Source organism: Emys orbicularis, chromosome 6 (genome assembly GCF_028017835.1).
Source record: "Emys orbicularis isolate rEmyOrb1 chromosome 6, rEmyOrb1.hap1, whole genome shotgun sequence".
Lineage (NCBI taxonomy): Eukaryota > Metazoa > Chordata > Testudines > Emydidae > Emys > Emys orbicularis.
Genome location: NC_088688.1, coordinates 47122217 through 47374594, shown reverse-complemented (window position 1 = coordinate 47374594; position 252378 = coordinate 47122217). Strand labels below are relative to the sequence as shown.

At 42.0% G+C, this 252378-nt stretch overlaps 2 protein-coding genes across 4 annotated transcripts; one reads left to right on the top strand and one right to left on the bottom strand.

The window, feature by feature from the left end:
• Window positions 1–9405: 9405 nt before the first annotated feature.
• CERT1 (ceramide transporter 1) lies at window positions 9406–182580 on the bottom strand. Of its 3 annotated transcripts, XM_065406517.1 has the most exons (17): window positions 182485–182580; window positions 177499–177633; window positions 153649–153765; window positions 89830–89937; window positions 85716–85854; window positions 83760–83843; window positions 76107–76264; window positions 70525–70617; window positions 57835–57921; window positions 41853–41945; window positions 41164–41241; window positions 28424–28519; window positions 16393–16525; window positions 16191–16261; window positions 14533–14661; window positions 13922–14051; window positions 11096–11223 (listed from the first exon to the last, which is right to left on the bottom strand). In XM_065406517.1, exons 1-17 carry the CDS (start codon window positions 182578–182580, stop codon window positions 11096–11098), a joined length of 1875 nt encoding a protein of 624 aa, XP_065262589.1. The 3 variants fall into 3 exon arrangements, with proteins under 3 accessions (XP_065262592.1, XP_065262589.1, XP_065262591.1); XM_065406520.1 differs by lacking the exons at window positions 11096–11223; window positions 41164–41241 and adding an exon at window positions 9406–9610; XM_065406519.1 differs by lacking the exon at window positions 41164–41241.
• Window positions 182581–183065: 485 nt separating this feature from the next.
• On the top strand, window positions 183066–248349 carry POLK (DNA polymerase kappa). The gene is made up of 15 exons (XM_065406265.1): window positions 183066–183185; window positions 205508–205683; window positions 208030–208149; window positions 220600–220752; window positions 223581–223712; window positions 226436–226589; window positions 229947–230198; window positions 234078–234202; window positions 234425–234591; window positions 237865–237897; window positions 242989–243085; window positions 244459–244630; window positions 246224–247177; window positions 248058–248109; window positions 248265–248349. The coding sequence occupies exons 2-15, from the start codon at window positions 205546–205548 to the stop codon at window positions 248347–248349; spliced, it is 2634 nt and encodes an 877-aa protein (XP_065262337.1). The 5' UTR covers window positions 183066–183185; window positions 205508–205545.
• The last annotated feature ends 4029 nt before the right edge of the window (window positions 248350–252378 follow it).

Below are 252378 nucleotides of genomic sequence, written 5' to 3'. Positions count from 1 at the left end.
TACTGACAATTATTGTAATCCCAGAAAGAGGTCTTTTAACCACCCTCTCCCAGGGCTAATATTTATGATAAAGTACAGTAAATCACTTACAATTCCTTCATTTACAAAAATTGTCATTAATGCTAGTAAAGATAGGTTACGTGTAAATGTTTCCTAACATGCTGTACAAACATGCACAGAGTAATCATTTCACTATTAACATGCAACCACCCTTGCCCTAGAACTCTGTTGTAGTGGAATGGCATATAGCAGGGGTTCTCAAACTGGGGATTGGGACCCCTCGGGGTCATGAGGTTATTACATGGGGGGTTGTGAGCTGTCAGCCTCCACCCCAAACCCCGATTTGCTTCCAGCATTTATAATGGTGTTAAATATATAAAGTTTTTAAATTTATATGGGGGGATTGCACTCAGAGGCGTGCTATATGAAAGTGGTCACCAGTACTACAGTTAAGGAAAACCCTGATGAAGAATACCACATCTAGATGAAACTGCACAAGGGACTTCATGGTGGACAATAGAATTATCCATGGTGGAATTTGGCCAGAATAAACTATTCTTGTTGACTGCCAAGTGTTCCGAGGTGAGTGGAACATCACGTCCCAGATGGCACACTGATAACTGTTTTGGTGCAAATGTTGTAAGTAGGCATTTTTGAGTGACTGATGAAGGTTTCAATTGCAACTCTATAAGGTAATTGAATAGGGGGTGCTATTATATGAGGTATGTACTAACAATCCTCAGACTGTTGACGTTATATTTCATAATATAGGTGGTATGTATCTAGAATCACAGCACATCTTATATCAGAGTGATTGAAAATCCATTTTTCAAAAAAATATTTAAGAATTTCTTCTCCTTAAAAGTAAATTTAAAATTAAATTTGAAATTGACAACTTAGGACAGGGGTAGGCAACCTATGGCACACTTGCCACAGGTGGCACGTGAGCTGATTTTCAGTGGCACTCACGCTGCCCGAGTCCTGGCCCCTGGTCCCGGGAGCTCTGCATTTTAATTTAATTTTAAATGAAGCTTTTTAAACATTTTAAAAACCTTATTTACTTTACATACAATAGTTTAGTTATATATTATAGACTTATAGAAAGAGACCTTCTAAAAACATTAAAATGTATTCCTGGCATACGAAACCTTAAATCAGAGTGAATAAATGAACACTCGGCACACCACTTCTGAAAGTGAAACTCTGCTGACCCCTGACTTAGGCGAATGCCTCAACTTACTATAATCTATTAACATTTAAATAAATAATCAAGCAGTACATGTTAGCTGTCAAAGTTTTAAAGAAAGTCAAACCAGTGAACTGGTGGAAGTCACTGGCTTCAGCATTTGAAATGAAGTGCTGAACCACCTTTTGACAGTAGTGACTTCTTATGCAGGTACAGAGGATATTTTCTTCATTTCAGTTCAATGACTCATTAATTCAAAGTTGAGAAACCAACTGGGAGCTGAAAAAAACAGAAATTGTTTTCCTCATCCAGTTTAAGAATAAAAAGGTGTGAGGATGAGTTCTACCATCATGAAGGACGTAGGTATCTAAATACCTTTGACAATCTGGGCCATACTGACCAAAAACAATCAATTCAATTCACTAACTACAGTGAATACTTCATTTAAATCAGTTAATTTTAAATACATAAGAAAAAAATTGTTTCAGAATATTTCTATATCTAGCATAAGGTAATTTTGTTTATCTAAAACAATTTTAGAATGCTGTTTTAAACATTTGTGCATTTAACTGAATCAAACTTCCATCCAAATGCCACTTGACACAAATGAGTAAAAAAATTAAAGTGTTATTTTTGTTAGAAAATGACAAGTAAGAACCTAAATATATGGACATTAGGGTATATAATTGGTTAAATAGATGTGTATACAGTGTATTCACTTGGTTAACTAAAAGTACCAAATTTAGCATGAATGCTATAGTTAGTAGTTGCAAACCATCATGTTTTAATGGTTATACTGATCAACCTCTCTTTAGGAAAATAAGTAAAATTGCAAAAAATAAAAATAAAAATTAAGGTTTCCTTCTTCCTGATTTATATCCATCCACCCTGTCTTGTATGTTGCTTATTTTCCTAGGGACAGAATGTAGTTTTTCTCATGGGCCCAAAATGCACTTAGTGTCCTTTAAGCCTCACTCAAGAAATAGACTTATTTTCTTTTGTAATCAAGCATGTTCTCATAATTTTCAAGGTGCATGATACCCTTTCAAGATGTGCTCTCTCTCCAATATTTACATCTTCTGTGTATCCAGACAGTAGAAAAACACTTCCTAAATGACAAACAGTAGTTGTTACAGGCTAGCCTTCTGCTGATACATAACCATTAAAGAATCTGGTGAGTGTCTGTCCTATGATCTATCTATCTATATATCTTCACACAATTACCTGTGATATTTCTTCATTGAGTCAGAGAGGGTGAATGAGATAATACCTCTTAATGGACCAACTTCTGTTGGTGAAAGAGAGCAGCTTTCAAGCTACACAGAACTCTTCTTCAGGTTTGGCAAAGGTAATCAGAAACTCACAGCTAAATACAAGATGGAATAGATAACTCTTTATCCTTTCCACTTTGTATTTAGCTGTGACTTGCAGATTACCTTCCCCAGACCTGAAGAGCTCAGTGTTGCTCAAAATCTTCTCACTCCCAGAAGTTAGTCCAGTAAGAGAGATTACCTCACTGACCTTGTCTCTTATTTCCTGAGACCAACATGGCGATAACATTTTTACAGTGAAGCATTAAGATGGCTTACAAAATGGTGGGTGCTCTTTGTTGTGCATTTTTACCCGCCTTGGCACTGATTTTTATTTTTGTCGTGAGGAAGTCAAATTCCACCTGTTTCTATCCAAAGAATGAGAACTCAATTGCAAACTCCTCTTCTAACATGGCTTTGGTAAGAAGCCACATGATCTTGACGGTTGTGCAAAGTAATCCACTGTCCTGATAAGGAACTGGTATAACTGAGTGAAGCTAATAATGTTAGCACTTACAGAAAGGTTTTTAATCTTCAAAATGCATAGCTACTGTTTCATCAGCAATCCTCTTCACTCCCCATTCCCCTCCTCTTTCCTCCAAAATACTACATGAGTAGGTATTTGAGTACAAACAAAAATGTTTAAGTGTGCTATCCTGTACTACAGATGAGTCCTACAGTTAGATAACATGGGGTAGATACATAAAAGAAGCCATATGCTGAATGAGACAAATAGGGTGCAAGGAAAAAGGACTGATGGCAGGACAGTTACCAAAGAACATACACTTTTCACCTGTTATTGATGATGGGGTCAAATCTAGACTAATGGGCTGAACCAACTCCCCTTAAGTCAATGGAACGAGTGTCCATTAATTTTAAAGATAATTTGATTAGGGCCCAGGTTTGTAGTGATCAAAAACAGTTCTACTCTTAACTGCAATACCCTTTCAAATGAATGAATCATCATATTCTATTAGTTGTATTACCATATTGCTGGGGTCCCTAGTCATAGACCAGGACTCATCTGTGCTAGGTGCTGGACACAGTCCTTGTAGATATCCAGCCTCAATGAATAAGCATACTTTATGTTTATATGGTAATAAGTAGGCTTCAGCCTTGACCCCTCCTGGAGGTGAAAGGGGGTGGAGGATCTTCACAATTAACAGTTACTGGTTAGTTTACACCCAAAGCAACAAGATTAAAAAACAAAGTAATATATGTTCTCTGTCTCTAAAAACATGTAATCCTTTTTTAGATTCTTCTAAGCTCATAAACTCTAATGGATCTTTGGGCAATGAGTTCCACAGGGTAATTTTCAGTATGCATAAGCACAAGTGTTAGAAATACTACTTTTAAAATGAAACAAACAGTAAAATCTATGAAAAGACCCATATGTGGGTTTTCTACATATGCAGATATATATTATTGTTGCTCAACTGCCAAATTTTCCCTCTATTAAATTGTGTCTATCAAAAGAGAGAAGACATGTAAAGGTTTCAGATTAGTTTTTTCCATAGGTAATGCATTAGAGTTGAAAAGCCTATTGGTTCCTATTAAGGCTAGGCAAATTCATCCCCTAATTACCAGTGCCATATAAATGTCCATTGTCTACACAAACAGGTTGTGACTATGAAAGAAGACATCCTTGGCTGGTTCTTTTTTGTGGACGTTTTGGCTCAGTCTTACCACTGCTGCAAATCTACTGTCCCTGGGCTGGGGGAAGAACAACAGGACACTGCTTGGTGTACCAGGGCGTGGATAACGAGATACTGCTTGGCTGGATCCTCCAAGCTTGGAGTGTAGAAATCCAATCATAGGGAAGCCAACAACTCTGTACCAGAAGGAATTTCAAGATTTAAGCAGAGTTGCCTGCCTCCCTGCCCACACTCTGCTCTGCTGAAGGTGTCCGGTTTTCTTTCCTAAATCACACAGGGGCAAATAGATCTGGGCAGTGAAACTAGTGACCCATAAAACTAGTACAAAAATGAACAAGCAAAAGGCATCTTATTCCATTATCAGAACATATTTGTTTAGGAATAATTCGCCAGCCCCCTTGTGACTGGGAAGACATCCATTCTGCACCAGCATCAGTACAACAGGTGTTTCTTTTAGCCTAGGGAAAATGAAGAGTAATGTCTCCAGTTACCAGAGGGAGATATGTTAAGTAGATACAAAATGACACATGCTGGAATTTGGCCAAGACTTGTGTGTTGAATACTTAGTTACAAAAGAAAACTACTGCCCATTCCACTAGGCAGTGTTAGCAAATGAGCATAAGGGGGCTTATTTTCATAAGTCAGAACGTTGCAGACCTTGTTTGAGGCATCATCTGTTTTATGGCAATTGGATGTGTAATTAATTTGTGCTGTTAAAATGGTGCCTCCACCTCCAGTTCTGCCATGCACACCATGTTGTCACCATGTCTCAAAGAGGAAGTTCAACACACAGTGTATGTAGAGAACTAAGGAGTAAAGGAACCTGTCAGGATACCAACCATAAAACAGAAAAGTTTATTGGGGGGGGGGGGGGGGGGGGGGCGGAGAGAGAAGAGAGGGGAGGGAAGAGGAGAGCAACTTTGTAAAGCAACAGTTAGTTTACATAACAACACCTCCCACATCCTTGACTAGCCATTTGCCCAGATTTTAGGGCTTCAGAATGACCTAGCAGTGAGCTCTGTCTTTCTTTGAGCCAGTGCTATCAGATGGGTGTGGCTAGAACAGTGGTGGGCAAACTACAGCCCGCAGGCCCCTCCTGCCTGGCTCCTGAACTCCTGACCCGGGAGGTTAGCCCCCGGCCCCTCCCCTGCGGTTCCCCCTCCCCTGCAGCCTCAGCTCGCTACACCGCTGGCGCAATGCTCTGGGCGGTGGGGCTGTGAGCTCCTGGGGCAGCGCAGCTGCAGAGCCCGGTCTGATCTGGTGCTCTGTGCTGCGCGGTAGCGATGGCATGGCTGGCTCCAGCCAGGCAGCATGGATGTAGTGCCGCCAGCCATCAGTGCTCCAGGCAGCGCGGTAAGGGGGCAGGGAGTTGGATAGAGGGCAGGAGAGTTCGGGGGGTGGTGGTGGTCAGGGGTGTGGATAGGGGTCAGGGTGATCAGATGGCGGGGAACAGGGGGGTTGAATGGGGGCAGGGATCCCTGGGGGGCAGTCAGGAAGGAGGGGGGGTTGGATGGGGTGGCGGGGGGCAGTCAGGGGCAGGGGTTCCAGGGGCAGTCAGGGGATAGGGAGAAGGGGTGGTTGGATGGGGGCAGTCAGGAATGAGAGGCGGTGTTGGATGGGGTGTCAGGGGGCGGTCAGGAGTCCAGGAGGGGCATCAGGGGCAGGGGGGGTTGGATGGGGCAGGAGTCCCGGGGGGAGCGGATAGGGGGTGGGGGCCAGGCCACGACCCCCTCCCCTAACCGGCTCTCCATACAATTTCCAAAACTCGATGCGGCCCTCAGGCCAAAAAGTTTGCCCGCCCCTTGGCTAGAAGGTGCAATTGATGGGAAAAAACAGTGAAACAATCGCAGAAATCCAAACAAAATGGTAACCAGCAAGCAAAGTGCTTCATGTAAAGCAGTTTAACAGATCTTGGGTCTCATTCTTGGGACTGTGAGAGTTGCACTTGGCATAGGACCAAGGAAAGGGCAAAGAAAGGTAGGTTTAAGTCTGTAATCCCCAAACTGTGGGGCATGCCCCACTAGGGGGACACAGAGGAACATTTAGGGGGACATGGCCGGGCCAGGATAATCTTGGCACAACTATAATATAAATAAAACACTCTAGTTAAATACAAATTCAAAATAAGTTATTTAAAAATGTCAGATTTAAGTATTTTAAAATCCTTCCCCCACTGAGTGTTTTAAAGTTATCAGTAAAGAGAAAAAGTAAACTGCAATATCCTTTAGCATGCCTCAGAGGAAGACTTGTATTACAAATCAATCCAATTTATCTTTGGATGTTTCCACGAGATGGCCACAGTAAATGAAAAATAGCTACTGTCCTACAACAAGCCAATTTCTTAGACCCAGGAATGAGAAATATGCAAGGGTTTGGTTGTTTTATTAAAATGCTATGTATGACATTTTACTTCTTCAAAGCACTAAATGTTAAAAATAACTACAAACCAGAGCTATTTTTCATAATATTTTAATACTTTTCACTTTTAAATACTGGTTTTAAATTTGTGATTGTAACATGGAAGAGCCAACTTTTAATTTTTAAAACTTATCAGTATTATAAAGCTATCACAGAACAAACAGCTACACTCTACATACTCAAGGTACTCAAAAGTATGATTCATGTTTTGAGTCTGTGGATGAACAGTGGCAATTCAAATACAGCTTAATCTGTAAAACTGACAAATTTTGGTGAAAGATTTTTACTGGACAATTTGATTAGTTTAAAGAAAAACAACAACTTCAGATAAACCAGCACAGCCCAATTAGGTAAAAAGTGATTTCCTCTCAAAAGGTGCAATGGCATTTTTTCTAGAGAAACTTACGAGAAATTATTCAGATTCAGAAAACTGTTGAACCACCTCTTCCCCTGATCCCCTCATCCCCAATAAAAACTGTATCTAGTCATGGAGAGGATCTAATTTGGTGACAGATCCAGGTTCCCAAGATAACAGAAGTTAAGGGACACTATCACATTTGAAGGTGAAGATTGCTGCATTCTCTGAATAGGCTGAATTAAGAAGAACCGATTTAATTTACAAAAATGACAATCTGGAGTCAGAGGCTAGTGCTCTTCAATAGTACCACACACACATGGTTAAGGTGACATATTAATTGGCAGAAAAAAGCCCAAGTGTTGGAGGAGGAAGGAGAGAGATTTCATAAATGCAAAAAAGGTTTGGAGATCTCTTCTGGAAGAAAGGGCATAATGGATACACAACATACATTTACACAGCATGAGAAGAAGCCTAAGCTTTTATTTGAAGGGTCAGTACTTATGACTCTTGAACTCACAACTCTTTCCATATTCAGTAAGGAGCTTCTTGTAATTCTGATTGGGCAGGGCTAGCTGTAGTGAAAGACCAGTGCTTTTATCTAAAAGTAAAATGTATTCTTTACAAATAGTATCTTTAGTGTAATTTTATTTACAGAATAAATTGCAAAAGTACATCACATTTAGTGCAAATGCAACTAATGATATTAAGATTTATATACTTCTTTGTAAACTTTCCATACCTTTGTAAAATAAAGCTATCCAATTAAATTAAGAAACAGTTAACTTGCCTGTGTTCGATGATAGTTACCAGAAATGGCAAATAAGGAGTTAAACATTTGTATTTTGGGCATAAGACTTTTTGTAAAGTTCCCATTAGTGGCTATGGTCAATGAACCATTTTTCAGTTGATTGCAAAAAGATGAAACATTTGAGGTATAAGAAATTCTTTTTAACGTCGCTATATAAAATGCTTACTGGTGATGTAGTAAACATGTACAATTTTCATCTTATTTGCCTTACTAGCATTACCATATAGGCACTTTTCTACATATTCAAATCAAGAACAGAATTATTCTGTAATAAGGCATATTCCATGTACACCATTTAGAGAAAGGCAAATAAAAGAGGAGAAAAGTTTTATAGAGCATGAAATCTGCATGTATGTGTGTAACCATGTGTTACATGTGTTTGTACCTCTTTATACAGAATAAAGACTAACAGACACAAGGAGTAATTCACTTACAACATTGTGCAGATATCAGACATTTATCAGCCAACTCTTCATTAAATTACTCTTTTGTAGTTATATCCAGGCACCTGCAATACTATATTAAATAAGACTTTCAGCTTTCTTTTGAAAAAAATATATCTGAATCTTATGTTGTTTGACATATACAAGTTAGTGAAGTGCCCAACAAATGCCTCTGAATAATCTCCACCTAAAGGCTGCCAAGCGAGAAATCCGCTCAAGTGAGTACTAGTCTCTGCCCCACAGTCCACTCCTCATGGCTATTTCCAGAGATCAAAGGCAGGCAGATATTTGCATTCAAGTTCTCACAGCAACTAAGGGGAACTTTTCACTTAGAATCTGTGGATTCTTATAGCTCTGTTAAGTTTCTGATCAAGTAGTAAATATTAACGCAACTCACATTTTCTACACATACCTCATAGCGTGGCTTTAATTAAGATGAGAACAAAAATGTGCAGGAACAGGAAATAATGTACTCGCTTTTACTTGTAGACTGGGAATGTTGTCCTATGTAGTCCAATTTGCTTTAATAAATATTACAGGGTACCTTCTTGCAGTTTCACAAAACCCACAGTCCACATGTAACATAGCATGGACAGACTACTGTTGTAGTTTTCAGGCACAGTCTCGCCCTCTCATATAGAATCTACCTAGAAATTTCTGAATCATGTTCAATAAATTCTGTAGCACATATTACATAACTAAAAAATACAATAGAAATATAAAGATATCTGGGAAAAAAAATAAAGCTTTTCACACTCTTCCTCCATCAGAGCCAAAGGTCTTCATAGGAGTAAGATAACAGAAAAGGCAAAGTCATATGGATATTGACAGCCCTCAATTAAGAGACATTTTACATAACAAGATGATTCATTATAGAAACCAGCAGCAATGAACTATGATTATACAAAGCAAAACAAAACCCCTGCCCAAAGGTCACCTAGACTTTACTGCAAACCTGAAAAAAATACCACCCACAGGTTTTTGTGCATATAAAGCACATACAGTATGCTATATGTGCATTTGTCTTTTGTGCTTTTTAGACATGCACAAAAACAGAAAACCATATGAGTGTCTTGTGAAGGGCCACAGTAAACAAAAGCTTTGCAAATTGTTTAAAATTGAAGCAGTAACCCAAGTTGGTGATTCAAAGTTGTATTTTTTTCTCCTCTAAAGCAAGCAAATAAAAATATATCCATATACATGTATCAATACATGTATTTATAATTACACACTGATTCAGCAAGGAGAGCTAGCAGAAGACAGCTAGTGTTAGATGTTCAGCCTCACGGTGTTGCAGTATTTCTTCGCTTCAGAACACAAAGCCTAGGACTTGGGCCACAAAAAGACTGTAGATCCTACGTTCCAGCTTGGAGCCTTCAATTTGGTTTATTTCTCCAACATGGAATGTTCACACACAGTCTTGTTTCAATCACTGTAGAAGCATGGAAAGGACATAGCATAATACATTTAGAACACTACTAAGAAAATGAGAAATAGTTATGAAACATTCCAAAAGCACAATTTAGAAACAATGTCTTGCCTCCAAATTTTGCTTGTTTGACAAACACTTGAGTTTTTAATGATACACATTTTCAGACAGGCCTTCAGTAACTAAATGCAACTGAAGTAAGTTTTGAGCTAGAAACTATAGGGACAAACTACTATTACCAAAGACGATCAGATGACCCAGACTTCTAGAATTTTGTACACTGAATGAAACCTACTCAACACAGGCAATCATGAGGGAACAGGACAGCAAATAGGCAAAAACCCTCTGTCAACCCTCCATAATATCAGAACTGCCAAATTCTGCATAAACTGCTGGCACTGGATTGTTTTGACATGATTTACACATAATGAAGAATACTGAAGCATACTGTATAATCTAAATCGAATATCACAAGAGTACATACTAAGATCTTCCAGTCAATGAAGGCCCAAGTCTAGTAATATAGCCAGGCTGCCCTGAGAATGACTGAAACTGGGTTAGCACATAGTTTTATTTTTGCTGATGTTTAACACATGCCATTTTTTAATAGATAAACTATATCTATGAATGAATTATGTCCCTAGAGACCCCATCCCTACACGTATGCATATATGTTATCAAAAAGACAGTGAAAACCCAAAACTATATCCACCAGAACCCTTGAGTATTAACGACAATTCAGATTGCATTGGAACCATCATAACACATCCTAAAACATGACTATCCTGCCAACTAGGCAACGTAAAAGAATGAGATTGTTCAGTCAAATCCTGTGATGGACATATATCAACTATTACGTTATCTCAAAGTCCCTGCTTTAACTATTAGGTGGCCAACACCCCAAAGAATACCTGGATAAACTCCTACAGTTTGAATGACTACATTCTGTTTTTACAAAAGTTTAAAATAATTTTTACTACTCACTACACTGCATTATCTTATTCTAAAAGACACCAAATACTAAACGGTTTGATTTTGGCAGCTATTTGAGGAAAGGCCAGTGCTTGATCCTTTCTACCTGCATTTCTAGTTTGCTAAAAATATAAAATATACATTTTTATAATATGTTAACCTGTTCAGTCCAATATATCCTATGCTAAACCAAGATTTTCACTTAACTCAGAAAATCACCATAATGCAAAAATACATTTTTAAAATTTACACAAAGACGTTATATTTTTTGTAGTAAGTAAGTCAACTAATTGTATTAACCTTATTATTTCTTTATGTATGTAGAAAATACATTGGTTTATTAACAACTTCGCTTTAGCATATAGATCAAAATATAGATAAACTTACAATAGCTGTGATAATTACAGTAATAAACACATTTGTAGATTGTCTAGCTTATTGTTTGGATTTTAATATGTACAGCAATGTATACAGAAGCCAAAACTCAACAAGACGTTTAGCAAGTACCTGTTAATACTAGAAGAAAATAGGCTTTCCTGCTGTTTTGTCTTGCACGTATGATGTAAAACGCTTCAAGAATTTGGGATACTCTCGTTTTGCCACTGCTCGTAACACGGAGGCTGGTGCCCATCCCCCAGGATTCACTAAAAATAAAGATAAAAAATAGATAAAAGCTATACTCTAAAACAAACATGCATATGGCTGGACTAGTAAATGCTTAACACTAATTTGTAGACAAAAATAAATTACTTGTTTAACATTGACTATCCATCCCTTTGCATCCAGAGTCAACATTTCTTGATAACTACTAGTTCAACAGCTATGAGCATCGGAAAATCTGTACTATAACTCAAACATTCTACATTTGTAATTTAATATTGATTGAAAGAACTATTTCAGTTTATTGGTTATACAGAACCACAATGTGTCACTTAATAGCACTCTTGCTTCTGAACTAGGTCAGGCTCAAATTCCAGATCAGGATTTGGGATCACACCTAATACTGAGACTGTAGGTACAGTATATATTTGACACTGTTTACATCTTATCAGGAATGCAGTGCAATATTAGGGGCTGTTGCTTCATTAAGTGACCCGCAGAAGGGAAAATACAACACCTCAGCTTTGACCAATTTTGCTTCTTTTTGGAGTGCGATGAAGACATGAAAGGTTTTTTTGTTTTTTAAATTATATACAATTCTGCTTGTTTTTTATGTGAGAAAATCATGTCCTGTCTAGCTTGGAAGGCTGTAGTGCTGATCCTGCAATAGGATCCACATGGGCTGGCCACTGAATCCATGCAGGGCTCAATGAAGTCAATGGGACTATGCATAGGTGCAGGGGTCCACCTGCATGAATCTTCTCATAGGATCAGGTCCTACAGCAATAGGAGTCTACATAGTGAAAGCTCAGCAACTGGGAATTTTAGTCAGATTGTTTAGCGTTTGCTTTTGTTAACACTAATATCACTTCTTCCAAACTTTTCATATTAAAACTCAACATTCCCTCACCCTCCTGTTAGGATGAATGCTAACAAAACACATCCTCAGACATTCATGAGGTCCTCTAGCAAAGCTGGGGAAAAACAATTAACATTCCCGATATTTTTAAGGTAAAACAAAATGGGGGAAAGTATCTTTCAGGCCCTCTTTATACGTCATAAAGCAGCAGAAAAGGGCATGAGCCCAGATTTTAAGACCATTTGCAGTCCATTTTTAATGGTATCATCCCTTAGGAGAAGCTGTTAAAACAGTTTCTTTTTCCCATCTTTGGTAGATGACAAATGGAAGACTATAATCTCATGGCATTTTTCAGAAAGAACAGGAGATAACTCCAGTGTCCTTGTAAACATTTTCCATTTCAGAAATGTATTATACAAAAGGCTATTTGATTTATTGGTGAACATTCAATGGCTGTTGCATTTGCCTGCACAACCGCTGCACTCTTAATGTTTTACTGATGACTTTATGAATGCTTTATAATAAGCAGAGTCCAAATGGATCTCTTTGGTTCTATGTACTCCTTTTCTGGAGCCATGCAACTTGTCAGTGTCTGCCACTTTCTGCACAACTGTGCTTCAGAAACTAAGCTCTCATTACAAAAAAGTTTCTAGCCCTTGTGGTTGCAAAAACCTTCCAAACATGAAACAATGCAGCCCCAAATATCCCCTACCCAGCTGTCAAAATCTCCAGCTTCCCCCAACACCTTCCAATAATGACGTTACGGTATTTTAAATACAATATCCCACAGCACAATGACAAATAAATATGTAGGGTCAGCACAAAATTAAGCTCAGCATCACACTAACACAAGGAATACTGATTTAATTATTTTCATATTTAATTAGATTTATAAATGGAGGTCATTATTGATGCTTCAAACTTGAAGTTTCTACAATACTGAAGTTTCTGCTGCAAAATTCAGATCAAATTTGCCACAAAATACTTGGTTGGGAGGGGTGTCTTCATTCATGAAACCCAATTATAAAGTAATTTAATACTAGATTTACTTTTCCTTCTTATTAGTACTGTAATATATTTAATATTCAGATGTGCAGGTAACTATTGAGTCTTCACTATGCTATTTAATAGTGGGGGATAAGAATATTGAAAACATGAAAGATATATAGGCTAGTTAGAAATGTTCTGTACGTCCATAAAAGTGGCAGACTGTTACACGGTTCCCATATTACTCTTTTCAAGCAGGCCTCTGAATGTGTGTACGTGTATAGGAATTTTAGTTTACTGATGATGTTAATCTTATATCTGGCTGTTGAGGATTTTGGTCAGCATGGGCAGAAGTGGTCACTCTCAATTTCTACTGAAATCTATAGCCTGGCTACTTGGGGATGTTTACCAGCTAAACAAAATATATTTCCACTGTTTTGGCTAATTACTTTGAAAGAAAGAAGTTTTTACACCTTTACTACCAGCAGCTTCTCCTCAGCCTAGCCAATAGGTTGTTTACGGAAATAACAGACTTGACATCAAAAGATTAATCAATGTACACTGCTAAAGAAAGTACAATGTACGCCAATCAACCCAAATAGGGCAGCTGAAACTGCTTTTTTCCAACGTTCACTTTTTCTTTTTCTATATTTACGATTGTGTGATACAACACATTTGACATTTCTACTGTTCTCCCAACCAATCACACAGTGACTGTTTGAATTTATTGGTGACTGTGGCACCTGTATTATGTCTTTCTGATTTTGACTAACAGCTGGTTCATAGATGTTGATCTAAAAATAAGTTTAACAGAAAACTCTGAACTTTATTTTTGCCAGCAATCACAACCCATAGAAGTAATGTAAAAAATGCTGTATTGAAAAATCTATACGTACCATTAGCTACATATGTAATCTTGCATAGGATATTGTCTCTGCTTATTTCCTTGTTCCCTTCTGGTGGGCTCACCAACGTCTGACAGATCATAGCAATGTTTATTTTGGCACGAACACATCGATTGTTCAGCTGCCAAGAAATTAAACATTTAATAAACATTAAGCAAAGTTTATTTCCTCTATCAGCATTTCTAACATCTGAATGTCAAAATATTAATTATTAACACTACAGTAATGCTTGGAAGCTGCTATCAAGATTTGTGCTAGGCACTGCACAAACAAGTAATAAAGTTGACAGTCTCTGCCCCCAAGAGCTTACAGTCTAGGTGTCAGACAGGATATGACGTTTGGATGAAACAGGAAAAAATGTGGTAAGGATGAATGGGGAGGGAAATAATAAAAAAAACAGTTGAACTGAAAAGCACAGCTCTCTACTTGTCTAACCAATACTAGAAAGTGATGATTTGCAGGCATCACGGCAAAGGTGGATTTTTAAGGAAGCATTTAGAAGAGAATAAAGTGACAGCCTTATGAATTGTGATACGTTTAAGATTTTGGATTAAAAAAACTTCTGAAAGCACAGTTTGATAATATTCAGAGGAATTACTTACAGGGGCACTATCATGTTCCACAGAGAAGTTACAGACAATCCAAGTTTCAGGATCATTTTCACTGAACGCTGGTATCTTTCTAATAGCAGACAGATATAGCACATCCCGCTGAGAAGCTGGCCACACTCTCTACAGGGAGACAGTAGTTGATTGTTAAAAAAAAAAAAAAAAAAAAAAAATTAAAATATTTACTGCCCAGATGTCAGCCTAAAGTCATCAATTACAAATCTGGCAAATTATATTGCCATAGCCATATTATTGAAGAGAAATTCAAGTTTGACAAAATCAAGTGGAAAGTTTCTTCAAGCTCAGTAACAGTTGATAATTCATTTCCTTTTTCAAAATATTTGAAATGGGATATAAGCTATTTCAAGCATTCTTATGTTTGGTTCCAGTGCTAAATTTATTCTGCTCATGTCCATCTCTGTTGGTCTGATTTAAAAAAATTGATAAAGTTTTTTCAGGTTCTATGAAAAGAGATGATGTGCCAGCTCACACAACAGGTTAGTCACCCTATAACAATAAAAAAATATAGGCAGCTCCTTCAGGGTTTTCCAATATTAGATCTAGGTTTTGTATGGTTTGGTGTCTGAGTCACCAAACTGAACTCCAAGATATATGTATACATAGACCTGTCCACCATTAGTATGACTCCATAGTTTGAACAGTAAGTAACATTTAAATGGCAAGAACTATTGATTCAGTAATATATTATGTAGGAACAATAAGGAGGGTATGACAAACTGTCACTTTCCAAGAAAAAAAAAAAGTTTTAGAAGCAGAATAACTAAAGGATAAAATGTAGCATTACAGAAGCCACTTTCCTGATATTTTGTAGAAATACTGGCAATTAATCAACCTCTTTAGAGTGCTTCATAATACTATACAGCCAGACTTGCAACACAACCCAATAAATAGTATATTCTCTCATGGCAGCTTTCAGGCAAAGTGTATTATTGGTAAAGTTGGATCCAAGAAAAAAAATTGTTCTGGATCTCAGCCATCTTAAAGTTTGTTCAGGATTTTAATTCAGACTCATCTCTAATAATCAGAAGCTATTAATATTAAATGTTCAGACCAGACTCTGTGTGTAGCACGTAGTATGAACAAGCATCCTGACAAATGTTTGCATAGGAACTAGTTAAACAAGATTACAAAGTGAATATTGTACTTGTAACACATCAGTTCAGAATGTAACCTTGTCAGTTCTCTCAAACTGTGTGGGGTCAGCTATGGTCAGGACTACCTCAAATAAAAACCCATGGTGCTACCGGAAGTGGTCTTAATGACTCAGGACTCTTCCCTGGGGTCAGTAGTATCCAGTGCTCTAACATGGCATTAGGAGACACACTAATGATGGAGGTGCTATTATTTTAAAGAGATGTAAAAGAAGGCTTGGACCCTAAAGTCTCCATGACATACATGCAAGGCTAAGAGTGATAATTCTGCCATCTTTGTTAAATTCCAAATTGAGGAAACTGCAATTGGGTACAGAATTCTTCACTTCCTGTCCTAAACTTTTGTATAGTGCTGTTAAACAGCTGCAATATTTCACAATAGATGGGACTATATTTAGTGATTGGTATAGCAGTTTCTATATAAAGTGCTTTGGGATCCTTCTGGATGTCAGGTGCTATATAAATGTAAGATATTATTACCTTGTGTGTCTGGTAAATGATGACTGCGTTATCTGATAAAGTTTCCACAACATGGAAATTTTCAATGGTTGCTAAAAATAAAAGAACTAGATCAGTGTACAAGCACAAACATACCTAAATTAGGTAAAGGTTTTAAACAACATTCAAACCAACAGCCATGACTTAAAAAAAAAAAAAAAAAAAAAAAAAGGCGATTTCTTACTTTCCCAGTCATTACGAACATCAACATTCCAGAAGTACTGGCAGACCTCGTGTCCCGTAACGCCTTTGACTGCATGTGTGGCTTTCAAAGGATCTAGGACTATCCCATTTTCTTCCACCTCTCTTCTGTACACCTTTGGGCAAATACAAAATAGCACAAAAGAAATGCACAGTGGAAAAGGCCAAAACTCCTTTGAATTTTTGTTGTGCTTCATCTTGAGAATCTAATTTGACAATCCATTTAACAAAGTTACATAAAACAGCAGTAAGAATGACTGAACAATCCTAGGCAAAGTGGATTTTTTTTTTAAACCATGCAATTTGAATGGTTTAATATTTTATACAAAGGCTATGTTTAGGAAGGAAATATTTCAGTGATTAAAACAGATAATCAAAGAAGCTAAACATTAATATCATCCAGTACTTAAATGGGTAAGAGAAAAATTCTGCAAGATTGATTTTTCATGCTAATGTGCTGGATGCAGTACTGAGATTAAAAGAAATAACTAAAGGCTGCCCTAACAGCAGAGGGAAATCCATAGTTACCGCAGATCTGACTACAACTTGGTGAACTCAAGGAGTAAGAGAGGGAGAGATTCATAGATTCTAGGACTGGAAGGGACCTCGAGAGGTCATCGAGTCCAGTCCCCTGCCCGCATGGCAGGACCAAATACTGTCTAGACCATCCCTGATAGACATTTATCTAACCTACTCTTAAATATCTCCAGAGATGGAGATTCCACAACCTCCCTAGGCAATTTATTCCAGTGTTTAACCACCCTGACAGTTAGGAACTTTTTCCTAATGTCCAACCTAGACCTCCCTTGCTGCAGTTTAAGCCCATTGCTTCTTGTTCTATCCTCAGAGGCTAAGGTGAACAAGTTTTCTCCCTCCTCCTTATGACACCCTTTTAGATACCTGAAAACTGCTATCATGTCCCCTCTCAGTCTTCTCTTTTCCAAACTAAACAAACCCAATTCTTTCAGCCTTCCTTCATAGGTCATGTTCTCAAGACCTTTAATCATTCTTGTTGCTCTTCTCTGGACCCTTTCCAATTTCTCCACATCTTTCTTGAAATGCGGTGCCCAGAACTGGACACAATACTCCAGCTGAGGCCTAACCAGAGCAGAGTAGAGCGGAAGAATGACTTCTCGTGTCTTGCTCACAACACACCTGTTAATACATCCCAGAATCATGTTTGCTTTTTTTGCAACAGCATCACACTGTTGACTCATATTTAGCTTGTGGTCCACTATAACCCCTAGATCCCTTTCTGCCGTACTCCTTCCTAGACAGTCTCTTCCCATTCTGTATGTGTGAAACTGATTTTTTCTTCCTAAGTGGAGCACTTTGCTCCACTTAGGAAAGGGACAAGAAAAAGTTATTTCAAAATAGATTATGAAATGCTTAGGTGACCTGCAGAAAAAGAAAGCTAGAGTCAGCCCTGTCTTATACTACACTCAGTGTTATCTGAGGACCTGACAAGGATGTCCCCACTAACCAGGTTTTCTGGGATATTCACCAGAGAGATGGATACTAATTTGTTTTTCTTTAATCTTTAAAAGTTGATAGTATAGTATTTGAATTACTGTAGTATCTATGTGCTCCAATCTGGATCACACTGGGCTAGACACTATACAGGAAGCGCCATGAAGTCATCTGGCTGATTCCAGATTTGCAGAATTTCATGGAATTTCGCTGTATTACTGAGCCAGTCCATTATAATTTTTTGTACATGGTATATTTTTCTAACCTTTCTGAATTATTAGAACAAGTATTTCATCTAATAAGAGGCACCTTCAGAGCTAAAGAAATATTGCCCTCCGATGTTGTGGTATTTGTGACCTTTCAGAATGGAGCATTCTAGGATATCAGTGAACTTGAACTTTTGAGGACTCTACAGCACTTAAACAGAAATTTGTCCATTCAAATCCTGTTACTGATATCCGCTCCACCATAGTATCTGAGCACCAACCAAGTACCGAAAGATAAAGTATCCCTTTTGTAACAGGTAGCAGTAAATTTTTTGATGAAAATTAAAGTTTTGGATTTTCCCCTCAGAAAATACAGGGGCCAATGGGTGAGTGAAGTCAAAAATAAATTTTACATTTATTTAAGTGTGTTGAGGTTAGTGGCCATTTTTACCTCTGGCAGAAAGTTCAAAGCCTTGGCTCCATTCCCATGAGAGTTCTATTTCCTATGCTCAAGAGTTTCCCCCTAACGAAGAACACTTTCACTCTTCAAGTGGAATAAGATCCCAATGAAAGGTCATGGATATGTAGTATGGGGAAATGACCTCCAGAAGTCAAGGCCAGTTTCATGGACTTTAATTATCAAGACAGAGACCTTAAACTAGATTCTGTTTTCAATAAGAAGCTAATGAGCCCAATGGTGTTTCGCTCACAGCAACTTGTGTTGCTTAGAACAGGTGCTGCATTTTGTACTAGTTTAGAGTTTTTTCAGGGAATCTGGCTTCATTCATAGTAAGAGGTACATTAATTAAGCCTGGAGGTCATGAATCCATGGATCACATAGCCAGGTCTGGTGACTCACAGGATAGGGTGAAATCTTCTGGTCATCTAAAGATGAAAATGGGTGTCCCCACCCTCCCACCAGGGCTATCTGCATATCCACTACCAGTGAGGAGTCCAAGAGGACCTGAAGGCTGCAAACTGGCTTAATCTGAGAGCAGGTGCCCTAGACAAGAAGGAAATGTCAGAGGAAAGCCTGCTGCTGGAAACTAACATTTAATAAGCAATGGTGAATGTCCCAACCCTGAGCATGGTTACTGGGGGGCACTTAGTACACATTAATAGAGTTAACTCAATTTTCATTTCCTTTTTGAGGTTCACCATTAAAAACAGTTGTTTTCAAACAGTAAAAGCTGATGCAGTGACAAGATACAGAATAGCATGCCAATCCGTTTACACATTTTAGCCAGCTCTGAATTGACTCTATATTTTGTGCAAATACTCATTAAAATCCTTAGCTTTTTATAGAGCTTTGGGGACAAATGCTTAAAGCTCAGCACGTGAAACAAACATTTGGTTTATCTGGTTGTATGTGCACACCCTTTTCAAACTATTTTTTTAGTTAATGGCACACAGTGTGAAGGCCTATGATAAAATATTCTTTAACTAACATTCTGATACATATACTTGAACAGCAATAATTATATTTCCTAAAGCTTTAGAAAGGAAAAAAAGTAGCAACTTTGGAGTTATGAAATGGGAACGTCATATATGTCAATTTTTCACTATACAATTACCACCAAAAAAAGCAGGAATTAAGTTTATTAAATTAAATCCAGAGTTTGTATATTCCTCGTAGAAACTGTTTGAAAAACAATGCCAATTGACTGTCTACTGGTAGTCTAACAGGGAGTTCAGGTTTCTCACTTTGAGCCATAGGGAGGTCAAATGTATGACTGAGACAGAACTGATTAGCCTTAATGAGACACAAGTACCCTCTCAAACTATCTTATTCAGTTGGTGTAGAAATGTTATTAACAGGAGTGTTGCATGTAAGACCCTGGAGGTAAATGTCTGACTCTACTCAGGACTGGTGAGGCTCCAGCTGGAGTACTGTGTCCAGATCTGGGCACAGCACTTTAAGGACAAACTGGAAAAAGTCTAGAAGAGAGCAACAAAAATGATAAAGGTTTTAGAAAACCTGACCTATCAGGAAAGGTTAAAAAACTGGGCATGCTTAGTTTTGAGAAAAGAAGGAGGGGACAGGACTGGATAACAGTCTTCCAGTATGTTAAGGGCAGTTATAAAGAAGACACAGACTAATTGTTCCTCATGTCCACTGAAGATAGGACAAGAAGTAATGGGCTTAATCTGCAGCAAGGGAGATTAGGTTAGATATTAGGAAAAACTTTCTAACTTTAAGGGTAGTTAACCTTTGGAATAGGCTTCCAAGGGAGGTTGTGGAATCCCCATCATTGAAAGCTTTTAAAAACAAGTTGGACACACCTGTCAAGGATGGTCTAGGTTTACTTGGTCCTGCCCCAGTGCAGGGGCTCGACTCAATGACTTCTCGAGCTCCCTACAAGTTCTAAATTTCTATGATTCTATGACACCAGAGGTAAATATACCCAGATTCCTACATCTAGAAGAGGGGCTTGTAACCCATGAACATTTTGTGGCAAGCTGGGGTGTGAACTAGCACTAGTCTGCTGCGGATTAACTGTCCATGTGGTCCTTTGGAAGGAGAGGAGGCCAAAGCCACCCCCACACGTTCATCCAGTGATAAATTACATTCACAATCTGTTTCCAAATGGTCCTGCTCAAAGAGGGAGCTACTTCCTTGTCTTCCTCCTCCCGACAGCATTTCAGGCGTCACTGTACATAATTTTGATGGATCCAGATGGGCTGGATCCGAGGATCTCTGGACTGCCAGATCCTTTGCAGATGATACATTACCTCTCCATCCACATAGAGGCTAACTGAGAAATTCCTGAGGTGTCCCACAGTAAGGCACCAGGACTTCCAGTTTTCCCAGCAATGGGGGTTTGGGAACATGCCTGCAGGTGGCAGACCACAGGGTGGTACAAATAGAGCCACAGGTCTCTGCATTCTTCTTCTATCTTCTTCCTGGTAAAGATCAAGGTCTGGATCCAAGACAGAATGCACTGGGGGATCCAGAGGGAAGTATGGAGATCCAGTTCTTTGTGGGGACCTTATAGGGATCCTAGGAGAAGGAAGCATAAAGTGTTCTGGCCTCTTCTTTCTAACAGGAGAAGGCAAAAATGATCTTGAAACTGGGGAAACATGTCTCCTTGTGGAAACCTTGTGTTTCGTGCTTGGAAGCAATGAACACACTGGACTTGAAAGTAAATTTGGGCTACCAACGTGACAGAGCTCTCCAAAACAGAGGATGAAGCTGGAACCAACCCAGAAATCTAAAACCAGTCTGAAGAAGCGGCTATCAGATTCAACATTATATGCAAATCCATCTCCCTTGTTACTGAAGGTGAGGGTGGAATGGGTCCCTCTTTATTAAGGATAAGGCCTTTTCTTGTAGCTATATTGTAAGGGGTGAGGCATTTGTCTGCAGCCATATTAAGAGAGCAGTAGCCATGAGCTAAGAAGCAGAAAGTGACGTTCTCACATTCCATCTAAATTACATTAAAACAATGTAATATCAGGTTGTTAAGAAGGCAATCCTGTCCCAATACTACCTACCATCGCCAGATAAAGAAACAGATCTTAAGATGGTTAAAGAAAACTTAGTTTGATAGCATTCTGTCTGGCAAGAAATCACTTATCAATAGCTGTGGTTGTGAAATCCCCATATCTTTACTGTTTTGTCTTTATGGCCCTCACTTCTCCATTGTTTATCTGTCTGGTTCTTTGATTGTTTCTGTTTTTCACATAATTAATTTTGCTAGGTGTAAATCAATTAAGACCGTGGGGTATGATTGGTTAAAGAATTGTTTTACAATAGGTTAGGATTGATCAGTAATATTTTAGTAAAATGATTGGTTAAGGTATAGCTAAGCAGGACTCAAGTTTCACTATATAAACTGGGGTCCAAGAAGGAGACCAGCAGAAGGAAAAGAAGAATAATAAGAAGGAAAGACCTGGAAGAAGAAGACGAGGAACTCACCTCTAAGACACAGCCTGAGGTCAGAGCTGCTAAGAATCCTCTGCACGACTGACGTGCAGCAACCAGAATCCAGACGAGACTGACCTTGCCTGGCCAACAGGGAAAGTCCGCGTGCATGATCAGGATTCGTGAGCATAGCATTGTATACTTAGCATGTGTATTTTGCTTGGTAATTGTTAATAAATAGACGATGAAGAATATTACTGTGTAAGGCTCTTTCACTGGTAAAAAGGTTCTGCAAACCCACGAAGAGTACGCCCTGAACCCTAGGAATTGGGAAAAGGCAGGGGTGCATAAATCAAGTGGATTATGCCTTGAGCCCTGGGTAAAGGTGTGTGCGTGCATGTGCGTAAGTAACAGAGAATTTGTGCGGGTAACACTTTGGAGATGTTATAGCCTCGTCAGAATTGGATGGATTCAAAAGTTCTGATTCATGGGAACCGCCATTGCTAGCAGCAGCCATTCTGTCCCTATGCCTCTTTCTTCGATGCCAGGACAGACAGAATTAAAGGCCCTGATTCTGACACACCAATCAAGTCCATCTTCCTGGATCTGGAAGTGGAAGTCAGAACTAACTCTGGGGTTGCAGCTGCAGGGGTTCCATCAGGATTGGGTAACTGTGATGCAAGAGGTATGGCACCGGTGACAGAGGCCAAACTGTCTTTCAACATCTCTTGTGAAACCAGGGCAGTCAGATTTTGCCATGTGGCCCTTGGTTCAGACAAGTGTAGCCTTGGGGGCTTGACTGAGGGAGTTGCAGGGAATTGATCCAGCCCTGATGGGCTGTGGCCTCTTGGAATCCTTTAGTTACTGGGAGCTGAGGCTGGCCTCTCAGGGTATGTCTACACTGCAATTAAAAACCTGCAGCTGGCCCATACCAGCTGACTTGGGCTCACAGAGCTTAGGCTAACGGGCTGTTTAATTGCCATGTGTTCAGGACACTCCAACTTGCAGGGTCCTAGAGCCCAGGCTGCAGTCTGAGTCTGAACATTTATACCGCAATTAAACAGCCCCTTAGCCCCTTAGCCTGAGCCTGAGTCACTTAGTACGGGCCAGCCACGGGTGTCTAACTGCAGTGTAGACCTACCCTTAGACCTAAGGACTGATTGGATCCAGAGAGTCTAGCATTGTGAGCTTCCTTGAGAAGGAGATGCTCCAAATGAGTCTGTGACAGCGTACCCCATAAGGCTTTATGGGGGGGTGTTTATAAATGTATGTATGATATAACGGAGATATGTTACATGGCACAGGCAGCACAAAACATATTTCCGTTATATCATACATACATTTATAAACACCCCCCCATAAAGCCTTATGGGGTACGCTGTCACACCCTCCCCCTGAACTTACTGCCAGAGACTTGGGAGGCGGGGTACTTCCAAATATGGGAGAGGCAGAGCCAGGCCTCTTTCTGGCTGAGGACAACAGGCTCCCAGGGGTGGGGGCAGGGGAGATGCAGTCAGTGCCCAGGGACGCTATCTCAAGGGTTGTCTGTCAGGAATTTGCAGCTAAACAAAGGGCGGACCCCTCCCTTGAAAGTATAAGAAAGTGTATCTCGGAGGGAACTCCAGGAAGGGAGGGGGGGGAGAAGTTTTTTGAAGAGGACGGGAAACTGTACAGGCAGGCCCCTGTAGGGAAAAACCAGGGTCCCGGGCAACCCTATAAGCAGTTGGTTGTACCCAGCCAACACCGGGGGGAATTAGTGCTGGTAGCGCATGACAGTCCCTTTGCTGGTCACTTGGGGGTACAGAGAACATATGACAGGCTGAGGAGGAATTTCTACTGGCCAGGGATACAGAATGATGTGAGGGATTATTGTAGGACTTGTGCGGTGTGTCAGGAGAGGAAGAAGCCGGGGGGACCCCAAAAGGCTCCGCTTCGTCCCTTGCCCATCATCCAGGAGGCATTCCAAAGGGTGGCATTAGACATAGTGGGCCCTATGCCACGCCCCACCCGGAGAGGGAACAAGTATATCTTGGTGGTAGTAGACTTCGCCACTCGGTACCCTGAGGCAATTGCACTGTCTAACATAGAAGCCGAGACAGTGGCAAGAGCTCTGCTCACCATATTCAGCAGAGTGGGCTTCCCTAAGGAAATTTTGTCAGATCGGGGGGCAAACTTTATGTCGCAGTTGTTCAATGAGCTATGGAAGGTGTGTGGAGTGAAACAGCTTAAGACGGCCCCCTACCACCCCCAGGCCAATGGGCTGGTGGAAAGATTCAATGGGACCCTAAAATCCATGCTGGGGATGTATGCCAAAAAAAGGGGCCAAAGTTGGGATGAACTATTACCGTTCCTGCTGTATGCCTACAGGGAGGTACCCCAAGAGTCCACAGGCTTTTCTCCATTTGACCTTCTGTATGGGAGGAAAGTGAGGGGACCCCTCGATCTCATCAGGGATACCTGGGAAGGATGCAACACGGTAAGGGAGGAACCTGTGACTGAGTATGTCCAGAGGTTCAGGAGGGAGTTGAAAGACATGATGGAGATTGTACAAAACAACCTCCAGAGCAGTCAGGCCAAGCAAAAGGCGTGGTATGATAAAAATACTTGTAAACGCACTTTTGATGTAGGAGATTTGGTCATGGTACTCGGCCCTGCCAAAAAGTTCAAGATGCAAAACTCCTGGGAGGGGCCCTTTGAAGTGGTGGAAGTGGCGAATGAGGACACCTATAAAGTTAAAAAGCCCCTGGATGGTGCGGTACCCCAATTGGTACATGTAAACAGACTCAAGGCCTATCACAGCAGAGTGGCCGAGGTAAACATGATCTGTTGCGTCGAAGGGGAAACTGAGGCACACCCACTCACTGATCTGATGGCTGAATGCCAAGACGGGTCGTCCCTTGAAAGTATAGAAATCTGTAGTGAGCTGACACCACTCGAAAGGAGGGAAGCATTGTCAACACTGCAGAAGTACAGTGAGGTATTTTCCAACAAACCAGGGAGGACGCACTTGCTGTCCCATAGGATCCTCACAAAAGGGGCTCAACCTCCTCCTTCCAGGCCTTATAGGGCCACCGGCAAGGTGAAGGAACAAATTCAGGCTGAGATACAAAGCATGTTGGACTTGGGGGTGATTAAGGATTCCGACAGTGCATGGGCTTCCCCTGTGGTCTTGGTCCCCAAAAGAGATGGCACCGTTAGATTTTGTGTAGACTATAGAAAACTCAATGCTGTCACTGTAACAGATGCATACCCCATGCCACGAATTGATGACATGCTGGATGTGCTAAGCCAAGCCAAGTACCTTAGTACCTTTGATCTGACCAAAGGTTACTGGCAGATCCCTCTGGAGGGAGAGGCGCAACAAAAATCAGCTTTTATCACGGACATAGGGCTCTATGAATTCACAGTGTTACCTTTTGGTCTGGTAAATGCGGGTGCCACCTTCCAGAGACTGGTCAACAGAGTGTTAAATGGCTTGCAGCATTATGCTAGGGCATATATAGATGACATTGCTGTATTCAGCAACACCTGGGGTGACCACAGAGAGCACCTGGAAGTCGTGCTATCAAAGCTCAAAGAGGCTGGGCTAACTGTAAAGCCCTCCAAGTGCAAGATAGGGGCAGCCAAAGTCCCTTATCTGGGGCACTGGGTAGGGGGGGGCAAAATATCCCCCGACCCTCTTAAGGTGGAAGCCATCGTCAAATGGCCTGTACCCCAGACTAAAAGGCAAGTCCAATCCTTCATAGGCTTGGCAAACTATTACAGGAGGTTTGTGGTGGGGTTCAGTGACGTTGTGTCCCCAATCACGGACTTATGTAAAAAGCATCAACCTAATAAGGTCATTTGGTCGGAGGCATGCCAAAAAGGCTTCAACAAGGTAAAAGCACTCCTGTCTGCGAAGCCTGTGCTGGCCAGCCCTGACTTCGAAAAGCCTTTTGAGTTGTGCACTGACGCATCAGACACAGGGTTGGGTGCTGTGCTGATGCAGACAGGGGAAGACAGTAAGAAGCATCCCATTGCCTTCCTGAGCAAAAAACTGTCCCCGGCCGAACAGAATTACTCTGTTATAGAGAAGGAATGCTATGCCATTGTGTGGGCCGTCAAACAATTAAGACCTTACCTTTTTAATAGGAGGTTCAGAATTCTAACTGACCATTCACCTTTAGTATGGCTTCACCGAACTAAGGGCACCAACTCCAAACTGCTACGCTGGAGCCTGGTCCTACAGGAGTTTGACATGGAGATTACTCATATTAAAGGAAAGGAGAACTGGGTAGCAGATGCCCTGTCCAGAAAAGAGGAACTTTAGGTATACTGCCTCCGCCATGGACAGTGTCCAAGTCTCTGGCAGTAAGTTCAGGGGGAGGGTGTGACAGCGTACCCCATAAGGCTTTATGGGGGGGTGTTTATAAATGTATGTATGATATAACGGAAATATGTTTTGTGCTGCCTGTGCCATGTAACATATCTCCGTAAAGGTTATGGTCTACTATATCTATTCATCCTTTGTACTTATATACCATTTTCTACTTGAGGTTAAGAATATGGGCTGTATGCTTGCTTGGTTTCTAAGTAAGCTTTGGGAGGCATTTGGTCAGCTTCGTTAGGAAGGAATTCGCCAGGTTAAGTACCTGATCAGGAAACACTTGGGGAACAATGCATCTTGGAATGCTCCAATCCACATAAGAAGTCTTCCTGGAGACATGCAAGATACCATGTGGACAATGGCTTCAGCCTGTAAAGACTGAGTCATGCAGGGACATGTGACTTGTCCAGGTGACTCCAGAACTCCATCTTGGAGCTGGACTTTGCATAGGAGGGAGGAGGGGGGTCTCCTCCCACAAGAGAGAGTCTATTTAAGCCTGGGGGAGACCCCTCCATCTTGTCTTCAGCTGGCTAAAGAAGGAGCCTCTCCACCCCCCCCCAGGATACTTGAAAGAAACTGGAACAAAAGACAGAAACTACAGGGGTTGTGAGAGATTGCTGGACCCAGGCTAAAGGGAGATCAGCCTGTAAAAGGGAGCATTCTGGAACTGGTGAGGAACTTATCTGTATTTAGTTTGATTAGGCATAGATTTGCGCATTTTATTTTATTTTGCTTGTGACTTACTTTGTTCTGTCTGTTACTACTTTGAACCACTTAAATCCTACTGTCTGTATTTAATAAAATCACTTTTTATTTAGTAATTTACTCAGAGTATGTATTAATACCTGGGGGAGCAAACAACTGTGCATATCTCTCTATCAGTGTTATAGAGGGCGAACAATTTATGAGTTTGCCCTGCATAAGCTTTATGCAGGGTAAAACGGATTTATCTGGGTTTAGACCCCATTGGGAGTTGGGCATCTGAGTGCTAAAGACAAGCACACTCCTGTGAGCTGGTTTTCAGGTAAACTTGCAGCTTTGGGACAAGTGATTCAGACCCTGAGTCTTTGTTAGAGCAGACTGGAGTGTCTGGCTCAGCAAAACAGGGTGCTGGAGTCCTGAGTTGGCAGGGAAAACAGAAGCAGGGGTAGTCTTTGCACATTGGGTGGCAGCTCCCAAAGGGGTTTCTGTGATCCAACCCGTCACAGAGTCTCCTTATCCTTGTGGGCTTTGGGAGAAAAAGTCTGATAAACTGAACACCCAGAAAGCAAATGTTCTTGTCCCAAACTTTTGAAGCACCACACGTGGTCATCAGATGCCAGGAAGACAACTGGGCAGGAAGCACACTCTTAAATGCCAGCCTCTTCTGTTTCTTCAATTCCACCATAACCGGGAATAACACTAACTATACTAACAAAGCTAAAACTAACTAAGAGGAGAAAGGTTCTGGCTCCAAAGACATCAGAAATGTTCACATCCTTCCAGGCACGTGCTTGGAAGGAACTGAGCCCCCTATGTAGGCTTGCCCTCAGAACGTCAGTGCTGCTGAGGAGAGGGGTGTGTGACAGAGCTCTAGCTGACACTGCTAGAAAAAGGTTCTACTGCAAGGCACCACAAAGCATAAGTATGTATATGCAAAGCCATTTGAAGAAAAATAGTTTGTTAATGCCCATTTCAATGAGGACTAGATGAAAAAGCAATAACAAAACTGTTAACGTGTGTCAGGTTAGTCCACACAGTTAGTCCGTGGCAGGCTAGTGTGGGGAGATTCTCACTCCAGCTAGCCCAAGCCAGTCTAATATGGGACCTTCAAGATGAGAGGGTGATAAAGGAAAGTGACCTCCCTCTGCAAAGGAATGAAATGTCTGGTATAAAGTTATAAAGAATACTGTGTGTACTTAAAGATATAAAATGGTTATCCTTGTATATCTCATCGATAGTACCTTACTCCATTAGTCATGTTTTAAATCAATGTGACTACGTGTGGAGTAAGGGTATCAGAATATGGGCCAGTATCAGTATGCACATGATAGAGACAGATTTCAGGGTAACATTTTATATAAATTCAAAAATGTTATAAAATATTGTGCAACACAATTTTATTTACCTTCATTTCACCTTCTTCTACTACTAACTGCCAATTGGCATCTCCTCCTACATCCTGTAAAGAGTAAGTCATGTGATTCTGCACCATCTCTTCCACCTTTAGAGAAAAAAAAATGCAACATTTATAAAGGTTCCTGCCACCTCCTTGCCAGCACATTCAGGGCACTGTACAGTAATATCATAAGCCACTATAAAATACTAGCAATAGATCTAGCGCATGAGCTGGACATAGACAATGGAACACAAAACCAGCAAAGGTTAAATTAGTAGAGACCTTGCAGCATTCGGAACCAAAAGCAAAACTCATCCCAAATAAAATTAATTCTTCGCACAAGCACTTCCCACCCATCCCCATCTCTCTCTCCCACCTGTAATAGTTGTACTAACTATTCAAATTTTTACTTCTACCTACGGGGAAGGAAGAGAGATTACCTCTATTACAATTTTTAAGAGGTGCTCTGATCCTACAGAGATAGTGGCCATTATAAGTACCTAGATCAACAGAATCACACTGAAGTGCAGGACTTTTTTTGATAATTTACACTTAATGAAGAACAGCATTTAGGAACCTGAGCAATAAAAAAAACAGATCAAAGCCACTAGTTTTCTACTCTTAGAAAGTTAATCCATATTGTAAGCATTCAGATGTCCCAAAAGCTTTATGGGCTGCAGTGAAGGAAAACCAAGTATGAGTAAGATGTTGAACATCTACTATTCTGCATTAGCACAAGCTGCTATAGTCTTTCGATAGCATCCTGGAGTGTTGACTGATTTAAAGGGACACTGTCAAGTAGTTTAATTGCCAATGTGTCTGCACTCCATAAAATTAAAAGATGAATTAATGAAGTTTTTGCATCATCTTTTACAAATATTTTAAACTTTTAAAATCACTGTTTGCTGTATGTGAATTACTGTAGTCTTTAGAAAAATGTACTTGATATACATCAATCTATTCTTTAAACTACACAAATACTACCATATTTGTACTCCTTCTGTCTGAATGAAAAGCATCCTTTAGGTATATGGCTGTGGGGTATGAACAGGGTTTAAAGGGTCCCTAAGTTTTCTATACACATTTATAGTGTCTGCCCTGGAATGTAGGTGCCAAATCCTTTCAGATCACATTTCCAAACCTGCTCTTTTTCAATTGAAATTATAATCTGTGATAATTATGGAGGAAAAAAGAATATTACAAGTTACTTCACAAATGTTTTATAACATGGCAGACAAGTTTGCTTCAGTTCGTGTGTATCTTAAAAACAAGTGAATACTCAAAATAGATGTTTCAACACCAGCAGATTAATGTGTAATTTGCGATGTCTGCCTGAATCTACAGAGGTAGTGACTAAAGGATGTTTATTTAAAAATATATATCTTGAATAAAAATTAAACAAGGTATTATATTGTATGTCTGGTATTTTAAGCAGTACACAATCATGAATAAAATTAGCAACATTGGGGCATAAATACCTTGTGTATGATGTAGAAAGACATTTCTTTATACACAAACATACGCCACTTGTCAAATAAAGGCATTTATCAAATGAAGTATATTATAACAAGTTTAAGTGGAGGAACGAGCAAAGGAATATGTATTAATGTGTTTTTCCAATTTGCTTGAGATGGAAACAAAAAGCTTGTGTTTATATTTTATTTTAAAATAAAGAAGCCTTTTTTTGTACTATGTACTTTCTGTGCTGTACATTCGAGATTAGGAAAGGAGGTAATTGTACCCTGAATCACACTTTAAAAGTTAATCCCCTCAAACAAATAATGAAACACTGTATGCAATGAGGACTATATTTCATGGAAGTTCAGTGCTGATTTATAGATGTTCTGTGGAAGCAAAATGAGTGATATGGGAAGGATGAGAGACCAGTCCACAAAGTTTTTGTTAGAACTAACTGACAAAGAAAAGTCTGTCCTCCTTTCACTTTATAACTCAGGCAGGAAGGCCACCCTCTCCCAGACCTGGGCAACAGGTTTCCTAGACACGATTCCTCCCGCTCTCTTCTTTCCAGGACACTGTTTACAACCTTCAAGTGGGCAGATTTTCTAAGTAAAGGTCCTTTAAAACATCTGGACCCTAAGAGACAGCTCGGTGATTGATAATTAGTGAAAATAATTGATGAAATTCTTGTAGAGTAATGGAAACCTTACTGGCTTAAAGAAAATAATTAGGCTTGGCTGAATTAGATTTAAAAAAAAATAATTTTGATGGCTAACATTGATGTTATTTTTAGCATTTTAACATTTTTATCCATTTAACTTTTCACAGTTGTGGGAAATTGGGGGGCTAGTGTCAGACTTATTTAATGACAGTAGATGTCGAGATTCAAAAACTTAAAGCTTTATAACTCTTAAAACACATTGTTTATTTTGACATGTGATACTGACAAAGTAAATATCCTTAACTAGTAATCAAACTAATATCAAACTAATAAGTTCTCAAGCAGCATTTTTCTTACTTTGCCTATCTGTAAATTTCGATTCTCATCAGTGCAAATATTTATCATTTTGTGTGTTCATGGTGAAATTGACATTTACCGATATTAGCAATAAAAAACTAATCCTTCCAAGTCTAAACAATCTACAAATTCCAAATACTCTATAAAATCCAATAAAAATTTAGAGCATGGAGCACAACTAAAATTATCTAAGATCAGCAAAGGTCCCTTGAAACCTACAAGGGGGCCATAAAACTAACACGTTCAGAAAGCATTCTTTATCTACTTCCTCAATAGCATAAGTTAACTAGCAACATTGGACTGTGTCTCATCCATAACCCCAGTGATTTCTGAGGGCAGGGGCTTTGGTTAATTCTCTGAGAATTCTGAATATCCCTTTGAGATTTAAACCTAGTCTTGGGTGCAAATACCAGACCACTGTTTGAACTGTTTATTTCGGTTTTTCTGTTCTTAACTATCAAAGCAGCCTTTCTAGTAATCATCACTTCTGCACTCAATGTCTGAACTGGGCGCATTATTGCTAGAATCTCAGTACCTTCCTCAGTAAAAGGAATCAACTCAATTCAGTCTTCGCTCCCAGAAGTAACACAGCATTCCACAGAACTCAGAAAACAGAGGTTTAGTGGTGCCAACTGGCTCAAGGTTCACTGTTCTTTACAAGCTACTCCCGTCTTAGCCCTGACAAACTCACTACACCTAATACAATACTTTCATGATATTTATTTGTGAAGGGTAGCATGTGAGGTCTGTACTGAAAGCACATAACTTATCAAGATTCATAATCATTGAGATTTTTGTACAGATAATATTTAAGGAACAATGTAACAGATTGGCTAAGTGAGGTGGGCTTTAAACTAAGTTCGATGGGGGCAGGAGACAAAAGTCCACAGGTAAGTCCAGAACATGGAGACTTGGGTGAAGGGTTGGAATCTGCAGGGGAAATTGGCAGTTAAAGCAGGGGCAAAGGAGAGAAGAGGGAATACAGATGGGAAATCTAATGAATATCTTAGATTTCTGCATACTAATGCAGGGAGGACAAAGAATAGTTTGGAAAGAACTAGAAGTAACAGTAAATAATCACAATTACAACATAACTGGCATCACAGAGACTTGGTGGGATGATTCATGTGACTGGAATATTGCTACAGAAGGGTACAGCTTGTTCAGGAAGGACAGGAAGGGGGGGAAAGGGAGGAAGTGTTGCCTTGTATATCAACACTTGCACTGAGGTAGAGATAGAAGTGGGAGGCAGACCTATTGAAAATCTCCAGGTAAGGCTAAAAGGGGTAAAAAACAAGGATGATGTCACTGTAGGGGTCTATTATAGACCACCTAACCAGGAAGAAGAGGTGGATGAAGCTTTTATTAAATAACTAACAAAATCATCCAAAGTACAGGACTTGGTGGTGATGGGGGACTTCAACTACCCAGACATCCATTGGGAAATGCTTATAACACAAGATAGATTACACTGGTCTACAATTTTTGAGAAGTCGTCTGCTTCAGAGATAAAATGTGCTATTTATTATGTATTTTGATGTGCTGAATTCAAATATGACAATTAAAACAACTGATTGGCTGGCTACTGTTTCTAAGATATTTAAGTTTTTACATTTTATGTCTATGTATATTGTGTAGATAGTAGAGTTTTAATCATAAATTGTAAACCTAGGTCTTTTCATGTCTTTATGGTTGCTTTACATGATAATATTTCACCTGTCCTGTTTATGTAACACTTTAAAAATCAGCAAAAGGGTTATATAAATAAAATTTATATAAAATATAAAAAAACTTATGTACACAGTTTAGTCCTATTCAGTGTCTACTCGGCGCTTCTTGGCTTGTCTCTTGTATTCATTAAATGGAGCATCTCTTGTCACTGTCCAGCAATAGTCTGCAAGCATTGATGGGCTCCATTTGCCCTGATAGCGTTTCTCCATTGTTGCAATGTCCTGGTGAAATCGCTCGCCATGCTCGTCGCTCACTGCTCCGCAGTTCGGTGGAAAAAAATCTAGATGAGAGTGCAAACAATGTATCTTTAGTGACATGTTGCAACCAAGGCTTTTGTATGCCTTGAGGAGGTTTTCCACCAACAACCTGTAGTTGTCTGCCTTGTTGTTTCCGAGAAAATTTATTGCCACTAACTGGAAGGCTTTCCATGCCGTCTTTTCCTTGCCACCCAGTGCATGGTCAAATGCATCATCTCGAAGAAGTTCACAAATCTGAGGACCAACAAAGACACCTTCCTTTATCTTAGCTTCACTTAACCTTGGAAATTTTCCACGGAGGTACTTGAAAGCTGCTTGTGTTTTGTCAATGGCCTTGACAAAGTTCTTCATCAGACCCAGCTTGATGTGTAAGGGTGATAAAATCTTCCTTGATTCAACAAGTGGTGGATGCTGAACACTTTTCCTCCCAGGCTCCAATGACTGTCGGAGTGGCCAATCTTTCTTGATGTAGTGGGAATCTCTTGCACGACTATCCCATTCGCAGAGAAAACAGCAGTACTTTGTGTATCCAGTCTGCAGACCAAGCAAGAAAGCAACAACCTTCAAATCGCCACAAAGCTGCCACTGATGTTGGTCATAGTTTATGCACCTCAAAAGTTGTTTCATGTTGTCCTAGGTTTCCTTCATATGGACTGCATGACCAACTGGAATTGATGGCAAAACATTGCCATTATGCAGTAAAACAGCTTTAAGACTCGTCTTCGATGAATCAATGAACAGTCTCCACTCATCTGGATCGTGAACGATGTTGAGGGCTACCATCGCACCATCGATGATGTTGCAGGCTACAAGATCACCTTCCATGAAGAAGAATGGGACAAGATCCTTTTGATGGTCACGGAACATGGAAACCCTAACATCACCTGCCAGGAGATTCCACTGCTGTAGTCTGGAGCCCAACAGCTCTGCCTTACTCTTGGGTAGTTCCAAATCCCTGACAAGGTGATTCAGTTCACCTTGTGTTATGAGGTGTGGTTCAGAGGAGGAGGATGGGAGAAAATGTGGGTCCTGTGACATTGATGGTTCAGGACCAGAAGTTTCATCCTCTTCCTCGTCTGACTCAAGTGAGAATGATTGTGGTGCATCAGGAACCGGCAGTCCTTCTCCGTGGGGTACTGGGCGTATAGCTGATGGAATGTTTGGATAATGCACAGTCCACTTTTTCTTCTTTGACACACCTTTCCCAACTGGAGGCACCATGCAGAAGTAACAATTGCTGGTATGATCTGTTGGCTCTCTCCAAAGCATTGGCACTGCAAAAGGCATAGATTTCCTTTTCCTGTTCAACCACTGGCGAAGATTTGTTGCACAAGTGTTGCAGCATATGTGTGGGGCCCACCTCTTGTCCTGATCTCCAATTTTGCAGCCAAAATAAAGGTGATAGGCTTTCTTAACCATAGTGGTTATATTGCACTTTTGTGATGCAAAAAAGTCACTTCACCACAAACATAGCAGAAGTTATCTGCACTGTTCACACAAGTACGAGGCATCTCTGATCACTTTGGCTAAACAGAAATGTGTCCCTTTGCAAAATCAAACACTGACAAATAAGAGAGCACGACACTGTATGATTTCTAGAGCGGATATAGGGCAATTTGTTCAGCAGAGTGATGTAAGCTTCGTTATGATTGCATCATCCATGACTTCTAGGAATAACATGATGCAATTCATATCATGTATGACACAATACCAGCTTCAGATTGCATCATTCATTGTTTTGCCTAAAAAGCAAGTACTGTCCAAACCCAATCATAGATTTATTCATAGATCCAGTCAAAGATGTATTTTAGTCATTTCTGGTTTAAATTGAGATCCCTTCCCTTTATAACTCACTTATCCTCCGCCATTCCCAAGTCAAGGGTCGTATATACTGACCCAATAGCATATCTTGAAAACTAGAGCCAATCAACAATTTTAAGCATCATTTTCGTTCTCAGTGACCCAGAATTAGTAAAGTTTGACTACATTTATTTCAGAAGCATTTTGGCTGTAGAGCAGTGTTATCCAACAAGTTTTTGGAGGCAACTTTTTATTATAGCAAGTGGAGAAAGCAACTAAAGGAGAGGCTGTTCTAGATTTGATTCTGACAAATAGGAAAGAAATGCTTGCAAATTTGAAGGTGGAAGGCAGTTTGAGAGAAAGTAATCATGAAAAGATACAGTTCATGATTCTAAGGAATGGTAGGAGGGAGAACAGCAGAATGAAGAAAATGGACTTCAGCAAACTCAGAATTGATAAGTAAGATCGTATGGGGAAAAAAGTTTAAAGAAAAAAATTCAGGAGAGTTGGCATTTTTTTAGAGAGACATTATTAAGGGCACAAGAGCAAACTATTCCAGTGCATAGGAAAGATAAGAAGTATGGAAACAGATCACCCTGGCTTAAGCAAATTACTAATCTTTTGTAACTGTTCTTCGAGATGTGTTGCTCATGTCCATTCCAAAGTAGGTGTGTGCTCGCCCCAAGCACCACTGCCAGAAAGTTTTCCCCTCAGTGGTATCTGTTGGGTCAGCTCCAATGACCCCTGGTATCACACGCTCATAGTGCCAGTATAAAGGGTCCTGCCGCCCCGCTGACCCCTCAGTTCCTTCTTGCTGGCTATCTCCGACAGAGGGACAGGCAAGGGGGTGGTAATGGTTTGGAATGGACATGAGCAACATATCTTGAAGAACAGTTACGAAAGGTTAGTAATCATTTTTTCTTCGAGTGCTTGCTCACGTCCATTCCAAAGTAGCTGACTCCCAAGCAGTTGTGCAGGTGGATGGTTTGGAGTTCTTTGGCATGCTGACTAATACCACTTGGCTGAAACCCACATCATCTCTAGGCTGCTGGGTGATGGTGTAGCGAGACGCGAAAGTGTGAACTGACGACTACATTCCCACTATACAGATGTCCTGGATAGGAACTTGAGCTACAAATGCTGCCAAAGTGCACCATCAGGGCAGGAGAGGGGACTTCTGCATAGCATGTGTGGCTACATGACGTGATCCACGATGAAATTCTCTGGGCCGAGACTAGAAGGCTTTTCATTGTCTGCAATGGCTACAAAAAGCTGAGTATATTTTTTAAATGATCTAGTCCTTTCTATGCAGAAGGCTAGTGCATGCGTCACATCCAGCAAGTGGAGTGCAGTGCATGGGATTCTTCCATCCTAAGTGCAGGACTCTGCACTTGTCCTTGTTGAACCTCATCAGGTTTCTTTTGGCCCAATCCTCTAATTTGTCTAGGTCCCTCTGTATCCTGTCTCTACCCTCCAGCGTATCTACCACTCGTCCCAGTTTAGTGTCATCTGCAAACTTGCTGAGAGTGTAGTCCACGTCATCCTCCAGATCATTAATGAAGATATTGAACAAAACCGGCCCCAGGACCGACCCCTGGGGCACTCCACTTGAAAGCGGCTGCCAACTAGACATGGAGCCATTGATCACTACCCATTGAGCCCAACGATCTAGACAGCTTCCTATCCACCTTATAGTCCATTCATCCAGCCCATACTACTTTAACTTGCTGGCAAGAATACTGTGGGAGACTATCAAAAGCTTTGCTAAAGTCAAGGAATAACACATCCACTGCTTTCCCCTCATCCACAGAGTCAGTTATCTCCTCATAGAAGGCAATTAGGTTAGTCAGGCATGACTTGCCCTTGGTGAATCCATGCTGACTGTTCCTGATCACTTTCCTCTCCTCTAAGTGCTTCAGAATTGATTCCTTGAGGACCTGCTCCATGATTTTTCCAGGGACTGAGGTTAGGCTGACTGGCCTGTAGTTCCCCGGATCCTCCTCCTTCCCTTTTTTAAAGATGGGCACTACATTAGCCTTTTTCCAGTCATCCGGGACCTCCCCCGATCACCATGAGTTTTCAAAGATAATGGCCAATGGCTCTGCAATCACATCTGCCAACTCCTTTAGCACCCTCGGATGCAGCGCATCCGGCCCCATGGACTTGTGCTCGTCCAGTTTTTCTAAATAGTCCCGAACCACTTCTTTCTCCACAGAGGGCTGGTCACCTTCTCCCCATACTGTGCTGCCCAGTGCAGCAGTCTGGGAGCTGACCTTGTTCGTGAAGACAGAGCCAAAAAAACCATTGAGTACTTTAGCTTTTTCCACATCCTCTGTTACTAGGTTGCCTCCCTCATTCAGTAAGGGGACCACACTTTCCTTGACTTTCTTCTTGTTGCTAACATACCTGAAGAAACCCTTCTTGTTACTCTTAACAGCCCTTGCTAGCTGCAGCTCCAGTTGTGATTTGGCCTTCCTGATTTCACTCCTGCATGCCTGAGCAATATTTTTATACTCCTCCCTGGTCATTTGTCCAATCTTCCACTTCTTGTAAGCTTCTTTTTTGCGTTTAAGGTCAGCAAGGATTTCACTGTTAAGCCAAGCTGGTCGCCTGCCATATTTACTGTTCTTTCTACACATTGGGATGGTTTTTTCCTGCAACGCTGGAGGGTAGAGACAGGATACAGAGGGACCTAGACAAATTAGAGGATTGGGCCAAAAGAAACCTGATGAGGTTCAACAAGGACAAGTGCAGAGTCCTGCACTTAGGATGGAAGAATCCCATGCACTGTTACAGACTAGGGACCAAATGGCTAGGAAGCAGTTCTGCACAAAAGGACCTAGGGGTTACAGTGGATGAGAAGCTGGAGTCAACAGTGTGCCCTTGTTGCCAAGAAGGCTAATGGCATTTTGGGCTGTATAAGTAGGGGCATTGCCAGCAGATCGAGGGACGTGATCATTCCCCTCTATTCGACATTGGTGAGGCCTCATCTGGAGTACTGTGTCCAGTTTTGGGCCCCATACTACAAGGAGGATGTGGAAAAATTGGAAAGAGTCCAGCGGAGGGCAACAAAAATGATTAGGGGTCTGGAGCGCATGACTTAGGAGGAGAGGCTGAGGGAACTGGGATTGTTTAGTCTGCAGAAGAGAAGAATGAGGGGGGATTTGATAGCTGCTTTCAACTACCTGAAAGGGGGTTCCCAAAGAGGATGGATCTAGACTGTTCTCAGTGGTACCTGATGACCGAACAAGGAATAATGGTCTCAAGTTGCAGTTGGAGAGGTTTAGGTTGGATATTAGGAAAATCTTTTTCACTAGGAGGGTGGTGAAGCACTGGAATGGGTTACCTAGGGAGGTGGTGGAATCTCCTTCCTTAGAGGTTTTTAAGGTCAGGCTTGACAAAGCCCTGGCTGGGATGATTTAGTTGGGAATTGGTCCTGCTTTGAGCAGGGGGTTCGACTAGATGACCTCCTGAGGTCCCTTCCAACCCTGATATTCTATGATTTTATGATTCTGGCAGAAGTAATGGCCTCCAGGAAGGCCACCGTCCAGGACAAGTAGAGCAGAGTGCGTTGCCAGCAGTTCAAATGGAGGCCTTGTTAGTCTTGCCAACACCAAGTTGAGGTCCCAGGGAGGGAGTGGCTGCTGTACCTTTGGGTACAATCTCTCCAGGCCCTTAAGAAACAGACTACAGATGAAGTTTGAGAAAACAGAATGGCCGTCCACCCATGGGTGAAAGGCTGAGATGGCAGCTAGATGGATCCTAATAGATGACATGGTTAGGCCTTGTTGTTTCAAGTGGTATAAGTAATCTAAAATGAATGGAAATGTTGACTGTGTAGGTGATGGGCAGATCGAGAATCTTTTCCACTTTGCCAGGTAAGTGGCTCTAGCAGGCAGTTTTCTGTTCCGTAAAAGCACCTTGTGACCAGTCACAGAGCATGCTACCTCTGCAGGGTTCAGCCATGGAGCTTCCAGGCCGTGAGATGAAGAGACTCGAGGTTCGGATGATGTAGACAACCGTGGTCTTGGGAGATCAGGTCTGGAAACGGAGACAGGCAGATTGGCATTTCCACCGAGAGGCCTCGAAGGGTGATGAACCAGTGCTTATATGGCCAGGCTGAGGCTATCAGGATGAGACCTTGTCCCTTCTAACCCTTAGGAAGACCTTGTGTATGAGAGAGATGGGAGGGAACGCATAGAAGAGATGATCCATTCAAGGGAGGAGAAAGGTGTCAGAGCGACCCCAGGCTGTAACCCAGGAAGGAGCAAAACTTAAGACACTTCCTGTTGTCCTTCACTGCCAATAGATCTATCTGGGGAGTCCCCCACTTCTGGAACACGCCTTTCACGACATCTGGATGGATGGACCACTCATGGTGGTTGGAGAAGGATCTGCTGAGGCGATCTGCTAGCTCGTACTGTGACTGCTAGAGATAGGAGGCATTGAGGTGGATTGAGTGGGCTATGCAGAATTCCCACAAGTGAAGAGCTTCCTGGCACAGGTGAGAGGAACATGCTGCTCCACCTTGCCTGTTTATATAAAACATCGCTCTCGTGTTGTCTGTAAGAACTGACACGCACTTGCCTTCCATGGGGGGTTGGAATGCATTACAGACTAGGCAAACCACCCTGAACTCCCTGATATTGATGTGTAGCAAGAACTCTTCTGGAGACCAGAGGCTGAGTTCTGAGAGACCCGAAATGAGTTCCTCAGTCTATCGCTGAAGCATCTGTGATGAGAGACATTGATGGTGGGGGTCTTGAGAATGGGACTCCTGCACATACTGTCAGCGGGTCCAACCACCAAAGAAGGGAAGTGATCACAGATGGGGGAAGTGTGATAACATGCCCAAGTGGTGTCGCCAGCCATGCCTGAAGAAGTAGGAATAGGGAGCCTGGAAATGAGTGAGAAAATTTGATGCCTGATGATGATTTCTCTTCACTGAATATCCAGATTGGTCATTCCAATCTGTCCATTAATTGGATGAACAAGTTTAGGTTTAATGAAAACTATTACAATGCGCTGGAGACACTTTTATTCAAGGAAAGTTTATTACATACACACATATAATATTATGCTGTTTTTCAGTTTTGGAAGTATTTTCACTGGCTTGCACATTCTGAAGAAGAGCCAAGTTGTCTTCCTGATGACCAACAGGTTTGGTTCTGCCTCTAGTAATGGAGAGCAGAGGGAAAACCCAGTTGTAGGAATGGCAAGTTTGGGAATTCAGTAAGTTCTTCACTATTGTATCTTTCAAAATTCTTAAGCTTACGGACACTAGTAATTTTCTTCCAAAATTTACAGCCTCCTATTCCTTTAGACACTAACAAGTTATCATCAAAATGGGTCCACAGCTGATCCTTCAATCTTTGAAGTTTAAAAAAATCTGGGCCTTAGCCCTTATATTGTTAAGGTATTTAGGCATTGACCGTTAAAGGGATTTTGGTTCCTAAGTGCCTAAACCCCTTTTGGAAATGAAACTTGGGCTCCTAAATCAATTAGGCTTTGCAATGCTGAGCACAGCAATGCCTAAATACTGTTACAAATTTGGCCTGGAGGCTCTTGGTAGGGCTTATTAAAACAGGTGTATTGAGCAATTGTACAGTGGCCATGGTTAAAAGCTGTAGACCAGCCTATATGACAGAGCAATTTGTCACCTTTTTGATGAAGTCCTACAGTCCCCCTTCTGTTGCTTAATTGTCAGAAGGGTATGTTATCATCATCTTAGGACTGCTTTTTCCATTGCTTCTTTGAATAGCTTGTCCGTTGAACACTTCCAGGAGGCCATTAAAATGTTTGGCTTGCTTATGCAGATCTACAAGTATATTTTGCTTTGGTATTGTGTGCCTTGGTGAATCTGCCACAAATAGGTATAACAAACTATATTTTTTTAAAAAAAGTTTCCAAACTCAAACTGTGCACGCCCAATAAAATCTAGAATAAGCTTTTAGTGCTGAATTAGAAACAAAGTCTCAGAGGTGCAAACAGTGCTGTTGGAATGTAGAAAGATTTAGTTTCTTAATGGTAATTGTAACAGATATATGAACTAAATATGTGAAAAAGACTGGGAAATTAAACACTGTTTAGAATAAATGATTTACACGCAAGCATAACAACGATCCTTCATTTTAAAGTCAAATTTATTTCCATCCCACACAGACCAGGTGTTATTTCACTTTTATTATTTTAAGTTATTACATCAGTAATGTGGGATCTTGAAGTTACACACATTTTTATTTTTTCTGCAGACATTAATCCTCCTTATTTCCCAGATTCAGACCCTTGCAAGTATGATATGGATACAAGCAGAATGTAAAAAGACAATCTTTCAGTAACAGGAATAGAGAATTCCTTGGTATGTGTCTATCTGTACTCATCTAAAACAAGCACAAGTGATTTATGGAACAAAGGGAACCCAGGTAGAGAGAAGATGAAATACAGCAAAAAGATATACAAAGCCACTCTATATATTCTTACAATACCTGGGTGCTGAATCTGTGAACATCATCAGAGGCACTGACTAGATCAATGGAAGACATGGAGGAAGAGCGACTATAGGGCTACCAGAGACAGACAAAGAAAAAATCAAGTAATCAGAACAAAGGCACAACAGAGCTTTCAGTACCAACTTCCAAGCACAAGATAATGAAGAAAAGGAAAACAAAAGCACCATAAGCAGCAAGCACAGCAGCAAAAGCTAATTTCATGCAACTATTATATATTATACTCCCAACATGGTCCTGGGAAAAAAAAAAAAAGTAGTGTTTCCAGTAACATTGAAAAAGGTCAAAATCAACCACAATTAAAAAAACAAAACAAAAAACTAGCTTTTTTTTCTTTTAATTAGTTTAATGATTTTATATTTAAGAAAAAGCATCTTTAAAGAATATTACGTTTCTGGCATGATTTTTTCTTAATCTCATAAAATATGACAAGTTTGCTACATATCCAGAATATTCTAAAATAGACACTAAAAATAGAAGATTTTTTTCAAGGAAAAAGTCCTCTCCAATCCTGGATATGTCAATTCTAATGAGTGATGTGTTCAAAGTTACTAGAAACATCTACACATTAGATCTCACCAATCCATATGACTAATGTATCAGTTAGAACAGAAATAGTGATTTTATTTACATTAAGTACTCTGAAAAGAGCCTGGGAAACATCTCACCTTTTGGACGAATCTGTGAGTCCCCACAGCAGAGTATCCATCACCAGAGGGTAATGATGTTGGCCAATGTGATCTGACCTTTTCACTCTGAGACTAAGAGAAACAGGTTAAATGTATTAGTACATAACAGCTGTTTGGTGGAGTATTTAGCAGGTGGCAGTAGAACTGACAGGACGTATATAAGAGGAGGGAGCAAGTAAATGGTCTCTCTTTACTGTTTCACAGATCACGAATGGTAACAGACACTTCAGGTGGCAAGAACAATTAGATTTAAGAAATATTTATAGTGTATTGGATATACTTATTTGTGTAGGTTATTCACCTAAGTACAGTCAAGGTGAGTTTTATATAGGATTTTTTAATTACTTGCGTCTATTAAGAATTGCTTTAAAGATAATAGGGGAGACAAATTGACCCATGTTATTAACACTATTTATGCTGTCATGTTCTATGGATAATGGACTTCTGTTTCCACTGTGCCCAAATTTCTCAAATTAATTTTAGTTTTAAAAATAAAAAAATTAAAAAGAACAAAATGTTATATAAAAAGGAAGTGTTACTCACCCTATGCACTAACTGTAGTTCTTCGAGATGTGTCCCCCTATGTGTGCTGCATTTCAGGTGCACATGCACCTCTCAAGCCTTCAATAGGAGATTTCTAGCTAGCAGTGCCCATTCAACTCTCACATGCGCCCTGTCTCCTTGTGGCAGACACTGAGGCTATATAAAGGTGTATGGACAAATTGCCCTCAGGTCCTTCTCTATTCAGTCATCCCCTAGGGAACAACTGAAGCAGAGGGGAAGGAGAGTGGATAGTGAAGCACCCATAGGGACAGACATTTCCTCCTCCTCTGAGTAGTGTGCCTGTGGGTGCTTCACTTCAGGTGACTTCTGAGCACTATTTCTAGAAGGAGGAAAGCGTTTCAGAACAGGATCCAGAACTGAAGACTATGCTGCGGAACTAAGTGTAGCATCAGATCTGACGGCATGAAGCAGAGTCTAAAACTTTAAAAACATATGGTCTGAAATCCAAGTAGTGGCTCTGTGTGTCTCATATAATGGAACATTCTTCAAAAATTTAGCAAATGTTGCCCGCAATCTGGTTGAATGTGTTCTAACCCCTGAGGGGGCTGAGCACCTGCAGACTCACAACAGGCAGAGATACAGCCTGACAGCCATTTCAAAAGTCTGAGCAGAAATAGGAGCCCCCTCAGATCTATCTGCGAAGGATACAGAGAGTCTAGGCACTCTCCTAAACTGCTCAGTCCTATCCAGGTAGAAGGTTAAGGCTTTTCTAACGTCCAAAATATGAAAACAGGATTCTTGCTGAGAACTATGAGGTTTCATAAAATATACTGGTAGATGGATAGATTAGTTAAGATGAAAATCCGATTGAAACCTTTGGTAGGAACTTAGGATGCAGATGTAAAGAGACTTTATTAAAAAAGAAAAAAGGTAATCTGCCATCAAGGCTCCAATTTCCCTGACCTTACGGGCCGACATGATGGCAACTAAGGCGGCCATCTTCACAGATAAATGAAGTAGGGAACAGGTTGCCATTGGTACAAATGGATGTCATGTGAGATGGTTGAGAAACTGGTTGAGATCTCAAGATGGGGTGGGGTGTCTAATGTGGGGGAAGAAATTACTCAGACCTTAATAAATCTGGATGATATCCAGGAAGCAAAAATGGAAAGTCCCTGGACAGGAAGATGAAAGGCTGATATGGCGGGCAGGTGTACCTTGACCAAAATGATGGATAAGCTGGGTGTCTTCAGATCCAGCAGGTAATCTAGGATGAGGGAAACACAAATGGATTCCAGCCAGAGGTATCAACAACTGTCCCAACCGACGAATCGCTTCCATATTTGCAGGTAAGTAGTGCGGAATGCTGTTTTTCTACTGTTTAACAGCACCTGCTGTACCTCCATAGAGCGGGGAAACCTGTATTCGTGAGAACCATCCAGGAACCATGCCCTGGAACTACTAGATTGGGGTTAAGCATGTGACCAGCATCCTGAGACAGGAGATGTGGAATGTTTGGGAGCTCGATTGATGGTTGGACACAAGCAGTTAAGGGTACTAAGCTTGTCTCAGCCAGGTAGGTACTATGGAGGATAACTATGGCCTTGTCCTGCCTGATCTTGTTCAATACCCTTAGAATTATGGGTGGTGGGGGAAAGGCACAGAACAGGCTCTTCCTCCACAGGAGAAGGAAGGCATCCTCCAGGGAGTGGTGACCCAGACCTGCCTTGAACAGAAAAGAGGACACTTCCTGTTCTTGAAGGTGGTGAAAAGATTGATCTCTGGCAGTCTCATCTCTAGAATAAGCCATGGAGAACCTGAGTGTCCAGCTACGACTCATAGTTGTGGGAGAAGTATCTGCTGAGAGCATTGGCTGTGGTGTTCTGGATGCCTGTGAGGTGGACCACTGAAATATGGATGTGGTGGGCTATGCACCAGTTCCAGAGCTTTACAGCTTCAGTGCACAAGGAGGATCTTGTTCCTTCCTGCTTGTTGATGTAAAACATGAAGGACATATTGTCCATCATGACCCTGATCGCTCTGCCCCTGATGAGGGGCAGGAAATGGAGACAAGAATTCCTGACTGCCCTGAGCTTCAACAGGTTGATATCAAAACTGATTTCATGGGCTGTCCATCTGCCCTGAACTGAGAGGGTGTTTAGGTGGGCAATTACAGTTGCTAGAGTCACCATCCTCAAGTTTTGAGTCTTCACAAATTTGTTCAACTGTTCTAACTGTCTTAGATCTAAGATTGGCCTCCAACCTATATTCTCCAGTGGCACTAGAAAGTATTTTGAGTAGAACTCCCTGACCCTGTAAAGGGAAGGGATTGGTTCTATTGCTCCTAGTTGGAGGAGAGTGTCCACCTCTTGCCTTAGAAGAAGCTCATGAGAGGGGTCCCTGAAGAGGAAAGGAGAATGAGGGTGGAAGAGAGAGAGACACAAACTGGATGGAATAGCCTGATGTTATGACCTCCAAGACCCACTGATCCATGGTGATCTGCTCCCAAGCTGGGTGAAAATGGACAACGTGGTCCCCAAAGGGAGGGAGGTGGGCTAAAGGGTGCAATTGTAAATCCGGGGGGGGGGGGAGAAGAATTTCATTTCTTGACCAGTCCATCAAAACTGACACCTGGGTGGTTGTGGAGGGCTGTTGAATAGCCCTCTTGCCCTGCAACCTCTCTCTCTTTCTGGGGAGTTCCACGGGTCTAGGGTATCCTAAGCACTGAGCAGGGCATGACCTCTGGACAGTCTGACCTACTAAAAAGCTTCTTGCTCGTTGGTGTGTAAATGCCTAAGAAAGATAGGGTAGCCATGGAGTCCTTCAAAATGTGCAGGGAGTCATTCGTGGTCTCGGAGAAAAGCCTATGACCAGTAGGGAGGTCCCCTGCTGTGTTCTGAAACTTTCCTTGAAACCCTGAAAAAGTTGGAGCCATGACACCCTGCGCATAACTATTGCCATGGAGCTGGCAGTAATGAGCAGCATCTAGGGATGCCTGGAAAGCTGTTCTGGCCAGCAGGTGACTCTCTGCAACTATGAATTGGAATTATTCCCTGCAGTCATGTGGCAGCTGCTCAATAAAGCCCATGAAGCTTGTTGCAATTAGTAAAATTGTATTTGGTCATGACCACCTGATAGTTTGTGATCTGGAACAACACCGTTGCAGACAAGTAAGATTTTTGACCAAAATATCCACTTACTTCTGGTCCTTGTCATAGGGGGCAGATGTCAAAAAATTGCTGCCTAACCTGTTCATTCACTGCATCCACCAACGGAGTAAGGTGGGGGATAGGAAAATAGAAAATTGGAATCCATTGGTGCAACAGTGGCAAGTGTTTGCCTCACTGTCTTAGCCAGATACAGGAGAGCCTCATTAATAGGTAATGCCTCGCTGGAGGGTGTTGCCAACTGCAAAATATCTAGCAGCTTGCGTTGCGGATCTTCGACCTCCACCAGAGGGATCTGCAGGGTGTCTGCTACCCTTCTAATGAGGTCCTGAAACTGCCTGAAGTTGTCAACTGTGGAAGGTGGTGAAGCTATAATTGCCTCATCCAGCAACAACGATGAACTGGGAAAGTCAGGGGTGACCTCTTCATCTACCCTAGCCTTCTGCTCTTCAAATGTCTCCTCTTGTCATGGATGGGTAGAGGGAGGATGTGAAACCTTGTCTTCTGGAGGGACAGTACCAGTGGCTGTTAAATTGCTGTCAATTGGCAGCCCATAGGCCCCAATATGGCCATTGGGGGATGTCTATAAGGAAGTACGGGTGGCATACAAAGTTCGTTCCACCTTTCTTGCTGACCAGCAAGGTCCTCCCTGCGCAAAAGTGGTTTCCTGAAGGGGTATGCAGGAGAACCCTTCACTGAAATCAAAGAGGACTCCCAATTGGTCTCCTTCTCCACATCCTCCCATGGTGGGACAGGAATTGAGGACAGAACACAGTCCTGTGCCATGAAGGGGCCACTCAGACCGAGGTCTCAGTACTGAGAGATGCTCGGTACCCAACAACAATGGACACTCTGGTTTGTCTGACACCGAGAGGTCCCTTGAGTATCGGAACTCCTGCGGTACCAGAAAGGACCCCAGTACTGACGCCGTAGCAGAGGTTGCTGTGGCTGACAGTCCCCAGGATGATAGGAGTACTGCAGGCATTGTAGATGTCAAGTCCCAATGTTTGCTCAGTATCAAGGGTACTGCTTGCACAGGTACCCCTGCCTGAGCTGCTTATATCAGTACCAATGGCTGGTTAAGACACGTGACAGCATCAATGGCTGAACAGGATGCTTTGGTGCTGATGGAAGGGCCAAAATAGATAGTACCCTGTGCTTACCCTCCTTACTGGTGAAGGATTTAGTTGCCCTATCGGAACTGTGCTTTCAGTCCTTGGAGCTCCTGGGCTTTGCAGGCCTACTGTACTGGAGAAAGAGTCCTTGATCTCAACAGTACTCTTGAAGTACAAGGATCTTAACGGGGACCTGGTCTTTTTTGAAGCTGACTCAGAGTGAGAGTCCGTGCTCCTCTTTCTGGGAGTCTTCCAAGCGGGCTCCAAAGACTTCCCTTTCTTAGGGGAAGCATGCCTCAAGGTTGATGGGGTGCAGGATCTGTCCGCGGACAGATGAACCAGGGAGGGGAGGGTAATCTCCTCATCTGGATCAGAGGGTGGTTGCAGGGAGCATTCTCTTGCCAACAGTCTGACCTTTAATTCGCTGTTTTTTCTAGCCCTGGTCTTAAAGGGCCAAACAGAAGGAATGCTTCTGGGAGATGTGACTCCCCCGGCAACAGACACAAATGGAGTGCCGGTCACTTATTGGCATAGCCTCCTGGCAAGACAGGAGAACAACAGTTACAAAAGGGCCATTGGGGGATTTGAAGCCTGGAGAACAAAGCATACCCCTACAGGAGAAGACCGGTATCCCAGAAGGAAGAAAAAATGATACTCTCATCTAAAACTAACTATACTAAATACTGACCTACAACTATAAATTAACTGAGAAAAAGAGAAAAGTCCAAGTATGCTCTAGGCTGACACACTAGAGTTCTGTCTCAGGCCGAGGTGGTAGAGAAGGAACTGCAGGCAGTTTGCCCACGTACCCCTAGATAGCCTCGGTGTCTGCCACAAGGAGGCATAGGGTGCATGTGTGGGCTGAATGGACACTGCTAGCTAGAAATCATCCAATCTTCATGTGCGCCTGAAGTGGAGCACCAAAAGGGACACTATTGGAAGAATTAGTAAGTTACTACTTAGATTGCAGACTCTTTGGAGTAGGAAAAAACGGTTACCTACCTTTTGTAACTGTTGTTCTTTAAGATCATAGAATCATAGAAGATTAGGGTTGGAAAAGACCTCAGGAGGTCATCTAGTCTAACTCCCGTCTCAAAGCAGGACCAACCCCAACTAAATCATCCCAGCCAGGGCTTTGTCAAGCTGGGCTTTAAAATCCTCTAATGATGGAGATTCCAAACCCGCGCCCCCCGCCAGGTAACCCATTCCAGTGCTTCACCATCCTCCTGGTGAAATAGGTTTTCCTAATATCCAACCTAGACCTCCCCATGGCAACTTGAGACCATTGGTCCTTGTTCTGTCATCTGCCACCACTGAGAACAGCCTAGCTTCATCCTCTTTGGAACCCCTCTTCAGGTAGTTGAAGGCTGCTATCAAATCCCCTCACTCTTCTCTTCTGCAGACTAAACAATCCCAGTTCCCTCAGCCTCTCCTCATAAGTCATGTGCCCCAGCCCCCTGATAATTTTCGTTGCCCTCCACTGGACTCTCTCCAATTTGTCCACATACTTTCTGTAGTGGGGGGGGTCCAACACTGGACCCAGTACTTCAGATGTGGCTTCACCGGTGCCAAATAGAGGGGAATAATCACTTCCCTCAATTTGCTGGCAATACTCCTACTAATGCAGCCCAATATGCCATTAGCCTTCTTGGCAACAAGGGCACATTGTTGACTTATATCCAACTTCTCATCCACTGTAATCCCCAGTTCCTTTTCTGGAAAACTGCCGCTTAGCCAGTTGGTCCCCAGCCTGTAGCTGTGCATTGGATTCTTCCATCCTAAGTGCAGGACTCTGCACTTGTCCTTGTTGAACCTCAGATTTCTTTTGGTCCAATCCTCCAATTTGTCTAGAAAAAACGGTTACCTACCTTTCGTAACTGTTGTTCTTTGAGATGTGTTGCTCATGTCCATGCCATTCTAGGTGTGCATGCGCCCACGTGCGTGGCTGGAGATTTTTGCTTTAGCAGTACCCATAGTACCGGCTGTAGCGCCCTCTAGAGTGCCGCGCTCATGCCGCGGTATATCAGGCGCTGCCAGCCCACGCCCTCTCAGTTCCTTCTTTCCGACAACTCCAAAAGAGGGGCAGGAGGGAGGGTAATGGAATGGACATGAGCAACACATCTCGAACAACAGTTACGAAAGGTAGTTTTTAGTTCTTTGAGTGGCTTGCTCATGTCCATTCCATTCTGGGTGACTAGCAAGCAGTATCAATGGAGGTGGGCTCGGAGTTCACCCTTGTACAGCGTGTAGTACAGCTCTGCCAAAGCCAGTGTTGTCTCGCACCTGCTGAGTCAGTGCATAGTGCGACGTGAATGTATGGACGGACAACCAGGTGGCGGCCCAACAGATTTCTTGGATCAGCACCTGTGCCAGGAAGGCCGATGAAGATGCCTGCACTCTAGTGGAATGAGCCGTCACAGTCACTGACAGGGGCACTTTCCCCAGCCCGTAGCAGTGGCGGATGCACGCCGTGATCCAAGACGAAATTCTCTGGCCTGACGGAGCCACGGAGCAGCCACGTCGTCAGGTGCAGCGACGCCAGGTTCGGTTGCAGCAGATTGCCGTGGTTCTGGGATAGCAGATCCAGACGGAGAGGTAACTGCAGTGGGTTGGCCACTGAAAGACTCAGCAGCATGCTAAACCAGTGCTGGCAAGGCCATGCCAGGGCAATGAGAATGACTCACGCTCTGTCTTGCTTCACCTTTAGCAGGACTCTGTGGATAAGCAGCACTGGCAGAAAAGCGCAGATCAGCACTCCCGACTCTGGGATCAGGAAGGCATCTGACAGGGAGCCCTTATCCCCTGGTGGGAACAAGGGCTCCCTGTCAGATGCCTTCCTGATCCCAGAGCAAAATACGTGGCACTTCCTGTTCTGCCTGGACGCAAACAGGTCCACCTGGGGAGTCCCCCACCATTGGAAGATCAGGTTGACCACCTCCGGATGGAGGGACCACTCGTGGCGAGAGGAGAAGGCCTTGCTGAGGCGATCTGGCAGGACGTTCCTGGTTCTAGGTAATGAGTGGCCATCAGCTGGATGGCATTCTGCACGCAAAGATCCCAGAGGCTGAGCGCTTCTTGACACATGGCCAATGACCTGATGTAATGTTGATGTAATATATCACGGCCATGTTGTCCGTGAGGACCTGTACCACCCTGCCTTCTAGGTGGGGCAAAAACGCCTGACAGGCCAGGCGCACTGCCCTGACATTGATATGAAGAGCTAAGTTGTGCTGCATCCAGTGCTGCACTCACCCAGGTGGGCTCCCCAGACCAGGTCTGATGCATCTGAGACCAGGGTGAGCGACGGTGATGGGGACACAAAGTGAACTCCCCGCAGCACTGACTTGGAGTCTAGCCAATAGTTCAAGGATGAGAAGACGCGGTCCGGCACCATGACCACTTGGTCCCGGGGGTGCCTGCTGGGAACGTAGACCGTTGCTAGCCATGTTTGCAGGGGTCGCAGATGAAGCCGGGTGTGCCTGACCACGTACGTGCACGCTGCCATGTGGCCCCATCAGCCGCAGGCAAGTGTGGGCCATGGTGATCGTATGTCTCCTCATGTAGAAAATGAGATCCACCATGGCCTGAAAGCGTGCTTTCGGAATGAAGGCCCTGTCTCGTGTGGAATCGAGAACTGCTCCTATAAACTCTATGCGCTGGACCGGCATTAACGTGGACTTTTCTGTGTTTATAAACAGGCCCAGGTCATTGCAGGTCGAGCGTTCCAGATTGAAGTTTCTCCGCACATGACCCAGAGACCTGCTCTTGATGAGCCAGTCATCAAGGTACAGAAAGATCTGGATGTCCCCGACATCTGAGGTAAGCCGCTACTGGTGCAATGCATGTTGTGAACACCCTAGGGGCTGAGGACAGGCCAAAGGGCAGTGCCGTGAACTGGAAGTGGTGCCCAGTCACTATGAAATGCAGGAACCGTCTGTGTCATGGGAATATGGAGACATGGAAGTAAGCGTCCTTTAAGTTGAGAATGGCGTACCAGTTCCCCGGATCCAGGGAGGGGAAAATGGAGGCCAGGAAGACCATGCGGAACTTCAACTTCTTGAGAGACTTGTTGAGGTCATGCAGTTCCAGGATCGGTCTGAGGTCCTCCCTTGGCCTTCAGGATTAGGAAGTATCGGGAGTAGAATCCTCTTCCTTCCATGTCCCGTGGAACCGCCTCCACAGCCCCCAACTGCAGGAGCTTGTCCACCTCCTGAACCAGGAGTTGCTCGTGAGAGGAGTCCCTGAAGAGAGATGAGGAAGCAGGGGGGCGGGAAGGAGGGGTATCTACAAACTGCAGGGTATAGCCCCAAGCTACTATGTCCAGGACCAAGCAGTCCAAGGTAACCCACGACCAGGCCAAGTGGTAGGGAGAAAGGCAGTTGAGGAAAGGATGGGCAGGATCTGGCTGACTGGAGCATCGCTCTCAAGCGCGCCCTCAAAACAATCACTTTTGCCCCCCCGTGTGCTTGGTAGGTCTGGGCTGGGCTAGGATGGCGAGTGAGAGGAGGAAGGGTGGCGAGGGCTAAACCTTGTAACCCTTTTCTTTGTAGATTCCTGCCAGGCTTGCCAAGGCCTCAATGGTGGTGGAGGCCGGAATGGCTTTCTGGCAGACTGAGGGGTATGCATGCCCAACGAGTGATGGGTAGCCTTCATGTCCTTCAACCCGTGTAGTCTGGCATCCGTTTGATCAGAGAAGAGCCCAACTTCGGAGGGCTTGAATTGAGCATCTCCTGGGAAAGGTTTGCATTTGGAGCCAGAAGCTGCGTTGCATAACCACCGCCGATGTGACCGCCCTCACTGCTGAGTCCGCCATGTCCCATGCCATTTACAGGGAGCATCTGGCTGCTGCAGTCCCTTCCTCTACCAGGATACCAAACTCCTGACCCTGACCCTGAGGAAGAGAGAGTCCTGGAACTTCTGGAGGCTGTCCCAGAGGTCAAAATTGTATCGGCCTATCAGGGCCTGATGGTTTGCCACTCGGAATTGTAAGCTGGCCGTTGAATAAATTTTTCTAACAAATAAATCAAGTTTCTTGGCTTCTTTGTTCTTGGGGGTAGAGGTGGTGGGGACCTGCTTGTCCTTCTCGCTGGCTGCAGACACCACCAGCGAGCCCGTGGGAGGGTGGGTATACAAGTACTCAAAACCTTTTGCCGGCACAAAGTACTTTTTCTTGGCCCATTTCAAGGTGGGTGGGATGGAGGATGGGGACTTCCATAGAGGACACCATCCTGTACAGGTAGGGCAATCAGGGTGGGCGTGGAAGCCGAGAGGACATTGAAAAGGGTGTCCTCCTGCTCCACCATCTCCTGCACTTCCAGCCCCAAGTTCTTGGCCACCTGCCTGAGAAGGGCTTGGTGTTCTTTAAAGTCATCTGGAGGGCTGGCCCTGGAAGGTCCCGTGAGCGCCTCGTCCGGGGAAGAAGTGACGGCCATGGCCACCGGTGGAGGTGCGGAGGGCTCAGCAGCCACTGGAGAGGGAGGTTTGGGGGTGGGCACCGGATCTTCCACCCTGACCTCGGAGCCAGCTTCCAGTACTGGGCCTGGTGCCGGTGGGGCCGTCGATCTTTGCTCCGACACGGCCACTGATACGTGCTGCGAAGGGGACATCGTCATCACTGGAACGCCCCATGCTCCTCAATATGGCCTTCTGTTGGCCACTGGCCTTGCTGCCACTGCGGTGCTGTGGACAGCAGAGCAGTTTCGGGCGTCCAAACCCGTAGCGGAGACTGGGGCGATGGGCTGAGCCGGGCCTCCGCGCCAGAGGAAACACTCTCTGGTGACCAGGGAGGAGACTACGACACCTGCTTGCTGGTCATGGCTACCAGTGAGCGCTGACCAGGTGTAAGCGATCGGTGGCTATTCCGGGGAGAACGGTCCTGGTGCCGGGGAGATTTGCATTGGGGGGGAAATGGGTGCCGGGGAGACTGGTAACACGAGGGGGAGTGGTCCCATGGTGCTGGCGATCGAGACAGACGTCTAGACGCGGATCAGTGAGGGGGCGAACGGAGTCTGTCATAATATGGGGAGTGCCGACCCCGCACTGGGAAATAATGTCTCGACGTCCAGGGGGAGAGTTTAGGCAATCGGCGGCACGGCTGCGACCTGCCACAGGGATTGCTTGTCCGGTGATCTACGGTGTTCCCGCGCCCCCGGAGGGGTCTTAACGGTTGGCTTCCCCTCTCGCGGAGCCATAGCCTGGTCCTGTGGCACCTCTCTGCACGTGGGATGACGATGGTGCAGGCAGGGGGGTGGGTCCTGTACCACTCACCAGAGTCAGTGACAGACCTTTAAGAGGACTAAGGCCTGGTCTACACTATGAGTTTAATTCGAATTTAGCAGCGTTAAATCGAATTAACCCTGCACCCGTCCACACAACGAAGCCATTTATTTTGAAATAAAGGGCTCTTAAAATCGATTTCTGTACTCCTCCCCGACGAGCGGAGTAGCGCCAAAATCGATATTGTCATTTCAAATTAGGGTTAGTGTGGCCGCAATTCGATGGTATTGGCCTCCGGGAGCTATCCCACAGTGCACCATTGTGACCGCTCTGGACAGCAATCTGAACTCAGATGCACTGGCCAGGTAGACAGGAAAAGCCCCGCGAGCATTTGAATTTCATTTTCTGTTTGCCCAGCACAGGAGAGCATAGGTGACCACAGAGAGCTCAGCACAGATAACCATGCAGGCCGATAATCGAAAAAGAGCACCAGCATGGACCGTACGGGAGGTACTGGATCTGATCGCTATATGGGGAGAGGATTCAGTGCTAGCAGAACTTTGTTCGAAAAGACAAAATGCCAAAACTTTTGAAAAAATCTCCAAGGGCATGATGGAGAGAGGCCACAATAGGGACTCAGATCAGTGCCACGTGAAAGTCAAGGAGCTCAGACAAGCCTATCAGAAAACAAAGGAGGCAAACGGTCACTCCGGGTCAGAGCCGCAGACATGCCGCTTCTACGCTGAGCTGCATGCAATTCTAGGGGGGGGGGGGGAGGGCGCCACCACTACCCCACCTCTGACTGTGGATTCCGAGGCGGGGGTAATCTCATCAGCCACACCTGAGGATTCTGCGGACGGGAAAGAGGAGGACGACGAGCTTGCGGAGAGCACACAGCACTCCGTTCTCCCCAACAGCCAGGATCTTTTTCTCAGCCTGACTGAAGTACCCTCCCAAGCCAGTACCCAAGACCATGACCCCATGGAAGGGACCTCAGGTGAGTTTACCTTTTAAAATATAAAACATGGTTTAAAAGCAAGCGTTTTTAAATGATTAATTTGCCCTGAGGACTTGGGATGCATTCGCGGCCAGTACAGCTACTGGAAAAGTCTGTTAACGTGTCTGGGGATGGAGCGGAAATCCTCCAAGGACATCTCCATGAAGCTCTCCTGGAGGTACTCCAAAAGCCTTTGCAGAAGGTTTCTGGGCAGTGCAGCCTTATTCCGTCCTCCATGGTAAGACACTTGACCACGCCATGCTAGTAGCAAGTAATCTGGTATTGCATGACAAAGCCTGGCAGCGTATGGTCCCGGTGTTTGCTGGCATTCAAGCAACATCCGTTCTTTATCTCGCTGTGTAATCCTCAGGAGAGTGATATCGCTCATAGTAACCTGGTTGAAATACGGGAATTTAATTAAGAGGACAGAGGTGGCCGTTCCTACTGGGCTGTTTGCCTGTGGCTGAAAAGAAATCCTTCCCTGCAGTTAGCCAAGTGCAAAGGGGGGGGGAGAGGGGAATTGGTGCTGAGCTTTTCGCCTTTGGCTAGGAGGGATCTTCCTTGATGCCAGCCATGCGGTGGGGGGAGGGGTACAGCGATCATCCTAGATAATTCATGGCAGGTGTGTGTGTGGGGGGGTTAGTTTGTTTTCTGCTGCTGAAGGTAAACAGGAAAACCGCAGCAGTCAACGGGCTTTGCTTGCTATGTGGGAAAGGAGGGCGCAGAAGCCGAAGGACAATGCCTTACCATGGCCACATGCAAGCCGAATTCTGTTGCCTGGACCTGCGTCTGTGATCTCTAACACCAAAGCCACAGGCACTCAATATTAAGATGGAAAATGCGACCTTGTACTGAAATCACATGTGCTATGTAATGTGAATAGTGTTGTTCACCATGAAAGAGTATAAGCATTGTTCTGTAAAATGTATCATTTAAAAAACTTCTCTCCTTTTTTTCATCCCTCCAGCAGCTGCAAATTTTTCAAGCCTCCCTCCTCCGTCCCGAAGGCTATCTCAGATAAGGCGGCGGAGAAAGAGGACGCGAGACGAGATGTTCTCGGAAATAATGGAATGCACACGCAATGAAAGAGCTCATTTGAATGAGTGGAAGGACACGGTATCTAAGTACAGGAAAGATGCCAGTGAACGTGAGGTCATGAGGGACGCTAGAGATGAGAGGTGTCAGGCTGCAACGCTGGGGCTGCTGCATGATCAAACAGACATGCTCCGGCGTCTGGTGGAGCGTCAGGAACGTCAGGATAACAGAGTGCCGCTGCAGCACCTCCCTCCCCCCTCACCATGTTCCATAGCCTCCTCACCCAGACGTGTAAGAACGTGGGGGGGAGGCGCCGAGCACCCTCCCACTCCACCCCAGTGGACAGCCCAACCAAAAGGCTGTCATTATATTGAATTTTTTCAGTGGCCTTTTACTTCCCTCCTATCCTCCTCCCAAACCTCACCCAGGTTACCTTGTCGGTTCTCTCCCTATGTTTATAATCAATTAATAAAGAATACATGATTTTTAAACGATAGTGACTTTATTTCCTTTAAAAGCAAGCTGTGATTTAAGGGGGGAGGGTGGTTTGCTTACAGGGAATGAGTCAATCAAGGGGGCGGGTTTTCAACCAACAGAACGTTCACACCGTAGCCTGGCCAGTCATGAAACTGCTTTTCAAAGTTTCTCTGATGCGCAGCGCTTCCTGGTGTAATCTTCTAATTGCCCTGGTGTCTGGCTGCGCATAATCAGCAGCCAGGCGATTTGCCTCAGCCTCCCACCCCGCCATAAAGGTCTCCCCCTTACTTTCACAGAGATTGTGGAGCACACAGCAAGCAGCAATAACAATGGGGATATTGGTTTGGCTGAGGTCTGACCGAGTCAGTAACGAGCACCAGCGACCTTTTAAACGGCCAAATGCACATTCTACCACCATTCTGCACTTGCTCAGCCTGTAGTTGAACAGCTCCTGACTCCTGTCCAGGCTGCCTGTGTATGGCTTCATAAGCCATGGCATTAAGGGGTAGGCTGGGTCCCCAAGGATAACTATAGGCATTTCAACATCCCCAACGGTTATTTTCTCGTCCGGGAAGTAAGTCTCTTGCTGCAGCCATTTAAACAGAGTAGTGTTCCTGAAGACGCGAGCGTCATGAACCCTTCTCGGCCAGCCCACATTGATGTTGGTGAAACGTCCCTTGTGATCCACAAGTGCTTGCAGCACCATTGAAAAGTACCCCTTGCGGTTTATGTACTGGGTACCCTGGTGCTCCGGTGCCAAGATAGGGATATGGGTTCCATCTATCGCCCCACCACAGTTAGGGAATCCCATTGCAGCAAAGCCATCCACTATGACCTGCACATTTCCCAGAGTCACTACCTTTCGTAGCAGCAGCTCAGTGATTGCTTTGGCTACTTGCATCACAGTAGCCCCCACGGTAGATTTGCCCACTCCAAATTGGTTCCCGACTGACCGGTAGCTGTCTGGCGTTGCAAGCTTCCACAGGGCTATCACCACTCGCTTCTCAACTGTGAGGGCTGCTCTCATCTTGGTATTCTGGCGCTTCAGGGCAGGGGAAAGCAACTCACAAAGTTCCATGAAAGTGCCCTTACGCATGCGAAAGTTTCGCAGCCACTGGGAATCGTCCCACACCTGCAACACTATGCGGTCCCACCAGTCTGTGCTTGTTTCCCGGGCCCAGAATCGGCGTTCCACGGCTATAACCTGCCCCATTAACAGCATGATCTCCAAAGCACCGGGGCCAGCGGTTTGATAGAATTCCATGTCCATGTCCTCATCACTCTCGCCGCCGCGCTGCTGTAGCCTACTCCTCGCCGCCTGGTTTTGCAGGTTCTGGTTCAGCATAAACTGCACGATAACGCGTGAGGTGTTTACAATGTTCATGACTGCTGTCTTAGGCTGAGCGGGCTCCATGCTTGCCGTGGTATGGCGTCTGCACTGTTCACCCAGGAAAAAGGCGCGAAACGGTTGTCTGCCGTTGCTTCCCTGGAGAGGGGGGAAGATGTACCCAGAACCACCCGCGACAATGTTTTTGGCCCCATCAGGCATTGGGATGTCAACCCAGAATTCCAATGGGCGGAGGAGACTGCGGGAACTATGGGATAGCTACCCACAGTGCAATGCTCTGGAAATCGACGCTAGCCCCGGTACATGGACGCACACCGCCGAATTAATGTGCTTAGTGTGGCCGCATACATTCGACTTTATACAATCTGTTTCCAAAATTCGAATTATATAAATTCGGATTAATCCCGTAGTGTAGACATACCCTAAGAGCCCCAGCTGCAGAGGCATGCTCGGATTGCTCCGGAGAAGGCTGGCAGACAGGCCTGGTCCCTCTACCGGATGACCCTTGGGCCTTCTTGCTCAGCGCCGGTGAACGCTTTGCCTCCTTCTTCGGCGCCGGCCCACTGCACATGGAAGCCCAAATACTTGGTGCAGCCTGCATAGAGCGCTCATAAATCAGATGGAGAGGGGACTCCATCAAGTAACTGAAAGGTCACTGGCCAGCAGCGCCTGATATACCATGGCATGAATGAGGCACTCTAGAGGGCACTACAGCCAGCCCTATGGGTACTGCTAAGGCAAAAATCTCTGACAGCCACACATGTGGACGCACACACACCTAGAATGGAATCTACATGAGCAAGCACTTGAAGAACTCTCTTTTTGTTCTGTTTGTACAATGCCCAACACAATGGGGTCCTTGTCCATAACAAGGACTCCCAGGTGCTATAAATACATAAATATTTTACTATACAAATTCTAACGGTCAAACTTCTGTGCACATACCTGTGGGCAAATTCCTACCAGTTAACATGAGTTCTGTGAATGTATCCCAGGAGAGAATTTGGACCATAAAAGACAGACAAAGATCCTAGATTGAAGTATGGTATTTTTTAAAAGTAGGAACATAATTGCCTCTTAAAACATTTAGTACTATCAATACCTGTTCTTCTATTTTATCTTGTCTGTCAAGAGCAGCTTCAACAGCATCAAAGAATTCTTCTTCATTAATCAGACTATTAGGACCCTCCTAAACCAAAACACAGAAAAACAAACAGTCAAAGAAAATGGAGGAAACGTGAATGCTACACTTCAGAAAACGGAGTTTAATTTAAAAAATGAAAGTTAGCCAATTTGATAAATTGGCTTTCTTTATCAGTGTAAAAAAGTCCTAATTCATTTGCAGATGAAGCACGTAACAAATATAAAGTTATGAACCTATTACACAAAAGCCATTTTTCATAACAATGAGTCTTTTCACCATTAGTTGAGTTTAACAAAATTAAGAGTAAAATTCAAAATAAAGCACTACTTGGTAAAATAAGATAATACTCCACTCAATGCATTTAACAACAAAAGCCAGGAAATTCACACTTAAAAAACAATCAGGTAAAATTTGGCCTAAAATTTAGGTTTTACATATTACTCTCTCACACACACACACACACACACACACACACACACACACACACACACACACACACACATTTTATTATTTGAGAACTCTTTTACGAAGTTTGTGACAAAAGTGTTTCCATAAATTCTTTTGCAAAGCCCAGCATAAAGTGTAATTTAAATTATCATTCCATTACCGGGACTGAAATATTAAGCTGTGTTGTCAGCCTTTCATGCCTGAAATACAACTAAAATATGTTCATTGTCCATGCAGAGAAAAATGCAAAAAGTAAAGAACAACATGATAAAGCTTAAGTTTGATCTTAAAGTTCCTCTAAGCTTGATCACTTAAAGTGTTAATAATAAATGTATATATTTTTAAAAAAAACATGATCATAACACTGGCCTTTTAAGACCAGTCTGTTCTTCCTTAATTCACCCCATTATAAACACATACAATATGATGTGTAAAATCTTGGACCCCTGCTATATGTAGACTCCTGAAAGAACAGATGGCCTATCAACTCTAAAAGTTCTTTTATTAGTTTGTCAGTTTTAACATTACACAATAAAAAGCAGTTTTATTTTTTTAAATGGCAGTTCATGAAGACTCCAACTTTACTTTGTTTTTGCATGAATCCATGTAATGGACTCTGTGGTTTAACATATGAAGTTTTATTTTACAGACTTACTATGGAGAAACTACTTCCCCTCCATAATAATCCATATTTTAATGTTGAAGCTAATTCTGTTAGAATCATAGTTTTCGAGGCTTCTCCAGCTAATTTAATAACAGGAACATCTTGATATTTTGTGTGCTACTTCTCATTTCAGTGAAGTGTCTTTGTGGGAAGTCTGATTTTTTTTTTTTTTTAAATCTATTTGTACACAATCATCTTTCTAAAATGACCTGGGTCAAAAATTCAAAATTCATTTTTGTTTGTAAGTCTTGCTAAGAAGTGACAGCCACTATTTTTGGAGGTGGATAGAAGTGTAAAGAAATAAAGAGGTATTTAAAAAAACATGTATAAAGAGCACTGTTTATAAATATAAATATTTAGAAACAACCTCACCTTTTAACTCCAGCTGCTTGGCTGAGCTGGGGGGAGGGGAGCAAAGAGACTGGGGACACTGTGATAATGGCCCAGGAGATGATGGATTGGGGGACACATAGGAGAGGATCATGGAATCATGCTAACTAGTCTCAAAATGAGGGAGTTCTGGGACAGGACAAGGTACTAATTGGAGGATCAGAAGACATCAGGAGCAGAGTGGAAATAAATTCAAAACTGAACTGAACACAAACACAAAATCATGCCTGCTGAATATGCAGATGGCCTGTAGCTGCTTTTTGCTCACCAGCTTTTCCTTCAAGGGAAATTAACTGGATTACCTTCCTGCCCTATTCAATGGAGTAGGACGGCTCCATCCACCCACCCTTTCTTCCTTTTTCTATGGATTGGCCACTTGCAGCCTTACTTTTCTCTCTGGCAAACTTAGACCAAAATGTATACAGAATGCTTGCCAGCCACCCTGATACTTCAAAGGAGTTGAAGTAAACTAGCAAAGGATTTTGGAACATGCATACAGTCATTAAAGAGGTGGGCCATTTGGAGACCAACCATCCATCTTGAAGAAAGAAACTCACTGAATTTAAGCCAAAAGTTACCAGGTTACAAAATCAGAAGACTGTTTCATATAGTAATGCTGTAAACACAAAAACCCTTTGAGCGCCATTATTTGCTGTCACTGGATAGTAAAAGCCACCATGGCTCATAAATACAGAAACGACAATATTTGAGACAAAAAGTTCAACCAATGTTGTGCTGGAATCTGCTGCAGCTTTTTAAGTTAAAAGTAATTTCCCTTTCCTGTGATTCAGTCAGCTGACAAATTCATGATATGGCTCGAGATATTTGGCAAACCGCTGTTTAGAAGAGCTCAAGAAAGCTAATTCTAACTGGATGAAACTATGGTATCTTATTCTGCCCAACTTAATAGTTGTCCAATATGAACAGGAAAGACCCATATGTGAGTACTGCCTGTTTTGCTGTCCGAGAGGATGTGGTATGGGAGGATGGGTGTGTGTGGGGGAAATCTGAAGTTTTCAACAATCAGTTTTTGCAGCTAGAGTGGATTGGTATTGCTGTGTTAGTACTGGGACTTATAATGCCAGAGCTATAAGAAGAAAATACAGTGATCTTGTGACTAGAATCCAGACTATTGCACTCCAAGCTATTTGGACACAATGTTCACTTCACTGGAAAGCTTTGGCAGTTAAGTGGATGCCAGTGGAACTGAAAAAGCTACCTGATGAGGCTGTAGAAGTTGAGAATTTTATTAAAAGCCCAATGGATGCCTCTTCACTGTTTGATGCCATCTAAAAATGTGTGTAAATACATGTGAAGTTATCATATTACTAGGAGATTTAAAAATGCCATTTCCTTATGGCAGTAATAAAATCCAATATAAAAAAAGTTAGTTGGTGAGTGTTATAAGTTACACCATTTAGCAAGGCCCATTGACACTCACAAACTTCACATATTCACCAGCCCCAAAGGTAATAAATGTTTTTCCTTTTATCTATAAAGCAATCTTATGAAGCTCTGATGTTGCAGAAGTCCAGGGACTTTCGTTTTGAAATTTTTAGTTCTTATTAAATCACAATGCTAGATTTCACAAACACAGGAAAAGTTAAGGCTGGGGGAGGAAGCATGTAGTGATAGTGAAGTGAGTGAAGAATAAATACATCGAATGAATGAAATGATTATTCCTTAGTTTATCATTTTAAAAATTCAGTACTTTTCAGTTGTTTTAGTAGACATCCTATGGAAATTACAGTACCTTTTTCAGGCTGACAGGCAGACACACTTTCAACCAATTCATTCCTTACAATGTTTACAAATATTTATTAATGGATTTCAATAAAAGCCAAAATTCCTGACTACAATATATGTTAGAAGTATCAAAACATTTTCTTTGAACTCCTACAACATACCTTAGAGCTTATCCACAAAGAGACGGTAGCCCTTACATCCCAACTTGCAGTGCACTAAGTGCCACTACCCTTTTGTGCACTAAGGGTACGACCAGACTACCCGCTGGATCGGCGGGCAGCAATCGATCTATCGGGGATCGATATGTCACGTCTCGTCTAGACGCGATATATCGATCCCCGAACACGCTCCCGTCGACTCCGGAACTCCACCAGGGCGAGCGGCGGTAGCGGAGTCGACGGGGGAGCCGCGGCCGTTGATCCCGCACTGTGAGGACGGGAGGTAAGTCGAAATAAGATATGTCGACTTCAGCTACGCTATTCCCGTAGCTGAAGTTGCGTACCTTATATCGACCCCCTCCCAGTATAGACCAGGCCTAAGGCTATGTTTATACTGTGCTGCAGTGTGAACTGTGGGGCTGTGACTTGCAGAACACACCAAATTGTTGCACTCTAACTGCCCTGTGTGGATGCTGCTGGTGCTAACTAAAAGGTACCTAGTTCATGTTGAATAGGACTACGTTAAAGAGAACAAGGTAACTTAGTTTGCACCAGTAGCATCCACATGGGGCAGTTAGTGCACACTGCAATTCACATAACTGTAGTCCCAACTGCAGGGCTATGTAGGCAAGTCCTAAGTCACTGTGTTCAGCCACTGTAGCAAGGTCCACATGGTGACTCAGCCCTGGTCTACACTACGAGTTTAGGTTGAATTTAGCAGTGTTAGATCGATTTAACCCTGCACCCGTCCACGCGACGAAGCCATTTTTGTCGACTTAAAGGGCTCTTAAAATCAATTTCGGTACTCCTCCCTGACGAGGGGATTAGTGCTGAAATCGACCTTGCTGGGTCGAATTTGGGGTAGTGTGGACGGTATTGGCCTCCGGGAGCTATCCCAGAGTGCTCCATTGTGACCGCTCTGGACAGCACTCTCCACTCAGATGCACTGGCCAGGTAGACAGGAAAAGCCCCGCGAACTTTTGAATTTCATTTCCTGTTTGCCCAGGGTGGCGAGCTCATCAGCACAGGTGACCATGCTGTCCCAGAATCGCAAAAGAGCTCCAGCATGGACCGAACGGGAGGTACGGGATCTGATCGCTGTATGGGGAGTGGAATCGGTGCTATCAGAACTCCGTTCAAAAAGACAAAATGCCCAAATATTTGAAGAAATCTCCAAGGGCATGAAGGACAGAGGCTGTAACAGGGACCCGCAGCAGTGCCGCGTGAAACTTAAGGAGCTCAGGCAAGCCTACCAAAGAACCAGAGAGGCAAACGGCCGCTCCGGGTTAGAGCCCCAGACATACCGCTTCTATGATGAGCTGCATGCCATTCTAGGGGGTGCCCCTACAACTACCCCACCCCTGTGCATGGACTCCATCAATGGAATCTCATGCAACAGGGATGTGGATTTTGGGGACAAGGAAGATGACGAGGAGGAGGTTGAAGATAGCGCACAGCAAGCAAGCGGAGAAACCGTTTTCCCCGACAGCCAGGAACTGTTTATCACCCTGGAGCCAGTACCCTCCCAACCCACCCAAGGCAGGCTCCTGGACCTTGAAGGCGGAGAAGGGACCTCTGGTGAGTGTACCTTTGTAAATATAATACATGGTTTAAAAGCAAGCGTGTTTAATGATTAATTTGCCCTGAAGACTTGGGATGCATTCGCGGCCAGTACAGCTACTGGAAAAGTCTGTTAACGTGTATGGGGATGGAGCGGAAATCCTCTTTATCTCTCTGTGTTATCCTCAGGAGAGTAATATCATTCATGGTCACCTGGTTGAAATAGGGGAATTTTATTAAGGGGACATGCAGAGGTGGCCGTTCCTGCTGGGCTGTTTGCCTGTGGCTGAACAGAAATCAGCCCCACTGTTAGCCACGTGGTGGGGGCAGCGATCATCCCAGAGAATTGGGAGGGTGTGTGGGGGGGATTAGTTGGGTTTGTGCTGCACGTTAACCCGAAAACCGCAGCCCCTCCTTTTAAATGGCCAACCCAACGGGTGCTTGGTATGGGAAACGAGGGTGCTGCTGTTTGAAACCATTCCCACATGTTATGAAGGTTAAAGAAGCCAAAAGACTGTGGCTTACCATGTCTGCTTGCAAGCCGAATTTTGTTGCCCGCCGGCCCTGCGTGTGTAATCTCTCACACCAAACTGGCAGGCCCTCAATATAAGAGGCAAAATGCGACCTTATAAAGAAAGCACACGTGCTATGTAATGTTAACACCTTGGTTCACCGTGAAAGAGTCTACCCGTTGTTCTCTAAAATATGTCTTTTTAAAATACTACTCTCCCTTTTTTTCCTCCCGCAGCTGCAAATGTTTCAACGCTCCCCGTATCATCTCCGTCCCAGAGGCTAGCGAAGATTAGAAGGCAAAAAAAACGCACTCGTGATGAAATGTTCTCTGAGCTCCTACAGTCCTCCCACACTGAAAGAGCCCAGCAGAATACGTGGAGGCAGACATGTCAGAGTGCAGGAAAGCACAAAATGAACGCAAGGACAGGTGGTGGGAGCAAGAGAAGTGGCGGGATCAAGATGACAGGTAGCATCAGCGTGATGAGAGGAGGCAGGAAGCAATGCTGAGGCTATTGGAGGATCAAACGGATATTCTCCCGCGTATTGTTGAGGTGCAGGAAAGGCAGCAGGAGCACAGACCGCCGCTGCAGCCCCTGTGTAACCAACCGCCCTCCTCCCCAAGTTCCATAGCCTCCTCACCCAGATGCCCAAGAACGTGGTGGGGGGGCCTCCGGGGACCCAACCACTCCACCCCAGAGGACTGCCCAAGCAACAGAAAGCTGGCATTCAATAAGTTTTGAAGTGCAGTGTGGCCTTGTCCTTCCCTCCTCCCCCCCCCCGCACCCCAGGCTACCGTGGCAGTTATCCCCCCATTTGTGTGACGAATTAATAAAGAATGCATGAATTTGAAACAACAATGACTTTATTGCCTCTGCAAGCGGTGATCAAAGGGGGGAGGGCGGTTGGCTTACAGCAGTGGTCCCCAACGTGGTGCCGGTGGGTGCCATGGCGCCCACCAGGGCATTTATGTGTGCCCGCCTAGTGCCCAGCAGGGGAGAGAAGCCGGGGCCCGTGCCTTCCAGGGACAGAGAACTCTGGGGCTGCAGGCGCCGGTGTTCTCTATCCTCGCGGCTTTTCTCTGGCTTCTCTCTGCGCTGCCCAGAACTGCCGCCCAAAAAAGCTCCGACTTTGCCGTCCCAAGAATGGACGGAATGCCGCCCCGTAGCATGTGCTGCCCCAGGCACGCGCTTGCTCCACTGGTGCCTGGAGCCGGCCCTGTATGTGAGTATTCTTCCATGGCACTGATACTGCTATTTTCTTGTGCTTTGCGGTTTATTATTTTTTTAACATTTTGCCCCAAAATGAGTGGTTCAAATAAAATATATGTATGTATGTATTATTTCAACACAGAGTGGGAAGAATCCTATTGTTTTATTGAAAATAAAGGGAAATGTGTTTGCTTTCTGTTGCAGTGCCGAAAAAACGTCGAACGCCATTTCCAAACTAATCACAGCTCTTATGACATTAGCCATCCACTTAAATCTGAGTTGATTAATTTTCTTCTATCTGCCCAGCAATCTGTTTTCACTAGACAAGTGGTAAAGTCTAAAAGTGCTACTATTGCTTCCTTTAAAATTGCTCATCTGCTTGCAAAGAAGAAAAAACCCTTTCAAGATGGTGAATTGTTGAAGGAAGCATTTTTGACTGGTGCTGATTGCCTGTTTCAAGGACTTCCTAACAAGGGTGAGATTTTGTCAGCAATACAAGACTTGCAGTTATCAGACAACACAGTTACGAGGAGGATACATGCAATTTCAAACGACATGCAAACTCAGCTAAAGGATGACTTGGAAATATGTGACTGGTTTTCACTGCAATTTGATGAGTCGACAGATATATCGGATACAGCGCAGTTGGCAGTTATGGTGAGGATGGTATTTCGTAACTTCACCGTAAAAGAAGAGTTACTAAAAGTATTGCCTATGAAAGGGTGAACAAAGGGTGAGGACATCTATAATTTATTCAAATCATACGCAACATCAATTAGTATGCCACTACACAAGCTGTCTGCGATCACCACTGATGGGGCACCAACAATGATGAGCAGCGGCAATGGATTCATTGCACTCTGTAAGAAGAATGAATCCTTTCCGAACTTTGTCTTATCATTGCATTGTCCACCAAGAAGCTTTGTGCGTCAAAGTTTTCTTTTCAACACGTCATGAATGTCATTATTAAAATAATTAACTCTATTCGAGCGAAACCTTTGCAACACCAACTTAAGGCCCTGTTGGAAGACCTTGATGATAAACAATCTGATCTTATCTTGTACACAGAAGTACGATGGCTGAGCAAAGGTAAAGTTCTTGCACTTTTTTTAAGCCTAAGTGAAGAGATCAAAGCATTTCTGAAGTCCACAAATCAGAACTTCGAGCAACTAGAAGACTCCAGCTGGTTAATGGACTTGGCTTTTCTTGCCGACATCACTGACAAATTGAACATTTTCAATCTTGAGCTCCAGGGAAAAGACAAACATGTGGCTCAAATTATAGGTTCTGTAAAATCATTCAAAGCAAAACTGATCTTGTGGATGTCACATATGAAGACGAAGTCTCTCGTACATTTCCCAAGTATGAAGAAAATGGTATGTGACAGTGATTTTAACCCATCACCATTTGTTATCCACATTCAAACACTTCTGGAACAATTTGAAAAGAGATTTCAACAGTTCACCATCACTGAGCCTGTAGTTGCCTTTCTTGTGAATCCTTTTACTTGCCAAATAGAGGTAACAGAAATGGCTACATCAATTGCGAGTCTCATTCAAGTAAGAACAGAAGACGTGGAACTGGAGATTTTGGACCTTCAAAATGATATTGTTCTAAAATCCTGCGCAACAGATGAAAACTTTTGGAATCTGGTTGACCGAAAAGTTTCCTGCCTTAAAAAAATGTAGCATACAAAATAAAATCTTATTTCGGTTCCACTTATCTATGTGAAGTCCTGTTTTCAACAATGAACATCATAAAATCAAAATACAGATCTCGGCTTACAGATGCCCATCTTGACGATTGCTTACGAACGGGAATATCATCCTACTCTCCCAACTACGAAAAATTGGCTGAAGAAATGCAGTGCCAAAAATCACACTGACTATTAGAAAAACCACGTGAATTAGTGATACCTATTTTCCATTAAGTGCTGATGAGCCCGTATGATTAACTTGTGTTTAACTTTTTTTTCATATTTGTTTGTTTATTGACATCCAGATACAAGTAACAATACAAAGAATATTTTTTAATTAACCATAATTGGCTATGTTAAAGTAAGAATAATAAATATATTTGGACCAGCAGTTCAACAATGTTTTACTTTTTTAAAATAAATAAGATGAAAACTGTTTTTGATATTTATTTTGTAAAAACTCCTTAATTTTCTTACAGGTAGATAAAAAAGAGCAAATTCACATGGTAAGGTGAAAGAGTAATTGCCGATTTAATTAATACCTTTTACATGTAAAATTACCTTTTTTATCTTATGGATTCATATATTATGTAATATTAAATATGAGGTTTTTCATATTATTTAATGTACAAATACAAATTAAGCCTTAAAAAATTGTTGGTGCCTGCCACACTCTTCTGCAAACATGAATGTGCTATTGGCCACAAAAAGGTTGGGGACCACTGCATTAAGGAGTAGGCTGGGTCCCCAAGGATAAACTATAGGCATTTCAACATCCCCAGTGGTTATTTTTTGGTCTGGAAAGTAAGTCCCTTGCTGCAGCCATTCACACAGACCAGAGTTCCTAAAGATGTGAGTGTCACGTACCTTTCCCGGGCATCCCACGTTGATGTTGGTGAAACGTCCCTTGTGATCCACCAGTGCTTGCAGCACCATTGAAAAGTACCCCTTTCGGTTTCTGTACTGGCTGCCTTGGTGCTCCGGTTCCAAGATAGGGATACGCGTTCCGTCTATTGCCCCACCACAGTTAGGGAATCCCATTGCAGCAAAGCCATCCATTATGACCTGCACATCTCCCAGAGTCACTACCCTTGACAGCAGCAGCTCAGTGATTGCGTTGGCTACTTGGATCACAGCAGCCCCCACAGTAGATTTGCCCACTCCAAATTGATTCCGGACTGACCAGTAGCTGTCTGGCATTGCAAGCTTCTAGAGGGCTATTGCCACTCCCTTGTGAACTGTGAGGGCTGCTCTCATCTTGGTATTCTTGCGCTTCAGGGCGGGGGAAAGCAAGTCACAAAGTTCCAGGAAAGTGCCATTATGCATGCGAAAGTTTCGCAGCCACTGGGAATCATCCCAGACCTGCAACACTATGCGGTCCCACCAGTCTGTGCTTGTTTCCCGGGCCTAGAATCGGTGTTCCACAGCATGAACGTGCCCCATTACCACCATGATGTCCAAATTGCCAGGGCCCGTGCTTTGAGAGAAGTCTGTGTCCATGTCCTCTTCACTCTCATCACTGCGCTGCCGTCACCGAGCTGCCTTCGCCTCCTCGCCTGCTTTTGAAGTTTCTGGTACTGCATATACTGCAGGATAATGTGCGTGGTGTTTACAGTGGTCATAACTGCCGCGGTGATCTGAGCGGGCTCCATGCTTGCCGTGGTAGGGCGTCTGCAGGAGAGAAGAGTGGCAGCGGAAGCGGTCGTTTGAGGACAATGGTTTGCAGTCCTACTGCACCGTCTGCTGCCAGCAGCAGCCAGGACACAACAGCGGCGGCTGAGCTGAGTGGGCTGCATGCTTGCCGTGGTATGGCGTCTGCGCGGAAAAAAGGCGCGAAACGATTTTCTGCCATTGCTCTCACGGAGGGAGGGGCGACTGACGACATGGCTTACAGGAAATTAAAATCACAAAGGGGGTGGGTTTGCATCAAGGAGAAACACACACAACTGTCACACCGAAGCCTGGCCAGTCATGAAACTGGTTTTCAAAGTCTCTGTGATGCGCAGCACGCCTTGCTGTGCTCTTCTAATCGCAAACAGCCTAGTCAGCAAACAGCGCCAGCAAGCTTTTAAACGTCCAAAGGCATATTCTACCAGCATTATGCACTTGCTCAGCCTATAGTTGAACTGATCCTTACTACTGTCCAGGCTTCATGAGCCATGGGAGCAAGGGGTAGTTGTGACCACGTGGTTCTGCCAGCTGGGAGAGCAGCCTGAGGCAGAAGCCTCTAACTCGCATGATATTCCAGGCAGGACTGAATCTCCATGAGACAAAACTTAAAGAAGAGAATGACCTGGAGTCACTCTCATTATGTCCAGGCGCCCCTGACTGACCTCACCAAGGTCGGCCAGGAGCACCTATGTCTGCCCAGGTGCCCCTGACCGACCTCACCGAGGTCGTAGTCGTATTGAGCTAGCAGTCGTATTGCACCCTCTGCTGCCGTGAAGGCAAGGAGCTGCTGCTGTGTAGCAATGCAGTACCGTGTCTGCCAGCAGCACCCAGGAGACGTACGGTGACGGTGAGCTGAGCAGGCTCCATGCTTGCCGCGGTATGTCGTCTGCACGGGTAACCCAGGAAAAAAGGCGAGAAATGATTGTTTGCTGTTGCTTTCACGGAGGGAGGGAGGCCTGACGACATGTACCCAAACCCACCCGCGACAATGTTTTTGCTGCATCAGGCATTGGGAGCTCAACCCAGAATTCCAATGGGCGGCGGAGACTGCGGGAACTGTGGGATAGCTACCCACAGTGCAACGCTCCGAAAGTCGACGCTAGCCTCGGTACTGTGGATGCACTCCGCCGACTTAATGCGCTTAGTGGGGACACACAATCAACTGTATAAAATCGATTTCTAAAAAACCAACTTCTATAAAATTGACCTAATTTCGTAGTGTAGACATACCCTTAGTGTACAGCAGGCTAGTGCACTGTAGACTTCCACTACAGCTTGCCACTAAGTCCCCATGTGGACAAGCCCTTTGTCATGGAAAGGTAAGAAGTTTTGTAACATGCATCAGTTCATTTCAAATTTCAAAATTCAGATGGTGGTTAGGGATACAATAGCCCAGATCCTGGGGTGTAGTGCAACTGCTTTTCATCACAGGACCACCTGCCTCTGTCCCTAATAGGAAAGGAGAGGATCACCTCAGTGTAGAGGAATCTTCTGGCGGCATAAATGTAGCAAAGCAGCTCCTTCAACACCCCACATTCCCTACTGCTGACATAAGGGGCATGGCTTGGGAAGGGGGTGCATGGTCTGGGATTTCTTAAAATCTCCAGCTGGTATATTCAGTTCCTTGCGGGGGGAGGGGGAGAGGGGAGGCAGAATCAGGGGTACAAAAAAAGTCCACCTTTGTACTTCATCCCTTTATTAGCTGAATTGTGTACTCCTCAACCACAGAGAGCAGCTGAAACTAAAAGACCACACACAAAGCAGTTGCTTGGCATCTTAGAACAAAATGTATTAATACTTTATTTCTCAGTCAAGATTTGCACCTTTGTATTTACAAAATTTTGACCTACATGGAAGTGAAAGCGTTAGTGTGACTGTAATTTAGCTTAGTGGCAGTATGGGTGTATAAGCTTCATAATATTCCACAAAGGTTTATGTCTGCAAAATTTGACCAACTGCATACTTGAGTGGAAAGCTGCTTAGATGTTCATAGCTTAACTGAGAGAAACTTTTAAGAAAGATGTGAATTCACAAAACCAGTTTAAAGGGAGACTAGCAAGTCAAAAAACTTGGCAATGTTTAAATTAGATTCAGATACTATACCAGTCTCCAAGTTCAATTATGATGTTTTTATTCGCATTTTTCTATTTCAAATGTTTTTTTCTCTTCCCTGTTCTGCATAAGTGATACACACAAACAGGGAAAAACTGATTATGGGAGGGTGGGGTGAGAGTGCCAAACTAACTATACACAAAGTGCTGTCAAATGTATGAAGCAAACTGACAAACTCAGAAAAATCTTATAATAATCTTAGGTGTTGCTCGTAACAAGTAGAATCCTTCAGACAGAAAAATGTTTGACAGTCTCACTAAGTATACTCAGATGCATCTTATTATCCCCTTTCCCTCATTTGCTACAAATGTCTGGATTGAAACCCTTCCTACAAGTTTCCCTGTTGCAGAGTATGTATTTAATAAATATTGATAAAAGCAGTTGTCAGTTACAAGGAAAGTCATCTGGTTTAACAAGTTAAGTCATGAAAGGATTTAATCTGTGAAAATACTAAGCAAGAAAAGAAATAAACTTAATTCATACCTCATAGTCTGGCCCTCCAAAATGACACTTTTTCTTAAGTTCCGTCATGGCATTTTTGTATGCTTCTTCTATTCTTCGCCTTTTCTCAATTTCCTGTAAGAACATAATCAGATTTTGAAGCTATTAATCAGACTCAAACATTATGAGAAAGTATGACAAAAGATGAATAACCATTTTAAAAAAAATGTGGGGTTCCTCCTCACACTGTTTTAATTTCACTTTTTTGCACATTTGTGGCAGTGTGGACGTTTATGAACATTATGTATATATAGATGCATGTACTCTATGGCTATGGCTACACTAAAGAGCTTACAAGTGCAGATGCTCTAAGCCAACAGGAAAGAGCTCTCGCGTCAACTTAATTACTCCAGTCCTCGCAAGAAGTGGTAGCTATGTCGGCAGGAGATATAGCGCTGTCCACACCAGCACTTAGGTTGGTGTAATTTACGTTGCTCAGGGGGGTGGCTTACTCACACATCTGAGCGACATAACTTATACCGACATAAGCTGTAGTGTGTACCTAGCCTATGTTTGTAGTTCATTATTCTAGCCTTCAAAATGATGGTGTACAAAAAGTTTGTACAATCCACCATCTTTGTATTGAAAATGGTCCTGCCTAGGGAGAACTGAAAGTATCTTCTGATGGCTGTATCAAAATATGGAAATAAACATCCTTGAGATGATGTTGGATTCAAGAGTCAGCATTTTGAACCGAAACTTCCAGATGTACCTGTTTAATTTTCTTAGATCCAAGATCGGATGTACAACCCCATTCGTCTTTGGGGCTAGTAAATAATGAGAGACCAAGCCAAGATTTGAGATTTACTAAGACCTCCTCTATTGCTTCCTTTAGTAAAAGAGAGAGTGAAGTTCTGTTCTTAATAGCTTCTCAAGAGAGGGAACCAAGAAAAGGAGGGGGCATCCTCAAACTAAATGGTATAACCCTTTTTTATTATGTTCAAAACCCATCTGTGGTCATATTTTGCAACATATTAAAATGAGATAGATGGTCCCCAAAAGGGGAGGGAGGATCCAAGATTGGTTTGCATCGCTCAATCTTGATGTCAAACTTGAGGTCTAGCATTATGCAGGGAAGTGGAAGAAGAATTCTCTGGTCTCACCCTGATTTGGAGGATCACTTTCAACATATTGTGGTTGAGAAACAGTAGAATGCTGCTGTAGATACTGAAATTTTCGGAGTATAATTCTAAGACAACAAAGAAAGGTGGATAGTATTGTCTGCGATCTAAAGGCAGGTGCAAGATTTCTCATTTTAAAGGATTGCAAAAGACCCAAAGTCCTAGCCATTGATCTCATCTTTCATTTTCTCTAAGACTTTGTCCATTTTAGAATTGAAGAGACCATTTCCCACAAATGGAAGATCCTCAATTTTTGATTTTGTTTCAAAGGGAAGAAAGGAAGAACATAACCATGTGTGCCTGCAAAGAGTTATGGCAGTGGCTGCTGATCTTGAAACCGCATCGGAGACTTCAAAGAATTCCATCAGAGTGTACTTAGCCACATTCTGTCCTTTGACAGGGGTACTGACTAATTTTTTAAAAAGTGTAATTATGTCCAAATGATGAAATTGGTACCTAGCCATGATAGTTAGTGATCCTCATGATCAGAAGTGGAGGAAAAGAGTTTTCTTCCCAAATAATCTAGTCTTTTCCCTTCTGTGTCATTAAAAGTACAATGTAAATATCCTTTGTTCTGGCCGCAAGAATGCAGAGGATTTTTTTTATTTTTTATTTTAAGATAGTGGTTGAGAGGATGATAGATTATTCCATACTGATATCCCTGGTTGCCAGAGACCTTCCAAGATGGGGCAAGAATATACCTTGTTAGAAGATGTAGTACCAAGGATATCAGGGACAGGATGGGGAGTTTCCTCTACTGCCACAGACAGTATGTTTAAAATAGTAACCATTCTGTTGACTAGTTCCTGAAATTGAGTAGCATCTTCAGAAAGATGAAGCTGAAAGGACACCAACATTTTCATCAGGAGAGGAGTGCCCAGCTAACTCCTGTTCATTATGCTGAATGTTCATTTGACGAGGTGAATCTCCCTCCTCCTCTTCTATGTATAGTGTATCAGGAACAACAGTGGGTGACTTATCTTTCACTTAAGGATCCCACTGTCTAGGATCCAAATTTTTCAGATCTGTAGAGGCACCACTACCTTGACATGAAAATTAAGATGTAGATCTTAAAAAAGGATTGATAGGGAAACACTGCAGTCAGCCAGCATAACCATGGCATCCTGCCAACTGTTCTAGTCTGGTATCATGTCATAATCAGGATTATAAGGACGTTTGTGATAGTCTACCTCAGAAAAATGTTTCTTAGAAAGAAATGATAATGACTCAGTTTCTGGATAGACAGACTGATCCAGCTCTTCTGAATGCAGAACCCATCCTGGACCAACAGAGAAATTATAGGAGATACAACTGAAGTAAGGATCTGCTACAAAGACAAAGGAAACAATTTCTTCTCAGACCACCCAACAGGGGTCCTGGGTGACGGTAAAATGTCTGCAGATCCATGTGATAAAATGTCTCCTTTCTGTCACTTATCTGGTGGAAGGAGCTGAGCAGAGTTCTCGTACAGTTCCCCAATATTGGTGAGGAATTGAAAGGATCCAAGGGACATGGTTCTGAGTGTACTTGTGCAGTAACAATAGAGGGAACTGGAAATGATGAGATACTCTGATCCAACTGTCTTCTTGGAGCCATTGCATGGGAATGTTCTCATGATATAGAGTCCTTAATGTTTGGATCCATAAAAGGCTTGGATCCACAAGTCCATAATCTGAAGTATCCAATGACTCACCTGAATGGAAAATCTTCAGAAGCACCAAAAGGTGTTTAGTCTTGGCCTTCTTTTTCTTCAGAACCAAGGGTCCCAGATCCATAGGAGCCTCAAGCATCGTTTCAAACAAAAAAGAAACCTGTTTCAGTCATAAACTGTACCTTTCTTGGAACTGGGTCCAAAGAGTTAGCTAACGAGAGCTCAGTCATCTTAGAACCAGAGCTCAGTGCAGAGGATGACAGTTTCAGCACTGTTGTCTTTCTGAAACTGGAAGTGCCCTGTTCCAATTCAGGCCTCTAGTCTTTTTTCCCCCCAGAAGCTTAAGAAATTTCTGATCCATAAGATTTAACAGATAACGCTTCTTGTAGTAAGAGGGCTTGGAATCTATTCTGCCTCTCTTTTCTGGCATGTGGGGTAAAGGTACCACATAAGGAGAATGGTCCTCTCTTAAACACTTCAAACTCTGAGTGTAGGCATCCAATGCAAGAAAGACTATGGGGTGTGATGTGCATCTCGAGAGTCTGTGTGTGTCTGTCTTCAGATCCGCCATCAATGCCCAGGTTGACACTAACTATACTAACAATTAACACTAACTAATTGTATATACAAAAGGAACAAGGCTCTTATCTAAAACTCTATGGATCCAGGAAATCCAAAGAAGGTTCATGTCCATTTGAGTCAGCGGCTGGAAAGAACGGAGGCAGCAACTGCTGCTGCACCCCCTTTTATAGCCCTGCCCCCAGAACATGCTCAAATGCTGGAGGAGGGGCAGAAGGGGAAGCATGAGTGATCTAACATTGTTACAGGCACTGATAACAGTAAGTTCCACCATGCAGCTGCAGCAGTCTACCCATATCCCCAGGAATGAACATGCAGAAGACACTTGAAGAACTAAGGCATCAACACGAGGGTGTAGCATGGAGCAGACAAAAGATTAGATGCTGGAGACTATGTAGATATTTATTTCCTTGCTTACTCCCTTTTCTTTTCCTTATATAATTCAACTTTAATAAAATGAAATTTAGTTTTTGTAGTCTATATATTAAACTTACAGGCCAAATCAAACCAAATTAATTAAAAGCTATTTTCCATTCACTGATAGGTTAATTACATTTTCATTGCTTTCAGTATGAAACATTTCAAATTTATGAAAGGCAGAGGGATGGGGAAAGAGACTGAAGTTAATCACAGCAGTTTGTAAGGATTACCAACAGGACATTTAACTAATCAGAGGCCCTAATCAAGCTATTAAACTACAAGTTGACAGTGCTTTTTACCAGCAGCAACAGCAAAATTATCTTCACAAAAGTTATATCAGTGTTAAAATATGCACACAAGTTGGACATTATATCCATGCTAAACAACATCCAGTTTCTTTTACAAAATGTCATTTGTAAAGCTATGTTCGAGAAAAAAAAAAAACACCTTATTTTTTAAAATCCATAAAGCTTGGACTAGCCTACAAAGAAATTTCCCAGAAGATCCCAGGACTTAGAGACTACTCCAACTACAGTCCAAGCAGTGGCAGATAAAGTATCAAAATCCCAGTGGATTTGAAGATCTGAGTTGTGGCTGGCAGTGGGCTGGTGCTTAGATCTGCTGCTTGGGAAGAGTGGAGTGAGGAGATCGGAATTAAGGTCTGGACATGGTCTGCCTCCTTTATGGGTTCCTCTTTTATATGAAATATGAATTTAATATGTCAGCATGCTATACAAACTGAGGTAAGACCTGAGATACCACATGATGCACAGTATGGTTACATACTAAATTCAAACAAGAGGTGGCAAATGACTAGAGGACTGCACATAAGGCAGGCCAATCACAGTGAAGGCTGGGCCCTGGGAATCAACACATTAAGTGGTAGCAACAGACGCTTCCAGCAATCTCATCTGAAGGGAGAAGAGATTATCCCTGTTCCTTCTAGACTTTGGTGGTATTCAAGGTCATTGAACAGATTCATCATGAACCACTACTGCCATTAGTGATTACCTCCAAAGAGGGTGGTGCTGTTTTCTCTCTTTAAAGTTGCTTCTCTAATTACTGTAAGATTTGATTCATTAGCATTTAGAAATTACTTTGTTTTCAACAGGTATATTAATCACACCATATATTTAGACAGTATTTTAAAGTAGTAAAAGAGCACTCCACAAAATGGTTAAGCTCCAGTATTGCCATCATCCTTTATCATTACAATTAACACAGTACTATAGATTTGTAGAGCACTTTATAAAGAAAAGCAACTGGTCTTTCTCTTAGGAAGTTGCACGAAATATGCCTATTGTTATGGAGACCTGCTAGCTCATCTCTATATTTAAAAACAATTAAATTTAGGAACAGTCTGTGGAACCAAGTGTGGGTAGAAGACTATCACAGGATAGATGGCATGCTATATGATCTGCACAACAAGGATGAACCTTTGGCATTTGCCTAGTTTCATCTAGTTAATTTACATCCTTAATGTTTCTATTTAACTTCATGGAATAGGAACGCAAGTTGTCATAGAATCATAGAATATCAGGGTTGGAAGGGACCTCAGGAGGTCATCTAGTCCAACCCCCTGCTCAAAGCAGGATCAATCCCCAGCCAGATTTTTGACCCAGATCCGTAAATGGCCCCCTCAAGGATTGAACTCACAACCCTGGGTTTAACAGGCCAATGCTCAAACCACTGAGCTATCCCTCCCCCGATAACATCCTCATCACAACTGAAGTTTAAGGTTAAATGAAAGCAACTTGATCTACTGAAGTAGCAAAATAAAAGGGAAATCTTACCTTATCCAGTCTTTTTTGCCAGCTCTCCTCACGTTTTACCATGAGCTCAATACAATGAGAAAGTGTAGCTAGGATTCCAGCAGTAGTTGCCTTGAAAGTTATAGCTTCCCCTTTAAAGTCTATGCCATTAATTCCTTTGGGTGTTACATGTGGAAATACTAAAACAAACAGATAAGATTCATTCACTCTCATACCCACCTTAGTGACTCAAATGAATACTATACCACATAAGCCTTAGATTACAGCCAGCTGTCTAAAGAGGTTTTTAGCTAACCAGTGTGAAGTTCATTTAAAAAAATAAAAATAAAGGAGACCAATAATTCCCAGCTATCCATAGGAGCAGGAAAGAGGCTCAAAGGCAGGAATGCATTCCTTCAGCTTCATCTTACTGTAGTGTATTTCCCCAAGTCTACTTGCTATGCTATATTACTCAGCAAATCATGTGGGTGTAGGGAGTGGTAATACTTTTTAACAATCGCACTTTGACATCTTGAAATGGCGTCTAATTACAACAGAACAACCTTAAAATTTAACCAATAATGTACTGAAAAAGCAACAATTTTAAAATGCAATCATACCCAAAATGGAATATTAAAGTGGCTTTAAATAGATGACTGAGTTTTTTAAAAATAGTAATAAAGTAAAATATATTATCTTTCAAAGGTAACCATTATAGCAAATGTGTTGAATTCTCCTTAAGAACAGTGGGTTCTGTAGTTTCAAATACTTCATGCTGCCAGCCAAGCCATCTGTTGCTAAGGCTATTTAAACAAATCACTTAAAAATGTGACAGAAAAAAAGAAGTACTTAACACATCAAGCTCATACAAAGGGTGACAAAATAGTGCATTAAATACAGCACATGTAATGTCACAAAATACTAGAAAGCACAAGCAACTCCCCTTTTAAAACTAATACAGTTAGATGAGAAAGTAACTCATAATTGAACAAGCTAAAGACCAACTGTCCAGCAACAACATTCATCTTCTGGTCTTTGTCAGTTTGTCTCAATATTATTTACTTTGCATCTAAGTTAGATTTTATGAATGTTTAAAACAGAAGAATGTTTGTATAAACCTATGTAACACGTATTTGCCTGACAGACTGAACTAATGCTTTAAACTGGGTAAGCTGTTCAAGTAAAAAATACAAATTATCTAGATGTAATCGCTGTTCTCTAATGGTAAAAAACTGCCAACACCTACAGTCAGGGGGAATGGACGGAGAGTGTCACATGGTCTCAATGAGTGGTCTAATGCTCTAGAGATACTTAGGGCTCCCTCCTTGAACGACATGAAAAAGCTTTTTGAAGGGAGGGTTAAAGATTATATATTGCTTCAAGTCCTCCAATCATTAAGTATAAATCAAAGGCTTCAAATACCCTAATCTACACACGTTGTGATGTGAAAATAAATTGTATTCTCATACAGATAACAAAACATACTCCATGTTGAATAATATAGAGAAATATTTAATTTGTAGGAGAGACAGGGGAAAAGAAAGTTGTGGAAGGAGAAAATATTGTTTCACAGGGACAGTGAAGCTTTGTCTACAAGGTGGGGTAATGCACACTATGGGGTTGTGATTTCTAAAGCCCACAAATGTATTGTGCATTAATTGACTTGTGTAAACCCTGCAGGTGCATACTAAATGTTCCCTAGTGTGCTTTAGCATAATAGTACTACGTTAAAGCACACCAAATGTTCCCTAGTGCACTATAACATAGTGCTGTTACATTAAAGCGCACTAGGGAACATTTCATGCACACCAGCAGGGTCTACATGGACAAATTAATGCACAGCACTTTTACACACTTTAGAAATCAAAACAGCCTAGGGCACTTTATCATATGGTGTAGATAAGCTCTGAGCAAAAGCCAGAACCTCCCTCATGCTCTCCCGCCACCTATAGAGAATACTGGTGAAAGAACGAAAAGGAGGTCAAGACTGGAAGAGCAGTGTGAGCAAGCAAGGGAATGGTGCAGTGGGTTCACTGAGAGCAATGAAAATCAATAGCAATTTAGAATTGAATTCAGAGATTAACAGGAAGTATTGAAAAAGAAGGATTAAGGAAGGAGGAGGCCGTACTGCCTTGTTTCCTAGAAAAATAGAGAGTCTGACTATTATGGACTTCCTGATTTTTAGGACATATCAACAATATAAAATCATAATAGGAATGCAACAAATTCTGCAAAGACCCAAAATCATGATAATCTACAACTTCTCCTGCTCTTTATGTCAAGGTCTGAACAGTGGTGGGAAGAGATTGGGTCTGTTTTCAATTAGCACTTGCAGTCTTCCTGATGAAAACTATCCCAACTGCTTGTCTCTGTCAAAGATGCCTGATTAGGTCAGGAAGGGAAAATGCTTGTAGTAATGTCAGATGGAGGGCGGAGGCCTCATCAGGGTCTTAGATATTCACTTGCTCAAAAATGATTTTTCCACTTCATATTTTAATACTGTCCCTAAAACCAAATGAAGGTACTAGTCCACAATGAGGACAACATACATATTAATTTTCAAATCTTCAGCTGTTTTTACTGGAGCCCCATTAAAAATTGTGGTTAAGGCACAGGACTGAGACTCAGGAACTCTGGGTTACTATCATGGTTCTGCCACAGACCCCTTGTGTGACCCTAGGCAAGTCACTTAATCTTTCTGTGCCACAGTTCCCAATCTGTTAAAAGGGGATAATACTTCCTTTTTCCCACCCTTTGCCTGTCTAATTAAATAAGCTCTTCAGAGCAGGGATAGTTTCTTATGAGTCTTCGCAGCACCTAGCATAAAGGGGCCCTAATCTCTGTGAAGGCCTCTAGGTGTTAATACAATACACTAATAAAGCCCTCATTTTTGTTTTTAAATACACAATGGGAAAAGTACTTTCCCCACTTGCCCATAAGAGGCAGCTGAATAATTTTCACTCAGACTACCCCATCTTTGGGCAGTGTCCAAGCATGGAAAATTTCAGCCACACAAGGTGACCATTTTGGAAAGTTACAAGCATACAAAAGCAAAGGGTTATAGCAGTAACTGCTTTGTGACCTAAACTACAGCCAATATAGCAGGTACCAATAATATACTGGATGTAATTTCATAGATTCATACATTCCAAGGCCAGAAGGGACCATTGTGATCATCCAGTCTGAGCTCCTGCATAACACAGGCGATAGAACTTCCCAAAAATAATTTCTAGACCATATCTTTTAGAAAAAGACTCAATCTTGATTTAAAAAAATGCTAGTGATGGATAAGCCACTAAGACCGTTGGTAAATTGTTTTGAAGGCTAATTACATCACTTAAAAACGTATGCCTTATTTCCAGTCCGAATTTGTCTAGCTTCGACTTCCAGCCATTGGATCATGTTATACCTTTCTCTGTTAGATGATAGAGCCCACTATTAAATATTTGTTCCCCATGTAGTTACAGATTATAATCAAGTCACCCCTTAACCTTCTCTTTGTTAAGCTAAATAGATAGAGTTCTGAGTTTACCAAGAGCCATGTTTTCTAGTTTTTTAATCATTCTCATGGCTCTTTTCTGAATCCTCTCCAATTTATCAACATCTTTTTGAATTGTGGATGCCAGAACTGGACACACTATTCCAGCAGCGGTCACACCAGTGCTAAATAAAGAGGTAAAATAACCTCTCTACTCCTATTCAAGATTCCCACTTATGTACCCATGGATTGCATTAGCTCCTTTGGCCAGAGTGTCACACTGGGAGCTCACATTCAGCTGATTATCCACCTTCACCTCCCAAATCTTTTCCAGAATCACTACTTCCTAGGATACCTAATTATGGCTTACATTCTTTGTTCCTAGATGCAGACATTTACATTTAGCCATATTAAAACGCATATTGTTAAGCTTGTGCCCAGCTTAACAAGCAATCCAGATTGCTCTTTATCATTGATCTGTCCTCTTCATTATTTATTACTCCCTCAATTTTTGTGCCATCTGCAAACTTTATCAGTGATGATTTTGTTTTTTCCCAGGTCTTTGATAAAAATGTTAAATAACATAAGGCCAAGAACTGATCCCTGTGGGACCCCACTAGAAATACAACTGGTCAGTGATTCCCCACTTACAATTACACTTTGAGACCTATCGATTACAACGGTTCTTAAAGAAGAGTTAAAATTGGCTATTTTGGTAAACTTTTATAAAGGAACATGATTTAACATGAATTTCAAGTGATATCAACATAAAAAACAAGAAATGGAGTAAGAATCATTTCTACATTTTTCAGTCCGAGTACGACCAGATGCACACATTAAAACACAAACAAAATGTGGGGTTGATTTCATAATGGGCTGTCCCATACATCACAATCTAGTTTATACAGCAAATATCTCCCTGAAATGCAGATACAAAGAAACAGAATTACTGATTAAGGTACAACTCCTACATCATCCCACAACATTATACAATTTGACAAAGCCACATCATCCTTTTAAAATGTATAATGCAGTGAAATTAGTGAGAGTTTGTATCTCCCTGAGATTAGTTTTAATAGCTAACATTACAGCTTACACTTTCATGTAAAACATCAGCTTGCAAGCAATGGCACCATATCAGAAAAATTCTGAGGAGGCAAAGTTGCATCAACATATAGAACATTATATGTTATATTATATCCTGCAAAGTTGGGGAGGAGGGGAGGGCAAAAAAGGAAGACAATGGAGCATACAGACCTACGAAAAGTCAGGGGGGACAAAACATGGTAAAGTGGGCAACTGCCCCACTTGTCCCATTGCAAATGACTCCTCTGCATTCAAGTGGCACTGGAGAAGGCTTTTTCCAATATTGTGGGATCCACCCTAAATCTCTCTCATCGGTCTCAACAGCAAGGGTTTTCTCTATAGGATGACGGGGATAGGGACAGTAGGCTTGGTCTATTTACACATAAAAGTTTTGCTAGCATAACTATGTCAGTTTTGAATGTGTGTGGGGACAACCATACCCTTGACCAACACAGCTATGTCAGTAAAAGCCCTAGCATAGATGCAGATTATTCTATTTGGGGAACTGTTTTAAACTATACTGGCAAAAGAACTCTTGCTAGTACAAGCTGTGTCTTCACTGGGGGTGTGGGTGTTGTCAGTATAATTCTACCGGAATATCGACACTAGCAAACACTTAAGTGAAGACAGGGCCTAAAAATGCAGCTGACGAATGTTAATTCCATGATGACAGTTTCTACTGATAGAAGTGAGATGGAAAGAAAACTACTTTCTTTAGTAAAACAGAATAGTTAAATCCTAGCACACCTCCTTGATTAGATTACTTATTCAATCGATTGACCTTTTAATAAATAGATATTGTGTTCAATAACAATTGTTTCAGATAATTAAAAATGCATTGCCACTATACATGAGCTTCCAAGCAAAACTTCATACAGCTTTATGCAGTAGTTCTCAAACTTTTGTACTGGTGACCCTTTTCACATAGCAAGCCTCTGAGTGCAACCCCCCATATAAATTAAAAATACTTTTAAATATATTTAACACCATTATAAATGCTGGAGGCAAAGTAGGGTTTGGGGTGGAGGCTGACAGCTCGCGACCCCCCCCAAGCCTGACCCCCAGTTTGAGAACCCCTGCTTTATAGTCTTATAACAAAACATTAACATAAAGGGCATTTACGATCAAAATTCTACCTTGATTTTTTTCCCTTCCACCCAAATATAAGCAAATAGAACCTGAAGCTAAAACATTTTACATCTCTTAGATAAAAATTATTCAAGCATTTTGTTATGAAATAGTGAAAAACTTCTACACTGTGGAAAGCGTAAGTATGCATATATATATTCCTCCATTTCCTCTTACAGAGGGTATCCATTGTTTCCCCCAGTTTTGAGTTACGCCAAAACTACACCAGGAATTATTAAAAAGCGTAACATTCATTTGCTTGCCAGATTAGTAGTGCAATCTACTCAGTAGAGGAAGCACTTTATATTGCTTTATCTTGCTCAATGACTCCTATGGCCGATAGATTTGTGTTGACAGGTTCCTTCTTCCATTTTTCCCCAAAAGAGGTTCCAGCTAGCCCGCTAAAAAGAACATTTGTAATTAAACAGATCTTGATAACGGAGACTGTAAAACAGGAGAAACATGGGAATATCAAAATTTTCTGATACCTCCCAGGCAAATAAATTATTTGGGTCAAATTAATCTTTTCTAGTATAATGTTGCAAAGGTTTATATATAAAAACTATTTTGATAAATGCTATTTTCTGGAGACTCCTCCATGTTCAGTGGGAGCCCCTGAACAGCCTTCAGATTTTCTTTCCCTGCTTTACTTCAAACAGTCTTACAATTCAGTGTTTCAACCACCAATCTATTAGCCAAGGAGTACTACATGAAACCCTCTTGAGAATCAATCAACGCCAACTCAGTTGGTCTGAAGTAGCAGCTGGACAATGTTAAAAAAGACCCCCACAAATGAAGAGGCTGAGTACATTGCAATTTCAGACCAGTGAGCAAAAGAAAAGCACTGGAAATTACAGAAATAATTTTTTGGCGTTTACTTCCATAAGTAGCAGAAGCAGGCCAAACTTTTGAAAGTTTCTAGAACAGGAAGACTCAAATTTCCTGTTCATATACAGTAGGTGCTGTGATCATAAAAATAGAAAGTAGAAAAAATTTTACTCAGAATTTATCAACTTTAATGTGGGGTATTACAGGAAGATTCATTAAGATGTTAAGAATTATTACACCACAGGAAATCCAGAAGATAAGACTGATACTTTAACTGGCCTCATTGTGTCTTCCATCAGCAAGTCCCTTACAGAAAGGTGATTTAGGGAAACAGCATCACTATTAGACCAGGTCTATCACAACAGCGCTTTACTGGTATGCTGTACCAGCAAATCACTCCTAGTATGAATGCATCTTATATGGGCAAAACTGCACTTTTGTTGGCATAGCTTATTCCAGTGTCTCCCCCACTCCCTCCCTCCTCCCAAGTGAAATAAGCTATACTGGCAAAAGCACAGTTTTGCCATAAGTTGCATCCACATTAGGGGGTTTGCTGGCACAGCTATTTCAGTCATAAATCACACCTGATCATACCCCAACCAACATTGTATTGCCAGCAAGAGTTTGCAGTGTAGACCTGGAGTTAGGCACAACAGGAAATGTGAAGCTGTCAGGCTCACAACATTAACATTTACATGCAGCCTTTAGTATTCAATATTCCAGAGTGAGAATCACAATAGCAGCTGGTGAATGTTAGCAAAATACTGACATGTGACTCAGAGAGCCATGACCCTGTAATTGACTAGTGAAGTTACAGATTTAAAATGGTTTCATCAGTGTGTATGTACAGTTACCATTCCTATGCACATCATTAAGCTGTTCATTTGCAAAGCAAGCAGAAAGTTATAACTATCTATATCAGTGGTTCTCAACCTATTTACCACCGTGGGCCACATCAACACAATATATATATATATATACTACCTGTATGGTCCTTAGGATGTCACATCATCTGCAACTGTATGTTGATTGGGCCGCAAGTGGCCCACAGATTGAGAACCACTGTTCTAGATTTATATACCAGGCTTGTCACTATACTTTCTATAAGATAGGAATAATTGGAATAACCTATATCTAGAGAAAACTTGAGTTAATGCAAATTTAGAAGTACTTACATTTTTCCTTACTGCCATTACTATTATGCAAGAAATCCCCATCAGAACGCATTGTAGGAAAATCATCTTCATCATCTTCAACCACTAAATTTGAGAGAGAGAGAGAGAGAGAGAGAGAGAGAGAGAGATTATTTGCATCTAGCTAAGAAGCACAATGACAGAAAAGGGTTCTTTTCAAATTCTTATTGAGCAGGAAAGTATTACCGTAGCATTTGGATGGTTGATCAGTATTTCCTTATTAATAAATACTTCTAAAGTTACTTTAATTTTGCATAGGAAACTTTTAGACTCTTCTGTTGCCTGGGGCCATAATTTGCTCAACAGTGACAGAAATGTAAGTTGAAGTCCAGTGTAAAATACTGAATTGTTTTCCTTCTTTCTCTATTACAATAGAGCCTCAGAGTTATGAACACCAGAGTCACGAACTGACAGGTCAACCACACACCTCATTTGGAATTTGACGTACACAATCAGGCAACAGAGACAAAAACAAACAAACAAACAAAAACCCCAAATACTATACAGTACAGTACTGAGTTAAACATAAATTACTAAAACGATAAAGGGAAAGTTTTAAAAAAAGATTTGGCAAGGCAACAGTTTCTGTGCTTGTTTCATTTAAATTAAGCTATTAAAAGCAACATTTTTCTTCTGCACAGTAAAGTCTCAAAGCTGTATTAAGTCAATGTTCACTTGTAAACTTTTAAAAGAACCATCATAACATTTTGTTCTGAGTTACAAACAACCTTCATTCCCCAGGTATTTGTAACCTTGAGGTTCTACTATACTGAATAAGCAACAAGATACTAGAATTGTTCCAAGGTAGATCTTGCTTGAGTCCCCATCACTGTCCACAACCTTGTCCCACTCTGCTAGGGACTGAAGACAGTCAGCACAGCCATAAAACTAGTGGGCGTTTCAGAAGAGGGCACTCCCAGCACAATCAAGGATGCTCTGAAACCCCAATTAAGCAGAGCACTTAAGCACGTGCTTAAGTGCATGTGCTTAAATGCTTTACTTATTTGGGATAGCAGAACATCCTTAATTGTGCTCTGAGTGCCCTGTGGGAGTGTTTGGCTGAATTGGAGCCTGAGTCAATACAGAACCTCACCACACAAACATTATCATATTTTATTTAATATGGCAAAAAGTTTGTCTTCTGACAAAAAACTAATATTAAAGCAGAACTGAAACTCAAAATATATATTTGAATTTCAATATTGCTGAAATGTTATCACTTTTCAGTAGAATTTCTGCCATCAGAAGGTTCATATTTCAAATTTAAACTAAAATTATACAAACACACTTTTCTGGAAATTTAATGAGAAAGGCCTACCATACTTTGTGAACTTTCAGAATGCTGAAGTGAGAAGAAAGGTAGTTTTCTTTTGAGTGATTTGTTAACTTCTTGGCCTTTATGGGTTTAAGACAAATTGTCTTAGTTAAACCAACCAAATACTGCCTAAGTATGGCAGCTCAGATACGAGCTATAATTCATTATTCCAAGTATTTCAATTTGTCACAATAAAGGATGCAATATCAAATATAAGCTCGACTGCCATCTTTTGTGGGTTTAAGCTAATCTTTTTAAAGTGGAACTACCAACAGTTCAATGCTACAGACTCAGATGATATCTTAACACTTCAGTGATGTTGAAAGCTATCAGTTCAAGATATGTTTAAAAGCTTTGGGGTTATGGGCAGTGAGGTCAAAATCCATTTTTTGAAAAGGACATTACAATATGCACCCAACATGGTTAACAATGCTATCATATAATTCGGTCTGGCTGACTACATACTATGGTGAATAATACATTAAAATACCTAGATAGCGTTTGATTCTGTCTGCACTGTTTTAATTGTTATGGATGCCACTATTTTGAAACTGGATTCCACAACATGGTAGCTTTCTGTAGTGGGGACAATACTGTAAGTAAATTTTATTTAGTTTATTTACCTTTATCCCTTTGAAGTTCATCCTTGGAGACTGCATCTGCACAGGCATCAAAATATTTCTGTAAAGTATCAACCTGTCTACAGAGGATATCTCTGAAGGTTTCCATTTCAGCAAGCTTCTCACGCAAGCTATGACCTTTCTGGAAATACAGAAGAAAAACCTCAAGTAACACTACAGTTTATAATAGAAAATATAGTAATAAATATTCAAAATAAAAATAGCATAAGAGTTGTATTTCAAGCATTCACTGCCACCTATAAACACTTCAGATAACAGTCCATAAATGTTAAAGTAATTACAGCATTTTATAGCAACTAGTTATTGTGTCATAGGTGTTAGACCCATTGCACTTACAGTAGAATCTCAGAGTTACGAACTGACCAGTCAACCACACATCTCATTTGGAATCGGAAGTATGCAATCAGGCAGCAGCAGAGACGAGCAAATACGGTACAGTACTGTTAAATGTAAACTACTAAAAAAATATAATAAAGGGAAAGCAGCATTTTTCTTCTGCATAATAAAGTTTCCAAGCTGTATTAAGTCAATGGTCAGTTGTAAACTTTTGAAAGAACCACCATAATGTTTTGTTCAGAGCTACGAACATTTCAGAGTTATGAACAACCTCCATTCCCGAGGTGTTCATAACTCTGAGGTTCTACTGTATTAGTTTATGCAGTACATTTCCCTGTCTCTGGATATTCCCTATAGTATATTTTCTAATGTTTTGTTCACTCTACCTTGCACAGTCCCAAATTAAGAGACTATTGCCTCCTATACCTTGGGTAAACAGGTTCCTACTTTCAAATGCTGGACATTTTTATAGCTCTGAGATATAGAAATTCAGAAAGTGAACATTACTATAAGATATTGCACTGTTTCAAGAGAATTAAAATGTTAGTTGAATTATAATACGCAATTGCCTTTTAGAGTTAGTGTTCCCGGCGTTCCACAATAAAGGCTGTGATGTGCATGAAATATACACACTAGGCCAGTGGTTCTCAACCAGGTGTCTAGGACCCCCTGTGGACCACAAGCAGGTTTCAGGAGGTCTGCCAAGCATGGCCAGCGTTACACTTGCTAGGGCCCAGGGCAGAAAGCTGAAGCCCCGCCGCACAGGACTGCAGCCGAGGGCCCCGAGCCTCAACACCCAGGACTAAAACCGAAGCCTGAGCAACTTAGTTTCCCGGTGCCTCCTGTGGCACGGGGCCCCAGGCAATTGCCCTGCTTCCTAATCCTTAATGCTGGCCCTGGCTTTTATATGGAGAAAAATAGTTGTTGTGGCACAGATAGGCGGTGGAGTTTTTATAGCATGTGGGGGGGGACCTCAAAAAGAAAAAGATTGAGAATCCCTGCACTAGGCAGTTGAGGTTTCCTGGCTCCCACTCCAGTGCACTTTCCTCTAAGCTATAGGGCATTTTGTGGGACAATCTCTGGAAACAATGGAGGTGCCCTTCAGTCACAATGTCACTGCTAAATATGGTGGGTTACTCTTGGCAAGCTTTAATAATGTTTAAACAGGTAAAATGTTAGTTACACCAGCAAACTTTGCATGTATAACTGATATTGGAGTAATTGGTACATGTGAAGCAAAGTCTGGAGTATTTCAGATTTCTCACAGAAGGGTTCCAAAAAAGGTGAGACAAGAAAAAGTTTCAACGAGTGGTTATTTTGGAATTCTTATTTTCTCTGTATTAATCATTTTTCATCAAGCCATCATGAACAACTCAAATGATCTTCAAAGTTTATATCTGTGTTCTGTTTATTGCCACTTAGAAGATTTTAACAAAATAAGTGTTTAAGTCATCTGTTAAACTGAAATCTCAGCTGGTACCAGCTCCACCGTAACCTAATTAAATACTTGATCAAAAACACTGCTAGTTTCAGCATAAGAGTTCTTCACTCTATACTAGGGTTGTCAAACGATTAAAAAAATTAATCACAATAAATCACAGTTTTAATCGCACTGTTAAACAATAAGAATGCCATTTATTTAAATATTTGTGGATCTTTTCTACATTTTCAAATATATTGGTTTCAATTACAACACAGAATACAAAGTGTACAGTGCTCACTTTGCAAATATTTATAATAAAAATAATACACTGTAAAAAGAAACAAAAGAAAAAGTATTTTTCAATTCACATAATTCAAGTACTGTAGTGCAATCTCTATCGTGAAAGTGCAACTTACAAATGTAGAATTAGTTTTTTTTTTACATAACTGCACTCAATAAAACAATGCAATACTTTGGAGTCCACAAGTCCAGTCGTTGCTACTTCTTGTTCAGCCAATCGCTAAGACAAACAAGTTTGTTTGTATTTACAGGCAATAATGCTGCCCACTTCTTATTTACGTCACCTGAAAGTGAGAACAGGTATTCACATGGTACTGTTGTAGCCAGCATTGCGAAGTGTTTATGTGCCAAGTATGCTAAACATTCATATGCCTCATAATGCTTAGACCACTATTCCAGAGGACATGCTTCCATGCTGATGATGCTAGTTACAAAAAAATGTTTTAATTAAATTTGTTACTGAATTTCTTGGGGCAGAATTGTATGTCTCCTGCTCCAAGGTTTTACCCGCATTCTGCTATATATTTCCTGTTATGGCAGTCTCTGATAACGACCCAACATGTGTTGTTCGATTTAACAACACTTACATTGCAGATTTGATAAAATGCAAAGAAGGCATCAATATGAGATTTCTAAAGGTAGCTAGGCACTTAACCCAAGGTTTAAGAATCTGAAGTGCATTCCAAAATCTGAGAGGGATGAGGTGTGGAGCATGCTGTCAGAAGTCTTAAAAGAGCAACACTCGGATGCGGAAACTACAGAACTGAACCCCAAAAAAGAAAATCAACTTTCTGCTGGTGGCATCTGACTCAGATGATGAAAATGAACGTGCATCAGTCCACATTGCTTTGGATCATTATCAAGCAGAACCCATCAACAGCATAGAAGCATGCCCTCTGGAATGGTGGTCGAAGTATTAAAGGGCATAAAGCATTTAGCATACTTGGCACGTAAATACCTTGCAATGCCAGCTACAACAGTGTTTTAGCGAACGCCTGTTTTCACTTTCAAATGACATTGTAAACAAGAAGCGGGCAGCATTATCGCCTGTAAATGCAAACCAACTTGTTTGTCTTAGCAATTGGCTGAACAAGAAGTAGGACTGAGTGGACTTGTGGGCTCTAAAATTTTACATTGTTTTATTGTTGAGTGCAGTTACGTTAAAAAAACTAATTCTACATTTGTAAGTTGCACTTTCACAATAAAGAGATTGCACTACAGTACTTGTAAGAGGTGAATTGAAAAATACTATTTCTTTTATTTTTTACAGTGCAAATATTTGTAATAAAAATAATATAAACTGAGCACTGTTCACTTTGTGCTGTGAAATCAAAATATTTGAAAATGTAGAAAAACATCCAAAAAATAAATTATAAATTTCAATTGGTATTCTGTTATTGTTTAACAGCATGATTAAAAAAATGGCGATTAATCACCATTAATTTTTTTAATCAAGTTAATTTTTTTTAGTTAATTACTTGAGTTAACTGCAATTAATTGGCAGCCCTACTCTATACAGATTAATTTCTACCCCTTTTCTTTCTGTGATGCTCTTCCCATGTGTTGTTTCCTCATCAAAAACTACTGTTCAGCAAGGCTAAAATGGTAAACATTTATAATAGTAAGATGCCTCTTTTCTTCGTTTCTTTCCAATTTATTTAAGCCAAATTTGTTCCTATCAAGGGAACTGCACTCCTCTTCAATTAGAGTCCTGCTGTTCAGTGTCATGCCAGAAGAGACAAGTAAAGTGTTCCCGCAGGTTTGACTGCTTCCTATTGGAGAAAAATACCCGTTTAAAACTGACAATAGAGCACGGAGACAGGTGGACACTTACTGTATCATCCCTCTATTACCACATATTGAACTAAGCAACACTTTACTTATCATTTTGAAGGTATCAAAGTATCTTTACTGATGTTTCATTTTATATTGCTGAAGATAAACGGAGTTAGAGTCATGGGTCTCTTCACAAGTAAGTTCCTTTCCAGAGTGTCTCCTTCGTTCACAAATCATGTTTATAAAATGTCACTCACTAACCTTGAATGATGAGGTGGATGTAGCAGAATATCCACTTGCTCCAGACACCAGAGAAACCATGGAGCCATGGCGCCGTAAACTTGACTCTGATCCATAGCCAGATTCAGTCTAAAAAACAAGTGTAATAAGCCTTTTAATAATGAAGAAACCATGAAAGCAAATCAATGATATTTCCTCTAAAACTGGCCAAATAGTTACTTACCAGGAAGTAGCATGGGCTTAGTGACTCAAACTATTTTTGCAATTGAAGCATTGCATAAAGCATGCAACTAGGATAACTGTTAAGGAAGGAATTTTTTGACTTTCTAGTTTGACACCACTGTTTACCCAAGATCAAGTTACACACTGATTGAAGAAAATTTACAGCTCACTCATGTTACATTATTCCCCAAAAGTGCTCAGTATTTCTGGGTATATAAAATATTTGTAAACATTTGGACGGGCTTCACAAATTCAGTAAGAGCAACGTACGAAATACAACACTGCTGTTCAACATCCGAACTGGGGTAAGCCAAATATAATTTTGTCGTCTGGAAAAAAGATTCACTGTTTTTTGGACATTTAAATCCTAACAAGCAATTTACATAATATTCCAGAAGGAAACTACAGTAACCTATGATTATTTACAGGCACTAACACATAGCTTCATACTGTGAAGAGGAAAGCAGTCTCAGAGTCAACCCTTGAACAGTTTTGAATACTGCCACTTCATTCTTGTGAAGGTATTATTTATCCCTGTAATTTTGGAGGAGTCCGTGGAAAAAAAGTAAAAGGTTTGTCTGCAGATTTTTGTCAGTGCCCAAAAATCTCACTCAGATTCAAGACCCCTTTGTGCTAGGTGCTGTACAGTACCTACACACCTGGGAAGATACAACTCCTGCACTGAAGAATTACAATCTTATTTATGAGATGAGATACATGATAAATAGGAAGCAAAAGGGAGGGAGGAAAAGGGTAATAGTAACAAGTTCACATGATTACATATTCTTTAGCCTTTTACATGACTTGGTGAATCTGAATTTAAAGTGATTTGTCTTGAACTATCATTAGTTCACTGATTTCTCATAGGTGTAACTGCAGAAGCAGGTCTTGAAAAGGGAACTGAAGTTAGATAATAGTGGCCTTAAGTACTAGTTCAAGGGCAATGTTCCATGCATAAGGAGTGGCCTGAGAGTAAACAGTGAGATGGTTGTGTGAAGCAGACAAATAGGTGGTCGAAGACAATGTCTAATGTGACAAGAGAACCTCCAAACAAGTAGATAGAGACAGCATTGAGAAGGGCCTTAGAGATGAAGGCAAGAAGCTTGAATTTGAGGTGATGGAAAATGAACAGACTAGAAACGTTGGTGGAAATCTCTGCCATCTTGCAGTTTTCTTATAACTATATACTGTATACCACTGTATGGTATGAAATCAGAGAAGAAAAATGTTATTTCAGTTGAGAGATCTCCTCCCCACCCCACCTCATTGACTTTAAAGTCAGAAGGGACCATTGTGATCATCTAGTCTGAACTCCTGCACATTGCAGGCCACAGAACTTCACCCACCCACTCCTGTAATCGACCCTTAATCTCTGACTGAGTTACTGAAGTCTTCAAATCATGGTTTAAAGACTTCAAGTTACAGAGAATTCACCATTTACACTAGTTTAAACCTGACAATGACCCGTGACTCATGCTGCAGAGGAAGGCGAAAAAACCTCTGCGTCTCTGCCAATCTGACCCAGGGGAAAATTCCTTCCCCACTCCAAATATGGAGATCAGTTAGACCCTGAGCATGTCAGTAAGACCCACCAGCCAGACACCTGGAAAATAATTCTCTGTAGTAACTCAGTGCTCTCCCCATCTAGTGGCCTGTCTCCGGCCGTTGTGGATTTCAGCTACTGCCATTCTCCCCTATGAGCCACATGCCATTGTAGACAGTCCTGTCATACCACCCACTCCATAAATTTATCAAGCTCAGGTCTTGAAACCAGTTACGTTCCCTCCCCCCACTGCTCCCCTTGGAAGGCTGTTCCAGAACTTCCCTCCTCTGATGGCTAGAAACCTTCGTCCAATTTCAAGCCTAAACTTGTTGGACAGTTTATATTCATTTGTTCTTGTGCCCACATTGGTACTTACCAGGGAGAGAGAGGAGTTAAGTTATTTATCCCTCTGGCGTATTTTAGAAAGCAATCATCTCTCCCCTCAGCCTTCTTTTGGTTAGGCTAAACAACCCAAGCTCTTTGAGCCTCCTCTCATAAGGCAGATTTTTCCATTCTTCGGATCATTCTAGTAGTGCTTCTCTGCACCTGTTCCAATTTGAATTCATCTTTCTTAAACATGGGAGACCAGACTTGCACACAGTATTCCAGATGAGGTCTCACCAGTACCTTGTATAACGGCACTAACACTTCCCTGTGTCTACTGGAAATACCTTGCCTGATGCATCCTAGGACTGCATTAGCCTTTTTCACAGCTGTATCGCATTGAGGGCTCATAGTCATCTTGTGAACAACCAATACATACAGGTCTGTGTCCTTCTCTGTCGTTTCCAACTGATAAGTCCCCAGATTATAGCAAAAATTCTTGTTACCAGGCTTCTTGCACTGATGCACACACATTTTGTTTCTGCTTGGCTTCATCCAGATTCCTCACAGTCATTTTACGCCCAATATCACCTTTCTGACGGTTACTGTCAGTGGCATTAGCAGTATCTTTCCATCTCTCTACCCTCTGTTGTTCCTTTCTCAATTGCTGTATCCTTTTACTTGATTTTCCTTCCACTCAATATTAGAATCAGGTGTGAAAACTACATAAGCATCTCCCAACATTCTCCCCAAAATTCCTAGTTTAAAGCTCTTTTAATCAGTTGTGCCAACTTCCATCCCAGAAGCCTATTATCCTCACTACTCAGGTGCACCTCATAAAAACAGACCTCTGTCCATGAATGCCTCCTAGTGGTCACACATCCCATTACCTGAGCCATCTGTTGAGCATAAATCTTGTCTTGCCTTCATTCTCTTCCTCTAGGGACAGGTAGGATCCCACTGAACGTGACCTGGGCCTCCATTTCTTTAAGCATCTTCCCAGGCCTGGCATAGTGTTCTTTGATACCCCCCCAGTAAGAATCTAGCACTGTAATTTGTTCCTACATGAAGGGCAAACTGTGTATTCTTTCCTGCTCCCATTAAGATCTGTGTCAGTCTCAGGTTCACATCCCATATCTCAGCTCACAGCGGACAACACACCCTTCTGTTCTCTGGATCAACTCTGGTGAAGAGGCCTGTCTGTTCTTCTTAGTAGGGAACCCACACTTATCTAGACCTGCCTCTTCCTGATATGGGTGCAATTCTCTGGCCTTCCCCTTTCTGTTCTGTCTGGCTGCAGTCGTCTTTTCTTCTGTTCTCCCTTGCAATCTACGAGTCCTCCTGGGGCTCCAAACACTGGCTATCCTCACTGTCTCTTTCCCCCTTCTTGTGGGACTTGCCACTCTTCTCTTCTTCCTTGCTCTCCCATCTTGGAACAAGGGAGAGGAAAAGCCACATGCTTCCATGGGCCACTTTCTTCATCCAGAAGTCTACCCTCACGGTACTGCTGTCCAGCATGCATCTGCAAGTCTAGAGTTTTTCCTTCAGCTGCCTCTTTCCTTTCCTCCATCACTCAATCGAATCCCCTTCTAAAACTTAACCATTGTTTCTAGCTGCATCTCCAATCATTGGATCTTCTCTTCCATCAGATCTATCAGGCAGCACTTCATACAAATGAAGCACCTTTCAGGTACCCTCTCCGGAATAATATACCTCCCGTGATTTCCACATCCAGTCATCTTCATTCCCTCTTCCATTCTTTGCATCTCTGTAGTGGTCATAGCCTCCCCTTCTAAACTCCTGTCAAGAAGAAGCAAACACACATGCACACCCTCCCTCAAAACACTCCTTACAACCCCACCCCCACCCCACCCATATTCATCTGTTTGGTGGCTTCTGTGCTAGTGCTGCTCCTGTGCTGCTGGTTGGCTATCTTTATAAGCCTGTGGCCTAAGGAAGCCCCATCCCATAATCAAGGTTCAGATGTGATCAAAGGCTCCTTCAGTCACAATGCACTGCCCCCTTCCAGACTTTGCTTGCTGATTTGATTTCTGTTTACAGCCAACCAAACACACATAAGAACTCACTCACTGCCCCTAAGGAACAAGGGCTTGCCCCCCTTCTCTTCAAACAGATCTCCACTCAAACTCCCTTGTTTGCTGGCTCCTGTGCCGCTGCTCCTCATAGGGTAGGAGCATCTTCATGAAATTTTGCTTTTAAAATTTCACCTAAAATGCCGTAAACCTAAACATAGCATTGTTCTATTGCAGACCAGCTTCACTGCCCAGGAAAATTATATATAAATTAATTATTATATTTATTTATCTTCATCTCTAGAATTAGACAATTACTAACAAAAAGTGTTTTTAAAATGATTTTATCATAGGGTCATTTTGAAAATGGTGGCTCATTTTGTTTCTTTTTATCTGGCGGTAAATTCTGTAAGGATCTGATTTCAAAACTGAGCTCTCTTTAAATGCTACTAGTAAACAAGGTGCCAAAAAACATACATCCACTTTGAACTACTGCAATTTAGTTAAAAAAGGGACAGCTGGTTTCAAATTTGGTTTTAGAATCCAATGAGAGACACAGACAAAATATGCCTATGCAAAAATTGGATCCAAATTGTTTACAGATGAATAAAGCACAAGTGTAAGGAGAGTTTCAGCTTTGCTTCCGAACGTCCATGTTTTTGAAGATTCAACCAAGGTTACTAAATATTTCAGTATTGTTTTGTTGCTTAATCTAATATATATTTAAAGATGGTAACATCACTGAATAATAAACACAATTCAATTAAAGTCATTCAATAAGTCTTAATTTGCTTTGATAGAAAGCAAAACATTTTGACAGGGGATTTAGTGCCATATTTCTGACTTTCCCTTATTCTTTTCTGTTAAAGTTACCATTATGTTTTAGAGCCAGTTTAATTAAATCTGCAGAATAAAAGCTCAAGATGAAAAAACTCCTTTTTCCACAAACACAAAAATATTTTAATTTAGGAGGAAATGCAAAAAAGATACCTTTACAGCAGTGTACACTGTCAAATCAATCAGTTGTGTTTGTACTGTACTGGATAGCTCCATTACAAAAGGTTTTCAGGCTTCAAAATGGTATACAAGCAAGTGACCTAGTAACTCATAATTCTAATGAAAAGCTGCTACATAAAAAGCAAGTATCTAATTTGATCTATATTTACAACCAATAAGGAGAAAGCTCAGCAGACTAAGCTGAACACAACTAAAAATATGAATCACAGAAGTGTGTATATTTACAGATGGCGTTGACATAATTATCTTGCATTAGAATTATGTTTTAGTAACTATTGTAGGGAAAAAAATAAAATTAGGGCAAGGAAACTTGGCTAAAAGAAGAAAGGCAAAAACCAAGTATTGCTTTTTAACTGGTGCACATGCAATCATGCAGCAAGTTACAGGTACACACAAGAAACTACAACAGAACAAAAAATAATAAAAGCATGCATCATGCAAAGCCCCACCATTCCACTACTGCAACATCTAAACAAGTGCAGATCACTGCTGCACTTATGTCTTGCCAAGCAGATCATTATTAGCTATTCACTGAAGAAAATACTCAATTATATCAAGGTGAAGAAAGTCAATACAAGCCAGATAATTCTTAATTTCCCAGGATGAAAACTGAACAAGCAGCCACAGTCCGCATGACGGATAAGTTAACAGTCACTGCTCAAAAATGAACAAATTGCCCATGGAAGTTGTATCATCAATCAATATGCAGCATTAAACACTAATGTCAAATTACAATGCTGAAAATCCAGATACAATTTCATTAGAGTTCCATGTATATACAGTAGCCTCACAGTTGCACTCAAAATTGACATTGTTAGTATACTGCGACATCATCTCCAGTTTTCTATATCTCTGCATGGAATCCATTATCCCTCTCAGAATGCTTTTTCATAACGATAGATGCGAAATGAGAACAAGCACATCATCAAAAACCTCATGTGATTCTTCTTTGCTTGTCTAGGACTGGTGACAGCAGCAAAACAGACCAGGAAAGCAGCTTTCAGTAGTACAACAATAAATGTATTCAGACAATCATATTGCAGACCTCCATCACAGCACATAATGATTTGTCAGTTAAGCATTTCCTAAAGTGGGTCAATAATACTCCAGAGTAAAGCATGCACTTATGGGTAACGTCTCTACTTAAATAAAGCATGTTCTTTCTTTCCTGGGTTTCCTTAATTGCTTTTGGCGGTGCCTTGGCAGACTTGTTTAACCATATCAGGTGTTTCAATACTTGCTTGTCCACCAAAGGAGATAATTTATAATGCAGCCTAAGAAAAATATCTATTATTTTACATAACAAAACAACAAGCAGGAGGCAACTCCTTGCTTTCAAATATAGCCCCAGGAGTTGACAAAACAGAAATTGAGGAGGATACTGTGATCCTTCTTTAGAATGTTTTTTATGTAAAATGCTACTATTGTTGACTTCAGACTAAAAAACGAAGTATTAAAATCTGATCAAGAAAAAACAGCAAAAAGGCAAAAAAGATAAAAGAAAATCTGGGGCGAAGGGAGATGTGGTAAAGAATGAACAAAAGAAAAAGCAAAGAAAATAGTAAAATGGGGAAGAGCAAACAAAAAAATTAATAAAAGGGAAATAGATGGAAGGAAGGTAGGAAAGACTGTTGTGGAGGTGAGTAGAAAGAGATGTGTGTGAATTCCTGAGGTCCAGTGCTTTTTCTGAAACACTGAAAAGGATTCCAGGTATGCCTGCAAACAAAGGGGAGAGAAAAGGTCAAATCTTCTTTTAAATACAGGAGATCCAAAGACCTGATGCCAGATATTAGAGTTGAGGGAAGAGTGTGCCAAGAGATGGAGAAGCAACTGAGCAATTTGGAAAAAACACAAAGGGAAAAAAAACAGGAAAGAAAGAAAGGACAGAAAACAATCAGGTGAAAAATAAGAAATGGGAATATCCATTTTTACTGGGGGGGAAGTTGTGAGGGACCTGGTAGCCCCAAAATGAGTGGACAGTATGCACAGAGGAAAGACTAGATTGATGGAATGGGACAATGAATAAAGGGATGAGATAGTGGATAAGTGTAATGGAGACCAAGAGAAGAATAGTGCATGCTTTAAGGATATCAACAGATAGTGGCAAGTTACAGAACCAGTGGGGGTTGTTTTTTATTTTAATAACACTATTTTAAATGATTTGGAACCATAAGGTTATGCAATAACTAACCTATGCAAATGTGTTTTACTATTAACTTTAAGCTCCCTCCCAATCTTTATTACATTTACTTGCCTTGCACTGAATACAAAGTTATTAGTTTCCTCACAGACTTTTCTCTGATGCTCATCACAATATCCAAGTGTTTAAAAAAGTTAATGGATCTTCGCACCACCAATGTGAGGTAGGAAGGTATCCCTGTTTTCCAGACGGGGGAACAGAGACACAGAGAGATTAAGGCCGTAATTATCAACATATCCAGTAATTTTGGGTTTCTAACTTGATACACCTAGGGTACAATTTTCCAGACTACCTAGGATTTTTATACCACTTTAAATGTTCAAAGCATGACTCCAACTAACTTCAGTTGCCATTGTGTATGCTCAGGTTTCAGAGTGATTGCCTTGTTAGTCTGTATCAGCAAAAACGAGGAGTCCTTGTGGCACCTTAGAGACTAACAAATTTATTTGGGCATAAGCTTTCAAGGGCTAGAACCTACTTCATCAGATGCATGGAGTGGAAAATACAGTAGCAGGTATATATACACACACAGTACATGAAAAGATGGGAGTTGCCTTACCAAGGCGGGGGGGGGGGGAGGGGTCAGTCTAACAAGATAATTCAATTAACAGTAGAATACCAAGGGAGGAAAAATCACTTTTGTAGTGGTAATGAGGGTGCATCTGATGAAGTGGGTTCTAGTGTTACAACCCAGTGGCCCCCTCCCTTAGTTACAACCCAGTGGCCTCCCTTAGGGGGTTTTCTGGGGAGGCAAATTAGCATTATATGTTGCTAACACTGTTGCAAGCATCGCAAGGCATTTTGGGAAGGGTTAAAGGTATGAGTGTGGAGTGGAAGATTTTTTTGCAGGTTGCGAGGCCAAAGGGGGAGAAAGGGAGAAAAAAATGGGTTAACTTAACGCGTTAGCTTTTAACTTAGCCTGAAGATAAGACGCCGGCTTTAGTTTAAGGTTACGGCGCTTAAACAGACTTTATGCAGCCAAAAAACATGCAGACACATTTGCTTTTCACCCAACCCCAGCCAACTGTGGGAAAAGGGGGGATAGCTGGGAAGGGGATTGCAAAACTGGCAAAACGGTGAAGGCCAACGAGGGGGAAAACAGAGTTTTGTGTCCCTGAAGCCGGTGTGTTTTAGGAAAGCTGAGGAGCTCACAAAAAGTCGGTTTGGACTGGTACAAAGAGCACGGGGGACAGAGGTCCCTAAACAAAATGCCCCCCAAACACCCCAGGACTTAAAACCCTCCTAAAAGCTGAAGCAAATCGGAGATCAACAGCGGACCCCGGACGATCTGTGCACAGAACAAAACTCCCCCCACCTGTCCCCTTCTTTGTACGTTACACCCACGCTTGGCCAGCTCCGGGTAGTGCGTGTGTGAGTATGAAAGTGGGTTAGGGCTTGGGGCACTAACGCTTTCTTCCTCTGAGTGATGTGGGAAACCCCCAGCAGAGAAACAATCTCCGCTGTTATTTTACTTTATTTTATTAATAAAGCTTTAAACTCAGTCACTTGGAGTGCTCCGTCATCTCCTCCCCTAACGATCCTGTGGCCTCAGTCTGATCACCTAACGCCTCAGGCAGATTGGTAACAGAAATCTGTCACAGTTTTGGTGGAGAATGCAGGCAGTGGGTGCCACAAGGACTCCTCATTGTTGGCGTATGCTCAGGAATTCTGCAAATCCAGCTCCACGTGTTTCATGCTAGGCACCCAGAAAGTGAAGAACACGATTAGTAGCCAAACTGTGAACATTTTTGTTTAAGTGACTTACATCACACAGGAACCCGTGGCAGAGTCAGGGATAGAATCCAATTCTCTTGGGTAGCCTTCAACTGCCTTAATTACAAGACCATTCTCTTCCTGCAGTTTATTGTCTCAGTAACTACACACTTCCTAATTTTTGCAACAAATGAGGCAAGGATCCATCAGACATCATTCACTACACAACTCTGATGCTAGGCAGTGAATGAGAGAGATCCTGAAAAAGAGGTATGTGATCATGTAACTAAAGACTGTATCATAAAGCATATGTACAACACTGCATGGGTTTAATTCTGGCATTTCCTAACTTCTTAACTCATAACTTGGCAATCTTGGAGTCCTTTTAAATGTAGTTTATGTAATTTCCTGTTTTTCAAAAAGCAAACAATTTTTTTTTCCTCCTGTGGAATTGTATTGACCCTCTTAAGTCATCAGCAGGATTAGACGCTTCACGTCCATAGCTCAGACTCCCAATTTGAGCTAATGGAGTAATTGATAGCAGTGTTTGGTAGTGATCCATTTTTAAATCAACAGGCCTAGATAGCTTACACCTAAGAGTCCTAATAGAGTTGGCTGAGGAGATGTCTGTCTGGCCCATGATGTTCATTTTAAATAAGTCTGTGAATAGTGGGGCAATTCCAGAAGACTGGAAGAATGCTAATGTTGTGTCATTATTCAAAAAGGGCAAGCAGGATGACTTCGTTAACTACAGGCCAGTTAGCTGGACATCAGTGCTGGGGAAAATAATGGAAAAGTGAAAAAGAATTAAAGATAATAATATAAATAATGTAAGTCAACATTATTTTATAGAAAATAGGGCTTGTCAAACTTTGAGAAGATTACAAGTTTATCTGATAAAGTAACTGCACAGATGTAATATAGATGTTAATAAAGTATCTGACAGTGACGCATGACATTCTGATAAAAAATTATTGTACAGTACTATTAATAAAGCACACATTAAATGGATCAAGAACTAGCTGACAGATTTAAAAAAAAAAAAAAAAAAAACAGTCCTCAATGGGAAATCAAATGGTGGTGTTCCTAGCGGGGTCCCATTGGTATGGATACTAGGCCCAATACTATTCAACATTTTTATCAATGATATGAAAGTAAATAAATCACTGTTAAAATTGGTGGATGATAAAGATTGGCAGAGCGGTAATAAAGAAGACACGGAAGTCTTATAGCGCAGAGGTTCTCAAAGTTTTCTTATTACATAGCCCGTTCCAGATCTACCAGTTGCCTGAGTACCTCTACCCTTCTCATCACTGATACTTTGTGTGTTCTTCTTAACACTACCTGTCTTTAGTCTTCCACCCATATCCAGTTGCTGGGCAATTGAACCCGTGCTTTACAGTGATTGGAGGCGAGGGCTCTGTACATCAATGTTTCAGTGTATCAGTATTCTCATTGGTACATCTAAGTAAATTAACTACTCTATTTTATATAACAAATTCCCACAAAGTTTTAAAGCTTCGTCTGATTAGCCTATTAGGAAAATGCAATAAATAAATTAATAAATAAACCCCTGATTACATAATTTCTCCCGCATACCCACCAGAGATGTGTCTCATACCAGAGTTTGGGAACCCCTAATATAGAGCAATCTAGATTACTTGGTAAACTGGTCCCATTCAAACAAAATGTGTTTTAATACAATTACAATGTGTTTTACATATATCTAGGAAGAAGGAAAGCAGGCAATATCTACGGAATGGGGAACTATATCCTGGAAAACAGTGATTCAGAAAAACTTTTAGGGATTACAGTGACAAGCAACCGAACACGAGCTTCCAGTGCAGTGCTGTAGCAAGAAGGGCTAGGATGATCTTTGGATGTATAAACAGATACTAGTGAGCGCTGTGAGTAATATAAAGAGGGGAGTAGTGAGTAGGAAGGAGATTTTACCTATGTACATGCATTGGTGAGATGGATACTGGCATAATACATCCAGTTCTGTACATCCAGTTCTGGTGTCCACATTTTAAAGAGGATGTTGAAAAAGTGAAGAGTGCAGAAAAGCCACACAAACTATTTGAGGGCTTGAGAAAATGGCTCACTGAGAGACTTAAAGAACTCAATTGGTTTAGCTTATCTAAAAGAAGGTTGATGTAAACTGAAAAGTATATAAGTATCTTCACAGAGAGAAAGTACCAGGTACTAAATCACTCTAATCTAGCAGAGAAAGGCATAACAGAAGCTGAAGCCAGACATTCAAATTAGATCTCAGGCACAAATATCTAACAGTTAGAGTGATAACCACTGCAACAAATTGCCAAGGAAAGTGGTGGATTATCCATTCGTTGAGGTCTTCAAATCAAGACCACGTGCCTTAGTCAAACACAAAATGATTGGGCTTACTACATGGTAACTGGATAAAATTTGATGGCCCATGATATACAGGTCAGACTAGATAAGGAGTTCTCACAACAAACTTTGTGGTGGACTCAAAGTGAGGCCACCACCTCTTGCTGGTGGCCTCTCTGACAATTTTTCCTAAAATACTTAATTAACTTTAGGAAAAACAAATAAATATAGACAGACATACACATGTCCAAGTCATACCATTCTCTCACTAGAAGGGAAAACCTATACTGGCAGCAGGCCATAAAAGAGACCCAGTTTGGGAATATTTTATTGAAGTTCCTCTACCTGTGGGTAAGACAGGCATGCGTGCAAAACGCAAACAGTGCAACAAAGAAATGCAAGGCCTGGTTGCCTGAATGAAACATCATGAGAAGTGTTCCTTCTCAGGAGGAAGCTGTGTTGAAGACGATGAAAGGAACATGCTGGATCTTCAGGTTGGTAAACTTTTTTATTTCATACTTTTCTTAAGGACTGCCTGTCTTCCTTCTGGACTATTCTTGAATTCTCATGTTTGAGCAAAAAATACAGTTGTTACTCTATGGTACTATCATTTGAGATGCAGTTATGATAAAAAATAAATAGCTGAAATAGGCAGATCTTCCTTTTACAATTTCACCTTTAAAGTAGTACTGAGTGTCAGTGAATGCAATGAGTAATACTAAATGAGCAGTATGGTAATAATAATTCAATAACTGCACTGACTTATTTTGTTTAGGAAAATCCATCGTCAACATACAGGAGTCTGAAGACTATCCAACTTCAAGATCACCATCATTTTCTATAGTTTCAGAGTTATCTGCCAATGATAGTGTTTCAGTCACATCATGTATGTCACATAGCCACAGTAAAAAGAAAAAAACCCTCCATCATCCAGAAACAACCATAGGTAAGTTTGTGATAAGAACCAGCAGATTACAAAACGAGGTAACTGATGAAAAAACTGCCCGGTTTGTTTATGCAACAAACTCTCCTTTCCGTATGATTGAGAACCCACACTTCATTAACATGGTTCAGTCATTAAGACCAGGATACAGTCCACCCAACAGAGCAGATGTCGCAGGCAAATTGCTGGATAAAGTGTATGAAAGAGAAATTGAGCAGTGTACAAAAGGTCTAAAGGGTGAAATTGTTAACCTGAGTCTTGATGGGTGGAGCAATGTCCACAATGATCCTGTTGTATGTGCTTGTGTTACAACAGAAGAAGGGAATGTCTTCCTTACAGAAACAATTGATACATCAGGAAATGCACACACAACAGAATACTTACAAAGTTATAACAAACTGTGAAAAAAAAATCAAATGTCTAGTATGCAGCTTGGTCACGGACAATGCTGCAAATGTATCCAAGAGGAGAAGGTATTTAGAAGAGAGAGTCCCAAGCTGATAACATATGGGTTGCAGTGCTCATTTAATGTACCTCCTAGCCAAAGACCTCAGTATTCCAGAAATAAAGGCTAATGTTGTTGAAATTGCAAAATACTTCCGTAACAACCACTTTGCAGCGGCTGCTCTGAAAAAAGTGGGAGGAACCAAGCTAACTCTCCCACAAGACGTGTGATGGAACTCACTAGTGGACTGTTTTGAGCACTGTATCAAGAACTGGCCTAATCTGATGACAGTTTGTGATCAAAATCGTGACAAAAATAGATGGCACGGTCACAGCCAAAGTTCTCAGCATTGGACTTAAGGGAAATGTTGAACACATGCTGAGTACCCTGAAGCCTATTTCTGTAGCCTTGAACAAAATGCAGGGAAATAGTTGTTTTATTGCTGACACTATTGAAATTCGGAAGGAACTGAGTGAGATCCTAAAAAGAGAAACATGCAATGAGAGTTAAATTACAAGCATTAAAAAAACAAATGGGACAAGCACTATCTCCATTTCATTTTCTTGCAAATATTCTCAATACTCGGTACCAAGGTCAAACCTTAACTGCTGAAGAAGAGGCTATGACATGGATATCCAGCAATCATCCCTCCATAATGCCAACTATAATAAACTTCAGCGCTAAGGGTGAACCATTCAAGAAATAGGTTTGCTGATGATGTTTTAAAGAAAGTCACACCAGTGAACTGGTGGAAGTCACTTAAGCATTTGGATTCAGAGACTGTTGAAGTGATAATCTCACTTAACAGCAGTAGCTTCTTCTGCTGGTGTAGAAAGAATATTTTCTTCCTTTGGACCAATTCATTCCAAATTGAGAAATCGTTTGGGACCTGAAAAAGCAGGAAAGCTTGTTTTTCTTTTCCAGATTATGAACAAACTGGAAAATGAAGGTGAAGACGACTGAGTCAGCTGCAGAAGCCAATATTTTAAGTTTCTCATGTTGACCTGGCTGACAGTCAATTTAATTTTTTTTTAAATATTTCATTTAACTATTTTAGTTAAAAACAATTAACAAAAACAAACAAATTTTAAAAAACTTGAATGTTTAACTAAATTCAAAAATTCATATGTTTGTTTTGTTAAAATATTATGTTTGCTGTTGAAGAAAAAAATCCAGAATACATAACATTGTTTATTTAGTTAAATAAAACAATTTCAATGTCTGTCTGGTGATGTTCTTCTCCTAATACAGCATGGCAAGAAAATCCTCCAAATATTAATGATTAACCTGTTGAATTGGAGATAGCTCACCTCCCAGTGACTTCATAAATATCTGCTTCAATTACCTTTGGTAAATGAAATAACCAACAATCATTCATTTTCTGATATAGCTGTAAAACTCTGAGAAGTTTTCAAAATAAATCACTTAAAAAATGTATAGTGTGTACCTTCTAAAAATGAAACCTACATCTATCTCTGAGTTGTGAAGAATATGTATTAAGGTTATAACAATCAACAAGAATGCACTTTTATGTAGAAATCCATGATTAAATCGAGTCTTCCTGACTAATGATTTAAATCAAATCCACCCTGTGGTGGCCCCAGAGGAAGTGGCCACTGCTTTGCTCCCTCCCCCCACTCACTGCCCAGGAAGCTGTGGCTGCAAGAAAAGCCCCTGGTGGACGCACGTGGCCATGGTGGACGCATTTGAGAAATGCTGGACTAGATGATTTATGGATCCTTCTGGCCTTAAACTATGAATCCTCTATGGACCACCTACTAGAGCAAGAGGAGACATTTTGCCAGTGAGTTCAAATATATTTGCTGACAGCAGAGGAATGTTGAAAATCAGGAATCTTGAGTTCATTTCCAAGTTCTGAGAGGAAGTATATTCTAAAGAAGGGGTTCCTAAACTGAGGTATGTGAGCTTGATGTTCCATCAGTTCATTTCACAATTTAGCAGTGAGACATGAACTAATTAAGGTCAAGAGCTGCTGCTCCAGAGGTTATAAATCCTTCGCCATTCCCTCTCCAGTTTGTCCCTGCTCCTATCCTTCATGCCCATACTCACATGTTCTTGCTCTCCCTCCCCTCCTGTATGACCTCTCCCCCAGCTCCTTTCCCCAAGCTTCACCCCGGTTTTCTGCATTTCAGTCAGTCTGACTTCTCCTCTTCAACTGTGCCTACGAAACAGCAAGGGGTGCACTGAAAGCACAGGAGACAGTCTCCCTACTTTCAGTTCCATTGTCTTTTGCCACAGTGCTCTTTTGCAGGCAGGAGGACTAACTGCAATGAACGCCCTGCACACTTGGGACAGAGCACACTCAAGTCATTGTGGGAATGACACTCTTGCAATCTGACTGGCAGTTAGGAGCTGTGTGAGGATGGAGCATGCTCAAGCATAGACAAAATCTTTAGAGAAGTTAGTTGACAAAAAAAAGCCTCCAACAACCATGTGCACACTTAAATTTTCATAGACTTATAACTTGGCAAATTTTGAATGATTTTCCTGGGAGTGGCACAATGTACATCCTTGACAATAGGGTAACTCCCCTGCCAAATTAAAAGTCACTGCTCCAAAGCATGTAGGTGCTAGAGCTTCCCAAAAAAGGTTGCAAGGAGGTTTTTAAATCATGGGCACTTAAATGTTCTACTTATCTTGTTCTCAGAAATGGTTAATGTTTTTTCAGCTGAAACTTAAAAAAAAATTCAGTTTGAGGTACAATGATGGGGTGTTCACCCCAAAGGGGTTAATGGAGGCCAGATAGGTCAATTAACCTATTAGCCTATAAGAAGGGAGAATTAAGGCTGAAAGGAAAGTCCTAATCAGGGGAAGCTCACTTGTGTGGGAAAGGGCAGCACTTCTATAAAGCCAGGGAGGTGATAGCAGAAAAGGGCTGCAGGGAAGTAGTCTATAGTCACTCCCTGGGAAAAGGGAGTTGTGTTTGTGTCCATAGGGGTAGGCAGCCTACAGTTGCTCCCTGGGAGAAGGGAGTTGTAGGGCTGGCAAATCCAGAGAAGGTGAGCCAGAAGATAAGGTAAGGCTCAGGGAAAGGCAATAAGATCCAGGAGGGACCAGACCTTCACTACTGACTAGAGGGTCACTGAGCTGGAACCTGGAGTAGAGGGAGGGCCGGGGTTCCCCTACCAGCCACTGGGGAAGTGGAACCATAGATGCAGTGAATGGGAAGACTTCCTAAGACTGCTGGTAAGGAAAGACTGTGATATCCCAGAAGGGGGAAATACGCAGAGTGACCAAGCTGGAGAACCAAGTCATGAAGAGGGAGCACCCTGAGTTGCAAGGGGGGGGGGGCAAGGGAAGACAAAGAGAGAAAGGCAATAGAGTGTGCAGCAAGCAGCAGCAGGGAGCTTCGGACCTGGAAAGAACTGAATCCCCAGAGCAACCAGGAGACTGCGCCTAGTGGCAACTGGACCCTGTGACAGGCAGACACCTGGCAGAAAATTTCAGTCCAAACTGTTATAGTTTGGGCAAGCTATAAGCAATTGAACTCATACTTATAATGAAAAGTGTCAGGTAACCTTGATTACAGATATAGCTACCAGCATCACCTATAAGAATACATATTTAAATTGAATTTAGAGTGTCCACACAGGGCTCTGCACTGGTTCGACTAGGTCAGTTTAGACCTCTACTTTTCCCTTGCCTTCAAACTCAAACAGGTTGAAGGCAAGGGATGTACAGAGTTAGTTCTTATTAAAACTAACTGAGGAAACCATCTGATCATTATTTGTGCTTGCAACAACTTAGAGAGAGTATCAAAACACACTGGCATAAGTGTATTGGGGAATCCACATATAGTGCACCTTAGAGGCACTGTTGAATCAATCCTTTCAGGATATGTAAATGGCTAGACTGTCTTTCACCCAGTTGCTGAAGCCTCCAGCTGTGCCTCCTTTCACCTATTCCAACTTTCTACAGTGCAATTTTGTAAATACAAAAAAATGGTATAACGAAATCTGAAAAAACCCAACAACGGTTACCTACCTTTAGTAACTGTTGTCCTTTGAGATGTGTTGCTCATGTGCACTCCATTCTAGGTATGCACCACTGTCAAAAAATTTTGCGTTACTGGTATCCGTAAGGCCAGCTGTGGCACCCTCTGGAGTGCTTCACTCATGCGCCAGTATATGAGGCGCCGCCGGCCCTACACCCTCAGTTCCTTCTTGCTGGCAACTCCAACAGATGGGTAGGAGGGTGGGTAATGGAATGGACATGAGGAACACATCTCGAAGAACAATTATGAAAGGTAGGTAACTGTTTTTCCTTCTTTGAGTACTTGCTCATGTTGATTCCATTCTAGGTGGCTCACAAGTGAAGCATCCTTGGAGGTGGGGTTTGGAGTTCATAGTCGTGTGGCTTGCAATACTGCTCTACTGAAACCAGCATCGTCCTGCGCTTGCTGGGTGATCGCGTAATGGGACACAAACATATGGATGGACAACCAGGTAGTGGCGCTGCAAATATCCTGAATTGGCATGTGGGCCAGGAAGGCAGCTGACAAGGCTTGCACCCTGGTTGAATGGGCGGTTACAATCACCGGTGGTGGCATTTTCACCTGTTCATAGCAAAACCAGATACAGGCAGTGATCCACAACAAAATTCTCTCAGACACAGAAAGGACCTTCATTCTGTCTGCCACCACGATGAAGAGGTGTGTCGGCTTATGGCTTGGTCCTTTCGATATAAAAGGCTAGCGCTCTTCTGACGTGCAGACAGAGTAGTCTGCGTTCCTCATCTGACTTATGAGGCTCTGGGGGAAAAAAAGAGTTAGTAAATGTCCTAGTTCGTATGAAACTGCGAAATTACCTTGGGGCAGGAATGCTGGGTGTGGCCGCAGCTGAACCTTGTCCTTATAGAACACTGTGGAGGGCAGCTCTGAGGGCAGCGCTCTAATCTCAGAGACCCTACGGGCTGAAGTTATTGCCACCAAAAATGAGACCTTTCATGAGAGCAGGAGGGAACAAGCAGCCAATGGCTCGAAGGGAGGACCAGTGAGCCTTGACAGTACAAGGTTCAGGTCCCAAGGAGGGACGGGGTCACAGAGTTGAGAATAGAGCCACTCCAGACCTTTTAGAAACCAGACCGTCATGTCATGAGCAAAGACTGACCTGCCCTGGAACAGAGGGTGGAAGGCTAAAATAGCAGCCAAGTGGACCTTGATGGACGAAAGAGGCCCTGGAGCTTGAGATGCAGACATTAGTCCAGGATCAACTGTAGTGAGGCCTGTTCAGGACGAAGACCTTGGTCCGAGGCCCAACATGTGAACCGTTTCCATTTGGCCAGGTAGGTCACTCTGGTGGAGGGCTTCCTGCTGCCCAACAAAACCTGTTAAACACGGGCCAAGCACTCCTGTTCCTCCACATTCAAGCATGCAGCAGCCAAGCCATCAGGTGCAGAGCAGCCGGACGTGTTTCTGGGAAAGCAGGCCCTGCCAGAGCAGCAGCTGTAGCAGAGCCGCTCCTGAGAGGTCCAGCAGTGTGCCGAACCAGTGTTGGCGAGTCCAACCCGGAGATATCAGGATTACCCTCGCCTTGTCCTGCTTGATCTTCGTGAGGACTCTGTGGATTAATAGTGCTAGTGGGAAGGTGTACAGCGGAGACCATGGGAGCAAGAAGGCATTGGACAGGGAGCCTCTGTTGATCCTGCGAATCGAGCAGAATACATGGCACTTCCTATTCTGTCTGGACGCGAATAAGTCCACCTGGGGACTCCCCCACCTTTGGAAGATCATACTGACCACCTCCGGATGCAGTGACCACTTGTGGGGAGATGAGAAGGTCCTACTGAGGTGATCTGCTAATATGTTCCTGCCCCCCGAAAGGTGCGCAGCCACGAGATGAATGGCATGCCGCACACAAAGTCCCACAACCGGAGAGCTTCTCGGCAAAGGGCTGACAATCAGGCTTCATCTTGCTTGTGGATATAAAACATAGTGGTGGTATTGTCCGTCAGGACCTGGACCACCTGGCCCCTCAGGTGAGGCAAGAAAGCTCTGAGCTCTCTGACATTTATGTGGAAAGATCAATTGTCTTGTGACCAATGACCTTGCGTACTGAGATTGTTGAGGTGGGCTCCGCAATCCAGGTCCAAGGCAACGGAGACCAGGGTTACAGATGGGGCTGGGGCCGGTAAGGGAACTCCCTCCAACACAGAGTTGGGATCCAACCACCATTCCAGGGATGACGGTATGTGATCCAGCACCCTGACTACGCAGTCCAGATCGTGCCTAGTGCCATACACTTTGTAAACTCTCTCGAAGCAGACGAGAGGCTGAAAGGTAGTACCGTGAACTGGAAAGGGCACTGGCCCACCACAAAATGGAGGAACTACCTCTGCCCCTGGAAAATGAAAATATGAAAGTAGGCGTCCTTCAAATTGAGGGCAGCGTACCCATCTCCTGGATCCAAAGAGGGGATAATGGAGATTAAAGAGACCATGCAAACCTTCATCTTATAGAGATTTTTTTGAAGTGGCACAGGTCCAGAATGGGTCTCAAGCCCCCTTTTACTTTCGGGATTAGGAAATATCGAGAGTAGAACCCTTTCCCCTTCATGTCTTGAGGGACCTCCTTTACTGCCCCCAGCCACAGGGGGTTTCCACTTCCTGAATGAGCAGTCGCTCATGAGAAGGGTCCCTGAAGAGGGATGGGGAAGGGGCAGTCGAGAACTGCAGAGTATAGCCCAGGGACACAATGCTGAGCACCCAACGGTCCAATATTATCTGAGACCATGCCTACCGGAAGGGGCACAATTGGTTGAGGAATAAGGTAGGGGTTGGAATCTAGAGTTCGACTGGTGTGTCGTCCTTGTGTACACCAGCAAACGCCTGTCTCGAGCCCCCTTGATGTCTCGCAGGGCTGGACTGGGCAGGTAAATGGGAAGAAGAGGGGCAATGGTGTTTAAACCCCTTGCTCTCCCTTTCCTTCTGAAGGTACTATGCCCAGGAGGCCCCAGGATCTGGGTGACCTGGCCGGAACTGCTTTCATGCAGCTTGAGGTGTGTGGAGGCCAAGCAAGCATAGTGTGGCCCAAGAATCTTTCAGCCCATGCAGCCTCACATCCGTCTGCTCCGAGAAGAGCACATTCCATTTGAACAGAAGGTCCTGGATGGAGGACTGCATTTCTTGGGGCAGACCAGAGGACTGCAACTGCAAACTGCGCCTCATCACCACGGCTGAGGCAACCACTCTGGCCGCTGAGTCGGCAGTGTCCCAGGCCATCTGGAGGGAGCCCCTTGCGACCGTCTTGCTCTCTTCCAGAATGGCCACAAACTCCTGGCCAAGGTCCTGTGGCAAGGAGTTCTTGAATTTTTTGAGGGAGTCCCACAAATTAAAGTTATACCTCCCCAGCAAGGCCTGAGGGTTGGACACCTTGAACTGGAGACTGGCTGTTGAATAACTGTTTCGTCCAAGAAGGTTCAATCTTTGCGTGTCCTTATTTTTAGGCACGGTGCTTACCTGTCCTTTACATTAGCCATCGAAACTGCAAGTGAACCGGGGGGGGGGGGGGAAGGAGCGGGTGGGTGAATGTAGAGGTACTCAAGCTCCTTGGCAGGGACAAGGTTTCTTTTTGGCCCACTTGGACATGGGCGGGACGTAAGAAGGAGTTTGCTACAATGTCTTGGCAATCTGTAATACCCCTTTATGAACTGGCAGAGCAACCTGTGTCAGGGCTGCCGCCATGAAAACATCAAACACTGTGTCCAATAGCTCTGCCAGTTCCTCATCCTCCAGATCTAGGTTGGATGCCACCCTATTAAGTAGGGCTTGGTGTGCCGTAAAGTCATCAGGAGGGCTAGTGTGCGAGGGCCCCTCTACTGCCTCGTCCGGTGACAAGGACGATGGCGGCACCATGGGGGAAGGGACTGGGGCACTTTCCTCCTTCAGGGAGGGTTCACAGGGTGTTTGCACCCGTCCTTCCATACCCGCATCGGACTCGGTGTCATGCTCTAACCTCAGTGCCAGCAGTGCAGGGGGATGCTTCTCCAAGGCAGCCAGGGAGGAGTGATGCGAGTATGGCACCGGCATCGTTGGCAGGCCCCACGGGTTCCAACAGGGCCATTGAACTGGCCAGTGGCCCTGCTGCCACGCTACCATTGTCAGTGCCATGCAGGACTCCAGAACCCAAGTAGAACGCTGTTTCCACGGTGAGGGGCTGAACTCCCGCTCCGACTCAGACAAGTCCTCCCTTGGGGAACAAGGGGGGAGCGCAGCTGTGGAGGCTTGCCTCTGCCGACTGAGCACAGGAATGGGGGGGCTGGTGCCGAGGTTCCAGTGACTGATGCCTCTCTGGGGAACGGTGCCGGGGCGACGGGGACTGGCACATTGATGGCTGTCTGGGGGACAAAGACCTGTGCCGGGATGTCGGTTGACACAAGGAGGGCTGGTACCAGGGATGCGGAGACTGGTGCCTCAATGTAGACGATCCGGCATCTTGTCAGCGGGGACTGCAAGCACAGTGCTGGTGACCTGGGATGTGTGGCCGGGGACCGTGGTTGTGGAGCCGGGGATTGTGGCCTCAGAGTTGGGGACCGACCCCTCTGCTCCAGAGACTGACGATGCTCCATCGCCCTCTGCGGTGGGCCCACAGCTGGCTTGTCCTTTGTTTGGAGAACCTTAGCCAAATCAGACATCGCATGTGGCATAGGTGGTGTCGGAAGGGCCAGAAGGTTCCTAGCCACCTGGAAGGCCTTGGGTGTCTAAGGCACTAAAGTGCCGGGGTCCCCTACTGCTCCCAGGAGTCGGAGGTGGATCCCTGGGCAGGCTGAGGGTCCAGTCAGGGAGGTACCCCCATGGCTCTCAGGGGTGGGCAGGCGGCCTGAACAGGGTCCTTTGCCAGACACCCCCTTTCCCCTCTGTATTTGGCGCCAGGGAGGGGCTGCGCTGCTTCTTTTGGTGCTTCTTGGACACCAGTGGGGGGGAAAGCGGTGCTGGCAGGGCACTCCGCACCAATGCCAATGTACTAGGCATTGACTCTGAGCAGGAAGGCTCTGACGCCGGGCGAAGTGTATGTCTCAATGAAGAGAGCTTTAAGTGTCCCGCTCTTTTTGGGTCCTTGGCTTAAAGTTCTTGCAGATTCTGCACTTCTCTTTCACATACGACTCCCCCAAACACTTTAGGCAACTGCTGTGGGGGCCACTAACCAGCATAGGCTTACTGCATGCGGAGTACAATTTGAAGCCTGGAACCAGGGCATGCCCCAATGCGGGACAAAGTCCCTGCTGGAACTCTAACTAAACAAACACTTAATGACTAACTATCTGACACCTATGTACAAAAGAAACAGTCCAATAGGCTGCAAGAACCATTATCACACTTGCAAAGAAAGAGGAAGGTGCTCTGACCAACCATCACAGGCGGTAAGAAGGAACTGAGAGGGCGTAGGGCCGGCGGTGGCTCATATACCAGCGCATGAGCGCAGCACTCCAAAGGGTGCCACAGCCAGCCCCTATGGATACCGCTAAGGCAAAATATTCTGACAACAGTGCACATGAGCAAGCACACACCTAGAATGGAATCAACGTGAGCAAGCACTCTAACATGGGAATAGTGTAAAATAAATGGATTTGAGATACAAAATGAATACCACAAAAGCCACTGCAGTATCATCATCCATTAAGCAAACAGACTAGAATCTTAATTTATCGAAGCAGCTGCAGAATTTCCAGTTTTCTGCATTAATGCTGGGAAAACCAGCGAGTGTCGTCACAGATTTGGGGAGTTCAATTTGCCACCGAGTATACTAAGCCTTGCTTATGGTTAAGGACAGTAAATGGGAAAAGCTACTTCTGACTAACAAGAATATATTCTGCATATTGAACATAAACGTTAATGTTAACATTAACTGTTCTGACTGTGGTCTTTGGATAACTTGTGGGTCCATGGATAGGGTCGGAAAGCTTTTTTGTTTTTTGTTTTGCTTGCAGTTGATAAGCCATATTAAAAACTAAACATACATTAAATGTCTGAGACACATGGCCAGAAAGAGTTAAGCAGCTCGCAGGCTAAATGACCCAGATTTAACCTTTAGAAAGAGTTAGAAAAGTATATAATGGTAATTAGGACCATTCTATGTTAGGTATGCTAGAACTTTGCAATTCAAACCTGTATTGTTAGAGAATTAGAAGTGATACTAATTGTATGTGTTTATTTATATCTTGTTAGATGTTAGCCAGGTAAACAGACAGTTCCTGTCCATTACTATAGCTATTGATTCAGAAATCAAAAGGAAATCTTAACATTTAGAGGACACGTGAGTGAAATAATGTCTGTGGTAAACTGAATATGAACTGCTTAATAGATAAATTACCTTATATTAATCGATACAGTTAATTGCCGGTGATGTTTGATGTAACCTTCTGTTTCCCAAAGGCCTATTGTTCAGCCAAGGACCCTATGCTGCCCAGGAACTCTATAAAAAAAAAAAAACTCTTGGGACCTGATCCTTTTTCTCTCAAATGTGCTTATGCTTTATCAGGGGAAGCATTGAGCTGCAAGATTGGGATCTCCAATTTAATTTGGATTACCCTGGTATGGAACATTGGACTGAATCTATGGATTAATTCTAAGAACTCGTTGCAACTCTAAAGCTCACCATCTCTACTATGAAATTGATCTCAGAACTGTACTCATGTCTGTATGCATAATCATTTAACCAATAATCTTTTTTTCTTTTTAAATAAAAAAAGAATTGGCTGTAAGCATGTATTTGGGTAAGCTCTGAAATATTAATTAACCTGGGAGGTAATGTGCCCGGTCCTTTGGGATTGGAAGAACTTTCATATTTGACTTGGAGGTCTGGGAGGGAGCCCAAGGCTGGGTTGCTATAAGGGAACTGTGTTTTTGGCTTCTGTGCAACCAGTAAGGTATTATTGAAGCTGTTTTCTGCTGGCTTGGTAAATCTAAGTATTGAAATTTCCACCAGCTTTGGGGATAGTCTGCCCCATTCTTTGCTGTTGCCCTAATTGAGTAACCTCAGTGTCCCGTCCCCCCGGACCTTGGTCACAATATCAAAAGCAGTTGGTTACATGGAAACGTGCTGTAGGTGTGATATGCAATTACAAATAGGATCGAAGGCTATTTGTGATCATCAAGAATAGGCATGGAAGTCCCAAAGACAGTCTTAAAATGTGTCAGTTGAACCTGTTTTAAAGGACAGTTTCTATAAAGCGTCCACTAGATGGCATCAAAACGTTCAGATATTCAGCTACTGCTACATTACCACTTCAAGTCTTTCGCTGTGTTGCTCCCTTGATGTATATAGTACTGGCTGATATTCAACTTGTTTTTATACTTCAGAAGTGCAACATTTTATCCTGACACACTGAACATTTTGATGCCATCTAGTGGACACCTCTTAGAAATGGTCTTCTAAAATGAGTTCACTAATTGACACATTTGAATGTATGCAAGATAGTTGTAGCTGTGTTGGTCCCAGGATATTAGAGAGACAAGATGGATGAGGTAATATCTTTTATTGGACCAACTTCTGCTGGTGAGAGAGACAAGCTTTCGAGTGAGACAGTTCTTCTGCAGGTCTCACCATCAGAAGTTGGTCCAATAAAAGATATATTACCTCACTCACCTTGTCTCTGACACATTTTAAGACGGCCTACAGGCCCTCCATGCCTATTCTTGATTATCACAACAGCCTTCAGCCCTTTTTGTAATTGCATATAATCCCTGTAGCACTTTTCCATGTAATCAACTGCTTGTTATTTAATATATTTTTTTAGCTTTTAATGTGGTTTAGCAGCCAGAAACCAACCAACAAACAAAAAGCACCTTCCGACCAGTCAGCTATCCACAGACTAACAAGTTATCCTAAGACCACACTCAGAACAATTGCTCTGAAATATTAACATTTATGTGAAGTGGATGGTAATGAACCCCCACAAACTGTTTCATCACTATTTTAAATATGGATTTTTTGTAAGTATTCACCCTAATAGCTGTCTGTGCAAAGACAACAAAAAGTAAAAAAGCAAATATGCAATAATCAAGTGTTATGATAGGCAGTCTTAAATTAGATAGATCAACAAAGGATTTTACAAGCAGTAAAACTCTCTCAATAGGAGAGGTCACACTTAACAGAGTGGCTCTTTCCTCTACTAATGGGCAGACCTAGGAGGTTTGCGTGTTTAGCCTCTGAACTAAGAAACCTGGTTCTTCAGCTCATGTAGGAGAAACATGCTTTCAGATCCAGAGGTACTGGAAGATAATTAGATGTCATTTCTGTTTAAAAACTGTTAAGGATACCTCAGTGCAGCACCCTCCCACCACCAAGCAAAATAAAGCATTGTAGAACAAAGGGACTGGTATATCCTTAAGTCTTAGTAACAGAAACGAAAAGGCAGAAAAAGCAATTGAAATATCAACACATTTGAAGAGATAAAGAGAGACAAATAAGTGCATTTAAAATGATCTTAAATTAAGACTAGTAGCTGAGAACTTAAACTGGATGGTAACAGACCGTGAATCCCAGTGACGATTGCACTTGGTGAAATTCTTAACAAAAGAGCTTGCAACTGTTTCCACTGCTTCACAGACAACAGCTATTCTAAGCTTCAGAGTGATGTTTGAGTTTATTGTGTCCAGTAGTGGTGCTGATTTGTGTGTCGGTTGAATTATGCTGGGAAAGTTGTGTGGATTTGTGCAGATGGCGAATGAGGGGGTCTGTGCTGCAGTGAAGGGCTGTGTGTTTGGCATCATTATGTATGGTGGTTGTGTCATCCTTTGGGTGGCTGTGATGTGAACTGGATGTTGATTTGTGTGAATGGCGACTGAGGGTGTGTGCTGCAGTGAGGGGCTAAGTTTCAGGTTGGTTGTGTATGGGTTGTTTTGTGCTGGAAGAGATGTCTGCATGGCAAATGAGGTGTGCGCACTGTGGTAAGGGACAGTGTTAGGGGTTAATATGGATGCTAGTTCTGTGGGTGACACACCCTACGCCACATATGCTTCATAGAGATATGATATGAATATGGCACAACTAAGCTGGGTGGGTGCAAGATGGGTCATGTGAGATATCGGAAAGGTTATGATTTACTGAATGTGATTATCCTATTTGTATGCATGTATCATTTCTGTATTTGAAGTTAGGAATATGGATTATATATCTATTACAAAAATGCTTGCACCTGGGGAACGCTCACCAGACAGTAGGCAATCAGCCTGAATGGGCCATTAGGAAGGACAATAGGACTTTGAAGATGCTAATCTTCCTCCTTCCTGAGAAGTTTCCTGGGATGCTGCTTTAACACTTCAGTGTCAGGTGATCATGGCACCTGGTACTAGACCCGATCTTGGACGTCTAGTGTTTTTCCATTAAGATGGGGTGCGGGTCAAACTGGGAAACAAAGGATTCCTGCCATATGCAAATCCTATTGAAGGCTGGGAAGTGAGTTAATCTTGGCTCTTCTCCACTGCCTTCCTGCCCAAGAAGGAAGACTGCTGAAAACACCCGAAGAAACAAAGGGACTAAACTGGGGGGAACAGGGGCTGAACCCAGGTGAGAAAGGTCAGCCTGTGAAGGGTATACCTGGAGATTTAAGCTGCAAGCAGTGCAGTTTACCTTCAAGAAACTCTGCAACCTGCATAAAACAACATTTAGGGTGAGAAATTACTATTTGTAGCCAATTTCTTTAATGTATTAAGCCTAGTTTGTGTGTTTGTTCTATTTGCTCAGTAATCTGCTTTAATCTGTTTGCTATCCTTCATAATCACTTAAAACCTACCTTTTGTAGTTAATAAACTTGTTTTTGTTTATTCTAAAACCCAGTTTGTGCAATTCTTAACTGGGTGGGGCAAAAAGCTGTGCATATCTTCCTCCACATTGAGGGAGGGAGTGAATTTCATGAGCTTACGCAGTACAGATCTCTGTATAGTGCAAGACAATATAACTTTGGGTTTACAATCCAGAGGGACTGTTCACCTGAATGCCAGGCAATACCCCGAGCTGAGTTTTCCCACATAAAGCTGATTGCAGATTCTGTGTGATTCTACAGGTGTGTGTGTGTGTGTGTGTGTGTGTGTGTGTGTGTGTGTGTGTGTGTGTGTGTCGCACAACAGGACAAGGTGAGGGAGCCCAGGCTGGTGGAACGGGCAGGCTCAGTGGGACCCCAGCACATCAGGTGGTACCCCAGAAGGAGGGTCCAACCCATCACAGGGTGGTTGTGTTCTGCTGGGTGAACTGTGCGCGCTGCATGGTCTTGCAGTTGCGCCAAATAATCCACAGTCTATGCAGTCTTCCTCAAGCAACTAATAACACTGTTGCATGCAAATTAGCTGTAGAGGAAGGGTGGCAATTGGTTGATTTACCTCTGATATTACAATGGTCTAGAACTCTTGGCATGGCATAGATGCATGACTTACTGTAGCTGTATATGATACAGGTCTAATTTGTAAAGTCAAAAACAGCCAAGAACTTTAAAATTAGATGGTAACAGACCACAAAACCCATTGATGATTCAACCTGGTGATATTCTAAACAAAAACACCTGTCAGCTATGCTTGTAGCAGTTATCACTGCACAGTGACTCAGACATTTTAGGCTTCCGAGTGACAATCCTAGAAATGTATATAAAAAACACGTTGTCCTAGCACAATTATCCCAAAGTACTGCAACAAAAGGAACAGCTCAGCCTTGCCCACTCACTTCTCAGTACTCATAAGGGAATTCTGTGCCCCCTCCCCCCGCCAAAAAAAATTCTGCGCACAATATTCTAAAATTCTGCAAAATTTTGCAAATTTTGTTTGTCAATAAATACACGTGGAGGCTCCAGCACGGCAGTGGGGAGCACAGGCCACTGGCTGCATAGCAATGGGAGATCACCCTGCAGCCCTCCTTCCCGCCGCTCTGCCCCCTGGGACAGGAACTCGGCGGTGAGGCTGCACCCAACCCTGACACAGTGCAAGAGACAGGCACACTAGGTGTGGGCAGGCGGGCTCAACCCAGCAGAATCCAAATGTAAAGGGGCTTAGTGTGTGGGGTGAGAGGATTCTGGGTGCGGCAATCTGGGTGCAGACAACTCAGTGGGAGATCTGGATGCACAGGGGCTTGTTGGCGGTTCCGGGTGCAGGGGCAATGGGTCTCTGCAAGGGGAGGCCGGGTGAAGGTAGCTAGGGCTCAACAAGGGGGGGAATGTGTCTGGGTGTGGGGGATAGTGCTCTGCAGGGTAGGTATGAAGGGGATTGAATTTGGCAGGAGGGTCCGGGTGCTGGGGGAATGGGTCTTGGTGCAGCTGGCTGGCACTCAGTGGTGTGTGTGTGGGGGGTAGCTCAATGGGGTGGTCCAGGTGCAGGGTGTGTGTGGCCCGTTGGGGTGGGGGGGGTCAATGGGCTGACTCAACGGGGGAGCCCCAGCTGCTGCCGAGAAGACACTGGATGCTGGGCTCCCGCTCTCCCCTGAGTCCTCTTCCCTACTGCCTCCTCCCCAACCTATACCCTGCCCCATCCCCTTCCCGTCACTCCCACATCCCCCTCCACTATCCCATCCCCTTCGCCTCTTTCCTCCACCCCATACCCTTTGCCCTGCCCCAGGGCCAGATTTGGGGACAGGCGACTGCCTGGGGTACTGGGCTGGGGTGTGTGTGCTGCGGTTTTTGTTGTTACCGACAAAAGGTAAAATGGAATGTTTGAAGTAAAATGTTTCAGGTATTCCGTATGTGGATTCATTTTCACTAACCTCCTAGAATGTTCTGGACCTTAGTAGAATCTTGTGGAACCTTTCAGACTTTCGGAGAACTACATTTTCCTCAAATTCCTAGAATGTTGTCAGCCATGCCCTCGCAGGTATATAAGGGGTGGGATGTCATCAGTCAGTCAGTGAGATACAAGAACGAACTGAAATGAAGTGAGAGCTCAGCTGCTATATTGTGAACCTTGTTATATTGTGTACTTGTGAACATGTACTTGTGTTTTAAGACTTGAAGAGTGTAAGTAGTGACATATTTGAGACACCAGAGATATCTATTGAACCCCTAACTCAACAATATACAAGAAATAGTTACTTCTTTTGCCATGTTTAACATGTAATGTTTGATGACTTTCTAAGACTGCACATCACAGACTTTTGCTCTCCCTAATACTGTTTTCCCTCATAGAAAAAGATGCCCCGAAGAAGGAGCCAAGCGTAAATGATGGAAGTCCTATTACTAAGGAATTTGCAGATTTACCTGAAGATAAGGAATGGAAATATGAGGAAAGTGATGGAGAATCGCCCAGTTTTCCTGGCGGTGTAAAGGAGAGTGATGACGAAGAAAGAACTGGTTTTGCACAATAAGGAGAGAAATGATAAAGAATCAGCCTCGCATGAAGACAGAAACTGCAGTGAGAAAAATTGCACACCACAAATCGATACATCAGATCCTGCTTTATGGCCAGTGATCCTAAACTCTGCCAATATTGATTGTACAATTTTGAACGGGCCAGGCAAAAATCAAGGATATGACGTTTCCAGTAAATGAGCAGAAGCGACGCTTCTCAAAGTCACACTGCAAAAGAGTGCTCAAGCATGGTGAGAAACTGAATTGGCATTGGCTAGTTTAATCAAAATCAACTGACAAAATATTCTGTTTTTGTTGCAAAATATTTACAAGAATGTCAAATTGTTGCTTGCGCTTTCTGGGTACAATTACTGTCATAACTTAGGTGATGCTCTGAAGCAACACGAAAAGTCACCCAACAATTTTATGGCCAACTCCAAATGGATGGAGGTTGAGTCCAGGCTCAAGCTGAATAAATGCGCTCAAGGGTCTGTCATAAACACACAGCTAAGGGTAGCATAAAATCCCTCCTTACCCAAATAACCTGGTTGGCACCTGACCAAGAACCAATAAGGGGAGAAGATACTTTCAAATCTGTGGGGGAATGTTTTTGTTTTGTGTTCCTTTGTATTCTCTCCGGGTCAGCGAGGAACCAGGGCAGGGAAAATACATCTCCCTAAGCCATATCAGAACTAAGCATCTAATATTACAGAAACAGTAAGTAATAGCAAGGAAATGCGTTAGATTTATCTTTTGTTTTAGCTTGTCAATTTTCCCTGTGCTAAGAGGGAGGTTTATCTCTGTTTTTGTAACTTTAAAGTTTTGCCTAGAGGGGAAATCCTTTGTGTTTTGAATCTGATTACCCTGTGAATTACCTTCCATCCTGATTTTACAGAGGTGTTTCTTTTACTTTTCCTTATAATAAAGTTCTGTTTTTTAAGAATCTGATTGGGGTTTTTAGTCCTAAAAACCCAAGGGTCTGGTCTGTGCTCACCTTAGTTACTCTCAAGCCTTCCCAGGAAAGAGGGTGAAGGGGCTTGGGGGGATATTTTGGGGAAACAGGAACTCCAAGTGGTCCTTTTCCTGAATCTTTGTCTAACTCACTTGTTGGTGGCAGCATACCGTCCAAGGGCAAGGAAGAATTTGTGCCTTGGGGAAGTTTTTATCCTAAGCTGGTAGAAATAAGCTTAGGGGGTCTTTCATGCAGGACCCCACATCTGCACCCTAGAGTTTAGAGTGGGGAGGGAATCCTGACAAGATCTGATCTCAATTACCCTTCTCCTTGCAAACAATAATTTGGCTTTCTGGGGCTCGTCAGATAAGTTGTTCACTGAACATAACAGCAATTTCCCTGGTTTGGTAAGAGCTCCTTAGGAAACATGACAACGTCATGCATGAGCACCTGCATCGAGAGGAGTTTGTAAAGAAGCTATGTGTGACGGTGCACCCCATAAGACTTTATGGAAATATGCTTATGAATGTATATATGACGTAACTGGAATATGTTTTATGCTACATATGCCATGTAGCATCTCTGTAAAAGTTATGATCTACTGAATCTATTCCTCTTATTTGTATGCATGTATCATTTTTGTATTCGAAGTTATGAATATTGGCTGTGTACTTGCTTGATTTTAAGTAGCCTAGTAGAGCATTTGGTCAGCTTCTTGAGAAAGGAATGTGTAAATTAAGTGCCCAATCAAGTACCACTTAAGCCAACAATGAACTCGAAGATGCCAATCCACATCTGAGCTTTCCCAGGAATGTGGCTTGACTGGTAAGAAACTCAGTCATGCATGGACATGTGACTTGCCCATGTGACTCCAAAACTCTATTTTGTAGCTGGATTCTACAGAGGGGGACTGAGGGATGTCCACCCACAAGAGAAAATCTATTTAAACCCCTGGGAGACCCCTCCATTTTGTCTTCAGCTGGCTCAAGAGATAGCCTCTCCACCCATAACGATACCTGGAAGAAACTGGAACAAAGGATAGCAACTACAGGGGGTGTGAGTGATTGCTGGACCCAGACTAGAAGGAGACTAGTCTGTAAAAGGAAGCTTACTGGAACACCTCTGAGGGTGAGGTTTTATCTGTATTCAGTTTTCTTACTGTATTAGGCATAGGCTTGACTGTTTTATTTTATTTTACTTGGTAATTCACTTTGTTCTGTCCGTTACTACTTGGAACCACTTAAATCCTACTTTCTGTATTTAATAAAATCACTTTTTACTTATTAATTAACCCAGAGTATGTATTAATACCTGGGGGAGGGGGGGCAAACAGCTGTGCATCTCTCTATCAGTGCTATAGGCTTGGTCTACACTAACCCCCCAAATCGAACTAAGGTACGCAACTTCAGCTACGTGAATAACGTAGCTGAAGTTCGAAGTACCTTAGTTCGATCTTACCTCGGTCCACACGCGGCAGGCAGGCTCCCCCGTCGACTCCGCGGTACTCCTCTCGTCTAGCTGGAGTACCGCAGTCGACGGCAAGCACTTCCTGGTTCGACTTATCGCGTCCAGACAAGACGCGATAAGTCGAACCCAGAAGTTCGATCGCTCACCGCCGAACTACCGGGTAAGTGTAGACATACCCATAGAGGGCAAACAATTTATGAGTTTACCCTGTTTAAGCTTTATACAGTGTAAAACTGATTTATTTGGGGTTTGGACCCCATTGGGAGTTGGGCATCTGAGTGTGAAAGACAGGAACACTTCTTAAGCTGCTTTCAGTTAAGCCTGCATTTTGTGGGATGTGGTTCAGACCTGGGTCTGTGTTTGTGGCTGGCAAGAGGGTCTGGCACAACCAGGCTGGGCTCTGGAGTCCCAAGCTGGCAGGGAAAGAAGGGGCAGTAGTCTTGGCACATCAGTTGACAGCCCAAGGTGGTTTCTGTGATCCAACCTGTCACACTATGGACCATTACTACTGCAAAACAACTCAAAACTAATTGATCGACCTTATGGCAAGGAAGGTGCTTGATAACATATTGATGTGGCTCGGCAAAGCGAAGTACTATGCAGTAAAAACAGACTGCACTCCCAACACTAGTTACAGTGAAAAAATATCCTTTACGGTAAGATTTGTTGATGACGAGGATGGCTGCATCCAAGTAAAGGAACACTATTTCCGGTCTGTAGGTGACTCTACTGGGAAAAGCCTAACAGAACTGTTTAAGAATGTTTTGAATGAGAATAAAATAAAACTTCAGTACTGCCAAGGCAACGACTACGGCGCAAATATGAATGGAGGAAACAGTGGCATTTAAGCAAGGATCCTTTCGCTGAATCCAAGAGATTTCTTTGTGCCTTGTGGCTGCCATTCCCTCAACCTGGTTGTGTCAGATCCAGCATAATCTTCTTTAGATTCAGTATCTCTCTTCAGAGTACTTGAAAGGACATACATCCTGTTTTCAAGCAATAACTATCAGGTAGAAGATCTTCATGGACAATGAGCTGCATTGACAGTGTAAGGCTAGGGAAGTACCAAGTGACTGAGGTTTACAATGCCCTGATTGAACTGGTGCAGTCAAGTAAAGCTGAGGCCAGAATCTGACAAGACGCAAAGCCTAGCAAACCGGATCACTGACTTCAAATTTCTGGTCTCAATTGTCGTTTGGCAAGAAATCTTGTTCCAAGTAAATGTTGTAAGCGAGGCATTACAAACTCAGTCGATGGACATCGTGACCGCTACTACTTTGATGAGAAGCTGCCTTAATTTCATTGTAGCCTACGGAGACAACAGATTTGAAGATGCCATCCTGTTGCCAAAGAAATTATGGAAAACTTAGGAATTGAGCCTGTCTTCAAGGAAACTCATACTGATTAGAAAATGAGGCAATTTGGTTACCAGGGCAGAGATAAGATGATGATGGGAAGCTCAGAAGAAAAATTCAGGAAGGAGGCTTTTTGCTCGCTTGTTGACACTGCTCGAGTGTCCATCGAAGAAAATTTTGGACAGATGAAGCACCATGAAAAGACCTGGATTTTTTGGTATGACCGTAGTAAGCTGTCAGTGGACAGGAAAATACTCTTGAATAATTTACGGACCTCTATGTTGAATTGGACAACATCTGTCACATTTTGCCACATGGGATGCACTCTCCACTCCAAGTTCAATTCATTCATGATGCAGAGTTTTGAGGATTCTGCTCATGCTGTCAGTCACAGTGATAGCTTTTCAAAGCTCAGGCTCATCAAAACATATCCTCAGTCGACGATGGCCAATGAGAGACTGACATAGTTTGCTATTTTATCACTTGAAAATGCCTTTGGCCAGTGTTTGGATCTCTCTGACGCTGTGCTTCAGTTCACGAGGGCAAAGGTGAGAAAAGCGACCTTTGGAACTAAAGGACTAGTTAACATTCCAAGATTGTCGCCTAGTGTAACACTATTTAATACTGGTCCCCCCAATGTTAGTGCGCAGTTCAATTTCTTGATGTTAGTACATTTCAGTTATTCTTAAAATTAAAAAGTTTCTATAAGTTTAGAGAAAAAGAATTTTGTTTTATTTGCTTATATATGGCATGAATAAATACAGATTTACACATCCTAGCGTGCAAATTTATAGTCTTATACGACAGGGATAATTCATGAAAGCACATCGTGCATCAAAGTCATGAAATGGGCTACAAATGCAATAAAATATAAGGTATTCAAAACCTTAACAAACGGAGGGTGGGGATGCTGCAGACACTCCTCGTCTGTGATGCCATTTGATCTAGGGCTGGCCTTGCCATATCCCACCAGGGGCACTCATCATTGTACAGAAAACATGGCATCCAGCCAGGGGCGCCGGAACGGGGGGAGCCAAAGCCCTCCCACTTTTTGAAAGCGGACAGGCCTGGCCTGTCCACTTTTCGCCATGTGCCCACCCCTGCCTCTCCCCTCCCCCAGAGGCTCTGCCCCCTGGTCAAGCCGGAAGCTGGAGCCTGGGAATCCACAGACCCTCCACCTGCCCGGGGTGGGGGGTACCCGAGAGCAGCCCCTGGCCTGTGTCCCTGCACTCTGAATCCCCCACCCAGACTGGGGCTTGCTCTCGGGCTGCCCCATCCCAGGCAGGTGGAGGGGCCCGGGATTCCTGGTCCTGTTCTGGCTTCTGGCTTGGCTGGGGGCAGAAGAGGAGGGACGGGGTGAGCCAAGGAGGAGGCAAGAGCCCCTCCCCCCACACTTTTGGGAAGGCTCCGCTGCCCCTGCACCTAGCAGGGGAAAGACAACTGGCACTAGGACCCAGGAGGTGGCGTCCAGTGCAGAGTCAGCTAACCAGAGCTGACAAACTACTCCCATGGGCATCCCTAGCCCTGCCTCCCATCCCGTAGTGACTTACCTCTCCACTGCCTACTCCAGGCACCAGAAACGAGGCGCCCACACTACTGAGGAGGGACACATGACTGCTTTTGCAGCTTCCTTTTGCTTCCCCATCATTTTCTGCATGGAAGCAAATAAATCTGGGGGGAGGAGGAGGACACATGGATTTTTGTGTGCATGCAGTGGCACAGAATTCCCCCAGGAGTAGAACTTCTCAGGCAGACAGTACACTCAGTTAGTTGAGGGAAGAAATATCTATTTGTTAAGTGTTCAGTGTACTTAAGAAAACTGAAGCAGTGAACACTTCCTGTCAACTCATGGAGCAGCAACGGAGGAGGAAGGGAGTTGGATCTAAACACTTCTGAGATGGATGACTGCCATGATATTATGGCTGTGAAGGGGTCTGGGAATAACTTAAGATACACATTGAAAAGGTGAAGGAGAGAGAACTCAAGTAGTTTTTATTCAGAGTTTAAATATTTGTAAACTTAAAAAACAATGGTGGTGTGGTGAAACTACTTTAGCTTAATACTTGTTCCACATCTCAAAATGTGCCAAATCTCGCATCTCTTAATTGGAATTAACTAAAACTAAACAAAAACCCTTTCTTTCCTATTTAATATGGCCTTCATTTTTAATCACAATAGATATTTTACTCTCTTTTTAAATTCTTACTTTGCTCAAGCCCCCACAAATGCACTTTTACATGTTTAACTTTTTAGACTTCCCTGGTCGAAGCATTTTAGATCATGAAATTAGGAAACATGGCATTTCTTGTTAGTCACTGCAAACACCTCAGTTTCATCTACATTCTTGCACAATTTTCCAGGATTTTACTATTAAGTAGTATATTTAATCAAATTTATTTTTACATGTAAATCTTTTAATGACAATTTGGTTTCAGGAGGGAGTTCAACTGTTTGCCAGAAGCTGGGAATAGGTGACAGGAGATGGGTCAATTGACGATTACCTGCTCTGTTCATTCCCTTTGGGGCACCTGGCATTGGCCACTGTCAGAAGACAGGATACTGGGCTAGATGGACATTTGGTCTGACCCAGTCTGGCCATTCTTATGTTCTTAACTTTGGGCATAATCCCAAATTCCTTGCGCACCCAAAAGTCTCACTGAAGTCAGGATTCAAGATGGGACCCAGTCAAACATCAAATTCAAGCTATTTAGCTAGACCCTACTCCAGCTTAGTGGTAATGTATGTTAAAGAATATTAACATATACGGATGCTAAAAAAATTCTGAAGACTTTTTCCTATCATGGAGTAGTTGTAATTAAATGGCCAAAAAATCCTGAAGGATGGCAGAGGCAAAAATGGTGTGCAATTTATATAAGCAGACCCATGCTCCTAGGATATCCTCCACTGCCTTGCTGACCAGTCCATTCAGCCCACTCTGACAACCAGTCTGTTAAGTTTGTAGAGCTGTTCCCCTCCATAGGAGAGGGATGAAAGCTCTTGCTTATTCCGTTTTACTATGGTACCAAGAATTTCCTTAGAAGCTTCTGAGATGGGCAGTGTTGTGAAAATTGGGCCTACAAATAAATGTATCCTAATTGCAAGCTCAACTGTGAAAAGTGAACGCAAGTTCATAAAGTATCACAATAACCTATAGAAAATATTGATAAAAAAGGTGTAAGAGGGAGACGGACTGAATTAATCCAAACAAAAAGGCCTACTGATATAATTCAAGGATTGTGTTAAGATTGTGTCTAGTAAACAAGAAAAGTGTGGGACTGGAAATCAATGAACCAAAACTGGTGTATCAAAAAAAGCCTAATCAGTGGACAAAATGGGACTATTCTGACCATCACTCCCTTTTGGGTGGGGGGAAGGGGATCCTAAGAAACGCCTTTGAGAGGAAAAGCAGGCTACCACAACAATGGCTGGATGAAAGAAGAGGAAGGAATGAGCTTCACTAAGATGGCTGCCACCCTCAGTGTCTCCTGGGATCCTTGACCTTCTTCATGCTAATCCTGAGAGATGTCCTGACCAGACTGGGCCAGAGAGGGAGCCAGATGACACTGTCACCTCCGCCATCTCCAGCTAAATCCCAAACATCTCCTACGATGAGAGACACACACCCAAGCTCTCTCCAGTGCATCCTTTTCCTTTCCCACCTTATTTCTTCTCTTCTTTTGCCTTCTGTCTAATAAGCATTTGGCTTAGCCATCCAGACTGTATATTTTTAACACTGCTGTAAGCCTGTGACCAGAAAGGCAGCTAAATGCAATGCCCTAAACAGCCTGATGCTGGTACAAGTTTGCCAGGTCTTGGAGTGGCTGATAAGACAGTGCACTGTGCCTGTATTTTTCCACCAGCAAAGTTGCAAGTTAGAGTTAACACCAGAGACAGAAAATGAAGTGTCTATCTTTGCTGTTCTTCCCCTTTTGTCTGTGTGTGTCTTGTTTTTCCTTGTAGGAATGGGATCGAATTTTAACAGCAACAGTGACCGATCCAGCCCATCTCCACTCATTTCTCTTTTTCTTCAGAAGTACAGTCATTACCTTCTTTAATGCCATTTAAAAGACTGTCAGACAAGGGAAGGGGGTTCTTTTTAAAATCTTTCTTCAGCTAAAGGAAACAAGGGATGTTAAATGCCTTACTCAATAACTTTACATTTCAAATACTTTAACTATTTTTCCTTCTTTATCTGTATCTTTAATAAAAGGTTAACAGGATTTTTAACAGTGTGCTTGCCATGGTACTTAAGCAGATTGAGATCTCTGCATACCAAACCCCGAACTCTGTTTAAGGTTGGTCAGAGGCAAGGTCATGTTAATTTAACTTTAGGCCCTTTATTCCATATAAATTAAAACAACAGCACGTCAAGTGTTCAGCCATCCAACTAGCTAGGGGAGTAGGATTCTCCTAAATGGGTCTTGTTAAAAAGATCTGCCTTTCTTGTGTAAAGCCTCACCCAGCTATTCAGAATTAAAAGTCAGAGGAACTTACTATTATTGGGGAAGAAAAAATGGATGACAATCGAAACTCACTCCTCTACTAATACCCCTGGCACCAAGTTCATGATTCCCACCCATATAATCAAGCTCTATAAACACCTATTGTTAAAGGCTAAACTTGGTCTTTGTTCCCTTAAGTCAGCTCAGCAGTGGGTTTCTGCTCTTGTAAATCCTCCCTGCACACTGAAGGGAAATACCAATTCCAGAAACCTTCTGAAAACTAAAGCAGATGGGGCTTTTAAGCTTGCAGCTGGCTGGCTTACTATTTCTATTCGCTCTCTGCTGCAGAGCCCCTAGTTGAGTGGGTTGGTGTAATTTTTCAGCTTTTCTAAACGCGGATCGGCTTGACAGGTGTCCACTTTTTGCAGTTTAACCTCTCACTACTTTCATGCTGCAGCTTCACAACAGCTGCTTTCTTTCAACGTTGATACAGATCTTCCTGTATGATCTCCCGGTCCTTCTCTGTATTGGCAATACCTCCCAGCTTTGTGTCATCCACAAACTTTATTAGCACACTCCCACTTTTTGTGCCAAGGTCAGTAATAAAAAGATTCAATAAGATTGGTCCAAAAACCAATCCCTGAGGAACTCCACTAGTAACCTCCTTCCAGCCTGACAGTTCACCTTTCAGTATGACCTGTTGTAGTCTCCACTTTAATCAGTTCCTTATCTGCCTTTCAATTTTCATATTGATCCCCATCTTTTCCAATTTAACTAATAATTCCCCAGGTGAAACCATATTAATTGCCTTACTGAAATCAAGGTATATTAGATCCACTGCGTTTCCTTTGTCTAAAAAATCTGTTACCATCTCAAAGGAGGAGATCAGGCTGGTTTGGCACGATCTACCTTTTGTAAAACCATGTTGTATTTTGTCCCAATTACTATTGACCTCAATGTCCTTAACTACTTTCTCCTTCAAAAATTTTTCCAAGACCCTGCATACTATAGATGTCAAACTAACAGGCTTGTAGTTACCCGGATCACTTTTTTTCCCTTTCTTACAAATAGGAACTATGTTAGCAATTCTCCAGTCATACGGTACAACCCCTGAGTTTACAGATTCATTAAAAATTCTTGCTAATGGGCTTGCACCTTCATGTGCCAGTTCCTTTAATATTCTTGGATGAAGATTATCTGGGCCCCCCGATTTAGTCCCATTAAACTGTTTGAGTTTGGCTTCTACCTCGATCTGGTAATATCTACCTCCATATCCTCTTTCCCATTTGTCATCCTGCCATTATCCCTAAGCTCCTCATTAGCCTCATTAAAGACTGAGGCAAAGTATTTGTTTAGATATTGGACCATGCCTAGATTATCCTTAACCTCCACTCCATCCTCAGTGTTTAGCGGTCCCACTTCTTTCTTTGTTTTCTTCTTATTTATATGGCTGTAGAACCTTTTACTATTGTTTTTAATTCCCTTTGCAAGGTCCAATTCTACATGGCTTTTGGCCTCAGTTTATCCCTACACGTTCTGACCTCAATAAGGTAGCTTTCCTTGATGATCCCTCCCATCTTCCACTCCTTGTAGGCTTTCTGCTTTTTCTTAATAACCTCTCTGAGATGCCTGCTCATCCAGCTTGGTCTACAACTCTTGCCTATGATTTTTTTCCCCTTTCTTGGAATGCAGGCTTCTGACAGTTTCTGCAACTTTGACTTGAAGTAATTCCAGGCCTCCTCCACCTTTAAATCCCCAAGTTCTTCAGTCCAATCCACTTCACTAACTAATTTCCTTAATTTTTTGAAGTTAGCCCTTTTGAAATCAAAAACCCTAGTCACAGATCTATTTTTGTTTATCATTTCATTTGAACTGAATTAGCTCATGATCGCTCGAACCAAGGTTGTCCCCTACAACCATTTCTTCTATGAGGTCCTCACTACTCATCAAAACCAAATCTAAAATGGCATCTCCTCTTGTTGGTTCAGCAACTACTGGTGAAGGAATCCATCAGCTATCGCACCCAGGAAAATCTGAGCCCTATTATTACTAGCACTTGTCCTCCAGTCTATATTTGGGAAGTTAAAGTCTCCCATGATCACACAATTCCCATTAGTATTTACTTCATTAAAAACATTAAAGAGGTCTCTATCCATATCCAAATCAGATCCCGGTGGTCTATAGCACACCCCAAGCACTATCCCAGGGGAGGCTCTAGTAGCTTTCTTCCCCAATTTGATTTTTGCCTAGACAAACTCTGTCTTATCCATTCCATCACTTCTTATTTCTTTACAGTCTACCTCATCATTGATATACAATGCTACTTCACCACCGTTGCCTTTATTTCTGTCTTTCCTAAACAGCACATACCCTTCAATACCTGTACTCCAGTCATGACTACTATTCCACCATGTTTCTGTTATCCCTATAATATCTGGTTTCACTTCCTGCACCAGTAGCTCTAGTTCCTCCATTTTGTTACCTAGGCTCCTTGCATTGGTGTACAAACATCTTAATTTTTGCTGTTTGGCTTCGCTCACATTCTTTACCCGATTAGGCACAGACATTCTACCACCAGTATCACCTATTTGACTGGTATCTACACTACTCTTCCTCCTTATGACCATTCTACTACCCACGGCTGTATCCTTTCTTATCTCTCAGAGTTAAAATCCGAGGTGGAGATTACCTGGACATCTCCCAACCATCTCCCCCAAATTCCTAGTTTAAAGCTCTCTTCATCAGTTGTGCCAGCCTCCATCCTAGAAGTCTATTTCCCTCCCTACTCAGGTGAAGTCCATCCCGAGAGAACAGTCCTCTGTCCATGAATGCCTCACAGTGGCCATACATCCCAAAGCCCTCCTTATAGCACCACTGCCTGAGCCATCTGTTGATCATCATAATCTTGTCACACCTTTGTTGCCCTTCTCTACCAACAGGCAGAAACCCACTGAACATCACCTGAGCCTCAATTTCCTTAAGTGCCTTCCCCAACCTGGCATAGTCTCCTTTGATATGTTCCAGCGAGAATCTAGCTGTATCATTTGTTCCCACATGATGCACAATCAGTGGATTCTTTCCCGCTCCCATTAGGATCCTCTTCAGCCTCAGGTCCACATCCTGTATCTTAGTACCCGGCAGACAGCACACTCTTCTGTTCTCTGGATCAGCTCTGGTTACAGGCGTGTCTATTCTTCTCAGTAAGGAGCCCCCAATCATGTAGACCTGCCTTTTCCTGGTGATGGTGCGATTCTCCGGTCTATCCCCTGTTCCCTCTGGCTGCAAGTCCTCCCGATTCCTATTCTCCCTTGAAATCCTCTGCAACCCATCCTGTATCCTCCTGGGGCTCCTATTTAGTGGTGTTATTTCCATTGACTCTTCCACTCTTCTCATAGGACTAGCTGCTCTTCTCTTCTTCCTTGCCCTCCCACCTTCAGTGACCACCTGCCGTGCCCCTTCTTCATTTTCCAATTCCGCAAACCTATTCCTGAGCTCTATTTCTCTTTCACTAGCCCGCCTTTTCCTCTGCCTGGTTCCCTTCGTCACATGCTTCCACTGTGCACTTTCCTCACCCAGCAGTCTCCCCTCAGAGTTCTTTGGTCCTGCTTCCATCTGTAAGTCTGAGCTTTTCCCTTCAGCCTCCTCATGTCTTTGCTCCATCATCTGCTCGAACCCCCTTCTAAACTCAACCAGAGTTTCCACCTGCATCTTCAATCCTCAGATCTTTTCTTCCATCAGGCGGCACTTCATGCAGATGAAACTCTTCAGGTACCCCCTCCAGGATCATGTACATACCGCAGCTTCCACATCCAGTCATCTTCAATGTGTCTTCCACTGCTTGGGTCACTACCACTGCTGCCTCTGTATCTGTCATAGCCTTCCCACCTATGTCGTTAGTCCAGTAAACCCAAACCAAACCACCACCACCCACAGCAAAACAAACCAGCAACGAGCACCGCAACACTGCCAGAACATCACACACTCCCTTCACTAGCTTGTCTGTTCCTCTGCCTGGTTCTCCTAGTCTTCACCTCCAAAACTCCCCTTGCAAACTCCCCTGTTTACAAAGGTATTTGTTTATTTCCCATTCATTTGTGCAACTTCATGTGTCTGAGAAGTTTTAATCAGGTTTTAGAACTCAGCACTGGAAAGAGCACTGAGAATACTTAAAGGATGCAGGCTCTTGTGTTCTTAGCATCAGTAGATACTGGTTAATTTAGTACAGCGAATTTGTGGCTCTCTCAATGGTTCATCAGTTTCTTGTCCATCAAGCATACCCCAAAAAGGTTTAAGTAGTATCTATCACGCCATGCAGTAATAGTCTCATCGAGTAACTTTCAAAATGTCTCTTTTCAGACGGTATCCCTTAGGAATCTGTTTTGCAGACTTGTGTTGTGGCATATAATTTTAGGGTCTTTAAAAATTCTGCCACATGTATTAAAAGCCTTGTTTAACCATAGTGGGAAGAAGGCATCTATAAGTTAAACTGACCTTTCAAACATCTTCTGTACTTTCAGTAATTTTACATAACTGATTCAAAGGAATGGTGCACAATGAGTTTGAACAGTTAATTAGGGAGTGTCAAAGCTCCCGGTGAGATTACAGAATTGTTATAGCAACAGACCAAAATGGTTTTAAAATGAAAAAGAAAACATGTATGTATCTGGACCACTGGTTACTTATTTTAGCTGGCTAATTTTGATAGGAGGGGTGCATCATCAATCATCATCATCATCATGAATCATCACCCTATGCTTGGATCGAGTACCAGGTAAGAAGCCACCACAAGAATTCTAAGCAACCTCTGGGATGCAAGCTTTAAGGTTACTGCTATCCACTCCCCCCAGTGTCATTTTATTACTATTCTATTTTCTCCATCTATCCTTTTTTGGTCTATCTAATTAATTTTAACTTAGACCATCTTTGGAATTTACTACACTTCATGACACCATAACCAGCAGGATATCTGAAGACAGTATAAGAAGCATGGCTCTAGCATGAAGGAGGACTAGTGATGGGAAGAGACCAAAGTATGGTAGCCAAACGTCACATAGCTAGTCAAGTGCCATCGCTTGGTCACTCACCAGATTGCTGTGACAGGAACTACCGCACTGGGCCTCATGCGCTTTAAGTTTCAGGAGTCTGAAAAAAGTCCAGGCACTGCTCCAGGTTTGGGGTCCGTAGACAAAACCTCAGGATGCAGATCCTCTGTGTAGAACCTCATCCTGAAAGCTGAGACCTCACAGTCCAACTGTCTAGTCTCTGTTACCAATGATGACCCCTCAGTCTCCGACACAGCTTCAACACACTTTCTGCAGAACTCAAGCTGTGTGTGTGTTTTCTAGGTTCACAGATTAACTCTCCAAGGGCATATGATAAATGTAACTGACAGACTTTTCACATGATTCTAAGCTACCATTGCTATCTTCAGTGGCATGAGAAATGCACAAACTTATACAAAAATAAACCATACATGCATTTCCATGCTTCAGTATCCTCACCACTCCAGAACATTAAGGTTGGGATCAGACACCTCTGGGGCCATCCAGGATCCTTCTGCTGCAGCCCATGGCTTGTCTTCTCAATCATGCAGCTTCTCTCTCCAGGTCAGCTTGCTTTCTCTGAGCTTTGTTGGTCACACAGCTAAAATGCACCCCTAGCTACAAATGCATGCCGTTCGCTTCCCTTTCAGCCCAAAGCTTCCTCCAAGTCCCTCAGATTTATATATTCCACTACTTGTTTCCTCTGGCCTACCACTGGTAGTTTTCCACTCTCCAAACCCCAGCCTCCAACAGACAAGCTGGAGGAAGTGGCTTCCCCCAAATTCAGCCAACCTTCTTAACATATCACTTGACCAATCAAAGTGCAGTCATTAAGGTTAACTAATCTGGGAGAGATATGCTTACAGGTTTGTCAGCAATGGTGGATATACAGAGGCATTCCATGGTACAGCAATTTCTATATGAACAACTTCACAATATGAACCAGCATTCATAAGTAAAGCTACGATTTTGTCATGGATATTTTTAGTAAAAGTCATGGACAGGTCACAGGCAATGAACAAAAATTCACAGAAGCCATGACCTGTCCCTGACTTTTACTAAAAACATACCTAACAAAATGGGGAGGGAAGAGAGTCCAGTACCCTGCCCCACTGCATGCAGTGGCAGGGAGCTGCGGCCCCTCACCCCCACCAGTGGAGGCGGCTGGGGAGCTCTGGGTGCTCCCTGCCACCCACAGGGGCTGGGGCTCTGGTGTATCCCCCACGGGCGGCAGCAGCTGGGGAGCTTCGGGGTATCCCCCCACTGCGTGCGGGGTTGGGAGCTTCAGGGGATCCCCCGCCGCCCGTGGGGGCTGGGGAGCTCCAGGGGATCCCCCGCCGCCCGTGGGGGCTGGGGAGCTCCAGGGAATCCCCCATCACCCTACAAGGCTTGGAGCTGGGGGGAATCCCCCATTGGCAGGCATGGCTGGGAGCTGGGGGGCGAGCTGGGAGAGGTCTCTCTACCGCAGTGGCTGGACTACTGCAGAACCCCAATGTCACGAAGGTCGCAGAAAGTCACAGAATCCGTGACTTCCGCGGCCTCCGTGACATACTTGTAAGCCTTATTCATAAATTGTACAGACAGATTTCCCCAATCACCACAAGATGTCATCCTAGATCAGGGAAAACAGCCAAGGGTCATAGGCTAAAGTGCACCAATTCGTGAGTCCTCTATGCAGCATAACTCGCCTGGAGTACACAAGTGAAACCACCATCAGTGAAACAAGTTTTCACTTTTCTATCCTTCTCCCACCTGGTATGCATTTGTCATGTTTGTCTTAAAAGCAGAATTGGTTAAGCCAAAAACAATAAACTTATTCTTTCCCCCAAAGCCAACTTCTGGTACCAGCCAGAGACTTTTTAACTAACATCCCCTCTGAGGTACTTTACTGAAGATAGAAATAAGAAAGAGGAACTTTTCCAAAATTGATAACCATTTCACTTTTGAATTCCAAGCGTTTTTAATATTCCTTTTTCTTTGTATATGCATAATTTAAAATGATTACTATGGTATGATTGCTGCAATAAAAGCAGATCAGAATTTTTACACAAAATCCTGAACCACAAAGTTAGTTGTTCTAGTTTCAAAACTAGGGATTCTAACATCATCCTTAAACCCCATATACCTCCATCACTACAGACTAGCCTATACATTTCCATCCCTTACAAAGAAGTAATAACTGGACTTCTATACCTTGACAAAAACACTTAAATTTTACTCTTACCTGAGCATCCTATTGCAACAGCCTCTCAAATCAGTTAATGGTACTTTTGGCAATGGATGTTCCATAGCTTTATGAACAGAACAGAGTCAGGCACTAATTATAATTCAAGAGTTGCTGCTGAGGGATATTCCAACTCTTGAGATTTTGTTCAATAATTTACCTTCAAGTATGGATATCATATTATCCTTAGATTTAAGCAATGGTGTACATCTTAGGTCCTTAGTAAAACTTTACCATCACTACTAGTAGCGATCACCACTAAGCCAACAATTATCCTGCAAAACAGATTTTGGAGCCATTAGTACTTCTGTGTTTTCAAGGCTAGATCACTGCTATTCTTTATTCTCAGGAGCTACTGCTTGCATACCTAGGATGCAGCTGACTCTAAATACAGCCTCTCATCTTTACAGGCACATTAGCATATTACTCCTGTTTTAAGACTTTAGCTACTCCCTGGCAGCTCATATACGATGCAAGTTTTCGCTTCCATTCAAGAGCCTTAATGTATGTTGCAGTTTATGAGGCCAATGTTCATAACCAAATTATTAATATCAGAAGGAGTTGAGGCATATTGCGACTTCACCACTGTCACGGCCTAATGCAACTAGAGATGCTCCATCTAGTCCTTCAAGGGAAGGCTAAAGAGATGTTTGCTGTAGCTTACAACTATATGAGTGCTCAACTTCATTAGTTAATTGTACAATTTTGAATGCCTAAACCCAAATTAAAAGAGTTCTACAAATATAAAAATGAGGTCTTGTGTAGACATATTGAAGGATGGAAAGTTTACAGTAGCCTTTGTGTTAATAAGGTTATCTTGTTCTGAAGTTGCTCTCAGGGAAATCTTATAAGGCAGTGAATACAGAACTTGGAACAAATTATTTCCAGTGTCTAGTTGAAGAGGAAAATTGTGATTGTGATTAATAATTAGTTAAATTAGTTGTCAACTCTTAAGATAGTAGAAGTTTGGCAAGGTTTTCTAGGAAATCTGCCAAACATATGATTATAAACTGGAGCCTAAGTATAGCTATACTTCTTTTAGAAATGCATCAAATTTTTTTAGTATCAATGTTATAAAGGTTAATAATTTCACAGTATGGTCTTTTTAGGTGTTATTTCATAAGCTATAGAAACTAGTTAACTGTACATATGTTTTGCTGACTTTCTATTGACAATAAAAGCACAAATATATTTGCTATACAGCATTTATTATGCTTAAATAGTGTCAGAAGACAAACAGTATCTTGGATAGTTTGGGTTCATTGAGACTGATATTCCAAAAGCCAAAAAACTCAAGTCTTGCTAGTGCAGTTTGATACATCAATTCTGAATGTTTGCCTCAATCACAGGGCTGACATACAAACACCAAACTGCACTATGCATTTTGGTGCGGATGAATAAGACTACGATTTTGTCACGGAATCCGTGATTTCCAAAGAACTCTGTGACTTCAGCCTCAGTGGCTGGGAGCTGCAGTGTCCCGCCACCTCCTGCAGCGCCAGGGAGCTGTGAGGTTTGCCCGCCGCTTGAGGCAGTGAGCCCCCAAGCTCCAAGCCGCTATGGGCAGCAGGGGTACCTGGCAGCTCCCCGCCAGCTGCAGCAGTGAAGAGGGATCCCTGGCAGCTCCCAGGCCACCAGGGGGAGGGGAAGGGACCCTGGAGCTCTGAGCCCCCATGGGTGGTGGGGGTCCTGGAGCTGGGAAGCGGGAATGGTCATGTGAGTGAATGACCCATGGGACATAGCAGGGCATAAAGAACCACAGAAAGGACCAGGCCCACTCTGCAGTGGGCTGTGTACCATTTTGATTTGACCACACTGGTGCAGAAGCAGATCCTTTATGATCATGAAAATAACAGAAAACTTGAGTTGAGTTAAGACCTGCTGAAAGGAGGCACTATCCTGGACACCAAAGCCTAGCAACCATGTAGAAGATTGAGCTTCTTGGTGACAGTGTAGCAATGAACAGCAGTTCATTTTTTCCAGATTGGGAGGCTCCACAGACAAACAGTATCACACACATCTAGCTTAATAAACTATACTCAGAACTTTTCCATTAGAGAAAATTTCTGTTATAAGTATAATATGCAAGCCTAGAATGTTAATCAATAGGATTGATTTTCAATAGCAATGGTTTGCATTCAATTGCCAACATCAAGACATTAACAGTACAATTGATTGTTCACTTTTTACATCAATGTCCAAATATAAACAAACCCAGAAAGTAAACTGCTGCACCAATTAAAATGTGTGCAAGACACTGAATCAGCATTATAATCAAAATAATTCCTAATGGACTGACAAAATTAAGTAATATATCAACAGTAATGGAGTCAAATAAATTATGTCTGCCAAAAAAACTATTATAAATTTCTATTAGCCAGAAGTCTTAGTCAGAAGTCTACACACGAATGCTTGAAGAAATTAAGGTGTTTTAGAACACACACAAGCACTAATGTTTAATTAAAATATCAATTCCCTTGGAGGGAATATAGATCAAGTTAATCAGGATTATGTAATCATTTGAGAAGGATTTCCTCTAAAATACAAGCACCCTTCTGAGCCATAATTTTTAAGAGTGCAAGAGAAAAGGCTGCCAGAGAAGAATAAAAACAAAAAAACTTAAGCATAGCTAAATTAATTTGTGTCAGAAGTTAGACTAGAGATACAAACCTATTTCAAGTATCAAAGGCGTAGCCGTGTTAGTCTGGATCTGTAAAAGCAGCAAAGAGTCCTGTGGCACCTTATAGACTAACAGACGTTTTGGAGCATGAGCTTTCGTGGGTGAATACCCACTTATAGACTAACGTCTGTTAGTCTATAAGGTGCCACAGGACTCTTTGCTGCTTTTACAAACCTATTTCCATCTCCTTTACCTAATAGGAGAAAACTATTCTTCTGAACCAAATATTTCTACAATCTTACTAAATGCCACTGTTTCCTTGCCCATCTTGAAATCCATCCATCCATTTTAAAGTTCTTATTTTACCCTTATCTATGTGAATAAATTGTAACTAAACTTTGTTAATATTACTTAAGTCCATGTAGCAGAGATGGTTTGCTTAAGAGTTTTGAAACTACTTTTGGATAAGGGCAGTCTTTGGTAACTACCTGTAGGGAAAAAAAAAAAGTGTTTCACTTGGCCAAAAAGTTATTCTTCAAATAATTACTTTAATATTGATAGGCTAAGTTTAGTGTTGTGTAAAGAGTACAAATGTATTTAAGCATTCTTTCAACATTATTTTGTTTTTAAAATACTGTTTTCTCAGTTTTTAATGAAAGGTTTTACTGATCATTCATCAATAATGTATGCTTTGGTGTCTCTCAAAACCAAACCCCTGGGGTATTGTTAGATAGGATCTCTCTCGCTCTACAATGGACACGGGCTCATCAAGAGAGAGTCCTACAGACAGTGGTGAATTCCGAAAGAATCATGCTTAAGATTCCTGAATAACTTTTTTCCCCTTTTTTGTAAATAAGGTTATAGAATAGCTTTTCCAGATCTCTAGAAACGACACCAAGTACTATAGTTTTATGTTTACCGTTTTGTGTTTTCTTATACCAACTTGCTATTAAAAGCACAATTTATTCAAGTAAACCATGCAAGAAAACCTGTTACAGATAATTTTAGGACAAAACACTGTCTGATACTGAGAACGTTATTCTCCATCTTGCTGGAGGCAGGTAAAACTGACACAATAACCTGAAAGCAAGACTTCTTTTGAACCATGGATTACCAGATAAAATTGTGCATCAATTGGAAGGCATAAAGGGTGAAACAATCTAAAAGTAACAGGTAGTATCACAAGGTATCTTCCATAATCTTTATCCACAGATCATTTTTAAATATTTTACAAAGGACTGTAAATAAACAAAGTATTCCATGTAACAGAGCAATTTATTTATAAGGTATAAACTAAAAAGATTCACAAAAACATCAGTCAACATTAGGGCCGTCAAGCAATAAACAAATTAATCATGATTAATCATGCGAATAAAAAATTAATCGTGATTAATCACACTGTTAAACAATAAAAAATACCATTTATTTAAATATTTTGGATGTTTTCTACATTTTCAAATATATTGATTTCAATTATAACAATACAAAGTGTACAGTACTCACTTTATATTTATTTTTGATTAAATATTTGCACTGTACAAAACAAAAATAGTATTTTTCAATTCACCTAATACAAGTACTGTAATGCAATCTCTATCATGAAAGTTGAACTTACAAATGTAAAATTGTGTACAAAAAATAACTGCATTCAAAAATAAAACAAACAATGTAAAACTTTAGATCCTACAAGTCCATGCAGTCTTATTTCTTTTTCAACCAATCGCTCAAACGATAAAGGAGATAATGCTGCCCACTTCTTGTTCACGTCACCTGAAAGTGAGAACAGGTGTTGTAGCCAGTGTCGCAAGATATTTACATGCCAGATGCGCTAAAGATTCATATGTCCCTTCATGCGTCCATGCTGATGAGGGGTTCTGCTCAATAACAATCCAAAGCAGTGCGGACCGACATGTTCATTTTCATCATCTGACTCAGATGCCACCAGCAGAAGGTTGATTTTCTTTTTTGGTGGTTCGGGTTCTGTAGTTTCCGCATCAGAGTTGCTCTTTTAAGACTTCTGAAAGCATGCTCCACACCTCATCCTTCTCAGATTTTGGAAGGCACTTCAGATTCTTAAACCTTGGGTCAAGTGTTGTAGCTATCTTTAGAAATCTCACATTGGTACCTTCTTTGCGTTTTGTCAAATCTGCAGCAAAAGTGTTCTTACGATGAACATGTGCTGAGTCATCATCCAAGACTACTATAACATGAAATATATGGCAGAATGCAGGTAAAATAGAGCTGGAGACATAGAATTTTCCCCCAAGGAGTTCAGTCACAAATTTAATTAACGCATTATTTTTTTTAACGAGTGTCGTCATCATGGAAGCATATCCTCTGGAATGGTAGCTGAAGAATGAAGGGGCATATGAATGTTTAGCATATCTGGCACGTAAATACCTTGCAATGCCGGCTACAAAAGTCCCATGCGAACACCTGTTCCTCACTTTCTGGCGACATTGTAAATAAGAAGTGGGCAGCACTATCTCCCGTAAATCTAAACAAACTTGTTTGTCTTAGTGATTGGCTGAACAAGAAGTAGGACTGAGTGGACTTGTAGGCTCTAAAGTTTTGCATTGTTTTGTTTTGAGTGCAGTTACGTAACAAAAAAAACTACATTTGTAAGTTGCACTTTCATGATAAAGAGATTGAACTATACAGTACTTGTATGAGGTGAATTAAAAATACTGTTTATCATTTGTACAGTGTAAATATTTGTAATAAAAAGTAATAAGATAAAGTCAGCACTGTACACTTTGTATTGTGTTGTAACTGAAATCAATATATTTGAAAATGTAGAAAAATATCCAAAAATATTTAATACATTTCTATTGGTATTCTATTGTTTAACAATGCAATTAAAATGCAATTAATTGTGATATTAATTTTTTGAGTTAATCACATGAGTTAACTGTGATTAATCGACAGCCCTAGTCATCATGAAAGTTCTTTACGAGAAACCTCCCAAGTGGCGAGTTAGTTGGGTATTCTAAAGTCACAAAAGGTTAAATACTTACTTTGGGAATTAGAGAAAGGTAGAACACCTGAATTTAATTATTTTCAAACATAAAATAATGTTGCCTCTGAAGTCTTTTATACTGTTTGCACAAAAGAAGCTGAATAAGTCAGGGGCTCCCAGAAAAAAAGAAAATCACACTGGCAACTTGAATTTTTAAAAATTGGTCAATTTAAAAAAGTGTTCAAATAGAGCTCCCATTAAACAATGCTCCTGGGATTTTTATTTATTTATTTATTTATTTTTATTTTAAAGAATGTATTAGGTGTATTCTGCTCCCTTGTCAATTATTTTTAAGTCTTCCTGGTAGGGTTGAAGGCAGGCCTAAGAGCAACACCAAACAGGCCCTCTCTCCTTACTCTGTTTCTTTCTGCACATGCCTGCCGCTACCTCTTCCATTTCAACACTACTGCTTTTGTTAATGCAAATGCCCTTTTGCAGGGCCTTGGGCTTCTGTGAGCTCCTTCAGATCACTGCATGAGTGGGGCAAAGTACAGATGACCTTCAACAGAACAGTGAAACTGATTATATACAGCATGCTGTCAAATGGATAAACTAAAAACGTATAAAGATAAGAGAAAAAACACTTATCTTCCAGCTAAAGTAATCTTAATGGTTGCTTAACAATTGTAGATAGCTTTTCAGATGGAAATGTGATTTCTAACTTGACAGTGTCCCTTTAGCAATGACATTTTCTTAAATAAAAAGTTGTTTAATCCTTAAATCAGACTCAGTCCAAATTGTCTGAAGCCTACTCCATTTGCTCACATTTTACTCTTACTTTGCTCTTTCGATATCACAAAGGCAGGGAAGATAAAAAGGAAGAAAATGGACCTACCTGTATACAACCCTGTATCAATGCTGTAAGTAAGGACTTGTCTACACTTTGCATGGATATACACACATCATTATAGATATTCCTGTGCTGGAAGGGGAACAAGTTGTACTAGAACAAGACACCTTTATATCAGTAGAACTACATCTACACTAGGGGTTGTACCAGGATAACGTTTCAGTAAAAAAATCCACCACTTTAACCAAAACAGTTATACCAGTGTAAAAACAAACAAAAACAACAACAGCGTACAACAGGCCTAAGACACAATCATAGCCTAACAATGCTTTACAATCTGATTCCAGCAAGAAAAAAAACCTAGCAGTGACAGAATCAAGAATATTTCTAGGTCTGAGAATTCTCAAATAGTAATTATCCATAGTACCTTGCTACTTTGAGGATTTTATGGTAAAGAGCTGCTATCAGTATAGGGTAGTGTATTTCTACACTTAATGGTGTTTAACAGGCAAACTCACTATAGGATCTAGTTGAAGCAATGTACTGGGATCCTAAGGCAGTGGGGAGTCATTTCAAAATTAAGTCAGTTTTACTCTTCTTGGAAACACGAACTTCCATGTTCACCAAAAAGATAACGCTTTAAGATGTTTAAATTTACATATTTGTACTAGAACATATAACAAGCTTTTAGATTTCACTTTTAAAGATATTTGATCATTTCTTTATTCACTAGCCTGCCAAAACCCAAGTTTGTGGTTCTCCACTCTACAAGTATTGTACCATAAACAACTAAACCAGTAAAGACCAAGGTAAAATAAACGTGTAAGGATTACACATATTTACATTTCCAAAACAAGTTAACTGAATTTCTATAATAAGTCTACATATGTATATATTCTATTCTACAATTGATGTTGACAGGATTAAAGTTTCTTTAAAATTACCTTTACCTTTATTCCCCCATCAATTCTGTTTCTGGTTCCCAAAAATGTATTTCCCCACTCAGCTTGAAAACTACCACAATAGAGCTTTAATGTCAATTTACTCAATCTTATCTTTTCCATTCAATGCTGCCATTGAGTGGTTCATTTTTTCCAATAAAACTATGATCAAAATAGTCTCTTCATAATGATAGACCTTGAAGGAAGCCACCAGATACCTCTCACTATCATTAAAAGGAGACTTTAGGAGGTATGGTGGCTGCCATATGAGGAGAGATTAAGAAGACTGGGACTTTTCATCTTGGAAAAGAAACTAATAAGGGGGGATATGACACCGGTCTATGAAATCATGACTGGTGTGGAGAAAGTAAATAAGGAAGTGTTATTTACTTCTTATAACACAAGAACTAGGGGTCACCAAATGAAATGAATAAGCAGCAGGTTTAAAACGAACAAAAGGAAGTATTTTTTCCACACAACGCACCTGTGGAACTCCTTGACAGAGGATGTTGTGAAGCTCAAGACCATAACAGGGTTCAAAAAAGAACTAGATAAATTCATGGAGGATAGGCCCATCAATGGCTATTAGCCAGGATGTGCAGGGATGGGAATGGGCGACAGGGGATGGATCACTTGATGATTACCTGTTCTGTTCATTCCCTCTGGGGCACCTGGCATTGGCCACTGTCGGAAAGCAGGATACTGGGCTAGATGGGCCACTGGTCTGACCCAGTATGGCCATTCTTATGTTCTTATTGTGATTCTTGGGCCTACAGACTTAATCTAATTGTGAGCTCAGCTCTAAAAAGTATGTGAAAGTTCATAAGATGTCAAAATAACCTAGAACAAATGTTGACAGGGAAAAGTACAAAATGGAGACAAAGACCAAATTAGTCCAAACACTAAGGACTACTGCTATAACTCAAGGACTGTGTTAAGATCATGGTTAGTAAACAAGAAAACATGGGTCCAGAAATTAAACTAAAACTGATGTGTTGCATATTAGGCCTAATTGGTGAACAAAATAATGATGAGACAGGCTATTCATCACTCCCTTTTTGGGTCCCTAAAGAAAGAGACTTTGAAGCTGGTGGTGGTGGTGGGGGGAAATATGGAGAAAGAACAGACTGAGGCTACTGGCACAATCGTCACCATCATGGCTGCCACCCCCACCATCCTCTGGACCCCAGGCCTTCATCATCCTAATCCTGAGAGATGTTCTGACCACACCGAACCAGAGAAAGGGACCCAGACAACATTGCCAAATTTATCAGCTCTAGCTGGGATAAGATAGGATCTGACTTAGCAGCAGCAACAACCACCGCTCCAGCTCATCTCAACTAACTTTTCTTTTCCCCAAAAGAACAGTTACCACCATCTTTAATACCACTTAAAAGACTGTTAAACCAAAATCTCTCCAGCTAAAGAGAAAGGGAACAAAGAATGTTGTCAAATTGAAAGACCTATTTAATACTTTACATTTCAAATACTTCAACTGTTTTTCCTTCTTTTCTTTATCTTTAATGGTGTTTGTGCCATGGTACCAAGCTGGCTAAGGTCTCTGTATACCAAACCCCAAACCTTGTTTAACACTGTTTAATGTTGAACAGTGACCAGGTTATGTTAACATCTCTGGCCCATTTAATCCATCTAAATTAATACAGCAAGGTTCACATCTTCCACTCCAATCATAAATGGAATATAAATCATATTTCATGGTGCAGTATCTTTAGGTGATTGTCCTGAACTGTAAAAATCCAGTGAATCCTCTCTCTTCCACATACCTAATATATACACATGGATTATCAGGTACAGGAGTAATCCAGTTTGACACACTGTTGCCTCCAGAATTTGGGGGAATTTTAAAAAGTTCAATAAAACTTAAGAACTCAAGATGATTTTCTCGATTGCAAAACCTTGAAAAACAAGGATCAAGCAGAGTCTCCCTTCTCAGATTTTCAGAGATTTAGGCGGTGCACAAGCACTTTACAAGCTGTATCTGGGAAGCTTTTGATTTGGCCAAGGCTCAGGACCCTCAGAATGCATACAAAGGCCAAGAAAATGACAAATGCACGGTGTAGCAAACTCTAATCTAGTTCTAATGCATGAACCTGAAACAGTTTAAATTTCTCCTCTGCTACTAGCTACCCATCCATGTTGCTAGGCAATAGTCTTTTCTAAGTACGCTCAGACTCAAAATGAAACTTAAAGTTCAGCTTAAATCAACAGTGTTTTCTGTTCAGAGTACAATGGAATGCAGTTACAAAACTCATACAGCCTTGGCTTTCATACTTTGAAGATAAACACTCTCCTTGTGACATGCTACCGTAAGTCTTACAAATATAGTTTTGTTAACAAGGAACTTCAGCAGCCTACTTAGAGCTACCTACCCACTTAGTAACCAAAGAATTTTACACTTAAAAAGAAACAGTAAATAGTCAATAAAATGCTGGATTAACTAATCCAAGGGAATTTTTAAACCAGAAGACAAAATATCCACTTAGAAATAGTTACGGTAAACAAGGTAAACAAAAGCAGCAAAGAGTCCTGTGGCACCTTATAGACTAACAGACGTATTGAAGCATGAGCTTTAGTGGGTGAATACCCACTTCTTCGGATGCATGACCGAAGAAGTGGGTATTCACCCACGAAAGCTCATGCTCCAAAACGTCTGTTAGTCTATAAGGTGCCACAGGACTCTTTGCTGCTTTTACAGATCCAGACTAACACGGCTACCCCTTTGAAGGTAAACAAAGTAATTTTTCCCAACTTTAATTATAGTATTATGGAACCATGGTAGCCAATTAATTTAAAATAGTGTAATCTGGAAGACCAATTTTGACCTGCTACCCACAAGCTTTTAAAAGCCCCTTCTACCTGAAATTTTACACTTGTGACATTTCAATCAGGGAGATTTATTTGCAAAGTTCCAGGTTAACTAGGTAAGCCACATAATATGTAGAATTTTGGGGGAAAATGTAGCCTTTCACTTTCTGAAAGTCTAACCTTTTTCCCTTGCTCCTCTCAAGAGAGGTTTGGATTAAAAGCTTCAACAAGAATTACAATACAGGATAGTATTTTTTAAGGATGGGTAGAAAGTATCAATACTACTCCATGAAAAATCCTTCAAGCTATTATCTTTGATTATCCTAAGTTTAATGAAGGAAATTGAGGAATTTGCTGCCTCTACAGACACCATCTCTTCAGACCTTGTAAATTTGCTGTTACAATAGCAAAATTTACTGCCTTTAAGATATAGATTTGTAACTGTGTTGGAGAGTTCTACTTAGAGAAAACAGTGAAAATGAATTTTAAATACCACATTTGGATAAAAGGAAATGCGATCTCAAAGTACACTCTTAGCTGGGTCAGATGAATATACGGGTTCTCTCAGTGAGGCTCACTAAAGATAATGAAAGAAAAAAATTAATTTGGGCTTTTTCTGCTTCTTTTATGGTGCATAAAAAGAAGGCCTGCGAAAGCCTCCCCACCTGTTTATGTTTAACCACAGCTATCAGAAACGTAAAGCCGAGTTTTGTACAAGGATTAGTTAGGTTGTCAGAAAAGTAGATTGGGAGTTTTAAGCCCTTAACTGAAAGAGGTGTTAGCTGTTAACCAAGGGAGTGTTTTAGATATTCCTAAAAACAAAGAACAGGCTTAGAATGGCATGACAGTCAGTCACCACTTCCAGAAAGCTAGAAAATGTCATAATTAAGGTTGTTTGAGCATTCTTAAATCAGCCCAGTTGAGTGTAGGTATTATGATACAATCGAATTACATGTCACATACTATTTTTCCCCAAGACACATACCTCATTCACTGCACAGGGTAGATTATGTTCACTGAATAGGCAGCTTTTTAATATAATGTTTTATTCTCATCTTCTACGTGTAACCTGAGGCCTTAGTTACTGCAAACAACCCAAACCCTGCATTAAATACTGAATTGGTTCTCATGAGATTTTCTAGGAAATTCTGTCATGTGGAACCATGCTGACTCCCACATGGGTTATCAGCAGCACTGGAACCAATAGATCCACAGTACTTACCTCTGCCACTTTAGAAAAAAGAATTACAAATAGCAGCAAAGGAACAGTGAGATTTAGAAATCCTAGATCAATATTATATTCTGGAGGGAAGTGTGAGCTTCTGGTTACACAATTGCCCCAGTTCCCCTTAACCTGATCCTTTCTGTCCATGAGACTGACCTCCTTTTGTTCTTGTTTCCACCTTCATTATATATTTCACACCACCACTTCCAACCTGTTTTAGCACCCCAATCATCTCCTATGCCCTCCTTAACTTTCTCAGTCTCCCTTTTGCTGCTCGCCCATGTAATTCCAGTCAAGTTCCTTCTCCATGATGTGCGAGCACCAGCAGGAAGAGCACTGAGAACACAGGTCACAGTCTACCTGCTCTGCTCCTGTGCCAGTGCCATTGCAGCCAGGAGGTACAATTGCAGGAAGAGTTCTACTTAGCTCCTACATATCATAGAATCATAGAATATCAGGGTTAGAAGGGATCTCAGGAGATCTAGTCCAACCCCCTGCTCAAAGCAGGACAAATCCCCAGACAGTTTTTTTTTTTTTTTTTTTACCCTAGTTCCCTAAATGGCCCCCTCAAGGATTAAACTCACAACCCTAGGTTTAGCAGGCCAATGCTCAAACGACTGAGCTATCCCTCCCCTCAAGATGGACTCCAGTACAATGTTTGGAATAATGTGACCAAACTAACAAAGCTCTACTAACTATGTGCAAATGGCAATTTTCAGATACTTATAATAGCCAAATTTGGGTGGATTTCCGCTCTCCCTATATGGCTAAGAACCAGGGACAGCTCTCAGGAGTTTGAAGTCAATCTGCAAAGCATAGTTATAAGCCAGTTTGGCTTACAGATGCCACCACTGGTTTCATATGGATGCTCCATCCAGCATTTTGTTTGTGCACACGCGCGCACACACAAAAATTGAAAAAACCCCAAACCAACCAATATTTGTTGGGGGCCTGAAACTCAGGAACTCCTTGATCAAAAGAATCTACATTTTCACCACAAACTCCACTCTGGGTCCCTCCACCAAGTGCTGAACTGGAATGCCAATTTTTAAGCCAATCTGACAATACATGTGAATTTTAAAAAGGTTTGAAGACTGGAACACAAACAGAATTCCCGTGCAATTTTATCTCCCTAACTACAATAGGTGTTCCATAAGTGATAAACTGCCTAAAGTGCTTATTTTGCAGAACGGAAACTAAGATATTCAGTAGGAGGATTAGAAGCCTTCAGGGAAATGAATGCATGAGGTCCCTCTCCCACTCCAAATTCAAGTGACAGCAAGAGACAAGAGTTATAAGACTAGCTGGTGGTTTCATCATCAATGAGGCAGATAGTCAGTATCTACAGTTTTTCTAAATCCAGTATGTAACAGCTATTGACAAAACAGCAATGCGTTATACAGCTACGAAAGCACAGTTACTGCTTACAACATAATAAGCCTGTTGTTACACTATAATTTAATAGCAAGTACAAAGTATGTTCTATTAAGGCCAAAAAAGTATTGCTGAATCAAGTGTACATATGATCTGTAATATGGAAAATAACATTTTCTTCAATGAAACAGTTCCATCCCTGAAGTTTTATCTATATAAGCCAATCTTGACAACAAAAAGTGAAAGTTAGTATGGTATTGTTACACTCTAAAATCTTCAACATGTCTAAAACTTTTCACAAGAACTAGAATAAGAGAATTTATAAATTGAAACTTGCAAGAAGTGTGTGGAAGTACCTGGTAAATAATAAATTTTCAGACTTACCTTGCTATCTAAATAGCAGAAGTATTAACTTACTCTTATTAAGATACTGCACAAATACATATCTGGAAGTACATGTGTGTCTCTCTTTTGACTTATTTTCAAAGCTTTAAATTAGCTTAAAATAAGAGATCTATGCACTAGACTGTTGTCCTATAAGATTATTTGTCTTATTTTAAAAAGTAAATGTTAAATACTACATGCTTTACTGTGTCTACTAAAACTGCTATCAGGAAAAAATATTGTGTAAGAACAAAATTACGTTTTACAAAAATATTGATTTTTTGTCAAACTTGTGCCCCATTCCCTTAAAAGATTTTCCAAAGCCATGACATGGTAAAGGAGCTTGTCTTGGTCTCTGATGTAATCAATGGGTAACCATTAGTTCAACTCTCCTTCCAAATACACAGGTGCTATGGGGAAAGATTATATTTAAGTTAACTATTTGGGAGACAGAGGAGAGAATTGCTTTTGGAAGATAGGGCTCTACACCCCGAGTCACAGGTTTAGGCTGAACCCAAAATTTAGAAATTCACACCCTCGCCTCCATTTCCTTTTCAGTTCATGTTTTCCTCTGCTTTCTGTTATAAACATTCAAAGACATCATGCTTTTTTCCAGCTTATACATGCTTTTGGTGTTGAACTAGATGAGCGGTTTTCAAACTGTGGGTCAGGACCCCAAAGGGTCATGACTTCGCTTTAATGGGGTCGCCAGGGCTGCCATTGGACTTGCTGGGGCCCAGGGCTGAAGCCGAAACCCCATCACCAGTGTCGAAAGCCCGAGCCCACCGCCTGGGGCCAAAGCTGAAGCCCGAGGGCTTCAGGCCTGGGCTGCGGGGCTCAGGTTACCACCCCTCCCCCCCACCACCACCTGGGGCTGAAGCCCTTGGACTTCCCCCTCCACTCCCCACCTGGGGCAGTGGGACTCAGGCTTAGGTCCCCAGCCTATGGCGGCGGGGCTTGGGTGGGCTCAGGCTTCAGACCCCCCTTCTGGGCTCGTGTAGTAATTTTTGTTGTCAGAAAGGTCATGATGCAATCAAGTTTGAGAGTCCCTGAACTAGATGGTCACAGTCCACTACCCTAAAAAGGAAGATATCTGGAAATGTGAACATTTAGCTAAAAACTAAGGACAGAAATTACACAGGATCTGACCATATAAACCGTAATCCAGTTCAAAAGTTACATACGGTACTGGTTCAGAATGTAAGAGTCTGGAAGCAGGTATATATCTGGCATGCTTATTTGGCTGTTGAAAACCAGAATACCTAAAGGTATTTTAGAGGTGTGCTTATATCCAAGACATGGAAAGAAACAAAGATGTAGGGTGTTCTTAAAGTACAGATTTCTTTATGTGATAAAAGGGTTTATTCTGGCATTTTAAAATGTTAAAGTAAGAGAGACGAGATATGATTCTAAAGTCATATCTACTTACTTTTCTGAAGAGATTAATTTCTTAAGAAAATTGTCATCACTGTAGAGACAGTACACTCGGGGAAACGTGAGCTGATTCTACTCTGGCTCACACAACAGCACTGTTAACTAAGGTCCAAAGTCAGATCTTTAACAATGGTGTGGAAACAAGAAAGCCAGACGTTCAGATCCCAAGATGAGTTTGCAACGATGACACACACAACTTGCAAATCAAGTTTGATGTCAAAGTCACAGAGGAAATGTGGAACACTCCACTGTCAACTTTATCATCTTCCAGAGTGTAACTGCAGTTTAAATCAAAAGTGGGGGCAAAGACACATTTAGAAAAAGAAATGTACAATGGAGCTGTCCTAATTTTAGATCATCATCTTCAATTCCTAAAGTTCATAGCTGCCTTAATGAATTTGATTAGTCTGCAGCTCTAGAACGAGCAAGACTCATGAAACAATAAGAGGATCCCCTCAATAAGATATGAATATATCTTTGTGCTTACTAACTCTGATATTGTCCTTCAAAGGTAACCTGCAAATAAAAAATTGGAACTGTGCCATTTTTGCTCCTCTATGATAGAGATGTCCAGGTATCATGGTTATGAATGCGATATATATATTCCAAAGAACACTTGAAAGGGTTCCTCCCCCGCCTGCCTCCCCCTGGACGCAAAAAAGCTTGTTTTTGAAGTTAATAATATGGAAATTGGGCTTCGGTTTTTGTTGGTGGTTTCCTGGGAGGACCAGAATACACGCACGGGAACTCTCTGGCAGCTATTGCTGCAGAGTTTGGCAGGTGCCTGAATTAACAGGGTTTAAAGTTTTTGCCTATGACTAAAAATCATTACCATTCTTAATTACTCAATGTGGGATGTAAACGTTGGGCAAAGAACTAAAGCTTAAAACCAATCAAGGGTCTTCAGACAGCAGTCATTAATTATGACCAAGTTAGAGACATTCAACACGGGTTTGAGCATGCCAGGTATAAACCAGTTGTAAGTACCTGATCCATGCTAAATGGGTGTGGTTATTGCTGAGAGATTTAAGGCACATTTAGAGCAGCAGTATAAATGCTACTTGCCTTTTAGGTTTAATAAAGGAATTTCTGGTTGAATTAGTGTCATAGTTATGCTCTTTATTTTATTATTATTAATAATTCCAACACCATAATATAAGAATACATAAAAATAAAATTTTCAGGCAGAGAAAGAAGGTACTAACCCCACTTCTTTCCCCTCACATTGCAGGTTACTTTAAACAACATCATACTCTAAGTCAGAGTTATTGGTAAATATAGTGCAAAAATAACAGGAGTACTTGTGGCACCTTAGAGACTAACAAATTTATTAGAGCATAAGCTTTCGTGGGCTACAACCCACTTCTTCGGATGCATATAGAGTGAACCATATATTGAGGAGATATATATACACACACATACAGAGAGCATGAACATATATAAATATAGTGGTCTCTTGAAACATCTTTACATCTTGAGAAACCAAGTGTGTCACCAACTTGTTTAATGTCCATTATTTTAGGAGAAGAGGCCTGCCAAGGACAGAGAATTAACCAGGTATGTTATATGGAAGCACAGTGCAAGCCTTGTCTTGGTCAGAGTATTTGGTTTCTTGTATTAGATATTCTTTTTTTTTTTACTAAATAATTTGTTGCTTTATTATAGTAATTGATTTGCTCTGACAATTGTTGTATTGACACGAGTTTGGTTTTTGTATTTTAAAATAGTTGTTACTTTTCCTGAACATACACATAGTGGTATGGAATGAGGAAGGTCAAAGGAAGACAATCAAAAGCAATAAGTGTAAAGGACTTTCCCTCCACTCACCCCCTAAAAAAAAATCTAGGCTTAAAAACCCTAGAAAATTTGGGTTATACAGAAAGTGGATCACCGAAAACAACTTCAGATTCAGAACAATGCGGTCTGATAGCATAACACTAACAACCAACAAAGTAATAAAAAACTGAACTATTGTCTGTGGGTTCAGCTATATACATAGATAGTTTCTGCTCCCCACTTGTGGCTGACACACTCTTCCTTCAATTGGTACACTTTCCATCAGAATTTACACTTTGCCATCTTCCAATATCAAAGTACTAAGCAGAAATCTACCTCTATTAAAAGTACAAAAAAATCCATCCAGTGGACTTCAATTGAGAAGAGGAGCTAGAAGTTCAATTATCTGGTTTTGCAGCACTGAGAAACTCATCCACAGATTGAATTCCCATTAACCCAGAGGTAATGCTAAGGACATGGAAGTAAGCACTAAAGAAAGTCACTGCATTATGCCATTAGAAGCCAAAACTGTTTGTACCTAAAGCAACACTGACAGCCAATTTCTTATGTGGAAAATTATTTATAGGCAAACTTTCACTGACAATTCTTCAAATTTGGAGGTTCAAAATGATAAACTAATACAACTATGACATTTGCATATGTTGAAACAGAGTGGACATGATTTCCTTGCTCTCACTAGCAACTCAAGACATCTTCAAAGAATGAGAAAGTGCAAGAAAATTCCCCTGGAAAGGGGAAGAGAAAAAGTTTAAGAGCAGTTAAATTTCTTTGCTTAATCTTCCCCACAGTCTGGCTGGGGGAAACTGGTGTGCAGAATTTTCTGCTCAATTCAATTTTTGTTTTAAACTTTGCAGTTCACCTTCAACTTTAGGTTATAAACCACATTTCATCAGAATTTAATGTATGATTATCTACAGAAAACTGACAAACACCAATTCATTTGTTCAGATCTGATCAAAAGTAGCTTACCACACACTGAGTTTATAAGAATTTAACATTATATATAATAAATCTCTGGTGCTTCCTAGATCAGAACTAAAATTTCAGTATTTCCTTTCCCCCCTCAACTTTGAGGACAACAGGGGAAGAGAAACTAGCAAACTACCCAGTTTGAAAGGCTCCTAGATTCTAGTCACCAAAGAGTGTCCAGGGACTTAATCCTCCAGTGCAACTCCTCCCGTTAAACTGGCCTTTTCCAGGAGATTATACACAATTCTCAGGACTAATAGTGCAGATCCTGGAGCTCTAACTCCTAAGCCTTCATATGGAAAGGTGACAATTCTTTCACTTTACCAACTCCTCTTTCCACAGTCAAGGATAATCTTGTCTATTATGGTGTGTCTATCAAGGTGTTCCAGCCCTCCAACAGAATTTCACATGTAATCTCCTACAGCCCATGAAGTTGGTGGACAAAATGCTCTCCAGAACGCCATTTCTGTTCCAGAATGCAAATGGCAGGAAATCACTGATTTAACAGAACAAAACTTGCAAAGGAGTTGGGAAATGTTGCCACAGCAAACCCTGCTGGCCTGGAATCAAAGGATTGGGAGAGTATTGAAGAGAACTCCTGTATTACTCATATCACGGTACTGCCAGAGGCCCCAGTTTGCTAGGCATTGTACCAAACAAGAGACAGTCCGTGCTGTGAAGAGCTTACAATCTAAAGACAAAGGGGATGGTGAATGGGACAATACAAGCAAGGTCAAGGTGTAAGCACATCTTGTTAGTTCCATCTTTTCCCTCATCCATTCCTGAAGAGGACCAACATATAAAGGGGTAACAGAGAAGGGATTTGGTCAAAATATGTTCAACTCCAGATATGTTTAAAAAAATAAAAATCATCTACACCCAACACCTTGATCGATCTATCCATTATTAGTTGAGAGCTCTCTTTAGGTATTACAGAAGAAGCGATGCAAAGTGGACTGCCAAACTGACATGGTTTCAAGTTTTACATCACTTCCTCTCACCACCTCTACACCAGACTGCACAAGAGGAATTCTGGTTTGGGACTAATTCTATACACTCAAAAATGTGCTGGATACACCTTAAAGTGAAGACATAAAAGGAACAATACAGGTAAGAAATATTCAGAAACTATTATCTACTAATAGAAAAGTATTTTTAATCAAGTCAGTATATTTGCTAAGAGCACATTCTACACAACCAAATGCAATTTAATGCAAAAGATTTCAGAATGGAAATGCACATGTGCTGTTTAAACTATACCTGATAAAAGGAGAAACTTAAGAGTCTCAGATAAGGAAAGTATATACCGGTGAAAACACTGCTGAAAGTTCATAAAGATAAACACTTAGGTTTACCTATTTGTTTTTTTTTATTACCATAGCATCTGAGGACACCAGAGATTGGGGCCCTATTGTGTTAGGCACCGCACAAATAAAGAGACAAAAAACTTCAGGACAGGGATTGTCTCTTACTCCATGTCTGTACAAAATAAAGTTTTCAACAGTGCTTAAGTGCTGACTTAAGTGATTTGGGTGACATCAAGGTCAGAGGAAGAACAGAACGCAGTAGTCATAAGTGTGAGATGAGAGTCTGAACAACAGCCTTAACAGACAGAAAAGGCCGAATCTTTGAAATGTATGGATGTACCTATGGTAAAATCAGGTATTGGCTAAAAGATACTCAAGAAAAGTTAGATTTCAGTTTTTGCTTTATTTTTGCTCCGTTATTTTTGAAGTATGCTTCTAAAAGCTCTAGTTGCCCTTTTAAATAAATAATTATATTCAAGAATATATATTTTTAAATCACGTGTACCTTTATAAGTATTTTAATGACTGCAGATCCAGATGTATGACTCTTCATAAGCACATATAGATATCAATTTGGGGGGAAAAAATCAGAAGCCATACCTTGTGTTGTTCTATCGCATCTATCCATTGTTGTCTATGATCAGGATCCTGAGCTCGTAGGTACCAAACACTATCATTTACGCTAATGTCAAATCTGCATTCATCAAAATCATGAGGCTGTGGAGGGAAACAAAAAGGGGGATAGGATAAGCACAGCTAGAATTAAGCATAATAAAGATTAGCTATATCTCAAGCATAGAATGCTGAGAGTCTAGCTATACAGTGTTACAGACCACACTATTTGCTTTTTTAACTATAGAGTTAATTAAATTCATATTACAGTATTGGCTCCATTTTGTTTGGTGGGCCTAAATAAGAATTTTAGATAAATTTTAAGTTAAGTTAAAAAAAAAAGTTAAACCAATAAGTTACACCTTACACCAACCCAGAAAACAGCCAGCAGTTTACAGTGTGACATATTGTATATAGTAAGAGCTGATGAAACAGTATAGCAACTGCCACAAGATCAATTTAAAAACACTGAAGGATTCTTGGGATTCTACCCAAGCATAGACCAAACACTCCTTCCCCCATCCAAATAAAATGAACAAACCTTATAGCAGACTAAAAAAGCAAAACTAATAAATATCTCAAGCTGAGTTTTAACTTCAGAAAAAAGAGGCAGACACTCCATGAAGTCCACTATGGCGGCTACTACTGATTTTAGATACTGTAGTAATGGGCAGCAGTATAAAATCAATCATCAATAAACATTTGTGTTCATGTAGAATGATACAAATGCAATGCTAGTTGACAGACAAAAGAACGGTCTGACAGATCGCAAAGACCCTTCAAAATTCCTAGATAATCACATTTAATCAAAAGGCTAACAGAAAATTTAAAAGAATACACAATAATGGGACATTATAGTATACAGATACTCTGAACACCAGTGACAATAAGTTGACAAAAAATTATTCAAAAACATGCCTTAAAATGTTACATACAAAAACCACAATCATCCTCTGTCACCATACCATTAAAAGTTGACTGTTATGGGGTAACAGGTATTATATCTTAGTGCAAGGACTAGCTCCCAATTTCAAATATGGAACCCAAATATTTAACTAGTCTCTGAAATTACATACATTTGACTTTCACATATGAAATGGAAACTGGCCACGCACACTGAGGCTAGGTCTACACTACCCGCCTGAATCGGCGGGTAGAAATCGACCTCTCGGGGATCGACCCCGACGGGACGCGACAATCGATCCCCGAATCGACACTCTTACTCCACCAGCGGAGGTGGGAGTAAGCGCCGTCGACGGGAAGCCGCGGAGGTCGATTTTGCCACCGTCCTTACAGCGGGGTAAGTCGGCTGCGATACGTCGAATTCAGCTACGCTATTCGCGTAGCTGAATTTGCGTATCTTAAATCGACCCCCCCTCCCCGTAGTGAGGACGTAGCCTGAGTGACTATCCTGTTTACAAGTGCACAGAGACTTTGCATGCAGTTTGCCTACACAATTTCAGAGGCTGATTTGAAATGTGGCCTCTCATGTGTGTCTTCAAATATCTAAACATTACTATGCATTCATGAAGCATGGTAGCAAATACTTTGGGACAGTGGCTCTCAACCAGGGGCCCAGGGCGCCCTGGGGGGCTGTGAGGCTTCAGGCAGTCCACCAAGCAGGGCCAGCATTACACTAGCTGGGGCCCAGGGCAGAAAGCTGAAACCCTACCATATGGGTGGAAGCCCAGGGCCCTGATCCCTGCCACCTGGGGCTGAAGCTGAGGCTTGAGCAATGTAACTTTGCAGGGCCCCAAGCAATTGCCCTGCTTGCTACCCCATAACACCAGCCCTGGCTTTTATATGCAGAAAACCAGTTATTGTGGTACGGGTGGGCTGTGGAGTTTTTATAGCATATTGGGGGCCTCAGAAAGAAAAAGGTTGAGACAAAGCCCCTGCTTTGGACTATGCCACGTGAACCATTTTAGAACAATACACAGAAGTCTCAATATTACATCATTTCTCTCATTTAACGGAGACTTCATAGTTAAGGTTGACATCTAAGTAATTTACTTAACCTCCCATCTCCCAAATGTAACTTAATATGTAGACAGAATTGAAATAAAAGAATGGGTGATCATTTTAAGTTAAAGTGTTGTTGATTTTTTAACCACAGCATTTCAGAAATCAGGAATACTTAGAAATACTACTACTAAAAAAATAATAGTTTAAAAATTTCTTCAGTGCCTCATTTTCAGTCCTTCTACCTTGCAAACAGAATATTAGAAGTCACCAAACCACATATGCAGAGATCTGCAATCACTCATGGGTAGGATAGCTCTGATTAAAATTGATTTTAAAATAAAACATTAACAGTATGTTTATTTCTGGTGCAGCAGGGAATTAGTGATTAGGGACTTGGCTGCCTCTGTCTGACAGTACCATGGATAGATATACCAGTAACAAGCTCTATAAGAAGGCAACAGCAGCAAGGGACAGAAGAAGGAGCTGAACAAAGAAGGAGTGCAATTAGACTGTGGAGGGAGACAGGAAAAGAGGCTTAGTTAGTAAATTACTTGCCTCTCTCCACAAACAAAAGAAACTGCCAATACGGTTTCCCTAGCTAGCCAACTCAGATTCCTGCCTCCCTCTGAAGAATAGTATAGGATCAAGTAAGTACAAGCTATCATAATGCATATGCACAAGGGAACTGAATTAAGATTGCACAGGGAACCTTAATTCTGACATTTCCTAACTGGAGTGCTTTGCTTCACAAAGTTTAATACTATTTTACCTTTTTTTTTTGTAGTCAATATTTATATACTAAAAACAGCAGTTAATCTAGTGAATTGGGCATAGGGCTGGTAATCAGGCACTCCTGATTTCAATCCCTGGCTGTGCCAGCAATTAACTGAATAGCTTTGGGCAAATGATAGCTTTTATGTTCCTTATTCAAAATGAGAAAGATAGCTTCCTCACAGGGCTGTTGTGAAGATACAAGTGCTTTGAAAATATGAAATACTAAGTGTCATAATATTTATATGAAAGCACAGAGCCATGACATTCCATTAATGCCAAGTCAGGAGATACCCACAACCCTCCAGAATGGCAATATATTCAAGGCCGATAGAAATCCATTCTTTTTCAGATGCCACAGCATGTGATCCAGGAATGCCTCCCTGTTCAGGTGCAGAAATAGGAAGAGGAGGTAAATGGAAGTCTGTGCCTCATCCCGTGGTTAGAGACTGAAACAAGAGGGTGAATTCTCACCACACCAGCCAAGGAGGTGGGAGTTGTTAGGATGCATGGCTTACCCAAACCAGAAAGAGGAAGGTTTTAAACACAAGTGCAACTGTACTGTCTCCCCTCACGTCTTTAACCCCTGGCCTCATCCTCTTTTTACCTGCCTTAGATTCTAGGACATAGAACTCATGGTTCCAAGGATAACATAGTGGTGTGTGTATAATGTTTCATCTAGTATTTCCTTCACAGTGTGAGGACTAGCCTAAGACACTGTATGTATGAGAAGACAATATGCTTTTCAGAGTTCTCGATTCTGTCTCTACTCTATCAGTTTAAGGAGGAAAACAAAGTTTCAAGAAGATAAACAAAAGCAAACAAAAAACACCATTAGGTTACTTAACATAACTAAGCAACAATATTACCATGAAATGGCAAATGCTTTTTTGGCCATGAGCCTGAGAACCTGTGTTCAGTCCAGAATTTTAATCTCCTTTCAGAAATGCAGCACACACAACTAATCAATTGACTGGTACTAGTAACAAACTATTTAATACCCAGATATTATGACTTTCTATACAGAGTTAATAAAGAGGAAATAAACCATGGAACTGGTTTCATACTGCTTTGCTTTCCAATCAATATGGAGAAAAAAAATTATTAAAGTTGCAGTCTCTCTTCATAAGCCATAGGAAAATTATTTTGCTAAAGCAGTCAACTTATTTTGAAGAACTTTTTGCAGATCAAGTCCTCCCCCCTGCCCCCCAAAAAACAAAACCAAACATTTTTGTCCACAAGATCTTTAACAGGTCAAATGGGCAAAAAGAAAATGGCAGTTCTAGACAGGGAAAGTACTGCAATGTTCCCAGTTCCTTTTTGGAATCCCTAAAGGGGCAAAGTTAAGGTTGCATGGCTGTATTGTGTGGAAAGTGTCATCTTAACTATTTCCTGTTTTTCTAATGTTTATCTTCTTCTAATGCTAGCTTTCTTTGAAGGGATATGTAAAAAGGACCTTAATGTGACATTCCCTAATGTTACAACAGAACTAAGAAATATACATTCTGGAGGGCTTAGATAGCCTGCAGTCTTCCACATTAATGAAGCTTTTGAATGTAAATTTTTCTTTCCCTTTAAAAAAACAACAAAAACCTGAGGATAAGTGAAAGGGAATCAGTGAGACATCTGCTGGGGGAGCAGGCTTCCTAGGTGCTCATCACAGCTCCTCAGCTACCAGCTCTATCCCTCCTCCTTCTGGGTCTCTCCCTGGCCTTGGTAGGTTTTGAAAGGCCAGAAGAGGAAGGGATCATTTAGCCAAGGAGTGAGGAGTGAATAGGAGTCACTATCCACCATCAGGACCTAGAGCAGAAGAAGCGGAACTCTGGCTCCCCTTTCAACCTACTTCACAAGTAGCCTCAGGAAATGCATAGCTGCACATGCAGGCCTCCAGAGAGCATTAAGACAGATAGGAGAGCAGCTGTGGCTGGAGATGGACAGGGTGAAGAAAGAAGAGACTGTTCACACAAAATGTTTTGGCTATGGATCTTATATAGACTGCAAAACAGTTTTAAAAAGTGTAACGTGTCAGAGCCACCCTCTCAAGAGAGTGCCCAATTACTGCGGACAATCTAAAAATACATTATATGAAGCACAAAGTTAGAATTATTATTTGTCCAGGGTATTGCCACAGCACTAATTTAACCATAAATTCCTTTATTAAATCCAAAGGGTGAATGGTATTTGCTCTAAACATGCCTAAAAAATAAGCAATTTACTGCACCCAAACAATAACAAAATATTTATAAGCATTTGATCAAGATACTTATAAAATGGGCTAAACCCCAAAGTGCTAGACCCATACTGCTCAGCTCCAACTTGGTCAGGCAGGTATTAGCAATGGATCCTTTAAGAGTTTACTTTTTATACCCCTTTACAGGTTCACTGCAAACCAGTTTGGTGTTGGAAAGTTGACTGTGGTAAAGTGGTATTGGAGCTTTCTGAGGCAATCAGGCTTGTAGTTTATCCCCAAGGCGGTGGGCATGAAAGATTCCTGAAGTAATTGCTGGCTTTGAGAGAATGAGGCTTCCAAACTATGCTGGGGCCACTGATGGGACCCATGCCCACAGTTTGCCCTCCTCAAGGGGAAGGAGTACATAAACCACAAAAGGTACTAAATATCCAGGCCCTCATGTACCACAGAGGGTGATTCATGAATGTCAACATGGACTGCACTTGGGTTTTTTGCTGATTGGGAGTCTACATTCATGGACAAGCTGGGATACTATTCCCACCAAATGACATTGTCATGAATGGAGTTATTGACCACACCGGTATTCTGGGGGACCCTGCATACTCACTTTTACCTTGGCTTATGAAACCAGACCCTAATTTAAGAGGACCCAGCAAAAGACAGTTTAATTACTCTCAGCAGATGACGAATGGCTACTGAATGTGCTTTTGGTAGGCTGAAATCCCATTGGAGATGTCTAGAGACCCATCATCAATGCTGTCCGCATTACTGTGGCTTGCTGTGCTCTTCACAATTTTTTGAAGCCAGAGGTGAGTCATTTCCCCCTGAATAGACCTATGACCGCAAGGGGCCACTGAATCAGTATGCTCAGCCAGAAAGTGCACCTTTCACGGATGGAGCTGGATGCACCCGGGCAAGTCAGGGATGCTTTGTGCTTCCACCTTATGGACTTACATGGCCCAATGGAAGAGGGTGAAATAGTACTATTATGAATGTGTTTGGGAGAGGGGCTCATTGATTGTGGTGGGTTTCAGTACTATGCCATATACTTATGAATGACATCGCCACTTCTGAATGGGGGGAGGTAGTCACAGTATGGACTGATGTAAGGAAAAGATTGAAGTATGTATTGCTATAGACAACTGTATTGCAGGATAGTCTTTGCATACAAATTCATAATTGTTCCTGATCATGTGTTAACCTTTATTATTTTAAATATACATTGTATGATGTGAAGCAGTGATAGCAATAAACTTTCTTGATGAAATAAAAAAAAATTTATATAAACAATGTATTAGAAAAGTACAACATTCATCAATTCCCAGACAGGCCAGCTGCCATTATCACATCAAAACACCAGTAACAGAATTTTACGGAAAAAACAAAGTGCATGAACCAGTGCAAATAGTGAAACCATGTACAGGACAGAAACTTCCTACTGTGGCATGTCCTTTGGTCACCTGTTCTCCTTTCCCTTCTCTCCCCATTTGCCATGCACTTGGCAGTGTGGGAGGGGGTTGGAGGCATCCACAGGGGAGGGAGTGAATATGGAGGGCTGCATGGGGCAAGGCTGCCCTGCCCAGCCACTCATGGAGCCCGACTGCATGTGCCACCCAGTCCTGGAGTCTTCTAAGCTGCTTTTGGACTGCAGCATTGTATAGCAGGCAAGGGACTCGGGCTGTGGTGTGGGTGATGCAGCAGTAGCCTCTACTCTTGCAGTCATTAGTGATATCAGCCACTGAAAGTTTTCTGCTGAGCTCTGTCCTATTTCCTTATCCTGTTCCAGGAACTGCGGTGCAAATGCATGCTTCCGCACTGAAACCCTGGCCTCAATCTGTGCAGCCAGCCTGAGTCTTTCCTCTTGCCTCTTGGCATGCCTTTCCTCTAGCCACAAGTCCCTCTGTTTTTGGTACAGGACCTGCTTGTTGGTCTTGTCCAAAACCTCAACCCTAAGTTCATCAGGGAAAGACTTCCTCTTCGAATGGTCCATGAAGGTACACTGGCCCAGGTTTCTGATGCAATGTGTACAAAAGGTGGAGGTACTGCAGCCAGTAGAGGTCAAGGGGCCTGGAACAGAACAAGACATGGAGTGTTACTGTCTCAAATAGCTCAGTGCAGGAGCACAGAAAAATTCCTTTTGGAATTTCAAGGACAAAGTCACAGGCGCTGACTTTCCAAAGTGCCAGGGGGTGCTTGACCCCTTCCAAGACCCCACCCCTTCCTGGCCCTGCCCCATCTCTTCCTGCCCAGTTCCGTCCCCTCCCCCGAGCGCCACGTCCTCACTCCTCCCCCTTCCCTCCCGACCTCCTGCATGCCGCGAAACAGCTGGATTGCGGCATGCGGGAAGGGAGGGGGAGGCACTGATCCATGAGGCCTGCCGGCAGGCAGGAGCCACTGGGGGAGGAGGGAGAGGAGGTGTTGATGGGGGGTTCCTGGTGGGTGCTCAGCACCCACCTTTTTTTCCCCCCGGGTGCTCCAGCCCTGGAGCACCCACGGAGTCGCCTATGGACAAAGTGATACTTCTCCAAACTGTACTTCTACATATTGTGAGAGGGATGCTTCAGACCACAGAATGTCACGGGACACAGCTTGATTAATTGCAGCAGAAGTGCACACACAATGGTGACTTAAAAATGCAAAGCTGTTTGTTTGGTTTTAGAAAATTGCAGAATTACTTGAGTTGGGGGGGGGTGCGCCATCAGTGGCTGTGCTACAAAATCTTTTTCTATTATTTCAGGCCTTCCATATTTTCAAGGACATAACAGTTCTTGTGGTGCCCAGTTGGCAACGGGAGATGTTATTCCAAGCTGCAGGTAGGAAACTGCAGTTTATGCAACCGAGGTATTCAAACATAGTGATTGAACAGCACATCTGAATGGAGTGGGCTGGTCAGCTACCGAGACGGCCCTGGAAAATACACCCTTCCCCAGACTATGACCGACTGGAGTTCCTGCTTCAGGAAAAGTTTGCAGCTATCAGCACCTGGGAATAGGTCAGAATTCATGAGGGAATTAATAGGATGCTACATTAGCTTCTACATGACTTACTGTGTTATGGCTGCATGCAAACACGCAGAACTCCACAGCCTTCCTGCTCTCCTTTACCCCTGGCATATTTCTGGGTAAAATTTCAAACCCAGTAGTATTTAGGACTTGATTTGTAAATCAAAAAAATTTCCACATCCCTCACCCCCACATAGTTCATTGTTTCCAGACAACTCAATAGACCGCAAAGTAGCATACTTACAGGCATAGCAATGTAAGTTTATTTTTAAGGAACAGGAATGGCCCTAGCAAAAAATCTGTGCCTTTCCAGTAAAAACACACTTTAAAGGTTTTCACCATTTGTATTTCCTGGTTGTAAATTTTAACTCCACAGAGTGGTGGGAGGGAGGAGGGTGCCAAGGTGCTGGGATACAATTTGCTATTAGTGGGTACACACTGCTAGCTGACAATTTTCGTAACTTTTGCATCAGTTCGTAGAGCAGAAATCCCTCCCATTAGTGTATTAATAAACATTAAAACAGAGCCAGAAACTTACCAGGCTCGGGCAACTTCTGTCCATCTGTGTCTGCTGCAGACTCTGTGGTGGATTGTTCCTCAGGGGGCATCAAACAGCTACTCCAAGTATGGACCAAGGCTAGCTTGTTAAGCTTTAGCTACTACATATCTTTATTTTTCCTGTAACCATTTCTGACTTTAATACCTTATACTTGTACTCACTTAAAACCTCTCTTTGTAATTAAATAATTTTTTTCTATTTAAAATAATCCAGTGTTGTGTTTAAACTGAACTACCTGGTAACTTCAGTTAAAACAGCAAACTGTTGAATACTGACCCTTCACAGGGGCAACGGACCTTTAATACCTGAATTGTCCAGAAAAGGGCTGGATGGTGCCGAACACATAAATTTGGGGAAAACTTGGGACTGGGAATACGTTGGGGTCACCCTGCAAGCAGTAACAAAGGTGGGTGCAAGTCAGAGTAGGACTGGAGTGTTGCTGACAGGCTGCTGGGATCACAGTCGCTGGACCAGGGCTGCAACTATACAGATAGTCAGAGTGTGACCGGCATGCTGTCAGGCTGTTTGGAAGCAGCCTTGGTTGGGAGCTACAACAGCAAAGCATTGTGAGGCACTCCAGGTTGCGGGGCAGGTGGTGACAACACATCACTGGTCTGGATTGTACCCCAGAACGTGACAGTGCTGTGCCTGTGTTTTTCCATCAGTGAGGTTGCAAGTGAGTCAATATCAGAGAAGCTGAATTTTCTATCTTTGCTATTCTTCTCTCCCCTTTTGCATGGGTTTGTCTTGTTTTATCTCCTTAGAAAACTGGATCAAGCTTTAACGCCAACAGTTCCAGTCCATCTCAACTAACTTCTTCTCTTTTCTCCCAAAAAGGACAGTTATTACCAACTTTAATACCATCTAAAAAACTGGCAAACAAGGGTTTTCCCCCTTTAAAAACCTCTTCAATTAATAAAATTTAAAATGTTAAAATAAAAACCTTACTTAACATTCCAAATACTTGAACTGTTTTTCCTCCCTCCCTCCCCCTCATATCTTTAACAAAAAGTTTTAAAAAAATAATAGTATATTTGCCATAGTACTAAGCAGGCTAAAGTCTCTCTATGCCAAAGCCCAAACCTTAAACTGTATAGTGCTGGACAGTAAATGAATTATATTAACACCATAACTCTTTAAGCCCATATATTCCATCTTAAATTAATACACCATCTCTCTGAAGCCAGGTCTTTTGAAGCTCGGCCACGGGGGGGAGAGACCCACTGTCTACTAATAACCAGTTCCTGACCAAAGACCCCCAAACTGCATAAAGGAAACAGTAAACTTTTCAGGAAGGTGCTAGTTCTGAGCTGAGGCGGTTATGAATTTGTGACCATAGAAGAGAGACTCCTTTGTGGGGCTTGCAAGGACTGCTTCTGCCAGAGCCTACATTAGAGTTGGGGTGATCACTGATAAGCTCATTGGCATGCATATATATTGTTTTTAATGTGTTTTCCTCTGTAGTGCTTTTATCTTAACGAATGAAATAGGCTTGCACAGGAAGTGTGAATGGTAACTTAACTGTTGGCAATTGCTCTGTTGATACTATCTGAAGAGAAGGCATGAGAAGCCTGCTTAGGTAGCGTGTCTTTTGCTGGGAACAACACAGTGAAGGCAGGGAACTGTTCAGCCTGGAGATACCCCGGTCAGGAGGGAGCAAGACATGTGTCTACACCCAAGATAGGTGACTGCCAGGGGAGCTGGAAGCCTGAGAGTGGATGCCCTCATTGAGCCGCTAAGAGGAAATACTGGTGCAGCTGCCTGGAACTGTGATGGTTTCCAGACCTTTAGAAGGCTCCTCAGCACTAAGTCAGCCATTAGCTCCTGAATTCTAACCAAGCCAAAATAGTCTACACAAGGAACCAGACACAGATTAAGTCACTTGGCTAAAGTCTGGAATTGCTAAACCAGGAGTTGAAGCCAAGCCTCATGAGTCACAGTTCAGTGCATTGCCATATCGCCATCCTTTCTGCTAAATTTCACAAGGAATGAAGTAGTCTTTTCAGATTTCAGAAGGGTTGCCATATCCAGAAATGCTGGTGTAGGAAGTTTGTGATAAGATCTTGTGAAGTGCACAAATATACTGACAGAACTCCATGGAACAAGATACCTGAACTTAAGGACTTTTGGCTTCCAGGCCAATGCGCCTTCCCCAAAGTTACAGAGTTCCTTCTGGAGGAGTGTTCCTCTCTCCTTAAGTGGCAAGCCACCAGGAACAAGCTCACAGGAGTTTGAAGCCAGTCTGCACAGCATAGTAATGAGCCAGGCTTGAGCCCTAAGCAGAGCCAAAACCAAATTCCAATAATTTTAATCTTTAGATACTGAGTTTCTTCTTGGTGCTGGACACTAGACCTCAATAGGTGAATTCCATATGGATACTATGTTCCCCATTTTGTTTCTGTATGCAAGCACCAAAATAATTGAAATTCCAAAAAATAGTCTTTTTGGCGGGTTGGATGGCACATGAACCTCTTGATCAAAAGAACATACATCTTCACACAAACACTACCCTGGGCCCCTCCACCGAGTGCTGAACTGGCATGCCAATTCAACAATGCATGTGAATTTTAGAAAGGATTGAAGAACAGAATTTGAATAGAATTCCTGCTGCAATTTTAATTCTCTAATTACAATAGGTGTTCCATAAACGATAACCTGCTTGTAGTACTTATTTTGCAGTACTTAAACTAAGGTACTGAGTGGGAGGATTAGAAGCCTGCAGGGAAATTAACGCATGGGGATAAAGTGTTTCCAGGACCACTGTACTGTCCCTCTTTCACTCCAAACTCAAGTGACAGCAGCTATGAGACTAGCTGGTGATGTAACTAGGAATAAGGCAGGAAGTCTGTATGTACAGTTTTCCAGCATATAACAGATATTGATAAAAAAGCAGTTCATTATACAGCTATGAAGGCACAATTACAGCTTGACACTTTTACACTATAATACAATAGCATGTATAAATAATGTCCTATTAAGGCCAGAAAAGCATTGTTGAATTAAGTGTACACAATATGATCCATGATGGGGGCCAGGGGGAAAACAGTTTTCTTCAATGAAATGGTTCCATCCCTGCATTTTTATCTATATAGGCAGTCTTGACAAAGAGTGAAAGTTAGTGTGATATAAATATTTCACAAGAACTAGAATTAGGGAACTTAATACATTTGAATTGACAAGGAGAGTGTGGGTGGAACTGGTGGAAGCCTTGCTATGGAGTTTTATTGTAACCGACTGTATAAAACTATTTAACTGCTGAATGTCATCTTTTTTCCATATTTCTAAATCAAACATATATAACACTATAGAATATTTAAATAAAATGTCCCCAAGCTAGAATCTTTTCATAAAATACTCAATTTTCACATTTTTATCTCACTGTCTCAAAAGCCCAAGTATTAACATATTCTTATTCCGACACAGCATGAATAGGTTTCTGGAAGTTGTGAGTATATGTATCCATCTATCTCCATGGACTCATTTACCAAAGCCTTCAACTAGCTTATAGTAAGAGATCTATGCACTAGACCATTATTCATCTTATTTTAAAAAATAAATGTTAAATACTACATGCTTTAGTGCATCTAATAAAACAACTATCAGGAAAAAATATTGTGAAAGAACAAAATTATGTTTTACAAAAACGTTGATTTCTTGTCAAACTTGTGGCCCCTCTCCTTTAAAAGATTTTACAAAGTCATGACATGGTAAAGGAGCTTATCTTGGTCTCTGATGTAATCAATGGGTAACCATTAGTTCAACTCTCCTTCCAAATACATAGGTGCTATGGGGAAAGACTATATTTAAGTTAACTACTTGGGAGACAGAGGAGAGAATTGCTTTTGGAAGGTAGGGCTCTACACCCAGAGTCACAGGTCTAGGCTGAACCTAAAGTTTAGAAATTCACATCCTCTCCTCCATTTCCTTTTCAGCTCATATTTTCTTCTGCGTTCTGCTATAAACATTCCCCAAGGACATCATGCTTGAACTTCCAGCTTATTCATGCTTTTGGTGTTGAACTAAATGGTCACAATCCACTACCTTAAAAAGGAAGATATCTGGAAATGTGAACATTTAGCTGAAAACTATGGAGAGAAATTACACAGGATCTGACAATGTAAACCGTAATTCAGTTCAAAGTCACGTTCTGAACCAGTACCATATGTAAGAGTATGGAAGCAGGTAGTATAGCTGGCATGCTTATTTGCCTGTTGAAAACCAGAATACCTAAAGGTATTTTAGAGGTGTGCTTATATCCAAGACATGGAAAGAAACAAAGATGTAGGGTGTTCTTAAAGTACACACTTCTTTATGTGATACGAGGGTTTATTCTGGCATTTTAAAATGCTAAAGTGCGGTAAGAGAGACCAGATATGATTTTAAAGTCATATCTGCTTACTTTTCTGAAGAGATTAATTTCTTCCAAAAAAACTGTCATCACGGTAAACAGTATACGCGGGGAACATGAACTGATTCTACTCTGGCTCACACAACAGCACTGTTAACTAAGGTCCAAAGGCAGACCTTTAACAATGATGTGGAAGAAAGCAAGCCAGTTAGACTTTCAGATCCCAAGTTGAGTTTGCAATGATGACACACAACTTGCAAATTGAGTTTGATTTCAAAGTCACTGAGAGAAATGTGGAACACTCCACTGTCAACTTTGTCATCTTCCAGGGTGTAACTGCAGGTTAAATCAAAAGTGGGGGCAAGGGGACATTTAAAAAAATACATGTACAATGGAGCTGTCCTAATGTTAGACCACTATCTTCAATTCCTAAAGTTCACAGCTGCCTTAATGAATTTGAAAGAGCAAGACCCATGAAACAATAGGAGGATCCCCTCCATAAGACATGAATAAATCTTTGTGCTTACTAACTTTGATATTGTCCTTCAATAATAACCTGGCAAAGAAAAATCTGGAATTGTGCCCTTTTTGCTCCACTATGATGGAGGTGTTCAGATAGCATGGTCATGAATATAGTATATATACACCCCACAGAATGTTTGAAAGGGTTCCACTTCTCTCCTCCCCTACCCAAAAAAAAAAGGGCTACTTTTTAAAGTTAATATGGAGACTGGGCTTCCGCTTTTGCTTGAGATGTCCCGGGATGACCAGAATACACATATGGGATCTCTCTGGCAGTTGCCTGAATTAACAAGGTATTAAACTTCCAGACAATGACTACAAATCATTTCCATTCTTAATTACTCAATGTGGGATGCCCAGACAGGTGGGAGAAAGATTGGTTTTAAGCTTTATTTCAAGATTCTTCAGGGAACAGTTATTATAACTAACCCTAAACAATTTCTTCTGCCCTTTTAAAGGAGAGCCAACAGACAAACCAAGTTCCCCAACAAGGGATATACGAAAAGGGGGAGGGGTCGCAACCCTACACTTTCATCTGCCTGTTTAGCAGCACTATGGTTTGTTCCATTTCAGGACGCCTAGTCCAGGAAAGTATTTTACATCTCCAAAGATCATCTCTCTGCTCCTGCTTGAAGGAGACTAGAGAGGATCACTGTTTTTCATAACAGCTTAAAACCTCCCACACCCACACTCTCCTTTTCAGATCCCAGCAGGAAAAGCAAGCATTTGTCCTTTCACTGAGAAGGTTAATTCTTTCCTCACGTCTCCAAGGATGTGGTGTACACATCCTACACAGATCCCCCAGGAGTCTGGATGAAGGTACACTTGACAGAACATAAAAGCTCCACCTCTATCCAGGAAAGAGTCTGCATGGGTGGTGTTTGCCCAGCTGATGAGGCACTCTCAAGGAAAATGGCTAAATAGAAGTGGGTGATGCAGGGGTACATATCCACCACATGCAACCATTAGAACAGTATATGGTCAACGACAAGGTAAAGGAAAACCTGAAGAGGTAACAGAGGGAGTATCACAAACCTACTTGGTGGCTAGACATTACCTCCGCTGTTAACTTCTCCATGAAAAAACTGAGAAAGGACTGGGTTTTCCATCCCTTTCCACGCTTGGGACAAGATGGCTGGTAGACCCACCAGTGCACCAGGAGGCAAAATAAATGCTTTTAGTAAGGTCTGGACTCCACAGGATGGGTTAGCTACAAGGAACATCCTTAAACTGGGTAACCACACCGTCACAAGCATTTGAAGAATTAACCTGGGGTAGAGTATTCTTCCACACAAGATACATTGGTGGGATGGGAGCACAAGACAATATAGAGAAATTAACATCCAGGTGGTCCAAACACTGACAGCACCTGTTCTTTTGGTGGTAATTCAGCAAGACCCACTATGTGTTTAAACTGATTTTTCCTGCGCACATAACGCAACCCACATACGTTTCCCAGGGTACACTTAGTTGGATTGGCCATGAGTTCTCAATGAGACTCAGAGGCCAAATATGGAATTCACAATCAAATGAAGACAACCATTTAATCTAAATAAGTTGCTCTGTATTGCAGGTGGTCACAGAACAGTGTTCAGCCAATCCTTGGAACATCACAGGGGCCCCATGGAAGGGTCAGGAAGTGAAGTAACCAAAAATGGGGTTAAATACATTTAAATCAAAGTTTCCCACTTGCCAATCTAAAATCACTTTGATTTTAATCAATCCACCCTGTTTAATATTGCCAACGGAAAGTACCACTAGCAGCAAAAGATGGAAGACAAAGAATTATATCCTGGAAAGCAGCAATTCTAAAGAGGTCTCAGGGGTGTCTGTTAGAAAACTGAACATGAGCTCCTATTGGCACACTGTTACTCTGGCCTGGTCTACACTAGAATTCGAACCCTAAGCAGCGTAGTTAAGACGACCTAAGTCCCAATGCAGACAATACTAGGTTGACAGAAGAATTTTTCCATCAACCTAGGTACCACCTCTCAGGGAGGTCAATTACCTCTGATGACGGGAGAATCCCTCCTGTTGGCATAGGTCATGTCTACACTGAAGTGCTACAGCAGCACAACTACAGTGGCATATCTGTGCCACTGTAGCATTTTAAATGTAGACATACCCTAAACAGGCTAATGCAGTTCTTGGATGTGTAGATGAGGAATATTGACCAACAGCACAAAAGTGATTATTATTACTATTATTTGTATTGCCATACCACCAAGGAGCCCTAGCCCTGGACAAGATCCCCACTGCACTAGGTGCTGAACAAACAACTAATGATGGTCCCTACCCCAGAACTTACAATCTAAGTATAAAACAAGAGAAAAGATGGATACAATCAAATCAATGGAGGAGTACAAGGAAACAATAAGAATATTGGTCATCACACAACAGCCCAACCGTTGTCGAGTTTTTTTTGTAGGCATCATGTCAAGTAGACCTTTAAGGAGGATGAGGTAGCTTTGCAGATGTTTATGGGAGTTTCTCACAAGTGAGAGGGGCAGTACTGGAGAAAGCACAAAGGTGCTTGCCTGGAAATTTAACAAGTGGTGATGGAGGCTAGTATTCTACATACCTCTTGAACATGCCTCAAAGTTAGTTGATTTGAGAGAGCTGCATTTTAACAATGAGGCTGCAATATTTAAATTACATATTTTACTAGTCAAGATTTTCTTATAATACGTCCCCAGCCACCAGAGTACAGAATATCTTGTCCTGCTGATGCTGGGGAAAGTGATTTCTGCCAAGTTAGTGTAATGTTGGTCTGTTGGCACCGGGAGCAAATCTGGAATGTCTGGAGCTTAATGCAGGAGCCTCTATTGCATGAGCTAAAAGACACATCTCTCTTAGCCAGTCTTATTGGGGACCTCAATGTGCATGGTTGCAACACATACACACACACTTCGGAAAAACTTTCTGTATTTGTAATAGTTTTATTAAGACAGTGAAGTTTCCAACACTCCAACCCAGCAAGGTAGGAAGAGAGAAAACAGAATGAGCTGAGCATCCATATAGTCACAGCAGCTCTTGCAGAACAACCTGAAGTGTTAAGGTACGTCTACACTTACCTCCGGGTCCGACGGCAGGCAATCGATGTTCTGGGATCGATTTATCGCGTCTTGTCTAGACGCGATAAATCGATCCCGGAAGTGCTCGCCGTCGACGCCGGTACTCCAGCTCGGCGAGAGGAGTACGCGGCATCGACGGGGGAGCCTGCCTGCAGCGTCTGGACCCGCGGTAAATTCGGACTAACGTACTTCGAAATCAGCTACGTTATTAACGTAGCTGAATTTGCGTACCTTAGTCCGAAGTGGGGGGGTAGTGTGGACCAGGCCTTAGTTATCTTCCCCCACACAGTCATCACCATCACCACCAGTGGTCATTATCCAAACATCTCCCAAGGCATGCAGGCTGGGATACAGCTTTTATAATGTGTTACACTGACACCACTATACCCAATGCATATTCAATAGGAATTTCAGCCCCTTTTCCCTATTTCCTACTAATGTTGGGGTACCCTTCCCCCCATAGGCTATTAATCTTTTACATATACACATCCATTAGTTACCATGGCATTCTCATGATTTGCTGATGTCCCTAATTTAAAACATCCTAAATTCGTATAGACTAGCATCTTGGGGTTACCGGTCAGCAGTTTGGTCATTACAGCATTCTATCTTGTGATATCTTATGATCTATGTTTACTTTTGATTCGCTACTTATGCTAGGGCTTTTGAGCCTTATGCCTTTATTAGTTTAGCTAAGCTATTGTTTTACAGGCTTTGTGAACTATAGGTTCATTGCATTAGGGCCTTAACTTATATCTATGCATACACCTATAGGCTACACATTTAATACAGTAACTGACCAATTTTGTAATCTGCTCCCCAGATTTTACTAACCAAGTGCCTAATTTCTTTAATAGACATAAGACATTTATAACTTAATGGGAAAATTTCACAGAGTTTAGCTTGCAAAATGGCTTGAAAGTTTCTGCAAAAAAATTAACTTCCTTGCAAGAATTTTTGTATTCTTTGCTATTAAATATACCTGTATATTTTAGATTGTTAGCTTCTTGGGCACAACTATTTGTTTTGGACAGCCCAGAGCAAACTGTCAGCACTTCAATAACAGTTAATAGTTTGTCCTTCCCAGCCCAGCTTCTATTGCATTTTACAAGTAATGATTTCTAGTATTTAGCAAACCATAATTTATTATGAAAATGAATGCAAATTCACAGATTCAGCAGAATTAAGGAGTACAAGTGTGTGTGTGAGGAGCAAGCCTTGTTTAATCACAAACAGCTTTAATAGTTACGCAATGATCAGGATGTTAAGTATACATCTGAGGCTGATAGAGCATGGGTGAAGAGTGTTCCATAACAAAAATCCTTTGGCCTACAGCAACCAGGAGGATGACGTACATTTCTGATGTATAACATGTCTGGCCTGCATGTCATGTGTTCTGACAGATTGCTAGTACCAAAATATTCTGATTCTGAGCATTCAGTCAAATTTAATATTTAAATCTTTCAATAAAAAGCTAATGTGAGAATAAAAAGGAAACAAAGTAACACTGATAGCATAAATTTCTTGTGTAGTGGTCCATGAGTGGGACTCCTAAGTGCTATGATAATACATATATTATTTATTGTATGTAAGTAGTGGTCATAATAAACAACTTTGGCCCATTTAGTACTAAACTATATCCCTCACTTTAGAAGTTTTAACACATGGATGAAGTCAAAACAATGCAATATTGAGAGAAATGGCTTTTTTCTTGAAGGATACTAACTGCAGTCAGTCCAGAATATTTTTTTACACTATACAATTTATCATTAATTCCATGTGTGAATTGTAGAGTAACTGTTTATTACAGTAATGTGTTTGTAATTAAAAACATTCTAAAATAGAATGATTCTGTAAGTACTTGTGGATTGGGACAATTTGTCCAACATAATCTGGATCAGTGTCAGTTATTTTTCACTCCTTACTTAGGAATTAGTTTAATTACTACTATTGAAAGGAATCCCTCTCCATATCAATGCTATCCCGAGAAAGCAGACGCAATTTTTGCTTTCCAAGCACATCACCCAAAAATGTAGTTAACTAATTAAAAGACCATAATCAATTTAAAATTCTCAGTTCTCCAAACATCTACCTACCGTAGCTATTAGTAACACTTAAGCACAGTAATTCAAAGATGAAAACAAAATTTCTCATTTTCAGATTTTGTGCATAACAGCACTTTGCCCGTTTCCCTGTTGCTGTGTGAAAGACTCAAATAGGAAAGAGAAACATTTTTAAAATAGGAAAATATGATTGTTAAACAAAAATTGTCCGGGGCAGGGGCTCATGTAGAAAGCTCCACTTGCCCCAGTGACCCAGCCCATCCTATCCCCAGATCTCCCTTGCTCCCACTCTCATCCCTTCCCTTACTTTTCTCCTTAACCTCTCATTCTCCTTTGGCTCTCTTTCCCCTGATAATACAAGCATGTTTTATTTTCTCATCTTCAGAACCTACTCCTGACCCCCACTTGCCTCTCCAACTACTCTCCCGTCTTCCTCTTATCTCTAAGGTCACTGTCTACAATCACTTCTCCAATTCTATCCTACACCCGCTCAAATCCGGAAATATCCATTTGGTTATTTAAGTTATGCCTTAAAACCTAGACGTCCTAATCACCTTCTACTTCAAATAAGCCTCAATCTAGTTAGTGATTTCACAGCCCACATATTCTCCATTTCTAAATTAGTTCAGGGCCTCTTTTTAGTAAAGAGGAGGCTGAATAAATGCTGTACCAAACCAGGAAAAAATTGTTTACTTAAATGCTAAATATTTGTTAAACAGGCTTTATATATATATTTTTTTTATATAAATAGGTTTATTTTTACAAATTAAGGAGTTGGAAAGGAGTTACTATTCTTTAGTGTAAATAGTAATTTTTTTTGTACACAAATCTACTGCTTTGGTATCTGAGCACATGGCATTGCTCTATTCAAGATTTTTCTATAAAACCCACCACTGTAGTAACTAAATGTTAAATGATGGTTGCATTTAATTTAACTGGCTGACTGCACAACTTAATCAAATCTACCAGTGGACAACAGTCATAAGTGTACATTTATCTTTTAACTGGAATTTCTTTATTAGTAATATTGCTCATTCAGGAGTTCAGGGTGTGCAAGTTGGAGAAAATTAGCCCCCAGATTCACTTAATGGGCTACCTGGAAAGTTTATCCTTATGCATCCTTTAAATGCACTTATAAAATTGCTTAATTTCATCCTGAATAAATTCAAGAGCCCATTTTTTCCCATTGTATACATTTTAAAATGAAATACAAGAGACAACTTTAAGGAGATTAGAACTACTGATAAAGTCAAGTTTCCCTTTAAATTTTCGAACGTTAATTAATCCAAGTCCTGAAATTCTATTTTATAAACAAGACTGCTTAAAAAGAAAATGCAAGTCAATCTAATTGTTGTTCTGAGCATATTTTTTGTTTAACAGTAGTTTTGACACCCCAAGTTCTTATTTTCACTAGTAAGAAAGTAGAAATCATTCAAGAGTTAAATTATATTTTCAAGTTGTAAAACATGGAGACTCTGTGAAAGGAATTTATTTCTCACAGGAAACTCATCTGTATGTGTTCAAATTCACAAATGTAGGACATCCTTTCTTACTGTTTAAAAAGCCAGTCTATTTAAAGAAGAATTTCACTGCGTCTTCCTATATTTCCTTTCAGCTTTCACCGTTAGTTCCCAACAAACAGTGGTAACCAAGACCATACTGTAAATAAACCAGAAATAAATCAGCTCATGAAAAGGAAATCAGAAATATAAGCTTGCTGAAAAACTTGAGTATTTACCAAGTCTGTAGAAAAAGTTGCTTTTGATAACCATTAACAAACTAGACTTTAATGAAGAGAACATTGTCACCTATTCCAATCTCTTGGTATCCTTTGCAATACCAAATTATGCCAATTACTCATGTCCCAAGTGCACTCACTGCAAGTGTCTAAATCTAAAACATCTCTCTTTACAATACAGAAATATGACAACTAAATGTTACAAAAATCTTAAGAATGGTCCTTGGTATTTATTCATTAACTTCAGTGTCCATTTCACAATTTTCTTATTGGTTTGGTCACAATAATCTCAGTGTAAATATAAGCAAAAATTGAGAAAAATCTATAGAACGGCATGAAAATTTACAAGTCTTGTTTGGTCTTCCAAATGGAAAATAAAAACAGTTTTGCTACAATAAAATATAGGGATCACTGCTAATTAAAACAGCATGATTAATAAAGAAGCCCATTTGCAGTGAACTTATAGATTATTTGGAGCAATGATACGGGGGTCAGATCTTGCATGTATCAGTTACTTCTTGTAATAAAGTTTAGTAGTATATGGCCATTAGAGTTTAAGATTCACTGAAGGTTTCTCAAACATGACATTTTTCCAAATGTTTAGTCAAATCATCTATTCAGCTCCATGCTGAAGGGCTCTTCTGACCATGCACACACCTCATAAAATGTTATAAAATGAGCATATTTTAATTCTGAAGGTTTTCAAAGTATTTTACAAGCTATATTATATGAAAATAACTGCAATTTTAGTAGTAATGCAATCCTTGCTATTAGAGCTAGGACTATAGTAATACTCTACACATCCTGCTGAGCCATATGACCATTGAGAGCTGGTACTGTGGAAATCTAACAGCAATTTGTCCTTCTTTTGCACATCAGCAATGATGGTACGAAGCACAAAAACAACAGAGGCCAACTGTAGAACAGAACAGAAGTCACCTGGTCAGTGTTCGAAGAAATAATGAGGCACGAGATCTAATTGTTAACCTACAATTCTGTTTTTATTTTTTTAATTAGACCTCAGCAGAGAGAGGGGGGTCAGCAGATAGAAAGGACAGCTCAGGGAGTCTCTACCGTCAGCAAGCAATGCTGGTTTGAGGAGGGCTGTTTCCCCACTACAAAGAGAACTAATACCATCAAAAGCACTAGTAAGGTCTATTCTATATACTAGCATTGCTAGCATCTAGAAGAGATAAGAAGAGGGGTTTGGGGGAAGAAGTGGCTCCCTTACAACCATGTTATCAGGTCTCATGGCTGGTATTGTGGCTCTGTAACCAGCATGCACAACATTATTGTTGTCCTAATACTGAAAGCTACAAAGGAAGTACTGCCATAATTCTGGATAGTTACTTTTTGCTCTTAAAAGCTTACTGATCAATGAAATGCAGTCATTCTGAACCAGAAACACTAAATCCTTTATAAGAAAGGAGTAAAAAAAGTCTCCAGTTGAAACTGCAGGCAAGTTTTGAATAGGCATGACTACCTAAACGTGAATTTGCCCATCACATACGAGAACTTGTACCTTTTCTTTCAAAAAAGCATCATGGAAGTTGTCCTTTAATAACAAATGTTTTACGTCTCATACCAAAGATATCACCTATTAGTATAGTGCCATCTAGCATTATGCTGAGGCAGTTCTTTCAATATCAATTCCAAGGAACAATTGCCACACACTCCACTTCCTGCATTGTTGTTTGCCATTAAGAACTTGTACACAACTATTAACCATGCCTGACTTATGAGATCTGTCAAGATCATGACACACTAAAGATAGGCTTTAAATTTAGCCTAATAGAAGTCTGTACAACTAGATATGCCTAATAAAGATTCTGACTGCGTCAATTCAGAATCATCGCCAAACACTCATTGATAGTGAGAAGTCAAGACTTCCACTTTCCACTGATGCAATCATAGACCAGACACAGCAGAGAACAATTTTTGCTGATACAAAAATTCTCCTGCCCTTCTTCATCTAATAATTTATCTGATCAGTTACTAATTTTTTCTATAGAGTTGCGTCTAAATACATAAGCCAACTAGCTCTTTTGTTGCCATTAAAAGGAAATATGAGGGCCAACATAAAGATTTCCTTGCAGGTAGCTATTTATAGCTGATGCACATTTTAGATTTCTGAATTTGATTGACATTCAGTTGCATTTTCTACCCTTATTGTCTTAAGAAACTCGTGATTGAAACAATTATAAATCTAAGTTATTGTCACCCACGTGCAACCTCATTCTACTTTTTATGTAACAAGAATCCCTTAAGAATCCAAACATTATTGTGCTCATCCAGTTCTAAAAAGCCTAAACATAATGTGAATAATGTAATCAAAGTATTGTATATTGATGAAACAAAAATTAGCCATACTAAATTGTAATCAGAGAGTCATATTTTGCTCAAGATCCATGTCATCGATGCTTAATCCACATGAGCGGGAACTCTTAAAATATTACCCAGTATCCAAAATGAGAATCTACCAGCCCACTGTTTGGCCACTTGCATTTTAGATTATAGATGTTCATAACTGCCAAACATCCAAATGGAAAAGTCTTACTTTCTCAATCTACCTTTCAAAATTAGTACTTTCTATAGTTAATCCAATCAAATACATTCAAACTGCAGCTTTTGTGACAGGAATATTTATAAGTAGTAAAATTCTCACCTCACCCCCACTTTACAACTACAAAAACCAAACATATTCTGTTTCTTGGGCTTGCAGAAAGATTAAACATTGCTGCTTTTGTCCAATTATATACTACAAAACACTATCTGGTATTTCCCATATCACATAACTCACTCAAAGGATGACAAATATTTAACTGAACCCATCTAACATTATCATTGCAAAGTTGCTGCACATTTTGTAGCTCTCTCTATAGTATTAAACCACATGAAACCATACAATAATATTCCTAAAGCTAAAAAAACCCACAAGGTTTCCAGGCTTGCTGGAGCTGCTTCACTTTTTTGAATTCTATTAGATTCTAATAACCCATCACTGTAGTATCTGAGTTCCTTCCAAGAGTGCAATTAAGCAACATGACTAACATTCATCCTACGTTTTCTCATCCTCTCGACAGGGGAGAAGTGTGCACAGTGAAATGTTTTGGATTTTTTAATTTAATATTTCTACATTTACATGAATGGACATGAGCATGTGTGCGCATGCACACACACCCTATGTTTATGTTAGAGAAGGCAAGGTCACAGAAACATGTTGCACCTGGAGCAGAAAGTAATTAGGTTTGTGATGGGCCCTACTCCCCATGGGAGTTCATTCCACAGCCTTGAGTCAACTCCCAAGAAAACTGTCTACTGCACAGATGACCTTTGCTTTTATTGCAGAATATTATGTTGTGTCAGAGGAGTGAAGAAGTCAATCATGATCTCCATCCTAGATTGCATATTTATTCTTTATTATCTTACATATGTTCCCTGTTTGGTTGCAAACATATTGCTTTTAAACCACTGACAAAAGATGGCATACCATCACAAAACTCATTTTCCTTAGCCATTTACACCAAGCATTTTGTCCATAAATGTAATCTATCTATAAAGCTCTAGTGAAACATGAAAGACATGAACTTTGAGATAGTGCTTACCGTAATAACAGCCTTGCTCAGACAAATCGAGCCCCTGCAGCCATACTCAGTTTCATCTTCAGATTTGTAGTAACTTAGAGTGTTGTTTTTCAAAACTACCCATCGGTCCTGCCACCCATGAATGTAGTTGGTCCACTGTAGAGAACAAAGAAATAAATCTCAAAAAGCTGAGCAAGGTCTGAAAATAGTAAAAATACTGATGAGAAGACACCTTGTTTCCTTATTAAATTTCATGATCATTTAAAAACTAGAAAAAGTTTTCCAAAGTTCTCCCCAAATTACAGATTTGCTATCCCCTTGATCAGAACTCTCATTTTCATCAATCATTTGTGTTGCACAGTACCTTAAGACATTTTTGCTTCATTAACAATAAGACTAACATTATGTCTTGTCTGTAGAAGCCGTATCTCATCCAACTAAAACAAAACGTTCATTACAATTAAGTGCACTGATGCAGAAAGAAGTTTAGTGAAAACTTAGAAACATTAATTGGTAAAACAGTTAGGTTTTATCTTTTTTAGGCTTAGAAGTTAATCTTTTGGTTTTAATGTTGCTAAACCTTCCATGTAAGTAGAACAGAAGATGAGCTTTCATAAGAACTGTTTCCGTAAGATAAAGATACTGTTTTAAAAGAGTCATTCTCTAGATCATATAAAGATTCATTTATATATTTATTCATTTATTCCCCCTTCACAGCAATATAAATATAGTTCTATAGATTAAAAATCACCATTTTCACACTAGTAAATTAACATTTGCCAAAGTCTCAAAGTCACTTTTGGGTACTAACCCTATACACCCTGATTCATTAGCTGCAGATTACCAAGATACTTATATAGCCTACTCTTAACCAGATTTGTCCAATGATGCCACAATTGTTTACGACATTACATTCACATATTTATATGACAATGGAATTCTGTATTTAATATATTAATGACAATCCATCATACATTGTTCATACTTCCAAACAAAAAAAAACTAAAATTCACTGAATGAAGATTTGATCCTCAATGTATCTTGTATGTCTGATGTCTATCATCATGTCTGGACTGTACTATCTGGGTAAGTCTTACATGGTAACAATCTGTAAGACCCATGTCTGTTACATACAGCATTGGGCACACACTTTGGCAAACAAGTTCTCGCTAAATTATTGGGCTCAAAAGCAACAACCAGTTAGAAGAGGATATACTACTTAACGAGCAATAATGGGAAAGTGAGTACAAAAATGTTGTTCATAAACTTTGGTAAAATTGTTCTTAAATGTTTACTAGATCATGACAGTGGTTCTAAAATGAAAATTCTCACTGAAACAAGATGAGGAAATAATGAAAATATTTTGTTTCTGTCATTATAACAAAGGCAGGAGAATGGGAAAAGGGAAGAGAGTCTTTCCTCCACTAACACAAGTTAGATGGTACCTTTGAACAGCTTTTATTAATCAGAATCATGTGCTTATGACATTGGTCTGATACTACAGAAAAATGCCCCAAATTCACCATTATGTCTTCAACATAGTATTGGACAGAAGAAAAGATCTCTGGTAAAGAAAATTCTAACTGTTTAAACAAGTGAATTTATTTACATGTGACACAAACTAAAAAGTCTGATATATCTTAAAATCTGTCCTCGTTTGTATCCACCTTTAAGTGATGAACAATACACACATTGTAAAAAGTGCTTTTCAAATGGTTAAAATTTCTAATCAGTAGGACAATGCATGGGGAAACTTAGGCATTCAAAATACATTTAAAAATCAAAAAGCTTAAAATTTAGCTTCTTTTCCCCTTACTTGTGGAATAATGAGGGCTTATCCAGACTGAGAAAAGACCCCAAAATAGCTATTCTGCGCCAGCAGCTAGTGTGGACACACTTCTTCCACACTAAAAGTGCTTTTGTGCTGCTTAGGTTCAAGCACTCTTAGTATAGAGTGACCACAAGGGGGTTAGTGCAGAATAGCTACTGCACTTTGAATTAACATCCTAGGGCATGGCTACACTTGCAGATGTAGAGCGCTGAGAGTTAAACCCGCCTTCGTAGAGCGCAGTAGGGAAAGCGCTGCAGTCTGTCCACATTGAGAGCTTCAAGCGCACTGGCATGGCCACATTTGCTGCACTTGCAGCGGCATTGGGAGCGGTGCATTATGGGCAGCTATCCCAGTATGCAAGTGACCAACGTGCTTTTCAAATGGGGTGGGGTGGAGTGTGACAGGGAGTGTGTTGTGTGTATGTGGGGGGAGAGAGTGGGTTTTTGGGGGAACTGAGAGTGTGTCAGCATGCTGTCTTGTAAGTTCAAACCCCCGTCCCTTCCCCCCCCAACCTCTCTCTCACTCACTCAAAGCAAACAGTAAATGTTTGCTTTTTCTTGGAGCTGCTAAGCAGCCGGCTTCTCCTAACCCGAGCTCTGAAAGGGCATTTCTGCATTCCTGCAGCCGATTTCACAACAATGACAAGAATGGCCACTTGATTTAAGGGGATTATGGGACATTTCCAGAGGCTGATCACAGTGCAGTAACGCAACACCTCGTTCACACCGGTGCCACGGTTCTCCAGCGGGGGAACAGCAAACGTTATTCCACTCACCGAGGTGGAGTACCAGCAGCGCTGTAGCTGCGGAGTCAGAGTGCTCTACGGGCCTTGCCAGTGTGGACAGGGAGTGAGCTAGGGCGCCCGGGGCTCCTTTATTGTGTTGTAACTCACAAGTGTAGCCAAGGCTCTAGCTATTTTGCACTAACTTCCTCATGAACTTCCTCTATAGACAAGCCATAAACTCCGGCTTTTCCCTCCTGCAAAAATGATGAAATCCTGAGCACCTAAGACACTGCAGGGAATGCAAGGAAATACAACCTTTTATTACTAGTTTGGAGTCTTGTTTTGTTTTTAAAAGGCTTTTTTTATATTTAATTTCTATTTGCCAACTAAACATGTTATTATGCGATAATTTCAGTTAAACTCATTTGCCTCTCAGGTATTACAGAAGACATTAATTAACTAGCAAAGAAATTAAAGTTAGCCAGTCACTCATATAATACCTTCCAGCAGGTTCACTGCAACAGGTTTTATCATATTTCACAACTCAGATTATTTACAGGAAAGGCAATAGCTATAATATGAGCATAAACACTACAAACAAAACTCTAAAATATGCACATAGTGCATGTATAATAATACACAGATGTTTGGGAAACACCTTGGGATTTAGCATACATGATAACCCATCATTAATTCCTAGAATGCAATTTTTAGACTCCATTTCATTTGCCAATATTAAAATGGATGGCATACTACAAACAAATACCAGATTTTTACTTTATGATCTGGATCACCTAATAAGGAGGTAACATTGCAGAAATCTCGGGCAATAAGCCACATTTCCGAACCAAATCATCATGTAAAAAACCCATTGTAATGTACCTCCTGTCCCCTCCCCAGCATCAGACATGAGATCCTGCAGATCAGTGTGCCAAGGCCAGCCTCCTCTCCGCAACACTGCTCCCCTCTATGAGCTCAGAAACATTTTTTTAATTGGAAAGAGTTCATAAACAGAGTCCTACTCCCTCAAAAAACACAGTACCATAGGTTTTTAAGTATACAGGGGATGTTCACAGGTCATGGGATACTGAATCATGCATTCAGTTCTGGCTTAAACCCCTCCTTACAGCGTAGAGTGACAGAGAGATGCAAAAACAACATTTTAATTCTCTGGACATTTCGGTATATATTGAAAAGTTACTTTCTGCTACTTAAATTGTTCACTCAGAATATTTAGTCTTTAAAATACTCCTTAAAACTGAATTCCCTAACCTCATCTCACACGTCATAAGCTGTTTTATTAACTTTACAGTAATAAAAAGGAAGGAATAGGTTTAATCCTCTTTCCTCCCCCCTCATCATAAACATAAGCAACATAATTTTTTTGTTTTTAAAAAAGCAAGCATCCGTGCAATTTTTCCTTCTTCTCCACCCCTCCACCCGGATCTCCTACTACCGGGGGGGGGGGGGGGGGGGGGGGGGGTTTGCACTGTTTTGATGCTGGGATTAAAGGCCATGCCACTCCTCTTTGACGTATCCCTATTGATTAGAAGTGATTTGTATGTGCACATCACATGCTGCTACTTCCTGCAAAAAAGTCTTGGCAAGAAAACAAACAAACAAGATGCTTTTCCTTTGCAACCCCAAGAACTCTCCCTCTTCCCCATACAGGCTCAGCGTGGAGTCCCACACCAGTCACCACAGGTATCATTACAACCTAGCCCGCAACGCACACTACCTAGGAGAGGATTGCCAGGCTCCAGTCAAAAACCTGATGAATGGAGACGCCCTCGCTGCCAGCACTCTCATTCTGCAGGAGAACTATTCTAGTTACAGACCCTGCTGTCCCAAAATTTACACGTGGGGAGGGTGAATCAAAGGGTGGGGATCGAGAAAGAAGGGACAAGGGGACGCTCATTCATGACGAGGATGCCTCCTCATTTAGGAAGGGAAGGAGGCGAGACTCCCCCGTCCGTTTGGAGGATGGATTTTAAGACAGTCTCCACAGCCTCTCCGCGAGGAAGGGCTCCCCGCCCCACCTGGTTTACAGGAAGGAGAGCACCGAAAGCGGCGCTTAGCTTCTCCCCGAGAGAAGGGGGAGAGCTGGGAGTACTGCGGAGGTTCCCCTCGCAGCAGGGCGGGCTGGAGGGGACGGCCTCGCGGTGTGTGCGGGCCGTTACAGCCCCTCCCGCGAGCTGGGGGTGGATGTTTTGCTGCGAGTGACTCACTGCCAGGCTCCCCTAGGTCAGGCGGCCGCTGCCCCAGCCAAGCCAGAGCCCTGTCTCCGCGGGGGAAAGGGGTTCGGGGCTGCCCCTCAGAGGGGTAACCCCGGCGAGACAGGGGATCCTAGCTCGATTCTGCCGGGCAGAGCGGGGGTGCGCGCGGTGCCCACCCGCCCGGGAAGGGGGAGGCTCCGAGTCCCCCGGGTGGCACGGCGGAAGGGGCTGCTCACCTTGCTGAGGACCCCGCAGAGCTCAACAGGCGGCCCGGACTCGGTCTCGGGATCCTCCTCGGAGCCGGAGGAATTCCAGCTCTGGTTGTCTGACATGGAGACGCCGCCCGCAGCCACCACCGAGCAGGGAAACAGCGAGCGGCCCCTGCCCACAGCAGCCTCTTCCTGCCTTGGGAACGGGAGCGACGGCCGGGGGGGCTCTACCTGGGCGACACCTCTCGGCTCCCGGGGGGGCGCCAGCCGCGCCTGCCCTCTCTGCAGCTGCCGGGGCCGCGGCTCCGTGACTCGACTCTCCGCCTCTGCCCTCACTGCAGCGCCGCGGCCCCGACCCACGGTGAGAGCCACAGTGCAAGGAACGAGTGACTATCTCCGCTCAGAGCGCCACCGCAGCTGCTGCCGCCATCTTACTCTAGGCAGGAGATTGCTCTCTGCCACTATTTACCAACTCCCCCCAGCCCCACTTTGGAGGGGCGCATTGCTTGCTGGGAATTGTAGTCTGGAGGGAGGGGCACGGAATCTGATGGCGCGATGCATCATGGGAATGACCTCATGGAGCACTGCATCCTGGGAGTTGTAGTCTAGGGCGGGGGAAGGGCTCCACTCTTGATTTAAAAGCTAAGGACATTTTGGTTCGGTTGTGTGACTTCTAATTACGGCCTCCCCTCCTCCCTCCCCCAGTCTTCTAGCCAGCGCCCGCCCAGGTATGTAGCTGCGGCTTCACTTCGGCTGTCAGTTGAGGCTGGCCTCCCTCTCCTCCCCCCAGGCGTGGTCCTTCGGGGAACAGGCTCTGTGTTTCCTCCAGTTACAAACGTTTCCCTTAACCAATATGGAGACGGGGGAGGGAGGCAATGAGAACACAGGAAGCGGGGGAGCAGCAGGGAAGTTAGGTGCCGCCGGCTCTGAGTTGAGAAACAGAGCAGGGGGAGCTCGGAAGTGATGCTTCTTTCCATCGACAGGTAAAACATGCCGCGCCTAGCCGCAGCGTCCTGCCGCCCCGGGCACGCTGGGCTCTGCCCACTTTTCGTGGGGTCGGTACAGAAGGGGCTGGGACTCACGCGGGGCACTGAGGAGCTGGGACAGAAAGAGGGAAACCAGCAGCAGCCAAATCATCCTCTGCCCAGTTCCCCCCTCCGTTCCAAACTGAGAGAGAGACTTGGGGGCAGAGGGGAGGTGGGGGGAGGCCATTCACAACACTGTCCCCTGCCCTACTCAAAGGAAATGTGTTAACCTCTGAACTGCGGTTTTGAAAGAAATCCTTTCTGCACCTATGTGTGACTCTGACAGTCTGCTCTTCTGGCATGTCAGGGCATGTCTGCACTGCACACTAGAGCTATGTCTGCACTAGCACTTTTGTCCATATAACTTATGTCACTGGGGTGTGTATGTGTGAAAAAACACACCTCTGAGTGACAAGTACACTGACAGAAGGGCTGGTATGGGGAGAGCTATGTGGACAGGAGATGCTCTCCTGCCAGCATAGCTACTGTCACTCATTGAGAGTAGTTTAATTATGTCAACAGGAGAGCTCTCTCCCATCAGCATAGAGCGGCCACATGGGAGATCTTATAGCAGTGCAGCTGCATCAGTACAGCTGTGCCTCTGTAAACTCTCTAGTGTAGACATGGCCTTAGCCTAGGCTCTGACTCTGATTTGAACCCAACCCATGCCCCCCTTCCATCCACACACATGTCCGTCAGATTCAAGTCAGCAAGCACTCAGGACCTAGGTCCTAGGATCCTTTTGGGGTGGGAAGTAGGTCAAAACACAAGTCCTGCTGTGAGACTGGTCCAAGCCCTATTATTTTGCAGTATAGATGCAGGTCAAGCTGTGGACCCAAGTCAGAAGGTCTGCATAGTGCAGTATGGTCCCGTAAAAGCTGGTTCCAGGAATTGTAAACCAAGTTGTACGATACAGTGTGGAAGCTCAGGGAACACCAAGTCCACAAGTCCAGGTCCAACAAACCCATTTTTAGTATGTAGTGTAGAGATACCTTCAAGGTTTAATTACATATAGTGCAGTGGGCCCCAAACTTTTTATGTCATGCCCCCCCCACTATAATGTAATCTGTCCACACCCCACGGGAGCTGCGGCTGGGGCTGCATCCAGGAAGCAGGCCACGGTCAAGGGCCGGAGCTGTGGCTGCGGCTGCAGCTGGGAGCTGCGACCTGGGGCCAGGGCTGGGCTATGTTTGGGGCTGTAGCTGCGGATGGGGCCGGAGCAGAGCTGGGGGTAGACGGGGCTTGGTCGTGCTCCCTCCCCATCCCCTGTGGGGACTGGCCTGGGCCCCACTGTGCACTGCCCCAAATGATCCTCTGTGCCCCCATAGCGGGGCACGCCCCACAGTTTGGGGATCGTTGATATAGTGGTTTAGTTTAATTTTGATTATCTTGCTACAAGAAGAGGAGGAAAATTGTATGTTGGTGGAACATTATTACAAACTTGGCACTCAAAAAAGAAAGTTATGCTTTATATTTGTGTAATCAATGTAGTAAACTTTAGCTTCATAATATTGTACAGTGCAGAGAACAAAATGACAAAGATTTGTGATTTTTTTGTTGTTGTTTTTCAAAATCACTTATGAATGAGTAGTGTAAGGGCAGGCCTACACTACAAATTTACATTGGCACAGCTGCACCCCTGTAGCATGTGTGGTGAAGACGCTCTAAGATGATAGAAGAGAGCTCTCCTGTCAGCTTAATAACTCCACCTCCATGAGAGGCAGTAGCTATGTCTGCAGGAGAAGCTCTCCCATTGATGTACTGCCTACACGGGAGGGTGGGTGGGTGTTAAGGTCGGTATAACTGCTTTGCTTAGGCGTGAGGATTTTTCACACCCCGAAGTGAGGTAGTGATACTGATATAAGTTTATAGTGTAGACCTGGCCTAAATATAAACAAGAAAAGGGTTAACAAAACATACTTGTGTATATTTACAAGGTGAGCATTACCAGTAGGGAAAAACTGCCAAAATAGTGACTTACAACTTTACTGTTTTACAAGTGGATGTAGGAAATTGTCAGTGTATTTAAGGCTTATGTATAATCAGTTTTCTATTTTATCAATGTGTAAAATAATCTGTGTTAAAGATCAAATTTTGAATAAGGCAATCCATTTCACTTTTCAGACATGTGAGTTGCTGATGTTCATGAGTCATTGAAATGCTATTGTAAAGCTGCATTTCCTCTAAACTGGGGAACTTATGACATATAGCTTGTGACTTTGTAACAAAGGCTGTATTTAAAATGTGGCCTCCTAGCATTGGTTATATAGTTCACGGTGTGCATTTTGCACATTTGAGACCACCAGAACTAGTGCCCACTCATAATAAGTAGTGTAAGGGCAGGCCTACACTACAAATTTACATTGGCGCAGCTGCGCCGCTGTAGTGCATGTGATGAAGATGCTCTAAAACGATAGAAGAGAGCTCTCCCAACAGCTTAGTAACTCCACCTCCATGAGAGGCAGTAGCTATGTCAGCAGGAGAAGCTCTCCCATTGATGTACTGCCTACACGGGAGGGTGGGTGGTGGGTGTTAAGGTCAGTATAACTGCTTCGCTCAGGCGTGAGGATTGTTCACACCCCAGAGTGACGTAGTTATACTGATATAAGTTTATAGTATAGACCTGGCCTAAATATAAAGAAGAAAAGGGTTAACAAAACATATATTACACTGGTCTACAATTTTTGAGAAGTCGTCTGCTTCAGAGATAAAATGTGCTATTTATTATGTATTTTGATGTGCTGAATTCAAATATGACAATTAAAACAACTGATCGGCTACTGTTTCTAAGATATTTAAGTTTTTACATTTTATGTCTATGTATATTGTGTAGATAGTAGAGTTTTAATCATAAATTGTAAACCTAGGTCTTTTCATGTGTTTATGGTTGCTTTACATGATAATATTTCACCTGTCCTGTTTATGTAACACTTTAAAAATCAGCAAAAGGGTTATATAAATAAAATTTATTATGAAACAAAAGGCAAAAAACTATTCTGTACATAGTTTAGTCCTATTCAGTGTCTACTCGGCGCTTCTTGGCTTGTCTCTTGTATTCATTAAATGGAGCATTTCTTGTCACTGTCCAGCAATAGTCTGCAAGCATTGATGGGCTCCATTTGCCCTGATAGCGTTTCTCCATTGTTGCAATGTCCTGGTGAAATTGCTCGCCGTGCTCGTCGCTCACTGCTCCGCAGTTCGGTGGAAAAAAATCTAGATGAGAGTGCAAAAAATGTATCTTTAGTGACATGTTGCAACCAAGGCTTTTGTATGCCTTGAGGAGGTTTTCCACCAACAACCTGTAGTTGTCTGCCTTGTTGTTTCCGAGAAAATGTATTGCCACTAACTGGAAGGCTTTCCATGCCATCTTTTCCTTGCCACGCAGTGCATGGTCAAATGCATCATCTCGAAGAAGTTCACGAATCTGAGGACCAACAAAGACACCTTCCTTTACCTTAGCTTCACTTAACCTTGGAAATTTTCCACAGAGATACTTGAAAGCTGCTTGTGTTTTGTCAATGGCCTTGACATAGTTCTTCATCAGACCCAGCTTGATGTGTAAGGGTGGTAACAAAATCTTCCTTGATTCAACAAGTGGTGGATGCTGAACACTTTTTTCCTCCCAGGCTCCAATGACTGTCGGAGTGACCAACCTTTCTTGATGTAGTGGGAATCTCTTGCACGACTATCCCATTCGCAGAGAAAACAGCAGTACTTTGGGTATCCAGTCTGCAGACCAAGCAAGAGAGCAACAACCTTCAAATCGCCACAAAGCTGCCACTGATGTTGGTCATAGTTTATGCACCTCAAAAGTTGTTTCATGTTGTCATAGGTTTCCTTCATATGGACTGCATGACCAACTGGAATTGATGGCAAAACATTGCCATTATGCAGTAAAACAGCTTTAAGACTCGTTTTCGATTAATCAATGAACAGTCTCCACTCATCTGGATCGTGAACGATGTTGAGGGCTGCCATCACACCATCGATGTTGTTGCAGGCTACAAGATCACCTGCCATGAAGAAGAATGGGACAAGATCCTTTTGACGGTCACGGAACATGGAAACCCTAACATCACCTGCCAGGAGATTCCACTGCTGTAGTCTGGAGCCCAACAGCTCTGCCTTACTCTTGGGTAGTTCCAAATCCCTGACAAGGTCATTCAGTTCACCTTGTGTTATGAGGTGTGGTTCAGAGGAGGACGATGGGAGAAAATGTGGGTCCTGTGACATTGATGGTTCAGGACCAGAAGTTTCATCCTCTTCCTCTTCCTCGTCTGACTCAAGTGAGAATGATTCTGGTGCATCAGGAACCGGCAGTCCTTCTCCGTGGGGTACTGGGCGTATAGCTGATGGAATGTTTGGATAATGCACAGTCCACTTTTTCTTCTTTGACACACCTTTCCCAACTGGAGGCACCATGCAGAAGTAACAATTGCTGGTATGATCTGTTGGCTCTCTCCAAATCATTGGCACTGCAAAAGTCAGAGATTTCCTTTTCCTGTTCAACCACTGGCGAAGATTTGTTGCACAAGTGTTGCAGCATATGTGTGGGGCCCACCTCTTGTCCTGATCTCCAATTTTGCAGCCAAAATAAAGGTGATAGGCTTTCTTAACCATAGTGGTTATACTGCGCTTTTGTGATGCAAAAGTCACTTCACCACAAACATAGCAGAAGTTATCTGCACTGTTCACACAAGTACGAGGCATCTCTGCTCACTTTGGCTAAACAGAAATGTGTCCCTTTGCAAAATCAAACACTGACAAATAAGAGAGCACGACACTGTATGATTTCTAGAGCTGATATAGGGCAATTTGTTCAGCAGAGTGATGTAAGCTTCGTTAGGATTGCATCATCCATGACTTCTAGGAATAACATGATGCAATTCATATCATGTATGACGCAATACCAGCTTCAGATTGCATCATTCATTGTTTTGCCTAAAAAGCAAGTACTGTCCAAACCCAGTCATAGATTTATTCATAGATCCAGTCAAAGATGTATTTTAGTCATTTCTGGTTTAAATTGAGATCCCTTCCCTTTATAACTCACTTATCCTCCGCCATTGCCAAGTCAAGGGTCGTATATACTGACCCGATAGCATATCTTGAAAACTAGAGCCAATCAACAATTTTAAGCATCATTTTCGTTCTCAGTGACCCAGAATTAGTAAAGTTTGACTACATTTATTTCAGAAGCATTTTGGCTGTAGAGCAGTGTTATAAATAGAAACTGAGTACCAAAAATAGAAATACTTCCAGGTTGCCAAAACTGACAGAAAAACATATCGTCATTCAAGCAGGTTTTACATCTAACGTAAAATTGTGCATTTAATGAATTATACTGGCAAACATTATTTTAACACCCAAATAATCAAAAAAAAAAAAAAAAAGAGTTAAGACTGAAAGTGTTTGATTTGAGTCCAGCTTTTTTTTACATTGGCTTTTTTTTTTTTTTTTTTTTTTAAGTCCACCTTCAAAAACACCCAACACCCCAATGGTACAATGTCTGGCCTTTCCACAGCTATATAACCCTTCATCCTTTCAGACTAAAAAATTGTAAGCATTTAAAGCTTTTATTCACACTTTTACTCACCCCCTCAATGATTTATCGTGGTCCTCTGCATTTGTCTCTGTGCCTCTTCCTGATTCTTTGTAACTATCTCCATGCCCTACTCTAGTCCCTATCACATCTCTTTAATGTCTCATGTTCTGCCATCTCCAGGTCCTGTGCCCCATGTGTCTCCCAGTGCTTTACGCTCCTTTCCAGACACTCCCATACCTTTTTTTTCTTCCATGCACCCTTTTATTTTTCTTGGTACCCTTATCCTCTTTTCCGTGCTCCGTCTTAGTCCCCTGTGCAGCCTTGTTCATGCCACCCTCTGTGCACTACACTCTCTCATGGCTTTTCTGGTCCCCAGCACTCACTTTCCATGTCTTACTTCCCTTTGTCCCCCACCCCTATTCCATGCCCCTTATGTGCTCCTCCTCCAGAACCCCCATTTTCAGACCAGGGTCCATGTGACCTCTTAGTTCCCTACCCCAATCCCTGTTCCTTCTGGTCTCCTAGATAGAAGTTGTGGGGAGCTTAAAAACTAGTTTTATAATGGGAAACTAGCATCAATCTACCATGGAGTAGCTACTGTTGCTCCCTAATTATGATGTATTGAATAAAAAACAAGAAAATTAAATACAAAAATAGTTTTTCATAGTTCTATTAAATAAACCATGACATTTGTAATAGATGATCATTAGAGCCCTGCAAATCTGCGGATATCTGCTTTCTATCCACAGGTCATTTCTGCAGATCGTGGATCAGATGCAGATACAAATTTTGTATCCACACAGGGCTCTAGTGATCATGATTTATCTTTAAAAAGAGTAAGTTTTAAATGTATGAATAATTGGTTCACTCACTTTTCCTCCAGTGCTTCTGTCTTTTCCTTATTTTCCGATTACTGTCCCCAGTTTCCCTATACGACTCTTGATCTTCTTTTTCCGAATCCTGCATAAACACAGGTTGACCTGCAGCCTTCAGGATCTTGTGTTCTTTGAGAGACATCAACTTATAATTGTTCTTACATTTAAAACCATTTAAAAGGCTGTCCTTCAAGCGCTTTTGTTTAAAAAGCAAAATTTGTCTCTGATATGTAAACTGCTTTTAATATTTTTGAAAATGTGATTTCTTTCCAGAACAATTGCATGTGATTTCCAGAAAAGAGAACACAATTTAGGGATGTTTGAAAGTGAAACATTAAATATTTTAGAAGTTCTGTTGCTGAAAGAATATACAGAATATAAATGTACATTTTTCTGTACAAACGAGATTGCAAGTGGCTGTACACCTTTTGGCATGCCCTTTGCTAGTGAATTTTGATCATGGCAATTTTTTAAGTAACCTTTTCTGGCTATATTACAAATTGTTCAACATTTGTTTTCTGTGGTTCAGATATATTAAATAATGTCGATAAGCATATCTGTATACTGCAAACCAAGATCAGTGGATTTCATTTGAAAAAGTATTGTAATGCTATATAAAAATTGAGACAGGAGGAGAAACTGCAGATAACAAAACAATTCTTTGTCCTCAAAGTAAATTTGGAAATCTTCAAGCCAAACCAATTTTTCTAGCCAAAGTTATAAAGGAGCTAAAAACTGAGCTTATAATGGGACCTGATTACAGCCTTATCTTGGGAGAATTGATATGCGTGTGGACAGCACTTAGTGGAGTTCAAATAATTTAATAATAGGTGATAGCATAATCATTGACATTTTTTCTTTATTTTTGTTTGTTTGTTTTCAAATATTATGTTTCAGAAGAGACATGATTTCAGACATCTGTGAAGGGGGCCTGATTATCAGAAAATACTGAGCCAACTGCTCTTTTAAAAATGAGGTCTCATTAAGATGTTTCAACTTCAGCACCCAAAATCACTAGTCTTGTCTGAAAATCTTGGCCCAGTTTTATATTCATATATTCAGCTGTATCAGCACATCACATCCTTAGCAATTTACAATTTTGCAATACAAAACTGGGATAAAATATTTAAATTTCTCTGTTTAGATTTTTCATTACTAGCGCTCTAAAACAAAAGCAAAAGACATGTAACAATCTCAGCTCTTCATCTGAATGAGTCAACAGCAAACCGAGGATGTTAAGTTTCTGTATGCATACACGCTACTGTCTGTCACTATCCATCAGTCCTTCCTGCCAGTTCTATTCTTGTAAATCAGCAGGGGATTGAAACTGACAAGAATCCTGTTTTCCAGGTTCTTCAGAAACCAGAGCTGTTGTAAATTTCAAACCTCTGTGGATCAAAAGAATGGAGCTTGTGACCCTGTGACCTGCATATTGGCATGTGTCTTTGTTTGTTTGTGGTTTAACACAGCTGATAGATGTTCCCCTTATAATGATTAAACTATTTTTTAAAGGGCTTAAAGAGGAGGTTACATTTGAGCCTGTCAGCCAGTGTTCTTTTTGTACAGGAATCCTCAGTAGCAAAGGGATATATACATTAGGCGCATAGGCATAAATCAGAGAGAAATCTGGACTACAATGTTATTATTTTAGGTTAAAACAGTGGTCTTCAATCTTTTTATGCACAAGATCACTTTTTGAATTTAAGTGCAACCCAGGAGCTACCCCACCCCTTCCCGGAAGCCCCACCCCACTCACTCCATCCCCCTTCCTCCATTGCTTGCTCTCCCCCACCCTCACTCACTTTCACCGGACTGGGGCAGAGGATTGGGGTTTGGGAGGGGGTGCAGGCTCTGGGCTGGGGCCAAGAGATTCGGGGTGTGGGAGGAGGCTCCAGGCTGAGCCTGAGGCAGGGGGTTGGGCTGCAGGAGGAGGTGAGGGATGCAAGCTCTGGGAGGAAGTTTGGGTGCAGGAGGTGGCTCCAGGATGGGGCAGACTGTTGGGGTGCAGGAGGGGGGTGCGGGCTCTGGGAGGGATTTGGGGTGCAGGAGGGGGATCCGGGATGGGGCAGAGTGTTGGGGTGCAGGAGGGGGGTGCGGGCTCTGGGAGGGATTTGGGGTGCAGGAGGGGGCTCTGGGATGGGGCAGAGTGTTGGGGTGCAGGAGGGGGGTGTGGGCTCTGGGAGGGATTTGGGGTGCAGGAGGGGGCTCCGGGCTGGGGCAGAGTGTTGGGGCGTAGGAGGGGGTATGGTGCTGGCTCCGGGAGGGAGGTCAGGGCTGGGGCAGGGGTTCGAGGTGCTGGCTCTGGGAGGGGGCTCAGAGCTGGGGCAGGGGCTTGAAGTGCAGGAGAGGGTTTGGGGTACAGGAAGGGGTATGGGGTGCTGGCTCCGGGAGGGGGCTCAGGGCTGGGGATTGGGGTGCGGGCTCCCGCCAGGCAGCACTTACCTTGGTCGGATCCCAGTCGGCAGCGCAGTGGGACTAAGGCAGGCTCCCTGCTTGCCCCGGCCCCACGCCACTCCCGGAAGGGGCCAACGCGCCCCTGTGGCCCCTGCGGGGGCGCACGGCATGTGGCTCCACGTGCTGCCCTTCTCTGCAGGCACACCCCCCCCCCCAGCTCCCATTGGCCACAGTTCCCCGTTTCTGGCCAATGGGAGTTGTGTGGGCGATGCTTGCAGGCAGGAGCAAGTGCAGAGATCCCTGCCCCCTTTCCCCCTGCCGGGGCTGCGCTGGGGCATGGGGCAGGCTGGGAGCCTGCCTTAGCGGCAGCCCCACTGGACTTTTAGTGACCATTGGGTTAAAATATGTATACATCCAAATAAAGGATAAATCAAATACACCTCTAACCCGATATAATGTGACCCGATATAACACGAATTTGGATATAATGCATAAAGCAGCGCTCCGGGGTGGGGTAGGGCTGCGCACTCTGGTGGATCAAAGCAAGTTCGATATAACGCGGTTTCACCTATAACGCGGTAAGATTTTTTTTGGCTCCCGAGGATAGTGTTATATCGGGGTAGAGGTGTACTGTAGTTTGAATTCAACAAAATGCTGGACTTGGCAGAATAACTTTCCAATACATAAGTTCTTAGTAAATATTTTAATAGTATTGAACTTCCCTAACTCTGACTAACAGAAACAGATGGACATACCTCTTCTGTTGCTGCCCTAGAGATTCAGCAAGTAATCAAAACTATGCATTTGGGGGATCCCCATAGGTCTATTGGCTTATCTTTTGTATTTTATGTACATTTATCAAGATCAGCTTATTCCTGTACTAAGATGGTTGTAATTTAATTATGTAATGGTGGGAAGTGTACCTATATGGCCGCCAAATCCCTCCTGTTCAGCAATAGGAATAAAGCCAATAAATGGATCACATAGTTAAACTCTTAATATATTAATAATAATACTTAGCTTTTGTGTACTGCTTTTCATCTGTGGATCCCAAAGTGCTTTACAAAAGAGATGGGTCTTAAAGTGTAACTCATAGGCCCCAACCAAAATAAGGGCCCCATTGTTCTAGGCCTCTGATCCTACAAGACATGGTCCTTGCCTCAGATAGTTTGTAATGTAAGTAAAGTGACATATGAAGGATCGTGGCTGAGGATAACCCTTAAACCATCTCCTTAGACCTTTGCCTGTTCTCCATCCATACTTCACTTTTATTCTATCCTGCAGAACGTAAGGAAGCAGGTGCATGAGGTGTGTGGGACTCACTCGTGGAGGATTTTCCTAGTACTTAACCTTACTTTTGCCCAAGAATATGCTCTCCTCACGTACGTGATGGAGCTTAATTTTGTACGCTTCTCTGAACTTGGTTCAAGTATGTATAACACCAAAGCTCTGATCTCTATTCTCCAGTCCAGGATGTATGTGCCACATAGTTTCTTTACTTTATAAAACACACTCTAAGCAAATGGACTAGTAGGAACCTACCTATCAGAGATCCAAAATAATATCTGTTAATGTTTTAGCATATTGTATTTTTAGTGGTGAAAAGTTGTTCAATGTGGTAAGACTGAATTACATCCCCACCACACACAAAAAAACAAAAAGTTGGGCTTTTGACAGCTTGCAGTCTGATTGATCTGTTAAGTTAAAGGAGAGGCTATGATTATCAATGACTTCCTTTCATAACATTATGCTATGTTGAGGCACTTAGCCTATTTGCCTGCTATCCTTGTTATTTGCCTTGGCTCTTGAGTCCTTTGCCTGCCCCAGGAGTGTAGGAAAGTGGGGAGGAGGCACAGTAAAGTTGTCATGACAAATATATTTATTGGGGTAATTCACTGCTTTCTGAATCCCAAAAGAACACTGAATTATCCCCACACCCTTATGGCAGTGCATTGTAATCAGTGTTGTGTTTAACTCTTTTCTGATGTTTGACTGAGCTAAGCATGAATGCAGTTTTAGTGTTTAACTAAAAATGAATTATTTTATTGTGGGATTTTTTTTAAAAAGGGTGTAAATATTCTTGTCTGATTTTTAATCTCTGGTACTGGTAGCTGGGGATTTCTTTAGGATAATGTTTCACCTGCCTATCCATGTAAAGGCCTTAATGTTATGTATGTTCTTCATCTGAGAACTTCCAGTATATTTCTGAACTCATGCCTGTGTAATTATAGGTGGAGCTGACATTGCCTAATACTTTCCATTAGAAGGCTCTTTTCAGTTGCTTGTAAATTTGCAAAACTTTAACCATTCGGGCTGAAATTTCCTATTCCAGGTGTCTATCTGAGGCTTAACGTCCCCCTCCTCCCCCGTAAGTTTCAATAAAAATGGTTAATCTATTTCCATGAAGGATGTTAAAGAAAAATGTTATTTTCCCAATGTTGAAAAATTCTTACAAGTGTTTTATTAAAAGGTCTAGTGCCTCCAAGCTTTGGAGCAGAGACTTGAAATTCAGCAGGGGCATTGCCATGGGCCAGTCCTGGCTGTCCTTGTGAAAATCCATACAATTTGCAGAATTATAAGCCACTGAAAATTACCATTTGGATATGCTCAGTAGAACAAAGTAAAATTCTCCAAACAGGTTCCATTCAGTGCACATGATGGATGTTGCTCAAGAAGTGAAGCAGGACTGAATAGCAAACGAAGCTTTTTTTTTTTATAAGATGCTTCAAGTTGGGTACGCAAAATCAGTGAACAATTTTGACAATTTAATCTCTGTGCCTTAATTCCCCAACTGTAAAATGCGGATGATAATAGGGATGAAAAGAAATTCACTAAGTCAGATATTACTATGAGTGCCATAAAAAAGCCCACGAAGGACTGATAGCTCAGTATTCAGTACAGAGTTGGGATTGTGTGCAGTAAATAAGGCATGACATCACACATTGACTGATGATGATAAAAATAAATATTGAATAGCTACACATTCATTGAGCTTCATCCACCCTGTGGAAAAAGAATAGTATGTGATCAAGGAATTAAAGTCTGTATCTAATGCGTATGTCGAAGGGGAGGTGGGTGAATTAAGGTTGTGTGAGCAACTTCAGTGCTGCATTTTCTAACTTTTGAGTGCTTGACTTTGCAAACTTAATACTCCTAACACAGTTTTTGTATGTAATATATTAATATTGATAAACTAATTGTGAGGTTGGGCACATTTTCACACTTCTGGCTGCAGTCCTGGCCCTATTGAAGTCAAATGGGAGTTTTGCCATTGACTTCAAGGGGGGCAATATTACACTCCAGGTGTCTGTGATAAATATGTGATAAACTGAAAAGATTCTGCTCTTGAAGGATTCTGTGTAATCAGGTACCTAAGAAAATCATAAATGTGACAAATTACTGTGTGAATTGTACCAGATTTTTAAAATAACTATTCTGTAAATGTACATTATTGGTGATGGATCCAAGTGTGGTGAAGTGAAGAGGAAAGAACCAACCTTCCTCCACTTCACAGCAGGATACAGTAAGCCTGAGTTAAGTGGTCCTCTAGCAACTTAATTTGCAGCCAATAGCTGCATAGATGTGATTATTGCCAAATGTATCCCAGAAGTTTATAATCTGCTAAGGAATCAACAATTCTGTTAAACACCAATGTAAGGGATTTTCCCACCATATAGAGCCCTTTGGATTTTAACAGTACTTCACAGTAGGCTACTTATAATGTTCATTTTTTATTTAAAAATAAAAAGAAATTGGGTAGCTATATAGTACACTCTCTCACTAGGGAAAGGAGAGCTCAATTCCTGGTTTTAGCCTCTTGATCCCTGGGCTGCATAACTGTAAGCACTTAGATCCCAATTGTAAGTGGTATCTTGTATTGATCAATAGCCATCCCTGGTTAGGTGCCGCATTGATGGGAAGCCAGGGTAAATTTCGGTCTTTTATTCTGTTTCTCTTTGATAATCTCATTTGTACTATTAACTTCAGAGTGCGCTATCCCTTTTGAATCTCTTGTTTTATACGCACAATGATCCCTTGCAGTCAAAATTAAATGAAATTAAATCCTTTTCCTTCTGACTTAATTAATTGTGGTGTCGCTTGTCCCTTTGGTGTATCTGTAGAATTCTTTTTTAACATTAATAAGAGTTGCACTCATTGCTGCATGTTGGCTTTTTTCACTAGGATCAAAGGTAAATTCAGTTTTATATTGATATGCCCTCTCTCTGTGGATTAAATCCTGCAGTAATAGGGGAATGTGTACAATTATCCAGTAGTTTTTTTTCATTCCCAACATTTGTGTGTTGAGTTAACTCTTATACTTTTGCCTTGTTCTCATTTGAAAATAGACATATTCTACAAAAGCAGAGGTAAAAGAATAGTTAAATCTATTTTTACTTGTGAAAATCTCAGAAGCTTACTTTATGGACATGTAGTAATGATACCAAGTGTCAAGTTTTAATTAAATGTTTTTGTTGTCATTTAATAGTCTTATTGGAATTGTGAAGAAATCATGAAATGGGGCTTCTTATTGGAATGAGGGTAGTTGATTTTTTTTAGCACATCACAAATAGCAAGTCAAAGGATTCTGGTGGTGGAATTACTGGGATTTGAATGAAGGCAAGCTACAGGGTTGCAGCAAAAATAGATACTTATTTTAAGTTAGGAGAGGGGCACTTGATATATAATCACTTCCTCTTAGTGCCACTTCACACACACGTCCTTATTCCTCTTCTGCTCTCCCCATGCTGCTCCCTTTCTGGTATCTCCAGGACTATTAGATTCCCCACTTCTTTCTCCGACTTCTTTCGGGCTTCTGTGGCTTGCCTCTTCCCTGCAATATGTAATGCTTCCTTGCTGTTTGCTTCCTTCAGTCCTGATCATAAAATTACTTTTAGGCAGGATACAGAACCCAATTTCTTCTCAGTGGAGCCCATCTCACAGAGCATCCCACACGTTAGTGACATCCTCTGAGCTGCCACCACCACCACTTGATTCTGTATCTCCTACGGAGCTATGGAGGACAGCAGCTGCTCCTCTTCAGTAGGGAACTCTCAGAAGAGACGCTTGTATTCCTCCCTAGTTGTAGTAGGTCCTCTCCTTCCAAAATAAGGTGACCAGAGAGCAAGTGTGAAAAATCAGGACACAGGGTGGGGGGTAATAGGTGCCTATATAAGACAGAGCCCCAAATGTCAGGACTGTCCCTATAAAATCGGGACATCAGGTCACCCTACTCCCAAATAACACTGGTCTACAATTTTTGAGAAGTCGTCTGCTTCAGAGATAAAATGTGCTATTTATTATGTATTTTGATGTGCTGAATTCAAATATGACAATTAAAACAACTGATTGGCTACTGTTTCTAAGATATTTAAGTTTTTACATTTTATGTCTATGTATATTGTGTAGATAGTAGAGTTTTAATCATAAATTGTAAACCTAGGTCTTTTCATGTCTTTATGGTTGCTTTACATGATAATATTTCACCTGTCCTGTTTATGTAACACTTTAAAAATCAGCAAAAGGGTTATATAAATAAAATTTATTATGAAACAAAAGGCAAAAAACTATTATGTACATAGTTTAGTCCTATTCAGTGTCTACTCGGCGCTTCTTGGCTTGTCTCTTGTATTCATTAAATGGAGCATCTCTTGTCACTGTCCAACAATAGTCTGCAAGCATTGATGGGCTCCATTTGCCCTGATAGCATTTCTCCATTGTTGCAATGTCCTGGTGAAATCGCTCGCCGTGCTCGTCACTCACTGCGCCACAGTTGGGTGGAAAAAAATCTAGATGAGAGTGCAAACAATGTATCTTTAGTGACATGTTGCAACCAAGGCTTTTGTATGCCTTGAGGAGGTTTTCCACCAACAACCTGTAGTTGTCTGCCTTGTTGTTTCCGAGAAAATTTATTGCCACTAACTGGAAGGCTTTCCATGCCGTCTTTTCCTTGCCACGCAGTGCATGGTCAAATGCATCATCTCGAAGAAGTTCACGAATCTGAGGACCAACAAAGACACCTTCCTTTATCTTAGCTTCACTTAACCTTGGAAATTTTCCACTGAGGTACTTGAAAGCTGCTTGTGTTTTGTCAATGGCCTTGACAAAGTTCTTCATCAGACCCAGCTTGATGTGTAAGGGTGGTAACAAAAGCTTCCTTGATTCAACAAGTGGTGGATGCTGAACACTTTTCCTCCCAGGCTCCAATGACTGTCGGAGTGGCCAATCTTTCTTGATGTAGTGGGAATCTCTTGCACGACTATCCCATTCGCAGAGAAAACAGCAGTACTTTGTGTATCCAGTCTGCAGACCAAGCAAGAGAGCAACAACCTTCAAATCGCCACAAAGCTGCCACTGATGTTGGTCATAGTTTATGCACCTCAAAAGTTGTTTCATGTTGTCCTAGGTTTCCTTCATATGGACTGCATGACCAACTGGAATTGATGGCAAAACATTGCCATTATGCAGTAAAACAGCATTAAGACTCGTCTTCGATGAATCAATGAACAGTCTCCACTCATCTGGATCGTGAACGATGTTGAGGGCTGCCATCACACCATCGATGTTGTTGCAGGCTACAAGATCACCTTCCATGAAGAAGAATGGGACAAGCTCCTTTTGACGGTCACGGAACATGGAAACCCTAACATCACCTGCCAGGAGATTCCACTGCTGTAGTCTGGAGCCCAACAGCTCTGCCTTACTCTTGGGTAGTTCCAAATCCCTGACAAGGTCATTCAGTTCACCTTGTGTTATGAGGTGTGGTTCAGACGAGGAGAATGGGAGAAAATGTGGGTCCTGTGACCTTGATGGTTCAGGACCAGAAGTTTCATCCTCTTCCTCGTCTGACTCAAGTGAGAATGATTCTGGTGCATCAGGAACCGGCAGTCCTTCTCCGTGGGGTACTGGGCGTATAGCTGATGGAATGTTTGGATAATGCACAGTCCACTTTTTCTTCTTTGACACACCTTTCCCAACTGGAGGCACCATGCAGAAGTAACAATTGCTGGTATGATCTGTTGGCTCTCTCCAAATCATTGGCACTGCAAAAGGCAGAGATTTCCTTTTCCTGTTCAACCACTGGTGAAGATTTGTTGCACAAGTGTTGCAGCATATGTGTGGGGCCCACCTCTTGTCCTGATCTCCAATTTTGCAGCCAAAATAAAGGTGATAGGCTTTCTTAACCATAGTGGTTATACTGCGCTTTTGTGATGCAAAAGTCACTTCACCACAAACATAGCAGAAGTTATCTGCACTGTTCACACAAGTACGAGGCATCTCTGCTCACTTTGGCTAAATAGAAATGTGTCCCTTTGCAAAATCAAACACTGACAAATAAGAGAGCATGACACTGTATGATTTCTAGAGCTAATATAGGGCAATTTGTTCAGCAGAGTGATGTAAGCTTCGTTATGATTGCATCATCCATGACGTCTAGGAATAACATGATGCAATTCATATCATGTATGATGCAATACCAGCTTCAGATTGCATCATTCATTGTTTTGCCTAAAAAGCAAGTACTGTCCAAACCCAGTCATAATTTATTCATAGATCCAGTCAAAGATGTATTTTAGTCATTTCTGGTTTAAATTGAGATCCCTTCCCTTTATAACTCACTTATCCTCCGCCATGCCCAAGTCAAGGGTCGTATATACTGACCCAATAGCATATCTTGAAAACTAGAGCCAATCAACAATTTTAAGCATCATTTTCGTTCTCAGTGACCCAGAACTAGTAAAGTTTGACTACATTTATTTCAGAAGCATTTTGGCTGTAGAGCAGTGTAATTGGAGTAATAGGTTGGTGCTCAATTGCAGGCTGACTGACTTCATGGGTTTCTCTGATCCCACACTCTACACAATAGAACACTAAGAAGAGATATTTAGCATCCCTTGCATCAAATGCTATAAGAGAAACAGTGCAATCTTACAGAGGTTTCTTGCAGTGGCAGCACCCCCGAAATACATTGTTCTGTGTAGCCATCTACTCTGCCTCCTGTTCTGAGTAGAATATGTTCATTTATGTTTCTTCAATCCATAAAACTTTGCACCCTTTTTCAAGTTGTCATAAACAAACTTTAATCTCACTGTGCTTTAAAGTCAGACAAGAATTCTTATAGTTAATTTTCATAGGTCCATTTAAACCTTTACTCCTTATCAGTTTCTGCACTGATATCAGCAACATTTTGTTCCTTCAACTTTGTTTTTGCAATGTCACATGTTCTCCCCCTCCTGTGTTTCTTTACATGTTTAAATTTGTTGTTTTCACTCTGTTTATACTGGTAGATCTCCCATTACTTTGATTTGACAGTGCTGTGCCTGTTGGTTTATTATTGCTTCCACAGTTCATTTGACTGCAGTGAGCTGATGTGTTTTTTTCCTAAGGACATGCCTTTCTGTAAACAAAGTGGTCTTCAGTTTCTGTTTGTCCCACTAGACAGCTGAAAGGTATTTTACCTATGACTCACCTTTTCTGTTTTGTGCATCTGTAAATCCTGTGGAGAGCTAAACTCATGTCTCCAATAAATGATTTTTTCTCAATTCTAATTAAGCTATTAATTTATATTTATGTACTTTATTATTTAAGTACCAATAACGTGCTCTGTGCTATACAAGACTGGCCCTACCTAGAGGAGCCTACAGTGTCAAAAACATATTAATAGACCAGAATTAGTATTATCTTAAAATGTTACTTTTTTTCAATCACCAATGTCTTCATCATTCTCCTCCCAGTTATGTAATATTGACGTAAAGAAGGCATTTGACTGACATGAGTTAATGCTTGAAGCTCTTGCAGAAAAATGGAGTCTTTAGAAATAATGTTAATAAGGAGAGGGTGGGAACCTGATGTGCTGGGATAAGGAGATCAATCCAAGCATAGGAAGCAGCATGGAAGAAGCCACAAAGACTGGAGTGGACAAAAGAAGGAGGTAAGGAGAGAGAAATTATCTAAAATGTAGGCTTGGTGAGGCATCTCCTCTGGGGAAAAGTCATTACATCCATTGGTATTTATAATGTCTATTACCTGTGCGGCTTCTAAATTGCTTTTCTTCCCCACACATTCACACAACCGGGCATTGCCAGTACCAGTAGGACTACTATTGGACTGACTGAAATGGAAGTGATAATTAACCTTGCACAGACTTTAGTGTGATCATTGAAACGTGGGGAACAGTGCTTTTGGCTTGAGCTGGGAAGACCAGCTACTCTGTTGCAGTTGCAGGGCCAATGGTTCCCAACAGTGTGGTTGATTGCACCAACACGGGTGGAGAGAGTATGAAAATGTGCTTCAAAGTCATGCAGCACTACTGAGTTGGTCTCAGGTCTGCCTGGCACTCCCCACTCCCAGCTGGCCTCAGAGCACCCAAGGTGTTCGTCCGATGTCTGCTTTTGTTCTGTGCTCTGACAGGCCAGAGCCAAAAAACACACAGATTATTACTCAGCTGGTCTTGGCTCTTCTGAAAAAATGTCACGAATAATAAACCGGATGCATTGAATATAATTAAAACTTAAGATTTTTTTAATCAGATAGAACTTTTATATTTAAAAAATATAACTTGCTCTACTACAGGAATGCAGTCAGTCTCCTGTTCCATGGGGAAAAAATTCAGCAAAAATGAACACCACCATCATTATAGAAAATAAGGGAAACAAATGCATGTGCTTAAAGATTTGATAAATCCATTCACTCACAATGAATAGAGAAGCACCTTGATTAGGGTTACTCATAAGTTTTTGCAGAAACTTTCAGCTTTCATTTCTAATACAATTGGGAACATAACCTTCTAAATGCAAACAGAATACCATACTGCCAAGAGCTCAGAAATCCTAAGAATGAGATAAAAAACACAAGATTAAAAATTAATTAATTAGTGATGCTTTTGGGTCAGTCTTCTGAGTATTTAACATATAGAGGAATCCTTCCCCTCCATGAACCGTATGTGATCATTTCAGGTGGAAAATTCAACCATAAATGCCTAAACACAAATGTGGTCTGCCTCCAGATCTTTGGCAGGGGATCCTGCTTCTTCTTTCCTAACCCCTCAGCTGGAGAAGCAACAGTTTTTAAATATGCATCTTGCTAGAAAAGTTCCAGCACCGTTTTATTTCCATTTGTTGTGCAATAGAGTTACTGTGGTAACTGGGTCTGGGTGTGCAGCACATCCAGAGACATCCCTTGAAAGGGTGTGGCTCCTATCAGACGGAAAGGACTCTTGACTGAGGAAGTAACTGAGAGGAAGTTAAGGAGATGGGTGCTCCTTGCCTGGGAGAGAAAATTAAATTGTTTTTTGAATCAGCAGTAGGAGGGAGCTGCCTTTTATACCCTCTTCCAATAATAAATACATGTTCTGATATTTATTGAGCTTATGCTGAGCTGTCATTCAGAGAACTCTGCTTTTTTGTGCTAACCCACTGAAAAGCAGATTTTGTCATGTGACAGTTGCTTGGGCAGCATTTCATTTACATTTTATTGAAGAATGACTTGAGGTCTGGAAAACATGTGGAGAGTGAAAGATTTAAGAGGCTCAATCAACTTACTGTATCCAAGCAAAGGTTATGGGTGACTTGTTTGTGATCTGCAAATACCTACATGGATAAGAAATGTGATAGTAGCTGGCTGTTTAATACTAGCAGAAATAAGCATAATGAGATCCAATGGTTAGATGCTGAAGCTAGACAAATTCAGACAAGAAAAAAATGCACATTTTTAACAGTGAGGTTAATGAACAAATAGAACAACTTTCCTAGGGACATGGTAGATTCTCCATCACTTCAAGTCTTTATATCAAGACTGGATGTCTTTCTAAAAGATATGCTCCAGCTCAAACAGAAGTTATGGTTTGATGTAGAAATTCCTAGTTTAGGTTCTGTGGCCTGTATCATGCAGGAAGTCAGGCTGCTAAATGATCATAATTGTCCCTTCTGGCCTTAAAATCTATTAATTTACATTTAAAAAATAAATTTAACATGGTGGTGGGAAGTGCCAGTTTGATTTTATTTTTACATCTGGAAAGATAGCCTGTCACAAGAAAAGCCACTGTACAGCTGTAAGTCTAATGCAGTACGCTTTGCACATAGGAATGTTCTTTACTTCAAATTGGCAGTGTAATTTTATTTTTTTTGTAAACAAAACCTGCCTCTCAGAAAGGACTATTGTGATTGTTTAGTCAGACCTCCTGTATCAAACAGGCCATGGGGCTTTAGGGTTGCCAGGCGTCTGGATTTCAACCACTAAAAGTCCGTCCGGTGGCGCAGCAGGGCTAAGGCTGGCTCCACCTGGCTCCCAGAAGTGGCTTGCATGTCCGGGGCAACCACAGGGGCTCTACGCGCTGCCCCCACCCTGAGCGCTGGCTTCGCAGCTCCCATTGGCCAGAAACCGCAGCCAATGGGAGCTGCACAGGTGGCGCTTGAAGGTATGGGCAGCGCGCAGAGTCCTCTGGCCCCTCCGCCTAGGAGCTGCCGGAGGTAAGCGCCACCTGGACAGAGCCTGCATCCCAAACCTCCTCCAACACCCTGCCCCAGCCCTGAGCCCCCTCCAGCACCACAACCCCCGCCCCACCCCAGAGCCCGCACCCCCAGTCGGAGCCCTCACCCCTTCCCGCACCCCGACCTCCTGCCCCAGCTCTGAGCCCCCTCCAGCACCACAACCCCTGCCCCACCCCGGAGCCCACACCCCCAGTCGGAGCCCTCACCCCTTCTCACACCCCGACCTCCTGTCCCAGCCTGGAGACCCCTCATTTCTGGTCCCACTCCAGAGCCAGCACCCCCAGTCGGAGCCCTCACCCCTTCCCGCACACCAACCCTCTGCCCCAACCCGGTGAAAGTGAGTGAGGGTGGGGGAGAGCGAGCAATGGAGGGAGGGGGGATGGAGTGAGCGGGGGTGGGGCCTCCAGGAAAAGGGCAGGGCAAGGGTATTTGTTTTGTGCAATTAGAAAGTTGGCAACCCTATGGGACTTCCCTGAATTCCTGTTTGAGTGACAACATATCTTTTAGAAAAATAACCAAATTTGGTTTAAAAATTGCTATTGATGAATAGTCCACCACAAACCGTAGGAAGTTGTTCCAATAGTTAATTACCCCCACTGTCAAGAATTGTTCACCTTATTTCTAGTCTGAATTTGGCTTGCTTCAACTTACAGCCATTCATTCTTGTTATACCTTTGTCTGCTAGATTGAAGAACCCATTCCCGTATAGGTTCTTAAACACTGTGATCAAGTCTCCCCTTAACCTTCTCTTTGTTAAGCTAGACTGAGCTCCTCTAATCTATCACTGTAAGGTATGTTTTCCAATCCTTTAATAATATATCATGGCTCTTCTCTGAACTTCCTCTCCATTTTATCAACATCCTTTTTGAACTGTGGATACTAGACCTGTACACAGTATTCTAGTGGTGGTCACACCCTGGCCAAATACAGAGGTAAAATAACCTCTCTACTTCTACTTGAAATTCCCCTGTTTATGCATTCAAGAGTTGCATTGGTCCTTTTGGCTACAGTATTGTTCAGGAAACTCATATTTGTCCACCATGACCCCCAAGTCTTTTTCAGAATCACAGCTTCCCGGAATCGAGTCCTCCATTCTGCAAGAATGGCCTATGTTCTTTGTTCCTTGCTGTGTAACTTGACATTTGGCCATATTAAAATGCTTATCATTTGCTTGAGCCCAAGTTACCAAACAAACAGATATAAAGCTAGTTGGAAATTTTTCAAAGAAACAGGTTTTTGGGTTGGAAAATGCCAGTTCGTTGGAACCAAAACTTTTTGTGGGAATGTATCAGTTTAGACAAAATTTTTGTTGTGAAGGTTTCTCAAGTCCAGGATGGAATTTTTGGTCAAAACAAGAGAAAGAGGAATCACCCAGAATAGCTAATAGCCCAGTGGTTAGAGCACTTACCTGGGGTGTGGAAGACCCAGGCTCATGTTCCTGTCTCTCTCTGATTTTCTTTCGCCCCAAAGTAGAATGAGGAAAATTACTGAATCTTTAACATTTTCACAGGACGATAAATCATTTTCCACGCAGCTCTACTCCAGACACTAATACAGTTGAGGTTTTTTCTTTGTTTGGTGACTGTGTATAGTTGAGCTACTTTGAAGAATTCCATATCAAACCTCAGTATTTGGTGTGTCTAATAAAATTGAAAGTGATTGTGGAATTGTATTATTCATCAACTGGAGTTTTGAAAGAAGTATGGAACTTATATTCTCTTTTAGGTTATTAAAGTTTGAAAAAGCACTCACTGCGTTGCGCTATGGACAGCACAAAGAAAATTGTTAACACTTCTGATGATGATGGATTTCTGCTTAGAATGGGCCTCAATGATAATAAGGCTGGAATGCAAGGACTGGATAAAGAGAAAATCAATAAAATCATAATGGAGGCCACCAAGGTTCGTTTGTGTAACCCTTTTCACTAGTGCTTTGGTTTTTACTTTTTTATTTCTTAGTTTTGCATGCATAAATGGGGGCAGCCTCCTCTGTTCTGTATGTGGGTGACACAGGAAAGGTTGCTTTTCATCACCCTCCCCACAACCAATGCAGTACGCTTTGCTGGAAAAGTTAATATGGTTTCCGGTTATATAAACTTTTTTAGTAGAACTCCTTAGGGCTGACTACACCTCCTTTTTAGGGTGTGTTCGAAGGGGAAGCAGCCAGTGGTGCAGTCCCTTTCAGCACCTCTCCTTTGGAGCTTGGGAGGAGGCTCCAAATCTAAAAGGTTTTCAGAGTCCTCCCATCAGACAATCTTGGGATAACTGAGCAAGGGTAACCTCTCAGAGTTCCCCCACTTCCACAGCATTCTGTTACAAGAGAGGTCAATCTGGCCCTAGATTTGTTGTTAAACAATTATGGTAAAATAATGAATGCTGTACTGTTGCTTTATGGAAGAGCTAATACTTTAGGGAGAACTTTGAAAAATATAGCATTAAAAACAATTCTGCTATTGCAGACTGCTTTTGTATTGTCCATTTTTTCACTGTGCTAAGGATATTTGCATGAAACAAAGGGTTTAGTTTTTCATATATTTCACCTGATCTTACTGTTCAGCACTTCCTCAAACCGTGATCCTTTGTAAGAGACATCCCATTTGGTATTTTTTGAAATAATTCCTTCCAAACTGCTACTGCTGCTGCCATTATATTGAGAGAGAGATGGAGCCAAATGAATGATAGATTTTGAAAACTGTAAAATGAGGAGAACAAGTCTCATGCCCTTTTAAAATCTGCATTTGTTGGGGGGAAAATCAACAAACTGTACAGTATCAGGTGTATTATAGCTGTAGATTCTTGTATGGAACTCTCCCAAATCTCTCTTCCCTTTCAGCTGCTCCAAAAAACAAACAAAAAAGCCCTTGTAAGGAACACAGTCTTATTATTGCATCACTACTGTGAGGAGCTACAAGACAGATATAAGGGAACCCAAATTTCATAGTTGCTTGCCAGCAATTACTAACATCTTAAATACCTGTAAAAAATTTACTACTAGCACCAAAGAGAAAAAGTATGGGACTTTCTTTCCAATAGGCACAATCACTAATGTTTGCTTATAGAGGGAAGAGAAGATTACATGCATGCCTGATACTGAAGGAAAGTTCATCCCTAATATCTATTAGTTAGAGATTGGTTGAAACCTTGAAGCATGAGGTTTTAATCTCTTCCAATACTTTTTTTTTTTTTTTAGCATTAACTGTTATAAAACTGGATCACATAAATATCAAATCCCTCTCTGAATCTTCTTAAATTCTTGGCCTCAATGGCATCCTGTGGCAATGAGTGCCTCTAACTACACATTCTGTGAAAAAATAATATGTTTTGAATCTACCCCCTTTTATTTTCATTGATTATCACCTTGTCCTGTGTTATGAGACAGGGAGAACAGAAGTTCCTGATCTACCTTCTCTATATCATTTATTATTTTCTATACCTTCATCATGTCTCCCCTCTTATTAATTTCCTTTCCAAGATAAATAATCTGAATCTTTTCCATCTCTCTTCATATGGAGATTTTGCATACCCCTGAACATTTCCATCACCCTCTTTTAAACTCTTTCTAATTCTGCAATATCCTTCTGAGATTGGGTGACAAGTACTGCACACAGTATTCCAGATGAGGTTGTACCATTGACTTACATAATGGCATTATTTTTCTCCAGATGAGACCATATGGACCAATGAGGAAATGCTGCACATGAAAAGTAAAAATGCCTGAGGTCAATTTTTGCATTCAGTATCTTTCAAGATATAACAGAAAATAGCTTAGAGAGTACAAGTAACTTATTTCTTTTGAGTTATTTTGACATCTCTCTGATCTAGTTAATGTTTTTAGAATTGCATCATCACACATCAGGGCATGTCCCCGCCTTTCTGGAGCCTAGCAGGTTTCCTCAGAAGTATATTAAACTCTGAGTGGCGGAGGGAAGGAAGAATATGAACTTCATGAAATCCGAGTACCACAGTTGTCTTTTGTGTGTATACATCAACTATGTGAATATCCAAAATATATATATAATACGCGTAAGAAATCCTTAAAATATACAGAGCCCAACATATCATAAGGCTGTATCTGCTTCTCTGATAGGATTGGAAACAACTGTCCATTTTAGTTCAGTGCTGGTTTTTTTCCATTTAAATGAGTTGTTAGCAGACAAATTGCATCTTCTTTTTCTGTTCAGTTATTGTAAGATTATAAGGAAAACAATCAACTTTCAAATGTATCTTAACTTTTTATTTTTCTGATAGGGTTCTAGATTTTATGAAAATGAGCTTAAGAAAGATCAACAAGTTAACCAACGAATTGAAAAAATGATGCAGCTAAAAGATAAAATTACCAGCCAACAGCTTCTGAAAGCACAACTACAGGTACTAACCAATTTGGGAAGTTTTTTGAGTGGAGGGAGAATAACAATGTTTAGGAGTATATTATTGATGCCTGTCCTAAAATTTCAAAGTGGTGCACAAGTTGTTAGTTGCCTGGTTCATTTGATGTTAGCTACAATTATACAGCTAAAACCTGCATAATATTTTGATGGTGTAAATTTATATTTAGTTAACAGAAGAAAATTTAAATAGATAATAAGACACTTCATTTGAAGTATTTCTTGTATAAACAAAATGGAATTAAAACAAGAACTCCTTTCCCCCAACGCTGAAAACACCTAATCAACTAATAAATAAAATCCATTGCTCATGATGCACTCCTATGAAACTCATTGATTCATTTTCTTAACAAATACCAGAGCAGTCATTTTGGTTTAAACATTTTGTGTGTATTTTTTTTTAAAAGTCCTGGCTTATGCATGTCTTATGTTAGATGGTTTATAGTGATAGGGAAAAATGTCACTAGGATTATCCTATTACTTCACTTTGTGATTTATCTATCTTTGCGTGCTAACTACTATGTCATTGAAGTCTTCAAAGTTTTATAAACAAAAAATCTGGCCAAAGGTGCATATTGCCTACAATAGAAAAATCGGTTTCCTTTATTATTAGGGCCTTGGTTGTGAACATCCATGTACAGTGGAAGGAAATAAAGGGTCTGTCTGAGAAAACTATGGATATAAGAAATGGTGCTGTGTATGAAAATGTTTCTGTGGTCCAAAAGAAGCACTTTTGCATAGGTATTCAGATACTGCAGTGATGGACAGTGTTATCAGAAACTAGATAGTATTGCATACAAATATCACATTAAAAGAACACTAAAGTTGCTAAGTCAAGCACCTTAATTTGTCTCTGTTTACATGCAGTGTGATTCAATCTTTAATGACATGATTGCATACTATTTTTTTTCAATCTGACCCCTGCCTCATTCTGTGCACAGGATAGATAGTGTTCATTGAGCAGCTGTTCAATATTTTGTTTTATCTTCATTGTTCAATATGTAGTCCCAAGCCTTGTTTACCATATTCTAGTCTAATACTGATCTGGATACAGAATTATTAATTTCCTCATATTTTTTTCTGTGACGCTCATCACTACAGTATGTGAGTACTTCACAAACATTGATGAATTTATTTTCACAACACCCATCAGATCAGGTCATATTATTATCCCCATTTTACATGTGGGAAATGAAGGCACAGAGAGATTAAGGTTAAAAGAGTCCACTAATTTTGGGTTCCCAATTTGACCATCGAGTGCCTAGGACTTGATTTTTCAGAGTACTTAAACATGTACAGTATGATATCATTCTAACACACAGCTCCCAGTAACTTCATTTGCAGATGTGAGTGCTCAACACTTCTGCAGACTAGACCACAGGGTATCAAGTTGGGTACCCAGAAAATGAGGAACACGCAATCAGTGACCACCCATGAAAACCTTTTTTTTTTTTTTTTTGTAATGACTTTCCTAGCATCACATAGGAACTCTCTGAAAGAGGCAGTAATAGAATCCAGTTCTCCAAGGCAACATTCAACTGTATTACCTATGAAACCATGCTTTCTTTCACTTTTTCAGATATCACCTCCTTATGATCTGTAACCAGATGCTCTAGTCCAGCTGTTCTCAAACTGTGGGTCGGGACCCCAAAGTGGATTGTGACCCTGTTTTAATGGATTCGCCAGGGCTGGTGTTAGACTGTCTGGGGCCTGGGGCTGAAGCCAAAATCCGAGCCCCACTGCCCAGGGTGGAAGCTGAAGCCAGAAGGATTCAGCCCTGGGCGGTGGGGCTCAGGCTTCTGCTTCAGTCCTGGGCGGCGGGGCTTAGGTTACAGCCCCCCTGCCCAGGGCTGAAGCCCTCAAGCTTTGCCTCCCTCCCCTACAGGGCGATGGGGGTCAGGCTTCAGCCCTGTTGTCCAGTGTGGCGGGGCTCAGGCTTCAGTCCCCCTTCCTAGGGTCATGCAGTCATTTTTGTTGTCAGAAGGGGGTTGTGGTGCAATGAAGTGTGAGAAACCCTGCTCTAGTATTTGCCTCAGCTTGGTAAGGGGGGAGACAACTTTTGCAGAGTTACAGAAGTATGAAAAGCTCCATGCTTCTGTGTAACACTGTAAATTTTTATCTTAAGATCAAGTCTTATCAGTTTGTAGGATGGTAGAGGGCGGGAAACTGGGCTCTTTTAGGGTGCTCACTAACATGACAGTTCTTTTCAGGTTGGCAGTCAACCTGAAAAGAACTGTCATGTTAGTGAGCGCCCTAAAAGAGCCCAGTACTGATATTGTAATATACAAGATTTCTAAAAAGCCATTCCTTTTGCTAGACAGTATCCCAGTGATGCTGGGCATGGCAGCAACATAAATCCATAGCGTCAGCAACATAATACCCCTTTTTCTAGTGTTTTGTTGATATAACAGAACCTGCACATGCTATGGGACTCTGTGTGTCAGAAATGAAAAATAAAGGTGTTTTAGTTTGTCTTTATTTTAGACAGCCTCCTCTGCAGCTGGCTAGGGGCAAAGGAGCACTTATAATCACAGATGTCCCAAAGTAATCTCTAACATCTTCAGTATTCTTGGGCAGTAAGTATACCCTTCAAAACTTACCATTAGCATTTTAAAATATTTTATTTGGCTTTATAAATAAAATAAAATCGTAAATGCCAAAGTTGGAGTTTCATATGCACTGAATGTCATTGGTTTATTAGTCAGGCCAAGTTTTCCTATACAATACTATATGCAGCAAGTTCCCACTTCTGATAAATTGGTCATGGCTGATTGAGACTCGTCTACTACACAACCCAGAAATGTCTGAAGTTCTCCAATAATCCATAATGTGAAGGATCAAAGCTATATTTTGATATTCATTTATTCAATACTATGATTAATTTAAAACTTTCAGAAGTATCAGCTTCTGAATTGTATTAACTATTGCCAACAGCCACTGTTGCCATTTTTATGGATGTTGGTTTCTACTCTGCATGACATTGCTGTCCCCTTGTAACAGAGTATTACTAGTCACTCCTAGTTTCTCTCCATTCTGTCAGATAGTTTTACAAACATAAACAGGCACCAAATTAAGTTTTTTAATTCTTATTTCATATATGCTACTTAAGAAAGAAAGTTTTTTGGCATCTATATCACATCTTTGGTCAAGAACAAATCACTATAACTTCTTCAATCTATTTGTCTAAAAATAAATAAAAAAAATTAAGAATTTTAAAAGTCTAATGGCCCAAATTTTCAGCTCTTTTCCCCTATAAAATATATTGAACCCCCCCCTAAGTCTTCCATATCAGAATTTTCTTTCAAAAAAGAATGCTACATAATTTTTCAACTTATGCACCTGGTTTACCTCTGAGAAATTCGTCTTTAACTGTCTTCAGATTTAGTAGGGAAATATGGTTATAAACAAACATGATTCTCAGAAGTAAGTCTACAAAGCTTTTGTTTTACTGTGTTTCCTTTAATGAGCTGCTGTTGCTATTTTAAATAATCATGGTTTTAATTCGTGACTAGCTTAAAGGGGTTTCCATCTCTGTTTTTATATGTGCATAAGATACTAGTGAATCATTAGATATGACATTATGCTAGTAATGCAGGTGGGGGGAAAAACAATTTTTTTGTATTAAGACAGTATCTGGAAATGCAGATTAAATTGTGTGACTGGGGGTGTGGGAGGCAACATAAATTCAAGTAATTAAAGGTCATTTGAGTGTGAGAATAACTTACCTATAGTTTGTAGAATATGAGATCATCAGAATTAACAAAGAAGAAAAAAATTAATTAAAATGAAGAGAAATGCCTTTTGATAATTTTACATGGATTTTAGCCCTTGCTTAATTGATATTACAATGAAAATAACTTAGTCTGCTCCTGGAGGATTTAAATGTAATGACTTGTTTTTCCTCTATATATTATATCATGCAGTTTTCATTATTTTTTCAAATATTTCTTCTGTTGTTATTTGAACTCCTCACCTTCTACCTTTCCCACTGGGGCCTTACATTTTATACAAACCAGTTTGACCAGCCCAACTCACTGAACTAGGATATGTGGCAATGCACTGCTATGTGGAAAAGCTTAATTTGATTCCACATCCTGGTCTTTCAGTCTTCAAACAAATTGGCTGGGAGCAAACCAGAAGGAAGGGGGAAAATCTCATATTACTCAGTAGTAATCCTTTTAGCAAATAAGTTGCAGTATGAGAGCTCAACTAGGTGAGAGGGGAGAGACCTTTAGGTTTTGTTAAAAAGTACTTCTGTAAACAATAAATACAATTTGTATATTTGTGGAATATTATGCGTACTTGCATTTAGATGTATAAATATAACAGACTTTTTCCACTTTCACTTTTTTGCCATCTGTTACTTACCTCTTTTCCCCCACAGAACAGGTTGGAGCAATAACCAGCTTTCTTCGTCGAGTGCTTGCTCATATTGATTCCAATTAGGTATGCGCGCGCCACATGCACAGTCGTCGGAAAGTTTTCCCCTAGCAGCACCCGTCGGGTCGGCTGTCGAGCCCCCTGGAGTGTCCCCTCTATGGCGCTCAGTATATGACCCTGCCGACCCGGCGCCTCCTCAGTTCCTTCTTACCACCAGTGATGGTCGTTGGAACTGGGGTGATTTGCTTAGCAAGTTCTCCTCTCGTTCGCCTAGCTTTCAGTTTGTTGTAGTTTTAGTGTTAGTAGTTTTAGCTGTTGGTTGTGTGGGTTTCCCCTCCATCCTGACTGCCTATCTCCCCTTGGGGACTCGGGGCATGCCTCGGTCCCAAGGGTTCAAACCCTGCAAGTTCTGCAATAAGCCCATGCTAACGGGTGCTCCCCACAACACTTGTCTAAAGTGTCTGGGGGAGGCACACCAGGCCGATAGGTGCAGGATTTGTAAAGGGTTTTGCCCTAGAACAAAAAAGGAGCGGGACTTCCATTTAAAACAGCTCCTTATGGAGGTGGTTCTGAGACCGCAATCCACCTGAGTGCAGCAAGACCTGACACCGAGTTAATCGGTGTGGAGCGCTCCGGCATCCGTGGCAGAAGCGGCACTGCAGAAGGACTTTGGGCACAGAGACCTGCGGCACTGCTGCTCCCAAAGCCGGCAGGAACTGTCCGGCACCAATCCCATTCCCTGGCGCCACAGGAGCAGCACTGGAAGTAGGGTAGGAGTGAATCTCCGTCTTCGAGACCCACTCCTTCAGAGTCGGCCAATGGGGCGCGCCCCAGGGAGGAGGGCCCAGTGCCAGAATCTTTGGAGCCGGCGCTGTCGACTTCGGTCCTGCAAAGGGTACCATTGAGTCCAGTGCCATTGGACTACCAAAAGCCATATGGTGGAAGAAGTGGGGCTGCCATCCACCCTGACACCTTTGCCATGACCACACCGCAGTCTCCGGCCCTCTGGGACAAGCCCCCAGCGCCAACGAAGGCGGCAAGCCGGCGATGTTGCGTCCGCCTGCATCTCCAAGGCACTGCTCGCCGACAACACGGAGACACTGCTCTGAGTTGTGGCACCAATCCATCCCTCAGCACCACTCTGAGTCGTGGCACCAGTCGTATTCACGGCGCCGGTCTGACTTGTGGCACCAGTCACCATCCTGGTACCAATCCCCGACGCGACGGAGGTCCCGTTCTCGGCACCAGTCACCACGGCACCAATCGAGGTCTCGGCACCACCAGTCGTCACGGCGCCACTCCCAATCCTGGCATCGATCCCGATCCAGGCACTGCTCCCCATCCTCACAGCACCGCTCACCAGCTCAGCTCCGCTTGGCACGGCCATGGGCATCAAGATCCTGGTCTTTGAGTTCGGGCTTGGAGACGGAGTAAAAATACTCACGCCGGAGCCAGCACCGGTCGGCACATAGACTTCCCAATGTGGGCACAATGCCATGGCCGGTACAATGGCAGGGGCCAGCACAGTGGCCCTTTTGGACCCCCTGGGCTATCACCAGGCCCAGGGTACTTTGTCCAAGGGCTCCCGGTCAGTGCTATCTGAGCCCAGGTTGCCAGTGGCTTCAGACAGCCGCCCTGCCCCCAGGGGCGCTGAGGGGACTCCGGCCTCAGTGCTTCCCCTGGAACTGACCCCCGCTCCTTCAGTGGACCCAGTGATAGTTGACCTGGAACAGGAGGCTGGGCAGGATGTCTCGATGGACTAAGAGGTCCAGGATGACCCTGTTCCCCCACTTGCGTCCTCGTCATCCTCTCCGGATGAGGCAGTGGCAGAGACTTCTACTTCAGGGCCACCACCCATAGACAGTTGTGCCCACTAAGATGTGCTGCGCAGGGTGGCGTGCAATATGGGCCTAGAGGCCGAGGAGGTGGCGGAACAAGAGAACCCTATGGTGGACATACTGGCCCCTGAAAGTCCATCTAGAGTAGCCCTGCCACTTATCAAGGCCATCCAGGTCAACTTGAAGATCTTGTGGCAGACCCCGGCCTCCATTCCCCCGACAGCCAAGGGTGTAGAAAGGAGATACTTCAACCCCTCTAAAGGGTACGAGTATTTGTATACCCACCCACAGCCCTGCTCCCTGGTGGTGTCGACGGTGAATGAACACGAGAGGCAGGGGCAGCAAGATCTCACTCCAAATCCAAGGACTCTAAAAGACTCAACCTTTTCATCAGGAAGGTCTATTCCATAGGGGGCTTACAGCTCAGGATTGCTAATCAGCAGGCAATCCTGAGCAGATATAGGCTCAATTCCTGGAACTCCATGCTGAAACTTAGGGAATTGTTTCCCTTGGAGTCCAGGGAGGAGTTTGGGGCTATTGTTGAGGAGGGCAAAGCAGTAGAACGGACCTCTTTGCAGGCCTCCCTTGACACTGTGGACTTTGCCGCCTGCACCCTTTCCTCAGGGATAGCCATGAGGAGGAGTTCATGGCTACAGGCATCTGGCTTACCCCCGGAAGTGCAGCAAACTCTGCAGGACCTGCCGTTCGATGGGGCAGGCCTGTTCGCGGAGCAAACAGACTCCAGGCTGCACAGCCTAAAAGACTCCTGGGCTACGATGAAGTTGTTGGGTATGCACATACCGGCAACCCAACACAAACACTTCAGGCCGCAACAACGCCCTTCTCCTCCTCAGCTGAGGCAGGATTTCTCTAGAAGGAGGGGCAGAAATGGCAGGCACAAGCCTTCCCATCCTCCGCCCGGGCAGGGCCATGGCCCGACTAAGCCATCATCGGGCTCAAAGCAGGCATTTTGAAGGTGTGCCCAAGGACGGTCCACCCGCCACAACGCCAGATCCTTCCCCTTGTTTCTTGAATCATCTGTCCCACTTCCACTGTGCTTGGTCCCAAATAACATCGGACCGCTGGGTTCTTCGCACGGTAGAAGTGGGATATTCTCTCCAATTCTGCTCCTCCCTTCCCTCCCATCCAGCTTCCCCATCCCTCTTCAGACACCCTTCTCACGAGCAACTCCTTATCCAGGAGGTGCAGGCACTCCTCGCCGCAGGGGCAGTGGAGGAGGTTCCTCAGGAGGTAAGGGACAAGGGATTCTATTCCCAATACTTCATAATCCCCAAAGCCAAAGGGGGTCTCAGACCCATTCTAGACCTGCAGGCCTCAACAGATTCATGGTGAATCTGAAGTTCTGCATGGTCTCCCTGAACTCCATAATTCCTTCTCTGGATCCGGGAGATTGGTATGCCGCCCTCAATCTCAAGGACGTGTATTTTCATATATCCATACGTCCTGCTCACAGATGATACCTCAGGTTTGTGGTCAATCGCAACCACGTCCAGTTTAAGGTTCTTCCCTTCGGCCTGTCCACAACCCCTCAGGTGTTCACCAAGTGCATGTTGGTCGTTGCCGCCTTCCTTCGGCGGAGACCGGTGCAGGTGTATCCATATCTCAACGACTGGCTGCTCCGGGGGCACTCCAGGGACCAGGTAGAAGCGCAGATACGCATCATGAGGTCCATGTTCAACAGGTTGGGCCTTCTTCTCAACAAGAGCAAGTCGACCCTTATACCAACTCAAAGGGTAGAGTTTATTGGGGCAATACTGGACTCGGGTCGTGCCAGAGCATTCCTGCCAGAGGCCCATTTTCTAATGCTCTCGGACTTCATACAAGGTCTCAGACGGTACCCTACCACCACAGCAAGGGCCTGCCTGAGACTACTTGGTCACCTGGCATCTTGTATGTACATGGTACAGGATTCCAGGATGTGTCTCAGATCTCTCTAGATTTGGCTCAAGTCAGCATTCCGCCCGGGATGCGACAGTCTGGACTCGGTGGTGACTCTTCCAGGTCACATCCTCTAGTCCCTGCGCTGGTGGCTCACCCAACCAGACGTGTGCAAAGGATTCCCCTTCCTCAGCCCTCCCTGTCCCTGGTAACAGATGCTTCGGCACTGGGGTGGGGAGCACACTTGGGGGACCTTCAGACTCAGGGCCTCTGGTCTCAAGACGAGCTCTCACTCCACATCAACATCAAGGAGTTCAGAGCAGTTCGGCTAGCGTGCCAAACCTTCCAGGCCTGCTTGATGTGTCAGTGTGTGTGAGTCTTGACGGACAACACAACTGTTATGTTTTACATAAACAAGCAGGGTGGGGCCTATTCCTCTCCTCTCTGTCGGGAAGCCCTCCAGCTGTCGGAGTTCTGCATAGCCCACTCTATCCACTTGGAGGCGACATATCTCTCAAGATCACAGAACGAGCTGGCGGACTACCTCAGCAGATCGTTCCGCAACCACAAGTAGTCCATCTGGCCGGATGTCATTCTCACCATCTTCCAGAGGTGGGGAACCCCCCATATCAATCTCTTTGTCACTCGGAGCAACAGGAAGTGCCCGAGGTTCTGCCTCTTCCGGAACCACAGCCAGGGCTCCCTTTGGACACCTTCCTCCTCCAGGGTCAGATCATCTCATGTATGTGTTCCCACTGCTTCCTCTCGTGCACAAGGTCCTACTCAAAGTCCACAGGGACAAGGCGGCAGTCATCCTGGTGGTTCCAGCGTGGCCATGACAACACTGGTGCACCACGCTCCTGGACCTCTCGGTAGACACCCTGATCACGCTGCCACTGATCCCGGACCTGATTAGCCAAGATCACGGTTGCCTTTGTCACCCAGACCTCCAGTCTCTCCACCTCACGGCCTGGAAGCTTCATGGCTAACCCCCATGGAGCTCCTGTGCTAGGAGGTGGTCAGGGAAATTCTGCTTGGTAGCAGGAAACCCTCCAGTAGGGCCACCTATCGGGCAAAATGGAAGTGGTTTGTGATCTGATGCTCCCAGGGCCGTTCTCCACTGTTGCAGGCCCCCATTCCTGTCCTCCTGGACCTGCTGAAGCTCAAGCAGCCAAGGTCTGGCTGCTTCGTCCATCAAGGTGCAGGTGTATCCTGGCAGCCATCTCTGCATTCCACCCGGGAACAGCTGGGCGCTCTGTCTTCACCAACCCCATGGTAGGCCGCTTCCTCAAGGGCCTGGAGCATCTGTATCCAACTGATCCCTGCATGGGACCTCAACTGATGGGGCCCCTGTTTGAACCGTTGGCAACTTGCTCACTTCTGTATCTATCATGGAAGGTTGTTTTTCTGGTTGCCATTACTTCGGCAAGGAGGGTTTCGGAGCTCAAGGCCCTCACTTCTGACCCTCCATACGCCGTTTTCTTTAAGGGTAAGGTGCAGCTCAGGCCTCATCCATCTTTCCTTCCAAAGGTGGTGTCCCAATTTCACTCTAACCAGGACATTTTCCTGCCTGTGTTTTACCCTAAACCCCATGCAAACAGCCAAGAGCAACACCTACACTCTCTGGACATTCGATAGGCGCTCGCCTTTTATATGGACCGCTCAAGGCCATTCCGGAAGTCGAACCAATTATTCATGGTGGTAGAACAGGGGTGGGCAAACTACGTCCCGCGGGCTGGATCCGGCCCCTCAGGGCTTTGGATCCGGCCCGCGGGATTGCCACCCCCCATGGCGCCGTGGGCCCCGCTCCGCTCTAGGAAGCGGCCAGCACCATGTCCCTGCGGCCCCTGGGGGAGTGGGGAGGGGGCAGAGGGCTCTGCACGCTGCTCTTGCCTGTGGGTACGTCCCCCGAAGCTCCCATTGGCCCGGAATGGGGAACCAAGGCCAATGGGAGCTTTGGGGGAGGTACCCCCAGGCAAGGGCAGCGCGCTCAGCCCTCTGCCCCCACTCCTCCAGGGGCCGCAGGGACATGGTGCCAGCTGCTTCCTGGAGTGGCGCGGGGCCATGGACAGGGCAGGCAGGCAGGGAGCCTGCCCTGGCCCCGGTGCATGCCGCTGCCACCCCGGAGCCACTCAAGGTAAGTGGCGCTGGGCCGGAGTCCTCACCCCTCCTGCACCCCAACCCCCGCCGCACCCCGCCTGCACCCCAACCCTTGCCCTGAGCCCCCTGCTGCACCTTGCACCCCTCCTGCACCCCAACCCCCTGCCCTGAACCTCTTCCCGCACTCCGCACCCCTCCCTGCACCACTGCCCTGAGCCCCCTCCCACATTGTGCACCCCATCCTACACCCCAACCCCCTTCCCTGAGCCCCCTCGTATACCCCACACCCCTCTGCCCTAACCCCTTGCCCCGAGCCCCTTCCTGCACACCACACCCCCTCCCACACCCCGCACTCCCTGCCACACCCCAACCCCCTGCCCCAGCCCTACATTCATGGCCCTGCATGCAATTTCCCCACCCAGATGTGGCCCTTGGGCCAAAAAGTTTGCCCACCTCTGTGGTAGAATCATAGAAGATTAGGGTTGGAAGAGACCTCTGGAGGTCATCTAGTCCAACCCCCTGCTCAAAGCAGAACCAACACCAACTAAATCATCCCAGCCAAGGCTTTGACAAGCCAGGCCTTAAAAACCTCTAGGATGGAGATTCCACCACCTCTATAGGTAACCCATTCCAGTGCTTCACCACCCTCCTAGTGAAATAGTTTTTCCTAATATCCAACCTAGACCTCCCCCACTGCAACTTGAGACCATTGCTTCTTGTTCTGTCATCTGCCATCACTGAGAACAGCCTAGCTCCATCCTCTATGGAACCCCCCTTCAGGTAGTTGAAGGCTGCTATCTAATCCCCCCTCACTCTTCTCTTCTGCAGACTAAATAACACCAGTTCCCTCAGCCTCTCCTCGTAAGTCATGTGCTCCAGCCCCCTAATCATTTTATTTGCCCTCCGCTGGACTCTCTCCAATTTGTCCACATCCCTTCTGTAGTGGGGGGACCAAAACTGGACGCAATACTCCAGGTATGGCCTCACCAGTGTCGAATAGAGGGGAATAATCACTTCCCTCGATCTGCTTGCAATACTCCTACTAATACAGCCCAATATGCCGCTGGCCTTCTTGGCAACAAAGGCACACTGCTGATTCATATCCAGCTTCTCGTTCACTGTAATCCCCAGGTCCTTTTCTGCAGAACTGCCGCTTAGCCAGTCGGTCCCCAGCCTGTAGCAGTGCATGGGATTCTTCCTTCCTAAGTGTAGGACTCTGCAATTGTCCTTGTTGAACCTCATTAGATTTTTTTTGTCCCAATCCTCCAATTTGTCTAGGTCACTCTGGACCCTATCCCTACCCTCCAGCGTATCTACCTCTCCCCCCAGTTTAGTGTCATAGGCGAACTTGCTGAGGGTGCAATTTAATCCCATCATCCAGATCATTAATAAAGATGTTGAACAGAACCGGCCCGTAGCAGACCATATGAAAGGTCTCCTGGTCTTGTTGCAGAGGATCTCATTGTGAATTACCTCCCGCATCTGCACCTGCTACGAATTGGCCAATGTTCCACCCCCGGCTCTCATGGCCCATTCCACGAGGGCGCAGGCCTCATCAACAGCGTTCCTGGCCCAGGTGCCAATCCAAGAAATCTGCAGGGCGGCGACATGGTCATCGGTGCACACATTTGCCGTTCACTACGCTATAACCCAGCATGCTAGAGACGATGTAGCCTTCGGCAGAGCAGTGCTCCAGTCTGTCGTTCCATAACTCCGACCCCACCTCCGAGGTAGGGCTTGGAGTCGCCTAACTAGAATCGATATGAGCAAGCACTCGAAGAAGAAAAAACCGTTATTCACTTTCTCGCAACTATTGTTCTTTGAGATGTGTTGCTCATATCCATTCCAGACCCACTCGCCTTCCCCTCTGTCGGAGTAACCGGCAAGAAGGAACTGAGGAGGCACTGGGTCAGCAGGGTCATATATTGAGCGCCATAGAGGTGCCACTCCAGCGGGCTCCACAGCCGACCCAATGGGTACTGCTAAGGGAAATCTTTCCGACGACTGTGCACGTGGCATGCGCACACCTAACTAGAATGGATATGAGCAACACATCTCGAAGAACAACAGTTACGAGGAGGTGAGTAACCATTTTTTCTCCTCTTAGTATGTGACAAGGGTTTTCTTTTATGATTGTTTGGCCTGTGGCACCTTGGCCAATCTAATATATTTTTGTAATTTCTGTGTTTGTGTACATTTTATACACTTTTGTACAGGCTGACAAACTTGCGCTGGAGCTAGAACAGAGCCGTGATCTCAGCTGTACTATTGTACACATTGACATGGATGCCTTTTATGCAGCAGTAGAAATGAGAGACAACCCAGAGCTGAAGGAAAAACCCATAGCAGTGGGATCGATGAGTATGCTGGTACGGTCAAATGTCAAACTGATACAAAGACCAAATTACATAAAGATTCGGTGACAGGAACATTAGAAATGCATACAATAATAACACAGATGGCGAAAATGTTTGTTTTCTTACTGTGTAAATTTGGATTTTACATTTCAAAGAACCAGGTAGTTTGCAAAATTTTAAGTTATGAAGAGGTAACAGAAAGGAAAAAGTTTTCTATTAAGCATATAAACTCTTGGCCTGGCCATTCAATTAAAGGTGGAGAATTGCATGTTGGGGCCTGTACTCTCTTTGTGCTGTATCTTTATTTTGATATTTAGAGCCACCTTAGGCTTGATTGTAGAGCTCTGTGGAGCACACTTTGGTTGGCAAAATTAGAAGGCCTCATACCAATCTAATGTTTAGCTCCTACGTGAAATCAAATGTATTGATTTGTTATTGATTAAAATATGAAAGGATATACTAATTGAGACAGATCCTGAGCACTTAAACTACTTAGATTCAAATTATTTTAAATATATAAAATGAGACCTGCATTTTGAAATCTTTTTTTCCTCAACTGTTCATTATTAGCTAGGGTTGCCACCTTTCTAATGGCAGAAAACCAAACACCCTTGTCACGCCCCTTCTCTGAGGCCCCGTCCCCCGCTCACTCCATCCAACCTCCCTCTCTCGCTCGCTCTCCCCCCTCCCTCGCTCACTAGCTCATTTTCACCGGGCTGGGGCAGGGAGTTGGGGTGCAGAAGGTGGTGAGGGCTCTGGGGTGGGGCTGAGGATGAGGGGCTTGGAGTGGAGGAGGGGATATGGGCTGTGGGCTGGGGTGCAGACTCTGGGGTGGGGCCAGAAATGAGAGGTTCAGGTGCGGGAGAGGGCTCCGGGCTGGGGGTTGGGATAAAGGGGGGGTGCGGGCTCCCAGAGGGAGTTTGGGTGCGGGAGGGGGCTAAGGGCTGGGGCAAGGGGGTTGGGGTGCAGAAGGTGGTGCGGGCTCCGGGAGGGAGCTTGGGTGCGGGAGGGGGCCCAGGGCTGGGGAAGGGGGCCCAGGGCTGGGGCAAGGGGGTTGAGGTGCAGGAGGTGGTGTGGGCTCCGGGAGAGAGTTTGGGTGTAGGAGGGGGCTCAGGGCTGGGGCAGTGGGTTGGGGTGCAGGCTCCGGGCAGTGTTTACTTCTGGCAACTCCCGGGAAGCAGCCGGCATGTCCCTCTGGCTCCTAGGCACAGGGACGGCCAGGGATCTCAGCACGCTCCCCCTGTCTGCAGGCGCCACCCCTGCTGCTCCCATTTGCTGTGGTTCCTGGCCAATGGGAGCTGCGGAGCCAGTGCTTAGGGCGGGGTCAGTGCGCAGAGCCCCCATGGCCGGCCCTAAGCTAGGAGCAGGATGGACATATTGCCACTTCAGGGAGCTGCTCGGAGACTCGTAGGGAGCCTGCCAGCCCCGCGCCAACTGTACTTTTAACGGCCTGGTCAGCAGTGCTGACCGGAGCTGCCAAGGTCCCTTTTTGACTGGGCATTCCGGTCGGAAACAGGACACCTGGCAACCTCATTATTGGCAGATTCCCATCGATTTAAGCGTGAAATGAAAATTACATTAAAGCATCCAAGAAAGCCTTTAGAATTTATTTATATACCGGTGGATTTTTGTCTGATTCTAAAAATGATGCTGATGTGGATTATGATTAGTTTGATTGGCACGTATTGGGCCAAGATTTGTGCTGGTTTACATCAAATTCAGTCAGTGGAGTTGCATGGGGAATAAATCAACCTAGAATTTGATCCATTGTATATAGTATGCTATAGAAACGAAAAACGTGTAGAATTATCATTACTTTAGAGATATTATCCATTTTAACAGATTTTTTGGTGGCATTTTTATTTTTTCTGCTCTAATAAAGTTGAGGGTGCTCAGCACCTTGCAAGATTAAACCTATAGGCTCTGAATAGAGCAGAAGTGGTAGTAACTTAACCTTTTTTTAGTTTGTTTATTTCTTCCTCTGAAACTAGTCCTGGGAAATAATTCAATCTCCAGATATGTCTCCCCCACGTAACCTCACAGCATGTCATGTCTCAGTCTGTTTCCCATATTTCAGTGAGCCCTACTGCTCCTCAGAGTATACTAAAGGTGGAGGCCTTCAGTTAATAAAAAATCAAGCACACTGGAATTTTATTAACTTTTAAAATTAATATTGTCTTGGATGACCAGATATACAAGCAAGTCTTTAATTTCAATTTTTTTGTTATTAATATTGGAATTAGCCTCCAAAGCAAGAAAGAGGAGTATAGTTTAAAGGGCATGTGAAAGGTACTGGATTGCCAGGAGACTGATGTCCTTTATCCCTGGAACAAGAATGGCATAGACAACAGCCATACAAGCTTCCACAAGCTGTTCAGCCAGTGTGACTCACCCCTCTTCTAGAGAGACCACCTTTTGGGGGCAAATGGGAACAGTGTCTATGGCCTACTCAATACTGTGCACTTTGCTAACATTTCTAACAAATGCCGGTTAGTGCCTCTCTAAGCAGATCTGCAAAAACTGAAAACACTTCAGTTAAATAAGTTTATCAATTAACAAATTGACTTAATATGAACCCGCAAACTAGAGATGAAAACTGTCCAGTTACCAGTCCCTAAAATCATGTAGTTCTCATAATGCAAATAAATTACAAGCTATGGAACATAACATACTGAATCTAGAATGGAACTGGTTACTGCAGTTTGATAGATGTTCTGTGACAAGAGCATTGTCTCTATATCTTTTTACTTCAGTCTTTAAAATTGCTGCATGTATTAAAACTCACAAGTATGCTGTAGGATATGGTTATTTAACTCTATATCTATTTTTTCCCTGCTAAGTCCACTTCAAATTATCATGCTAGGAGATTTGGGGTACGTGCAGCCATGCCTGGATTTATTGCTAAGAAACTATGCCCACATCTTACTATAGTGCCATTAAACTTCAAAAAGTATGAAGAAGTGAGTAAAGAGGTAAGTAATCAACGAGAACATCTCTCAAACCAATAGCAGTACATACTTTTGTTTTAGATTTTAAGACAACAGTAAATCAAAACTTGTATATAAGATTAAAAAAAGTTAATTTAAAGGTTAAATTAAAGGTCATGGCTTTGAATGTAAATTAAATACAGCATTTAAATTAACATTCTGTGGCAGTAGGGACAAATTCATCCATAATCTGGTTCCATATAGACTTAAGATAATAGAGGTTTTCAAAATTATGTAATGAACAGATGATGTTGTTATATTGGTAAATTCAAAACCATAGCACATAATCTAATAATTAGGAAACTAGGAGTAAATAGGAAGAGCAAAGAGAATTTCTTCATACCATAATAACCATATGGAAAACTAATTACCTGGGAGAGCTATTGAATCAAAGAGCATTAATGAGCTCAAAAGACCTCTACATTTGTTTCCAGAGAATGAATGGACTGAGGAGTAAAGTGGAAAAAATTAAGGAAGGAGGAAAGGTGATTAGTGTTTCTTGTCCCTAGAAAAGTATGGTACATTCCTTTCCATTAAGGAAAAAAAAACCTATGCATGTAATTAATACATTATGATGAATAACTGTATATATTTAAATACTTTGTGTTCTCTTAAGATTTAAATAAATTGGTTTAGATTATATTCTTAAAGCTTCACATGAGAGAGTTGCAAAAGATCAGTTTGAATTAACATCCATAGAAATATTTAGAATACATATAACTTTGTATGAAGAAAGATTAAATATATTCTGTAGCTGTTGAGGCAAATTAATTGTTGGTGTAAATCCATTAATTTCAGCTGAGTTACAACAGGGATGAATTTGACCCAAGATCTACAAAAAATAGTGGGGTTTTTTCACTTTACAAGATTACTGGTAAACTAAACACTGATGTTAATTCCATTTGATGTTCTTCAGTTCCATTTTATGAATAGAATGTATATTATATAAATATGTGGTTTTGAGAACGAATCAGACTTGTTTATGATGTAATTAGGACCTCACGATATGGATGTAGTCTTGTATTACAGTTTGTCTTGTGGATAAGGGTAAAATAGTTGAAGATTTGTATATATTTTTATGTTCCTTTTATTATTGGCGCTTCAGATATTATTTCCATTAAGGGAGCATTTGATAAAATGAGGCCAGACTTCCCCATATACAAATTGTTGCACCTTCCAATGATTCCAAAGAGTAGGAGGAAGGAGGCAGCGTTGTTCCCATTTTACAGATGAAGAACTGAGGCACAGCAAGATTAATTAGCTTGCCCATGGTCTCAGTGGCAGAGCCAGGAACTTAATCTAGATCTCCTGAGTGCCAGTCCAGAGCCTGAAATCTGATGTGGAGGGATCACTCTAGTGGTAATAGTATGGGTCAGTCTCCAGACCCATTTAGGGCCTGATATTATATCCACTGAAGTCAATGGCAAATCTTCCATTGACTTCAGTGATGCAGGATTAGGTCCTTAGGCCTTGGCCCCTTCCTGAAAATTTCCATTTCCTCTCATTTGTTGTGGTTGTTCTCATTATATTTATACCATTTTTACTCAGACCTGGATTGAAAATAGCAAACTGATTTCACATTAGCAATCAAAACTTGTTGGGAAGGCTATGTTTTAGTCACTTTCAAGAAGAGGAAGAACCCATGACTGTCCTTGAAGATTTAAATCACAAAATTTTACTAAAAGTTCTCAAGTATTTTATAGTGAAAATGAAGCATTTAAAACTACAAAAATAGGTGTCAGAATTTTATTTTGAGCATTTACTCTAAGATTTGCATATCATAAGACCCTCAAAAGAATATTTAAACAAGAGATGACCACTGTGAGTGGTTTGGGGAGATGAAGATCTGATAGACATAAATGGGTTTTAAGGTCCATTAAGTAAATTTCTTTAATACAAAGAAATGTCACTATCAGATTGAAAAAGTTGTACTTTTACACACCACTTGTGTAAGAAGCGGCTTATTTTACATGTTAGTGTGGTCAGAGCAATGAATTATAACTACTTAGGTGTAAGAAACCACACAACTTTTCTGTATTTTATCAAAAGAATTGCAGTATGTAAATTAACTAAATGAGCTGTATGATTATTGGTAGGGCTATAACTAGCACTAAGCATTGCCCATTGTCCTCAACAACTACACTAAAATATCCTCAAGCTGTCAGCTACATCAATTTATTTTTCCTATGGTTAAAGCTTTCTTCTCTTAGGCAACCAGTTTTCCGTACATTGAATTAAATGTTATATCCTTCAGATATGAATGCAAATCACAGCACAGCATGAAAAACTGAATCAGACCACATACGCATCCCAAGTTTCTGATAAACTTACAAGCCTCTTGAACTTTTTTCACATGGTTACCACAGTGTCATGGGAACCTAATGATGTGAGAGTGTATAGCCACTTAAACATATATCTCTCAGCTACCTCTTCAGTAAAATGCACATTGCTCAGAGAGCCTGATCTTTGTTTTGGTGTGTAATACTGACTTATTGCTGCTTTTAAATGAGAAACAGAAGTTTTATAAATTTGCCATATCAATACATTATTTATTTCATAAATACTTAGAGTAATGGTACTGATTCTCTGATCAAAATGGATGTGCAAAGTATGCATGTTATTGCAAAAGTATCAACTTCATTTTAATACACACCAACATGTTTTGCTATTGCAGCACAACTTTAAACTTTCTTTACGTGTTTATCAAGGTTAGAGAAATACTGGCTGAATATGATCCTAGTTTTATGCCCATTGGCCTAGATGAAGCCTACTTGAACATAACGGAGTACTTAGAGGAAAGACAGAACTGGCCCGAAGATAAAAGAAGTTACTTCATCAAAAGAGAAAACATTGCAAAAAATGGTAACCAAATTACTAAATATTATAGATATTAGCATAGTAAATTGGAAATTATTATATATGAAAATTATGATGTATGGCTCTGTAGAGTAATCAGTTATTAAATGTAAACAAATCTCTTCCCTATTAGAGAGGATCTTGACTCTTTGAATAGGTATTTTATAGCAAACTGCAATCAGCGCCATGGTATGTAAGCCCTAACTTCACTTTAGAAGTGTCAGAAATCGTGTTACAAAGGCAATGCACCTGAGCTCCATTAAAGTGCATTACAAGAATAAAAATACATAAGAAATGAACTCTTCAAAAATAAAGAATGATTAAAACATGATTACATCAATTCTTGCTATTGGAATGTGGAAAGGCAGAATTTCCCACAGAGGGATCCACCATTGGGGATATTAAAAAGTTTTGTAGGCAAAGTCTTGTGCCAGTTATTGACTTTATGCACAGACAAACAGCATCATTTTAATCCCTCACATTTCAAAACTATCAAGAAGGCCATTGAGGAGATAAACAAGAATACACCTTTCAATTCTACTGAAAAACACTGGCCCATCTTCTATCAGAACAGAGATGTAACAAAATAGGCATTATAAACATGTCACATATTGGCAAGTATGCACTTAGGCACGTCTGTCTTCAAAATAACACCGTTTTTGCTTAAATGAACAGGCTTCTTTTTTTTTTTTTTTTTTTTTAATACCATTTGCAAACCCTCAGGACATGTAATTCTCATTGAAGTCAATTGTGGTTCTGTATGTTGAAGGCGTGTAGAGTCAGACCCCGAGAATCATAAAAATGAAGAACTGGAAGGGACCCCAATAGGTCATTTAGTCCAGTCTCCTGCACTGAGGCAGGACTAAGTATTATCTAAACCATCTCTGACAAGGTATTTGTCTAACCTGTTTTTAAAAACCTCCAATGACAGAGACTCCACAACCTTCCTAGGTAATTTGTTCCAGTGCTTAACTACTCTTACAGTTAGTTTTTCTATGTCTAACCTAAATCTCGATTGCTGCAATTTAACCCCATTACTTCTTGTCCTGTCCTCAATGGATAACAGTTTATCACCGGAAAGAGGTGGGGCGGGGGCTTGGGGGAAGGGATGGAATGGGGATAGGGAGGGAGCAGAGTGGGGTGGGCTGGGGCCGGGTCACTTGCTGCTGCCAGTGCCAGGCCCCTCACTAAACCCCCAGGCTACCCTGGGCCCTGCGTCCCCCTGAAGCGCAGGGCCGCCCAAAGTGCGGGGCCTGGGGCGGTTGTCCCAGTCCATCCTATGGATGGGATGGCTCTGATTGGATCCGTTCTGGGCACCACCAAAAATTATACAAACCTGGCGCCCATGTTTGTAACCCCTCACAGCTTGGTATCATCTGCAAACTTTATAAGTGTACTCTCTATGCCATTATCCAAATCATTTATGAAGATATTGAATAGAACTGGACCCAGTGCGGGAGCCCACTCTATGCCTTTCCAGCCTGATTTTGAACTATTGATAACTACTCTCTGAGTACGGTTTTCCAGCCAGTGTAAGATGAACTTATAGTCGGTTCATCTGGGCTATATTTCTTTAGTTTCTTTATGAGAAGGTCATGTGAGGTGGTATCAGAAGCCTTAATAGAGTCAATATATATGACTTTTACTGCTGCACCCCTATCCACAAGGCTTGTCACCTTGTCAAAGAAGGATATTAGGTTGGTTTGACATGATTTGTTTTTGACAAATTCATGTTGACTGTTACTTATTACCTTATTTTTTTCTAGATGCTTACGAATTGATTGATTATTTGCTCCATTATCTTTCCAGGTATCAAAGTTAAGCTGACTGATGTATAATTCCCTGGGTTGTCTTTATTCCTCTTTTTATAGATACGGACTATATTTGCCATTTTCCAGTCCTCAGGTATCTCTCCCGTCCTCAATGAGTTTTAAAAGATAATCGCTTATGTCTCAGAGATCTCTTCAGTTTCTTATGTAATCTACTATATATTTCATCAGACTCTGCCAACTTGAAGATATTGAACTTGTCTAAGTAATTCTTAATTTGTTCTTTGCTGATTTTAGCCTCAGATCCTACCCCATTTACACTGATTTTCACTATGGTAGTCATCCAATCATGTTCCCCAAACCTCAAGGGCCAAGTGCATCTGGAATTGCCATTTTGCTCCTGCTATGGGCCATAATCAGCATAAAAAGTATTTTTCTCTCTCTCCCTCAAGGACACAGTGGGCCTGAATGTTCCCCAAGATGTTGTGCAATTTACACATGATCTCACAAACACATCTACTCCCACTTGTTCTTTCCATTTTTTTTCTCATTAGTTTTCTTTTCAACAAATCTCTTAGCTGTTGTAAATATGTGCAAACCTTGGTAATATTTTCCATATTATCTAAGTACTATAATATTGTTCAGTTTGTTACCTTCCCTGCTTTGGTACGTTTGCAAGCTGCACTGCAGCTGGACTTCACCTGGTTGGGTATACCTAGAAGATATTGGATAGAAGTGGTCAGAAATTTTCAATGGAATGTTTTTCCATTAGAAAATGCAGATTCATCAAAAGCTAAATGTTCTGCATGAATGTGTGTCTTTTGACAAATCTTTCAGTGGCAACCCCTCAGTAGCTCAGGTTACCAAGGCTTCCAGACTCCAGGTTCCTCAGCAGCCCATATGGCAAGGAGTTTGGGAACCTGGGCTCACAATCTCCCTGGCTTTCCTGCAACCTGCCTGGCGCTAGGAATGTGAGCTCCCTGGTAGCTCACCAGGTGAGCTGCCCATGAGGCTGGGAAGCTCTGGCTGCTGGGAGCCTGAATTCTGCTGCAGCCTACCAGGTGAGCTGCAGAGGAACCAGACAACTTGGGATTCTCAGTATCCTGCTTGGGGGCCACCTGGCAGGCTGCAGCAGAGCCAGAGCTTCTAGGCACTCTTGTTTCAGAAACACCAGAATATTCCCACAGAGAGAATGTTTTAGTGTTTCTGAAAGAAAATATTGCAGAATTTCACTTCCTCAAAAAAATTATAATGTTTTATCTTTTTATCTCAATTTGGGACAAAAACATTTCCAAAATTTCAATTTTTCCCCCCACCAAAGTGAAATTCAGTTTCCTGGCCAAATCTAATCCTGGGCCAAGCTCAAATCGCATAAACAAATACAATGAGGTGGTTATGACCTTTCCTTTTAAAAAAAATGTACCAGTAATTGAAATTATTTCAGCTACATAATTACTTGAACTTTGCAAACAGAAAAAAGTGAAATAGGTAAATCAGCTTTTTTCAGGAGCTATGCAGGGGAATCAATTCACAAAATATATGTTGCTTATTAAGAAGGATGAGTTACACATATGTGTACCCGTTTATAATGTAGGTAAACAAGATGTAACTGCACCTGATGAACTAAAGTTGAATGAAGATGCACACTCATCCTCACCAATATTGTTTGAAGATAATACTTCTATAACAGAGGAACAGCCTGTTGCTAATTCCCACCTGTACACTGAAGAACAGAGAGATCAAGAACTGTTGCTAAATTCAGTGGTCTTTGGAACTTCAGCTGAAGAAGTTGTGAAGGAAATTCGCTTTCGGATTGAACAAAAAACTGGATTGACTGCCAGTGCAGGTACACACATGTACATAAATAATAATATTTTGCATATATGTAGTGCCTTCCACCCAGTGATCGCAAAGTGCATTACAAGCATTAAAAAATTAGCCTTGCATCTCCTCTTTGATGTAAGGAAGTATACCCCATTTACAGATGTGTAAACTGAAGCACCAAGATTGTGACGTGCTCAAGGCCACATCACACAAGAAATCTCAGAGTCAAGAATAGAACCCAGTCTTATGCTTTATTTAACCACAAGAAATCTTTCTTCTTTAATTAATTGCTATTGCTGGCATTGTATACTTTTGGTTATTGATAGCAGTCAGATCATCCTTTTTCTTCCTGGTTTCCTTTTCAATCTTAACTCCTCCGCTAAAGTGGAAAAGTGACCCAGTTGGCTCAGGCATTAGTCTTACACCTCTGGACAGCTGCATTTAAATCTTAATTTGCCCTACTGATTTTGTAAGCCTTTGATCAAAGATAGATTTAACATTGGAATGCTATAGTTGTTACTAGTTAGGATAAAGGCACATTAGCAGAGCTGTGTGGAGAAACATGTTCAACACTTGCCCATCCTGTGCCTTGCTCAAGCTAGTTTTTAATCACTTTCTTGAGCACTAAATACACTGACATGTTAAAAATAAAATAAACTGTTTACCAGACAGGTTAGTATTTACTTTTCAAGGCAGTGGCAGTTTTAGATCTATGCAGCTCGTACTTGCCCAGCTGATCTTCCAGCTGGAACTCGATCTATGATAGCCTGTCTGAATCGCCCCTATTAGGCTGCGTCAGAGATCAAATCCCCGAACTGCATTCAGTCCATTCGTACAGATAGTTGCTCTTCAGGACTCTTAGGGCTAGTCTACAGCGCTGGTGCACTGTCTACACTGGTGCTTTACAGCACTGAAACTTGCTGTGCTCAGGGGGGCATTTTTTCACACCCTTGAGCGAGAAAGTTGCAGTGCTGTAAATTGCCAGTGTAGACAAGCCCTCAATGACTTGCTGATCTGTGTAAAGGAGTTATCAGGGCCTGCGGAGCTTGGAGCACGGGGGGCGGGGGGGGGGGGCGGGGGGGGGCGCAGGCAGGAAGTAGGCAGGGGAAATGTCCTGTGAAAACATGGGTAGAGGAGAAAGTAATAGGATGGAACAAAGCTGGATGACACCCAACATGTTACTTCATATAGGGCCCTGCAAAACTCAGAAGCAGTACTGCTTGACTGTCAACAACATTTTTAGTTTCATTTCTGTAAAATTTCATCCTCTTCTGGATGACTCACTGTTTAGAAAAGGGGGGGTGGACCTCTTAAGAATGCTGGGGATTTGATGAACGAAAATGAAAAGTGATTACTGTTTAATAATCTGACAATCTAGAAGGCTAATTGGACTATTAGTAAGCAGTGATATACAGAATGGTTCCTAGCATCACCAGGAATAAATTATAATCACTATAAACAGCAGTCAGTCTTTAAATCATCGAGGCTATAGAGAAGAATCAATCTATTTGTCACCTGCTATTCACCTCTTTACACCCTAAGGGCAGGTCTTCACTACCTGCCGATCTATCAGGGATCAATTTATCGCGTCTCATCTAGACGCGGATAAATCGATCCCCGAACGCCCTCCCCGTCGACTCCGGAACTCCACCGCTGCGAGAGGCGGAAGCGGAGTCAACGGGGGGAGCGGCAGCGGTCGACTCACCGCCGTCCTCACAGCCAAGTAAGTCGACCTAAGTAGCTGAAGTTGCATATCTTAGGTCAAGTTCCCCCCCAGTGTAGACCAGGGCTTAGTACCAACAGGGTTCATCTGTAAAAACCCAGTTATTTTGTGTGATGATCTGGGGCTCTGTCCGTATAATTTATGATTTCTAGTTGATATTATGAAGTTGTATTATGAAAAACTGCTGTATCGTGAGTGTCTTTGTGTATGTGGATCCACCATTACTGATAGGTCCTATAGCAGGGACAATAGGGAATTCTAAAGTTTAACAATGGTACTTTAACCACTCCAAAGTTATGCTAAAAAGTAGCTGCATCGTTAGAAAACCATTATCATCTTATCTCTCTGGACAGTGGGGGTGGGGGAGGTAGGAGCAATGGAAAGTTACTCAAAAGACAGAACAAAGGAAGTTGGAGATGGGGGAGTTAAATAGCAAGGAAAAGGAAGTGTGGGGCAGGTGAAAGTAAGATATCACAAGCTGGGGAAGGGACTCTATGACAGAAATCACCCAGCATGTAACAGCCTGCATGAGGCCTGGCCTGCCTGCCTGCTTTTCTGGACACAGATGGTCCCTAAGGGCTCACAAGGGAATTGTGAGCTGGGAAGTGGTGTTGTGGTTAAATGTTTGTTGTTCTGTAGGATCTATGCTCTTCTGTACATGACTAAGTAAAAGAGCATTAAGATAATAGATTCCATGCAGTGTGTGTGAGCATATGTCATATGCTTTATAACTACTGTGAGCTCCAGAGAGCTCTAAACTGTAACCAGAAGCTTCACACCTTTGGGGGTGTAGTTTTGGGGATGAGTATGTTAAGTAACTGGGGTACCTTGGGGATCAGTGCTGGCCCTGGGATCTAAGGTGCAAGTGGGCTGAGAAGCTCTATGACTGAGATAATGTGCCAGAGAGACCAAGGGAAGAAACAGGGCTGCAGCCTGCTGAGACTCTGGAAGCTTAAAACATCCAGGGAGCCAGAGGCTTGGGTTCCCCTCACACCAGTCCAGTGGATGGCTGGAAGGGAGTGCCCAGCTGGATCTATGGCACTCTATTTACTAAAAAGAGTAAAAAAGACACACGCAAATCAATAAAAAGGATAAATCGCCCTTAATTCTCAAGAACAGATAGATATTCCATCTATCCTAGATATTTACATGATACCCATTACCATAGTATTTGAAAACCTCACTGTTTTTAATGTAATTATTTTCACAACATCCCTGTGAGGTAGGGGAGCATTATTATCCCTATTTTACAGATGGGAGAACTAAGGCACACAGAAGCTAAATGACTTGCCCAGGGTACCATAGGAGGTCGGTGGTGGAGCAGGGACTTGAGCCCAGCTCTCCCAAGTTCTAGACTAGTACCCTAACCACTGGACTGTCTTTCCTCATCCTTGGTGAAGCTCTGCTACGATGTTTAGGTTGTTAAATGTGTCATAACTATTTGCCATATGTCTGAACTATAATTGATTGAGATACCTCATTCATATTTAGACCAAACATAACTTCTCTTCCACACCAAGCTTTCTCTTCTACTGTAAATTACTGTCATATTAATGTGTAATCATGTACCAAGTTGCAGAAAACTTTGCGTTTAAAGAAACGTAACCCTCATCACTTAATTATATATGTTGCATTTATATATAATCCCTTTCATCCTGCATATCTCAAAGTATTTTATACACCTAACCTGATAGACAAACTATACACAATGAGTGCTTTAGCCACTATTGCATAGCTGAAATGAAACATAGCAGTTCTCATGTCCCCAGGAGCGCCACCAGCTTTTTTGCCGCCCAGGCAGCGGAAGGTCCTGCCCCCGAAATACCGCCCCCAAAATACCGACGACGACCGGGGCGGCCGAAGATCCGGCCACCGCGGTCGCCGCCCCCCAAATGTTAGCGCCCTAGGCGACCGCCTAGGTCACCTAATGGGTTGCACCGGCCCTGCATGTCCCTGTTCTTTCAAAAAGTGCCAGACGACTGTAATGACCAAAATGGGTGAGAATCTCTGTTTTACATCAGTCTTCTCCTTTCTGTTCTTCTTTGGTCATTGCCACGCATAGGATGATTAATTTTACACTTTTAAATCTAGGAACATTGAAATGGAAGATTGAGTCTTATGGTTAAAATGTCTGTTATGTTTCTTCCTTTGTTTTGTTTTGTTTTGTTTGTTTCTAAGGAATTGCTCCAAATATGATGTTAGCAAAAATGTGCAGTGATCAGAATAAACCTAATGGACAGTACAGAATCTCCCCTGATAGGCAATCTGTAATGGACTTCATCAAAGATTTGCCCATTAGAAAGGTGAGAATATTATCAAATTTACTATACACTCATGTCCTCCTTATGTGAATACTAGTGTTCTAAAACAGATAATTTACTTAAAGATAATTTCATTTCTTCAGTGCCAACCTAGTTCTAAAATTGTGTTTGAGTTGAATTGTACTAAATGTTAAACATTAAGCATTTATCCAAAGATTTCAAAAATTCCAACTTCATTGAGACACATTAATTCTTGTTCTTCAGGTGCCTGGTATAGGAAAAGTAACAGAGAAAATGTTAAAAGCTCTTGGAATTCTGACCTGCACTGAACTTTACCAGCAGAGGGCACTGCTTTCTCTTCTTTTTTCAGAAACATCTTGGCATAATTTCTTGGATGTCTCACTTGGTTTGGGTTCAACGGATTTGGAAAAGTATGTCTTGGTATATGTTTTACTGTGTGAACTTTACGTTTTGTTAAATATTTCCCCAAGTGTGTTACACATCTTATACATTATGAATGTTATAAGATAGATTTGCTGGGTTTGACATTAAAAATATCTGTCAGGTAAGTTTAGATAGTATCATATATAAAAATTGTGACTGTTAGTAATATCTTACAAATAACACCTGCTTTATTGCTGTACCAAATGTTAATTTACAAAGCAACCACTTTTTAAAAAGTGAAGGATTTGTTAATGTATGACCCTTTGGAGTACACAGAATAGGTAGAGAGCTTATAGAACCAAAATCCCTGTCTGGTTTATGAATCTAAATGGTCTGCCAAACAAAGCTCTGGCCATACATGCACACCAAGAAATGAATAGCACCCAGTTTTAGACAGCTGTATGGCGAGCACGTGTTGTTTAGAACGGGGGTTCTCAACCTTTTTCTTTCTGAGGCCTCCCACAACGTGCTATAAAAACTCCACGGCCCACCTGTGGCACAACAACTGATTTTCTGCATATAAAAGCCAGGGCCGGCATTTGGGAGTAGGAAGCAGGCCAATTGCCTGGGGCCTTACGCCACAGGGGCCCCTGTGAAGCTAAGCTGCTCAGACTTTAGCTTCATCCCCCGCTGGTGGGGCTCAAGGCCTCGGGCTTCAGCCCCATGCAGTGGGGCTTCAGCTTTCTGACCTGAGCCCCAGCAAGTCTAATGCTGGCCCTGCTTGGCGGACCCCCTGAAACCTGCTCACAGCCCCCTCCCCCCCCCCCCCCCGGGGGGCCCTGAGCCACTGGTTTAGAATAACCTTATCAATACTAAAATAGATTACGAGATATGTCATACGTATAACTAACCTAAACAGGGTTTATTTTATTATACTTATTTTGCCTTATCATAGAAGTTAACAAGTATTTCTTCCATGTAGTTAATACACCTTCGCTATTTGTAATTATTCCTATATGATCTTAAAACAAATACATAGTGTCAAATCTTCAGCTGGTGTAAATTATCACAGCTCCATTGACTTCAATTGACTACATCAGTTGAGGATCTGTCCCTAGTTTCTATGTCTCCTACCGTGTTTAGATATAATTTTTTAAAATTGATAGTATGATTGACTCTGAATTTGTTGGGGTAGAACCCAACGTTCGTGTTTCATTCTTCATATCTAATCTAATCCATGGTATTTTTGAAGCTCCTGTCATTGTGGTATCTAAATGCTGCCCTTATAGGCTCCTAATGGAGAAAAAGAGGGGCCAATATCTGCTCAAAAACTATCACCCTCCCACACACCTGTCTTGAATGCAAATACACATCCTCCCATCACTCTAAAACCACAACTGAACATTTTGCCATGCTGTTCATGTTTAGTAAGCAAGAGCCCTAGTTAAAGATTCTGAAACCCTTTCTATTTAATTCTGTCATGCTGTTGCTTTTGGGTAACATTTTCAAAAGCACCTGAGGGTATGTCTACACTGAAAGTGTGGGGTGGGGGGGGGGGGAGTGGAAGCGGGGTAAGCCTGTGACAGCGAGTCTCAGGCTCATGGGGCTCACGCTACAAGGTTAAAAATAGCAGTGTAGAAATTCCCTCTTGGGCTGGAGCCCAGACTCTGAAACCGTCCTCTCTTGCTGAGTTTCAAAATCCAGGCTCCAGACCAAGCAGGAACATCTGCATTGCTATTTTTGGCTTGTAGTGCAAGTCCCACTAGCCTGAGTCAGTTGACCTGGGCTCTAAGACTCATTGCTGGGGGCGGGGGGGAGAGTTAGTTTTTTGTTTTTGTTTTTTTGCAGTGTAGAATTTGGAGCCTAAGATCATTTTCAGAAGTGCTTTGGCACTTAGGCTAAATCTCACTGAAAGTCACTGGGACTTAGGCTCCAAAGGCTCTTAAGCACTTTTGAAAATATTACCTCTTGTTCTTACCATTGCTTCTCTGGTATTAGCAGAATGAGAAATCCTTCCTTTAAGACTGCAAAATAATCTCATAAGTAGTCAAAAGAAAAACAGCTGTTTAACAGCACACATTTTGAAAAACAGTTTGGGGACCCTTTAGATTTGAAAAGCACAGTATAGATGTAAGCTATCATTTATTTAAAAAAACTAAAAATAAAAAAGTCTTCACACCACAAAAGCTTAGATCAATATATACCACCACAAATCTTTGTATTTTTTTTTTTGAAGTACATAGTAAATTTATATCTTTAAAGGTGACTTGTGAAGGATAACATGGCTTGTCCAGTTTTTCTGTATGATGGATAAAGAAAGCCTGAAAGTTTTTGTTTTTAATTACAAAAATAATCTGCTTGGTTTTATTTACATTAGAAATCAAAGTCCTGTTTGGTCTTGAGTACTTCATAATGACTGTGAAAACTTAAAGCAATAGGGATATTTATAAGAACCAAGAACAAAAACATTAAGTCATCAGAAAGGCAAGAGATTTTTTGTCAGACTGTTTTAAAGCTTTGTTTTTTCTTTAATCTTGTTAATACCTATTTTAACTTCAGTGATGAACATTTTGGAGAAAGCAAGCCTTTGTTAAAGTTTCAACCCTTGCTCCTTCAAAAGATGTTTGAGTATACGGTAAATATCCCTGAGACCTCCCAGATGATTGTCCCTAATTTTTTTTTTTTTTTTGGAGAACAAACTAGATATTCTTGATCCAGGCAAAAACAAGTCAAAAATAATTAAAAAAAAAAAGCCTGAAGACACATTGGTTTATACTATATCTCATAAAAAGTGACAAAAGGCACACAAGCCCCATTTAGAAAAAAAATCCTTTACAGGTCACTTTTTAAAAGGATGAAAGTCTGATTCAACTGGAAAGAGGATTTTCCTCTTTTTAAAAAATAAAAATAAGACTGGTATAATCATGATTTTAGTAGAAGCACTTTGCGAGAGATAGTGAGCCAAGAAAATGGAAGAATTGTATGTAATATATTAATTTGTTTTTAAAGTCTTAAAGCCCTTTTGGTCATTAATGGGTATGGCTGACTCATAGTGCAAATGGTTAATTGTATTAACAGCCATTACTGATCTACAGTTTTACTTCATCTGTAATATACACAATTTTAAGAGGAAGAAAAACTCCCAGTTTTCCATTTCCTTGCAATGTTGATTTACGCAAGGTTCTCAGAAATGTTAACATTCAAATCCCATGGAAAATATACTGAAATCTTCTCAGTTAACTATGAAGGGGTTATTAAAAAAAATAAAAATTCTCTGTGAAAATGACTGAAGTTCATAAAAACATTTTTCTTTTTTAAAGGTACGGAGAAAGAAAAAGTATGAGCACTGAAAGGTATGTATGGTAATGTTAGTATCTAAAAAACAATGCCATTAATCACTAACTTAATAAAACCAATCTATGTAAAATAATGTAGTTGAGTCATCACATTTATTTGACTTGTTGCCTGATCTACTGATTGTGTATTATTTATATTGATTACTTACTGATTCCCCATTAACATTCTGAGACTTGGTAGGTTCTTGTCCCAAGATCAGGCCCTGTAGTATTAGAATTACTGTTCAGTTGAAAACCCCAATGTGCACAGTTGCAACAAGCACACTTAGGAAAAGCCTTTTGAATTTGAAATAGTTTTATTAACACAATTTTGTAAAGTCACAAACACTCCAACCCAGCAAGGTAGATAAAGATAATACAGAATGTGCGTCTGAGCAACCACATACTCACAACGTCCCTTACAAAACGACCCAAAATGTTAGTTGTCATTCTCACCATCACCATCATTACCAGTACTCATCATCCTGGCATCTCCCAAAAGTTACATCTTCCAAGGCACACCGACTGAGATACAATTTTATAATGTGTTACATTGACTACACTATGCCTAATGCATATTCAGTAGGGATTTCTCCCCTTTTTCTTATTTGTATTTCCTCACCCTACTAATGTTGGGGGGTGCCCTTCTTCCATATGTTACTAGTCTGTTTACCTCAAGCTTATTAGCATATATGTCAGTTAGTTACCATGGCACTCCTGTGGTCAGACATCTGCTGATGTTCCTAATTTAAAATATCCCAAGCTGGTATAAACTAGCATCTTGTGGTTACCTGTCAGCAGTTCAGTCATTACAGCATTCTTTCTTGTGATATCTTATGATCTAGGGTTACTCCTGGTTAGCTGCTTATGCTAAGGCTTTTGGACCTTATGTCTTGTTTAGCTAAGCTATTAGGCCTTGTAGGATCATGTAACGATGCTGGTTCTGGTGGGACCCAACTGAGAGTGCCAATCCAGGACAAATTGCTTAAAGCAGGGCAGTTACAGCCCAAGGCTGGGGTTTCTATGCACACCAAGGCAAACCAAACCATCCAAACAGAGAGGACTTCGGTTTTACCTCACTGGCTAACCACAAGTCACACAAGCAATTCCCTTAGACGCTCCCGTTTCCCAGTGTCACCACCAGTGCCACTCGTTATGGGGACAAATGGTTATGAAAACCAACACCCCAGTAAAAGAAAAAGGTTCCCTCGATCCCAAAGGACCAAGCCCCAGACCCAGATCAATATACAAGTTAGATCTTACCCACAAATCACGCTGTTGCCAATCCTTTAGAATCTAAAGGTTTATTCATAAAAGGAAAAAATATAGATGAGAGCTAGAATTGGTTAAATGGAATCAAATACATACAGTAATGGCAAAGTTCTTGGTTCAGGCTTGTAGCCGTGATGAAATAAACTGCAGGTTTAAATCAAGTCTCTGGAGTACATCCACAGCTGGGATGGGACATTCAGTCCTTTGTTCAAAGCTTCTGTTTGTAGCAAAGTCCCTCCAGAGGTAAGAAGCAGGATTGAAGACAAGATGGAGGAAATGCAGCAGTCTTTTATAGTCTCTTGTCATGTGGCCTTTCTTTCTTTGTTCCAAAGACAAGCATTCGGGCACATGGCAAGAAAAAAACCTTAGAGTTCTGTCCATAGGCATGTTCCTGCATACCTTGCTGAGTCGCAAGGTGTATCTGCCTTCTTTCAATGGGTCAGTTGTATAGCTGATGATCCTTAATGGGCCATCAAGCAGGCTAGGCAGTGCTGACACCAAATTGTCTGGGGTGTCACCCAGAAGCATAGCACAAGTTTGAAATACAGACAGTATAGAGCCAATACTTATAACTTTAAATACAAAAATGATACATGCATACAGATAGCATAATCATAACCAGCAAACCATAACCTTGTCTTAGACACCTTATTTGACGACTCCTTTTATACAAGATTTGGTGCCACTACAGGACCTTGGTTGCAACGATGATCTATATGGTCCCCGTTCATGTCAATAACGTCACAGCTTATTACTTAACTTATACCAAGACCTTGCCTAGAAAATACCTATACCTATAGGGTATAGACTAACCACTAGTGGCTAAGACATCAGATAGTACAATCCTATAAGTGTTAGTTGATATTTTATGTATATTAGGACAGCTAGTTTTATGTTTAGTAACTTCACTACATAAGAGTCAAGCTTCCTGTCCTTGCCTTCAGGGTCCTGCATAAGTTTTCTCCTACCAGTTTTCCACCCGATTGCTTTAAATGAGAAGAAAGCATCAGGTTTCTTTTCTTAGGCCGTCATCTAGGGAGAGTGTGGGGCTTCTGACATTACCTAAGAAGTAATGGGGAGAGAGTTATGTAAACATCAGTGTAAGCAGCTCTGTGTATTTATAGATATGGAGATATATATGGATTGGTCTTGTGCACCAGTGGATCATCTAAATTATTTACTTTTCTGCTGAACTGTTCTGATTATACTGTAAAGGAATGTTTATCTTTTGCCCCATAAAATGTATACCATCAGCTGCAACTTGTTTTTCTCTTGATGCTGATATAACTTCTCCAGATGTACGTTATAGGTTTGGTGAACTCCAACAGCAGTTCACAAAGTATTTGTGTATAGTGACAAAAATTCTAAGTGTCTTAGGCCTGGGCTTCACTAGACTATTGTGCACCAGGGTAGATATGCTGTTAGACACCGCCCGTGACTGTAAATGGTGCAGCTTCCCCAGGTATCTCCTGAGTCCCAGACCAGTGACTTGTTCTCTTCTCTTCTCCTTAAATTCTGCTAGTCTCCAAGCAAATCAATTTGACTTTTCCACCCTGATATAATCCCATATCTGAAATCTCAGCCATGTGTTCACAACTTTTGACACCTTTCTTCAAACCTTCCCTTTTCCTGCCCCCAATTCACCTTCTGCTCAGGATCTCACTGATTTTTTCAAAGAGAAAACTGACAAAATCTGACATGACCTCATCTTTTCCTTCTTCCGTTCCCTCCTCTTCCCCTCTTATCCACACCAAGATTTTCTGTCTACTTTTCTCCATCAATTCCCTTGCCTGCCCTAGAAACCTTTCACCCCTTGTGCGTCCAACCTGCGCACTGAATGAGGCGGGTCCTGCAGAAAAAATAATTTGCGATCATGTAATTAAAGGTTGTATCACAATACATACACACAAGGTGGAAAGCTTAAGGTTGCACCAGCTACTATAAATGTGGCATTTCCTAACTCTCATGTGTTTAATTTTACAATGTAAAGTTCTTTAAACATAGGTTGGAGTTTTTTTGTGGGTGTTTTCCTGGGGTTTGTTTTTTTAAAGGAAAATAACTAACAAAATCTATTTTGTACAACTGTTACAAACACCCTGTTGTGCATCAACAGCCGTGTTTGAATACTGAAACTTCTACACGGTTTGAGGTACAGGATTAACCATGTTTGCTATCAGCAGGAGAAGATGGTTATCCCACAGGGAGGATGGGCTACTGGCAGCCACATGCTGGATCTGTGTAGTTGTGGAGAGCCTGGCCCAGACTCAGGAGGTGTGGGGGGACTCCTTTCTGTGTGGAAAGAGTGAGGAATGGGCTAATGTGGCCATGTGCTGTCTGGGGCACGGTGGGATAGGCAAGGTAGTTCAACTCACATGGCCCCCTCTTTCTCTCTGAGAGATAGGAGTTTAGCTCCTGCTCCCTGGTGCTCCCAAAGTTGGGGGAGGGATGGGCTACTGGGAGCATGTGCTTGATTGGGTTAGAGAAGAGAGTGGGGCGGGGCCCAGCATTCTCCCTGCCCATCCCCCTCACATTGCTACAGCTCTAGCAGCAACTTGTTCCCAGTGCAGTGCGTGGTGCTGCTGCTGCTTTAGCAGCATTGTAGGCCCAACTTTAGAATGTTCATGTTCAGTTATTATTTTGGCAGTATGCCATAATTTTTCTGAGGAATGTAAGTTACAACAGGGAAATGGCAATTTTAATAATTTATATATCAGCCAAACATGAACACAAATTGGACAAGAAAGAGGCACATCTCTAGCACAAGGGCTTTCTCACTGCCAAATAGCAAAAGCCTATTGCAAACAGTGGAGGTGTAAGAGCTTCTCAATGGAAAGAATCTTTTACAACTGAAAGCGTTAGACAACCATGAGTGTCACGACCAATTCCCTCTGTAATCACAAGACCAGCCTTCCTTTCACATTATCACTGAGGTAAGGTAAGGTTTCCCTTTCCCTGGAAAGGTGTAGCAAAGACAGAATTAATTAAATTTTTGGCAGAAAGCTAGTTTTTCCTTCTCTGGTTCTAGCCATAATTACCGTAACATCTGTTTCTTAGCACCCGTGTTACAGTATTTACATCTGATACTTGGCTCTTGGATTAATTTCCTAATCCTCTCTTCCTTCCAATGTTACACAACACTATGCAGAGAAGCTTATATACAAATGTTTTGGCTGGCTCTATGAATTCAGTTGGTATTAGCATTCTCTCTTGTAAATATTTAAGCATTTATCAACCTAAATCTCATATGTTTTCAAACACTGCCTGAGAAGTGTGACTACAACACCCCATTCCTTTGTTTGGTGGGATTTGCAAACCTCTTTTGTGCAGTTATTGAATGTGCATATATCAGGGATCGGCAACCTTTGGCATGCGGCACGCGGGCCGGGACAGTTTGTTTGCCTGCCGTGTCCACAGGTTCAGTCGATCGTGGCTCCCACTGGCCGCGGTTCGCCGCTCCAGGCCAATGGGGGCTGCAGGAAGCCATGGCCAGCACATCCCTCGGCCTGCGCCGCTTCCCACAGCCCCCATTGGCCTGGGACGGCGAACCTCAGCCAGTGGGAGCCACGATCGGCCAAACCTGCGGACGCAGCAGATAAACAAACCGTCCCGGCCCGCCAGGGTGCTTACCCTGGCGGGCCGCGGGCCAAAGGTTGCCAATCCCTGGCATATATGTTTCTGTTTAATATAAATATACATCCTGACTTCAAAAAAAAAACACCCTCAAACCCACAAAACTTTCTTCTTGTTAAACTGTTAATGAAAAATATTAAATCTTAAGGATGCATCATTCCAAAATGCATATTGGGGAAAAAATGACTAATCTTTATGTTCATTTAGGACATTCAGTGAAATTAACACAGCAGAAGAACAATACAGCTTGTGTCAAGAACTTTGCAGAGATCTTGCTCAGGATCTGCAGAAAGAAGGACTTAAGGTATTTAAATCATTCTTTTCTTAGTTAAAAAAAATCAACCTCTTTATACTGTCAGGTCCCAGGTCCGCAGTGCCCTCTGTTAGCAGTAATGCTTTCTGCATTATCATGCTCTACCTTCTGGCTTCAAGGGATTCTGTTACTTTGTTCCTTGATGATTAGAATAATTTAGACCGAAATTGCATTTAGCTTCAGGGGGCTATCTTGTGAGATCCTTTAAGAAATGAAACCAATCTACCAAGTTATTTAGCATATCGTACGTGTTGTTCTAAAAGCTATGTTCATTAACAGAAGGAGTAGTCAAGCTGCATAAAAAATGGATTGCTTTGAGCCTTACTGTGGCCAAGCATGTAAACTGTAAAGCGATGTATTCCTCCTTGTCTTATTATTAGTAAATATACAGATCCTATAGCATTACTGAGCACAATATACTGTATACACTGAATTTTTACTTATTTTTTGGGAGGAACCCGCACATTATTCAACAGAGATCTTTATTGGTAAAGCAAAGAGTAGCATTCAAAGATTCCTAAAGGTACCAATCAGTCCTCTTCAGCCACGGAAGGTGGTTGTTACACAAGGATATGGGATGACAGCATGGAGAAAAAGCCTCTGTATTGACAAATAACAAAGGGTAAACTTGTCTAAAGCTCTGAAGTGACTTGGCCTATATCCCATTGTTTGCAGTGCTCCTAAGTCTTTAAGTGCTTTTGAAAGAGTTACCCAAACTCTTTGAGTTGGAGGAGAGATATGGTAACGACTTTTAGCTTATCACTTTACAAACACATTTTCAGGTGATTGGGATTTACGGTGCACTTTTTGAATTGCATGTGCACACTTGCCTGTACAAATATTAGGGCAGATTTTCTGCCCTGTTCTGCTCCCTTTGCACCACTCAAGTGATATAAAGGGAGCAAAGACGTTGGAGATCCTTAACTGGGCATTCCCAAAGCACACAAGAGTTCCTGGTAGATGTAGACTTGACATAGCTGGCAGCTGCCCCGCAACTCCCAGTCCAGGAGATGCATGGGAGGTGGGTAGAGACTGGGGAAGTGGCCAGAGTACATTAGCAATATGCATCTGACAGATACAGATAGCCAGCTGGTGCAGGTTAGAGCAGCCCCCAGCTACTCCGCTCTGGCAGCAGGCTATAGCCAGGCAGAAAATCTTATGATAACAGGCTCCATTATAGCCCACCATTTATGCTGTGTCCAGCATAAGTTGGGTGCAGCAGTGAATCTAGCCCCCTGCTTTAAAGTAATTGTTTAGACACTGAAGTAGAGTTCAGCTAAGTGAAAAAATGGCCTATTTACAGAATAAATCACTGTAAAAATTCTTCCATACCATGTATGTTAAGTGTTTTATTTGTTTTCTAGGGTAAAACCGTTACCCTGAAACTGAAGAATGTGAATTTTGAAGTAAAAACAAGAGCTTCCACAGTGCTCGCTGCTGTTTCTACTGAAGAAGAAATATTTGCTGTTGCTAAAGATATGCTAAGGACAGAAATTGACAGTGTTACCCCTCACCCTTTGCGGCTAAGACTTATGGGTAAAATATTTATAACTTTTTTGTTTTCCTTTTTAGGGCAAGATCCCCAAGTCCCTCAGATCAGGCATGCTGCACTCCTGGGAACGGGTAGCATAGTTGGATTTACCCTCCCCCCAATAATCTTGAGACCTGCTGGGGACAAAGCCCCTGGTGCAAATTAGAGCAGTTTCAGTGTTGCTCTAACTTGTCCTGGTGGATCGTGGCTCCTAGGGAGTTGCTCCACCAGCTGAGATTGCTGCCTCCTCCACAACCCCTGCCTGCCCTGGAACACCCTTATGCCAATGTTGGGGTGCCATCCTGTGACATGGGAATCCTCAGCTTTGCCTCCTTAAAGCAGCTTTAAGTCTCCTTTGCACGGCAGCAGGGAAGAGTTGAGTATATGGCTCTATCATTTTTGACAGAGGAATGACCTAAATGATAGTGTTATAACTTGGTGGTGCTATATTTTGTCTGAAGTTAAGATTTCTTGCTGAAATGAATAGTGGTTTTTTTTATTCTAAGTGTAAATAGTTCACTATTCCTTTTAAAAAAAGTAATATCCCAGTTTTAAGAAAAAGTTCAAAGCATAAATATTTTAATGGAAAATTTCATGCCAGACACTCCAGCCAGTAGGAACAGAAGCAGACAAATCAGGGTAAAATAGGGCCCAACTGGGGCCATGCTGCTCCCCAGCTAGACCCAAATTTTTGAAGGGGACACTCCACACTCATTCTGAGACAACTGGGATCCATGCGCTGCCACCCGTTCTCTCCTCCCACACCACGTGGTCTTTGGGAAGAATTGTAGAGAGGAGCCAGCAAGAGACTTCAGCCTCTAGGAGCAGAAGCAGCCGAAGCAGGGACCTCTGAACATTCAGAGACCTTTCTGCAGTTTTGACTGGACTTGCTCTGCCCTTTGCTGATTGGTCTGCTCTTTGCTCCAGCACATCCTCTCAGTCGCGGTCTCTTCACCTCAGCTTCACTCCACACCTACCCCTCTTACTCAGTTCTCCCCTGGCCCCCTTAACCTCCTTCCCTTCCCATTTAGCTGATCCCCCTCCTAACTAAATCCATTCCCCCCAACCCCACCAAAAGCTGTGGAACTAACATGACGTCTTCTGTCATCACATTGATCACTCTGCTTCTGTGTTAAGCCTCTTCACTGTGTCTGTCTTGTCTATCTAGATTGTAAGCTCTTGGAGGTGGGGACTGTCTGCTACTGTTTGTTACAGTCCCTAGCGCAATAGGGCCTCGTTCTGCTGCAATAAACATGATTATTAATTACTGGCATCCAGAAATGAACAACTTTAGAATTTAACTTTCCACATGACTACGTGACGTTTATGGCATCACATGATGTTGCTATGTGGTGTTTTAAGGGCACTGAAATTCCCAGTAAAATTGAAGTAGCTGGCAAATCTTCAGGACTGGTAGTAAAATTGTAATTGCTTTGTGATCAGCTGCTAACACACATTCATAATACAGTTTCTGTTATAAGATACCTATTTATATTGAGTGGCTTTGTATCTTATTAATACCCATTAGTGTTCATTAAGTTTTAGTTTTATTTATCAGTTACAATTACATTTTTATCTGTCTCGTTTGTCATATTCAGGTATACGAGTATCAGGGTTTCTAAATGAAGAAGAAAAGAAATACCAACAGAGGAGCATTATCAATTTCTTAAAGCCAGGAAAGCAAGCAAATGCTTCTCTGCTTCAGCCAGGGAAATCCAGCCATGAACATTTTACAAAAGCTTCAGAAACATCTCACAGAGAGAGTTTTTTTGATAAAAAGCGAGCTGCAAGGCAACAAAGCAACCGGGAGCTTCTTATAAACAAACCTGCAAACAAGCAGAACTCACATGATATAAAGTCATCAGTAAATCCTGTGGACGAAACAAATGACGCCATAGGTTCAGCGAATTTGAATGACTGTCATAGCCTCACTTGCCCTGTTTGCTTTGAGGAGCAAAGAGACAGCGATTTAGAGGCACTTAACAGACATATTGACAAGTGCCTCAATGGGACATTGGTAAAAGATAATGCAGAAATATCAACAAGTGAGAATTCATGGGAGAATGCACATCATTTTTCTCCGGACAGTAAAAAGAAAACATTTGAAATGTGTCAAAAAAATAAAATGAACAAATCAGTGGATACAGTACAGTCAAGACAAGTAGCTGACAACTCTACTAGCAGTAGCACAGAAGCATTCCCTAAAGTAGTAGCTAATACTAGCAAGGAAAGAGAGCATAGTCTGCTTAATGAAACTGCTAGCAACATATACTTAGAACAGAATTTTTCTTCCAAAATCATTTCATTGGAAAATGCAGAACGCTTTGAAAAGTCTGAATGTACAAAAGAAACTCAGCCTTCCTACTCCTCTGGAGCCATCAGAGACAATGTTCTGGTTTGTCCAATTTGTAACGTGGAACAAAAAACAACTGACCTTTCATTGTTCAACAGGCATGTGGATGTTTGCTTAAATAAAGGCATTATCCAGGAGTTGACAGAGCAAATAGTTTGTCCAGTTAAGAGTCAAATTACGGAAAATTCAAAGTCAGTTGGTGAGTATTTAAGTTAAGAATGTCACCTTTTTAAATTGCCCCATCCAATATACAATAGGGTTTTTAAGGAATGGGTTGTACATTTTAGGGTTCTGAGTCTGGTACAGCTACTGAATTTTAAGAACACCTGTCTAAAGGGGTTGGCTATTTCCATTTGAAAAATATCAAATTCCGTTGTATGACATGAACCAGTTTGGTGTATTAGTTTGCCACTAATTGGCTTGCTTTAGTACTTGTCTTTTTGATTATGGAGAGTTAACTTTGGAATTGGCTCGATAAATAGGACAAGATTAGAGACCTACGACTAGTATTTAAGAAACTGTTCAAAGTGCTTCTTTTCTGATCCAACATGAGAGTTTCCAAGCATATTTATAAAGCTACAATAGCAGCATTATACTATATGTGATTGTTTTTACAAAGATGATTTCCTAAAATACTGGTGTAGATCTTCCTAGCTATGCAGACAAGTTGTGGTATAGAAGAAATGCTGCATATTAGTGAAGATTTTTTAATAGTTTTATTCCCAGAAAGACAAACAGTGTAAAACAAACATGAATTTCAGTAGGCCATCTTGGAAATCAACAGCATTACATTTCTATTACAGAAATCTGTGATCACATTCAAATTTATTCCTTAATTTGTTATTGGGCTAAAGGGCTTTTTTGTTTTTACTTATTTTGAATATAATTGACAGTACTAAGGAAATGATCAAATGTTATCTGCTTGGTAAGAGATTCAATCCAACTGCTTCAGAAAATAATAGGAAGGAAATTCTTCATCTAGAACTTTTCTCCTAAAAGTTCTGCTAGTCATGCAGCTCCCTGCTGTGCTCATTGTGTGTTTAAATAATTCATTTTGGATGTTCACAATCGTTCTTTAGGAAGCATGGGCAGAGGACATCAATATATGAATCCCACAACAGGAACAAAAAGGTATGATAGATCTCCTCAAGTGTATATGTACTTGTATTTGAAAGTCAAGCTAGCAAACTGTCCAGTGTTGTAAAAGTTACTTTAGGTGGTTTAATATTTGTTTGTTTTTGGTGGGTTTGTTTGTTTGTTCCTAATGTGTTCTTTTTTTATTTTAGGCCTGGACTAATGACACCACAGTCAACATCAAAGAAAGCCAAACCAAGCAATTCCAAACAAACGATTGAAACATTTTTTAAATGATTGTGTAACACTTTATCATATATGAAGAATTTCATAATCGGTGTTTTATTATTCAAATTAGTTTGGTGCAGGTGAAGGATTGGACTCTGATACTTGTCACTTTGGAACCCCTGTAAACCTCCATTGGAGGAATACAACATTTGAGACAAAAAAATAAGTGATCTAGCAGGGACTAGATCATTGAATTAATTTTCCATTCAAATCATTTTTTCATAATAGTTTTTGTCTAAATTATATCTGTGGAAAAAAGAGCATGCTAAGAGCGGGCTTTGTTTTATCTTGACATAGTGGAGACTCAGGGTATGGAAGTCACCAGCAATTCAACTTAGGTTGCTAGTGACCGACAGTTAATATGTGATGATTGTTAGCCAGTGTAAAATGAATTGGATTGAATTCAGTTTCTAGTGGCCAGATATCCACAGCACAAAACAATTGGTACTCATTTATGTCCATGTTGATATTCTCCGTAGGATTGGGCCCCAAATCCAACTCTCATTGAAGTCAGTGGAAAGCCTGCCACTGACTTCTGTAGGAACTGATGGGCCAGGTTTGTAGGGCTCAGTCCTGAGCAGTGCTTGGCACGCTTGTGGTATGTTGAGTGACCTCAACGCCCACTGACTACAAACACTTTGCAGGATCAACCCCTTAAATGAGCATGGCGTGTGAGAGACCCCCAGAATAGGTGTGGCATATACAGGCTGTGCCTCACTGGTTCTATGGAGATAGAGAGCTTCAGATTCCTATGCATTTGTCAAACCAGCACCTTTCAAAAGCACTAAATTCACTTTAAGAAAAGTTAAGGATAAACTAGTATAATGGTAGTGTGACTGATGTGCAAATGTGTATGACATTGAAATGATAGTCCTGAATATATTAAGACAGGAAATAACCCTCCTTCTTTTGCTCACATATTTTTTTTCTTTGAAGAGATGTAGTTTATGAAAAATTCTTTTTGTAGTTTGTTATAAACCATGTTTTTATGAATATATGTAAGGGGAGAAAAGCTGTAAAGTACACTTATTTATTTAAAATACTCTATTTACATTCTTTACTTCCCAAAAATTAAATTGTTTAAATATTTAGTGTCAATTTATAATCAAATATGCCTATAACGTAATATTTTTTCAAGCATGTCATTTTGTAATAACGAGAAAATTCTTAGAGTTTATTTTTTTTAAAAGTCATTAAAATATAAAGTAAAATGGCACCTCAAAAGAAAATATCCACCACAAATAATGCATTGGTGAACATTAGCTATGTGAGGACTTTTTTCCTTTTAAAAAAAATACAGCTGCTCTGGTTTTATGAAGTGTATTTTTGTTTTTCTGAGAATAGCTTATAGAAATAAGTTTTACATATGCAGCATGTTGTTAAAGGAGAAGGAAACAACCACAATTATTTGAACAGATGAAATAAGTTTGTTTTGGCACTGGCAGTTATTTCATCATCCATACAAAAGTGTTGTTACAGTTGACAGAGAAGCATTTTGTAAGCATTATTTCTATAGACAGAATAAAATACTAGTGCAAAATTAGTGTTTCCTTCGCACCTAAAAACTTGGTGAGTTATTCTTTGGTACAAGTATAAAATGTAACTACCTTTAGAAAAGAGATTATATATTTAAAGGAGAAACTTGGCTTGATTGTTTAATGCTTTTCATACACATAATATATTGCTGAATATATAGTCTGAAATAGAACATATTTTCCATTTTATTTTTATTAGGTTCATGTAGTATAATAGAGCAATAAGCAATGTGACAAACATCTGTCATGTTTGTTTTCTTGTCCTTTCCCCAGAAAGAGAATTATGTGCAGGAGAGTATTTTTGTTTAGGATTTTTAATTTATACACACACAATTTGCTATGTGTTTGTTAGAGAAGGCACAGTCACTTTTTTTTTTTTAATGGAAGTCATTTGCAAGATTGTAGCATCTTACAGATGCACATCTTTTTGAAAAATTCAGTGTGGTGACACTGTGAAGAAGAGATAAATTTCATTTTTCCACTTCTAATCTCTCTCTTTTATAAATAATACACACACAGAGATTTCTATGTATAGCTAAGTATTGAACTCGTTGGTTTTAAATTAAATATTCCTGGTATACAGGTAGTGACTGAAAATCTTGACCTGAAATTTGCTCTTGTTAACATCCAGGAAGCCCTTTTTAGACAAGTTAGCTTTCATGGGTCTAAGCGATGGTAGAGATCATAGAAATGTAGGGCTGGAAGGGACAATGAGAGGTCATCAAGTCCAGCCTCTGCGCTAAGGTAAGACCAAGAATACCCCTTCCCTGACAGATGTTTGTCCAACCTGTTCTTAAAAACCTCCAATGATGGGGATTCCACATCCTCCCTTGGAAGCCTATTCCAGAGCATAGCTACCCTGATATCTAACCTAAATCTCCCTTGCTACAGATTGAGCCCATTACTTCTTGTCCTTCCCTCAGTGAACATGGAGAACTAATGATCACCATCCTCTTTACAACAGCCCTTAGCATATTTGAAGACTATTGTCAGGTCTTCCCTTAGTCTTCTTTTCTCAGGACTAAACATGCCCCATTTTTTTTTACCCTTTCCTTGAGTTTTCTAAACCTTTTATCATTTGTGTTGCTCTCTGGACTTTCTGTAGTATCACCACATCTTTCTTAAAGTGTGGCTCCCACAGCTGAACACAGTACTACACCTGAGGCCTCACCATTGCTGAGAAGAGTGGGACAGTTAACACTCCTGCTAATATACTCCAGAATATTAGCCCTTTTTGGAACTGTATCACATTGTTGTCTCGTATTCAATCTGTGATCCACTATACCCCCCAGATCCTTTTCAGCAGTACTACTGCCTAACCAGTTATTCCCCATTTTGCAGTTGGGGATATGATTTTATTTTCTTCTTAAGTGAAGTAATTTGCACTTGTCTTTATCCAATTTCATCTTGTTGATTTCAGCTCTGTTCTCTAATTTGTCAAGGTAATTTTGAATTATAATCTCATCCTCCACAGTGCTTGCAATTCCTCCCAGCCTGGTGTCATCCACAAATTTTATCAGCATGCTCTCAACTCCATTTTCCAAGTAATTGACGAAAATATTGCCCGGAAATGACCTCTGAGAGACCCCACTAGATACACCATCACAGTTTAACAGTGCACCATTGGTAACTACTCTGAGTACAGTCTTTCAACCAGTTGTGTACCCGCCTTATAGTAATTTCATCTGTACCACATTGTCCCCTTGTGTTGATACCACCAAATATCCTTGTAAGAGGAAAGGCTTGGAGAGGGTTAATCTTGGTGTAGAATGGAAATCTTGAACTGCTCTCCATTCTCAATATGCCTTACTTTTAGTTCTGTGCCTCTTTCACTCAGCTTTTGTACAATATGAGTTTCTTTCTTTTAATTTAAAATGATAAAAAGAACATTTCTTCTTCTTGAATTTACTTTTCTTTTAGTTGCAAGTGACTGAGTGAAGGGTGAATATTTCATAGCCCTAGCTGTGAAAGGCATGAAGAGTTTATACTTTGCACTGCTACTTCTGAAGAAGAGAAACAAAAAAGCAACAAGCCGAACACTGATGGTTTGGAGGGAATTTGTTGGGGGAAGCATATACTTAGTATGGCTAGCACAAACATAAGGGGAAGTCCTCTGAAGCACAAAGCAGGTTTCAATTATCATGTAAATTAACAGAACCAAATAATGCAGTTGAGTGTAATAGCATTATAACAGCATTGAGTCAATTTAACACATATCTATCTACAGTAAGTTTGTCATTTGCTTTTTACTTCCAAGTTCTGAAGTGGCATCCTAATCTTACCTACAGAATATCTCACCATCATTTGATAATACTATGACTAACTTTGTGTAGTTTCTTTTAATTGTCCAGAGTCCATTACAGTAGAATCCCTTTTATCCGACCCTCCATTATCTGGCTCTCTGTATTAACCGAACAACCAGCGCGCACAGATCCAGAAGCAGGTGATCTCTCCTGTGGCCACTAGATGGCACTGCAGCCTTGCATTTTCCCATTCTCCGGTT

Bases quoted from the DNA above. Each gene is read 5' to 3' on its own strand.
- CERT1 (XM_065406517.1), bottom strand. From the start codon at position 182,580: ATGTCAGACAACCAGAGCTGGAATTCCTCCGGCTCCGAGGAGGATCCC. The intron at 83,844-85,715 runs GTAAATAAACTA...TCTCAAATTTAG, and splicing joins TGAACTTCAAAGGGATAAAG to TGGTTGAAGATGATGAAGAT. The intron at 11,224-13,921 runs GTACGTATAGAT...CTTTATTTTTAG, and splicing joins GATTACATATGTAGCTAATG to TGAATCCTGGGGGATGGGCA.
- POLK (XM_065406265.1), top strand. From the start codon at position 205,546: ATGGACAGCACAAAGAAAATTGTTAACACTTCTGATGATGATGGATTT. The intron at 205,684-208,029 runs GTTCGTTTGTGT...TTTTTCTGATAG, and splicing joins TCATAATGGAGGCCACCAAG to GGTTCTAGATTTTATGAAAA. The intron at 226,590-229,946 runs GTAACCAAATTA...TTTATAATGTAG, and splicing joins AGAAAACATTGCAAAAAATG to GTAAACAAGATGTAACTGCA.